The 232918-nt window shown below is 37.2% G+C and overlaps 6 protein-coding genes and 1 long non-coding RNA gene across 10 annotated transcripts; 5 read left to right on the top strand and 2 right to left on the bottom strand.

The window, feature by feature from the left end:
* The first annotated feature begins 1101 nt into the window (after nucleotides 1-1101).
* piezo2b (piezo-type mechanosensitive ion channel component 2b) lies at nucleotides 1102-118205 on the top strand. Of its 2 annotated transcripts, XM_087810878.1 has the most exons (53): nucleotides 1102-1589; nucleotides 15433-15528; nucleotides 25400-25525; nucleotides 33285-33327; nucleotides 37980-38142; nucleotides 41237-41513; nucleotides 41573-41786; nucleotides 48597-48771; nucleotides 53512-53631; nucleotides 55758-55793; nucleotides 57113-57227; nucleotides 58297-58481; nucleotides 58540-58770; nucleotides 60243-60360; nucleotides 60426-60619; nucleotides 64906-65036; nucleotides 68384-68557; nucleotides 72486-72751; nucleotides 79073-79233; nucleotides 79297-79473; nucleotides 81138-81260; nucleotides 82491-82691; nucleotides 82756-82960; nucleotides 83265-83366; nucleotides 84624-84789; nucleotides 89827-90070; nucleotides 90139-90256; nucleotides 91197-91353; nucleotides 92970-93059; nucleotides 94561-94688; nucleotides 94781-94849; nucleotides 97006-97109; nucleotides 97229-97327; nucleotides 99233-99353; nucleotides 99416-99490; nucleotides 99597-99763; nucleotides 99826-100022; nucleotides 101031-101204; nucleotides 102132-102707; nucleotides 102763-103021; nucleotides 106303-106482; nucleotides 106548-106851; nucleotides 106910-107042; nucleotides 108549-108696; nucleotides 108763-108974; nucleotides 110588-110746; nucleotides 111789-111936; nucleotides 112020-112208; nucleotides 113639-113731; nucleotides 113821-113993; nucleotides 115927-116043; nucleotides 116110-116403; nucleotides 117362-118205. In XM_087810878.1, exons 1-53 carry the CDS (start codon nucleotides 1526-1528, stop codon nucleotides 117612-117614), a joined length of 8844 nt encoding a protein of 2947 aa, XP_087667004.1. In that variant the 5' UTR covers nucleotides 1102-1525; the 3' UTR covers nucleotides 117615-118205. The 2 variants fall into 2 exon arrangements, with proteins under 2 accessions (XP_087667004.1, XP_087667003.1); XM_087810877.1 differs by lacking the exons at nucleotides 55758-55793; nucleotides 97229-97327.
* Nucleotides 118206-119517: 1312 nt separating this feature from the next.
* On the bottom strand, nucleotides 119518-125413 carry napgb (N-ethylmaleimide-sensitive factor attachment protein, gamma b). The gene is made up of 12 exons (XM_087810800.1): nucleotides 125277-125413; nucleotides 125000-125067; nucleotides 124836-124920; nucleotides 124750-124767; nucleotides 124647-124677; nucleotides 124465-124574; nucleotides 123258-123324; nucleotides 122291-122361; nucleotides 122150-122228; nucleotides 122000-122079; nucleotides 121176-121305; nucleotides 119518-120001 (listed from the first exon to the last, which is right to left on the bottom strand). The coding sequence occupies exons 1-12, from the start codon at nucleotides 125330-125332 to the stop codon at nucleotides 119870-119872; spliced, it is 927 nt and encodes a 308-aa protein (XP_087666926.1). The 5' UTR covers nucleotides 125333-125413; the 3' UTR covers nucleotides 119518-119869.
* Nucleotides 125414-127674: 2261 nt separating this feature from the next.
* rab12 (RAB12, member RAS oncogene family) lies at nucleotides 127675-136833 on the top strand. 2 transcript variants are annotated; one of them, XM_087811239.1, is made up of 6 exons: nucleotides 127675-128040; nucleotides 130268-130328; nucleotides 133495-133633; nucleotides 134521-134610; nucleotides 134688-134792; nucleotides 135733-136833. In XM_087811239.1, exons 1-6 carry the CDS (start codon nucleotides 127818-127820, stop codon nucleotides 135838-135840), a joined length of 726 nt encoding a protein of 241 aa, XP_087667365.1. In that variant the 5' UTR covers nucleotides 127675-127817; the 3' UTR covers nucleotides 135841-136833. The 2 variants fall into 2 exon arrangements, with proteins under 2 accessions (XP_087667365.1, XP_087667366.1); XM_087811240.1 differs by lacking the exons at nucleotides 127675-128040; nucleotides 130268-130328 and adding an exon at nucleotides 131202-131794.
* A 601-nt stretch (nucleotides 136834-137434) lies between these two features.
* mtcl1 (microtubule crosslinking factor 1) lies at nucleotides 137435-201399 on the top strand. 2 transcript variants are annotated; one of them, XM_087811706.1, is made up of 14 exons: nucleotides 137435-138874; nucleotides 144729-144953; nucleotides 146236-146394; nucleotides 170070-170129; nucleotides 170201-171547; nucleotides 174967-175113; nucleotides 179040-179255; nucleotides 181138-181293; nucleotides 185634-185801; nucleotides 187129-187392; nucleotides 190165-190491; nucleotides 190564-190634; nucleotides 190937-192425; nucleotides 199166-201399. In XM_087811706.1, the coding sequence occupies exons 1-14, from the start codon at nucleotides 138179-138181 to the stop codon at nucleotides 199373-199375; spliced, it is 5535 nt and encodes a 1844-aa protein (XP_087667832.1). In that variant the 5' UTR covers nucleotides 137435-138178; the 3' UTR covers nucleotides 199376-201399. The 2 variants fall into 2 exon arrangements, with proteins under 2 accessions (XP_087667832.1, XP_087667833.1); XM_087811707.1 differs by lacking the exon at nucleotides 174967-175113 and adding an exon at nucleotides 177606-177689.
* Nucleotides 201400-202045: 646 nt separating this feature from the next.
* LOC148064074 (uncharacterized) lies at nucleotides 202046-211078 on the top strand. The gene is made up of 3 exons (XR_015713572.1): nucleotides 202046-202087; nucleotides 204307-204361; nucleotides 211005-211078. It is a non-coding gene; the product is annotated as an uncharacterized LOC148064074 (long non-coding RNA).
* Nucleotides 206155-223479, bottom strand: acss2l (acyl-CoA synthetase short chain family member 2 like). Its single transcript, XM_087811708.1, has 18 exons — nucleotides 223178-223479; nucleotides 222917-223112; nucleotides 218520-218611; nucleotides 217457-217560; nucleotides 216183-216255; nucleotides 212690-212765; nucleotides 212405-212474; nucleotides 212193-212330; nucleotides 211222-211392; nucleotides 211012-211145; nucleotides 209642-209774; nucleotides 209348-209404; nucleotides 209102-209182; nucleotides 208041-208149; nucleotides 207907-207975; nucleotides 207668-207844; nucleotides 206663-206737; nucleotides 206155-206538 (listed from the first exon to the last, which is right to left on the bottom strand). The coding sequence occupies exons 1-18, from the start codon at nucleotides 223299-223301 to the stop codon at nucleotides 206417-206419; spliced, it is 2001 nt and encodes a 666-aa protein (XP_087667834.1). The 5' UTR covers nucleotides 223302-223479; the 3' UTR covers nucleotides 206155-206416.
* A 1202-nt stretch (nucleotides 223480-224681) lies between these two features.
* On the top strand, nucleotides 224682-231962 carry ndufv2 (NADH:ubiquinone oxidoreductase core subunit V2). Its single transcript, XM_087811710.1, has 8 exons — nucleotides 224682-224808; nucleotides 225441-225494; nucleotides 228212-228274; nucleotides 228578-228694; nucleotides 228774-228942; nucleotides 229152-229261; nucleotides 231643-231719; nucleotides 231795-231962. The coding sequence occupies exons 1-8, from the start codon at nucleotides 224767-224769 to the stop codon at nucleotides 231886-231888; spliced, it is 726 nt and encodes a 241-aa protein (XP_087667836.1). The 5' UTR covers nucleotides 224682-224766; the 3' UTR covers nucleotides 231889-231962.
* The last annotated feature ends 956 nt before the right edge of the window (nucleotides 231963-232918 follow it).

The raw sequence follows: 232918 nt of genomic DNA on the forward strand, positions 1-232918 counted from the left end.
ACACAGACATCATTTTGTAAAATCTATTGTAATGTATTTCGAAATGTATCGAACTATAATTGTGTTAAATTGTATTTGCTATAAACCAAGCCTTTGTAAAATGGGGCCCCATGCCAAAGGTTTAAAATTAATTAATTTGAATATGTCAATTAAGAAAGATCTTGAAACTTTTACGCCAGTGTTGTAAACACAGCACAGGGATCTTTTTCTGGTGGTTACAGGAAATAGAAATGAAATAATACGAATTCAATAAAAATATATTCATAAAATAAAAATGAAAAAAATACATTCAAATTAAATAAGAGACATCACCATCAAATGCAATTCAAATAATGCACAATTAATACCAAAAAATGCATAAATAAATCAAATCTGAATCAAAATCTTTTATTGCCAGCGTTGTAAACACGTAATGAAATATTTTTTGTAGTGAAAATAAGCAGTAGAAAAACAGAACCAAACACCAAAGCAGCAAATAGGTGCCATATATATATATTATATTATATATATTTTTTTTAAATCTAGTATCCTTCTAGTTTTGATTAATCAAGTTCCATATTAACTCTCTATTACTTTTCCTTTTTTAAAAAAATTCTAGAACAGCTGTTAAAAGTATGAATTATGAAAAATAAACTGTTCAATTATTGATGTATTTCCGTGTATGGCCACTAGATGTCCCTGTTTCCCTCCATTAAATCAGATTAAATGCGATAAATGAATCTGTAGCTTTGAGGTTGAAACTCGATTAGGAAGTTTTTGACTGAATACTTTTCATCTCTAGTACTTCATTCGTACACGCGTTTATAAAAAATAAAAAAAAATAAAAAGCTGAACTATATACTTTGGATCGATGCCACGTTCTCTCACAACAGGCTACTTGTGGCTCCTCGGGTCCATCTCCAGGTCCCACCTCCAGGTCCCACCTCCAGGTCCAGCCTCCTGCCTCCAATTATACCCCGGCGAGGGTCGGGCCCGGGAGGCTGGTCCAACTCCCCCGAACTCTCCCTCTCAGTTGGCTGCCACAGCTGTCAATCACACGCCGGTCCTGGAGCCCTCTTGTTTGGCTCTGCTGGTCCCGGACCAGAAGTCAGAAGTCACAGTTCACTGACTGGGGGGCTGGAGAAGGAAGGAAGGAACAAGTCCTAGCCTTTGGAGCTCGGGTTCTCCAAACAACTTCTGGACTCAGATCAGTGAAGAAGAAGAAGAAGAAAAGTGTTGAAGTTTTTATTTTTTAATTTTTTTGGGGGTTTTGGTTTCTTCTGGATCTTCTGGAGGTTTTGTTGTGCAGCGAGCATGACGCGGATCTGAAGAAGAAGATCCTGATGTTCTCCAGAGGTGACCTGCTGAGGAGTCCGCTCGTGCGCGCGCGCGTGCCCAGGTGACTCCGGGCAGAGCTGATGTGTTCTTCTGGAGCCGCGACCCCGTCTCGAGACAACCGGGATCTGACCGAGCGCAGGACTGTAAGGATGCCCCGGGGAGCCTAGGAGCAGGACGGTCCTGGACTTCTGCGAGCGGATCCGGAGTCATGGCCTCTGAGGTGGTGTGCGGGCTGATCTTCAGGTTACTGCTGCCAGCGTGTCTCGCTGCGGGTGAGTCTCTCTGCTGAGAAACATCCATTATTGTCCAAGAAAACTCCACAAAAAAATCTACTTTTACCTCAAATAAATATGGATCTATGCGACTATTTATGAATGAGAAATATTCAAAACATCAGGTTCATTTTATCACTTAAAACCCTTCAATAAATGCACATTTTATTGAGAATATCGCAACTTTATTTGTGTGAACAAGACCAGTATCTTTTCAATAAAACTTTATTTAATCACAATCATTTAAACAAGCTCGTCCATTATTTTTTAACACACTTTTTTGTTAAAGTTAAGCTTAAATGAAAGTAGAAAAAAACACTCAATGCTATTATTAAAATGGAGTTAAAATAGAATGAAGGACATCTATTGAGAATGTTTCCTGCAGGTGAACAGATGCACCTTTTTTACTGGACTTGTTAGTCACAATGAAAACAGAAGTGAGATCCATTAGTCATGTCTGGACGTTAAAAACACCTTTTCTAGATCTCAGTGATGAAATTGTATATAGTTTCACATTTAAGTTTGGGTAAAACCTTTGCAGATTTGTAAATATTTATATTTTAGATCATTTATTGTTTTAATTTTTGACACAAATTAGAATATACAGAATAAAGTTTCAACTGAAAATTCATAGAAGCATGACTGAGATTAAACCAAGTAAGTAGTGAACAATCTAGATGCATGTGTTATTCAGATAAAGCAATATATTAACAGTTCCTCAGCCAGAGATGATGGAGTAACGTGTCAAACATCGAGCGACCCTTATCGACATCTTAATGTGATTTAAAACAAATGTTTTATTTTCTCAATCTGACAATGTTAGTGACTGTATCTCGTAGTGTGTCAACCTTATTTACTCCATGAGTCCCACACATGCCTGTAATGGATGTAAAATTGAGTTAAATACTTGGTTAATTCTAGTTAAGATGATAGAATGAGCCAGAGAGGTTTAGTGTGTTTACAGTTTGCAGTTTTTTTTAAGGAAGCAGGAGTTTTATATTTCGATCAGCAACAGGATCGGTGCCAGTTTAACAAACGTGTCCATGTTTTGAAGCGAACTCATAGGGGAAGGAAAATATCCTCACAGATGCTTGATACTGAAATGTTGCATAACGTATCGTCTGTTATTCAACATGATTTTCTGGGGAAAAAATAAAGCAATAATTGAAAGAAACTATATTGAAATGAAAGAAATATTAGATACAAATAAAGATAAACTAATGTCACAAAAATATAATACTTATCGACTTAAGATTGATTCAACTATAAAGATAGACATGTTTGAATATTAGATATTCTGTCGACAAAACAAGTTCAGTTAAGTGGAGAAAATACGGTTCAATTATTGATCCATTAACTCGTGTTAGATTCTGTACAATAACCTGAACAATATCTTACTATAGTACAATTAAACGTGGCTATGCTGAATAAATGGAACCAATGGGTTTGAATTGTGTTTTTAATATTTTACTGTTGAAGTAGGAAAATCAAGGAATTATAAAATATCTAAATAACACATTTGTAAAATAATACTTGCATAAATTCGTTTGATTTTTATTTCTTAAATATCATCAAGTATTTATTTTCATTTTATTTTTATTTTCATTTTATTAATTACAGTTCAAGTAAAAAAAAAAGAATCAATAAAGTAATATTTTGAAAAGTCTGTTTTAAATAAAGCATGTATTATAATGTTAATTTATTATATGAACATTTACAAAAAAAAACGAAATCTTGCTACTTATACATGAATGCTCAGCTAATATTAAACCATTTGAATACTAATTAAGAAGAAAATATAATAAATAATATAAAAGAAACAAATAATTCATACAAATGAAACTATAACATTTTAATAGAAATGTTTTTCCAATAAAATATAACATTTTAATTTGATCCAGAAAGAGTAGAGAATTGGGTAAATATAGGGTTTACTCTGATTTCCTCCCACTGCCCAAAAACACGGGTTAAATCGCCCGAGCGTGTGATGTGTGTAAGTGATGACACAAAATCATTGTTTGTAAAGCGAGCTCGTAAAGTGAGTTCGTGAACACGATCACAGGAAGTGAAATATCCCAGAACCGCCCTCGACCCTCCGTGATGAGTCGGCATATTTTGGGATGTTCATGAATGGATCCGTGTCGATGATTACGTTTGTGTTTGTGTCTCGCAGACGCTTGTTTTTCTCTCCGACACCTTCTTTACTAGAGAGTCGTAAACATAACCACAGCTCCTGCTGTCCAGAAGGATATTCCACCCTTCCTACCTTTACCCTGAGTCCTCTGTGACTGCCACCCTGGCTAACTGGGACTATTCATGATAGGCAATATTTGTTACTTACTTAATTTTTCTCATTATTTTATAGAAAAGGAAAAAAAAACCACCATTTTTAGTTGGTAGTCCAAATATAAAGATCTTAATTCTTTTAATAAACACTTTGGTTTATTATTATATAAATGTTTGAACCTTAAAGAGATCAATTGTTCATTTTGTTCAACTTTTAAAGCATCAATGTGACAAAACGTTTTCTTTTTTTCTGGATTTGCGTTTATTTTTTCCATCTCCTAAAAATTTGATTTAACTGTATTTATTCTTTACATTTTTTTTAATTTTTTTAAAAAATAATTTTTAAAGATTATTAAGTTTCTTTTTGTCAGTCATGAATGAGAAGCTCAGTGTAGCTTCTTCTATTTTGTTCCTTGATTTCAATTTATCAAATTTTCTCCTGGATTGTACAAGAATATCAAAGGAAAAGTCCAAACAGATTTTAATATTGTTTAAATATTATTGCTAATATAAGCAATGACTCGTCTCTGTGGTTGTTTTAAAGATTCTTCCCTCAGATGTGAATCACGTCCAATGATAACTTTGATTTATCTAGACGCAAATGAATCACTCTTTCAGTGGAAGTTCCCGGATTATTTATTATTGTATCTCGGATTTCTAGAGAATCAAAGCTTTAACATCTGAGCAATGTAACCGAGTAAGTAAGTAAGTAAGTAATTTTTATCTTTAGAGCGCTTTTCCAGACCAGGGTCACAAAGCGCTTAAACAATCAAAACAATATTCAATAAAGTATATACTTTAAAGATCAAGATAATACTGAGAACACAACAGGAGTTCCAGAAAATCAGGGAAAAGCCTGAACAAATAAAAACGTCTTAAGATGTTTCTTGAAGGAGTCAGTAGATCCATCAAGTATTGATGAGTCTTAAGGCCATAAAAATACTTTTAATAAAAATGAATAAATACAAAGCCCATGTTGTCCAGGAAGGTTCTCATTCATCCAGGTCATGGTTGTGTTCAAAAGCGAGTCAACAGGACTGTGTAGAGTTTTTATGAAGACGTTATTTCGTCTTTAGAAGTCTTGCACGGACTTCAAAGGATGCTAGCGCGTTATTCGGCCGATCGCGACAGATTCCAAAAAACGATGCATCATCTGCCAAAGTTGATGTTACTGTTACTTGCTTCATATTTAGCTGTAGATCTTTAATGTAGTTAAAAAATTTCCTCGGGAGGGAAAACGAGCATTTACGCTAATAATAAGGGAACATTTCGCACTTTGCCGTTTCAAGCCTTTCTGGCTTTTTCGGACGAATACGGCCAAAACTGAAAAAATAATCCATAGTCCAGACACAGAGCAGTTTGTGGAGTCATGAACTAAGATAAAATGATAACACACTCTATCAAATATAGATGTTAAAAGTGATCGAGAGCTGTGATTGGTTGGCTGGGCGGCCAAGCATTACCAAACTGTTTAGCGTCGCTAAGAGGTGTTGTTGAGAAAGATGTTGTCTCGCATGCAATGTTGAGTTTGCAAGTTCAAGTAGATGTCAAAGAAGTGAAAAATGTAATCTTCACGATTTCACGTTTTTTCGTGAAGTGCACGGAACGTAACCCCCGAAATAAACGAGGGGCGACTCTACGGTATTGTTGAGACTGTTTTCTCTAACTCGTGCTACGTTTTCTTTTGTGTCCCGCTTAATTTAATCAGAATCTTCTCGGCCAAAACGTCATCAGCTCAGGTTGAAGTTAGCGGTAAATCGTGGTCTAGTTACTAGTTAGCGTGAAGGAGCGTCGCACCTCCGCACACCAGACTCTATAAAAGAAAGGAGTTTGTGTTACAGTAATTCTGTGGTCGGGCCACAAATGAAAACGATTAGCGTTTAACTGCCACTGAGGTTCGGGCTGCGGCGTCTTCTCCGCGACCAGGATGTACTTTTAACGCTAACAACATCCTGGGTCTATAGATAAGACCCACTCAGTGGCATCACCTGACCGTCCGACGCCCCCTTCGTTTTCCAGAAGCCGTCGCGGGGCCATGCATCGTCTCCATTAATTGGTGGAAAGTCGTTTTAACCGCATGAATTAATAATGCGGTTTGTGAGGGGAGAGCAGAGTTGCCTTCCATTTTATCGTAAACACGGCGTTTAATATTTGATGTTTGTTTCAAAGTGCAAATGAGCACTTGTCACTCAGACGCAGGCGGGAGCTCGACAGGAAGCAGGAAATGTAAAGTGGAAAAGCAGCAACATATACAGGAACAGACGCAGACGCAGGAGTCTGTCGGCGGCTTCCACACATCAGGCTTGTTTTCCTGTTGTAGCGCGACGACCAGATTAATGATCGGAGTATTAGTGTAACAACGATGATGATGTTGGACTGGACATCGTGAATATTGACAGATAAATATTACTTATGTTCAGTTACGACAGATAAATTGATCTTACTTTACTGAAGTTACATTTAAATAGATTAAATATTCTTTATATTTTCTTGCTCTTACTATTATATATTTTCATATTGTAGTTTCCACACTGTAAATAAATCAGTTCAATCAGTGTCTTTCAAAATAAAATTTGGTTAACTAGAGAAAATAAAATGAAACATCCCAATAGAGAATTTGTTATTTATATTATAAAAAAATAGACAATATTCTGTAATTATTTTGTTCACTTGTATGTGTTATTTGTTTTTAAAATAAAAGTAGCTTAATCAAAAGTCTAAAATAAAATATTACTTATTTTTATTTCTGTATAATTTTTATTATTGTAATTTAATACAGTGTTTTGTTTTTTAAGAAAAGCGGGAAATTATCGTTTATATTCTGTCAAGAATTTCAGTGTTTTTACACAGTTTTGTTCACTGTTTTATGTCATTATTTAACATATTAAAAAACTAAAACAAATGTATGTTCATTTATATTTTATTTATTTTCTTGCTTTAACTATTATATCCGTATGTTTTAATTGTTAAGCATCTGAACTCAAATCTAATACAACAAATATAATATAAATAAAATAATTCAGAAAAAAAGTTTCTTTATCTTAAATATTATTTATATTCTCTCAAAAAATAAAATATTGCTACACAATTTTATTCACTGTTACGTGTTATTATATAATAGATGAAAAACCCTCGTTTTCGATAACATTCAAATATATTTAATTTTTTATATATATCAAATTTCTACACAAATAAAAAGGTAGTAAAGTAGTTTGAAGTAAATTCAAGTCTAAACTAGATAAAAATAAACCATTTTTATTTTATTAATTTCTAAAATATCTTTCAGTATTATTTCTCTTTCTTCAGTTATTCTTAATGTTATTTATTATGCTGTTTTTAGAAATAAAAGATTGAAGTTATCACTCTTTAAAATTATTAAAATTATAATCTATATTCTCTCAAATCAAATTTAAAATATTTACACAACTTTGTTCACTGTTATGTCCTCATTTAATCGCACACATTCTTATGTTCAATTACATTTTTTAAAACATCATTTACATTTTTTTTGTGTTAACTATTATATATATATATTTTATTTAGTGTCAACACTACAAACAAATAAATGTAAACACTGTATTTCAAAATAAAACTTGGTCAACTGTTTTTAATTAACTTGTGAAATGTTTAAGGGTAATTTATTTGAGTTATATTTACACCAATGCACATTTATTTACCTCTTTCTTTCTCTTAATTGACTTCATATAACTCTAATAGTATTGTTTGAATCAGACGTTTGAATATTCAAGATTATTCTGTCTCAGATTTGTACGTTTCCACCGTGAAATCAAGTATTAATACACAGTAATTATCAGTTCATCTCACAAAAATACATTCCATTTTTACTTTTACAAAAAAGAGGAGGAGGCCCCGGGGCAGACCCACTCAGAAAGTTTTATTTACAGTACTTTTAAATACTCTAGATGTTAAAAGAGCCATGAATAATCTCAGGTACAACAAGACAAAAGTGGGTTAAAAACCAGCAGCCGCTCAAAAACATCTCCAGCTCGTGGACGAGCTACACAGTCGCCGTTTCCTGTTGGCCATCTGACAGCACCTCTATTGAAGCGCTGTGTACACAGTCTCCCGGCCACTGCACACACACACACACACACACACACACACACACACACACACACACACACACACACACACACACACACACACACACACACACACACACACACACACACACACACGTTCGCACACCGCTTCAGTTTCGAACCATCAAACGCGCAGCTTGTTTGTGTGTTTACTGGAAGAGTTGTGGGTCTGGACATGATTACGAACACACACGTGTTTCCAATATGTGATGCGTGAGTCGGTGTGAAGGTACAGTCGAGCCTGCAGGGAGACGAGCGAACATCAGTGAGGCTCGTTCAAGCTCTCCTGGAATCAAACTGTTACCTTCACGGCGAGAGACGCTGATGTGCAGAACCTGCTTTATTGAGTGAGGAGATGATGCTTCACACAGCAGGGCAGAGGTCCGTCGTAAATAGCAGTTTTTTAAAAAAAAAATAGATTTTGAAATTATTGAAATTTCACTAAAAAGTTATTGTTGGTAACAGTCTTTGTGCTGACGCTGATTTATCGTCATGTTACATTAAAAACAAGTTCAAATCTTTGAATTAATGAGTGATATTGTGAGATTTAAACCAATATAAATGCAAAACTAGTACATTTTCAACCGTGCTGTTTCTTAACAAACATATAAAAACAAAAAAAGTACATTAAAATGTACTTTTAGTATTAGTTTACTTCGAATGTGTCGCCAAAGCCATTAATCTATGGATTCATCGTCGTGATTTCATCACAATCTGACAATTATGCGATGTTTTTAAAAATACGGATTTACGTTATTAGTCTTTTTTTTAAGTTATACATCAAAATGGATTAATTACTATTTATATTCTTTAAAAATGACAATGTTTTTAAACAATTTAGTTCACTGCCTAAATTTTATATATATACAGTAAGTTGATATATATATATATATATATATATATATATATATATATATATATATATGTGTATGTGTGTGGGGGATCAATCTTTGCAAACTTAATTTTATAAATTACATTTAAATCTGAAATATTTACAGGTTTTTACTGAACGTTAAAATAAAAAAATAGTCTTTGATGTAGGGAATCAGATTTAAAAGCTATTTAGTGAAAATTAGGAGAAAGTGTATTAAATAAATGAGCTAATGTCTATTAAAAAAAATAGTTTAACTAATCAAGAATATAAGATGCAGTTTTCTTTAATTAAGAGCTGCTATGTTGTAGTAATCAGATAAAGTAATTAATGAAAAATTAGTTTCTAGTCATTGTCTATCTATTATAGTAAGATCATAAATCAAACATGTAAGATTATAAATGCAGAAATAGCTAAATATCAAAATGACATCCAAAAGTTAAAAGAATTAAAGACATTTTCTTCCTCAAAATAATGAGAATATTGACATATTGTGTGAAATATTGTCTTTAAAATGAATTAAAAATGATTTAAATCAAGACAAAAACTAAACCGAATCAGACATCATGTAAAAAGATGCATATATGTTGAAATAATGAGTTGTACAGTAGATTAAATGTTACAATAACGACTCAAAATATTCAGATTTACTCTACAAATACTTACACATGAGAAAAGTAAGTTAAAATAAACATAATATGCTCTCTACTGTTCATCATTTCACAGGTATTTTCTACTACTTTTGAACTCTCCGTTGACACACTTTGACTCAACATGTTCTTTATTAATCCAGATTCCTGCGTTATCTCGCGGTGCCAGCGCGGCTGTTGCTCCGACTTATCTTCCGTCATGACATTTATGTTTGGTGTCGACCGTGATCGATCTCCAGCGGCTCCCAGTCCGACCCGGGCCTCGTAGCGTTTTTTTCAAGCGAAAAACCTCAGCGGCAACAGAAGGTTTTTGACGGCGAGATAGTGACGCTTTGAGCCGCGTCGAGGGAGATAAGATGTGTTTGGATAGAAGTTCACAGAGTTGAAGTTTTTTGGCTTCTTCTCCTGGTCGGAGCAGTGAATGGAACCATTGAGTGAGTCGTGATGCGTCGAAAAAAAAGGTGCAACTCTCTGTGGTTTTTCTCCTTGTTGACTCTTCTAGAAAGAAAATCCTGAACACACACTTTTCAAAGTAGTTGTGTTGAAGAGCAGTTGTGTTCGCCGGCTCGTTCAGGGACGCGTTAATTGACGTCCGGCGCGCAGGTGATGGCGGTTTAAAAGCCCCTCGTCCGAGAGCAGATGGTCGGTTTGACTCTGGGAAAGAGGCGACCGCCGATCAATACGTCAATTATCGCTTTTTTGGAAAGAGGTGCTTGCACTTAAGGCCGGTCCCCAGTGCCAGGAAGAGTGTGTTAACAAGTTATATAAGGCATTAACACGAGTGTGTTGACTCAGCACTGATCCAAAAACAAACTGATACAATCAGAGGTACACACCTACACACACAAACACACATTTATCAAACTAGTCGTCCCTGCGACCAATTATTTTAACCACGAGTCATTAAAGTTATAAGAAAATATTGACCTCGGTACTGGGTCAACAGCACCGGTCCTTTGAAAATCTATTTCTTTTAGTCAAAGTTATTTAATGGTTATATATGTCAATAAAGTGTGTTTAAAATAAAATAATTCAATTTTTGAAATTACAACTTGCGTGCAAATATTTACCATGTTATACCGTCGCAATTAAACTCCCATTGTAACGTCGTCCGCAGCTGAAGCAACAACGAAATCCCGCGAGATCCCGACCACGACTGAGGACGAGAGGATACAGCGACTCCAGCTTTTAAAGCTGCTGTTTGCTTTCATTTGTTATCAAACCAAAATATGTCCAGTTATGACTTCGTCAAGAGTCGTGTGGTCTGTAAATTCTACAACACCAGAGTCAAGTACTCAACAATACTACACATATATACTTGTTACTACAGTATCAGAATTCATTGTATTGTTGCTTCTGAATCATGATATGTATCGTCTTCTTGACGATACACATTGTTAATTACAAGAATAAAGAATATTCACCAAAATTAAGAAAAAGCGTATTTATAGATTAGAAACAATGAAATCCAGCAAGATCCCGATGATGACTGAGGACGAGAGGATACAGTGACTCCAGCAGCTTTTAAAACTGACATTTGGACGTATTTTGGTTTGAAAACAAATGAAAGCAGTTACGACTTCGTCAAGAGTCATGTGGTCTGTACATTCTGCAACACCAGAGTCAAGTATTCAACAATACTACACTTATATACTTGTTACTACAGTATCACTATATATTGTATTGTTGTCCCTGTATCCCGCCAATCTGAAATTACATTTTATTTTTGTTAGAATTGATCTTTATAATATTTGTATCCGTTCAGTATCGTTCAGGAACCAGTACTCAACAATACCACAAATTAATCCTTATTACTACAGTACCACCATATACTGTATCTTGCCAAGGATCTTATCTGTATATTAGTGAAATAACAAAAAAAAGTGAATTTAAGTTGATCTTAAAGTATATAATAATGGAAAAAAAATGACTATATTGTGGAAGTGTTCTGAAATACCATCTGGCGCCAATAACCTTTTAAAGTATTTGTCACTCTCTGTGGTGGAGAGAGACGCAGCACAAGCTCATCTAACTGTAAATATAAATAAATAAATGCACGTCTAAAATATAAGACAACAACATGTGAGTAAAGTGATAGTTTTCTCACATTAAAAAGTTGATTAATATGTCAACATCATGAGAACAAACTGCTGTCAAAACTTTTTAAACTGTTATGAATTAAGTCATTAGCTCCGGTTCCTCGGGGAGGCGGTTGGAAGCCGTGGACGTCTGTGAACCGGCCCATAAAGGTGCAACATCTCAGCTGCGTGGCTTCGGATCAGGCCCATTAAAACCTCACAGTAAATACTGATCACCAGCACGAGGAGAAGCCAAAGCTGAAGCAACACCAGGCGCTCCAGAGACCCAGCATGTGGTCCAGCTGCTGGGTTTGAGAAGCAGTTACTGCACTTCTGCAGTTATGCAGTTACTGCACTCGTGGATTCTTGAGTGGGCGATGACGCCCGCTTTCTTTTCTTTAACTCCAGGAATAAATCCAGAACTTCTGTGGGTCTGTGTACCACTTTGACTTTTTATACTGAAACTGAGAAAAGAGACATTTAATAAAACACTTTACAAATACAAAAATACAAAAATTGTATTTAAACAATTATTTGGATTAACTTATTGTTCTTATTTATTTATAAAAAAAAAGAAATATATATATATATTTCACAAACGTACGGAAAAGATCCTTGGTACTTAGGGGTGTGTATAAGCAAGAATTTGCGATACTATACAGCTCACGATACATGGACAACGAAAACAGTGATACTGTAGTAACAAGTATATATGTGTAGTATTGTTGAGTACTTGACTCTGGTGTTGCAGAATTTACAGACCACATGACTCTTGATGAAGTCGTAACTGCTTTCATTTGTTTTCAAACCAAAATATGTCCAAACATCAGCTTTAAAAGCTACTGGAGTCACTGTATCCTCTCGTCCTCAGTCATCACGTGGATCTTGCAGAGATTTCATTTTTCCTTTAGCTGCGGAGGAAGTAATAACGGAAGTTCAATTGCGACATAAAAACAACGAAAATATTTGCACGTAAATTGTAGATACAAAAATCTAATTATATTTTATTTTAAACACACTTCATTGAAATATATATATGTATATGTGTATATGTTTATGTATATAAAGGGCATGTATTGCACAGTAATTTTTCCTAAATATAAGTATAAATGTAAGATTCCAATATCAGTTGTATGGACACAAATGGCTAAATATTCAAATTAAATCCAAAAGTTCTGAAAATATAGTCAAGACAATAACTTAATATGATCAGATATTCCATGTAAATAAATATTACATTTTTTTTTAAGTTAGATACATGTTAAATAATTATTTAAAACATACAATGATGTAATAATAAAGGTCTATCCATCTATCTATTACGGTGAACAGTAAATGACAACACAAAATATTCAGATTCACTCGAAGTATATAAAAAATAGTAGCTTAAAATAAATTTCACAAGTTAAAGATTTTCACTAAATTAAATATAAGGTAAACATTTATTTGTCCCTAAAATTACTTTGCTGTTAGAAACTCGTCCGGTACTGATCAAGCTAGGTTAGATTAATCAAGTCAATCTAATCTAATCTAATCTAATATAGGTTAATAAAATGATCCATGTATGGAATGCCAGGAGTGCCAAAATCAGAACGCAAAATAAATTGGATTCTCAAATTTTGCTTATTTATATGTATATTTCTTTGTGTATTTCTTTCCCCATAGCTATATAAATAAGTGCATTAATATTTATTTATGTATTTCAATGTACAGTTTGTACTTTTTTTCCCCACAGATGTCTCTTTCCAATCACTTTCTTTTTATTACCTGGTTATGGCGCTTTCTCACCAGCAGGAAAAGCAGTGACTTCCCAGGCTGTCGCTCTGAGCTAATTGTCTTGAACACACGGTGACGTTCAGGCGACTACTGTCCACTGCGAACGTCACCAGAGCCTGCTTATGGTAATAAAGGCCAGATGATCAGATAATGAGGCCTGTGTGTGTAAAGTGTGGTTCTAGGAATGTTCTTTTTTACAACTTCAGGCAACTTTTCTCTGCTGCAGGAGCCTTTTTAATGACCTTCACCACATGTTCTCAGGCTCACTTTAGAGGCGTCGCGTGTGTGAAGGTCTGAGGTGTGTGTGTGCGACGAGGATTATATTTTGGTCACACAATCTTTAGAAAAATATATGTGGATTTAAATGAGGATGAATTGTGTTTGTTTTTTTTGTCCATTTAAGTTGAATGTCAAATTGATTGAGGCCCCGCCCACTTTTTGAAAATTGCACAGAAAGTTTGATAAAAGATTGAAGACAATTTCCACAGCTTGGTCATCAGATACTCTGGGTAGAGCTTTTACCAGTCTAAGGGAATAACATGTTGAACGTCCCTGATCCCTGGCAACTGACCTCGTCGTCCGTCTACAAAAAATAATTGAATTTAATTACACTGTAAGAGATATGTATGTATGTATATACAGTATATATGTCACAGTACGGATAGGAATCCAGTAGCATCTGGAATCCTACTCTACTAGTAGGAGCTGGAAGTACTTTAGTACAGATTGGAATTCCATGATTCAGTCTATTTTCCAAAACATTTCCATGTAATCCGAATTTCTCTTATCAGAATTGGAGATTGTCCTGGTAGAATTCCTATTGGTCCTAGGACAGATTGGAATTCCAATATCCAGATCCCAATACAGTAGTAGGATTTCAATCTCTTCTAGTAGAGATTGGAATTCACTAGTAGAATCTGGAATCCTCCTAGGACTGATTGGAATTCCAATATTCAGATCCCATTTCAGTAGCAGGCTTCCAATCTCTACTAGTAGGATCTGGAATCCCACTAGGAGAGATTGGAATTAAAATATTCAGATCCCAGTTCAGTAGTAGGATTCCAATCTGTAGTAGTAGGATCTGGAATGTTACTAGTACAGATTGGAATTCCATGATTCAGTCTATTTTCCAAAACATTTTGATGTAATCCAAAATTCTCCTATTAGAATTGGAGATTGTTCTGGTAGAATTCCCATTTGTCCTAGGACAGATTTGAATTCCAATATTCAGATCCCAGTTCAGTAGTACGATTCAATCTGTACAAGTAGCGATTGGAATTCACTAGTAGAATCTGGAATCCTCCTAGGACAGATCCAATCTGTACTAATTACAATCTGTATTACTAGGATTGCAGATCATAGTATATCCCAATCTGTACTCTGACATATATATATATATATATATATATATATATATATATATATATATATATATATATATATATATATATATATATATATATATATATATATATAAAACAGATTCAAAAAGTATGTTGTCATCCAGACAAGGCTTGGAAGATTGTTTCCCAAAGCTTAGTCATCAGAGACTCTGGGTAGAGCTTTGGTCTGTGTGCCAAGAAAAAAAAGAGAAATATTTGAGAATGTCTTAAATTCGATGAAAGTGTCTATTTCTCTTTGTCTGTTCTTTGCAACTGACCTCGTCGTCCGTCTTCAAAAAAAAGAAGAACTTAAATTAGTTGAGTTACTTTGTATAGAGATATTAGAAAATCTTCAGTACTTCAGTACAGCGAGTGAAAAAAACCTTAATAATGGTTTTCACCGCAAGGCAAGAAGGTGTTCAAATAATGTGTCACTGGCAACTGACCTTATCAATATCAATTATTTGAGTTATTTTGTAAGATTTTTCTTTTTTGACAACATTAGAGAAAACGAAAAAAAAAAGTATCTCAAATATATTTTTTCCAGAACTTAGTCATTATAGACTCTGGGCAGAGCTTTTGAGAAGCTGTGAACGAGTCTTTCCTTCTGATCCCTGGCGACTGACCTTGTCGTCCGAAAAAAAAAAGACAGATTCCATGTGATAATCTAATCCTTGTTTGTCTTCTGTCTCCACAGCTTGCCTGTTCAGGTACAATGTCCTGTCCTTCGTCTACCTCATCTATCTCCTGCTCATCCCTCTCTTCCCGGAGCCATCATGCACAACCATGCAGGGTAAGAGCCGTTTAAAAAAACCTTCACTTTCTTCTCTCCGGGAAAAAAATCTTGATCTTATTTCTGCTGCATTGTTCTGTGTAATACAAACCAGTCTCTGCGCTGCCGACTTTATTTTCTCAGATCTGTCCCTGAATTAAGTCTGAGTCAGACGACATCTGCACTAATAAAGAAGATCAATGCGAAGCCAGATCTGATACGGAAACTGTGAGACACCGGGACCGCATTACAATGTGCACCTTCCATTTATCACTCCTATTACAGCGTTACACTCGCTTATAGATTCCATAAATCTCCGCCGCAGGAGAGACAGTGTTGTTTTTACACAAACCAGGTTTGAAATCTACGGCTGACGATCAACTTCCTTGAAGATCTTTTTTTTCTTCGATGCTATAAATAAACTGCAAATTAAATTCTCGTCCTCGCAGTTTTCACGCCGCTCCCCGAGCGAGTATCGTGTTCCCACTGATACGACCGACACCGTATTAAAAGGCTTCAGAAGTTCCTAAAACAATCTGAAAATGTCTCCTTTTTTAAGAACCTAAATCTAAACTTAGACGGAGTAAATGTATTACCTTGTTTCTCCTCCTTCCCTTGCGTAGATCAATCTTTTCTTTCTAACTTTGTTTTCGTGGCTGCGATCTCTTCTTCGCCTCCCTTCATCTCTTTGATCGGTTTATATTTTATTAAAAAATAATGTGATATACAGTACATTGTCTTGAACTACCTTCTGAAAAATACTTCATACGTACTACTAGTATCAAAACATCTTTTAAAATGCATCATCTCAACAATAAATACAACATTTTTTAATTTAACTCTTGCATAACTCAGAGATGAATTGATAAATCTTGAAAATACACTTTTATAAAAATGTTGCTTTAAATCCTCTTTAAACCTTAATTCCAGCCTAAAAGACATTTGAAATTGAAATGTTCATAACGTTTTGAAGTAAATATTCCCTTCAATTCATGTAAAAACTCTCCAAGATGCAGTAAATCCCTCATCATGACCATGTTTTGAACTTATTACTTGTTGCTCTGAAATCTGGGCGAACGAGAGGTTACAAGAGTCCATTATGACGTAATAATGGCTTCGCTCCTCCTCCAGCCAGCTGCAATCACGCCCCGCTTTGTTTATACAACGAGTCCCTTGAGGGTGGGGACTTCCTGGGATTGACGATGCAGGGAGACACACACGGATGGACATTCACACGCACACACAGAGGCACACACAAACGGACATGCACACACACAGGCACACACATATGAACATGCACGTTAACAGACACACACACGTGGGCAAACACATATGGACTCACACACACACAAACACACACTCACACTAAACACTAAATTCATGCATGAGGAAACCAACATCACTTGCACATGCATACACAAAACACACATGAACACACACACAAGCACAAACAAACACAAAAAACATGCTCACACACTCACCTACTTTTACAAATGCACAAACAGATACACACATGTACAGCTGCACACACATACACAAATACACACGTACATGGACAGACACACATTTATACACACATGCACACACACACAAATATGCACACACACATAAACAAACCCACACACCTACATACATGCACACACATGCACACAAACATACACAAACCCACACACCTACATACATGCACACACATGCACACAAACATACACAAACCCACACACCTACATACATGCACACACATGCACACAAACATACACAAACCCACACACCTACATACACGCACACACGGATTACTTTTTGAGCATTTGAAATATAATTGATATCAATGAACTCATTGGATCATCAGGTTGTGATGATGCACCAGACCTCGCTTGCACAACACAGTGCATGCAATAGAAAGAAATTGTACTTAACCAGCTATTTTTTTACTGTTTTATTTGTTCAAGTATTTTGATGCATCTATTATCTTAATCTGTATAGAATATAACGTAGAAAATTGTATTAGTAGATAAACGACAACTTCCCCTGCAGTAACACACTGTCGTGAGATCGATGTTTGAGCCTAAACTAACAAACGTGCATGTTGTGTTTGGTGAAACAAAATATTTGTTCTCTTTTTCCTCCGACTCTCTTTTGTGTTTTAATAACGCCCTCGACGCAGTTTATAAAAATCATCTCCGTGTTTTTCCTTCCCTGACACTCGGATAAACAACACAAACGAAAATGACTCTTTCTTTCTTGGCTTTTGTCTAAAAGACGCCACTAACTGCAGGCCTCGGAGTCCGATGAGGTCACCGGCGGTGTTTTCGGAGAGAAAAACAAATCCTCGTCGTCCTCGCGTGACTGAAGCCGTCGCTGACCTCCCGAGAAATCAGGAGTTTCTCTCCTCTAAAGCGTAGATGAACGAGGGATCGTGGTCGCCGTCCATCGGCCGCACCTTCACCTCCCGCCGTTGAGGGTTTTTCGAGCAGGAAACCACGAGCTGTGTTTAATTATACATATTTTCAGAGGAGCCAATCAGGAAGGAGAGCAGGGACCACTTTAAAGTCATCAATAGTTAAAGAGTCTCCTGGTTAACACGTTCGTTTCGGTGACGGTTACCAGAACGTCGTCAAAAAGGTGAAAACAAACTCTCTTTTTTGAACCCGATTCAGGTCGTGGCGTGAAGACGACCCCATAAAACCTTGAGTCATAAAAGGTTACGAGACGTACATTACGTTGGAATCCATAAACTTTGAAATGTAATGAGTGCTTACGCTGAACGCACAATGTTGTCGTACAGTTCAAGTTAATAATCTGGTGTGTAGAAGTATTTGGTGAGCAGAAGAGTTCCCTCCGCCGCCTCTTCAAATATTGACATGGCTCTCCATCAAGACGCGAACAGAACGCCGAGTGAAAATAGTCGACCGGCCGTATCGGATTTTTTTTCCCTCGGAGGGTCGAACCAAAACACAAACATCACACGTCTTGAATGGCTGGAAGCTCTCGGATCGCACGACACACTCTTGCCGAAGCGTCGCCAGTCAGAACACGCAGCTCATCATCCGTCTCTGTAATTTATGTGTCGTCGGCCGGAGCTACAGCTACAGGTATGAGGAGGTTTGAGCTCCGAGGCAGGAGTCTGATGAGGAAACCTTCTGTATTTATGAATGAACACCAGCGTCTGAGATCTTAACTGTGTAGTTTTGTAGAAATATCCAAAATATCTTTGGCCTCTTTTTGTTTTAGATGATGAAAGATATTAAATACGTTATTATATGACGACTAGCTTGAAAATATTTAATAAAACGCTCTTTTCATAGAAATATTGACATTAGAAAATGATCTTAAGCCCCGCCTACTGAAAAACTTGTTTACCATAACCACACCCCCTCGGCTGGGATTGGTCAAACGTCAATGTTTGTCACCGCACCTCATCAATCCCGGAAGTCTCCCCCTTACAAGGGACTTGTTGTATAAACAAAGCAGGGCGTGATTACAGCTGGCTGGAGGAGGAGTGAAGCCATTGTTGCGTCATAATGGGATCCCGCTCTTGTAACCTCTCATTCGCCCAGATTTCAGATAGAATGTAATTTAAAGTAATTTAACTTTAGTAAGTAAAGTTGAAAACATGGTCATGATGAGGGACTTAATGTATCTTGGAGAGGACGACTTCAACATTTGAAACATGCGAGTCAGGAGAGTTAGTGTTTGACATTAGTTGGCCTTTAATAAATAAATAAAAATATGTTTTTATTGACCAAAACAAGATGAGGCGAGAAAGGAAATGGACACATCTTCCAGTTATATACACAAAACATGTATGTCTACTTTCTAGGGTCACCAACTTTTTTTTAAACCTCTGTTACTCCAAGGTGGAAGTGTGACCCAAAGGTCTACCATCAGTTTGATACAAACTTCTGAAAAAACTTATATAATGTATATTATGATGGACAACACATTATTTTCCTCCAATGCACTCCAATCACTTCATTGTCAGCAATGCGCCAACAAAATGAACCAAAAAAATCTAACTTAATAAGATTGTTATTGTATGATTTTTTTTTTTTAACTCCTTTGTTGTCTGTGGTCACCACATTCGTAACCCCTGTTCTAAGCTATTTTAAAAAAGCTCCTGCCATTCAATGGGTGTTGATTCCTGTTAACTTCAATCATATATATTATTAGAATTTTGAAATCTCTGGGTGTGGGATCATGTTTTGCCTCAAGTTAATGAGATTAAGTATCTCGGGGTCTTGTTCACAAGTGAGGGAAGAATGGAGCAAGAGGTCAACGAGCAGTTTGGAGCAGCATCAGCAGTTATGCAGACGATGTAGCGATCTATAGTGTTAAAAAACAGAGTTAAGTCCAAAGTCAAAGCTCTCGATTAAGTAAGTAAGTAAGTAAGTAATATTTATTTATATAGCGCTTTTCGAGACCAGGGTCACAAAGCGCTTAAACAATCAAAACAATATTCAAAAAAGTACATCCTTTAAAGATCAAGATAACAACACAGGAGTTCGAGAAAATCAAGGAAAAGCCTGAACAAATAGAAACGTCTTAAGATGATTCTTAAAGGAGTCAGTAGATCATCAAACACAGAGAGAGAGGAAGATCGTTCCAAAGCTTAGGAGCAACAGCCTGAAAAGATTTCTCTCCTCTGGTCCTAAACCGTGTGCGTGGAACCATCAGTAGATTCTGATCCACAGACCTCAGGGCCCGAGCTGGGGTGTAAGGCTGGATCAGATCAGTGATGTAAGGAGGAGCCTGACCATGAATAGATCTGAAAGTAAGAACCAGAATTTTAAAGTTGATCCTGAAAGAAACTGGAAGCCAGTGAAGAGTTTTAAGGACCGGAGAAATGTGAGTTCTTCTACTAGAGCGGGTCAGGATTAACCAGGTGATCTAAGTTTCTACCCTCACCTGTGATCTCAAGCGGTCGGGCGCAATCGGAAAGAACAAGATCGCGGTACAAGCGACGGGAAGAAGACGAATAATTGTGAAAAGTTTGTTGAAAATCCCTGACGCAAAATAGTATTGATTGAGTTTAATAGAATTACACTAAATTGTGCCTGAAAATTAACATTTTGTCAAGTAAAACTAAACAAAAATAGTCACAAATGAATGACAGAAGTAAGTTAAAAAATGCTTGAACTTTGGCCGACTAAACAAAAGACTGTGGACGTGACTAAGAGTAATAATCTTGACAGCTTGAACAAAAAACGAGAAGAAAACTAAATATAAAACAGGAAAAACGTCAAAATGCCTTCAAACCACCTCGGCGTCGATCTACAGCTCTTCCTAGAAATCGACTTAAATCTCTCTACGTCCCGCTGAGTCTTTACTTCATAATTATAGCGACTAAATTAAAAGCTGGATTAGTTCTGAGTCATTGTTTGTCTTGATGGTCTGTTTCGTTTTTGTCTTGTATAAATCTCGAAGAAGAACTCGCAGCGATGAAAAAGGGTTTTTGATTCGAACCAAATGTTGGACATGAATTATTCATTGGAGATAATTGGCTTTAAGAAGAAACAGCCACGAAGTATCGCCCGAAGACGCGTTCGTCGAGCGACTTAAATCGTAACCGAACGCTTTTTGTGCAACATGTTGTTGTTTGTGATTTACTCGCGTTCCTTAATTACACTCGTCGGCCGCACGTCTGCTTGGACGGATTACCGGCTGCACGGAAGACGCTGTTAAATGAAGACGTTAAACGGCAAATTATGGAGATGCTATAACATCTGTTCTTACCTCGGCTTCCATTATAATAGAATCTCATGATCCTGATGTGGAAAACAAAATGGAATGTATTTAAAAAAGGGAATCTTTGTAGTTTTAGTTTTAGAGTCCATCCCAGTTTCACAGGGCGAGAGGCAGGGGACACCCTGGACAGGAAGACAGTCTGCCGCAGGGCACACAAAGACGCACAACCATTCACACACACACTCATACCTACTGACAATTTCACCAAGTTCTCAATCAACCTCTGTATGTTTTTGGACTGTGGGAGGAAACCGGAGTGCCCGGAGTAAACCCACACAACACTGGGAGAACAAACAAACTCCACACAGAAAGGTCAAAGGTTGGCTCATTCCCGACCTGAAAGTGAACCTGGCAACCTTCTTGGTGTGAGTCGATCGTGCTAACCATGTTTATTACTTGTACTTTTTTGAGTATTGTTTTGATTGTTTAAGCGCTTTGTGACCCTGGTCTCGAAAAGCGCTATATGAATAAATATTACTTACTTACTTACTTAAATATTCTCTGAAAGATGGTCCAGTACAGCGTGACGAAATAAGACAATCTGGCGACAGCACATGAATAAAAAACAAAACAAAAACACAACCCAATAATGTAACTTTTAGCAATACTTTTGTCAATGTACGTTATTGGATGACGAACTTCAATGTATCTTTCTGCTTTGATTCAAACTCAAATCTGGAATTCTTGGAGATCGCTTGAATATTCTCAGAACCAACAATATTTCCTTCAAAATACAGACAAATACTGATGTCCCAAAAAGTACACACAGGTTCATAATACACAAGATGTAAGATCACATCGGAGGAGAAAGTTGGTCCAGTACAGTTTCCTGACACTAGACAATCTGGCATCAGCACAGGAATTGGTGTCCATCCCAATAAAACACAACCAACAACTGGAACTAATAATACAAAATAAAAACAGAAAAGCACTTGGACAGCACATACCACCCCCAAGTAGCAGTTCAACAATAAAGTGACTGGATAATATCCTGACCCAAAAGGTGTAGTAAAGCAACCAAACAACAGGCAAAAAGGGGAAATACACATTGGTTTATTCATAATTTAAACATTCAAAAACAAATATAAGTTCAAAAGATCAAGAGTCTCCAAAACAGAGTCCAAAACATAAACTCAAAATGCACCACGACTGGGTAGAGAACAAAACCCAAGTAGGACAAACTGGAAGTGTGAAAATAAAACCACAAAACTAGACAAAAAACCCATATACTTTCTGTCCAGTAAGCCCTAACCTTCTTGCCAACAGTAACCATATGAGAATCACAGCACAAATCTAAAGTGACATCATCAACCAAACTAAAAACTACCGCTCAGATCCAGTTTAAGTTTTTAATCTCATAATGGCCTTAAATCCACTCACTTTTATCCTCATCGAAAATCTGCGGATTACTAGTAAATCTGTCTTTTCGTCGAAAAAATAGTTTTGGGAGACAAACACGGTTGTTGGTACCGAACAATGGCTTGCGTTGCACTGGAACGTCGACGACACTCCCGGGGTTAGCATTTTTTTTGGGGGGCTGAAGGGTAATTACATTCCTCGACGTGTCGGGCACTAACAGATGGCTCTCGGACAAACACGAACGCAAACAGGAAAAAGCGCTGCCGTGCCAGAGCAGTTAGTCCGCCGAGCCAATCAATCGGAGTGGAGAAGCCCTTGTGGCTCCCTGTTTACAAGTTTTCCAGTTTTTGTGAAAGTCGTGGGAATTGAAAATCAACTGGGTTGTGCTTTACTTAAACAATTAAAAGCCCTTGTGTAGCCATTAGTTCGCAGATGTGATGCATTTAGGCCTGACCAAAAAAAAAAAACCAGGTTCACCTTTTTGCCAGGATGTTACACCACACTCGGTCGTAAAGTGGTTTTGTTTCACCCGGAGGGACGAGGAAATCGAGTGAAGTCACGAGGACTCACAAAGGCGATATAGAGAAATCGCCGTGTGCTGATGATGAAATCGCCTCCAATCCCCTCGTTTTTTTTTTGGCGTTAAGCTGGGGTCACATTTCTCGCCATAACAACTCCTGACATCATCCCAAATACCTGCAAGTGCACAATAAAAGCTCCATGTGTGGAGCAGATGCAGGAGCGCTCGCATCCTCCCTCTATCTAGCAGATCTGCACGACAGCAGAAACATTTCTGGACTTGAACCCACAGTAAACACCGTGTTCCCAAACACGCAAGTGGCGGCGCTGCTCGTGGGGTTCGGGGCGAGGGGAGGACGGCAAATGTAACGGTTTGGAACTCTGGCTGCTTCATCGATGAGTCAAAATGTCCTCGAAGGTGACCTTAAAAAACTCTGATTGATCTTGACAAGCACTTCAGAGGTTGATCGTGGCCAAACCCAGTCCTTGGGCTTTTTTTTTTTTACTGGCTGCGTAGTTTCCAGTTGATACAAGTCATGTTGGAGTAGATCGGCGTCACAGAGAAGTCTCTAGAAACGACTTTGACAGGATATCCTGAGTCTATAGAGGAGAGTTAACCACTGAGTTATGTTGTTTTTTAGAAGTCAAGAATCTGTTGATACGTATCACGATACAGGGTCAACGTTACGATATATCGTGATACTGTAGTAACAAGTATATATGTGTAGTATTGTCGAGTACTTGACTCTGGTGTTGCAGAATTTACAGACCACATGACTCTTGACGAAGTCGTAACTGCTTTCATTTGTTTTCAAACTAAAATATGTCTTTTGTTTTGTATTTGTTTGTCTTTAAAAGCTGCTGGAGTCACTGTATCCTCTCGTCCTCAGTCATCGCAGAGTTCTTGCCATTCATTCTCACTTTAGCTACGGAGGACGTGATGACTGCTGCCATCTAGCGGCCAGAATTTCTATTATTTGCATTTGAATTGTTAATTTAAAGAATAGATACAATGATGTTGGATGTCGCTTCGCTTTTGATGACCTTTTGAGTTGCTGGTGCATTTCCCTGCTTCACTGCATTCCTTTACAACAAGAGTGTCAATCACTCAAGGGAGGGAATCGTGACATATATATATATATATCGCAAATCTGAGTATTTCAGTAGAGAGAGAGAGAGAGAGAGAGATTTTAATCTAGGAGGCTCTATCCATTTTAATTTCTAATGACTCTCCTCACAGTTTTACTATACTGTATATATTTTTCTAGATATCTATAATCTCTGTTAATTCTTTTGTCTCAAACACTTCCATCTTTACAGGTCGTGACATTACATGAATATTAATAAATACTTCGATTTTAAGCAAACAGTGGCTAAAATTAAAACCTTTTTAAAGCAAAGAGAAAAAGAAAAATAATTACCAAGGATAACTGCTGGATGTTCCTGACTTCGACAAAAACGAAAATACAAATAAAACTTTAATAATAATTCGTAATAATCATGTATTTATGTTAATAACAATATGGTATTCTTGCTTTTTAATAGATTTTTAAGCGGCACATTTATCAAGTCGTGTTAGTTCCTTGGCAGACGTATGCACTGTTTAAGTTCCGATGTGATTCATGGTTTCAATAAACTGTAAAATAATGAAAATTCCAAATTTAAATTTTGCATTTCCGTTATACACGATAATGATTTGCACCATTTTTCCTTTTTAAACAATCTCTAGTCTATTTTTTTTGGGCCCTTAAAAGTTGTGCAATTTATTTCATGATTTAAAAGAAGGTTCTGATGCAGAACAGCCACAGAACTCTGATCTAAGAAGGAGATCTATAAGCGGGACAAGCGTATTCAAATGCAGGGCCACGTTCCACTTATGTCACTTATGGTTTTTGTTCATGCGCTCAGTGTCTAACCAGAGCTCTGGCCTTCATTGTTGGTGCCAGCGTGCTGACCAAAAACACCCCACCCCCTGAACATTCTCCTGACGTGTGCGCCCAATTCCCAGGGGTCTCGGTTTCAGTCTCGACCTGCCTTCACTTTTTTTTTTACTTTTATAAAATATATTTTCAAAGAATTTGTGGAGATTGTGGATCACGATTAAAGATCTGAAAGGACTTCCAGAAGTTGAAATCCCACCTACGTTCCCCTCGACGAAAGTGTCGAGGAGACGTTATTCTGGGCTCCGAGGGCCCCGGCGGCAGCAACATGTGGAACTCCTTAAAGTTGTGGCGACTAACTCTGGCTGTTTCTCCTCCTCCTCCTCCTGCAGGCCACACAGGGCGCCTGCTGCAGTCCCTCTGCTTCACCAGTATGTCCTTCCTGCTGCTGCACATCATCTATCAGATCACCATCAACAGCCTCCTGGCCGGCAACGCCATCGACTCCGACTTCAACTGTAAGTATTCGCGAGACCATCAAAGTACGCGTCCGCAGACGTGTTGCGAGACTCGCTCTCGGATTACAATAATCTCACCAGAAAACACAACATTTATCTCCAGACCTGAGGAAGTCCACCTCCCTTCCTCCCCGTTCTTCCCCCGACGATTGAATGCGAAGGAATTTGATCGTTACCTGGAGCGCGTGTTGAGATCTCATCTGGTCTGAATATATTAATGTGATTTATCTCGTAGGGTTTTTTTTTTTGGACGGGAATGAGAACAAAATCCCGGTGACTTCCAGGAACTAGTGATTCTGGTGAAACACTCCGACTCGCTCTACAGCGCTCGATTTATACGCCTGAAGTATCTTAAAGCGGCTGAATTTACTGTGATTGGGTCGGAACCCAGAACTCCCACCGTCTTCCTGCTGTTTGCTATCATTCAGATCCGATAGTATCGATTTAAACTCAATGAAATGGTTATTCAGTATTTCTGCAAACAGACTTTATTTTTATTTTTTTAATGAACAATTATTCCTTGTTGTTGAAATATTTGACTGAAACTCAAAGTAATTACGTGAAAGTACATCAGTGCCATCAGGGATACCACAAACACATTTATTTTCGGGTCACCTTAGCCCTGACATAACACAAGGGATACCACAAACACATTTTTTTTCTGGCCTAAAGGTCACCTTGACCCTGAGATAACACAAGGGATACCACAAACACATTTCTTTTCAGGCCTTCGGGTCACCTTGACCCAGAGATGATACAAGGGATACTACAAACAAATGTATTTTCTGGCCTTCGGGTCACCTTGACACTGAGATAACACAAGGGATACCACAAACACATTTGTTATCAGGCCTTTGGGTTACCTTGACCCGGAGATAATACAAGTGATACCACAAACACATTTGTTTTCAGGCCTTCGGGTCACCATGACCCTGACATTACACAAGGGATACCACAAACACATTTTTTTTCAGGCCTTCAGGTCTCCTTGACCCAGAGATGATACAAGGGATACAATAAACACAATTGTTTTCAGGCCTTCGGGTCACCTTGACACTGAGATAACACAAGGGATACCACAAACACATTTGTTATCAGGCCTTTGGGTTACCTTGACCCGGAGATAATACAAGTGATACCACAAACACATTTGTTTTCAGGCCTTCGGGTCACCTTGACCCTGAGATAATGCAAGGGATACCACAAACACATTTATTATCAGGCCTTTGGGTCACCTTGACCCTGAGATAATGCAAGGGATACCACAACCATATCCAAAGTACTTTTGAAATGGTACAGGTACTTAAACGTGAATAGAGAATTTAAAACATGGCAACTTTGTCCAAAAACTTTTTTTGTTTCCATCTGTTTTATGCTCTTTTAATAATATTTCGGAGCTAAAATTGCTTTTGTGCTGCGACTGATCCCGATTTAAATCTGTTTTTAAATATATATTTCATTTTACATTAAGGAATATGAACCAGAATCTACTTTATTTTTTTAACCGGTAGCATTTTTTTTACTTTGTATTAGTAAACATTGCTAGAGACATTTTAAAATAATGCTCAGAAAGTACTAGTTAAGAGTTAATATAGCTGGATAGCATTGCTGCTCTAATGCCTACATTAAAAAAACGAACAGTTGACTAAGAAAAAAAGAGACAACATCAACATTACATTACATTACATTAACAAGTATAGAGTTGCTATGACTTCACCGCCCAACAAGAGCTGTGTCACAAAGATGGCTAAGGTGTCGAGGAGGATCCTTGGATGATGCTGTTTGCTGATGATGCAGTGATTTGTAGTTAAAAAGATAATAATAATAATAATAATAAATGAGGACATAGAGGAGAAGTTACAGCGAAGATCAGTGGAAGTCGGGAGAATTTGTAGTGATGGACAGAGTCTTAAGATGTTTTTTAAATTTTCCGCTGAACTATGTTACATTTTTATTTTTGTTTAAGATTATATTTTTAATGTTAAAGGTCAACTAATGTCAAACTCCAACTCCCTCTCCAAGATGCAGGAAGTTCCTCTTCATGACAATATTTTCTACTTTATGACTATATAAAGTTTGTCTGAAATCTGGGCGAACAAGAGGTTACAAGAGTCCATTATGACGTAATAATGGCTTCACTCCTCCTCCAGCCAGCTGTTATCACGCCCCGCTTTGTTTATCCAACGAGTCCCTTGGGGGGTGGCTACTTCCTGGATTGATGACGCGCGTTAACGAACATCAACGCTTGACCAATCACAGCAGAGTGGGCGTGGTTATGGCCAACAAGAAATACATGGAAAATACAAGAGCACAAATTAGATACATATCAGTGTGTAACTATGGTTTAAACTCTTTATTAAGGAACCAGATGTTTTTAAAGAGTAAAATCCAAAAGCAGATGAAAAGACAGTATTTAATTCTCTACTGTTACCATCTGGTACCGACTGCTGTTGAGGATGAACCTCCTTGTAAAATCTTCTGAAAGGTGTAAACATTTTGTGCTTCAAGCTGTTTTGAGTCTAAGAGTTTAAGAGCGTCTAGACCAGTCAAATGAGTGCAGCTCCCCTGGAACAACCCCCAGTGACCCCATCATGACCCCCCCCCCCTCCCAACCCCCCTCCTCCAGACTTCAACACTTTCACTTGAGAAAAACCACCGCTTTCTCAGGAGCTCCTGGATCTGTCCGTCAAGTTCTCAGGATTTAATGCAACGCCGTCAGACGCCAACGGTGTTGGCAGCGAAGAAACTCTTCTGGCTCTTGATGATGACGTGCAGGTGGTCTGGGTTTGAACGGCTGCAGAATGGTTCAAAAATAGCTTTTTTTGTCTTTTTCAAGAAAAGTCTCATCACTGGGATCGTGTTGAGTTTCTATTAACATTTTCAACGTAAAACTTCATAACATGATAATGACTCATGACAGACATGAATAATCAAACTGATGGAAGAACTCACTGTCGACTTTTATTATTCACTCGTTGACAAGTCAGTGTCTGGTGAATTTTTCACTCTTTTTCTACCTTTTTAAACATTTTTGTCTCACTCCCTCTCATTGAACTCATCGCATCAGCTGTTGAAAGAAAGAATGTTTTTTTTTATTATTATTGAATTAAAAAAATGAATATTTTAAATGAAAAACAAAATACACATAGAGTTTGATATTCTAATTTTAATCAAAAATAAATAAAAGTTCTAATTTTTTTAATTTGTAGTGTTTTAAAGTCAATATAAAAATGTTGTATATATAATAATATAATAATATAATAATACCAGCAGACAGTACCAATAGAGTACTGAGCTACTGTGGAGGTATTTTTTTTAATTGTTAGAATTAGAATAACAAATTCTATATGTAAAATTAATATTAATTCATTTAAAAAATTGGTATAAAATGTAAAAAGTGTAGATTAATATTCATGTAATTACGGTGACTTATAAAGAAGTGCTTAACGTGAGATAAGAAACATAGATTATGGACGTCAAAAATTAATCAATTCCAAAAACTAGTGTTGAAGGAAAGGAAAACACAAGATTGACAATAATGTGATAAAATAAAGACTCACACTTCCTGTCAAAGAAAGTTTTTCGTGCCTAAACTTTAACTGTTTAACGATTTTAGCCGCATGTGTGTCTGAGTTGGACACCACTAGTTGTTGTGGGTCATTGTTTTTGTTGTGTTAAGTTTTAAATCGAGCAAAAACCAGCGGATTAAAAAACAATCCCCTTAAAATAACCCTTTTTTTATGGTCTTCTTTAATCTACTGCGCTCCAGATGGGTGGGGCTCCCGGGTCGGTGCCAGCGGTCCAAGACAATGACAGGAAAATCTGTAGCATTGGCAGTGACACTATCAGGAGCTCCAGCATCTGGTGATCTCTGGCCGACCATCGAGAAGAACTGAACAAAAATAAGAAAGTTCCCACTGGTGACGACACGCCTGAGCATCTGGACCTTTTCAAAATAAGTTTCCCAATCAAACGGGTTCACGGCTCTAATGGTTCTTTTGGCGGCGAGAGGAAGCGGCGTCCGAACGTGAAGGAGGGTCCTTGTTTACCCCGAGCTGCCAAAAGGAAGAGGGTGTCAAGGGGCCGAATACCAGATTTAGAAACCCGAGACGAGGTCTTCTCTTGTGAGCGCGGGGGTCAGAGACTGGGTTTCCTGCCGGCGTCGAGGACTGGGATGCGGAGGAATAGAACGACATTAACTGGAGGAAGTTCTAACAATACGAGAACAAATCATTCACACGTGCGTACGAAGAGATCCTGGAACGACATGAGACGAACGGTTGTTGTCGCTTCCCTGGCGTCGTTCACGATGTTTTTCAAGAGCTTTCACATGAGATTCAAACTCAATTAAATTGTTATTCAGTATTTCCACAAACACACTTTCATTTTCTTTTTTAAATTAACTATTCCTTTTTGTTCAAATATTTGACAGAAACTGAAAATAATTACGTAAAAGTACGTCAATGCCACCAGGGATAACACAAACACATTTGTTTTCAGGCTTTCGGGTCACCTTTACCCAGAGATAACACAAGGGATACCACAAACACATTTGTTTTCAGGCCTTCAGGTCACCTTGACCCTGAGATAACACAAGGGATACCACAAACACATTTGTTTTCAGGCCTTCAGGTCACCTTGACCCTGAGATAACACAAGGGATACCACAAACACATTTGTTTTTTAGGCCTTCAGGTCACCCCTAAGATAGGTAAACTTCTATAATATTACTAAACTTTTATTCACTTTCTAGATCGATAAACACTTTGTCTCACTCCCTCTCATTGAACTCATCTCTTCAGCTTCTGCACGTGATAAGAAAATAAATAATAATAAACTATTTTAATAATGATGAACCAAACGTTATCAACAACTTTTTATTCAGTCGTTCAGGAGATAAAGTACAGATATGCTCTCATTGTCTCAATCCCTCTCAGTGAACTCATCCCTGACGTCCACTTTTAGCTGTTTTTTTAACTGTCAAAAAGTTCAATAAAAATGTATATATATATTTGTATTCTAATAATAATATCGTTACTCTTGTCGTCGTGTCTCGACTACTAGTAAATAAAAGCCCCTCAAGTTCACCCCCATATTGAGTTTCCTCCTCACACACACACACACACACACACACAAACACACACACACACCTACACACACACACACACACACACACACGCACACACACACACACACACCTACACACACACACACACACACACGCACACACACACACACACACCTACACACACCTACACACACACACGCACACACACACACACACACACACACACACACACACACACACACACACACACACACACACACATCTTGAAAAGCGCTCAGGCACCTCCAGCAGCTCATCATGGCTCAGCTCTGAGGCGACAGCTGCTCTTGAGCGAAGCTAGCTCGCGCCGCCGCGAGATGTTAGCAGCGCCGCGAGCACCAGAGAGTGTTTTACGATGTTGACACAGCGTCTGAGATTCGTAGGTTCCTGCCCTGAGACCCGCCTCGCTGCAGTCTTTTGGTGCCTCCGGGCCCAGGGGGCGGCGTTGAGTAATCCATGACCTCCGTTGACCTTGGGGTGCAATTATTAGGGATTAGGATTTCGATGACCATACGTAGCTCGTCCTGGGAGTGAGTCAGGAGACTAACCAGGTGGGAACCTGATCAGTCATCACACGGGGCGGGGAAGCATTTATCTGTGACACAGCTCTGGTCTGGCAGCTCCTTCAACAGGAAGTTTAAGACAAGATTCACCTTAATTCATCTTACATTGAAGAATTATATTAAACTTATCTTTAAAAACAAAAACAAACATTTAAATAATACTGATTGTAGAAGGAGGAAGTGTGTACTTGTGTGTGGACCGGGCTGAGTGGGTAGAGGTCAGAGGTCACGGCTTGCGAGCTCCTCCTAACCCAGATGTTTCACCCGCTTGACCTTTTCCTCGCTCCAGACTAGAGTTTTTACCCAGAATTCATTTGGAATTCAACCCGGAGCCACAGTTTTAATGTTTTATTAATACTTCTTAAGATTAATGTTTAAATAAAACACATCAAATGTATTTATATAAACTTTTTATCTTATATATTAAGTGTAAATACAATTTTAATTATCTTTGTTTCAGTGATTTCTTCCTTACATTTTCAAAATAAAGTAATGTATTGTAAAATGTAACTGTCCTGTCTGTCTTTCTTCCTGTCTGTCTGTTTTCATGTATATAGAGGTTGTCATCCTGTCTATCTCTCTTCCTGTCTGTCTGTTTTCATGTAAATAGAGGTTGTCATCCTGTCTATCTCTCTTCCTGTCTGTCTGTTTTCATGTATATATTGGTGTCATCCTGTCTGTCTCTCTACCTGTCTGTCTGTTTTCATGTATATATTGGTGTCATCCTGTCTGTCTCTCTACCTGTCTGTCTGTTTTCATGTATATAGAGGTGGCATCCTGTCTGTCTCTCTCTTCCTGTCTGTGTCGTCCTGTCTGTCTCTCAACCTGTCTGTCTGTTTTCATGTATATAGAGGTCGTCATCTTGTCTTTCTCTCTACCTGTCTATCTGATTTCATGTTATATAGGTCGTCATCCTGTCTTTCTCTCTTCCTGTCTGTCTGTTTTCATGTATATATAGGTCGTCATCCTGTCTTTCTCTCTTCCTGTCTGTCTGTTTTCATGTATATAGAGGTCGTCATCCTATATGTCTCTCTACCTGTCTGTCTGTTTTCATGTATATAGAGGTGGCCTCATGTCTGTCTGTCTTCCTGTCTGTGTCGTCCTGTCTGTCTCTCAACCTGTCTGTATGTTTTCATGTATATAGAGGTGGAATCCTGTCTGTCTCTCTCTTCCTGTCTGTGTCGTCCTGTCTGTCTCTCAACCTGTCTGTCTGTTTTCATGTATATAGAGGTGGCATCCTGTCTGTCTGTCTTCCTGTCTGTGTCATCCTGTCTTTCTCTCTACCTGTCTGTCTGTTTTCATGTTTATAGAGGTCGTCATCCTGTCTGTCTCTCAACCTGTCTGTCTGTTTTCATGTTTATAGAGGTCGTCATCCTGTCTTTCTCTCTACCTGTCTGTCTGTTTTCATGTTTATAGAGGTCGTCATCCTGTCTGTCTCTCAACCTGTCTGTCTGTTTTCATGTTTATAGAGGTCGTCATCCTGTCTTTCTCTCTACCTGTCTGTCTGTTTTCATGTTTATAGAGGTCGTCATCCTGTCTTTCTCTCTACCTGTCTGTCTGATTCTCAAAGTCTTTTCCATGCATATCTAAATCGTCCTTCTCTGAGCGAGAGCATCTGTCAGACACTTGTAGTAGAGCAACAGCAACAGCAACAGCAACAACAACAACAACAGCAACAGCAACAGCAACAGCAACAGCAACAACAACAACAACAACAATCATTCACACATTTGTCTCACTTTCTTCAACTGACGCTGCGACACAAACAATCTTCTTCCTCATTCATGTTCAGTCGCTCTGCGTTCTTCAGTTTTCCTGGCAGGAGAACAAACGTCAGGATCCAGTCGTCTCTAGTCGTCTCTCCTGAATACCTGGAAGTGTCTTGAGTGACGTCCAGGAACTTGAACCTGTCCCGACTGCTCTCGCTCACATTCTTCATCCTCGTCCTCCATTGAACACGTTACACATGAAACCACTCCAGCCTTGTTTTAATGAAGATGATCTGGACTTTATAACAAGTTTAAAAATGTTTTTTACTTGTGCAAATATATTCAAGATTTCTCATTATTATTTCTTTTATGATTTGCAGGTTCCAGGTGGGAGAAATCCATTCGTCAAATCGGTTTTGAAAGGTAAGAAAAACCAACAATAATACGTTACCGTGGCAACTTTCATCCATTTTGAGAAACTAATGATTGATAAAATGGTCAATAAATAACAATTTATTTCACATTCTCATGTTAAAAACCCAAATTAAATATAGATATAGCATCAAGACGTCTAAAAGTGAAAATACATTCTATATTAATATTTAATTCTTAAAATTAAGTGATAAAAATCAAACGTGTAATAATAAAACCAGATTTTTAAAGTTATTTACACCTTTTTTTTTGCCTCATTCATTTCTTAAAGAGGTTATTGTGTCACAAAAGTGTATATTTATCAGATAAAAATTCAATTTAATGTATATTTCCCCTGAGATCAGGAATAATGATCCACATATTCTGCTCATGAATAACCGTTTGAAGGCCGATGTGACTCGTGACGGTTATTTTACTGGTGCATCATGGGTCATAAAGCGTCAGCGGCGCAGGAAAACGTTAAGTTTCGAGGCTGATTCCAGGAAAAAGGTTCATTTTCTTGGTGCTGGCAGCAGCGACACCTTAAAGGTTTTCTTATAAAGAAACTGTCTCTCCTCATAAAAGTCCATTATTGCTCCGGAACCGGCCAAAATTGAAATCCACTCCCGACGTTACAGTGCGACCCGAAGGGAGATCTTTATCGGCGGCCAATCAGAATTGAGAGTCTCCTGGTTCTTCCTCTTCTTGACTCTTGACACCATTGTTTTCCTGAGAAGAAGCTGTTAAGATGTGATGATAAGAAGCTCTTTGTCTGTTTGTGTATGTGGAGGTCGTCAACCTGTCTGTCTCTCAGCCTGTCTGTCTGTTTTATTAGAGGTCATCATCCTGTCTGTCTCTCTACCTGTCTGTCTGTTTTATTAGAAGTCGTCATCCTGTCTGTCTCTCTACCTGTCTGTCTGTTTTATTAGAGGTCATCATCCTGTCTGTCTCTCTACCTGTCTGTCTGTTTTATTAGAGGTCGTCAACCTGTCTGTCTCTCTACCTGTCTGTCTGTTTTATTAGAGGTCGTCAACCTGTCTGTCTCTCTACCTGTCTGTCTGTTTTATTAGAAGTCGTCATCCTGTCTGTCTCTCTACCTGTCTGTCTGTTTTATTAGAGGTCATCATCCTGTCTGTCTCTCTACCTGTCTGTCTGTTTTATTAGAGGTCGTCAACCTGTCTGTCTCTCTACCTGTCTGTCTGTTTTATTAGAGGTCGTCAACCTGTCTGTCTCTCTACCTGTCTGTCTGTTTTATTAGAGGTCGTCAACCTGTCTGTCTCTCTACCTGTCTGTCTGTTTTATTAGAGGTCATCATCCTGTCTGTCTCTCTACCTGTCTGTCTGTTTTATTAGAGGTCGTCAACCTGTCTGTCTCTCTACCTGTCTGTCTGTTTTATTAGAGGTCATCATCCTGTCTGTCTCTCTACCTGTCTGTCTGTTTTATTAGAGGTCATCATCCTGTCTGTCTCTCAGCCTGTCTGTCTGTTTTATTAGAGGTCATCATACTGTCTGTCTCTCTACCTGTCTGTCTGTTTTATTAGAGGTCATCATCCTGTCTGTCGCTCTCCCTGTCTGTCTGTTTTATTAGAGGTCATCATCCTGTGTGTCTCTCTCCCTGTCTGTCTGTTTTCATGTATATAGAGGTTGTCAACCTGTCTGTCTGTTTTCATGTATATGGATGTTGTCATCCTGTCTGTCTCTCTACCCGTCTATCTGCTTATGTATATAGAGGTCATCAACCTGTCTGTCGCTCTACGTGTCTGTCTGTTTCAATTTATATCGATTTAGTCATCCTAGTCGGTCTCTCTACCTGTCTGTCTGTTTTCAAGTATATAGAGGTCATCATCCTGTCTGTCTACCCGTCTGTCTGTTTAAATGTATATAGATGTCATCATCCTGTCTGTCTCTCTACCTGTCGGTCTGTTTTTATGTATATAAAGGTAGTCATCCTGTCTGTCTGTTTTAATGTTTTTGACGTCTTCATCCTGTCTGTCTCTCTACCTGTCTGTCTGTTTTCATGTATATAGAGGTCGTCATCCTGTCTGTCTCGCTACTCGTCTGTCTTTTTCATTAGAGGTCGTCATCCTGTCTGTCTATTTAAATGTATATAAAGGTGTCATCCTGTCTGTCTCTCTACCTGTCTGTCTCTCTCTTTGTCGTTCTATGGTTCTGTCTGTCCTTCTAACACTCTAACTGTAAAAGTGTCTCTCTGTCTTACATTAATGTAGATTTAGTTTGTCTGTCAAAAGGTTTTTTCACACAATCACAGTTTAAAGCCTGGACATCTAGGTCGTCTTCTCTCCATCTCTTCTCCTCCTTCTTTCTCTTCATTCAATCCTTCTCTCGACGCCAGAACCACAAGCAGCAGGATTGACAAAGTGCGACAACTTTGAGGATCTGAGTCCAGAGCAGGAACGATCAGATCCTCCGCACGTCATCCGACCACAGTCACCCAGAATATTGCAAATAGGATTTTCTCTTTTATTAGCGTCATAGAATCAGGCGTTTGTTTTCCTTTCATCAAAAAATTATTTACTTTCTGGGAGTCCGGAGCGCCGAAAACCACCGTCCTGCGGCCCAGAGCAGGAAACGCCGCGATCGCTATAAAAGCCGAAATAGACATCGGTTCGAACGGGAGGAGGGATTTGAGAAGCTGTTAGTCATTTCAAGGACAGTTTTTATTTGCTTTAATCGCGCGAGCAATCATGACACCTCGTAAAACGTGTCCTCGGGCGGCACCGGCCCGGCACTGGAATCCAGACGTGGATGCCGGGCCATGGCAACCGCCGCGGTTTTCAAACCAACCTGATGGCGTTCCTGCTTCTGAACGGATAAATATTGTCGTGATTTTGACTCGGTTCGGCGGGTCGAGCCAGGTTTCATTAAAGTCGGTGGTTCTGCTTATAAAAGACAGTAGTCTGGTGGGAGCAGGTTCTGGTTCCTGGAATTTATAACAGAGGCAATAATAAGTTCTCTCACGGGTGCAGTTGTGCGTCTTTTACTGGTGCTAACAAAGACTTGTATCGCACAACTGTTGTTTTGTTTGTGACTATAATGACAACAACTGCATTGTTTACCACTCGTCTGGCTTAGGAACCTACAACATCCCTTTTATAAATATATATATATATATTAATTTAAAAAATAGGTTTTAAAGCAGCTCTATTCTAAGACCAGATTTTTTTTAAAACAATAAATAAATGTAATTCTTAAGAATTTTCTCAATTGTTTTATATTTAAAAAATAATTTCAATAATTTTAATAGAAAGAAAATAAAAATTAATGTTGATATTTTATAAATACTGAACATAACTCGGAGTCAATTGTTAATCAATAGTTCTTAAAATGTATATTTAAAATAAATGTATACACTTTTTAATAATATTATGTTAAAACAAATTCTTTTTCCATCGTCTTAGTTTTCAAGTTTCAAGCAGGAACTTGCAAAAGACAATTTTCAGCTCATTGATAACTTTATTGATATTTATTGATGACAGTAAAATACGGAAAACTGATTTTTTAAACATACTTGTTAGTCTATAATAAAACAAGCTAAACATAATTAATGTAATTAATGTTTAGATTTTTTTATTTTATTGAAAATGTTATTGAATTCCTGTTTTCAACTGATAAATGTTCTCGAAACTCATAAAACAAGTAATATATATATATATTTTTTTACCAGATTTTTAAAATATATATTCATTAATCTCTAAAACATTCGTTTTTAGTTTTCTTTAGGCTCTGTCTTTTGTCAGAGTGAGTTAATGAAAAAAAAAGAAAAATGAGTTTAAATAAGTTTATTTTTTATATTTGTAATGTAAATATATATAATATAATATAAATAATAATATATATATATATATATATATATATATATATATATATAAATAAATGTAATGTAATTAAACATCTTTTTCACATCATAATTTCATTTTCTTTCTTTAATTTTTTGTAATAAGCTCCTTTTTTGATCGCAAAAGTCTATTAATGACTAAAATAATAAAGAAAAATACTTGAATAAATATATATTTGAAATAAAATACCGTTTAAAGCAGGCATTTCTACTGAAGTAGAACTTTATTAATGGAAATTTATACAATATATATAATATACAATTTATGACAAATGGTTTTTCCTGTTATAGATGGTTCAACAAACTTTTAAACCTAAACTGAGATTAAAATACAATTTTTAGTCTAAGATTTTAAGATTTCATTTTGTGATCGAGTCACAAGTGGACGAAAGTATCATCAGGATTGTTGAGGGTGGATTTGCTTCATGAAATACTTTATTAAAAAAACACTTTTTTTTATAGACTAACCATATTATTAATTGATTTAAAGATGTTGACACGGAAAAAAACTATATTATATAAACAATATATTTTATAACATGTTCTTGTTTTTAGCTCCATTCTTTCAGGATCATCAGCTCGTAAAGCTCAGGACTGAAAAGTTCATGACGTGGATCTCTCCACACTTCATGTCCCAGAATCCGTCTCCTCGGATCACAACAAGTCGTGTCTGCTCAACATCGCTGAGTCACGTTAAACCCTTCAGTATAAATGAAATAAATAAAGTCTCGGCCGCGCAGATCAAACGTCAGATAAAGTTCTTGCTCCAGTTTCTTCCCGAGTCCTTCAACATGTTCTTCTCCCCTCAGTGTGATCGGGGCGGACGCTGGGAACGGCATCCGAGTCTTCGTCCCCGACATCGGCATGTTCGTGGCTGGCCTGGCCATCTGGCTGCTGTGCCGCAGTCTGGTCCAGAAGAGGCCGCCCGAGGACATGGCCCAGTACAACGCCGACTTTGACGCAGAGGAACAAGTGGGTCTCGTTCCTTTCTCTTGACTGGTTTTCCTTTTCTTTTCCGCCCGGAGTTGTTGTTTGTTTATTTGAGTCTGTCGTTCGCTTTCGTTCACATCTCTGGTTGAAGCAAATCAATTCGTTATTTTTTTTTAAAATTTCCCGTCTGAGATTTTTCTGTTGACACCAGCCAAACTGGTCCTGGCCGGTCTCGGCATTCCTGCCGTCGAAGGCGGTTCTGCTCGTAATTCTCACGGACGGAACTCCTGGTGATGCCAGGCTGGAGATCTCGGGCGGGTTTGTCAGTCGCGTCAAACTCACTTGGATGGTTGAGGTTGAATCTGAAGCCGCTGACATGAGAACCGGCTTCTCAGATGGAGGTTGGAGATCAGGTGTCTTGTGGAGAAAGAGCTGAGCCAAAAGACACAGCCAAAGAAATGTGGAACTCTTTTTAATAAAGATGTTGACAATAGAAAATTATCTTAAAACACTTTGTTTTTTCTGGAGATTAAATCTTGTTTACCGTAATCACCTCCACTCTGCTGTGATTGGTCAAACATGGAGGTTTGTCACCGTGTGTCATCAATCCCAGAAGTCTCCACCTCCAAGGGTCTCTTTGTATAAACAAAGCGGGCATAATTACAGCTGGCTGGAGGAGGAGTGAAGCCATTATTACGTCGTAATGGCTCTCGTAACCTCTCGTTCGCCCAGATTTCAGACAAACCTTATTAAGTAATAAGTTGAAACATGGTCATGATGAGGAACTTACTTTACTTGGAGTGAAAAACTTCAACATTTTAAACATACGAATCAGGAGAGTTGACCTTTAACCTTTCAGTGTTGGTTGTTGAGTTGGTCATACATTTCATTTATTTATTTTGTATTTTAAAGAGTCTTAAAAAGTCTTTAATTTAACTTAAATTAAGCTGTAGAAACAGTTTTTAGAATCCAGAGTCAAATCTTTTTTTCTTATACTTTCAAAATAAGACGACGGTACAATTCTGTCTCTGATCTGCTATTTTGACTTTCCACTAACTTTAGACCCCCCGGTAGACTGACCTACTTTTTTAGATACATTTGCAGGAGGTGGGATATTGCCGAAATCCTTTAGACGTTTACGTCGCAGGAAACACAAAAGATATATTTACCAAACTGTCCACAACAGGATATGGTTCTTGGAGGCTCAATATTTGGTAATAATCTTTAATAATGTTTTTTCTTGAGTCACGTGGCTTCAGGAACAGAAGCTCGGTCATCAATGAGAGATCTTGAGTAGAACCAGTGCTGGTTTCGACCCGTCACTCAAAAATAATCCAACCTTTTTTTCCATAACTGCAGCGCAGGGACACTTTTGTGGAAACGTTCCATCGGAATTTTCGGTCCATTCCAGCAGAACAGCGAGTGAACGTCTGCTGCCATTTAACGACCGCAGCTCGACATGAAATGTTTACAAAACATTTCCTAACTAATCGAGACGTTTGCCGTAAACTTATCGAGCGGCAAAACACTTTCTGTCCGTGTTGACTTTTTCCAGTTTTCACGGAATCACAAAAACACTCAATTTCTTACGTTAACAATGACCTTCATTGTCTTTTATTGTGATAAATCTCACGTATTTTCATCAATACATCACCAGATGTTCCTTGTGTTCTGTGTTTCTGGTGCATTTAATATTTAATGTAGCAGAACTTTTGTCTTTATTGCTTTATTGCTAATCATTGCTTTACTTTTTCTTCTTAGAAACAAGAGTCATTGACCTGTAATGTAGCGTAAACACGAGAATTCCTTTTCAGGATGTTTTTAAAACCATCTAAAATAAACATAAATTCACTTTTTTTTAATGAGGATTCTTATACTTATACTACTTATACTACTTATTCTTATAATTACTATCATGGTGAAGCAGTTTTCAGCACCAAGGAGAGCTCTGGGACTTTGTCGCTCACTACCTGCATATTGTATTGAACGCTTGAATTTACGTTTCAAATGTTAAAACAAATGTATTAACTTACATTTATTTTTAAAAACAATTTATTTCAATCATTTCTTCATTAAAACAATGAATTTTCCTTCTTTTTTAGAATTATTTTCTAAATAAAATCTAATAAATTCAAAACTAATCATTTATTTAACACATAGTTTCTTATTCTAGTTCCAATAATTCAAAAATAAAAGCTCTAAATTAAATGTTTTTCTGTTTGTAGCCTTTTAAATTCAATATAAATATGTATATGGTACCACCTTAACTACTGAATGTAAATTGCTAGGAATTAAAAAATGTTAAATTTAGAAAATGTATTTGAAATATTGAATTGAGTATATTAGATTAAGAAACTTCTGCCAGTGTTGTAAACACAACATAGGATTTTTTTGTTGTGGTGACTTCATGTTTCAAATCTTAAAACCCCACTAAGCATTACATTTTTATTTTTAAGTATTTAATTCAATCATTTCTTTATTGAAACATTGAATTTTGTTTGGAAAAAAATAAAAAAATAATCCAAAAAATGCATTTTTTTTAAAATTATTATTATATATTTTTTTATTTGGAGCCTTTTAAATTCAATATAAAGATTTTGGTTTAATAGTATCACTTTAAATACTAAATGTGAAAGGCTAGGAATTAAAGAAATATTTAATTTAGAGAATGTATTTTTTAATTATTGGAATTATCAGAATAAGTAACTTTTATTTTCTGTATTGTAAACACAACACTTTGTCGTGGCAGTATTTCTCTCGTGTTGAAACTTTAAATATGATTTATTAAGCATTTATTCATTATTATTTTTAATTATTTTATTAAAAAATGTCTTTATTAAAACCTTGAATAATCTTCTTTTCTGAAGATAAAAATTTAATTAAAAAATAGTGGAAAAAAATAAATCAAAAGTAAGGATACACACAGAGTTTAATATTCAAATTTCCATAATTATTATTTTTACACTAAACACTACATTACACACATTTTACGTGAAATGAACGTGAAAACATTATGAACATTTTGATAATTTCTATTAAATTATTCAATAAAAACTCTTTAAAAAAAAAATCAAAAACTTTTGACATTTGAAACGGTCAGTATTCTGATGACATCTTTCCATGTCACTCATCTCAGGACGAAGAGGAGAAGCTGAGTCTGGACGACAACATCCTGCTGGAGGAGGACTTCGAGGCCGGCTACGAGGCCGGAGAGGACGAGGAGGACGAAGAGTTCGAGGGGGACGAGGACGAGGAGGACGAGGAGGAGGATGAGGAGGAGGAGGCGAAGGAGAGCACGAAGAGGAAGGTGCTTCGGATCGTGGCGGAGGTCGTGTCCAAAGGGAAGGAGATCATCGGGAACTTGATCACCACGGCCGGGAAGGTGGTGGTCACCATCTTGTTGGGGGCGACAGGTGAGCGAGGACGCGATCAAACTCGTGGTGAACCTCAAAGTGACGCCTTCTTCCCGCAGGTATGATGCTGCCCTCGCTGACCTCGGCCGTCTACTTCTCCATCTTCCTCTTCCTGTGCACCTGGTGGTCCTTGTGCCGGACCTTCAGCACCCTCATCTTCAGCTGCATGTGCGTCCTCATGGCCATCTTCAGCGCCGGACACCTGATCGTCCTCTACCTCTACCAGTTCCAGTTCTTCCAGGAGTCCATCTCCCCTGACGACGACTTCATCAGGTCAGTCCAGAGCCGCTCTTGAAGTCTTGATTCCTGCAGACATGACTAGTCGAACTCAGAGGATTCACTTGAACTGTTGGACATAATCTCCACCAGTGGATCAAACTTTAAGGCACACTATACACTTGACACATTTACAAATAACTTCTGGACTTTTATGGTGGACCCGTTGAGTAAGTACTCATGTGTTTTTAACTTCTTAATCTCACCCCCTCTCAGTGAACTCATCCCTGCAGCTGCCTGGGTTAGAGTTGTTATTTATTACCGTCATAATTTATTGCTTTTATGAACTTGTCAATGTGACTCATGCAAAGGTGAACTATATCTCTGTTTAGATCAGCGTTAACGTTGGCGGATCTTTATTTAAAAGCCCCTACTTTGCAGACAACTCTCTGCTCTCTCAAGCCCCTCCACCTTTTCTCTGAAGCCCCTAATTTGCAGACTTCTATCTGCTCTTTCAGGTCCTTCCACACGCTCTCTCAAGACCCTCTAGCCGCTCTCTCAAGCCCCTACTTTGGGGACATATATGTGCTCTTTAAAGCCCCTCTAGCCGCTCTCTCAAGCCCCTACTTTGAAGACAGATATCTGCCCTATAAAGCCCCTCTATCTGCTCTCTCAAGCCCCTACTTTGAAGACAGATATCTGCCCTATAAAGCCCCTCTAGCTGCTCTCTCAAGCCCCTACTTTGCGGACAGATATCTACTCTATAAAGCCCCTCTAGCTGCTCTCTGAAGCCCCTACTTTGAAGACAGATATCTGCCCTATAAAGCCCCTCTAGCTGCTCTCTCAAGCCCCTACTTTGCGGACATATATCTGCTCTTTAAAGCCCCTCTAGCTGCTCTCTGAAGCCCCTACTTTGAAGACAGATATCTGCCCTATAAAGCCCCTCTAGCTGCTCTCTCAAGCCCCTACTTTGCGGACATATATCTGCTCTTTAAAGCCCCTCTAGCTGCTCTCTGAAGCCCCTACTTTGAAGACAGATATCTGCCCTATAAAGCCCCTCTATCTGCTCTCTCAAGCCCCTACTTTGCGGACAGATATCTGCTCTATAAAGCCCCCTAGCTGCTCTCTCAAGCCCCTACTTTGAAGACAGATATCTGCTCTATAAAGCCCCCTAGCTGCTCTCTCAAGCCCCTACTTTGAAGACAGATATCTGCCCTATAAAGCCCCTCTATCTGCTCTCTCAAGCCCCTACTTTGCGGACAGATATCTGCTCTATAAAGCCCCCTAGCTGCTCTCTCAAGCCCCTACTTTGAAGACAGATATCTGCCCTATAAAGCCCCTCTAGCTGCTCTCTCAAGCCCCTGCTTTGAGCAGCTGAGACATTTCTGAGTCACTTCTATAGAGATTTGCTCCCACGGACAGTTTAAAAGAAAACAAGAAATCCTGAGTGAACTCATCTGCTGAGCCATCAACTGTATTTATTCTGGCGGAGGCAAGTTTGTTTAAAAGATAATAAATATTTACTATTGTTGCAAACAAGAAGGTGCCGAAAAAGGCGAAGCTGTGGATCACCGCAGGTCAATACCATCATCAGCCGAGCTTTTAGTCGCCGCACTACAAACAGCTGTTTCATTATGCATGAAGAAGCCGACGAGCTGCTATCAAATCCGTAGCGATCGTCCGTCTGTGGTGGAGTAAAAAAAAAAACCTCATGCCAACCTTCATTATTCACATCACTCCGCTGCGGAATGTCAAGAATGTTCACCAGCAAGAAATCCACCGCTGGAGTGTTTGCACAAACAGGTTTTCTGTCACCGCTGGATGGATGTGTTTATCCAGATGTGATGCTCTCTAATTAGATCTCGCTTCGAACCCAACTCTCGTGGGCTCGTGTTTACACCGGCGGAGCCGCAAGTTTAGCATCTTGTCAGGGTTTTTAATCAGCCGTGACTTCCACCTCCGTCCTCCTGTAGGCATCTCAAGATGGATCTTAGTAGACCTGTTGCAGGAACCCTCTGAGATGGAGGTAAGACTCAGTCACAGGAGCTCCTTTTAAACTCTGGGTCTCTTTTGAATTTAACAGTCTTTTACAGTATCTAACATTAAATTCTAGGGGTGTTAGAAAATATAGACATTCTTTTCCATGATCCTGTATCGATATTCAAGACCACTGTACTGAAGTGTTCTTAGTAATGTTTGTGTAAAATATATATATACATATATATATTATTTTTTTGCAATTAACATACAAATGTTTACGCTGTTTGTTCATTTTTCTGCTGCAATAAAACTTCCGACAGCTAGACGGCGGCAGTCATTCCGTCCTAAAGAAACAATTAAATCCAGCGAGATATTGGCTATGACTGAGGATGAGAGGATACAGTGACTCCAGCAGCTTTTAAAGCTGATGTATTTTGGTTTGAAAACAAAAGAAAGCCGTTACGACTTTGTTAAGGGTCATGTGGTCTGTAAATACTACAAATATATCTTTTATCACTACAGTATCACAATATATCGCAATATATCAAATTGTCCTATAGAGGTCCTTTAATGCTTTGCAGTCAATCATTTTTGTCATAGCAACATGGATGTATGAATTCAAATACAGTATTGTTGAATTGTTTGTTTACAGTTCAAATAAATCAACTGTGAACCTATCTCAAAAATTAAACTTGTATAACAGTCATTACGGTAGTACGCAAAAACAGACTATATACAGTATATATACATTATATATATGTTTACACATATTTATATATATGTATGAAGGATTAACGGTTTATGAAAGTGAGAAATAAGGGATTTACTATAATATTTGGCAACATGACGACAATATGAAACACAAGCAGCAGCAGGGATGAGTTCACTGAGAGGGAGTGAGGGAAAAAAGGGTGTTGTAAATAAAGAGTGGAGTGAGTTATGAAGAGTTTACAGAGTTAGAAAGTGAGTTTGCAAGTGATTTTCACCGTCGTTTGTTTTACATCTTTGAGTCAATAACTATTATAACAAAATATTAGTTTTAGTTCATGAATGTTTCAAGTCCTGCCACAGCAGCTAAAAAAAACCTGAATACTGACTTAAAAAGTAAATGAACGAGCCAAAAGTAAAAATTTGTTTTTGGAAATGTGTCAAATAGTTCAAAATCCTTATCTTGGGCTGATTATTCATGTCTGTTTGCAGTTATTATCACGTTGTAAATTTGACAACTACATTTTTATTCTATTTTTCACTGCCTTAAAATCCTAAAAAAGTGCAATATTGAATGGAAGCCTTGGAGTTTCACCTCCTGCTCAATATCAAAGGACTAATAATGAATATATAGTTACAGTGAATCACCTCAGATCTAAATCTGCTCTTCAATGAAGTCGTCTTGTGTGTGTCCTCGGTTGTCAGTCCCGCATCGATCGCAGTGGTTCTCGTTTGTTCTCCGGACTTCTGTGTGTCAGGATAGAGACTATTTACAGTTGAGGCTGCCTTGGACCGATCCATGTCACCCCCCCATGTCCAGGGTGGCAGATGATAACGACCAGTATTGACCGTTGAAGAAGCTCATTATGGCTGAAGGAGTCGCTTCATTGTTTCACGCCGTGATCCCAGTTATTGTTGTCGACACTTCATCACGGGTCTGAAGGTCAGCGGCGCGTGAAACAAAACATCAGATTAACTACTTTAATTATGTCTTTGTCTTTCTTTACGCTCGTGAAATCCATCACAAGCTTTGTTGACCCTCGTGTGCCCCTCTTGCTCTTTTTTCAGTCAATATAACGCATATAAATATGTTGAGAGTCTAGTACAGGGTTTGTCAAACGCAATCACTCATGTGGAGAATATTACTATCAATCTTAGTCCTGGACAAAAAGTATTGTATCAAAGTGTTTTCTTCATTGTCAGACGCATTCATTAGTGGGTGTGGCTTCAGGGCCTCACAAACTAATACCACAAAGCCTCATGGAGTAATACTTTGGACCTTCGTGGAGTAATACCACCGAGTAATACTTTGGATCTTCCCAAAGTGATACTCCGTAGCCAGACAGAGTAATACCTTGGAGCCTCACAGAGTAATACCTCGGGGCCTCACAGAGTAATATCTCGGAGCCTCACAGAGTAATATCTCGGAGCATCACAGAGTAATACCTCTGAGCCTCACAGAGTAATATCTCGGAGCCTCACAGAGTAATATCTCGGAGCATCACAGAGTAATACCTCTGAGCCTCACAGAGTAATACCTCGGGGCCTCACAGAGTAATATCTTGGAGCCTCACAGAGTAATACCTCAGGGCCTCACAGAGTAATACCTCGAAGCCTCACAGAGTAATACCTCAGAGCCTCACAGAGTAATACCTTTAAGCCTCTCGGAGTAATACCTCGGAGCCTCACAGTGTAATACCTCGGAGCCTCACAGAGTAATACCTTGGAGCCTCACAGAGTAATACCTTGGAGCCTCACAGTGTAATTCCCCGGAGCCTCACAGAGTAATACCTCGGAGCCTCACAGAGTAATACCTCGGAGCCTCACAGAGTAATACCTCGGAGCCTCACAGAGTAATATCTCGGAGTCTCACAGAATAATACCTCGGAGCCTCACAGAGTAATACCTCGGAGCCTCACAGAGTTATACCTCAGAGCCTCACAAAGTAATACCACAGTGCCTACCGGAGTAATACTACAGAGCCTTGTGGAGTAATACTAAGGAACCTTTGCTTTGTAATATTAAGGAGCGTTGCGCAGTAATACTAAGGAGTCTTGCAGAGTAATACTTCCGAGCTTCGTGGACTTATACTTCGGAGCCTTGCATAGTAATACTTCCAAGTTTTAGGGATTAATACTACGAGGCATAAAAACACATTATGACAGAAGTTTGAGCGCTCTGTATCCCATAAAATTGCTTCAAGGTCAGTAAGTAAAACCAGAATTAGTACATAAGACACACTGTCCGTTTTGCGGAAATATAAGAATATATTTGGGAACAGTATGCGTTAAGGTGCCTAGAATTAGAATTGTGTTTCACACAGTCTAAGACGTCATCATACTTAATAAAAATATTTTGCAAAATGTGAAGATGTAGATAAGAACCTTAAACAACTGGGATCCTGAAAATAGCCTGAAGTTGAGAATCTTTCTTCATAAAAAAATTCAATTTATAAAAACCTGCAGAGACGGTTGAGCCGAGCTCACAGGTGAGGACATCAAGCCTCGATCACTCAGCACCGGAGACAATGTGCGACTCTTGGAAAGAAGCTTCCCTTGTGCTGTATCTCTGAGCGTCTGCCAGCGTCTGATAGTTCTTCTCCATGAACGACTCGTTTCATCGTCCGTGTTGACTTTCCACGGCTCTGAGGTATTTCTGTCCTGCCCGGCGTGGAGCACTGAGGCCCAGTGTGATGATGAAAGTCGCACCTCGGCCTCCATGTCCGCACATGTCCGACCCTGCCGCGCTCTCATTGGTCGACGCGCCGACGCACTACCTGCCCTAATTGTTCGTGTTGACAAGCGAGCCGACCTCGCTGTGTAACCGGCGCTGAGTGAGCGAGGACTTGCTTCCACTTCCTGCGACCGGGACTCACAATGGAAGTTCCCCCCTGATGTGACTCAGGGTTTTTCCCGCTTTACACGACGTGCGGCGCTTTTTAAAATCTGTCGCCATTGGTCGGTGAGCTTCCTGTTGTTTCTGCAGACACCAGATGCTACTGGACAAGACAACATGTTGGTGTGAGATAATACAGATACACTGATATATCACGAACATAGTGGTGTGAGATATTACAGATACACTGATATATCACGAACATAGTGGTGTGAGATAATACAGATACACTGATATATCACGATATATTTTTTCCAGATACTGCACGGTATTGATTTATTTTTTCAATACATTCTTTTAAAATAATTATTTTTTAATAGATTTTTGGGATTTATATTTTATTTTCATGATAGTTATCTATTGGTTTATATTTCAATAAAGTGTGTATTTAATAAAAATAATTATATATTTTTATTTGAAATAAACAAAGAAATATTCACGACTTTGTTCTTTTTTCTGTAGCAATTAACCTTTCGGCCACTAGATGGCAGCAGTTATTAGGTCCTTCTTGGCTAGAGGAACAAAGAAACCCCGCGTGATTGTGGCGATGACTGAGGACGAGAGGATACAGTGACTCCTGCAGCTTTTTTAAGCTGCTGGTGTTTGGAAATATTTTGGTTTGAAAACAAATGAAAGCAGTTACGACTTCGTCAAGAGTCATGTGGTCTGTAAATACTGCAACACCAGAGTCCAGTACTCGACAATACTACAAATACTCCAAATAATCTAGATACTTGACAATACTACAAATATGTCCTTGTTCCTACAGAATCAAAGTATATCATATGTTGTCAAGAGTCATGTGGTCTGTAAATATCTGCAACACTAGAGTCAAGTACTTGACAATACTACAAGTACTCAAAGGATTCGACAATACTTCAAATATATCCTTGTTCCTATAGTATCAAAGTATATCCTCTGTTGTCAAGAGTCATGTGGTCTGTAAATTCTGCAACACTAGCGTCAAGTACTTGACAATACTAAAAGTACTCCAAGTACACAAAGGACTCCAAAATACTACAAATATATCCTTGTTCCTACAGTATCATAATATATCGTATGTTGTCAAGAGTCATGTGGTCTGTAAATTCATCAACACCAGAGTCAATTACTCGACAATACTACAAATATACATGCTTGTTACTACAGTATCACTATATATCGTATTATTGCGCCTGTATCATGATACATATTGTATCATCAGATTCCTGTCAATACACACCTTTTCACCATTAAAGTCGATATAAAGTGTTTTCATTCTAACATTTGAATCTTCCTCTGCAGGTACTTCGGTATTACTCCCGTCATCCAGAGCAACTGCCACCACACCTGGAAGCTCATCGTTCACTCCAAGAGACAGTGGAACCACTTCGTGAACCCCATCATGCTGCTGATCCTCTACTACACGCTGGCGACGCTGATCCGCCTCTGGCTGCAGGAGCCCGTCGAGGAGCTGATGGTGAGGACGCCGGTGTAGAGTTGCAGAGAGAGAGACGTCTGTTGTTCGGCCATGATGGACGACGACCATATGTTTGGCTCATCGGCGTTTACACAACAGTGGAGAGATACAAGTGATGAGAACACCACATTACATTTTGTGTTAGGATATAGTATTGTGTAAAATACAAAAGAAAAATAGACACAACATGTACCACGAAAACTTAAAATTCATACATTTATTTCAAAACAAAAGTTAAGGTTCCTTAATGTCTATATTTGACATTTGAATTCATAGTTAAGATTCTGATTTTCGACATACACAAAAATACAAAGTGTTACGGGTGGTTTATTTTATCCAACCGATGCTAGCACTGTTAGCCTAAAGCTAAGCTAGCATGTACACAAATCAGTAGGTTTCAATTTAATTAATTTATATTTGATTTGAATGTTACTTGTTTCTATTAATTATATTTATAAGAGGATTTAAAGGTAAGATATAAGTACTGAAAAATAAAAACTTCTGCTCAAGAGCTTGGCTACTTCAAAAGTTTGAGTCTTAGTAGTTGTTGGATCAAGTTAGCTTCAAAAAGTTTTAGGTAAAACTACACGTCTAACTAACAATTTTTAGACTTTTATATTTTATTTTGAAAACATAATACCGGATCAACTTCAACATTTTAATAATAAAATGTATTAAAATGTGTTTAAATATATATATTTTTAATGAATACTTTATACAAATAGATACAATATGTACCACGAACATGAAATCCATACATTTATTTCAAAACAAAAGTTAAGGTTCCTTAATGTCTATATTTGACATTTGAATTCATAGTTTAGATTCTAATTTTCGACATACACAAAAATACAAAGTTTTACGGGTGGTTAATTTTATCTCACCGATGCTAGCACTGTTAGCCTATAGCTAAGCTAGCATGTAAACAATTCAGTAGGTTTCAATTCAATCAATTTGTATTGGATTTCAATGTTACTTGTTTCTGTTAATTATATTTATTAGAGGATTTTAAGGTTAGATCTAAGTACTGAAAAAAAAGACTTGGCTACTTCAACCGTTTGAGTCTCGGTAGTTGTTGGAACAAGTTAGCCTCAAAAAGTTGTAGGTAAAACTACACGTCTAACTAACAACAATTTTTAGACTTTTATATTTTATTTTGAAAACATATCATACCGGATCAACTTCATTTTAATGAAATGTATTAAAATATATTTAAAGATTTAGTTGTAATGAATACATTATACGTCAATTCTGTGTAGAGAAGTATTCTAGTTACTAAAGTTACTTAAAAGTGGAGATTTCTATTTTAAAATTAGACACAAGAGGCAACTATTCATTAAAAGAACCAATAGTGAACATCAAATTACCTCAACGTGACAGCAGGGGGCAGTAGCATTGCGAAACTTTTGCACAACCCAGTAGAAACCAGTGAAGTGTGCGGTGAAGTGTGTATCCAAACGACAACATTGTGGAGTCCGAATACATGTGTAAATGTTGGGTCCGAGCCGAAGCCTCCTCCCTTGGACTGAAATAGACGGAGATTAAATTAAACATGGCCTCGTGATTCGAGAAACTCCATCGATGCAAGATTCCTGGACGATCGATCTGAGGATGGATCCGTCTGCCGTAACTGATGTGAAACTGGAGACACTGCTGGAGTCATTACGACCCGGTTCTGAAGGAACAGTCTGACCAGGTCCAAGTGTCTCGGACATTTTTATGTAACAATCGTACTTGACGTACTTGTCACAATTAGTGAGTTTTATTTAGAGATAAAGGGTTTACTCTGCTATTAATATGAATTATTTACAACAGATATTAGTTTTAAAATAATTTATTATTAAATCTTCTGTATAGGCGAAGGAATTTCAATATGTTTTTTAATAATATATATTTTAATAATAAAATTAATAATAATAAATACATTATTTTAATATAAAATAGTCTGTATAGGTGACCAAGTTCAATGTTTTTTAATAATATATATTTTAATAATAATAAATAAATAATTTTAATATTAAATAGTCTGTATAGGTGACCAAGTTCAATATGTTTTTTAATAATATATATTTTAATAATAATAATAATAAATAATTTCATATTAAATAGTCTGTTTAGGTGAACAAGTTCAATATGTGTTTTAATAATATATATTTTAATAATAATAAATAAATAATTTTAATATTAAATAGTCTGTAAAGGTGACCAAGTTCAATATGTTTTTTAATAATATATATTTTAATAATAATAATAAATAAATAATTTAATATTAAATAGTCTGTATAGGTGAACAAGTTCAATATGTTTTTTAATAATATATATTTTAATAATAATAAATAAATAATTTTAATATAAAATAGTCTGTAAAGGTGACCAAGTTCAATATGTTTTTTAATACTATATATTTTAATAATAATAATAAATAAATAATTTAATATTAAATAGTCTGTATAGGTGACCAATTGCAATATGTTTTTTAATAATATATATTTTATTAATAATAATAATAATAATAATAATAAATAAATAATTTAATACTAAATAATCTGTAGAGGTGACCAAGTTCAATATGTTTTTTAATAATATATATTTTATTAATAATAATAATAATAATAATAAATAAATAATTTAATACTAAATAATCTGTAGAGGTGACCAAGTTCAATATGTTTTTTAATAATATATATTTTGGTCATTTAAGAATGGAGGCAAAATTGTAGCAAAGGATTGGTCAATAAGATAAAATAAAATAAAATTGAAATACATGCAGTACTGTGCAACACAGCAAATCCTTTTTTTTATTGAAATACTTGAGAAATAAATAAGGACATATTTTGGATAAAAAGGTAGCATTAAGTGTAAATATGATAATAAATTATAACATTTAAAAGATAATTATATATATATTAAATTATAATGTACAATAATAACATTGTAAGTTAAAAAAAAAAAAACTTTTATCCCTAACAGTCAACGAAAGAAGTCATAATAATAATGATGAATAATATACATAATGATAAGTATTGTTTAAAAAGAAGATGATAAAATGGATAAACATTGTATATTTTATGAGAGAATGAAAACGTAAGCAAAGTGTCCAATAATAATGTTAATACTCTTTAAATAAACTACATTTCTGGGGTTTGTTTTAGGTTATTCAACGAAAATGAACATGAATCTTTAGCAGAACGTCTTTGTTGCTTCACTGTCAATCCTGACCCGACCAGAGAGACACTGAAAAAATAATCTGGATCTACTTTGTCTTCCGTCCAAAGTCATTGTTTCTCAACAGATTATTTCACCTCAACTGAAACAATAGTTCAAACGCCTCCGGGGGACAAAATTCCGCCGACCTCGGCGTTATTGGTGTCTCGCTAACATCTCCACATTTGGCCAAAGAAACCGCAGAGAAATGGACTTAAAAGGGCAGAAAATCTTCTCTGGTGTTTTTGTTTTGAAACTCAAGATTCTGAAAAAATCTTGGTTTGAACTTCACGTGTGAAACTCTGGACAAAATCAAAACACCTTCATCAGCATCTGAGCTATAATGGACTCACGGATCTGTGTTTTTATAGTTCCCCGTAAATGTTACAGGGTCGTTGTACACACTATTGATTCCTCCGCCAGAGTGTGTTGCGCCTCCATCGAGACACTGACTGTGACACTTGATGTTGGAGGTGATGGAGGAAGTTTCTAAGTCGAGGTCTAGTCCAAGTCTCCACTGGAGAAATGATGTCGCTCAAGTCTGGGCCTCTGTATTTAAAATGCTGCCTCCACGACCTGAGCCTTGACCAATGGCTGTATGGAAGAAAATCCAGTGTCATAATAATATTCAATTTAATGTTGAGACTTGTTTTATTTTATTTTATTATAGAAACTAAATTCACTCACTTCTTTATTGAACTGTTTAATTTATTTTTTTATTGCTTTTTTTCTATATTGAAAGATTGATATTTTTATTTTTAAATAATAAAAAAATGTGTTTTTAATTATTTTATATTAAATCATCTGCAGTAGTGAAGGAGTTCAGTGTGTTATTGTAATTTAAAAGAAAATAAAAAGTGGCAGTTTATACAGCAAACAGTTGGAAACAATAAAATGAATTTTAAATCTGTGCAAATATTTTTAGTGGATCATTGATTTATTATTCAAAGACTAGTGACATAAATAAGAAAACACGTAGAGTTTTAAATTCTATTTCCAATAATTCAAACATACTTTTTCTAAATTATTATATTCATAATTCTTTAAATTCAACGTAAAAATGTCAGCGTAATGATGCCAACATTTTATATTGAATTTAAAAGGCGACAAACTAAAAAAGACAAAAATTTTGAACTTTTTTTTAGTTATTGGGATTCATATTTAAAGTTATATACAGTATGTAAAAAAACATTCAATTTAAGATATTCACTTTTTTTTCATTTGATCAACCTTTTAATATTCACATTATTTTATGAAATTATTCGATAAAAAAACGAATTAAACCATTATTAAATTAAGTTATTCTGCTCTATTTAAAAAATGTAAAAGAATCTCAGGTTCTAGTTATAAGAAGAACATTTTAAAGTCTATTTTTTAACAAAGAAAACTTTCACATAAATGCTTTAAACTTGCCGTTATTTAACCTTGGCTATAGTTCAAGACACTTGTGTGTTAAAGCCTCCAGAACGGTGTCTTCAACTCGTGTCCGACTTCAAAGTCGTTGAGGGAGGATCACGACTATCTCTGTTGTTTCAGGACCAGAAGGATGACGACATGTGCGAGGAGGAGGATCTGGACGGAAACAGAACAAACCACTCGGCCAACAGGAAGCGGCAGCTGTGGTGGGAATCTCGGCGAGGAACGGACGAGAAAAACGTACGTCTCACGGTATCGATCTCTGCCAACGCCGTGTTTACTGTCCAACGCTCGCTCCAGGATGATGTGTGGCCTCGTAGAGAATGAGATTAACTCGTCATTTACCGACGTCATGTTCTAGTCAAGCTTCAGTAGAGCTGAAATCACTTCTTTACCATCTGTACATGAAACTGTTACAATTTGAACTTGTTTTCAAGAATTTTCTGGCCTTGTCTTACGTGGAATCTTAATCCATTGTCATCGTACATATCATTTATTAGGTTGGGTTACCTACTGCGCCCCCTAGTTGTAACAAAAGATGGTGATCAGTGTATCCTATGGTAAACCACCAACAGCCGTTATATTTACTGCCCCAAAAAAACATTTTACAGCCACACTTAGGATCATATAATCGTAACTCCTCATGTTATATTAGGACTGACGAACCTCTCTAGATGCTAACAACCTCGATGGGTTTTACTACGACCCACATGTTGATCTCAACTCCCTAATAGTTGCCTTCTCCAACCTTAGATACACATATACTGTATTTATTTTAACCTAAATATGTCCAAACATCAGCTTTAAAAGCTGCTGGAGTCACTGTATCATCTTGTCCTCAGTCGTAACTGCCTTCATCTGTTTTGAAACCATAATATCTCCAATTATCAGGTTTAAAAGCTCAAGGAGTCACTGTATTCTCTTGTCCTCAGTTGTAACTGCTTTCATTTGTTTTCAAACCAAAATATGTCCAGACATCAGCTTTAAAAGCTGCTAGAGTCCACTGTATCCTCTCGTCCTTAGTTGTAACTGCTTTCATTTGTTTTGAAACCATATGTCCAAACATCAGCTTTAAAAGCTGCTGGAGTCACTGTATCCTCTCGTCCTCAGTCGTAACTGCTTTCATTTGTTTTCAAACCAAAATATGTCCAGACATCAGCTTTAAAAGCTGCTGGAGTCACTGTATCCTCTCGTCCTCAGTCGTAACTGCTTTCATTTGTTTTCAAACCAAAATATGTCCAAACATCAGCTTTAAAAGCTGCTAGAGTCCACTGTATCCTCTCGTCCTTAGTTGTAACTGCTTTCATTTGTTTTCAAACCAAAATATGTCCAAAATCAGCTTTAAAAGCTGCTGGAGTCACTGTATCCTCTCGTCCTCAGTCGTAACTGCTTTCATTTGTTTTCAAACCAAAATATGTCCAAACATCAGCTTTAAAAGCTGCTGGAGTCACTGTATCCTCTCGTCCTTAGTTGTAAGGAAACCATATGTCCAAACATCAGCTTTAAAAGCTGCTGGAGTCACTGTATCCTCTCGTCCTCAGTTGTTACTGCTTTCATTTGTTTTTAAACAAAAATATGTCCAAACATCAGCTTTAAAAGCTGCTGGAGTCCACTGTATCCTCTCGTCCCCAGTCGTAACTGCTTTCATTTGTTTTTAAACAAAAACATGTCCAAACATCAGCTTTAAAAGCTGCTGGAGTCCAAATGTATCCTCTCGTCCCCAGTTGTCGCCTGGATCTTGCGGGATTTCATTGTTCCTTTAGATGCGAAGGACGTAATGACTGCTGCCATCTAGTGGCCAGAAGTTAAATATAACAATGTTGAATATCAAAACACTATCGTGGAAAAGAAAATAGATATTTATGTGTACTGATATTTTCTATTCATGATGCGATGCAGGTCATGATACAGGGTCAACAATACGATATATAGTGATACTGTAGTAACAAGGATATATGTCTAGTATTGTCGAGTACTTGACTCTGATGTTGTAGTATTTACAGACCACATGCGAAGTCGTAACTGCTTTCATTAGTTTTTAAACAAAAATATGTCCAAACATCAGCTTTAAAAGTGGCTGGAGTCCACTGTATCCTCTCGTCCTCAGCCAAGAATAATATTATGGTAATGTGTAAAGTGACCCGAAAATGTCCCCTGAGAAGAAAAATGCGTTAGAAGCTGATTTCAAATTCAAGTATGTCCTTCATTTGAACATTTGAATGTTCTACTACTGTTGCTAAACCACATCTTAAAAACATCAAGCGTGACACTGCCTTGCTCAAAGGCCCCGAGGCACAGAATCCTCCAGGGCCACCGTAAGTGAGGGTTTCATGCCTTGTCTGCTCTTCTCTCCTCCTGCTGCACAGCTGCTCTCCACCCAGGACGGCATGAGTACGACGGAGGTGATCCAGAGTCTTTTCAACCTCTTGATTCACTGCAGAGTGCTTTTCACACGAGCGCCCGTAGATCACAGACTTTTACAAGATAAACCTTTGTTTCTGCTCGTCACCAATCTGAGCCTGAAAGTAAACGCTTTTGACGCTCCGGATAAAACCAGTGCATCTGAATAGAGCTTCTTTAGAACCAATGCAATTAAAATGTATTTGTTTTAGTATTTATTTTTATTAAAATACCACAAATCTTTTTACTGAAAAATTGAATGTATTTTATTTTTAAATATAATATAATAATAATAATATAATAATCACCTATTTTATTGAATTAAAAAAAAAATATATATTATAAAATAAGAATCGTAAATATTTTTTTCATCGATAATAATGCTATCATGTCTTCACGTTTAATAAAACCCTAGAAAAACAATATTTTCTTAAATATTGTGAATATTAAAACATAACTTAATAGTTCTGGTTTCTCGTTATGATCTCTTAATAAAATATTTTTCTTTTGACTTTAATCTCGTATTAAATATTTTCATTTAACTTTAATCTCGTATTAAATATTTTCCTTTATCTTAATCTCGTGATAAATTATTTAACTTTGACTTTAATCTCGTAATAAACTATTTTACTTTGAGTTAAATCTGGTAATAAATATTTGCCTTTGACTTTAATAACATAATTAATATTTTCTTTCGACTTTAACCTTGTAATGAATATTTTACTTCGACTTTAATCTTGTAATAAAATATTTTACTTTGACTTTAATCTTGTAATAAAATATTTAACTTCGACTTTAATCTCGTAATAAAATATTTTCCTTTGAATTTTATCTCGTAATAAATATTTTACTTCGACTTTAATCTCATAATAAAATATTTTCCTTTGAATTTTATCTCGTAATAAATATTTTACTTTGACTTTAATATCATAATAAAGTATTTTTCTTGATTTTATTCTCGATACTTAATCTCGTCATAAATACTTTGGCCCTCGTACTCAGTCTTAATATATTGATAAAGTTATTATAAAATAAATTGTAATTTATTGTAATATAAATATAAAATTTGATAATTGAACAAAGGATTTTAAAAGTAATTAAAATACGTCGGAACATTTAATACATGAACACAAGAATATTTTCTTGTAAGGAGCAGAAAGTGTGAAAAGTAAAGCAGTTTCTCTCTGAACTTCAAAGCCAAACTTCACTAAAACAATAGTTCGGCTTTGAACGACAGTTCTGTGCACACGTGTCACGTGACTCTCTAGACGTGTTTCCATTGGTCGAACGTTGTCTGTAAGTCTCTGCTGACGATCGACAGGCGGTGCCGACTTTAAACGGGACGTCGTTCGACTACGTCACGGATAACGGACCCGTGGTTCTGGACTTCTACTCCACGCCGCAGTACAAGATGGACACGCCCAGCGACTTCCCAGGTCAGTTTGATCAATACTTTAAATTGTTTTGAAATTAGGAAATATTGTAAAACACATAAATAATCCTAAATATTTTTGACGTTATTTGAAGTCGTAACAAATGTATTTCTTTCTTTCTATGTCAATCATTTTATATCATGAGTAAAAAGTTTTAAAATGTAAATACACGACAAAAACTCACACTGAGATATAAAGAAAAATGTAATTAATACAGAATAAGAAACACAGTTGGATCAGGAGGGAAAATATTATGGAAGTATTTGAGTGACATTAGAATAATGATGCTTGAATTCATGTTTCAAATGTTGAATCTTTGATTTTTTGATTTTTTTTCCTAATTGAAGTAGTTTTTTTAAGCATTGAAATACTTTTTTAAATAGTTAAATTACAAAATACTAGCATTGTTATACCAAACCTTGTTTAGATTGAATTTAATGAGGTAAAAAATATGTGGAATTCTAAAGTGTTTTTTTATATATATATTATTGCAATTAGAATATACATTTCTATGTACAAACAATCCATTAATAATACAAATGTAAAATAAATAAAATATAAAAATAAAATAAAATGTAAAAATAAAATATAAATTGTAAACTATAGAAAGAATATTAAATATAAAATAAAAATATCTAAAATATTTAAAAAAAATTAAAATAAAAAATAAAAAATAAATGTAAATGTAATAAATAAATAAAAAAATAAAAAAAATAAATGTAAAATATGAAATACATTTTTTTAAATATTAAAATAAAATATTAAAAAAGTATATACTGTATAAATGTTAAATATTAAATATTAAGCTTTAAACAATTAACATGGATCATTAAATATTATGACATTTAGGTAAAAACAAATGAAACCTTTCAATACATCAATTATTAAATTAAATAGTAAAAATAATCAATTTAAATGCTTAAAAAAAGCTATTAAATGCTTTAGGAAAAACAAATATTCTGATGACACTCATTTATTCCCTAATGTAGTTTATTAAGTCAAACATTGATCATCTCTTTACGCGTCATATCCAAACGTTGAAGGACCAAAAGTAAAACTCCATGTGTCTCAGGAGACAAGAAGGACGAGAGCGTCTACGAAGTGTCGTTGCCGGCCGAGGGGTCGGACCTGGAGGACGGAGAGAAGTCGGCGGAGGAGGACGAGGAAGACATCAAGAAGAGAGGCGTCGGCGCCATGGTCAAGGTCTTCCACTTCGTCATGAAGCAGAGCTACATCTGCGCCCTCATCGCCATGATGGTAGGTCAAAGGTCAGAAGGGTTCAAAGAGGGGGAGTCATGGTTGTGGTCCCCCTCAGGCCTGGAGCATCACCTACATCAGCTGGCTGACCTTCGTCTTCCTCATCTGGTCGTGCGCCCTGTGGATGGTGCGCGACCGCCGGCGCTACGCCATGATCACCTCGCCCTTCATGGTCGCCTACGGCAACCTGCTGATCGTGCTGCAGTACATCTGGAGCTTCGAGGAGATGACCCACGTGGCCGGACTCTCCGTGAAGAAGATGAACGTCTTCCACTCGCTCTCGTCCAAGGTCGGGAGGTCGTTTCCTTCCGTTGTTTTCGTCGTTCTTCGTTTCTGTCCACGACCTTCAGTGACCTTATGATTGACTTTACGACGTCTTTCAAATACTTCCTGATAGGTTCAAGTGTGGTCTTTGTTTTTTTAAAATTAAATATTAATTAATAATAATTCATTATTATATCAAAATCCATTTTTTGAAAAAACAAATAAATAAATAAATGTTTTTCTCAATACTTCAGATAATTATCATGTAGTTTTTCATAAATTCCGATTTTAATCTCGTAATAAAGTTTTTTCCTTTGACTTTAATCTCGTAATAAACATTATCCTTTGACTTTAATCTCGTTTTAGATATTTTCCTACGACTTTAATGTTGTAATAAACATTTTACTAAAACTTTAATCTCGTTTTTAAATATTTTCCTACGACTTTAATCTCGTAATAAACATTATTCTTTGACTTTAATGTCGTAATAAACATTATTCTTTGACTTTAATGTCGTAATAAACATTATTCTTTGACTTTAATCTCGTAAAAAACATTTCCTTCGACTTTAATCTCGTTTTTAAATATTTTCCTTTGACTTTAATCTCGTAATAAACATTTTCCTTCGACTTTAATGTCGTAATAAACATTTTACTAAAACTTTAATCTCGTTTTTAAATATTTTCCTACGACTTTAATGTCGTAATAAACATTATTCTTTGACTTTAATGTCGTAATAAACATTATTCTTTGACTTTAATGTCGTAATAAACATTATTCTTTGACTTTAATCTCGTAAAAAACATTTCCTTCGACTTTAATATCGTTTTTAAATATTTTCCTTTGACTTTAATGTCGTAATAAACATTTAACTAAAACTTTAATCTCGTTTTTAAATATTTTCCTACGACTTTAATGTCGTAATAAACATTTTACTAAAACTTTAATCTCGTTTTTAAATATTTTCCTACGACTTTAATCTCGTAATAAACATTTTCCTTCGACTTTAATGTCGTAATAAACATTTTACTAAAACTTTAATCTCGTTTATTAATATTTTCCTACGACTTTAATCTCGTAATTAACACTTTCCTTGACTTTAATCTCGTAATAAACATTTCCGTTCGATTATAATCTTGCTCTAAATATTTTCCTAAAACTTTAATCTCGTAATAAATTATTTTCCTTTGATTTTAATCTCGTAATAAATTATTTAACTTCAACTTTAATCTCATAAATACAAAAGAAAATTCTACGGTCTTACAAAAACGATTGAATACTAAATAAATATATAAAATATATCATATAAAATAAAATATAAAATTATATAAATATAATATTAAATAAAGATGAAATAGAAAATATAGAAATAGGATGTGAGAATAAAAAATTCAAATAATCTTGGAAAAATAGGATTGCTAAAAAAAAAGAAAAAAAAAACATTTTATTTTGTCAATTTTCCAAATGTTTTTTAAATAAAGTTACGGTGACGTTCAGGTTCTGTGTCTGCTGAGCTTCTGGCTGCTGCTCAGACAAACTCTGACGGAGAGAAGCGAGAAGCAACGAGAGGCTGAAGCTGGACTGTCGGAGGTCCAGGTGGAGGAGCAGAAGAAAGGTGAGCCCCACAGACAACCCTCTCAGGAGTCTTTATCCACTTCCTGTCCACACCTGTGTCGCCAGCCAAGAAGGAGTCCGAGGAGGGCGACGAGCAGGACCTGATGCAGGTTCTGGGGAGCATGGTCATGGCCATGCTGGTCAAATACTGGGTCTACATCTGCGGAGGAATGTTCTTCTTCGTCAGCTTCGAGGGGAACATCGTGATGTACAAGATCATCTACATGATGATGTTTCTGTCCTGCGTCGCACTTTACCAGGTACACGAGTAAATACTCTTTACCAGGTACACAAGTACATACGATTTACCAGGTACACAAGTACATGCACTTTACCAGGTACACAAGTACATGCACTTTACCAGGTACACGAGTAAATACTCTTTACCAGGTACACAAGTAAATACTCTTTACCAGGTACACAAGTACATGCACTTTACCAGGTACACAAGTAAATACACTTTACCAGGTACACAAGTAAATACACTTTACCAGGTACACGAGTAAATACTCTTTACCAGGTACACAAGTAAATACACTTTACCAGGTACACGAGTACATGCACTTTACCAGGTACACAAGTACATACACTTTACCAGGTACACGAGTACATGCACTTTACCAGGTACACAAGTACATACACTTTACCAGGTACACGAGTACATGCACTTTACCAGGTACACAAGTACATACACTTTACCAGGTACACGAGTACATGCACTTTACCAGGTACACAAGTACATGCACTTTACCAGGTACACAAGTACATACACTTTACCAGGTACATGAGTAAATACTCTTTACCAGGTACACAAGTAAATACACTTTACCAGGTACACAAGTACATACACTTTACCAGGTACACGAGTACATGCACTTTACCAGGTACACAAGTACATGCACTTTACCAGGTACACAAGTACATGCACTTTACCAGGTACACAAGTACATGCACTTTACCAGGTACACAAGTACATGCACTTTACCAGGTACACAAGTACATACACTTTACCAGGTACACGAGTACATGCACTTTACCAGGTACATGAGTAAATACACTTTACCAGGTACACAAGTACATGCACTTTACCAGGTACATGAGTAAATACACTTTACCAGGTACACAAGTACATGCACTTTACCAGGTACATGAGTAAATACACTTTACCAGGTACACGAGTAAATACTCTTTACCAGGTACACAAGTAAATACACTTTACCAGGTACACGTGTACATGCACTTAACCAGGTACACAAGTAAATACACTTTACCAGGTACACGAGTACATGCACTTTACCAGGTACACAAGTACATGCACTTTACCAGGTAAACAAGTACATGCACTTTACCAGGTACACAAGTACATGCACTTTACCAGGTACACAAGTACATGCACTCTACCAGGTACACAAGTACATGCACTTTACCAGGTACACGAGTACATGCACTCTACCAGGTACACAAGTACATGCACTTTACCAGGTACACAAGTACAAGCACTCTACCAGGTACACAAGTACATGCACTTTACCATGTACATGAGTAAATACACTTTACCAGGTACACAAGTACATGCACTTTACCAGGTACATGAGTAAATACACTTTACCAGGTACACAAGTACATGCACTTTACCAGGTACACAAGTACATACACTTTACCAGGTACACGAGTAAATACTCTTTACCAGGTACACAATTAAATACACTTTACCAGGTACACGTGTACATGCACTTTACCAGGTACACAAGTAAATACACTTTACCAGGTACACAAGTACATGCACTTTACCAGGTACACAAGTACATGCACTTTACCAGGTAAACAAGTACATGCACTTTACCAGGTACACAAGTACATGCACTTTACCAGGTACACAAGTACATGCACTTTACCAGGTACACAAGTACATGCACTCTACCAGGTACACAAGTACATGCACTTTACCAGGTACACGAGTACATGCACTCTACCAGGTACACAAGTACATGCACTTTACCAGGTACACAAGTACAAGCACTCTACCAGGTACACAAGTACATGCACTTTACCAGGTACACGAGTACATGCACTCTACCAGGTACACAAGTACATGCACTTTACCAGGTACACGAGTACATGCACTTTACCAGGTACACAAGTACATGCACTTTAGCAGGTACACGAGTACAAGCACTCTACCAGGTTCACAAGTACATGCACTCTACCAGGTACACGAGTACATACACTTTAGCAGGTACACGAGTACATACTCTTTACCAGGTACACAAGTACATGCACTCTACCAGGTACACAAGTACAAGCACTCTACCAGGTATACAAGTACATGCACTTTTCCAGGTACACGAGTACAAGCACTTTACCAGGTACACGAGTACATGTACTTTACCAGGTACACGAGTACATGCACTTTACCAGGTACACAAGTACATACACTTTACCAGGTACACGGGTACATTCACTTTACCAGGTACACGAGTACATGTACTTTACCAGGTACACGAGTACATGCACTTTATCAGGTACACAAGTACATACACTTTACCAGGTACACAATTACATACACTTTATCAGGTACACAAGTACATGCACTTTAGCAGGTACATGAGTAAATACACTTTACCAGGTACACAAGTACATGCACTTTACCAGGTACACAAGTACATACACTTTATCAGGTACACAAGTACATGCACTTTACCAGGTACATGAGTAAATACACTTTACCAGGTACACAAGTACATGCACTTTACCAGGTACATGAGTAAATACACTTTACCAGGTACACAAGTACATGCACTTTACCAGGTACATGAGTACATGCACTTTACCAGGTACACAAGTACATACACTTTACCAGGTACACAAGTACATGCACTTTACCAGGTACACGAGTACATGCACTTTACCAGGTACACAAGTACATGCACTTTAGCAGGTACACGAGTACAAGCACTCTACCAGGTACACAAGTACATGCACTCTACCAGGTACACGACTACATACACTTTAGCAGGTACACGAGTACATACTCTTTACCAGGTACACAAGTACATGCACTCTACCAGGTACACAAGTACAAGCACTCTACCAGGTATACAAGTACATGCACTTTACCAGGTACACGAGTACATGTACTTTACCAGGTACACGAGTACATGCACTTTATCAGGTACACAAGTACATACACTTTACCAGGTACACAAGTAAATACACTTTATAAGGTACACAAGTACATGCACTTTAGCAGGTACATGAGTAAATACACTTTACCAGGTACACAAGTACATGCACTTTACCAGGTACACAAGTACATACACTTTATCAGGTACACAAGTACATGCACTTTACCAGGTACATGAGTAAATACACTTTACCAGGTACACAAGTACATGCACTTTACCAGGTACATGAGTAAATACACTTTACCAGGTACACAAGTACATGCACTTTACCAGGTACATGAGTAAATACACTTTACCAGGTACACAAGTACATGCACTTTACCAGGTACATGAGTAAATACACTTTACCAGGTACACAAGTACATGCACTTTACCAGGTACATGAGTAAATACACTTTACCAGGTATACAAGTACATGCACTTTACCAGGTACATGAGTAAATACACTTTACCAGGTACACGACCTACATGACTCTAGATTTAAACATTTATACATTTAAATTCAATAATCATCAGTGTTTAGGATTATAAATCAGTATTTTATGTATTTTTTAAACTTATTTTTAAATCATGAATAGCATCAGTTCATTTGTATGTAATAATCATTATGTTGAAGTTTACAGGATTATAAATTATTAATACATTTATTTCTTTTATTATTCCTTGTTATTTTTTAAATTAAAACGTGTCTAAATAATACACAAAACTTAAAATACCAAACATTAATTAAAATGAAATGTGGAAACGTTTTATAATAATTATTTATGTATTTTTTAAATTCTTGAAATCAAAACAAAATAAATATTATTTACATAATTCAATCATTTAGGAATAAAAAAAACCATTTCAATAAATCAGAAATTATTGCAAGTATTGTAAACACACCAAATTTTAACAGTATTGAATAAAGTAAAACAAATACATATAAATTCAATTAAAACACATTTATACAATAAAATAAAATAAAAAAGAGGACAAATAAAAGTTGTATTAATTACATAGAATTAATTCAATAAAATTGAATAAAAAATTAAAAAGAAGAAAAAACATTAAATAATTAAATAAAATCTCATTAAAAGAATCAATTCAAAAGAAAATTAAATAATTAAATACAATTTATTTAAAATCAGACTTAAAAAAATACTTTTCATGTAGTTCTGAGCCTCTTAAAATGAGTTCTGACTCTGGGCTGTCAATCAAATTCAGTTTTACACTTCTGGGCAACACGTCGATCTAAATTTAGAGTTCGCCTCAGACTCTCTAAAGATCCTAAATCCCTTTTCCCAGACTTGTGGCTATAAAACTCGTGTCGGTCTGGATCCTGATCCCGACGAGACGTCATGACTCTGGTTGGTTCCCAGGTTGACTACGAGTGGTGGCGGAGGTTACTCAAGTACTTCTGGATGTCTGTGGTCGTGTACACCATGGTGGTCCTCATCAGCGTCTACACCTTCCAGTTCAGAGGAAATATGACCAAGACGGAGGAAAACAGGTGAGAAACTCTTTTTTCATCGTGTCCAGGAGGCCATTTTGATTTGTTTTATCAGCAGTGAGGTTGTTACGAACGTGCAATTGTTGATTTTTGATGGAAAAAGACCAAAAACAACTTCAGGGTTTTCAACTTAATAACATGTCGAGAAACAGACATTAATAATCAAACTAAGATGATGAATCTTGTAACAAACTTTCAATCCTGCACTTTTATTTCTGACTTTTTTTTCTGTTGCCAAGTCAAGTAAAACAATGCTAAATTAAAAACAAGAAAACAAAACATTAAGAATATTTTGAAAGATACATATTTGTGTTGTCATTTTCTACTGTAAAATATTCTTTATAATATTATTTTAAATAAATACTTAATTTTAATGGACATTTAAGTTGTCTAGTTTGTTTCTTTTTAGCATTTTGTGAGTATTTTATTTCCATATTATTGACTTTTTTTTTCTTTTTTTTTTTACAATATGTTTAATGAATCTTTAGTATTTTAAAAATAATTGTCTTTTGTCAAATATTTTCTACTGTAAAAGAATATTATTTACTAAAAAATACATTATTTTAATGGACAATTTCGTTGAATTTTTTTTTAAAAAAGAACAACCTTTTTCTTTTTCATTACATGTATATATTTTTTAAATGTTTAATAAAATGTTTATTCTTTGTTTACAGTCATTTTTATATTTTTATTATTTTTGTTAATAATCTCTATTGTAAAAGATAATCTGTAATATAATATTTAAAATATATACTTTATTTAAATTAAATTTATTTTTATTTAAAAAAAATCTTTCCAAAACATTTTCTTTTCCGTTAAAAACACTGTTTTTTCTTCTGTTAATAAAAGTTATTTCTGACTTTTTTTTCTGTTGAAAAGTGAAGTGAAACAATGCTAAATTAAAAACAAGAAAAACAAGAAAAAAAACATCAGATTTATGTATTTATTTATTAAGAATAAAACTGACATCTATTACATTTTTTATTGTGTTTACTTTTATTGTGTTACTGTTGACTCTAAGTGGAAAAAGATAAACAAATATTTACAGGATTGTCAACTTTATAACACGGAGAGAAGTCTGGACAGACATTAATAATCAAACCCTGATGATGAATCTAAACTATTTGACATATTTATAATAACAAACTTTCAATCCTGGACTTTTATTACTGACTTTTTTCTTCTGTTGACAAGTCGGTGTTCAGATGTTTTAGCTGCTGTCGTTCAAATAAAAAACTGGTTGAAAATAAATCTATTTAAAAAAAATACAGCAAACAATGTATTTATTTATATATACTTTAATTACTTTTTATTGTATTTTTTATTATGGTGTTCTTTTTCAATTGAATCAGGATTTTATCATATTTTTAAATGCGTAAATGGCCTCTAGAAAAAATAGAAAAACTTTCAAACTTTTAAATTCAATGACCTTCGACACAACCCTCCCCAGATGAGCTCTCTCTTCATCTCACTCCCCCTCAGTGAACTCATCACTGCAGCTGCACGCATCCTCAAAAAGCTCTTCATGTTTCTTTCTCCGTCCATCATTTAAGAATCGTTCTGCCGAGACGCTCGTTCAACTCTTGACTCGTCTGCCCTGTGTTTGGGTGGTCTACCGTAATGACAGGAATAGAAGTGCAGCGGTGCTTTTAAGAGGTTTTTAAAACATCTTGTAGATAGTATCGACCCTGGAGGAGCAAACGCTTGACCTCCAGGATTGTCAATAAAGTTCTACCAGGGATTAGATCAAGGTTCGTAACTGGAACCACGAGTCTTCGGGTCAAAGAGTCGACAGAGTCGTGCAGAACGACGAGAGGCCGCAGGTGATGCTGTCAGACGCGCAGGAATGTGCAGGAAAAAGTTCTTTAACTCTTTCCTCGCTCGCCTACGAGACTCGGAGACGTGGTCGTCGATGCGTGCGATCGCACTCGTAAAGACCCTCGAGTCGTAAAGACCCTCGAGTCTTAAAGACCCTCGAGTCGTAAAGACCCTCGAGTCGTAAAGACCCTCGAGTCGTAAAGACCCTCGAGTCGTCGCAGGAACTTTATCACGTTCGTATTGATCCGACGTGAACTTTCACTCGTGGAAGAAAGTATCTTGATTTTGTTCCTGTTAGTATTAGTTAAAATTCAATGTTATTTATCAAGTTTATTTCATCTTTAACCTTTAATATTTTGAAAGATACATATTTGTGTTGTTATTTTCTACTCTAAAATATTCTTTATAATATTATTTTAAATATATACTTAATTTTAATGGACATTTAAGTTGCCTAGTTTAGCATTTTGTGAGTATTTTATTTCCATATTATTTACATTTTTTTAAAAAATTTTTTACAATGCCTTATAATGAATTTAATATTTTAAAAATAATTATCTTTAGTCAAATATTTTCTACTGTAATGGAATATGATTTATTTAAAAATACAGTATTTTAATGGACAATTTCATTTAATTTTTCCTTTTTTTTTTCCTTTTTCTTTTTCATTACATGTATATATTTTTGATTTTAATAAAATTATGTTTTCAGATATTAGTGACATTTATTCTTTGTATTTTAAACAATTATTTTTGTTAATAATCTCTATTGTAAAAGATGATCTATAATATAATATTTAAAATATATACTTTATTTAAATGTTCATTTTACTTGCATAAGTTAAAAAGAAAAATCCAAAACATTTTCTTTTCCATTAAAAACACTGTTTTTTCTTCTGTTAACAAAGTATTTTATTATTTTTATGTTGTTTACATTTTATTCTTTCTTTACAGTAAGTTTATTGCATATTTAACCTTCGCTATTTTGAAAATAAACATTTATTTTTACCATGTTCTACCATAAAAGATAATTAATAATGATAAATTAATTAAACTAATCAAATGAATAAATCAGTCTTATTATTAAAAATATATTATTATTTGGTTGATTTCCCCGCAAATTTAACATATTTTTAACCAATTAATGACATTTTTTTATAGGTGATCAATATATTCAATTAACAAATGTTTAGTTTTTTCTATTCCACGTGTATATTCTTATTTTTACAAATAATACTTTATTTTACATCTTAGATTTCTGTTATTTTTTTGTTTTGATTGTTTTATTGACGCTCCATTGATTACAACAGTCTGATGGATCGCGATCGATCATCATCTCAGTTTGATTAGTCATGTCTGAGTGAAGATCTTAACATGACAGGAAGTTGAAAAACACAACGAAGACACTCTTGAGTCGTCAAAGTAACTTAATTATATTATTATTATAATATTTGTATGAATCCACTCGTGCTCCTGACCTTGTTCACGTCCATGCTGACGTTCCTCTGAAGCTTCTTCTACCGTCTTCAGCTTCAAAGACATCGGTCTGGAGAAGTTCTCGGTGTCGGAGCTCTTCACGCGGATCTTCATCCCCACGTCCTTCCTGCTGGTGTGTATCCTTCACCTGCACTACTTCCACGACCGCTTCCTGCAGCTCACCGACCTGCAGGCCGTGGTGGCCAAAGAGCAGAGCACCATCTACAGGTGAGAGGACTTCACTTCCTACTCTTGTCACCTCTAACTTTTCAAGGACGTCCATTGTTTTGTTTTTATCGCCTCAAAACCTGCTGATTCATCAGTTCATCAAAGTGTCGTCCGTCAGGAGGTGGATTGTGTTACTTGTCACGACAGATATTTTCAGTCGGAGGTCAGATGTTCTCCTGTGACTCCAGACCTGGAAGAACATCTGTTGAGGAAACACACTCTTTGTTTACTTTCCTCGCGTGACGTCAAACACAAACCTTGTGTCGTCCAAACACACAATAAAACACACGAGAGATGAAAATACGAGACGAACGTCTTCGTTCCGAGGCTTAAAATGTCATTTTAAACGTCTAATAAATAAATGTTCCTCTTTGAAGAACAAACTCCAGGATGACCTCGACCTTCTCCGTCAGCGTGAGCTTCAAGATGTGTGTTTGTGTGTGTGTGTGTGTGTGTGTGTGTGTGTGTGTGTGTGTGTGTGTGTGTGTGTGTGTGTGTGTGTGTGTGTTTGTGCGCTCTGTCGTGTTTTCCATCATTTCCGTTTGTTCATCAGCTTTTGCTTCTCTTTGTGACTCTGCTGCCGTCTCTCCTCCGCCGCTCTCTCTCTCTCTCTCTCTCTCTCTCTCGCTCTCTCTCTTTCTCTCTCTCTCTCTCTCTCTCTCTATCAATCTCTCTCTCTCTCCTCAGCCACGCTAAAGTCAATGGGCGAGTGTATCTGATCATGAGTAGGTGGGTATGTGCTCGCTTCCCTCACCTCCATCCCTCCTTCCCTCACCTCCATCTCTCCTTCCCTCCATCTCTCCTTCCTTCACCTCCATTTCTTCTTCCCTCCATCTCTCCTACCCTCACCTCCATCTCTCCTTCCCTCACCTCCATCTCTCCTTCCCTCCATCTCTCCTTCCTTCACCTCCATCTCTCCTTCCCTCCATCTCTCCTTCCCTCACCTCCATCTCTCCTTCCCTCCATCTCTCCTTCCCTCACCTCCATCTCTCCTTCCATCACCTCCATCTCTCCTTCCTTCACCTCCATCTCTCCTTCCCTCACCTCCATCTCTCCTTCCATCACCTCCATCTCTCCTTCCCTCACCTCCATCTCTCCTTCCCTCAATCTCTCCTTCCTTCACCTCCATCTCTCCTTCCCTCCATCTCTCCTTCCCTCACCTCCATCTCTCCTTCCCTTCCCTCCATCTCTCCTTCCCTCACCTCCATCTCTCCTTCCCTCACCTCCATCTCTCCTTCCCTCCATCTCTCCTTCCTTCACCTCCATCTCTCCTTCCCTCCATCTTTCCTTCCCTCACCTCCATCTCTCCTTCCCTTCCCTCCATCTCTCCTTCCCTCACCTCCATCTCTCCTTCCCTCCATCTCTCCTTCCCTCACCTCCATCTCTCCTTCCCTCCATCTCTCCTTCCCTCACCTCCATCTCTCCTCTCCTCCCTACTTTTTGGACCCTTCCCTCACCTCCTAGACATGTGAATCTTTTTTTTAATCATTAAATATATTCAATAATTTTTTATTTATAAATATTTTCAATTATTTTTATCGTTAAATATATTCAATCTTTTTTTTTATCGTTAAATATATTCAGTCTTTTTTTAATCATTAAATATATTGGGTTTTGTCCAGCAGATGCATATATTTTTTTACATATGATAAATATTCAATTTATTTAAAAAACGAAAAAGACTTTGAAACTCATTTTGTAATTAAAATCCCATATTATTGACATTTTATCCTTTTTTTAAGCAAGTTTCAAGCATCTTAGACCTTTTTTTTTTCTTTTTTTAAATTATTATATATATTTTTTAATTTATACTGTAAAATGTGATTCATAATACATTATTTTACAAATATTAATATGATTTTCTTAAATTGTATTAATTGTTTCTTTTTTATATAGGTTGAATTTTCTATATGCTATTCAATAAGAATAAAGTTAAAAAGGTTCATCAGGTCCATTAATGACACTTTAACTTCCAGACTTAATAATAATATTGGTACAAAATAATATTAAAATCAAACACTTTAAACAAGTATATATTTTTTTACTCTTACTACTACTTGTAGAATTCCCTCAAATAAATAATTTATTTTTAGTGTTTGTTTCTTATCCCTCAGCATCCATGTTGCCCTTCTTCTCCGACCCATCGTTCATTTCAAACCCATGTTCCATCTGCTATGACGTTCGAATGATGTGGAATGAAACGGTTTTCCTGGATGGACTCCAACACTCTTTCCCTCTCGAACCCCTTCCTCTCGCATGTTTGAAGGTCAATGATTTGTGCCATGAAGCCACCAGAACCTTGTCCTCCTCAAGAGCCTCGTTCCCCTCGCACCAGACCCTCTTGTGTGATGATTTCTCTGCTGACTTATCGGTCTTGTGTCCCACTAACTCTTCTCAGCATCAAGCAGCAAATCTCCCAGCAGAGCAAGTAAGTTGTGGCTCACATGCTCGTGTTGGTATGCGGCCCCTCCATGTTGACCCTAGAGCTGAAGCTAGAGGTTGATCGTAGCTGAGAATATAAATCCATAAAAAGGTTCATCAACGCTTTGACATGATGTTATTGTTCATCTGCTGAACCACCAGCCGATGATTCCCATGTTTGCTCCTCATCTCCTTCTTCACCGTGTTCATGTACTTGTGAGGACAAATGTTTTATTCATGCAACACTTTATCATCAAAAGCCCTTTTTTTAGCAGGTTTTTGTCTATTTTTGTGATTGTAAATTTAATATTATTGTCTAAAGAAAGTCAGATAATTTGATAAATATACTTGAAAAAAAGTTAGTCATTTATATTTGCCTTACGTAGACCAGGGTAACAAAGCAAAAGCACCAACAACAACACAATTTGTAGTTAGAAATACATACAAAATAAAAATAAACATGTGTTTAAATTAATATAATTAATTTTAATTTATTTATTTACTTGTCTATCTTTTAATGTGACGTAAACACAGCTCCTCAAACTAAATAATGGATGTATGGATGGATGGATAAATGGATGGAAGAATGGATGGATGGATGATAGATGAATCGATAAAGGCGGGGTTGATGGATGGATGGATGGATGGACAGAAGGGAGGTGGAGGGAGAGATGGATGGATGGATGACTGATGGAGGGGGGTGAATGAATGGTGGATGGATGGATAGATAGATAGATGGATGGATAGAGGGGGGTGGCTGGAGGGATGAATGATTGATGGGTGATGGATGGATAGAAGGGGTTGGAGGGTCGGATGGAGCGATGGATGGATGGATGGATTGATGGATGGATGGATGGACGGATGGATGGATGGATGGATGGATGGATGGATGGATGGATGGATGGATGGATGGATGGATGGATGGATGGATGGATGGATGGATGGATGGATGGATGGATGGATGGATGGATGGATGGATGGATGGATGGATGGATGGATGGATTGGTGGGTGAATGAAGGGAGGGAGTGATGGATGGATGGACGGATGGATGGATGGATGGATGGATGGATGGATGGATGGATGGATGGATGGATGGATGGATGGATGGATGGATGGATGGATTTAAACCTAGACTAGCTAGAGGTGAGTGAATTATTTTTGTACACTGAACAAGTGGAGTGAGTTGAAAACATTAGCAAGTTCTCTTGGTTCATGCTAGCGTCCTCATAAAGCACTTGTGACTCTGGTCTAGAAAGTTTACTAACTTTTACTTACTTACACACCTGACTGTCCTCGTAAACCACAGGAAAACTGTATTTCATAGTCAGGAGTGAAAGCTAAGCTAACAGGCTAACATCTGTTTTAATGAGGGAGTCGTTTTGTTCATTATCAGTTTTAATTGAAGATTTAAAATGTCCTCATAAATATATCAACACACCTGTGCCTGGTTTGTAGACGCACACAAGTGTGTGTGTGTTTGTGTTAACTTGTCGTTCACGTCTCCAGGCTGGTCCACCCGGAGGGGAGTCTGGCCGACCTGACCCTGCTGAGCAGCGGCTCGGTGGACGCCGTGATGCAGAAGACGGCGGTCGAGGAGGAGGCCAAGGAGGCGCCGGAGTGGGAGAAGGAGCAGGCGCTGGTCATCGTCATGGACGACGAGGAGGAGAGCGTCAAACCCTCGAGCCTGTCGGACCAGAGGCAGTCCAGCACCGACGAGAGCCAGCAGAGGAGCGCCAGGTCCGAGCCGGAGCCCAGCACGGAGCAGAGCTCAGGTACGAACGCCAGGAGCTCAGGTGCGAACATGAGGAGCTCAGGTACGAACATGAGGAGCTCAGGTACGAACATGAGGAGCTCAGGTACGAACATGAGGAGCTCAGGTACGAACATGAGGAGCTCAGGTACGAACATGAGGAGCTCAGGTACGAACATGAGGAGCTCAGGTGCGAATGTGAGGAGCTCAGGTACGAACATGAGGAGCTCAGGTACGAACATGAGGAGCTCAGGTACGAATATGAGGAGCTCAGGTACGAACATGAGGAGCTCAGGTGCGAACATGAGGAGCTCAGGTACGAATATGAGGAGCTCAGGTGCGAATGTGAGGAGCTCAGGTGCGAACATGAGGAGCTCAGGTACGAACATGAGGAGCTCAGGTACGAACATGAGGAGCTCAGGTACGAATGTGAGGAGCTCAGGTGCGAATGTGAGGAGCTCAGGTGCGAACATGAGGAGCTCAGGTACGAACATGAGGAGCTCAGGTGCGAACATGAGGAGCTCAGGTACGAACATGAGGAGCTCAGGTACGAACGTGAGGAGCTCAGGTGCAAATGTGAGGAGCTCAGGTACGAACATGAGGAGCTCAGGTGCGAACGTGAGGAGCTCAGGTACGAATGTGAGGAGCTCAGTTACGAACATGAGGAGCTCAGGTGCGAACATGAGGAGCTCAGGTACGAACATGAGGAGCTCAGGTACGAACATGAGGAGCTCAGGTGCGAATGTGAGGAGCTCAGGTGCGAACATGAGGAGCTCAGGTACGAACATGAGGAGCTCAGGTACGAACATGAGGAGCTCAGGTGCGAACATGAGGAGCTCAGGTGCGAACATGAGGAGCTCAGGTACGAACGTGAGGAGCTCAGGTGCGAACGTGAGGAGCTCAGGTGCGAATGTGAGGAGCTCAGGTGCGAACATGAGGAGCTCAGGTACGAACATGAGGAGCTCAGGTACGAATGTGAGGAGCTCAGGTGCGAACATGAGGAGCTCAGGTACGAACATGAGGAGCTCAGGTACGAACATGAGGAGCTCAGGTGCGAACATGAGGAGCTCAGGTACGAACATGAGGAGCTCAGGTGCGAATGTGAGGAGCTCAGGTGCGAACATGAGGAGCTCAGGTACGAACATGAGGAGCTCAGGTACGAACACGAGGAGCTCAGGTGCGAATGTGAGGAGCTCAGGTACGAACATGAGGAGCTCAGGTGCGAATGTGAGGAGCTCAGGTACGAACATGAGGAGCTCAGGTACGAACATGAGGAGCTCAGGTACGAACATGAGGAGCTCAGGTGCGAACATGAGGAGCTCAGGTGCGAACATGAGGAGCTCAGGTACGAACATGAGGAGCTCAGGTGCGAATGTGAGGAGCTCAGGTACGAATGTGAGGAGCTCAGGTGTGAATGTGAGGAGCTCAGGTGCGAACGCGAGGAGCTCAGGTGCGAACGCGAGGAGCTCAGGTACGAACATGAGGAGCTCAGGTGCGAATGTGAGGAGCTCAGGTGCGAATGTGAGGAGCTCAGGTGCGAACGCGAGGAGCTCAGGTACGAACATGAGGAGCTCAGGTGCGAATGTGAGGAGCTCAGGTGCGAATGTGAGGAGCTCAGGTACGAACGCATTTATTTTCAGGCCTACGGGTCATCTTGACCCAGAGACAACACAAGGGATACCACAAACTCATTTGTTTTCAGGCCTTCGGTCACCTTGAACCAGAGACAACACAAGGGATACCACAAACTCATTTGTTTTCAGTCCTTCGGGTCATCTTGACCCAGAGACAACACAAGGGATACCACAAACACATTTGTTTTCGGGCCTTGGGTCACCTTGACCCAGAGACAACACAAGGGATACCACAGACACATTTGTTTTCGGGCCTTCAGGTCACCTTGACCCAGAGACAACACAAGGGATACCACAGACACATTTGTTTTCGGGCCTTCAGGTCACCTTGACCCAGAGACAACACAAGGGATACCACAGACACATTTGTTTTCGGGCCTTCAGGTCACCTTGACCCAGAGACAACACAAGGAATACCACAGACACATTTGTTTTCGGGCCTTCAGGTCACCTTGACCCAGAGACAACACAAGGGATACCACAAACACATTCACATTGCATCAGAAACAATTCAACAAGAACTAATTGTATATGTTTACACAACAATCACACAATGTGGCCCCGAAACAACACAAACATCTCATCAAAGCTGTCGTGTTAACACATCTTTACAAAAACACAAAAGAACTAAGTGTGAGTATTTTCCCACATTACTCACTTCACAGTGATCGCAAATTAATGCTAGAGTTTTTAACTGGTGTAGCACCAAGACTGTTGTGTATTTGTGTGGTGTTGTGCTGTGTTGTGTAGTGTTGTGTTGTGTTGTGTTGTGTTGTGTTGTGTTGTGTTGTGTTGTGTTGTGTGTATTTGTGTCGTGTTGTGCTGTGTTGTGTTGTGGTTTGTTGTGTTGTGTTGTGTTGTGTTGTGTTGTGGTTTGTTGTGTTGTGTTGTGTTGTGTTGTGTTGTGTTGTGTTGTGTTGTGTTGTGTTGTGTTGTGCTGTGTTGTGTTGTGTTGTGTAGTGTTGTGTTGTGTTGTGTTGTGTTGTGTTGTGTTGTGTGTATTTGTGTTGTGCTGTGTTGTGTTGTGGTTTGTTGTGTTGTGTTGTGTTGTGTTGTGGTTTGTTGTGTTGTGTTGTGTTGTGTTGTGTTGTGTTGTGTTGTGTTGTGTTGTGTTGTGTGTATTTGTGTCGTGTTGTGCTGTGCTGTGTTGTGTTGTGGTTTGTTGTGTTGTGTTGTGTTGTGTTGTGGTTTGTTGTGTTGTGTTGTGTTGTGTTGTGGTTTGTTGTGTTGTGTTGTGTTGTGTTGTGTGGTGTGGTGTTGTGCTGTGTTGTGTTGTGTTGTGTTGTGTAGTGTTGTGTTGTGTGTATTTGTGTCGTGTTGTGCTGTGTTGTGTTGTGTTGTGTTGTGTTGTGTTGTGTAGTGTTGTGTAGTGTTGTGTGGCGAGCAGGAGGAAACACGGTCATGACGCCAATTAAGCGACAAAAGGACGGAATGTTCTGGCGTTTATGGATTTGTTTACACAATAAAAAGTCGGGATCTTTTCCAGGAGTCAAAGTGGAAATCCATTAAAATCAAATAAACGCCACGAAAATGCTTAAAAAGAAAGAAAGAATTTTTGTTTCTAATCAGCACGGAAGATTACAAGCGACACATCTTGGCGTCTCGTGGGAAAAAACTCCCTGCAAAGGTTTACGATGAGTCAGCAGTATTTAGAGCAGCGTGTTTATGTTGGTCGTGATGGACGTGTTCGTCGTGGACGTGTTTGTGAAGATCCTTCGCTCGCCTGAGATCTCACTCGTGACTCGTGACGACGACGCTCCAGATCTGCGCCCAGTATTTACACAGACGCCTCCGGCGCCTCAAATTAAAGACGCTTTATATCCGCGGGTAATAAAGCGGGCGATAAAACCAGCGACGGCTCATAACCAGACGACGTGGACCGACTTCCTGTCCAAACAAACGCGACCTTGATCGAGTCAATTACGCTTCGTATAAAAGTATGAAATAAAAGATTGAACTCGTGTTCACAGGACGTTAAAGTCGGCGTCTGTTCGTTTAAAGACTGTTTGGAGAAGACATAAGAGTCGTGACCTTCACGTGACCTCCTCGTTTAAAAATAACCACCACTCAAGGTTAAGACTTGATTCAATGGTTTGTCAGTCAAAGAAACAGTGTCTTTGTAATAGCCATTATATTTATAATTTGTTTATTGAATAAATAATAAATCAACAGAAACCACTTTACTGTTTATTATATTATATATTATATTATATATCATTATATTATGTTCAGTATATTAACAATATATGGAATATTCATCTCTGGCTGTTTAGGAATACAATTTTTTTGTGGAGGATAAATAGAAAAGTAATATGAATAATAAAATAATATACAAATGTAAAACTTGCAACACTTGTCATTATCATCAAAAGCCCTTTGATAACAGGTTTTTGTCCATTTTTGTGATTGTAAATGAAATATTTTTGTCAAAAGAAAGTAAAAATAATTTGATAAATAAATGTGAAAATAAATTAGTAATTCCTATTTGTAAAGTGTCTTTTGCAAAGCAAAAGCACCAACAACTGTGTATCGTGTACACAGTTAAAAATACATACAAATACATAAAAAATACATAAAAACTTCAACAGCAGTAAAGTAAAAATGAACATTTGTTTAAGTTAATATAATTATTTTTATTTATTTATTTACTTTTCTATTATTTAATCTGGCAAACACAGATCGTCATCTTTCTAAAGAAAAAAGATGGGTAGATGGATGGATGGATGGGTGTTGGAGGGAGGAATGGATGGATGGATGGATGGATATAGAGGGGGTGGAGGGTGGGGTGGATGGAGAGAGAGAAAAGGGGTGGATGGATGGATGGAGAGAAGGGTGGGTGGATGGAGATGGATAGATGGATGGAGAGAGAGAAAGGGGATGGATGGATATAGAGAGAGAAAATGGATGGATGGATGGATCGAGGGAGAGAGAGAGAAAGAGGATGGATGGATGAGAGAAGGGCGGGTGGATGGAGATGGATAGATGGATGGAGAGAGAGAAAGGGGATGGATGGATATAGAGTTAGAAAATGGATGGATGGATGGATGGATGGAGGGAGAGAGAGAGAAAGGGGATGGATGGATGAGAGAAGGGGGGGTGGATGGAGATGGCAAGATGGATGGAGAGAGAGAAAGGGGATGGATGGATATAGAGTTAGAAAATGGATGGATGGATGAGAGAAGGGGGGGTGGATGGAGATGGCAAGATGGTGGAGAGAGAGAAAGGGGATGGATGGATATAGAGTTAGAAAATGGATGGATGGATGGATGGAGGGAGAGAGAGAGAAAGGGGATGGATGGATGAGAGAAGGGGGGGTGGATGGAGATGGATAGATGGATGGTGTTGAAGAAGTCATTCTTCTGCTTCTTCTCTGTTGAGTTCAGTGCAGTCATTCGATCCAAGGAAGAGTGAATTGTAGATTTAAACAGTGAATTTATTCAAAGCAAACATGATTATAAAGTAAACCATGAAAGACCTCAAGAAAAATTACAAAAGTCAAGACACAAAGTTAACAGAAATGCAGATTATTCATAGAAACCAGAAGTTCGAGCGTTCGGTCCAGACTCCGTTAATCCTGGTGCCTTCACCAGATCTTTCCGGCTGTTATTTTCCTCGTTACATGTTTTGAGTCTGTTTTCTCTTCTTCTCCACATCACTGCCACCACTATAAATGATCGCATTCGTCTATAAAATACATAACTTCTGGGTCTTCAACATTTTAATGGAACAGAGATCATCTGAACCAACATAGATGTGACTCTGAGCAAATACCTTTCTGAGCAGATGCCTCTTTACTCACTACTTCTCAAATCTACAGACATGTTTTCATCATGTTTACTCAGTACTTCTCAAATCTTCAGACATGTTTTCATCATGTTTACTAAAATAATCTCAAATCTTCAGACATGTTTTCATCATGTTTACTAAAATAATCTCAAATCTTCAAACATTTTTTCATCCTCTATCTCTTACGACTCACCCTGAAGAGCTGAACCCACACAGATGGTCTTCTTGGCTCAATTGTTGAGAATGTTGGATCAGATAAACATTCGGGGTCACAGAGTTCACACACTTTCAAGACACACACTGATCACACATTTGAATGCAGGATGTTAAAAGTAATATAGTTCAACCTTAGGTTGTGAACATTAAAAGCAAATGTCTTGAAGGTAAATACAATAATATATTTTAATATTTGTTTGAATAGAAAAAGGTAATATTGTTAACATTAACATTTGATTAACATGAGAACATATATGTGCATCAATCTGAGGATATATCTTCAGTGGATGGATGGATGGATGGACCAATGGAGAGAAGGAGGGGTTGATGGATAGATGGATGGAGAGAAGGGAGTGGATTGATGGATTGAAGGATGGATGGATGGATGGATGGAGATAGAGAAGGAGGGGTTGATGGATACATAAATAGAGAGAAGGGGGTGGATTGGATCGAAAGATGGATGGATGGATAGAGATACAGAAGGGGGCTTAATGGATAGATGGATGGAGAGAAGGGGTGGATGAATGGATGGATGGATGGATGGATGCATGGATGGATGGATGGATGGATGGATGGATGGTCTTCTTCTAGTATCTTAAACCTGTAAACAAAAAAGCAGAAACCTTGGTAGAACCAGACTGCAACAACTGTTTTTAAGGGTTCTGTGAACTCGTTGTCTCTGACGCTACAGTCTCTGTGTCCTCCAGACCTGAAGAACAAGTGGCACCTGGTGGTGGACCGTCTGACGGTCCTGTTCCTCAAGCTGCTGGAGTATTTCCACAAGCTGCAGCTGTTCATCTGGTGGCTGCTGGAGATCCACATCATCAAGATCGTGTCGTGTTACATCATCATGGTGTCCCTCAGAGAGGTTGGACCTGCACCAGGAGTCCAGACCTCTTCTTCTTGTTGCTCAGCATCTGTATCTCTGCAGGTCTCGCTCTTCAACTACGTGTTCCTGGCCTGCTGGGCGTTCGCGCTGCCGTACCGACAGTATCGCCCTCTGGCCTCCAGCATCTGCACCGTCTGGACCTGCGTCATCATCGTGTGTAAGATGTTGTACCAGCTGGAGTCCATCAAGCCGCCCACCTACTCCAAGAACTGCTCCAAGGTTCGAACCACTTCCTGACACCTTTGCTTTTAATTAGAGCTAGAAAAGATTTAACGATACGGTTAAAAAGTAGTTTTTTTTATGTGGTAATGCTAGTAAAAAGAATGATAATGATGGAGGATTGTGATGTTATAGCGAGTATTGTGATTTCACACAGAAGTGGAGGAAGTACTGTTTATTACACTCATACAGTTATGTACTTACTAAAGTAGTAGAAACATTATAATTCTATATAATCCAAGGAAATTATATATTTAGCGTAGCTAGAAAATTATATGCTAAACTTAGCGTAGCTAGAAAATGATATGCTACACTAAGCATAGCTAAAAAATGATATGCTACATTAAGCATAGCTAGAAAATGATATGCTACACTTAGCAGAGCTCGAATATGAAATGCTACATTTAGCATAGCCAGAAAATGATATGCTACGTTTAGCAGAGCTAGAAAATGATATGCTATGTTTATCATAGCTAGAAAATGATATGCTACATTTAGCAGAGCTAGAAAATAATATGCTACATTCAGCATAGCTAAAAAATGATATGCTACTTTTAGCTTAACTAGAAAATGATATTCTACATTTAGCATAGCTAACAAATGATTTGCTACATTTAGCATAGCTATAAAATGATATGCTACATTTAGCATAGCTAGAAAATGATATGCTACATTTAGCAGAGCTATAAAATTATATACTACATTCGTCATAGCTAAAAAATGATATGCTACATTTAGTTTAGCTAGAAAATGATATTCTACATTTAGCATAGCTAAAAAAGTGATATACTACATTCAGCATAGCTAGAAAATGATATGCTACATTTAGCATAGCTAGAAAATGATATGCTAAATTTAGCAAAGCTAGAAAATGATATATTACATTTAGCAAAGCTAGAAAATGATATGCTAAATTTAGCAAACCTAGAAAATGATATATTACATTTAGCAAAGCTAGAAAATGATATATTACATTTAGCAAAGCTAGAAAATGATATGCTACATTTAGCATAGCTAGAAAATGATATGCTAAATTTAGCAAAGCTAGAAAATGATATATTACATTTAGCAAAGCTAGAAACTGATATGCTAAATTTAGCAAAGCTAGAAAATGATATATTACATTTAGCAAAGCTAGAAAATGATATATTACATTTAGCAAAGCTAGAAAATGATATGCTACATTTAGCATAGCTAGAAAATGATATGCTAAATTTAGCAAAGCTAGAAAATGATATATTACATTTAGCAAAGCTAGAAAATGATATGCTAAATTTAGCAAAGCTAGAAAATGATATATTACATTTAGCAAAGCTAGAAAATGATATATTACATTTAGCAAAGCTAGAAAATGATATGCTACATTTAGCATAGCTAGAAAATGATATGCTACATTTAGCAAAGCTAGAAAATGATATATTACATTTAGCAGAGCTAGAAAATGACGTGAAGTGCGATTTTTAAATGAATTAAACGTGACATTGTCTCAGTGAATGACATTCAAATCCATCTACTGACGCTTCTGTTGAGTCTAGAACATTGAATGTAGCAGATTAAAAATAACGTGGTGAAAAAAAAGCTCCTCAGAGTCGGTCAAGTACAGTGTCGAGGTGTTACTACTTCGTCCGTCAGCGTCGCTCAGATTGATCTTCTCGTCTCCACAGCCAGACGGTTACGAGAGCGAGCTGAGCCAAGAGATGGACGACTCTCTGCTGTACAAAGACGCCGTGGACCCGGCCAACTGGGTGGGCCTGAGGAAGTCCGAGGACCTGCTGGGCTACATCAGGGTGAGCAGATGTTTGCGCCTCACACGACAAGACAGGAACAAACGCTCCACGATCTTCGTGTCACTGGAACAAACAAGAGGCAGGAAGTAGAAATCAATCTGTCAACACGCGTCACAAACACAAGCGTCTGCAGCAAACAAAGGAACACATGTCGGTGGATTGATGCACAAATACTTTTTATACTCACAGGAAACTTTATTTAACTTATATTTTCAGTTGAGTCACTCTTTTTGTCGGTGGTACTAGTGAAGCAAAATATATATGGAATTTATTATTTATATTTCTTTAATTGTTGCACATAAATGTATGTATTTTTTCAAATGATTTAAAAAACCACAAATTCATTTTAGTTTTTAATTTGTGGGATTTTATTAAAAAAAACATCTTTTTCAGTTTACAAAATGTTTTTTTTAAATTATTATTGTAAAAACAATATCAAACGCTATGTGTAACAAAAATTATAAAAAATATATTTTTTAAATTTATTTATGAAACAAAACTAAAACGACTAATTTTGTATTTAATTTCTGTTTTTTATTTAAATATTTTAATTTTAAAAAAAAAATGTATTTATTATTTTACGTTATTAACATTTTTTTTAATTTACAGTATTTAATTTACATTTTTTTTTAAATTATTATTATTGGAATAACAATATCAAACTCTATGTGTAAAAAAAGAAAGAAAATTCTTCTTTTTTTTTTAACAAAATGAACAACAACTACTTTTGTTTTTCATTTCTGTTTTAAAAAAAATTAAAAGTTAAAAAAAAAAGATGTAAAAATAAATATTATATTTTTCATTTATTTATTAAACATTTTAACATTAAACAGATTATTAAAATTACTTTTGAATTTAATTTCTTTCTTTTTTTTAAAAATAATTGAATCTTAATAATCGAACATTTTTACAAATGGTGTCACTTTATATTGAATACATAAGTCTTCCAGTTTTTTGTTTTTATTTCATTTTTAACTAATATAACTTTTTTTTTAATGATTGGAATTTAAATATTTAAAAAAAGAATAATTGATGCTATAAATATAAAAAAAAAAAATGTTTTAAAAACTAAAAAATGGTTATGGACACTGTTATACTACATCCTTCTCGTTCTACTCCACTTTAACTTGAAAGCTCCGCCCACTTTCAGAAAACAGGAAGCAGAATCACAAAATAAAAGCAGACAGGAAGTGATTATCATCTATCTATGTTCTCGTCTGTTACCTCCAGAACAACCTGGTGATGTTGGCCCTGCTGGGGTTCGAGGTGACCATCTACCGGCACCAGCAATACTTCCGACTCCGGAACAAACTGGCGCCCCCTGCTGCCAGGATCATCTTCCACGACATCACGCGCGAGCACCTGGACCTCGGCATCGTCTGCTTCATCAAGTACTTCATCAACTACTTCTTCTACAAGTTTGGTCTGGAGGTAGGTTCTTGGATTGTTGGGGTTCCCATGGGTTCTTCTTCACCTCCTCCTCCGTGACCCCCAGACCTGCCTGCTCCTCGGGGTCAACGTCATCGGTCAGAGGATGGACTTCTACGCCATGTTGCACGGCCTGGCGCTGATCGCCGTCATGTACCGGCGGCGGAGGAAAGCCATCGCCGAGATCTGGCCCAAGTACTGCTGCTTCCTGGCCTGCATGCTGACCTTCCAGTACTTCGTCTGCATCGGGATCCCGCCCGCCGCCTGCAAAGGTACCGTTCTTCCCCGAGACCCACGGGTCGGACCGGACGCCGAGAATCTACCGAACGACCGGGTTTGTTGCTTCACGGTTTGATGGATGTCGCTGACATGCCGCTAATTCGATTGCGCCGTCCATCGATCAGCTAACTGTTTCCGCTGTTTGCCTTAGCGATGTGTTTGGTTGCCATGGAAACCTCACTTACTCCTGGCACAAAGCGTCTAAATCGCGTTACGGAACCGACGATCCTCGCGTTGGTTGATGACGGGCCTGATGTGATGTGAGGCGGCGAGACTTCAGCGTCTCTTCTCTTTCAGATTATCCCTGGAGGTTTCCCAACTCCTCCGTGGACTCCAACGTGGTCAAGTGGCTCTACGTGCCCGACTTCCTGTCCCGACCCAATCCCTACTTCCTCATCTGTACGTGCGACTTCCTGTTTTTAACAAATTAAAATGATATTTTCCTGTGCAACTGTATGTTTGAACATTTATCTTATGTTTCAGATATTTCAGCTTCATGGTTCTTTGTGGAGACACTTGAATATTATGATAATATTTTCACAATACAGTATCAATATAAAAAATAACTGTTTCTATATATATATTAGACTTTATAGGTCAAAATAATGATGAACAATAATCTAATTTTTGTATTGAATTAAAGAATGTTATATTTAGATTTATTTTTAATATATAAATATATATTTTTATTATTGGAATTTGATTATAATACTTTGAAAAAAAAACAATCTAAAATAATTCTTGTTGTAACTATTATAGCAACATTAAAACATTTGAATATATAATTAAGAAAATGTAGTTTTAAATGATTGAAATGAAATCATGAAATTCTATTTATGAATAAAAATGGCCGCAGGTTACAAAAAGTTTGGGTTGAAAGAAAATATCGATACCCTCAAATATTGTGGTATTTCTTTTCCAAGACACTATCGATATGCAATAGCACTAAATAAAAAACTATTTTTTTTACAATTTACATGCAAACATTCACAGCATTTGTTAATTTTTGTGTTGAAATTAAACTTCATTACGTCCTTCGCAGTTAAAGGAATAATTAAATCCCTGGTAAAGACTGAGGACGAGAGGATACAGTGACTCCAGCTGCTTTTAAAGTTGATTTTTTGACATATTTTGGTTTGAAAACAAATGAAAGCAGTTACGACTTCGTCAAGAGTCATGTGGTCTGTAAATACTACAACACCAGAGTCAAGTACTCGACAATACTACACATATATACTTGTTGCTACAGTATCAGAATATATCTCAATAAACCTTATTGTTGACCCTGTATCGTGATACGTATCGTAGCAGCAGATTCCTGCTAATACACACCGCTAATGCTAACCCTCAGTACTTATGCTAAGCAAAGACCAGATTCACCTGCACGTGGTACAAAATAAAATTGTGCTTTTCAGTACAATGAGAAAATGAACATAGTTTTCCGTCCACTTAACGTGCATATTTACAGAGATGAGTTTTCTGAGTGGGAGTGAGATAAGTAAGTGAGTGTTTATCGAGTTAGAAAGTGAGTCTGAAAGTGTTCAGTGTTGTTTGAGTCGCACTCATAAAGAAGTACTAGTTTAGTTTCAGTCCAGGGATGTTTCTAGTCCCAGCACAGCAGCTAAAACCCCTGAACACTAAAACTCTCTCCCTCAGACGACTTCATGCTGCTGCTCTGCGCCTCCATGCAGCGTCAGGTCTTCGACGACGAGAACAAGGCGGCCGTTCGCCTCATGGCCGGAGACAACGTGGAGATCTGCAGAGACCTGGACGCTGCCTCCTTCAGCGTCCACAACCCTGTCCCGGACTTCATCCACTGCAGGTGAGTCCAAGTAACTCGATTTTAAATGCATTATCCAGACACTAACTTGTATTTAAATGAAAAAGACTTACACTTCCCTCTCCTTTAAAACCTGACATAAAATATAATCATGTCAGCATGTGTCCAGGTCTGCCCCGGGGCCTCCCCCCAGTTAGACTGACACCATCCCGACTAGAAGATACTTTAAAATAGCTTCTCGTACACTTATCCTAAATACTGAACTGTACAACTTCCTGCCATGTCTTATGTCCTTCTACAAAAGTATGTTTTGGGGGTCTACAGTTAGTGGAGAGTCAAAATGGTCGATCAATGAATATTATACCTTTATCTATTGTAGATATATTTTTTATTTTTTAATAATCTGGCGATATTATACATATCACGATAAATATTTTTATATATAGTGATACTGTAGTAACAAGGATATATGTGTAGTATTGTCAAGCACTTGACTCTGGTGTTGTAGTATTTACAGACCACATGACTCTCGATTAAGTCGTAACTGATTTAATTTGTTTTCAAACCAAAATATGTCCAAACATCAGCTTTAAAAGCTGCTGGAGTCACTGTATCCTCTCATCCTCAGTCATCGCCGGGATCTGGCGGGATTTCATGGTTGCTTTAGCTGCCATCTAGTGGCCGGAAATGTAATTGCAACATAAAAATGAACAAACACCATGAATATTTGCATTTTAATTGGTATTAACTTACACAATTACTACTACTACATGTTGGAATATTAAAATAAAATGAAGCTTATTTTTAGTCGACCCTTTACCTGTTCGACTCTCAGCTAAAATGACGTGTAGAGCGATTTTTAAAAATTATTTCAACCTGAAATTGTCTCAGTAATTTACAGATCACATGACTCTTGACAAAGTTGTAACTGCTTTCATTTGTTTTCAAACCAAAATATGTCAAAACATCAGCTTTAAACGCTGCTGGAGTCACTGTATCCTCTCGTCCTCAGTCATCCCCGGGATTTCAATGTTCCTTTAGCAGCGTAGGACGTAATGTCTGCTGCCATCTAGTGGCCGGGAGTTTAATTGCAACTCCAAAAAGGAACAAACTCAATAAAATTTGTTGAATTCATTGATTAATTGTAAATAAAAAATGGATACAGTGCTGTTGACAGTATCCTGAAAAATATTTTTTCCTAAACCCCTAATATATTCATAGAGTGAAGGTCAAAGCTTCAAAGAACGGTTCTGTGGTTGAAATTCCACTTTGGTGTGAGAACGACAGAAAGTCTGAGAACCTCCGTTGGTGACAAATGATGTGACGAGTCATCGCTTATGTTGGTAAAAACCTCTAAAGACGTATATTCTCGCGTTTCTTCAACGTCTCTGAGACGACTGTTGTACTTGGCGGACGAGCGTGTAACCGTAGAGATCCACGGTCGGGCGGCGCTGAGAAACTAACGCTCTCGCTCAGCAAACACCTCGTTCCAGATCCATGAACGTAACACTGGTCCAGAATATATAGACCTGAGAACGGACCGACTGATGGTGCGTTCAGGTGCTTCACGGCGGGTTTTTTTAAAGCCATTTTCCTTTTTACAAAGATACGAAAATTGTACTTCAATTGACAGATTTTCATGAATTGTTTGTCCTCATCTTTCAGGGGTTAGAACTTTAGGTTGAGGGAAAACTTTGTGTTTTCTTTGTGTAGTTACATTTGTGTAGGGTCCATGTTGTGTGTGCTTTCTGTTGTATTTGAGGTGGATGATTTGTATTGTGTTACATTTGTGTTGTCTTCCTGTTGTGTTACGTTTTCTCTGTTTTGTGTAACATTTTTGTTGCGTTTGTGGTGTGCTTGCTTTGTATTGTGTTACATCTGTTGCATTTTCTCTGTGCTGTGTTGCTTTTTAGTTGTTAATAAGCCTTGTGTTGTATTTTCTTGTTGTTACATTTTAGTTGTGTCTGTTGTGTTTATGCTGTTTATTGTGTTAAATGTCTGTTGTCTTTGCATTGTGTTTTCTTTGTCTTGTGTTATATTTGTGTTGCGTTTATTTTGCGTTTGCTTTTTTCTGTGTTGCATTCATGGGTTGGCTGCTTTGGGTTGTGTTTGTGTTGTGTGGTATTTTCCTTGTATTGTGTTACATTTGGGTTCTGTTGCGTTTTCTTTGTGTTGTGTTGCATTTTTTTTGTATTTGCCTCGTGTTGTATTTTCTTGGTATTACATTTTTGCTTTGTCTGTTGCGTTTATGCTTTGTATTGTGTGATATTTCTGTTGTCTTTGCATTTTGTTCTCGTTTTTTATTTTGTGTTATTTTTCCGTTGCATTTGTTCTGTGTTGCATTCATGGGTTGGCTGCTTGGGGTTGTGTTTGCATTGTGTGGTCTTTTCCTTGTATTGTGTTACATTTCTGGAGCAGCCGGGTTGTGTTGTGTTGCGTTATTGTTGTGTTGCGTTATTGTTGTATTCGCCTCGTGTTTTGCTGTGTATTGTGTTACATTTCTGTTGTCTATGCATTGTGTTTTTAATATTTGTAAGTAAGTAATTTTTATTTATATAACGCTTTTCTAGACCAGGGTCACAAAGCGCTTAAACAATCAAAACAATATTCAATAAAGTATATACTTTAAAGATCAAGATAAAACTGATAACACTACAGGAGTTCCAGAAAATCAAGGAAAAGCCTGAACAAATAAAAACGTCTTAAGATGTTTCTTAAAGGAGTCAGTAGATCATCAAACACAAAGAGAGGAAGATCGTTCCAAAGCTTAGGAGCAACAGTATATTTTAATATATATATTAATATATAAATATAATAATATATTTGTATATTTGTGTTGCGTTTATTTCGCGTTTTCTTTGTTCAGTGTTGCATTCAGCCCACTCGGTAACGGTGACCCCCTGTACAGCTTCCGTAATGCTTTGCCGCCCAGCCAACCAATCACAGCCGTCGATCCCTTTTAACATAGGAAGATAGACGTTAATTCCAGTATCGTGGCGACCAATCAGACGTCCCTTAAGTAGAGCAGTTGTAGAAAGGCATCATGGGAATTTCAATGTTTTGTTGATGCCTCCCTATAAATTCCGTGGTTGTGTTGCAGATTCAATTAAAAATAAATCAGTTTGTAACAGGTTTTAAGTGAGTTTTTCCTAATGGCAGCTGCAACAATATATTTAAATGTATAGTATTGAGTGTAAAAAATGTGTAAATATGCGTAACTCGGGGAGACCACAGAAGTGAGCGACCTCTTGACACACTCGTAACTTCTGGTGATCATAGAATCATTTTCTAGATCATCATCAGGAAGGACACAGGTTTACTCTCGGCGGGATTCGAACCTTTTCGTCTTCAAGGCAGCGGCGAACATGCGTGAGTCACGCGAGGACAAACGTCCGAGGCCGAAGCCGAAGAAGACGGTGATAGCATCCCGACCTGTCCGCAGCCATCGATCCCCTCGCTCTTCACATTCCACTGTTTTGATGCACAAAGTGGACAAGTCTTTTATTAACGCACTCTGTGTCCATCAACACGGCCTCGTCCAGCATCTCCACGGCCCGTCTGTCCGCGGGCGGCGCTGCACTTATTCCATCGTTTCCCCCCAGGATCGAATTACGGATGCAGGGAGGAGGAGGGAAATCCATAATCCGCAAAAACACTCTGTCCGTCAGTGCGACTCAGACGCTCTCGCCCTCGACTCTAACTCGATAAATAGCTTTCAAGTACGGAAAAGGTATTTTCTGCGCTGATGAAGACGGACGCTCGCGCACATGTTCCGGACCGCCGAGCGATCCCGAGCCACTCCGGGGCCCACTTCATCAGCTCTCAGCCCGTCGCATGTTGTTGACATGTTCGGACTCACAACAGGCTTTTAGAGAACGCACACAAACATCGGCGCACGTGAGCGACAGGGGCTCGGGTTTCAGCTCCGGTTCCCTCAGCATTGATCAGAACCTGCTGTCCCGACGCTAAGTGTGATGAATGTCCGGATCAGAGGAGCAAGAGTCCACCGTGAGCGCTGCCGGGACCAGATCCTGTGAGTCCGACGTGAACCGGGACACTTTTTTGGGTTCATCCAATCCTTCTCTCGGGTCCACTATTAGACGCGTCTCTGGCTCGGACCCGAGGCCTCCACCTTGACGGACATCTTGCCAGACACCTTCCATAGCTCGTGTCTATTCAATAAATACTGTGATAAATTGCGACACTTTTTTTGTGTTAACTGTATCCTCTCGTCCTCAGTCATCACCAGGATTTTTAATAAATGGGAGACAAGTGTTTTTTTTTTGGTTATTTCTTTTTACAACTCAACATGTATAAAGTTGTAGTGGAAATAGAAAAATTTTAGGTAAAACGTTAAAAAAAAATTGAGTTCAATAATTTTTAAATGTTGAATTCATTTTTATGAAATAAATAACAGATTCAATAATATTTATCATAAAAGTTTTCAGCCAATCATTTGACGCAAAGCCAAAAAATGTGGTCGAATAAATCTGCCCTTTTTTTGGTATTGTCTTGTGACTCAAAGATTTTTATATTGAATCTAGAAAAAAAAATGAACTCTGTGTACAAATATATAATTTTCAATATATTTTTTAATTTAATTATTTAATAATAACAACTAATTCAACCTTTATATTAATCTTCTAATTTTAAAATTTACAATTAACATGCAAATATTCACAGCGTTCATTTTTGTGTTGCAATTGAACTTCGGGCCACTAGATGGCAACAGTTTTTTATGTCCTCTGCAACTAAAGGAACAATGGAATTCCGCGAGATCCCATCGATGACTGAGGACGAGAGGATACAGTGACTCCAGCAGCTTTTAAAGCTGATGTTTGGACATATTTTTGTTTGAAAACAAATGAAAGCAGTTACAACTTCATCAAGAGTCATGTGGTCTGTAAATACTACAACACCAGAGTCAAGTACTCGACAATACTACTCATATATACTTGTTACTACAGTATCATAATATATCTATATCTATAATATATTGTGTCGTTTATGTCGCCACCTCTGGTTCGCAACATGATTTCAACAATAGCTTGATGTAAAAAAATAGTTTGTCCTTCTCAGGTCGTACCTGGACATGCTGAAGGTCATCATGTTCAGCTACCTCTTCTGGTTCGTCCTCACCATCATCTTCATCACGGGGACGACGCGCATCAGCGTCTTCTGCATGGGTTACCTGGTGGCCTGCTTCTACTTCCTGCTGTTCGGCGGCGAGCTGCTGCTCAAGCCCATCAAGAAGATCCTGCACTACTGGGACTTCCTGATCGCCTACAACATCTTCGTCATCACCATGAAGAACATCCTGTCTGTGAGTGGAGACGACGACCACGATGGTCGGAGACGTCGGACTGAGGTTGTTGTTCTTCTCTTTTCTAGATCCTGGCCTGCGGTTACATCAACTCGCTGATCCCCAACCAGTGCTGGATGATCCAGCTCTTCAGTCTGGCCTGCACCATCAAGGACTACAAGATCAACACCAACCAGGCGGATCAGTGTGAGTAGAGTTTGGAGATAAACTTTCATTCGTTGTATTTTCAGCAAATATCGACTCAAAATAAAAAAAGTTTTCTAGAGACACTGATAGACAGACGAGAAACTATTGAAGTATATCAGTGGCGGCAGAATATTGAATGGTTGAATTTAACATTTAAAATGTTGTTTTTTTTGTTAATTCTCTTTTTATTTTAATGCATATATTTAAAGCAATAAATTATTATTTTATTAAATAATCTTTAATTTCTATGTTGAAAGGCTGAACTAGTTGCTGTCGATAATTTAATTAAAAAAAATCTAATATTTTCAAATTTAATTAACTTTACACATGGAATTGGATGTTCTCATTCCCATCATTAAAAAATATATTTTCTAATTTTAATATTTGTTGAATTGTAGCATTTTTAATTCAGTATAAAAATGTTATTATAATAGAGTCACTTTATTGAAGTTTCAGCCAATCATGGGACACGCAGGCGATCATGTGATCTTTTGGTAGAATCTGGTGGTTTTATTATAGCAACATGTTTATATTTGCTACCCTTTTTTTAAAAAAATATTATTTATTTAATTCATGGAAGTGAATTAAAAGTGGAAAATACTCATTTTACTCAAATTTCTCATTTAATAATTCAAATAGAAGCAAATTCAACCTTTCAAAAAGCTATAAATAATTAAATGCTTATTAAAAAACAGCTTTTCAACAAGTTATTTCAACATTTTAAATATTAAATTCAACCTCTCATGCTCTCATATTAAACTGTAAATTACATTTGTTGAGTTTTTGATATCCATCTGGATCCAGGAAGATTTTGAAGGATTTGTCAGGACTAGAGCTCGGCACCGTTCACGCTACTGCCCCCTGCTGCTCCAACAAGCTCATTGCGATCGACATTATATTTTTAAAGTACTCATTTACATATGTCCTGTTGTTCCTCCAGCCGGAGAGAAGGTGTGCGAGCTCCCCAGCAACGAGGCCGGCATCATCTGGGACAGCATCTGCTTCGCCTTCCTGCTGCTGCAGCGCCGCGTCTTCATGAGCTACTACTTCCTGCACGTGGTCGCCGACATCAGGGCCTCGCAGATCCTGGCCTCCAGGTAACACTGAAGGTCCAGGTGTTGAGTTATGAATGACGACTAGAGGGTGTTTACTGTAAGACCAGGAACAGTTGGATCAACAATAATGATAAAATTAGTTTTTTCTTCTTAACTGGCAGAAGCTAAAGTTTATTGTTCATCATCTCAGTTTGATTATTAATGTCTGCTTAGAGTTCTTAACTTGATCAAATGTTTTGGGGGGAAAAAAAGACAACAATTCAAATTATTACACGATAAAAAAAATTGTAACTGAAACACCTTCTGTCACAAACTGATCTTGCGTTTTTTTTAATTTATTTTGTATGTCGTGTAAATGAATAATGGGAAATTATTGTGGTTTTAATAGTTTTATACATCTTAAGTAAAGTTTTTTAAGCAGTTGGATTCGCAGTTTATATCATGTTTCACAATAACTTTTTTTTTATTGTATTACAGAATTAATTGTGTTATTTTTATTTCCTTTTTTTGAAGTTTGAAGGAATTCATCAAACTAATTGATTATAAAAGATTATTATAAATATTTTTTTAAATGTCTAACTGGAACCATAAAATAAAGGAGTGTCAATATAACAACTAACAAACCAAAACAAATGCATTCATCCTCTATTTAATTTTAATTCTCCTATTTAACTATTAAAAATGACTTGCAAATGTTAACTCAACGTTTTGCAGAATTAAAAGAGTACAAGTTTATTATTCATTATCTGGGTTCGATTATTAATGTCTGTTTTCAGGCCTAAACGTGGTAAAATTAAAAAAAAAGAGAAATTAATTCAAATTATTATGACTCAATCATAAAAAACTAACTAAAACTACATAATTGTCAGAAGTCCAGCACAAACTTTTTTACTTCCCATCTGGCTTCGATTAATAATGTCTTAACATGATCAAATATTTTAGGATTATCTAGTTTGAGTTAACTATTAATTTTTGGTTACAATAATAGTTTTCTACTCAATTATTTCTCCTCAATTATCAGAGATCAAGAAGTAAGAGTGTATTATTCACCATCTTGGTTTGATTACTAATGTCTGTTTGGATTTTTTTATCATGGTATAATGTTGTTAAACATTAGTGTGTTTTCTTCTATTTAAATCAAGATTACACAGTTATAAAACTAAACTAAAACTATTAAGTTTTCTTCTCAATCAGCAGAAATCGAGGAGTAAACGTATATTACAAGTACAAGTACAAGTTTGTTGCTGTTTTCCAAGAGAAAATACCTCACTTATGTTTCATTTTCTCCTTCCTGGCGCGTACATATGATGTCACAGATGGAACCAGCACTTTTATAGTTTCCCATGATTCAATCTGGTCACGTTTGTTATCCATATTTTTCTCTTGTCAAGTTCAGCCAAACTACAGATTTTCTTCAACATAAAATTGACTCCGAAGGTCTCGCTTTTCTGTCTACGTTACATTTTCTGTCAGAGTTTTAATAAAATAACTTTATTGAATTGTGGAAAGTGCTACGACATGAGCGGCGTTCTCTTACATGCGTGGCGTGAGAACGGCGAGAAAGGTAGCGTGGGCGTCGCTCCGCCAGATTCATGTTACGGCGCCGGGAGAATTTATTTTGGCGAAAGAACGAACCTGAACGTTTGTCGTGTTCGCAGAGGGGCGGAGCTTTTCCAGGCCACCATCGTGAAGGCGGTTCGTGCTCGACTGGAGGAAGAAAGCAAGTCTGTGGAGCAGCTGAAGAGACAGTGAGTCTTTTATTTTGAAATCACAAAACATATATTAACACTTTGTTCATTTTTTAATCCACTTGTTTTTGTGTTTAAGACGCTAGAAATGTGACGCGTGTCTCAATATTGAGTCGTTATTGTTGTGCTTCGTCAATATTGCTAAACAGGAAGTGAATCTTTTGGGTTTCAATACGTGTTGAAGCAGAAATGTTTCTGCAAAATACAGCGAAAACATCAACACACGTTTTTTTTAGGACGTTCAAATGATCCGTCTGAGGTCATCGTTACTATAATAAATCCCGATGTTCACGATAAATGAACCGGCTCTTTTAATTTTTTTGATTTTATGTTTTAAGTCAAGAAGAATTATTATTACTATCAAACAAAAAATTGACAATTGAATAAAAACTCCATACAAACACTTAACAGCTATTAATGTTTTAATTTTTATATATTTTCTGATTGTCAATCAATTGTTTTCTTTCTAGTTTAAACCACCCAAAAAATAGCTAGATTTCTGCTTAATTGATCGATTTCTGCTTCCTGTTTTCAAAATAAAAGTTGAAACAGAAAAATTAAAATACCATTCGAATATTGAATTACACTATTATACCAACATTTATATATTTAATTAAAATGGCTATGTATTAAAAAATATTTTTATTAGGTAATGTATTTTATTTTATTTATTAGAACTATAATGTCAAAATCCATATGTTTAAAAAATAATCGTCCATTTTTAACGATTGTTTATTTAAAAATATTAAATTATTTATACACAAACCTAAACCTTTCAATATATATATTATTCAGTCAAATTAAAACAATATTAATGTAATAATATAATTAAATGCTAAAAAAAACAAGACTTTTGATTTAAAAAAAAAGGTTTAAACATTAAATTCAAACAATTTAATTTAAACTTCTGATAAATTTCTATAAAAAAAACTTTTAAGGTTTTTTTAATTGTATAAATTCATTAATTTGTCGTCGTCTTTAATGAACTTTTTGATTGACAAGTTTTAAAAAAAACACTGAAAAAAGGGCTGAATGGATCGATTTCTGTTTCCTGTTTTCAAAATAAAAGTTTAAACAGACCAGCAAAACAAAAATAATAAACGTCCACGTTATATTATTTCCATGTTAGTTGAAGGTACTTTTGACCCAGAATGTTGACTCTCCACTAACATAAGACCCCTCATCAGATTCACAGATAAAAAAAAAAAGATGGCAGGAAGTCGTTTGATAATTTCTAAAGACATCTCGCGTGAGTTTTCCTACGACGAGGGGAATCCATTAAAAACAAAGTCCAGGATCAAACTCTTGGCTCCATCGTCTCCTGACGGGAAGTCTGCTCTCACTATATGGTCCTTTAGTATTTCCACCACTTATCCCCCGGAGTTCCTCATAAACCCCCCATAAGATCCACTCCACGGCTCTAATGACGGCCCGTAATGTCGGCTCGTTGCGCACGTGATGTTTACGCTCGTGCGTTACTTCGTCTCTCTGATCTAATCAGGATGGAGCGCATTAAGGTGAGGCAGCAGAAGTTCAAGAGGGGCAAGGAGAAGATGCTGAGCATGGTGCAGGAGTCCACCGACCAACCCCAGCCCCCCCAGCCCCCCGCCGCCGCCGAGGAGGACGACGGTACGACGAGGAGCCGCTCGCCCCGGAGCCCAACGAAAAAACCTTAGCCGCTTGAACATGAAAAAGATTTTGATGTATTTGTGGAATTTTAGGAGCACATCCAACGAAAGCCAAGGCCAAAAAAAAGCAGTGGTGGAGGCCGTGGGTTGACCATGCTTCCAGTAGGTTGACCCCTCCACAATCCTTTTCTCTTCCTCTCTTGGCCCTTGTGTCCTTGACCAGACCGACCCCGAGGATTCCGATGCTGGCCCAGAGCTCCGAGGGTTCGCCCCCCCCCACCCCCCAACGGAGCCTCCGGACCCCCGAGTCCCTTTTTCTGTCTCTATTTAAGGGTCACGTTGACCCCGAAGACGCCCGAGGTCAAAAGGCGGCGTCTTCGCCTTAAATAGAACATGTGAGTTCGGCGCCGCCAGAAAAAGGACTCGGGTCCGGAGCTCCCGCTCGCCATCGGAACCGCCCCCCCGACGAGCTCGCAGTACAGAATCGCTCCCGTGACGCGCTCACGCAAAGACATGAACTCGCCCTAGTTTGTTCATTCTTTGCCTGCAGACATGATCAGCCAACAGTGTTCGCCAGAGAGAGCAGCACCTGACCTGAGAAACACAACAATTAACAATTATATCATGATTTAATAACGACTTAATTAACAAAATTATGTACAATTTTTTTATAGATATTGATTCCTGCCTTCGTTGTGCAGACAAATATACATTGAAACATTCAAATTAAATTTTAATTTGATATACAATTGTATATATCTCGTAGTTTTCTTGTTATATTAGTTACATTAAAATAAAGTGACAAATTTATATTCCTAATAATGTTGTTTTTTAACCATAGCAGTTCAAAGTTAAATTTAAACTGTATTTTAAATAATATTTTACCTTTGTTAACAAAACTAAATGTTTTATACTCTAATTTGTTGTTGTTGTTTTGTTGAGGAATAAAAAATATATATATATTTAAATGTGAATTCAATTCCACCTAATTTAACATTTAAACTTCTATTTTATCTTTATGTACAAAATTCAAATTTTGTTTTCTCAAAAAAAATATTTATAAACAATTATTTGTTGCTCTTTTATGCAGACAAGATAAATAAATTAAAACATCTGAATTAAATTAAAATTCTATATAAAATTATATTTCAACTTGTATAAACTTGTATAACTTGTTTAAATTGTATATAATGGACAATAATATATTTCTAATATGTTTGTGGTTGTTTTGTGCAGCTAATAAAAGTAAATAAACCATTCAAATCAATTTATATTCTATTTAAAATTATATTATAACTTTATATACAAAGATGAAATAACTCTTATATTCTTGACATGTTTAAATTATATATAATGGACAAATAAATATTTGTGTTGTTGTTTTTTGCAGGTAAACAAATCATTAAAACATTTGACATTTAAATTTAAGTGACTCAAGTTACAAAAATGTAATTTAAAAATATTATATTACTTAAAAAACATATATTTTTAATAATAATAATATTTTTTTTGCATTCATTCAAACAATAAAAAATTAAACTTATGTTCTATATAAATGTATATTTCAATGTTATATACAAAAATGTAAAGGTATTGTTCAATATTCTTGACAAAGATATATTTCTACCATAGTGTTAGATATTTGAATTCGTATTTAAACTTTATTTACAAAAAACGGAAGGTTTAAATTACATATTCTTGACAAAATAAAGTTTTTATTTCTTGTTTTAATGTCAGGAATAACTATATGAAGCCAGTCGACAAAAAAATAATCATCAGAATAACGTGTTTCTCGTCACTCAAAGGTCGGACTCGTGCAGCTCTGTCCAAAACAAAAACCCACGATTCAAACCAGAAACCTGTTTGGCTTCATGTCTCAAATTCCTCCATTTCATCCTCATTTGGTGTTTGACCTTCATCTCCCAGCATCCTCCCCCAAACCTCCCCCTCGCGTCTGTTCAAGGACATAAGTTCAGCCTCGTCCCAGTATTGCTTCTAACACTTCACTGCTGCTCCACGAGGCTTCTTAGTCAATCATGTGCTCTGCTCTCGCTTTCCTGCCACAAAACAATAGTTAGATCTGAGATGTTGGATGAAGAACGAGGTCCATGAAGAGAAGATTTAGAGGTTTAGAAGTGTTGCTAGTCATGCTAACCGTTAGCAAGCGTCTCATAGAGTGACAGGTGATGTGATGGATGGTAGTTAGATGATCTCACGGGTAAGACTTGCTGCTGCTTCTGCTCCTCAACTCTTCCTGGTTGACCTTCAGAAGGTGGTGTTTGATTGACTGAACCTGTGTTCTCCACCTCCGCCCGCAGTGGTCAGGAGTGGAGAGTATTACTTGTTTGAAACTGACAGTGAGGAAGAAGACGAGGAGGACGATAAGAAAGAGGAGGATCTGCCCAAGAAGTCTGCCTTCCAGGTGCTCTGGAGCGAAACTACGGCTGATTTGTTTTTTATTTTTTGTTTTCCAGCAGTTTGTCGCCGACTAACCCTTGTGTGATCCTGACACGTTCGCTCTAACTCTATCTTTCTCTGTAGCGAGCGATCGGGAAGTTTGTCTCTGCTGTTCTGGCTTTACCCAAGTCTGTCATAAAGCTGCCCAGAACTATCCTGCAGTATATAGTGAAGGCAGGGAAGGTACTAACATCACTAACATCGCTAACACTGCTAACATCTATTAGCTCACCATCATTAATAACACCGCTAACACTGCTAACATCTATTAGCTCACCATCATTAATAACACCGCTAACACTGCTAACATCTATTAGCTCACCATCATTAATAATACCGCTAACACTGCTAACATCTATTAGCTCACCATCATTAATAACACCGCTAACACTGCTAACATCAATTAGCTCACCATCATTAATAACACCGCTAACACTGCTAACATCTATTAGCTCACCATCATTAATAACATCGCTAACACTGCTAACACTGCTAACATCTATTAGCTCACCATCATCACTAACACCGCTAACACTGCTAACATCTATTAGCTCACCATCATTAATAACACCGCTAACACTGCTAACATCTATTAGCTCACCATCATTAATAATACCGCTAACACTGCTAACATCTATTAGCTCACCATCATTAATAACACTGCTAACACTGCTAACATCAATTAGCTCACCATCATTAATAACGCCGCTAACACTGCTAACATCTATTAGCTCACCATCATTAATAACACCGCTAACACTGCTAACATCTATTAGCTCACCATCATTAATAACATCACGAACGTTGCTAACATCTTTTAGCTCACCATCATTAATGACATTAACGTTGCTAACATCTTTTAGCTCACCATCATTAATGACATTAACGTTGCTAACATCTATTAGCTCACCTTCATTAATAAAATCACAAACGTTGCTAACATCTATAAGCTCAACATCATTAATAACATCACAAACGTTGCTAACATCTATTAGCTCACCATCATTAATAACATCACAAACGTTGCTAACATCTATTAGCTCACCATCATTAATAACATCACAAACGTTGCTAACATCTATTAGCTCACCATCATTAATAAGATCACAAACGTTGCTAACATCGCTAATATCTCAAATTGCAAAACATCATCATCACACGTTACTAACGTTGATAACATTGTTTCCATCACCAACATTACTAACGCCACTTAAATGATAAACATTACTATCATTTCAAAATCACCAACATTGCTTATATTGCCAACATCATTAGCGCCACTAAAATCAATAACATCACTAACATTGCTAAACCCGCTAACATTGCTAACATCACAAACATTACTGAAGCCTTGGACATCGCTAACACGGCTAACATTACTGACATTACCAACATTTCTAACATCGCTAACACAGCTAAAATTGCTAATCTCCACTAACATTGCTTTCATCACAAAAACCGCTTACATCGCTAAAATTAGTAAAATTGCTAACATCACCAACATCTCTTAAATAACTTTAATTACTAACAATGCGAAAACCGCTATCATCGCTAACACTAACATCCAACCGCAAACATCACTAACTTGCTGAATATTGCTAACACAGCTAAACCTGCTAGCGCCACTAACATCAGTGACCTCACTAGCGCTGCAAATACTGCTCACATTGCTAGCGCCACTAACAGCGTGAATATTGCTAGCATTGTAAGTAAGATAGTAAGTCATTTTGATTTATATACCGCTTTTCCAGACCAGGGTCACAAAGCGCTTAAACAATTAAAACAATATTCAATAAAGTATATACTTTAAAGGTCAAGATAAAACTGAGAACACATTGCTAACATATACTTCTAACATCGCAAATACTTATTTCACCACTAACATCGCCAAAATCATTAAAAAAAGCAAGTACTGCTAACGTCACTTACACCAATAACCAGTCATAACCACAGATATAAACCAAAACATTAAATAAAATGTTAAAACAGATGCAAATGACAAAATAAATTAAAGACAAATATTGTGATGGTTATGTATCTTTATGTGACGTATTTAATGACAGCATCTCTAACACCTGTGTCGTCCAGTTCCTGTACCACGCCTGGATCACGGACCCTAAGGCGGCCCTGAAGGCGCGAGGGAAGGACAAACGAAAGTTCTGGAAGCGATACACGAAGGGAGTGAGACATCGCAAACACAAGAAAGAAGGTGAGACGAGGAGTGAACTTGTACCTGGAGTTATCTTACATCGATGTCGTTGACACGTGCAGCCGGTCACATCACCATCGATCTGGGCGAACTGTCGGACCCACAAGTCAAAGAGGAGGAGAGTTCTGCGGGTCCAGGTTGGTCAGCTGAGGATAAGGAGTTCCACAGGGGTCGATCCTTGGACCTCTCACTCCATACTCTTCTGTTGATGTTTGGGGTTGAAACTGTGACTCTGGTCCTCAGACAACATCATCAAGCGGGTGTTCAACATCATCAAGTTCACGTGGGTCCTCTTCCAGACCACCGTGGACAGCTTCACCAAGTGGATGAACGACATGTGTCGCGAGTACATCGACATCTCCACCGTGCTGCGCATCGAGCGCTGCATGCTCACCCGGGAAGTCAAGAAGGTGTTTGCGTTCGTCCGGTCGCCAGGGTTATTCCAGATGCTGACGCGTCTTCTCTCCGACAGGGCAACGTCCCGTCCAGGGAGAGCATCCACGTCTACTACCAGAAGGCCATGAGGCTCAACATGTCCCGGCAGGCCAGCATGGATCAGCTGAGCGAGGATGAAACCGCCTCGGGATCTTCAACGAGGCCCAGGAGGCGGAGAAGAGGCTCACAGATGCAGAGCCAGGACTCCACCGCGTCCAGAGACAGCATGTCCAGGTACGACCTCGACCTCCACGTTTTTGATAGAAGCGTCAAGATGGTTGAAGCGCTGTGAAAATACAAGATTGATGTAATAGTTAAAATAAATATTTGATACTGTATGTCACGTACGTTTGACAATGAAGCTTTTGAAGAATTTATGTGTTTTTTTTAAATGTCTTTAATATTTAACAGATATTATAGTTTGAATGTTTTTTTATGTCCTTGTCGTCGAATTTTCAACAATATTGTTGTGTATTCATTTTTTTTATTCAATTTATTTTTCTATTTTTTCCATTTTTCGTCCTATTAAATCAGATAGTTACATGTAACAACCTTTTTTTTTATGAATATGTTTAAGAAGTTTCATATTTATTTTTTACATTTTACTTTGTTATCACAATTTAAATAATATCACTAAACTTTTCCTTTATTATTAAAATTATCTTTTAATGTATTTATTTGTTTACTACGTATTACATTTACTATTATATGAGATATTTAAATGTATTTTCTTTTATTAGTAAATTCACCTTTTGTATAATTTAACTTGAAACACTGTTAAATATTTTGGTTTTATTATTATTATTATTTTATTATTTTATTATTAAATATATATGAATAATTAAACTATTTTTTTTATTTTACAACATTTTTCAAAAATGTTTTCTTACTTTATAGAATATTCAAATTAAATTGTTGTATTTGTGTTAATAAATCAACACATTAAAAAGCTGTTCTATTGATTATTAATGTCTGAAAGGTGTATTTCTTTTTAAAAAAGATGGTATTTTCCCTGCAGTAACATTAGCGTGTGATTCTTGACACGTTAAGACACTCGTTTCAGTCGATTTTACTCCAAAAATAAACCTGAAATGTAGTTAAATAACTGAAACAAAAACTCTATATTTTTATTAAACCATCACTGCCTTAAACGATAATTCATCAAACAACATGTGCAGGAGTTCCACCTGGACCCTCCTGATAGACGCACCTGTCAATCATCTGTCACTTCCTCCTCTTCAGCGCCTTCACCGAGGCCACGACGCTCTTCTCACGCCAGTCCACGCTGGAGGACCTGGACGGGATGCCGGAGTGCATCCCCAAGACCAGCGAGCGAGCGAGACCGAAGCTGCGCAAGATCTACGGCCTGGACGTGTCCAACTCCTCGGTGGAGAGCGGCAGCAGCGTCATGTCCAGGTGTCAATCACTCACTGTCTGTGGACGGATATCAGTGTCAGTGTCATCACAATAATAAACAATTTTCATTTTTGATCAGTAAAGTTCAATAAAGTTCTACCTAATATCATAATAAGGGTTTCATATTTTACATTTATTTTCTTTCATTGAAAATCCATCTGTTTTTAAGCGCTTTTTAAATTAAACATTACTTAACAATTTATATATTAAACGTTTAAATAATTATTTTTAAACAATTAAATTAAAAAATGTGTTGTTTTTTTCACATAGAGTTTAATGTTATTTAAATAATTCAAAATGTAATTTTCTTAAATTAAATATTTTTCTATTTGCAGACTTTTAAAGTCAATTATAAAAATGTTGGTATAATAATAATAATAACACCAGTCGTTACCAACATAATACGTGGAAATCGATAAAACGGTCACATGATCGTCTTCCAGTCTCATGATTGGCTGAAAGTTTGATGAAGTACCAACATTTTTATATTGAATTTTATTAGCCTTTCCGAAGAATTTTGAATTGTAATATGAAACTCTATCTGTAACAAATATCATAATTATTTTTTTTAATATTTAATTTCTTAAATGCAATAATTTTAAAAATAAATTAAAAAAAGGTTAAGATTTATTTTTATTAAATTGCATTTATAAAATAGAATTATTTCAATATTCATTATTTTATATATATATTTATTCATATTAAAGGGTCATTTCTGTTTCAATTAATGCATTTAAAAAAAGAATATTCTTAAAATAACTTATTTTATATTTTTATAATTATTAAATTCAATTAAAAACATTTGAAACAAATGTTATTTTAAAAAAACATTAAAAAAAAACAGAATTAAATTCAATCTTCTGATGACACTGATATACATTTTGTCCCGTCGTTCAGATCAATAAAGTTTTTTTTATCGTCCTCCAGTGAAGCCACACAGTGCGTGACTCTCTACTCCAGACAAGGAACCACAGACACCATCGACGAAGTGGAGGATGAGCAGGACCAGCTGGAGGAAAGGCAACGGGCCGCCATGGAGATCCAGCAGCAGAGGCCGGAGGGAGATCCTTGGAGTGAGGCGGAGCTTCAAGAGGACGGCGTGAGGCCGGAGGAGGCGGCGGCGGAGGAGCAGGACGGGGACGTCCACTGGAGCCCGGACGAAGGCCCCTCGCTCCGACCCGAGGACTCCGCCACCTCCGCCCCGGACTTCGTCAGCGAGAGCGACGACGGGGTCGGAGGTCGGCCGGGGTTCCCGCGGGCGGAGGAGGGCGGAGGATTCTACAACCAGGACACGGACGCGTCCAAGATGTCGGACGTGGACGTGCCGCCGAGCTACAGCAAGGCGGTCAGCTTCGACCGGCTGGAGGTGAGCGACGACGAGAGCGACCGGGACCGGAGGCGGCGCATGATCATGACGTCGGACAGTCGCTCCGACAGCCGCTCCGACATCATGTTCCCGTCCATGACCACCGAGCTGACGGCCAGCGAGCTGCTGCTCAACAAGTGAGTCGTGAGGAACCTCTCGCTAGACCTCCATCGACGCTGTCTTGGTCCTCAGGATGTTCTACGACGAGGAGCTGGATCACTCGGAGAAGTTCTACCAGACTCAGCCTCTGGTCCTGCAGCTCGGCTACGCCCTCTACAACATGCTGGTGGCGCACTCCGAGATGGTCTGCTACCTGGTCATCATCATCAACCACATGGTGTCGGCCAACTTCGCCACGCTGGTCCTTCCCGTCACCATCTTCCTCTGGGCCATGTTGTCGGTGCCACGACCCAGCAAACGCTACTGGATGACGGCCATCGTCTACACTGAGGTTTGAACACAACCCGCCTTTCACATGACACCCATAAATAATCACATGACACCCAAAAATAATCACATGACACCCATAAATAATCACATGACACCTATACATTATCACATGACACCCATACATTATCACATGACACCCATACATAATCACATGACACCCATACATTATCACATGACACCCATACATTATCACATGACACCCATATATTATCACTTGACACCCATACATTATCACATTACACCCATACATTATCATATGACACCCATACATTATCACATGACACCCATACATTATCACATGACACCCATACATTATCACATGACACCCATACATTATCACATGACACCCATATATTATCACTTGACACCCATACATTATCACATGACACCCATACATTATCACATGACACCCATACATTATCACATGACATCCATACATTATCACATGACAGCCATACATTGTCACATGACACCCATAAATAATCACACCACACCAATACATCTTTACATGACACCCATAAATCTATACATGACACCCATAAATCTTTACATGACACCCATACATCTTTACAAGACACCCATAAATCTTTACATGACACCCATACATCTTTACAAGACACCCATAAATCTTTACAAGACACCCATAAATCTTTGCAAGACACCCATAAATATATACATGACACCCATAAATCTTTACAAGACACCCATAAATCTTTACAAGACACCCATAAATCTTTACATGACACCCATAAATCTTTACATGACACCCATAAATCTTTACATGACACCCATAAATCTTTACATGACACCCATAAATCTTTACAAGACACCCATAAATCTTTACAAGACACCCATAAATCTTTATAAGACACCCATAAATCTTTACATGACACCCATAAATCTTTACAAGACACCCATAAATCTTTACAAGACACCCATAAATCTTTACAAGACACCCATAAATCTTTATAAGACACCCATAAATCTTTACATGACACCCATAAATCTTTACAAGACACCCATAAATCTTTACAAGACACCCATAAATCTTTATAAGACACCCATAAATCTTTACATGACACCCATAAATCTTTACAAGACACCCATAAATCTTTACAAGACACCCATAAATCTTTATAAGACACCCATAAATCTTTACATGACACCCATAAATCTTTACAAGACACCCATAAATCTTTGCAAGACACCCATAAATATATACATGACACCCATAAATCTTTACAAGACACCCATAAATCTTAACAAGACACCCATAAATCTTTACATGACACCCATAAATCTTTACAAGACACCCATAAATCTTTACAAGACACCCATAAATCTTTACATGACACCCATAAATCTTTACATGACACCCATAAATCTTTACATGACACCCATAAATCTTTACATGACACCCATAAATCTTTACATGACACCCATAAATCTTTACAAGACACCCATAAATCTTTATAAGACACCCATAAATCTATACATGACACCCATAAATCTTTACATGACACCCATAAATCTTTACATGACACCCATAAATCTTTACATGACACCCATAAATCTTTACAAGACACGCATAAATCTTTGCAAGACACCCATAAATCTTTACAAGACACCCATAAATCTTTATAAGACACCCATAAATCTTTACATGACACCCATAAATCTTTACAAGACACGCATAAATCTTTACATGACACCCATAAATCTTTACATGACACCCATAAATCTTTATAAGACACCCATAAATCTTTACATGACACCCATAAATCTTTACAAGACACCCATAAATCTTTACATGACACCCATAAATCTTTACATGACACCCATAAATCTTTATAAGACACCCATAAATCTTTACATGACACCCATAAATCTTTATAAGACACCCATAAATCTTTACAAGACACCCATAAATCTTTACATGACACCCATAAATCTTTATAAGACACCCATAAATCTTTACATGACACCCATAAATCTTTATAAGACACCCATAAATCTTTACATGACACCCATAAATCTTTACAATACACCCATAAATCTTTACATGACACCCATAAATCTTTACAAGACACCCATAAATCTTTACATGACACCCATAAATCTTTACAAGACACCCATAAATCGTTATAAGACACCCATAAATCTTTACAAGACACCCATACATCTTTATAAGACAGCCATAAATCTTTATAAGACACCCATAAATCTTTACAAGACACCCATAAATCTTTACATGACACCCATAAATCTTTATAAGACACCCATAAATCTTTACAAGACACCCATACATCTTTACATGACACCCATAAATCTTTATAAGACACCCATAAATCTTTACATGACACCCATAAATCTTTACATGACACCCATAAATCTTTACATGACACCCATAAATCTTTACATGACACCCATAAATCTTTACAATACACCCATAAATCTTTACATGACACCCATAAATCTTTACAAGACACCCATAAATCTTTACATGACACCCATAAATCTTTACATGACACCCATAAATCTTTACAAGACACCCATAAATCTTTATAAGACACCCATAAATCTTTACATGACACCCATAAATCTTTACAAGACACCCATAAATCTTTACAAGACACCCATAAATCTTTACAAGACACCCATAAATCTTTACAAGACACCCATAAATCTATACATGACACCCATACATCTTTACAAGACACCCATAAATCTTTACAAGACACCCATAAATCTTTATAAGACACCCATAAATCTATACATGACACCCATAAATCTTTACAAGACAGCCATAAATATTTACAAGACACCCATAAATCTTTACACGACACCCATAAATCTTTACAAGACACCCATAAATCTTTACATGACACCCATAAATCTTTACAAGACACCCATAAATCTTTACAAGACACCCATAAATCTTTACATGACACCCATAAATCTTTACAAGACACCCATAAATCTTTACAAGACACCCATAAATCTTTACATGACACCCATAAATCTTTACAAGACACCCATAAATCTTTACAAGACACCCATAAATCTTTACATGACACCCATAAATCTTTACAAGACACCCATAAATCTTTACAAGACACCCATAAATCTTTACATGACACCCATAAATCTTTACAAGACACCTATACATTATGTTCAGTGGAATAGTAAAGTATGAAAAAGGCAGAGAAATAATAATACAATTGAAGATTGTAAGTTGATAGTAGAACGTGTCGGTCCTTAACCTGGTCTCTCGTTCCTCAGGTCACCATCGTGATCAAGTACTTCTTCCAGTTCGGCTTCTTCCCCTTCAACCAGAACAAGATCTACAAGGACAAACCCTATCATCCTCCCAACATCATCGGCGTGGAGAAGAAGGACGGATACGTCCACTACGACCTGGTGCAGCTGCTGGCTCTGTTCTTCCACAGATCCATCCTGAAGGTCTGACCCTGACGCTCCATGGTACCGACCCGGTCCCACTGACTCACCCTCTCTCCCCCCTGCAGTGTCACGGTCTGTGGGACGAGGACGACCCCAGAGTGAAGCAAGAGGCTACGAGGGCGAGCGAGTCCGAGGACGAGGCGAGGCAGACGCACGACAGCGACCGAGAGTCCGAGCCGGCGTCCTCCGTGGCCGACGGGAGCCGAGGCTCGTCTCGCACGGCCAGGTCCGTGTTCGGCACCTCCGTGGACTCGGACCACATCCAGCTGCAGAGTCAGCAGCAGCAGACGTACCAGCGCCGCAAGAGCTCCAGCGGAGGCTCCAACATCTCGCACAGATCCCTGCACTCGTCCGCCCGAGCCAAGAGAGGTAACGTCCCTGGATCCTGCTTCAGTAACAGGGTCAGTAACATCCTGGTCCTCTTCAGGGAGCGTGACCTCGCGGGGCAGCAGCCACAAGGACGGCAGTGAGGTCAGCGTCCAGCAGAAGACCAAGAAGCAGATGATCATGGAGAAGCTGAAGGAGCAGCTGTTCAAGGGCAAAGCTTTCCTCATCAAGAAGTAAATTAAACCTCTTTCTTTGTCCTTCCAGTTGTCATCCAATCTTTGACTGCAGAAGAAAATCGTTACATTATAGTTGAAAATTGTTATATTATAGTTGAAAATAGTTTGATTTTAGTTTAAATTGTTTGATTATAGTTGAAAAATGATAGATTATAGTTGAATATTGTTTGATTATAGTAGAAAATTGTTTGATTTTAGTTTAAATTGTTTGATTATAGTTGAAAATTGTTTGATTAAAGTTGAAAATTGTTTGATTTTAGTTTAAATTGTTTGATTATAGTTGAAAATTGTTTGATTATAGTAGAAAATTGTTTGATTTTAGTTTAAATTGTTTGTTTATAGTTGAAAATTGTTTGATTATAGTTGAAAATTGTTTGATTATAGTTGTTTTTAGTTTAAATTGTTTGATTATAGTAGAAAATTGTTTGATTTTAGTTTAAATTGTTTGTTTATAGTTGAAAATTGTTTGATTATAGTTGAACATTGTTTGATTATAGTTGATTTTAGTTTAAATTGTTTGATTATAGTTGAAAAATGATAGATTATAGTTGAAAATTGTTTTATTATACTTGAAAATTGTTTGATTATAATGGAAATTGTTTGATTATAATGGAAATTGTTTGATTATAGTTGAAAATTGTTTTATTATAGTTGAAAATTGTTTGATTATAATGGAAATTGTTTGATTATAATGGAAATTGTTTGATTATAGTTGAAAATTGTTTGATTTTAGTTTAAATTGTTTGATTATAGTTGAAAAATGATAGATTATAGTTGAATATTGTTTGATTATAGTAGAAAATTGTTTGATTTTAGTTTAAATTGTTTGTTTATAGTTGGAAATTGTTTGATTATAGTTGACAATTGTTTGATTATAATGGAAATTGTTTGATTATAATGGAAAATGTTTGATTATAGTTGAAAATTGTTTGATTTTAGTTTAAATTGTTTGATTATAGTTGAAAAATGATAGATTATAGTTGAATATTGTTTGATTATAGTAGAAAATTGTTTGATTATAATGGAAATTGTTTGATTATAATGGAAATTGTTTGATTATAGTTGAAAATTGTTTGATTTTAGTTTAAATTGTTTGATTATAATGGAAATTGTTTGATTATAGTGGACATTGTTTGATTATAGTTGAAAATTGTTTGATTTTAGTTTAAAATGTTTGATTATAGTTGAAAAATGATAGATTATAGTTGAAAATTGTTTGATTTTAGTTTAAATTGTTTGATTATAGTTGAAAAATTATAGATTATAGTTGAATATTGTTTGATTATAGTAGAAAATTGTTTGATTTTAGTTTAAATTGTTTGTTTATAGTTGAAAATTGTTTGATTATAGTTGAAAATTGTTTGATTATAATGGAAATTGTTTGATTATAATGGAAATTGTTTGATTATAGTTGAAAATTGTTTGATTTTAGTTTAAATTGTTTGATTACAGTTGAAAATTGTTAGATTTCTGTTCCCACTGACGAGTTCATGTTCATCTCAGGTTCATGGAGATCTACATTCCGATCCGTCAGTTCTTCTACAACCTGATCCACCCGGAGTACAGCGCCGTCACTGACGTCTACGTCCTGATGTTCCTCGCCGACACCGTCGACTTCATCATCATCGTGTTTGGATTCTGGGCGTTCGGCGTAAGTGTCAGAAGATCTTGAACTCGTGTCCGTCAACAATACGAGCATCTCATCCTTGACCTTCAGAAACACTCGGCAGCCGACATCACTTCCTCGCTGTCCGAGGATCAGGTCCCGGGACCTTTCTTGGTCATGGTCCTGATCCAGTTCGGCACCATGGTGGTGGACCGGGCCCTCTACCTCAGGAAGTCCGTCATGGGCAAGGTCATCTTTCAGGTCTTCTTGGTCTTCGGGATCCACTTCTGGATGTTCTTCATCCTGCCAGGGATCACGGATAAGTAAGAGCTCTCTGGAGACACCTAGTGGTGCTTCGTGAGATGACAATAACAGCGACGTGAAAATTAACATTATTATTATCTATATTATTATTATTTTTATCTTATTAATACTCGACTATATTTATAAAAGTATCTTGTGAGCAACATAACTATTATACTATTATTAGTGTGAGAAGATATTGATGCATATTATTTATTTATATTAATTTATTTTATTAATATATATAAAACCATATATTCTTGCATGATACATTTTTTATTATCTTTTATTTAAAATGAAAATGCAAGTATTCACTGCTTTTGTTCATGTTTGTGTTGCAATTAAATTTCGAACCACTAGTAGTTTTTACATCCTCTGCAGCTAAAGAAACAATAAGATCCTGGCGATGACTGAGGACGAGAGGATACAGTGACTCCAGCAGCTTTTAAAGTTGATGTTTGGACATATTTTGGTTTGAAAACAAATGAAAGCAGTTACAACTGAGGACGAGAGGATACAGTTGACTACAGCATCTTGTTAAGCTGATGTTTGGACATATTTTGGTTTGAAAACAAATTAAAGCAGTTACAACTGAGGACGAGAGGATACAGTCGACTACAGCATCTTGTTAAGCTGATGTTTGGACATATTTTGGTTTGAAAACAAATGAAAGCAGTTACAACTGAGGATGAGAGGATACAGTCGACTACAGCATCTTGTTAAGCTGATGTTTGGACATATTTTGGTTTGAAAACAAATGAAAGCAGTTACAACTGAGGACGAGAGGATACAGTCGACTACAGCATCTTGTTAAGCTGATGTTTGGACATATTTTGGTTTGAAAACAAATGAAAGCAGTTACAACTGAGGACGAGAGGATACAGTCGACTACAGCATCTTGTTAAGCTGATGTTTGGACATATTTTGGTTTGAAAACAAATGAAAGCAGTTACAACTGAGGATGAGAGGATACAGTCGACTACAGCATCTTGTTAAGCTGATGTTTGGACATATTTTGGTTTGAAAACAAATGAAAGCAGTTACAACTGAGGACGAGAGGATACAGTCGACTACAGCATCTTGTTAAGCTGATGTTTGGACATATTTTGGTTTGAAAACAAATGAAATCAGTTACGACTTTGTCAAGAGTCATGTGGTCTGTAAATACTGCAACACCAGAGTCAAGTACTCGACAATACTACACATGTATCCTTGTTACTACAGTATCATTATATATCGTATCGCCAGGTTCTAGTTAAAAATTATTTGAATGGAGTTGAAAATTGTTCGATTCTAGTTGAAAATTGTTTTATTATAGTTAAAAATTATTTGATTACAACTGAAAATTGATTAATTATAGAGTGAAGTACTCGACAATACTACAAATATATCCTTGTTCCTGCTGTATCAAAATATATCGTATCGCAAAATTCTTGACTTCAGTCATAGCGTAGTGTCTCAGGGAACTTAAACGATAAAACAGGAAGTAGTTGAAGCAGGTACGAGTCACTCAAACTGTTGACCAGGTTTAACTACTTCACTGTCCTTAAGTCATTACACGTTTCTAAGCGTAGCCAATAGCGACATCGGAACCCCAAACATTGACATTGTATTCATTGTCTTCCCCTCGCAGGCGCTTCAGCAAGAACACAGTGGCTCAGATGTGGTACTTCGTCAAGTGCATCTACTTCGGGCTGTCGGCCTATCAGATCCGCTGTGGTTACCCCACCCGCGTCCTCGGGAACTTCCTCACCAAGAGCTACAACTACGTCAACCTCTTCCTGTTCCAGGGGTGAGGAATGTGGGGAATGTTTCGTCTGCTCGAGAGCCAGGGGTTCACGGCCAGATGGTGACACATGACACCTTCCTCGGTGATGCCTTCAAGTGTCAGAGCGACTCCGTTACGGAAGAGACAGTGAAGGCAACACGGATACACAACAGTACACAACGACAGAGAAACAACTTAGTTAAAAAGCTGTTCTAGTTACATTTAGTACCAGACGCTGGTAGATGAATCTAAATATGGTACATTTCCAAGTAACAAATATTTTTTCAACATAGTATTTTGAATTATAAAGTTACGCAAAAGACAGTGAAGGCAACACGGATATACAGAAAAATATTCAGATAACATATCTTAAAAATATGTAGGACGTTTGAGATTTTTCAAACAAAAACAAATTGTAAATTATTTGTACATACATAAGAAAATACCAATTTAACAAAACTCTGTGGTCCGAAAAAGGACTAGAAGAAGTACTTTTTATAAATTCTTACCCCTTTTTAATTATTATTTTGCTTGTGCCATATATTTTTACACAGATACCCATACAATAAATACATGTATATTAATATACAAACATTGTTACAAATCCTTCTTAAGTCATATTTTGCGGCAGAGTACCAGACAGTGATGGGAAAATAAACTTATGGTCGTTGCCGAGAAAGAAATACATTGTTTGGGTTCAATACTCAAAATGAGACAAAAGAAAAAGAAGAACAAGTTGAACAAAGTGTCCATAAAAGAGTCAAAAATGAAAAACTAAAAACGCCTCAAAAAATGGTTAAAGAGAAAACTCTGGATGATAAAAAAAACAAAGAGCGTTTGGTCATAAAAAACACAACAAAACAAAATAATTAAAAAGAGAATAATTCAGAAATGACCGAACAACAAAGATTTACAATCTGGCGCCTGTTGCTGGGCTTTTAGTTCATCAGTTGAGGAGCCAAGGCACAGCAACAGGCGCAGTGTATCACGCGATGTGACACAAAACCCATCGTCGCACTAGTTTTGACTGCTTTTTAACCAAAAAAAAATGACGTCTTGAATTCAGCTTCCGGTTGGTTCCCTTCCTGACGGAGCTGCGGGCGGTGATGGACTGGGTCTGGACCGACACCTCGCTGTCGCTGTCCAGCTGGATCTGCGTGGAGGACATCTACGCCCACATCTTCATCCTCAAGTGCTGGCGGGAGTCGGAGAAGGTTTTTGGAATTTGATAATCGGAAGAGTTTTTAACGGTTAAGAAGGAAACTCACGCTCGTCCTTTTGGTCTCCTGCTCCTCAGAGGTATCCACAGCCTCGCGGGCAGAAGAAGAAGAAGGTGGTGAAGTACGGCATGGGCGGCATGATCGTGATGCTGCTGATCTGCATCGTCTGGTTCCCGCTGCTCTTCATGTCGCTCGTCAAGTCCGTCGCCGGCGTCGTGAACTCGCCGCTCGACGTCTCACTCGAAATCACTCTGGCTGGTTTCCAGGTGCGACGATGGATGGATGGAGGGAGGGATGGAGGGAGGGATGGATGGATGGATGGATGGATGGATGGATGGATGGATGGATGGATGGATGGATGGATGGATGGATGGATGGATGGATGGATGGATGGATGGATGGATGGATGGATGGATGGATGGATGGATGGATGGATGGATGGATGGATGGATGGATGGATGGATGGATGGATGGATGGATGGATGGATGGATGGATGGATGGATGGATGGATGGATGGATGGATGGATGGATGGATGGATGGATGGATGGATGGATGGATGGATGGATGGATGGATGGATGGATGGATGGATGGATGGATGGATGGATGGATGGATGGATGGATGGATGGATGGATGGATGGATGGATGGATGGAGAGATGGATGGATGGATGGATGGAAGGATGGATGGATGGAAGGATGGATGGATGGATGGATGGATGGATGGATGGATGGATGGATGGATGGATGGATGGATGGATGGATGGATGGATGGATGGATGGATGGATGGAGAGATGGATGGATGGATGGATGGATGGATGATGGATGGATGGATGGATGGATGGATGGATGGATGGATGGATGGATGGAGAGATGGATGGATGGATGGATGGAAGGATGGATGGATGGATGGATGGATGGAGAGATGGATGGATGGATGGATGGATGATGGATGGATGGATGGATGGATGGATGGATGGATGGATGGATGGATGGATGGATGGATGGATGGATGGATGGATGGATGGATGGATGGAGAGATGGAGAGATGGATGGATGGAAGGATGGGTTTCATAACTAAGATATAAAAGGCACATTAATAGTAAATCAAGTTTAGATTTAATTTCCTCAATCGATAAAATAGATATTTGACGTTTAGATTTAATTTTAAAAAGTATTGTTTTCTCCCTTTTTGACAAACTAAAGAAATTGAAACCTGAAAAATGAATTTTTTTTTTTTTTACTTAGACTGACAATAGTTTATCAAAAGAATCATTTAAAGAAGTATTAAAAGGCCACAAATGAACAATTTTCAACTCGAAAAAAAATAAAAATTTTTTTAACTAGAATCAAACATTTTTCAACTGTAATCAATTTTTATTTACTAGAATCAACCTTTTTACTAGAAACTAACAATTTTTTAACTACAATCAAAATATTTTCAACTGGAATCAAACAATTTTCAACTATAATCATAGGATCTTAAGAAGAAAAAGGCGTTAAATAGTGAAAAAATGTAACTTTTTCCAACTTAAGAGCGAAGAGTTCGGCTTGTGCGCCAGATAAGTTGCAATACCGCGCCACACCACGCGGGGGCGAACTTCCAAAACATTAACATGTCACTTATTTCTTTGTTTCGTGTCTAAAATATTTTCTCTGACGAGAGAGTTTTGACAAAAGTGTTGTCGCCTCTCAGCCGATCTTCACCATGAGCGCTCAGCAGAAGCAGCTGCACGTCGCCACGTCTGAAGAGCTCGACGCCTTCAAGAAGAAGTACGGCCAGGACGACGTGAGTTCTCGCCCACGTTCTTACGCCCACGTTCTCACGCCCACGTTCTTACGCCCACGTTCTCCTGACGCTCCTGACGCTCCTTCCAGAACGCCCTGCAGTGGCTGGAGGGCTACCTCCCGGGGGACCTGGTGATCGCGGACCTGAAGGGGAGCTCCAACTCCCTCTGGACCATCAGTCCGCCCAGTCGCACCAACCTGATCGATATGTTGAACACCGGGACGGAGGAGTTCTCCATCACCGTGTCCTGGTCTGTGCAGAGGTGAGTGTCAGAGGGGGGCGGGGGGGGTCGCGGGGTCACGACCTGGTTAAACCCGGTCAAAAGTCTGAGCGACTCGTATATAAAAACCACTTCCTGTTGAAAAAAAGGTTCGTTCTGAGCAGATCCTGGAGTCTAGAACCTCCACGGACGCTGAGAACTGCTTTGCACTCGTAGTACTGTCATTACGGTAGTACTGTCATTACGGTAGTACTGTCATTACGGTAGTACTGTCATTACGGTAACACCGTCCAATCGTACGCAAGATTCATCTGCAGTCAAGGGTTGTTAGAAAACGTCCATAAACACGTAAATATTACGGTATTTTTTTCACGATACTTTAGACTTCCTTTTGTTGTCGTTGCACAGAAAACACAGTGAAACTGGCAACGAAAATTTCGTCGCTTGGCAACCGTTAAAAAAAAAGAGAGAAAGTATATATAAAATCTTTAAAGTATATACTTTATTGAATATTGTTATGATAGTTTAAACGCTTTGTGACCCTGGTCTGGAAAAGCGCTATACAAATAAAAATTACTTACTTACTTACTTACTATAAAAAGTATAAGTATAAATATTAATAAGTTAAAAATAGTGCAGTATAGTATAAACAGAATACATAAACAACGTTATAAATATTGCATATAATAATGAATGTATATAAAGTATAAATACAAATAAGTTAACAATAGTGCTAATATGTTATAAATAGAATAAATATATTATATTTTAAAAAGTGTACATAATAATGACTATATATAAAGTATAAATACAAATAAGTTCACAATAGTGCTAATATGTTATAAATAGAATAAATACATAATATTTTACATAGTACATAGCTCAAGTCATATTTTCGTTCAGCAGTCTGAAGGTCATACTCAACAGAACAGGATCTATTTCTACCTTTTTCTTTATATTTGTAATCAAAGTTTCAATTTTAATAAAGTCTTTATAATGAAATTATTACTTAAAAAAAAATCTTACAATTAACGTTTAGCTTTTGTTCATTTTTGTCTTGCAATTAAACTTTCGGCCGCTAGACGGCAGCAGTCGTCACGTCCTCCGAAAGCTTAAGACACAATAAAATCTAGCGCGATCCAGCCGGTGACTGAGGACGAGAGGATACAGTGACTCCAGCAGCTTTTAAAGCTGATGTTTGGACATATTTTTGGTGAAAACAAATCAACAGCAGTTACGACCTCGTCAATAAATAAAAAAAACCCGCAAGACCTTGGTGATGACTGAGGACGAGAGGATACGGCCGACCTTTTTGTGCGACTTAAAAGCACATATGAGCTAATTCTGAATTCCTTGAGCAAAATAACTTCCCCCAACTTTTACTTAATTATTTATTTATACTTATTTAATAATGTTCATATATTTAAATATCAAGTATATATATATATATATATATATATATATATATATATATATATATATATATATATATATAATTGTTTTAAATCTTCAATTAACACACAAATATTGACAGTGTTTGTTAATTTTTGTGTTGGAGTTAACCTCCCATGAGATCCCAGCGATGACTGAGGACGAGAGGATACAGTGACTCCAGCAGCTTTTAAAGCTGATGTTTGGACATATTTTGGTTTGAAAACAAATGAAAGCAGTTACGACTTCGTCAAGAGTCATGTGGTCTGTAAATACTACACCAGAGAGTACTCGACAATACTACACATATATACTTGTTACTACAGTATCACTATATGTCGTATCAACAGATTGTAGCAGATACACACCATTACTCAAGAGTGACACAAACATCTCAGTTAAATAAAACTTTAACGATCACAACAAAGACGACGCAGCAGCAGGGATGAGTTCACTGAGAGGGAGTGAGCGTTCCATTGTAAAGCGCCGCTCAGATACGTTGCTAAGCTACGACGTCGAAGCGAACTCACGGTCGTCGTGACAGGAACCTGAATCTGGGCGCCAAGGCTGAGACGGCGTCCGGTAAACGGATGACGACCCTGGACACCAAGACCAAGCAGGACCTCATCAAGCTGCTGAACGGCAACCACAGCGACCAAGTGTGAGTGTGGCGTCGACCCGTTGACCCACCGGGCCGGTCCTGAGCTCCCGTCTCTTCCTCCTACAGAACCCTGACGGACTTCTTCCCTCGCTACATCCGAGCGCCGAGCGACTCCGCCTCCAAACCCGTGGATCTTCTGTACAAGGACGAGAAGATGTTCCCCATCAACCTGACGCTGAAGAGGACGCAGAGGGACGCGGATCAGAACCAGGATCCGACCCAGGAGTGGTGGATCGTCAACCAGACGGAGGGCGGACCCATCGAGCGGACCAGGACCGTCAAATACGAAGCCGGGCTGGAGGTCTACGTCTTCAGCGACCAAGTCAGCCCGCCTAGTCTGGGCTTCCTGGCCGGATACGGGTACGATCGAACATTCCTGTGGAAATGAATCAGTAACATCGGAATATTGAATATTTAAATGAAGTATTTTGAAATTAATTTACTGTCATTTTTAAATAATTGAATTTAGTATTTTTCTAGAGAGATTTGTTTTACGGATTATTATAATAAATTACACTTGTAATAGTTAAATAATCTGTATATTTTATATTATTATTATATTATTATTATTATATTATTATATATTATAAACATTTAACATTTTTCATAATTGTATATTGTTTCATTATATAATCCAAATATTTTACACTTGATATTATTATTCTAATAACTCCAAAATAAATAATTTAAATTCAATGTAAAAAATATATATATAAATTAGAATATTGAATTTAACATTTTAAAGGTTGTAACAGTGATTTTTTTAATTGAATTCAGTCGTTCAAATATTGAATTTGTTTTTATTGAATTAAATTAAATTATTCAGATATAAATCGTTTTTTATTTTAATAAAAAAAAAAGAATATTTTCTAAACGATTAACATCATTTTTCACACGTTCAGTTTGATATTTTAATTGAAATAAATAAAAATACATTTTCTAGATTCAATATTTCTTTTTTAATTCAATATAAATGCAGGTGTTAAGGTGAAAAAAAAACTTTATTGATCCCTCAGGAGTTAACAATAGAGTTAACAATGCAACGAGACTTTCAGCCAATCACGGTCCCATTATTATACCATTTTTATATTGAATTTAAAAGGCCATTAATAAAACAAATATTGAATTTAAAACGTTTAATTTGGATTTATTGATCAATTTATATGTGTAGAAAAATAAATTCACTCTGAATATTCAATTTATTCATTTATTTCTATTATTAAAAAATGAAAAACTACCTTTGAAAATACACATTATTGAATTAAATGATTATAAACTATATCAAAAGTATAATGACACACATGCTCTCTGGCTCCAGGATCATGGGCTTGTACGCGTCGGTGGTTCTGGTCATCGGGAAGTTCGTGCGCGAGTTCTTCAGCGGCATCTCTCGCACCATCATGTTCGAGGAGCTCCCCAACGTGGACCGGATCCTCAAGCTCTGCACCGACATCTTCCTGGTGCGCGAGACCGGCGAGCTGGACCTGGAGGAGGACATGTACGCCAAACTCATCTTCCTGTACCGATCGCCCGAGACCATGATCAAGTGGACCCGGGAGAAGACGCAGTGACCCCGGGACCCCGAAACCTCCCACTGTGAAGGACTTTTTATTTTTAAGTTTTAAGACTTTTTTTGGTTGCGAGCACAAATCTGCCGGTCGCGGCTCTGGTGGATTTGAAAGAGATGAAGCCACTTACTTGATTTTTTTAAGACGACGTCGACAAACAAGGGCTTCCCTCCGATGGACGGTCCCGTCGGGGGTCTGTGCAATACTCCTCCGGCCCAGAAGGGGGCGACCATCGGCTCCGAGATGAAGATTTTTTTTTTTATTTGAAACGTACATATCGTTCTCAGGAAGAGTGTTTTCACTGACGAGCCGACATGTGACGAGAGGGGGGGGGGGGGGGGTGACCCAAGTGACCCGGTCCGGAACCAGCAGGGCCGGCGTCCGAACTCTGGTTCTGTTCCCACTGAAGGGCTGAAGGTGGCGCTCTCTTGTCCATCTATGCATTATAGGACACGTAGCATGAAAGTCATTTTAACAGTTTTCTCGTGTACATAGAGGAGTTCGAGGATTGAAATGTGAAACTGCACTTGTATGTTAATGTGATAAAAGGTCCAGAAATAATGGAAATAAAAACTGAAGATGATGAACCCGGAGGTCCGGCTGCTCGCGTTCATTCCGGCTTCTTCCTGCAGGGGGCGCCAGAGCGGATCGATCCAGTCTCGTCGCGTGAACGTCGAGGTCAAAAGTTCAGCTTAAAAAATAACACTATTATTAAAGTATATCAGTCACATCAGAATAGTGAGGAAATTACAAATGTTTTTTTACTTTAATTATTTTTTATTTAAATGCTTTTTTTAATTAAATTATTTTTTTTTATTATTTAATTCATTAAATTGTAAATTGAAAGTTTGTTTGTTTTTGCTTTCATTGAAAACATGAATTTGGAAAATCAAATATTTTCCCCAAAATAAATGTCATATATTCTTTGTCAATTCTTTTAAAAACACATAAATTCAATATATTTTTTATTTTATTTTATTGAATTTAAAAGGCTACGAATTAAAAAGAAAATATTGAGTTTGGATGTATTTTTATTAAGGAATTATGTAAGAATATTAAACTTGTCTGTGTTAATTAACACTGCATTCATTTTGAAAATATAAGTTTATTTAATTATAACAAAAATAGAAATGATTTCAATTTGCAAATTGTTCAATTTATTTAAAGTTATTGACAAACATAATAATAAATTATTTAAAAAAATTAATTTGAATTTCATTACTTTTTAAGTTTAAACAGTCAAATATTATTTTCTTCTTCTTTTAAATATCAGCATTTTTTTCTGCCAAAATTATTTTTGAGATTTTTCTTATTCCATCAGTAATATTAATATAGTTTTTTTTATTTCTTGTGCTAAATATTTGTTTATCATCTTATGCAAGTACAAGTTTCTTCTGTCAGTATTATTTATGGGGCAAAATGTTTGTTTCTTCTTCCATCAGAATCATTTACATTCGTACATACGTATTTACATACATACTAACATTTTATTTTTATTGATCATCTGATAGAAACAATCTTTAGTTTCTTATTTATTATATTAAATGAGGGAAATATATTCAAAAATCAACATTTTTTTAAAAACAATATTTCGTTAATATCAAAATTAAAGCCTGTCATCTTCAACCGGGTCAGGGTCGCGGGGGCAGCAGCTTCAGCAGGAAAAGCCCAGACTTTTCTCTTCCCGAGGGTCCCGAGGTGTTCCCGAGCCAGAGTCATAGTCTCTTAAAGATGTCCTTGATTATGGTTTCAAGGATAAAATATTTCTTATATAAAATAATGATTTATTTCTTAATGTTTTTATGTTCCACGTACAAGTTCTCGCTATTACGAAGACACTGTTTATTTTATTTGACACCACTGGTGCAGGAGCAACAGAAGAGAAAACACCTTCAGAAAGACGGGACACATGACTGAACATTTATTGATATGATTGACAGGTTACGACAGCACAAATAAAAACATGTAAACGAGTCCCTTTATCAGCGTCAGAGTGACTTGGAATGAAAGCTGTGGTTGATTGAAGGAAGATCATGTGACACGAGCATAAATATCCACAACATGCTTCCACCGTCAATACTGAATAATTTATCTCTGTACAAATCAACACTAGAGTCGGGGTCTCGGTTGACCTCGTCACTAACGGGGACACTAGAGTTTACGTCAAACATGGAGCTTTCGCCGACTTGTTTTCGCTCTTTTTTTTTTGGGGTTGGAACTCACGGAGGGAAGAGCGGTCGACGCCGGACGTGGAAGATTTAACACAAGCCGCCCTCGTAGTCGTCCTCCTCCTCCGCGGGGGCGGAGCCGGCGCCCCCTGCTGGAGCCGCAGCCTTCTTCTTCTTGGTGCCTCCTCCGGGTACTCTCAGGGAGATGGCCAGTTTGGCGTACTGGGAGGAGAGCGCAGGTCAGGGAAGGTAGACACTTCTATAGATACTACTTTATTAGTATGTTTTGTTTACTACTCATACCATACTAGTACTTATAGTTAGTGATGTGTTGATGAAGCTTCATGAAGCAGTGTCATTATCTTCCACTAGATGGCGTCTCTGCACTATTTTCATTTGTTTTGAACAACTGTTCTAAAAAAACATCATTTTTAAACTGATGGCGCCACCTACTGACCTCTGAACAACATGACACTGTTTCATGATGCTTCATCAACACATCACTACTTATCGTGTATTTTTTAATGTTTTCAAAATTGTTGTAAAATCCACTTTATGTTGTGTATTATCAGTGAGGTGTGTAGAATTGTTAGATAGAGTATGTTTCACGATACAGCGGCAACAATGTATACATCTTATTTTGTGATACTGCAGTAAGTATTGTCGAGTACTTGACTCTGGTGTTGTGATTGTGTAGTAACAAGAATATATGTGTAGTATTGTCCAGTACTTGACTCAGGTATTGCAGAATTTACAGACCACATGACTCTTGACGAAGTCGCAACTGCTTTCATTTGTTTTCAAACTTCAGCTTAAAAAACTGCTGGAATCGACTGTATCCTCTCGTCCTCAGTTGTAACTCCTTTAATTTGTTTTCAAACCAAAATATGTCCAAACATCAGCTTTAAAAGCTGCTGGAGTCACTGTATCCTCTCGTCCTCAGTCGTAACCGCTTTCATTTGTTTTCAAACCAAAATATGTCCAAATATCAGCTTTAAAAGCTGCTGAAGTCAATGTATCCTCTCGTCCTCAGTCATTGCTGGGATCTCATGTTTACTCCAACACAAAAATAAACAAACACTGTAAATATCTGCATGTTAATTGAAGATTAAAAAAAAGTATATATTTAATTCACAATTTATTCAAATATAAGCTGTTAAAATGATAACCTTAGATAAAAATTGAATATGATTTGGGTAATAAGTATCAAATGTATTAATAAATTCATTTAATACTTATTACTCCTTCATTATCAGCATTATTTTCCGTCCATCTTTTTTCATTCTCAACCAGACTTCTGTCAGTAGTTTTTTGGGGCTAAATTTCGTCCACTGTAACCACTTTATTGTTTACGTATAAATATATGTCGACAAACTCAACCACGATGAAGACTCACGTCGTTGTCCATGTACTTGAGCAGAGGGGAGTTGCAGACCCTGTAGACCTGGTCCTCGTCCTGCTCGTCGTAGCCCTGCAGTAGCGTCTCCATGGCGACGCAGTCCTCGCTCCCGCTGTACCCGGGTAGACTGGACAAGATAATAATGTTTTGTTCGTCACGGATGTCGACTTTATTACAGTCACTCAAAATTTGGAATTGTTTTTTAATTCTGTTTGGATTTATTTATTTAAAGGTTGAATTTGTTTTTTATTTAAATGATTTAGTTAAAAAAGAAATTAAATTGCCACCAAACAGCTACGAAATAGAAAATATTGAATTTAGAAAATATATTTTTAAAATTATTATTAAGAACATTATCAAACGTTCATTCATTTTGAAAATGTTTTAATTAAATTATTTAACAATAAAAAAAACATACGATTGAATCCAATGACTCTGTAAAAACAAATCCAACCTTTTAATATAGAAATTATTAAATTAAATATATTTTTAAAATTATTACTAAGAACTTTATCAAACGTTCATTCATTTTGAAAGTGTTCAAATGTTTTAATTAAATTATTTAACAATAACAAAAAACATACGATTGAATCCAAAGACTCGGTAAAAACAAATCCAACCTTTTAATATAGAAATTATTCAATGTAATATATTTTTAAAATAATTTAAAGCTTTAAAAAAAATGTTTAAATGTTCAAAATACAACTTCCAGAGGAAATGTTTTCTGTGAGGCTGCGGGGAATCTGGGGACCCCTGGCGGCCGTTTCGAGCATTACAAACGAAAGCGAGTGACTCAACAAATCGTGGAAATAAAAACGCACCTGTAACTCTCTCGCACACATTTATCCGCAGCAACAAAGTCCGCTCTGTGCAGGTGGATCAGAACCTGAGCCGTGGTTTTCTGCAAAAAAAGATTCAGCTGAAGTTGAAGCTTCTTAAAAAATGGTTTAAAGCGAGATTAGAGGAGGAACCTTGAAGCACATGGGGAAGTTCTCGATCTCCTTGTACATGTTCTTCTCCTTCTGCAGAGCCACGGCGGCTTCATCCAACCTGGGGAGGAGTTTTTTCAGGAGGTGATGAAGGTCCAAACATGGAGCAAATGGAGTCGGTACCTTCTCAATCGGACCAGCAGACGGGAGGCTTTTCCCAGAAGCTCCACGGCCTGACGCAGACGGTCCTCGTTCTGGACCATGATTTAGAAAAGAAGGTGAAGAGAAATAGACTTTTAGTGGTGAATATGATGGAAAACTTCTATTTATAGTCAAATAAAATGTAACACTAAAATAAACTTTAGTCCTAATTTCATTGGATATAATTTCTTTTTTTTCCCATTGTATTGACATATATATTTATATACAAGATATATTTATTTCAAATATTTAACAATTTGAAATACGACAAAAAAGGTGTGTTATTAATTGTGTAATATTTATTTTAATAAACGTTTAATTCTAAAAGTATGATATAAATGCACAACTATATAATCAATATCCATAAAAAGGACAAATAAAAAGTAAAGGAGGAGAAACAAAAAGTTTTTAACCCTTATGTTAGCTGAGGGTCAAGATGACCCAACCACAAATGTGTTTGTGGTATCCTTTGTGTTGTCTCTGGGTCAAGTTGAACTTGTTCATGTTTTCAAGCCTTCGCGGTCACATTGACCCAGACACCACACAAGGGTTAAAAAAAGATATTTAACAAATTAAATATAGAGTTAAACTAATTATAAAACACTTCTAAATGGTCATGTTTTTTGGAGAAAGCGGGTCACATGATCAGTCACACGATGAGTCATAGGAGTCCGGCTAAAAATAAAACAGGAGAGCGCAGACCTCCTCCAAGCAGCTCACTTTCAAAGAGTAATTTTTATATGTCCTACATTTATTTTATCAACCTCGATTCATTTGTTCACATCTTCACTAATAATTCGACAGCAGGAGGAAGAACCCGCTCGCACAACATACAGCAAACAAGAAAGTGTGTCTCGCTCACAAAATACCACTAGAAAGTGATGGATCCAGATGGTAATCCAGACCACGAAACTTTCTCTAATAATGTTATGACGAGTCGAGTCTTTACCTCGAAGACTCCAGCAGCCTTTTGGTATAAATCCACAGCTTTCTCCAGGTTCAGAGGCTCGATCAGTCTGGAGGAGAAAACACAACATTAAATATGAAGATTATTTGTGTTTGTTTTGAAATAATAAAACAGTCAGGATTAATAGGCGCTATATAAATAGAGATTATTATTATTATTATTATTATTAATATGGAATAACAACAGAAGAAATAAGCAGCAGCTAATTCATTAAATCTGCTCGTCGAAATCTTCATTTTATTAATTTAATCGCATTGAAATATTATTATTTAACCTTATTTCATTTTTAAATTCAATCAGGGCAAATTAAAATCAATTATTTTGTAATACTTTTTAAATGTCATTAGTAATAAACTCAAGAAAAACTCGACAATAACACAAAGTTGAAAACAATCAATAACATATAGAGTTAAACACTATTTTACCCGAATGTTTATTATAATAAAAAAAATTAAAAATGTATTTTGAAAAAAAATGGACATGAAAAACAATTGATCTCTATTCTTTAAATAAATGTCATTCAATATTTTGAAACGTAAAACTAAATGTTATTCATCAATAGTTTTAATTGTTACGAATTTTGATGATTTGATCTTAAGCGATTCTATGCGATTTCTAGTGGAGCGACGCCAGTGGACTAAAGTGGTACTGTTTAGCCCGACTGGAGACCACATTTCCCATGAGCACTCACTAAACGTCTAGTTTTAAGTTGACATGTCATCACAAGTTTAATGAAAATATTTTAGTACAAAAACTACCCAGAGATGCTTTAAGACATTTAAAAAAAACATTTAATCAACAACCAATTAATCCTGTGTTGTTCTCAGTATTATCTTGATCTTTAAAGTATGTACTTTTTTGAGTATTGTTTTGATTGTTTAAGCGCTTTGTGACCCTGGTCTCGAAAAGCGCTATATAAATAAATATTACTTACTTACTTACTTACTTACTTAATGCCTTATTTTTCATGAATTTTAAGCATTTTTAAGGATCTGTAAATATATGATTTGATTTTATTTATACATTTTTATTTTATTCATATTTATTTCGTTCATTCATTGGATTCGATATTGTCAAAAGCACTCAAAGAAAATCTGCTGTTGTGTTCATAAAATTGACAATAAATGTGTATAATCCTGATTATTTAAAAAAAAAAGGAAAAGTGCTTTTTCCCTCCATCCCTCCTTACTTCCCGGCCCGGTCCAGAGCCATAGCAGCCGTGTCGGGGGTCCCGTTCTCCATGTACATCATGCAGGCTTTCTCGATGAGCTGGATCGCCTCCGGCATCTTCTTTTGCTCCTGAACACAAAAATAAATATTTTAAAAAATCCACCACAGGAAGTGACGGAAGAGAAGAAGATCCACTCTCACCTTCATCATCATCCCTGCTTGCTCGATGGCCCTGCGGGGGAAATAAAAGGAGGCGTTAAACGACACATTTAAGGGACGATAAAGATGGTTTTGACGGACTCACTTGGCGGCGTGGAAGAGTCTGGAGGAAGAGTTGAGGAGATAAACAGAGACAATATTGAAGCAAGAACTGTTAGAAATGAAGGATACGTTTTATTTTCTGTGTGATATTCAGCTTCCTTCAGGTAAGCATCCTTGGCTTGATCGTATTGTTTGGCGTTCTTGAAGCAGACAGCTGTAAAATAATAGAATAAAAACAGGTAAATAAATGTGATCAATCTTCATCATCTTCATCTTCATCACTTATGCTTCACCTGCTTTGGCGTATTCTGAAGCTGCGCTGTCGAAATCTGGCTTCCACTTGGTGAAGCTGGTTTTTAAGCTGTAAATAATCGCGACAACGATGTTTAAAAGACATTAGAAATCGATCACGTATATTTGTAACATAAATAACGTGTATTCACGAGCTGTCAGATCTGTCGCACTGGCTAAACATCAACAGTGGCCTTTTTTTTCTATTAGCATCGATGCTAACGTGAAGCTACGAGACTTGACTGCTCTCGCACTCGTGTTTCCGCGACGAAGACTCACCATTTCTCGGCTTTGGCCATGTGTTCGTGAGCCTCGTTTATCTTCTGAGCAGCCATCCTGACAGGAAGATCTGGCTGCGGGCACGAAGACGGGTCGCTGGAGGATCCACTGCTGCTCTCGACACTGTTTGGATTACACGGAGCCCCGCCCACGATGACGTCGACACTGGCGCAGACTACGGAAGCCGAGGGAGGAACGTTGTTGACGTAAAAACTCGAACGGTGTTTACTAAGATAATTATTTTTGTATTACAAGATATTTATCGCCATTAGTGTTGTATTTGTCATAGTAAAAAATGGAATCTGGTAGGACCTGAAATCTTACTTGTACAGATACAGATTGGAATTCCAATCTCTACTAGTTGGATCTGGATCCTGAACTAGGATCTTAATATTGATATGTAAATCAGAGAAAAAACGTGTTTACCAAGATAATTATTTTTGTATTATAAGATATTAATCACTATTAATGTTGTATATGTCACAGTACAGATTGGAATCTGGTAGGATCTGAAATCCTACTTGTCCTGAACTAGGATCTTAATATTGATATGTAAATCAGAGATAAAACGTAATCTAGAGACTCTGTATAAAAGAGTTTATACCCCCTCCCAAGCCAGTTCCAAAGTTGATGTCATTTGATTGTCCTGGTAGAATTCCATAGGACAGATTGGAATTCCAATATTCAGATCCCAATACAGTAGTAGGATTCCAATCTCTACTAGTAGAGATCGAAATTCACTAGTAGAATCTGGAATCCTCCTAGGACAGATTGGAATTCCAATCTCTACTAGTAGGATTCCAGAACTGTACTGGATTCCAATCTGTACTTTGACATATACATTGACAGTATTTTTAAATAACACTCATTTTATCAGAGATGCAAGTCCTTGCAAGTTATTTTCATCTCCTTATATATGATAATGAATTTCTATGTTATTCTATTCCTTCTTTTTTCAGCATCTCTAACATTCTCAGTCAAAATTTTCTCGCCTCTCTGCATTAAAACTCCTTCATCCTCCATTAATTTGTCTTTTAAACTTGAAAATTGCTTCTAATGAACCCATTTTTGGACTTCGACAACCTTAGTATCTTAGTACAGATATATTTATCACATGGGATCCAGAGCCTTCAGCTGCTCTGCCTTCACCTCTACTTTAGGCTTCTTCACTGAGATTCATATTTGGAAGTTTTCCCTTTTAAAATATATTATATATATATATTCACTTATTGTATATTCAGTATATCTTGATAACAAATGTATTACTGTTGCTGTTGGTTTATATTATGACGTGTACAAGGTCCTTGAGAGCTGTGAATTGTGCTTTTATTATTATTATAGTTATTATTGTAATTATTTATTATAATTATTACTTCATGGCCTCCCCTTTATCTTTGTTCTTTACTAAGTGAAATCCAGGGCCAAATCCACTTCACAACAACACGATTATGTGGCCAACAATGGCTTTTAATACATGAAGTTGATGCATAATTATATTTAAAGCTGATTTAAACTGCACCACAGATATTGTTATTGCGTTATTATTTGAGCCTTCATTGGGCTGTTTTCTTGTTAGTGAAGGTTTGAAATTGGAATTTTCAGAAAAAGGGGACATTTCCTGTCAAAGGAGAGCATGTTGTAGACGATAAATAAATATACATTATTTGGGGCCTGTAACTTTGACTTTGTCCCCATATATCCTTCTTTTTCCTTCCTCTTTTTTTGTATGGGATGAAGGCGAATTCTAGCATAAATACATACCATGTTAACTATTCACTTAAATTGATGAAATTGTATCTGTTGAATCGTGTTTGCATTACATGTGTAGTTATGATAAATTATTGATGTTCAAGAAATCATTATTCTATCAGCATCATTAACATTTTTTAATTCGTTTTTACATATTTTATAAACTACTTGTTCTGTTTTACATACCATTTTAATGTTGTGTCTCTTATTTGACTGTATTTGTTCATCTCATTTATATTTATTTCATTTTTTTTATACGCCACAAAACAATTCCTGTCTCATGTTTACAATACTGGCAATAAACTTGATTCTGATCTAACATTTAATGGTACCTATTTCCGTGTTGAATGTATGCTTAAGATAGTATTTTTAGGTTGAATAGAGTAATAGTTAACCCACAATAAAATTGTTTCAGTGCACAACGAGATATTAAACAATTTCCACAAACAATACGTTTTAACTTAATTATATATTTTGTATTTAATTGTATTTAAAATATATATATATTTTTGTTTTTAATCTATTGTCGGTAAATTAATTTTTATAAAAGATGATTTAAAAAATAAAGTTTTATTTCAGTCTCATAAGTTCGCTGTTTCCCACGGAAGCCGCAGAAGTGTCGCGCCAGATGACGTCACAGGAGCTCTGCTGCTCTCCGATGGCTGAACAACAACAAACTGCTGAAGACAAACTTTCCTGAAACTTCCTCCGAGACGAAGACACTCGATCCCGGCTTCACATCCCAACACTTCACGCTAGTTTGTGTCAGTATTCCCCGATGTTTCTCGACTGATGGATCCCAGATATGACATCCCACGGAGGGCCGGCGGCAGCGGGAGCTCCGCGAACTCGTCCCCCGCCACGGGAGCTCAGTCCCGCCGCAGGAAGATGCCGCCCAGACCCGCAGACTTTAAGCTCCAGATCATCATCATCGGCTCTCGAGGCGTCGGTAAGACCAGCCTGATGGAGAGATACACCGACGACACCTTCTGCGAGGCGTGCAAGTCGACTGTAGGTGAGGAGGTTCTTCACGACAAACTTCTGACAGCAGCTAGCTTTAGCTCGAGGCTAATAGCATCTTTTTTTAGCTGTTTTTTTTGTTATAACTGTCTAAATTAACAACTTAAACCAAAGCTATACTAAAAAATATTAACTACTTCAATACTTTAACAGAAACTCTTCAAAATGTTGGCTCATATCTAGAAGGGAATTCAATATTTTATTGAATAATCCTAAAGCTAATTCATTGTAGCTCATTTAATACCTAAAATTCCCTTTAAAAATGTTTTTACTTTTATGAAAACATTATCACCTAAAGAGGGTTTTAAAGAAGCTTCCATTAATATAAATATCATTTTCCTGTGATCGATACTAAGAAAGTTATAGACTTTTTAAACCTGTGAAAATACACTCATTTCCGGTCAACCTCCTCCATAAAAGGTCAACGGGGGTCAATATCTTAGCTGTGACCTTTTTGTTGAACCCGACTTTCAAAATGTCGTAACTTCTTTAATATTTGCTCAATTTTAAAACGGTTGGTATCCTTGGAAGGCTTGCTAAACAAAGAAACAGACGGTAAAAGTTATTTAATTTAATTACATAGTTTAATGATGTAATACTGATGTTTAATTAAACTTTAAAGTAGGAAAAAATTGTCTCTACAAGTATGGATAGAAAAAGAAAATGAATAGCCCAGATTGAACAAACGCACCATAAGTTGTTTAAATATTTATACCATATATTTAAACCACTTGAGTGTATGTGTATGTATATATATATATATATATATATTACACACATATTTACATGTATACAGAAAACAAACGCGTATGTTTTCTTCAGAAAAAGGACATTTTTCTTCTGGTATATATATATATATATATATATATATATATATATATATATATAAACTCAAGTATATGTTGTTTAAATATAAAATAAAGGAACCGTAAAGCACTCTTACGGTGTGTTTAATTGATAAACTTCATGAAATTAGTGTAGTGATAGCGAATCTCAATAAACATGGCTTTTCGAACTAGACCATGAAAAAAACGACGTGCGAATTGATCAATTTAAAAGATATTTGTCAGTCTCACAGATAAATATATAATTTATAATATAACGGGGGTTCTATAGAATATTCTACTCATCTGAGATGCTTTCGAGGGTGTTTTTGTCAAGTGGAAAATTGGGAAATGTTGTCGGAGATTTGCGGCGCGTGTACTTGATCAACCGTAAGTTTCAATACTCCACATAAACTATGACGTGTGTTCTACGTCATCAGTGTTAATGAACATTAGTAAGTAAGTAAGTAATATTTATTTATATAGCGCTTTTCCAGACCAGGGTCACAAAGCACTTTAACAATCAAAACAATACTCAATAAAGTATATACTTTAAAGGTCAAGATAAGACTGAGAACAACACAGGAGTTCCAGAAAATCAAGGAAAAGCCTGAACAAATAGAAACGTCTTAAGATGTTTCTTAAAGGAGTCAGTAGATCCATTAAGTATTATTAGTCATTAGTGACGTAAACCAGGCGAACGCAGTTGAACAGTGAATACTGTGGTCCAGGAGCTATTCAGCTCAAACGTCAAACTCGCTGATTAAACACTGTCGATATCCAGGAAAAGAAAAATACACACATACATACTACAAGAAGGATCTGTCTCGCCTGCAGTTCATACAAAACTCTGCAGCGAGAATGATGAGCCGCTCTAGTAGAAGAACTCACATTTCTCCGATCCTTAAATGTCTTTATTATTTTGATTGTTTAAGCGCTTTCTGACCCTGGTCTAGAAAAGCGCTCTACAAATATAAATTACTTACTTACTTACTTACTATTTACTTAAATATAATTTACGTTGTTTTACTTTGACCTTTTATATCATATTATTTAGTAACTTTTGTGTCATTAAAAAAATCTTCACCTGCACGTTTGACGTGTTCTTATTTCGTAACAAAACGGCACGTGCTGTTCCTGAAGCAACGTCTAGTAAACATCTTTGACCGTGACAACCGTCGGCTGTAGTTTCAAACCCAAAATAGCAACAGACGGCAGCTGCCGTTGCAAAACCTCCACCAGGGAGTAGTCGTTTGTGTGACTAACTGAAGTAACGTTTATGTGTCATGAATCATTTCAAAATAACAGTTTCATCTTCGGTTCCAGCTCCATACGTGTTAATATACTGGTTAATAGAGATTTGACAGGATGTGTTTGTGACTTTGCTTCCTCTCGCAGGCGTGGACTTCAAAATAAAAACGGTGGAGCTGAGAGGGAAGAAGATCCGGCTTCAGATATGGTGAGAAAGATCCACTGGATTCTCCCTCCTGGTGTCATTTCCTGTCTGTCTTGGTGTCATTTCCTGTCCGTCCCGACGGAGCACGAGACGCTATCGCACTGTAAACATGGATGAAGTTATTCTCCGTCTGCCTTTAATTATCAGAAGAGTCTCGTGGCTCAGTTACAGACAAATATGAATCAGATTATTGGATTTAGAAAGTCTGTAAGTAAGTCTTACAGACGCTAAGATTCAAGTTTATTTCAGTTCTTCGTTATTTAATCAGCAGATCAAGAACACGTTATAATTTGCAGCTGTTTCTTGGAAAAGTGTGTTTTTATTTTAACAAACACAAAACTAGACAAACTTAAATAAGAAATCTAAGGATTTATATCGGTTATATTAGAATAAAAGTTGAATTAAACATTTTCAAGCATTTTATTTTTAAGTAATTGAATTCAATAATTAATTTATTATTGTAATTTAAAATTTAAGTTTGGTTTAAAAGTGCCACCATTTTTATTGACTTCAAAAGGCTACACTTTTTTTTTTTTATTGTGCTTATAACATTTTTTGGAGGGGATTTAGACTCTGTGTAAAGAAAACAACAACTAAATAATGGATTTTAAATACATTTCATTTTTATTTTTAATTCTATTATGAAAACTACAAATATTATCTCAACTTTATCGTATATTCACAACCGGTGTTTAAATTATTGTCTCTTTTTTCCATTCATTTATTTATTATTATTATTTAATTGAATTCTTTTTTTGAACTCATGGAGTTTGATATTCTAATTCCAATAATTCAAAAATAAATTTCCATATATTTATTCAAAATTAGATCACCATTATTTATAAGTATATATAAGTATAATAGGAATTAGCAAACTATGTGTCAAAGAAAAATAATTCACTTGGAAAATATTTGTATTTTTAAATAATTTTAAAAAACAATTCAATATTCAAATGATTTAATAAAACTATTTAATAAAAATTATGCAATGCTTTAAAAAAAAACACTTCAACAGATGGACATAAAAGCAAAATATGTTTTTGCCTTCAAGAAAATAATTCTTATTATTTCTATTTTTCTATTCTGTATTAATTAAAAAATGCCTATGTTTATTAATTAATGCAGATTATGTGACACAAAAAAAACGCTTCCAGAGACAAACGGGTTCTAGAAAATCCAAAAAATAAATAAAAACCTAATTAAATTAAATCAATTTGTGTTTATTCCTGAACAAAAAAGATGTTTATCTCTTTGTGTCTCTTCTCGTCACATGTTCTAATCCTTCATCTTGGTGTGTGTTTGTCGACGTCACATGTGACTCTCGCTGCATCTTCACTAACAACGTCACGGCTGAGCTTCTCTCACAGTCTGGTGTGTCTTTCACGTCACCTCCTCCATCACTGCTGCTCTAACCTTGTGTGTCCAGCGTCACGAGGGAAACTGTGTCTGGCTGACGGTGACGCTGCACTGTGAGTTCGTCATTCTGCTGCTGCTCACCTCACACTTGATGTTTGTGTTGTTGTTGTGTTACTGTGTTACGGCTGCTCGTCACACTCTTTCACTCACTTGTTGGTTTATTCCAACATCTTTCTAATATGTCTCTTAGTTATTTTTATTACACCTATATTGACTCATTATTAGTGGTGTAAGAAAGTTTACATTTAATTAAATATCTCGATTTATTATCTTTAAAAATATACAGTATATATTTTTAATGAAACTCTATCGATATTAAACAGCAGTGTATCAATGTATTATTTTTCCGATCAAACAAATGTAGATTTTTTTTTTATTATTGTTATTCAATGGTTCATCTTTCAATAAACTGTGTGTAAAATACAATAATTTAATTTTAAAGAATTTACAATTAATATTAATTAATTAATTTTAATGTTGCAATTAGACTTCAGGCCACTAGATGGCAGCAGTCATGACGTCCTCCGCAGCTTAAGAAGCAATGAAATCTTGGGAGATCACCATGATGACTGAGGACAAGAGGATGCAGTCGTTTAAAAGCTGATGTTTAGATATATTTTGGTTTGAAAACAAATGAAAGCACTTACGACTTTGTCAAGAGTCATGTGGTCTGTAAATACTGCAACACCAGAGTCAAGTACTCGACAATACTACACGTATATCCTTGTTACTACAGTATCGCAATATATCAGAATATATGGTTTGTCTGTCCCTGTATCATGAAACACATCTTTAATTACAAGAATAAAAAATATTCACCAAAAGTAATACAAAAAATATTCTTGTTACTACAGTATCACAATATATCGTACGGTTGCCCCTGTATCGTGATACGTATCACCAGTTTCTTGACAATACACTCACCAACTTGCATGTTTTTATCTAACAGAAAACAAAATTATGAAATCTTTTTTTTTAATGTATTAGCTCAGGTGGTACAGAATCATAGAAAACAAAAAGATTGTAGGGTTGTTGTTTTTTTAAATAAAAATAAAAGTGTGAAAGGAACCAGTTTTCTTTCGGGGGCACCATATCTTTTATACCGGGGGTCTACGCTCCATTTATTGTTCATTAATTTATCAGATTTTTCACAAGATCATCACATTGAATTTTACATTTTATGAAGCTTTGATTATTTCGTTAAGACTTAATAAAAATATTTCTGTGTTAAAATACACATTACTTTTTTTTTAAATGGCCTAAAGTCAGTCGAGAGGATACAGTGACTCCAGCACCTTTTAAAGCTGATGTTTGGACATATTTTGGTTTGAAAACAAATGAAAGCAGTTACGACTGAGGACGAGAGGATACAGTGACTCCAGCAGCTTTTAAAGCTGATGTTTGTACATATTTTGGTTTGAAAACAAATGAAAACAGTTACGACTTCGTCAAGAGTCATGTGGTCTGTAAATACTGCAACACCAGACTCAAGTACTGGACAATACTACACATATATCCTTGTTACTACAATATCACAATAAATATCAGAAGATATTGTTTGATTGTCCCTGCATCATGAAACACATCTTTAATTACAAGAATAAAAAATATTCATCAAAATTCACCAAATTCAAACCAGTACTTTTCCACCTGAATACAGCGGCCCTGACACAGTGTCACGTATGTTGGTCGTAGCTTTTTTATCCTTCTCTTGTTATTTTCCGATGCTCTGAGCGTCTGATCCTCCCTGCAGGGACACAGCCGGGCAGGAAAGGTTCAACAGCATCACGTCGGCGTATTATCGCGGCGCCAAGGGAATCGTGCTCGTGTACGACATCACCAAGCAGGAGACGTTCGAAGACTTGCCCAAGTGGATGAAGATGATCGACAAGGTAGAGATGACACGAGTAGAGTGACGAGGGTGTATTTACCATCTGGATCCATGAACATGTTGAGGGATTTTCCCCCCCAGTGTTGTCCAGAGAACCTTCTTATTGTGTGTGTTGTGCAGGCGAGCTGCCACCTGTTATTGAAAGATACAATTGTCATCAGAAAATTTGATGATTGAATTTAACGTTTTTAATGCCGAAAGATCAATTTCTTTTATTTACATTCTTTATTATAATCATTGAATTTTTTTTATTTTTTATTAAATTAAATAATTTCTATGTTTAATTTGTTGTTGTTTTTTTCAAATAATTTAATTTTTTTAAATTTAAAAACTTATTTTTTGAATATTATATTTTATTATAGTATTATATTTATTTTATATATTTTTTTATTTTTGAATACATTCTTTTTACACATTGTTCGATCAAGTTTTTATTTATTATTTCTTTATTCCAATAACTTATTTGTTTCTAAATAAATTGTATTAATTCGTAGCCTTTAAATCCAATATTTCATTAGCATTGTTTATGACAAAAACATTTCTATATTGGCTAAGAATTAAGAAAATGTTTATTTTTAATTATTGGAAATAGAATCTCAAAATGTGTAAGAAAAACAAAAAAACGAATTAATTTTGAAATTATTCAGATTTTTAAAATTCATTATAAAATAAAATATATATTTTTAATATTTAATAAAATTATCCACAAAATAATTAAATGCTTAAAACAAAATTCAATGAAAAATAATTAAAGTTTCACATTTTTCAATTAATTATTCTGATGACATACTTGAGCTTATTGATCTCATCGATCTTTCAAATCCTAAAAAAGTTCCACAGATAAAACGACCAAATGTATTTAGTTTGAATAAGATCCTCTGCTCTCAGTACGCGTCGGAGGAGGCCGAGCTGCTCCTGGTCGGCAACAAGCTGGACTGTGAGAGCGACCGTATCATCTCCAGACAGCAGGGGGAGCGAGTGAGTCGAGAGCAGGAGTCGAAACCAAGTCTGGTTTTCTTTCGTTTCTCATTCGTCTTCTTCGCATGTTCCTCCAGTTCGCCTCTCGGATCAGCGGCATGCGTTTCTGTGAAGCGAGCGCCAAGGACAACTTTAACGTGGACGAGATTTTCCTCAAACTGGTCGATGACGTCATCGCCAAGGTCGGTCTCTTCCTATGGAATTATATCAGTGTCATGGGAATATTGCATTTTTTTTAAAAAAATATATATATATATTATATTCAATCATTTCTATGTAAAATGGTTGAATTTAACATTTAATATGTTTAAACTTTTATTTTTTCTTTTATTTATTTTTGAAAATTATATTCAATCATTTCTATATTGAAAGGTTGAATTTGTTCTTTTTAAATAATTGAATCAAAACATTTAAATATTTTTAAAATATCATTAAATTGTGTGAGAAATAAAATAATATTAAATATCATATTAATATGCATAATAATTGTATATATTTTATTTGCCATTATAATTTATGTTTCAATAAAACAATTGTATTAATTCAATCATTTATATATTAAAGGTTGTTTTTCTTTTTTTTAACAATTGAATAAAATGTCAATATTTAAAAAAATAATTAATTTTTCAGTAAATTACTGCATTATATATTTAATTTATAAAAGATAAAAAGATTTATAAAAAATAATATATTTAAAATGATGTTAAAGTTTTGTTTTGCTTTCTACTTATTTTCAATTTTTAACATTTTGGTTATGGTGTATATATTTTTTAATATCTATTTTGACGTGTATATATCTTCTTTCTTTCTTTTTTAATTTACGATTTAAAATGTATGTTTCAATTACACTTCGAGCTGCTAGATGGCAGCAGTCATTAAAAAAATAAATAATTAAATTAAAAATAATAATCATTTGATTCAATAATATCTATATTGAAAGGGTATCATTTGTTCTATTTAAATAATTGAATAAAAGATAACATTTTCCAAAAAATATTTTCGAAATGAAATAATGTTTTTTTAGACATAGAGTTCATATTCTAATCCCAATAATTAAAAAATAATTTCCTATGGTAAATATCTCTCAATTTGTCTCCTTTTAAATTCAATATAATTGTCCAGATGCCGATGGAAGTTCCCAACAATGAACTCGCGGGAAGCGTCCTCTCTTTACAACCGGAGCCGGAAGTCCCTCCAGAGTTGCCCCCTCCTCGCCTGCGCTGCTGCTGAAAGACCCTCGGATCCCCGCGTGCAGCGCACCGACCTGACCAGCAGGTGGCGGCAGACGACAGCGGTTCGACCACGCTGCTGTTCATCTCCCTTTACTTCACTTTAAAACTGACCCACACTAACACCTCCCCCTCCACCCCCCCACCCTGGCTACCTCACCCCTCGGCGACAGGTGCCTTCGAGGTAGAGCGCCCCCTGGAGCGTCTGTTAAAACCCTGCCCTGGAAGTGATGCATCCTGGGATCATGATCCAGGTGTTTTATGATTAGGTCAAAGCACAGAGACACTGAGAAAAAAAAAAAGCACAAGATTAACTTTCAAAAGAAAATAGTGTACAGGTTGTGGGTTCGAGTCTCGTGACCGCACCGGTCTTCATCAGTCCCCTTTAGCGACGCACTTGTTTTGCACTATCACTCCGCCGTAACATTACGACCACCTCCTTCTCTATGGTGGGTGGTCGTGATGTCATCGAGTCACACCGTAACCAGGAAGTGGTTTGAATAAGTGCCGGTAGATGAAGCTTCTGTGGGATCGGAAAAGTATTGGAATATCGTCTTTGAGTATTCACGGGAAAATATTTCTTATTTGTAAAAAAAAAAAGAAAAGAAAAAACTCAGGATATTAGAATCTTCTCAAATTGCTGTTTTCCTTTTCTTAATTGACTGTCTGTTGCTGTTTTAAAGAAGGGTGGAGTTTAAGTTTTTAAATAACAATGCATGTCGTCTGACTCTTGAAAACTTTTGTTTGGTTCCCCTGGACTTTTAACATCTCCCGCACTAACTAACTCTTGTTTTTACCACTCAAACTTCTTCAGTGTTACCTTTTTATTGCAGTTGTTTTTGTTCCTTTTTAAGATGGAAGACTGTACTCGGCGTCGAAACTTGTCGCAGGTCCCAGAGTCCCGGCATGTTTTTAATTGGAGTCGTGGTATTTATAACTTGTGGCATTCTTGAACTAAATGCAATTAAAGATATCTATATTTATTACAGGACAATGAGGCGTCGCTCCGTTTTGTGTCCTTGCTTCCTTAACTACTACCTTGTTAGCTTAGCTACTAGCTCAGCTACTACCTTGTTAGCTTAGCTACCAGCTTGCTATCTTAGCTCCTAGCTTGACAACTTAGCTTGTAGTTTGTTAGCTCAGCTACTACCTTGTTAGCTTAGCTACTAGCTTGCTGGCTTGCTAGCTCAGCTACTGCCTTGTTAGCTTAGCTACCAGCTTGCTATCTTAGCTAATAACTTGCTAGCTCAGCTACTACCTTGTTAGCTCAGCTACCAGCTTGCTATCTTAGCTACTTGCTTGCCAACTTAGCTTGTAGCTTGCTAGCTCAGCTACTACCTTGTTAGCTTAGCTACTAGCTTGCTAGCTTAGCTATTACCTTGTTAGCTTAGCTGCAAGCTTGCTATCTTAGCTACTAGCTTGCTAGCTTAGTTTATAGCTTGCTAGTTCAGCTGCTACCTTGCTGCTACCTAGCAGCTTAGCCGCTAGCTTAGCTACTGGATAAGTAGATTTTTTTCCTCCTAGTAAGCTTGTTGGCTAACTAGTAACTAATGTAAGCTAAGCTAGGAGGTATAGCAGTTTAAAATGCCCTCTTAGTACATAGTAAAATGTAGTTATATTAACCCATCGATCAAATCAAATACTTGGAAAACTTTTAAAAAAAAAGTATATCGTACCTAACTTTTCCGTACTAAAGTAGGAAAACCAGCTGGCAAAAGAAAACATAAATTAAATAAGAAAAGTGTAAAGAAATAGATTTATTTTAAATGTTTTTTTTTCTAAAACCTAATGATACATATAAGAAAACATATTGCCTGCAAAAAATAAATTAAAATTAAAATAAAATAAAAAAACTAAAATATTGGAATATAAAATAAAACATTTAGCCGAGTTTATATTTTTCTTAAAAAAAAAAAATAGTAATATTTAAGATGAACTCGTTCTCCTTTGGCACATGCGCAGTGGAGCTGGTCCCAGAGAAAATAAGGGGTGTGCTCGGGAGCGTGCGACGCTGTTGCGCATGCGCGTGTAGCAAATCACGGGCGCCGTCGAGCCTCACACACACACGCACACACACACACGCACGCACGCACGTCAGCCGCAGCAGCAGCAGGAAAGACTTGGAGTGGACGTGGGTTCGAGAACTCTCAGGTGAGACCAGGACCGGAGACGATAATGCGGCTCGTGGCGAGTCTCTCGCGGGCAAGTTGAGGCTCGTGCCGACGGTACCTGTCCGGCCCGGTGGTCCCGGTGGTCCCGGTCCACTGCAGCGCGCGCGGACGGACGATGACCGCCTGAAGGATGCAGCAGCCCGGCTGTGACACCGCCGGTGCCGGACGATGATGGAGAGCTCCAATGGTTCCGACACCAAAGCGGAGAAGAAGAGACCGAACCGGGCTCCGTCCCCGGCCAGACCCTTCCTCAAGGATGTCCACTCCCGCTCCTCCAAGTCCTCTGCCATCGTCCCCAAATCCCCCAAACTCAACAAGCAGCAGTGCTCCCCGGCACCGCTGCCCCATCCGAACCGGTCCAGGCGCAACACCCCCGGGCTCAAACCCGCCTTGCCCAAAAGTGCTCCCAAGTCCATAGTCCCTAAGAAGCCCTCCAGGATCCCGCAGCACACGGAGCCCAAAACGGTCGGGAGTCCGGTTCTGACGAAAGGAAAGAAAGGGAAGCCCGGTTCCGGTTCTCCCGGGCCTCTGACTCATGGATCCCCGATCCGGGTTCCGACCGGGGCTCATCTCCGGGTGGCTCAGACCGACAGCAGCTCGGATCTGTCCGACTGTCCGTCCGAACCTCTGTCGGACGAGCAGAAGGCGGTACCACCTGCCAGCAGCGACGCGGAGTCCGGTACCGGCTCCAGTGACCGGGACCAGCCGGGAGCGGAGAACCCGCCGCCTGATGCCCCGGCTAGCCGGGCAGAGTCGCCTCACGTTGTGGAGGAGAAACACCAACAGACCCAGGAGAAGGGAGTACCCGAAGAAGAGCTGCTGCGGGAGATGGAAGATCTCAGATCCGAGAACGACTACCTCAAGGTAAGACTGGACCCAGATGGTTTTTAACCCACAATGCTTCACTCCACTCCACTCTTGTCCAAACTAATGTTTTTTGATATTATTGATCAGTCCCAGGTCCCAGGTCCCCCTTAAAAAAAAATCATGTTAAACGCGAGACACTAGGGGGCGCTCACTTGGACGTACATCTGTCCACTCAGACGTCAGTCTAGTGACGTCACAACTAGATTGATTCTACAGCCTTTAAACCACTGCAGTGTTCGACGTCCCCCGAAGTTAGGCTTATGGGTCAAAGTTTAAATTATTAAAACTTGTAATATATCAATTTAAAATAAAAAGTATATAAATATACACTTACTATACTTTCTTAAACAAATATAGAACATTTCTTCTTGTAATTTCATGATCAAAGTTATGAATAAATGTATAATTTCTGATATAAAAAGCAGGATTTATGTATGTTCGGCAGGTTTAAACACACTGATTGGTGTATTTGCTAGCTTAGCTAGTAGCTAACAGTGCTATCTCAGGCATTGTGAGGATATATTTACTCCCTGTTAAACTTTGTATTCTTTAAAATCTGAATTATTTAGTTACACAACAAACTTATATTCTCTAATATTAAATTAAGGACATTTTATGACGTTTTAAACTGAATGCTGGACTCGCTAGCTTAGCTAGTTGCTAAAGCATTATGAGGTTATATTTACAATATTTGTTGAATGTTAAAAATGCTTTAAAATGTGAATTCAGTATATCTTTAGGTAAACTACAAAATACTAAATGTATTTAATATCACATTAAAGATACTTTGAAACTTAATGATGCAGTTGCTAGTTTAGCTTGTTGCTAAGTACGCTAGCTGAGGAATTGTTACACACGTTAAAACCTGTTGCTGATCTTCAGTTAAAACCCAAATTTAAATGTATTTAATATCACATTAAAGATACTTTGAAATGTTTAAACTTAATGCTGCAGTTGCTAGCTTAGCTAGTTGCTAAGTATGCTAACTGACAAATTTTTACACACGTTAAAACCTGTTTCTGATCTTAGGTTAAAACACAAATGTATATGTTTTTAATACAAAATGGAGAACGTTTTTTTATGAGACTTTAAACTGAACTTGACTTGCTAGCTTAGCTAGTTGCTAATACGTCTAGCTAAAGTGGTTATGGTTTGAAAGCTAACTAAAGTTCTTTACACATCTCTAAGGGTTTACTCCGGGTACTCCACTGGAGACTCAGAACTTTACGAGCACTCGGTTTTTAAGACGGCACTCAAGTCTTCTCTTCCTCCACCACTTCCTCTGTGATCTATTGATCTGGTCTTGACGACCGCCTCGATCCCCGCGCGTCCCTTTACACTCACGGGTCTATTTTTACGGGAAGGTCGCTCATGACCGGTCGTGACTGGACGCTTTCGACAGCAGTCGCTGCTCTCGCAGGTCACATGGTCGAGGAAGGTCGAGCGATACGATCTCAGGAGTGAAGGTCGTCCTGGATCTGATCGTCCTCGTAGTTTATCGTTCGTCGTCTGTCACAGAGTGAAGTTGATGATGTCGGCAACATTTGAACGACAGTAGAAGCATACAGTGTGTTTGTTAGTGTGTGTTTGTCTCATTGTGTATTTGTGTCATTAGTGTGTGGATGTGTGTGTCTGTTTGTTTGTCTCTTTATGTTGTATCTGTGTGTTTTTTTTAGTGTTTCAATGGGTTTTTTCATTGTGTCTTTGTGTTATTTTTTGTGGATGTGTGTGTGTTGGTGTGTTTTTTTTTTTTAGCATGTCTATGTTTGTCTCATTGTCTGTGTCGTTAATGTTTGTCTCTTTGTGTTGTTAGTATGTGTGTTTTAGTGTTTCAATGGGTTTTTTCATTGTGTCTTTGTGTTATTTTTTGTGGATGTGTGTGTGTTGGTGTGTTTTTTTTTTTAGCATGTCTATGTTTGTCTGATTGTCTGTGTCGTTAGTGTGTGTCTGTCTCTTTGTGTTGTTAGTATGTGTTTTTTAGTGTTTCTATGGGTTTCTTTTCATTGTGTCTTTGTGTTGTTATTTTTGTAGATGTGTGTGTGTTTGTCAGCATGTCTGTGTTTGTCTCATCGTGTTGTTAGTGTGTGGATGTGTGTGTCTGTGTGTTTGTCTCTTTATGTTGTATCTATGTGTTTTTTTTTAGTGTTTCCATGGGTTTTTTCATTGTGTCTTTGTGTTATTTTTTGTGGATGTGTGTGTGTTGGTGTGGGTTTTTTTTTAGCATGTCTATGTTTGTCTCATTGTCTGTGTCGTTAGTGTTTGTCTCTTTGTGTTGTTAGTATATGTGTTTTAGTGTTTGTATGGGTTTTTTTTTCATTGTGTCTTTGTGTTGTTATTTTTGTAGATGTGTGTGTGTTTTTCAGCATGTCTGTGTTTGTCTCATCGTGTCGTTAGTGTTTGGATGTGTGTGTGTTTGTCTCTTTGTGTTTACACAGGTTTTTTTACATGATGTCTTTATGTGATTTTTGTGACTGTGTGTGTGTTTTTTTCACCGTGTCTTTGTGTTGTTGTTTTTGTGGATGTGTGTTGGTGTGTTTTTCATCATGTCTGTGTTTTTCTCATTGTGTCTTATGTTGTTAGTGTGTGAGAGGATGCGTGTTTGGTAGTGTGTCAGTTTGTGTGTATTCATTTTGTGTGCATGTATTTTTGTCTATTTGATTTGTGAATGTGTCTATTTGTGTGTCTGTGTCAATGTATGTGCATTTCACTGTGTCCATGTGTTTGTTAGAGTGTTAAAGTGTTTGTATGTCAATGTGTATTTTTTTTAGCATATGTGTTTGTTAGTGTGTTGATCTATGATTGTGTATGTGTTTTTTGGTGTGTGTATATGTATCTGCGTGTGTGTTATTGTGTCGATGTATGTGTGTTTCTATTTGTGTTTGTTTTTCATTATTTCTATTTGTGTGTGTATCCTGTAGTATCTTTGTGTTATTGAGTTTGTGTGTGTGTGTGTGTGTGTGTGTGTGTGTGTGTGTGTGTGTGTGTGTGTGTGTGTGTGTGTGTGTGTGTGTGTGTGTGTGTGTGTGTGTGTGTGTGTGTGTGTGTGTGTGTGTGTGTGTGTGTGTGTGTGTGTGTGTGTGTGTGTGTGTGTGTGTGTGTGTGTGTGTGTGTGGTGCCGTGGCAACACCACCGTTAATCAGCTTCACTCGCTGGATTGTCTTCATCCCTCAGGACCTGCTCGTTGTCGAATGTCCCACCAGGATCAAACACCAGCGTCAGTCGACCAGCTGGGTCTCTGGGGTCTCCCCTTAAACCCCCCCCCCCCCCCCCACACACACACACTAACACACACACACCTCCCTCCATCCTCCTCCACTGCGTCAGGGATTCCCACCTCGGCTACATTAGCTGCTCAGTCATGCCCGACAAACGTGTCTAAACATCCAGACTGGAGACAGAAGACACTTTTTTTGTAAACTTCCACCGTTCTTCCTCGTTTGGATCATAATAAATGTTAAAATAACCAAAAATGACCAAAAATATTTCACCGTAAACTACTACAAAATCATTATGACCACCATTTATGACCTTTGAAATCTAAAACAACAATAATAGACAGTATTTATAACAATTTCAGAGGGTCATTGTTACACATTAATAACCACAATAAATACATCGATTAAACCTTAAAATAAATACAGTATTTATGTTTAATGTGTAATAGTATTTCTAGGAAAACTGGAAAAAAAAGTAAAGAAAAAACATTTATTTCTGGAAAAAAAATAAAAAAAAACGTTTTGTAATTGTGCTAAATTAATTTATTGAAGGAAGAAAACTCGCAATAATAAAGAAGTATTAGTAATTATACCAGATTATTTTGGGATATTTAGAATATACTGAGTGCATTAAATAATCTGTGTTTCTTGAAAATCTTTAAATAAAAATAAATAAAATAATTTTTCTCTATTTTCTCATATATTAGACACATTTTATTTTCTTTCTCAATAATATAAACTATTGGGTCTTGACGACCTTCCACTTACATTAAACCCAGATGTTAGCTTGTTGTATTTTCAGTCCTGATCATGAGATGAAAGGAGGCGAAGAAGAGAGTGCAGACAGGGTCGGGGGTGAAGGTCCAAACATGTGTTAGACGACTGATAGCTTGAGTCAGTGATGTTCATTCGTCCTGATACAGAAGTGCTGATGTGGCGTGGGTGGTCATAATGTTACGGCTGATTGGCGTACCTGAGATAAATATTTGCTCTCTTTGATTAGTTATTGATCGTCTCCGCGAGAGCCGCCGTGACGGAGCGACTTCTAAGAACCGAGGAGAGCTAGTCGAGGGTCGTCGATCGCAGATCAATGACCAGATTACGAACCCGATTGATGACTCGGCAATATTTACTGTTTACCGGATCGTCGTCCCGGCGTCCCGGGGCACCGCGGAGCCTCCGGCTCGCCTCTCGACGTGCGCATCGATCAGACGGATCGTTGGCGTCGTCCTCGGATCTCTGCCGCATGTTTTAATCTGCGCTAATCGACGCGTGTTCGTCAGGCGAGCGCCGACCTCATCACCGTCCGGTCCCGGGGGGAATGTGCTGAGCCAACACTTTTCGTGAGAAAAGTCAGACCAGTTTTCTTTTTATCAGAGCCTCAAAGAGAGGTTTAAATAGTCCTCGGAGGGGATCCTCCTTTGATCCAGAAACTTTTAAGAAGTTCTCGTGAAAATGGAAATCCTTATCATTATGACCAGTCGGCGGGGTCGTTCAAGGTTAAGATGGTCTGTCAATCAAGTGTTTTTAAAATTAGAATGTTGATTTGATTTCTAGGTGTGTACTGGCAAGGATTTGATGATGTAACAATATGATATATGTCTATTCTGTAGGGACAAGGATATATTTGTAGTATTGCTACTGTATCCTCTTGTCCTCAGTTGTAACTGCCTTCATTTGTTTTTCAAACCAAAATATGTACAAACATCAGCTATAAAAGCTGCTGGAGTCACTGTATCCTCTTGTCCTCAGTTTTAACTGCTTTCATTTATTTTTGAAACCAAAATATGTCCAAACATCAGCTTTAAAAGCTACTGGAGGCACTGTATCCTCTTGTCCTCAGTTTTAACTGCTTTCATTTATTTTTGAAACCAAAATATGTCCAAACATCAGCTTTAAAAGCTGCTGGAGTCACTGTATCCTCTTGTCCTCAGTCGTAACTGCTTTCAGTTGTTTTGAAACCAAAATATGTCCAAACATCAGCTTTAAAAGCTGCTGGAGTCACTGTATCCTCTCGTCCTCTGTTGATACTGCTTTCATTTGTTTTCAAAACCAAAATATGCCCAAACATTAACTTTAAAAGCTGCTGGAGTCACTGATCCTCTCGTCCTCAGTCTGGACTGGATCTTATTGTTCCTCTAGCTGCGGAGGACATGTTGACTGCTGCCATCTAGTGGTCGGAAGTTTAATTGCAACACAAAAATGAACAACCTCTGTGAACATTTGCATGTAAATTGTTAATAAAAATTGGAATAATCCCCTTTTATACACGCTTTATATTGAAGTATAAACCGTAAAAGAACTATGATAGATATACAATATTATTTGAAATAATGAATATCGCTACTGTATCGTGATTTATCGTTGTGTTGATAAATATCTTACAGCTCTATTGATTTCCTTCACTTTGGATGAGGATCAGCTCCTCTAAATTATGTTGGGAGTTCAGATATCTTCTGGTTTTGTTCACGAGTGAGGGAAGGATGAGGGAGACAGAAGCTTAGTCATCCTGTAGAGACTCAGAGTAGAACCAAGACCTCCTAGACTAGCGAGGTGTTCGGCCCGGGAGGAAGTCTCGGGTCGGACGCAGGACCCTCTCTGAGTGGAACATGACTCTGATCTTCAAACCCCTGCAGGATGAAGTGGACGAGCTCCGGGCGGAGATGGAGGAGATCCGGGACAACTACCTGGAGGAGGAGGTGTACCAGCTGCAGGAGCTGCGCCGCGAGCTGGACCGATCCAACAAGAACTGCAGGATCCTGCAGTACCGGCTCAGGAAGGCGGAGCAGAAGAGTCTGAGAGTCGCTCAGACCGGACACGTGGACGGAGAGATGCTGAGGAACCTGGAGCAGGACCTGAAGGTGGGTCTGATGGTTCCTCTGGTTCTTCTTTTGGGTCATATTTGTTTGTTTTTGTGTCTCTCTCGTCGAATGTGTTATGTTTTTTTGGGGTATTTATTGTTTTCGAAGATGTTTACTATTAAATAATTAAATAATTTATTATAAATTATAAATTAAATCATTTATTATTTTTAATTGTTTTTAATCATCATAATCTTCTTAGTTTTGTTGGTTCAATAATTCAATAATAATAATTCAATTGTTCTTGTTTTTTATCTTTAACAACATCTTAAATAATTCCTTTTCGACATTTATTTATATTTTCAAATTTTTTAATTTTTTTCACTTGTTTTGAAACCAAAATATGTCTAAACATCAGCTTTAAAAGCTGCTGGAGTCACTGTATCCTCTCGTCCTCAGTCATAACTGATTCACTTTGATGTTTTAATAGTTTAAGTTTATTCATTTATTTGTTGTTGTTTTTTAATTTGGTTCGTAGTTGTTTTTCAATTGATATTTTTAACACATTTTTTTTATTCATAGTTTTGTTTATATAATTAATTTGTCACCAACTTGTTTTTAGTGTTGTTGTTCCACGTTATTAGTGTTAAATTACAAATTATAAATCATATTTATAACTATCTTTGTAAAGGAAACATGTTTTTCTTTCTCTAATCTAAAATGTATTTTTTCTTTGACTTTGTTGATTTACGTTTTATGTACCTTGTTGTCCAATTTTATTTATTTTTTCTGCTCAAATGTAGTATTTTTTTTTAAACATTCTTTGAATACAGAAAAATATTCACATTTTTAATAATTCGAATCGAACAAATATTAGTTTTTTTGTGTGTTTATTGTCGTTGTCCTTATTTGATCCCCATTAAATTTTTTTTAATAATAATACTAATAATTGTGGATTCGAGCGTCTTGTGGACTTAAATATTTAAAAAATATATCAGGAAGTCTGACATGATTTCTCTCATCAAACTTGTATTTGTTTTACATAGTTGGTTGTTTAGTTTTCATTTTATTTTGTCGTATAATTTGGAAAATAACTTCTTTTTTTTCTCTCAAATTAAAATCAAGAATTTTCATAAACATTCTAAACGGCTTTAAATAGAAATTGTTATAATTCATTCAATATAAAATATTATATTTATTAACATTTAATATGTGTTTTTTTTCAAGTTATTAATGGTTTATTCAACAATTGGACTCGAACTGAGTCAAGCTCTCTCCTTCGTTTCCTCTCCTGGCGAGTCCTTGACCTCTGTGACCTCTGCGACCTCTGCGACCTCCGCAGGTGGCCAAGGACGTGTCGGTGCGTCTGCACAACGAGCTGGAGAGCGTGGAGGACAAACGCAGTCGAGCCGAGGACGAGAACGAGCTTCTGCGGCAGAAGATCATCGAGGTGGAGACGAGCAAACAGGCGCTGAACAACGAGCTGGACCGAACCAAAGAGGTGAGGAAGAGGAGGAGGAGGAGGAGGAGGAGGAGGAGGAGGAAGAGGAGGAGGAGGAGGAGGATGAGGAGGATGAGGAGGATGAGGAGGATGAGGAGGATGAGGAGGATGAGGAGGATGAGGAGGATGAGGAGGATGAGGAGGAGGAGGAGGAGGAGGAGGAGGAAGTGAGGAGGAGGAGGAGGAGGCGAAGGATGAGGAGGAGGATGAGGAGTTGGATGAGGATGAGGAGGAGTTGGATGAGGATGAGGATGAGGAGGAGTTGGATGAGGAGGTGAGGAGGAGGAGGAGAGGAGGAGGAAGTGGGGAGGAGGAGGAGGCGAAGGATGAGGAGGAGGATGAGGATGCTGAGGAGGTGGAGGTGAGGAGGAGGAGGTGAGGATGAGGATGAGGAGGAGGAGGAGGTGAGGAGGAGGATGAGGAAGATGAGGAGGAGGAGGAGCTGAGGAGGAGGATGAGGAGGTGGAGTGGAGGAGGAGGAGGTGAGGAGGAGGATGAGGATGAGGATGAGGAGGTGGAGTGGAGGAGGAGGAGGAGGAGGTGAGGAGGAGGAGGAGGTGGAGTGGAGGAGGAGGAGGTGAGGAGGAGGAGGTGAGGAGGAGGAGGATGAGGAGGATGAGGAGGTGGAGGATGAGGAGGAGGATGAGGAGGAGGATGAGGATGAGGAGGAGGATGAGGAGGATGAGGAGGAGGATGAGGAGGTGGAGGATGAGGAGGAGGATGAGGAGGATGAGGAGGTGGAGGAGGTGGAGGATGAGGAGGAGGATGAGGAGGATGAGGAGGTGGAGGATGAGGAGGATGAGGAGGATGAGGAGGATGAGGAGGATGAGGAGGATGAGGAGGAGGATGAGGAGGAGGATGAGGAGGATGAGGAGGATAAGGAGGATGAGGAGGATGAGGAGGAGGAGGATGAGGAGGATGAGGAGGATGAGGAGGATGAGGAGGATGAGGAGGATGAGGAGGAGGAGGAGTAGGATGAGGAGGATGAGGAGGATGAGGAGGTGGAGGAGGATGAGGAGGTGGAGGAGGATGAGGAAGAGGAGGGAGTTAATGGACGCGAGACCCTCCTTTGATGATGGTCCGGTTCAGAGCCATAAAGCCGAGCGATGGGTCCCGACGGGTCGTTTCACGGCCAGTTAGAGCGAGTTAACGGGTCGGTAACGACCGGTGAGTCACCGGCGTTGACGCGATGAAGATGATTTTAACTTTGAGGCTCGTATGTCAACACGTCAACAAGCTTAAGCGACTCGTACCCAGCGGTTCACGGGTCGTCCCGGAGGGTTCAGTTGGGTTAAGCCCGCTTGGCTGATCCGACACCAGACGCACCATCTGGTCCCGAGGCTCCCGAGAGGAAGTTTCCACGTTCCAAACATAACCAGATTAATCACATTGTTTTCATAACCATTGTCAGCAGGTGCAGAGAACCTGAGTGTTTACTGTATTATAACTTGATTTAAAATGTATTTTTCAATGTTTTCTGCACTGACATCATAGTCTTAGACGATTAATTAATATTAAATATTATTAATATTATTAATGTTTTCTGCACTGACATCATATTATTAGAAAATTAACTAATATTATTTATTAATAATATTATTAATGTTTTCTGCACTGAAATAAAAGTCTAAGAAAATTAACTAATATATCAATGATTCACGTTGTCATTGTGGGCTGATTTTCTTATTTATACTTAGTTAACAAGTCGATTTTTAAAACACCCGATATTTACCTTTTTTTTAATAGGATTAACTTTTTTTTTGTTAAAGGAAAAATAAGCTTAAAAAGATGCTCATAGTTCCACTTATTTTATGTCGGTTAATTTAAAAACAACTTGGATTTAATTTGAAAATTAATTAAAAAAACATTTATATCTTTAACTGAACATTTTCACAATCTAACATTATAAGTTATAGTATGTTATAGAATAATGACTCAATTAAAATGACTTATTATGGTGTTTTTTTCAGTTTTAATCAAAACAAATATGATTTTTGGGGGAAATAACATAGAAGTTACATTAAAAAAAAACTATGATTTAAACGATGCGTATAACACTTTACACGATTTAGTCAATTTAAAAAAAACAATTTGATTTAATTTTAAAATGAATTAAAAAAAAAAAGTAATTAAAAAAATCCTCTTTTCCTTTTGGAACAAAATAATAAAATATAGCTAAAATAAAAAAATCTTATGGTGTATTTTTCCACTTTATCTTTTCAATGTTAAATAAAATCCATATATCATGTTTTTTTGGGGGGAAAAATACTTTTCTAAAGGAAATATTTGGTGTTAAGATGATGAAGTATTTTACACCTTCACAACTGTCATTAAAAACGTTCCATTCACAGTCAAATCACCAACTTCTCAACTAGGAAGTGGATGATAATCGTATTTCCTGATTACAAGTGGAACGCTCCCTGTCACATTGAAGCTGAAGGAAAATATGTCAGAAAAATGACTTTTTGCATGTTTAAAATCCATGTTTTTTAACCCGCTTTAACGCCGTCCTACTTCCACGTCCTGAACCCCCGTCTCTAAATCACCGCCGGTTCTGACCCGGTGCCGAGAGGTACTTATCAGCCGCAGACGCCGCTCTGGGAGCGCGACAGAAAATCCATGTCTGGTCTGAAGCTCTCTGGCTGGATATCTGACACCCGTCACTTTACCGACATGTTCTGGAGACGCTGGAGTCGACGCCGGCGTCGACGCAGTCGCAGGAATCTGCTTCAAACAGACCCGGGTGCTCCCCCAAGATGTGGCCCAGAAAAACAGCCCCAAATTCTCTTTCTTTGTCTCCCATGTTTACGGAGATGCGGCGGCTAAGATTAGCATCCGAGGGCGGAGAGACGTCTGCAGGCTTCTGTGTGTCGCTGACGTCAAGCCATGCTGGTTTTTTGGGTTGAAAAACGGTTGAAAAATGCTAACTTTGGCAGGAACATGTTGGAACGGTAACCAATCAGAGCCCGGATTGTATTTTGTGAAAATACGTCAAGTAGAAGGATAAAACTAGCCTCCAAATATACAATATATATCTATATGTTCTCATTAGATAAAGGTACAATTCTGACTTTTTTGATCCACCATTTTGACTCTCCCCCAACCTTAGACCCTCCCGAGCAGTTCGACCTACTTTCTTAAAGACACATTCGTCGATTTAAAATTACATTTTTTTAGGAGGTCTCCCGTACTATTGTTTTGTTCAACTGGGAAGGGGTCCTGGGTCGGACCTGGCAGTCTCAGTTGACCAGGGAACACCTCGTGGGTTTTTTCTTGGAGAAGGAAGTCTTTATTTCGGCTACTTTCAGAAAGTAAAAACAAATAAATATATACAGTATATATATAAGTATATATGTACGTACATTTATATGCAACATGATAATAATTGAATGAAAAAAGCAGATCAACAATTAAAATAATTATACAATAAATTATAAAAAAGAAACTTATTAATTAAATTAATCATATTTAAATTTAATAAGAAATGAGATATAAAACAAATGGTTATAAACCTTTTTTTTTAATGTAATGTTGTGCAATTTTCAATTAAAATATAGAATATTATTATTATTATTATTATTTCAATGTAAATACATCTACAAAGGAAAAAAAACTTTTACATACATTATTTTTTTACTTAAAATAAAAACATAATCATATTTGATTTAATGTTTAAATTGATAAAACATATATAATAATAATATTGTTTTATAATCTTACAATTGGGAAAGTTTCAGTTAAAAATATAATATTATTTTTGAGAAAAAATTAAAAAATTAATAAATTTTTTGAAATTAGATTTTGCTGATTTTTCCACTTTTACTTAAGTTAGTAAAAATAAAACATTTTTTTATAATGAATTAAAAAATAACTATAAACATTTTTATAGCGCAATATTGTAAAATTAAATTGTAAAAAAAAGTGGAAAATAAAATTAAAAACGACACGGAAAACAGGATATTTTAAGAAAACCTAGCCACACTCATCCTTCCTTATAGAAAGCAAGCTCCTTATACATATTTTTTAACTTTCTAAAGTAAACCTTTTTTTATTTACAATACAAAATACAGATAGATGTCCTAAGGAAAAGCAGAGATAATAAAAAGTGAACAAATATTAAGAATCATAGAGAGAAACTCAGTTCTAGATCATTATTGATGTCTTGAAAATGAACAAAATGAACATTGTGTCAAATCCAGATTTCAACAGTTTTCAGCTCATTTATAAATATTTGCTCTGATTTGGTCCCGGAGCGAGAGCACATGAGATACCATGGATTACTGGTGACAGGTCCGCGGGTTGGTTATCAGAACACAACCAGGTCAGGGCTCGGCGGGGGGTCCAGAAGCTGGTCCTGCTCACGCTTCATTCAGAAAACACCCCTCGGGGGGAACTCCGGTTTCCTCCCACTCGAGCCAAAACTTCTGCATCGTGAGGATATTCCAGCCGAGCTGGATTTAAACTCCGTGAATTGAAGTGTAATTTCATTTATCTCCGTAGAGACGGGATTATTTTCGTGGATTATGTTAACTTCGAGTCTGGAGGTTGAGTCCTGGTCGTCAAAGGTCGATTGAACCCAAAAGCAGAACCGATAAAACAGATTATTGATCCGCTGACCCTGACCCAGTTCGCTTGGTGTCGGAATGTTGGGAAAAAAAAGTCAAAGTTGTTGAAAAAGATGGGATCAGAACCGAAAAGGGAAAAACCTTCTCCTGCTTCTTTGAAGCTTCGTCGTCGTCGTCGTCTCCGCCTCCGTGGTTTCCTCGCGTTACAGGGAAAAGTGCGGGAATCTCATTGACCTAGTTAAGCATCTCCAGCGAGGAGAAGAAGAAGAAGAAGAAGAAGAAGAAGCGAAAGAATCTGCGACATCCATGTGCAGCGGAACAACACACTGCAGCAGAGAACAACGTAGATCATTTGAAATATTGAAGCGTTTTATTTATTAACATTTTGTTTTTAAGTATAAATGAATACATACAATTTTTAAAATATATATATTTTTTTTTTTAAATATAGTTTGATATTCTAATAAACGTGTAAAAATGTTTATTTATTTGTCTTCTAAATTTAATATAAAGAAACATAAATGCATTTTTTTTATATACATAGTTCAATAGTTAACTAATTCATTTTTGCTATTTTTAGTATTTTAAATTCAATATAAATAATGTTGGGTGTAAAAGGGCCATCATTTAATTTAAAGAAAAACATTTTGGAATAAAAACAATTATACATTTTCAAAATTATAATTATTATTTTATTCCACTTATTAAAAAGAACATTTAAAATGTATTTTCTAAATTCAATTATTTTTTTATTTTATTTGTAGGCTTTAAATATATAGATGTAGGTATAATAGAGCCATATATATATATATATTTTTTTATAAGTATAATATTTTAAACTTTTGTTTTTTTAAACGTTTCCAAAAAAAAAAAATCTTAGATGTTATGATTCTAAAAATTCAAATGGATTTTCTTAAATCAATGTTTTCTTTTAGATAATTTGTAGGCTTTTAAAGTCAATTTAAACAATGTCTGTATAATATTTATTGAATTTAACAGGCTATACATTAAAAATATTTGATAAAGAAAATTATTTTTTTGGTATCATTATATAAAGAAAAACAAAAAGCAAACAAATTCATTCTTTTAATATAGAAAGAATTTAAATTAATTATTAAAATAATAATAATAATAATACTGGTCATTAAACACCTTCATAGTTTGACCTCCTGCAGCTTAAAGATACATTTTGTTGTCTCAAAATACAAGTTTAGACACATTTAAAAAGGAACAAAATAACCTTTTTGTCCCAATATTGATATACACAATAATTTGTCGACTCTTTTTTTTTTTTTTACTGTATTGCCCAAAATCCCCTTGAATTGCTACCAATATCCGAAAAACATCCGTCTTAAAAATGATCACATTTTGAGCGTACAGTACTAAAAATGCTCACACCGTTTTGGGGAACATCTACCCCACCTTTAAAAATGTGTTTACTAATTTATTTTTTCGCGAAATCGATCTTCCTGTGGGGTTTAAAACGTCATTTTGTTGTTGTTTTCCAAATGATTTTGGGTAACGGCACTGGAGGCTCATGGGTAATAAATGAAAACACACCGACATCGTAACGAATCCATCGTCGCACTTTCATCGCTGGACAGCAGCTCGAGATTCTGTGAATTGATTTAGTTTCTTCCTAAACAAGGCTGAGAAATAAAGTAGTTTGCCGATGACACTCGCATCTACTCATTAGAGCGACGTTTCGTCTCTTTTACTCGCGGATCATTTATTCGGCGCGACAGCCGGCGGCGGCGCTGACGCCTCGTTCCTTTGAAGTGGCGTGAAGAATGAGATTCCTCCTCCACGTGTCTTTTAGATGCATCTCAACACACTTTTTGAAAAGTGAGTATCAAAGCAGAGGAGACGCCACAAAGCGTCTGTCGGTGAGTCTCGGGGGTGATTTCCTCGTCGGGTTTTGATCACGGGCTCGTTTTATTGAGCGGAGATCAGGGTCGTCGCTTTCATATTCAGAAGCTGTGATTCTCAAAACAATGTGTTTTGAGTCTCTTGACGTCCAGCTGGAGAATCAAAGTACGACTGTTAGCTCTTGAATGTCTGTTTACTTCATTCATATCATCCATATTTATGGTCAAAACATATTACACTAGTGAAGATAACTTTCACCGCAAAATGACTGCAGTTATTAGCGGCTAACCACGTTAGCGGCTAGCACCGTTAGCAGCTAGCACCGTTAGTGGCTAGCACTGTTTGCCGCTAGCACTGGTTATCGCTTGCAATGTCAGTTGCTCGCACTGTTTGGGGTAACACTGTTAATCGCTAGCACTGTTAATTGCTAGCGATGTCAGTCTCTAGCACTGTTTTCGGCTAGCACTGTTTTCCGCTAACACTGTTTTCCGCTAGCACTGTTAATCGCTAGCACTGTTAGTCGCTAGCACTGTTTGCGGCTAGCAATGTTTATCGTCTAGCACCGTTATTCGCTAGCCATGTCAGTCGCTAGAACTTTTAGTCGCTGGCACTGTTAGTCGCTAGCAATGTCAGTCGCTAGCACTGTTTGTGGCTAGCACTGTTAATCGCTAGCAATGTCAGTCGCTAGCACTGTTTGTGGCTAGCACTGTTAATCGCTAGCAATGTCAGTCGCTAGCACTGTTTGTGGCTAGCACTGTTAATCGCTAGCAATGTCAGTAGCTAGCACTGTTTGTGGCTAGCACTGTTAATCGCTAGCAATGTCAGTCGCTAGCACTGTTTGTGGCTAGCACTGTTAATCGCTAGCAATGTCAGTCTCTAGCACTGTTAATCGCTAGCAATGTCAGTCGCTAGCACTGTTTGTGGCTAGCACTGTTAATCGCTAGCAATGTCAGTAGCTAGCAATGTTTGTGCTTAGCACTGTTAATCGCTAGCAATGTCAGTAGCTAGCACTGTTAATCGCTAGCAATGTCAGTCTCTAGCACTGTTAATCACTAGCAATGTCAGTCGCTAGCACTGTTTGTGGCTAGCACTGTTAATTGCTAGCAATGTCAGTAGCTAGCAATGTTTGTGGCTAGCATTGTTAATCGCTAGCAATGTCAGTCGCTGGCACTGTTTGTGGCTAGCACTGTTAATCGCTAGCAATGTCAGTAGCTAGCACTGTTTGTGGCTAGCACTGTTAATCGCTAGCAATGTCAGTCTCTAGCCCTGTTTGTGGCTAGCACTGTTAATCGCTAGCAACTTTTATCGCTAGCACTGTCAATCGCTAGCACTGTTAGCGGCTAGCACTGTTAGTCGCTAGAACTTCTACATATCCTCATCTTGACCCGAGAATCACCTCCGAGCTCTGAATAAGGAACAAGAATCCCTGTCAATAGGAAGATTATCCTGCCGCGTCACTCTGAGGTAAAACATTTAATCTGCAGAGGATTATTTCGTTTTTAAAGGAAATACAATCATTGTGTCATATTTAGTCGTCGAACCTGCAAACGCCGACGAGCCGGAGGAAGTCGTGAGAACAGATCAACACGTTTTCTAACACCTTTTTGATGAGGAATTTGAAATCCATTGTTATTTTTCTGCTGAGTCGGATAAAAAGGTTTCAAATGTGTTGAAACCAGGATTCTCTGAAGCGATGAACTCGTAACTGGAGTCAAGTTGTCGTCACCACTGAGTGTTTCCTCTTGAAAGAACAACATGTTTCAGACCCGCTGCAGAGAAATCATCTCCACCAGAGATCCACTCGCACGCCGTGGTTATGGCTGCGGTTATCATTTAGTCATGACTTCCTCCGTGCAACATACAAAGTCACGTGTTCTTAGTATGTCCAGGTCTCCCACACACACCACAGTTGAAGAAAAAACACGCTGCTGCTTCCACTGTGGAAATATTCTGAGGGTTTTGCTTCCAGAACTAACAAGTATCGAACCGAAATAGAATTCTTTGTGTGTGAAAGGAAAGCTTGGATGAGTCGCTGCTATATTCTCACCGTGAAGAAGCGTGTTTGTGTATTTATGTAGCTTCCATCAGACGCCGCTGACTCAAGGTACTTCTTCTTTTACACTGACAGAAATAAGAAGTTTTCTCTCCAGTGAGTCACCATCAGTAGAAACGGGAGTGAAGGAAAACTTTCGGCAAAGTTAGCAGCTAGCACTGTTGGTCGCCTCAACTGTTGAAAGGTAGCACTGTTGTTCGCTAGCACTGTCAGCCGCTAGCACTGTTAGTAGCTACCACTGTTAGCAGCTAGCATTGTTATCTGCAAGAACTATTAGCAGCTAGCACTTTAGCGGCAAACACTGTTAGTAGCTAGCACTGTTAGCAGCTAGCACTATTAGTCGCTAGCACTGTTAAAAGGTATCACTGTTGTTCGCTTGCACTGTTAGCCGCCAGCACTGTTAGTAGCTAACACTGTTAGCAGCTAGCATTATTTGTCGCTAGCACTGTTAGCTGCTAGCACTGTTAACTGCAAGCATTATTAGTCGTTAGCACTGTGAGCAGCTAGCACTGTTAGCTGCTAGAACTCTTAGTCACTAGAACTGTTAGCAGCGAGAACTGTTAGTTGCTAGCACTGTTAGTAACTAGCACTGTTAGCAGCTAGCATTATTTGTCGCTAGCACTGTTAGCAGCTAGAACTGTTAGCGGCAAACACTGTTAGCAGCGAGCATTATTAGTCGCTAGCACTGTGAGCAGCTAGCACTGTTAGCTGCTAGAACTGTAAGTCATTACAACTGTTAGCAGCGAGAACTGTTAGTAGCTAGCACTGTTAGTAACTAGCACTGTTAGCAGCTAGCATTATTTGTCGCTAGCACTGTTAGCTGCTAGCACTGTTAACTGCAAGCATTGTTAGCAGCTAGCTTGCAATTACGCTAAATAATACACTTATTTTATTAAAGTTAAGTGATTATATTTAATTCATTTTTATTATATTTATTTCATTATTTGATGCTGAGAAGCTGAAAAGATAAATGTAAGCTCAATATTTTTAGTTAAATATATAATATGTACGTGTCAGACCCTCTTCATGATAAATCCCTGTTGATCCGTGTTATACGCCCTGAATGGAGGAAAGTGGGGCGACCTCGTTCACGCCCGTCCTGTGACAGACGTCCTTCTGTTGTCTGCTGTGACCGGCGTCACTTTGAATCATATTTCCTTGTTATGATGATGATGGTGATGATGATGATGATGATGATGGTGATGAAGGACACGAGTGGCTCTGGTCCAGATCTGGACGAGTCCTAATTAACGTCGACTGGAAATGACTCTGTTTCTCCCTGAGCCAGTGATGAGAAGATTGATTTTTATGAAGATGTTTTTAGCAAATGAATCTGGAAGATTCTTTTGTGCCTGGATTGAACCGGATTATGATCAGAGTTAACATTAACAGTTAAACTGCATCAATAATGCTTTAAACAACATATTTTTCTCCTCCTTAAACACTTTAAATAGATCTGATTATCTTGTAGGTGGACAATTATTATTTTACTTAATATATGTTTAAATAAATATTAAAATGTCTAAATAAATTAATGGATAAACAACCTTGATTTTTATTTTTATCAAAAGGTGCCACATATATATATATAGATTCACACATTTGAATTATTTATGTATTTCGTAAATTCAACATGTTTTATTTTAGTATTTATACATTTTGCTTTTTATTAAAATCCTTTTCTTCTATTTTTCAACTTTTATTTTGAAATGTCTCTGACATTAATCAAATAGAAAAATATAAATGAATAAGGGTGTAAAAGTGTAATGTATGAATTCATAATTTAATAATGGAGGAATAACAAAATACATAAGTAATTAAATGACATCTAAATGAAAGTTTAAATGTGTTGACGTACATCAGAATATAAAAAGTGATTTTATTTTGTATTATATTAAATATATTTAAAATTAACTTAACATTGACATATTTTTCAATAGTTAAATCATTTTTGTATTAAAGGTTGAGTTTCTTTTCATTAAAAAAATATTCAATCATTTGTATATTGACAGTTTTTTTGTTGTTTATTTAAATTGATTTAATTTTAATCAGATTATTTTTTCTTCTATTGTCGATCATTTTAAATTCGTTGTTGTCCGTCGCCCTATTTTACCAACTTTTTTCTAATATTGAATTTAATTAACTACAAATTAATTATTTTTTTCTCCCAATAATTCAAAAATATTTATCAGAAAATTAAACTCCATCTTTAATTTTGAAAATATAAGATTTTTAATTATTAAATAATTAAAAAAGAAAATACTTAAAACTTAATTAATTTTTAAAAAAAAGAAGGAAATTTTGTGTAGAAATATATGAATAAATATATATAAACACAGAAACTGCAGCGTTATACAACATAAATATTTATTCACGTCTTTATTTTTTAACGTAAACATTGAGTAATGTATTTATACATTCATTATAATTAAGTTGATAACAATGAATTGACGTGTCAATCAAACCCTTCGTCGACCTTGATTAAAACAGTTTATCAACGATCATTTAAAAATGCTGGCGTCCTCCTGCAACATAACCAACATGGCGTCCACACGGAGCAGGAAGTCTATTTAAAGTGTTATTACCTGCTCCAGGCTCCTGCAGAGGAACAGGATCAGAACTCGTTTCATGTCCGGAACCAACGCGCCGATATCGCCCCCCGCTGTGATTACTCAGCACTTTTACCCTCTCAGCGGCTTTAGTGGAGTCTGTGATCTCTGCACAAGTGTTGCCTCCCGGACCCCTGTACCCCTGTACCCCCTCCTCCTGGACAGTCATCATTTATAGCCGTTAGCATGTCGAGCTTTGAGACTCGACCTCCAGACGGAGACGCTTCGAGGACTTTATCACCTGAGACTCCTTTTTTTTTATAATCTGCTGAGTCGGCGCTTCTGGTTTTAGTCCAGGCGAGCCACGAATACTTCCACCTGAGAAAGACCAGCTGGTCGCTCACTTTGTCGACTCATGTTTGTAAAATAGAAGATGATCTCAGCTCCAGATCCAGATCCAAATGGAGTCACAGTTCTAGAGGAAAATGACGGTGGAGCTCAGGACGTGAAGGAACAATCGACCTTTCAAAATAAGAGTTGTGACTTTGAAGTAGTTCAGTTGAATCAGAATATTTAAATGTCATTTCAAATGTACACATTTTCATTGTTTCTATATTCTAAGGTTTGAATTTTGTTTTCATTGACTAATTGAAATTAATTATTTGTATATTTAAAGGTTTAATTCAGGTTTTTTTCATTTTTTTTTTCCAAGTAATTTAATTAAAAAAATCTAAAAAAGATTCAAGATTGTTATCTTTTTTTTTTTAACAATGGAGTTTGATGTTATAGTTTCAATAACTAAAAACATAATAATATAAATTATATATTTGTAGCCTTTTAACATCAATACAAAAATGTTTGGACTAAAGTTCAAAGATTTTTAATTCAAATGACTATGATATGAAAAATATAGATTTTTGAAATTTGATTTTTAAAACTTTATTTGTAAAATCAAATAAATACTTTAAATCAGTTGTTTTGGCACTATTGTACTTTGAGTTTTATATTGAATGAAAAAATATATTTTTAAATTTTGAATTATAACTGGGATATTAAACTCTATGTGTAAAAAACAATAAAGAATAAATATTCAAATGTTATTATTATTTAAAAATAATAATAAGAATAATAATATTTAAATATTTATTGAATATTTATATCCAATTAAAATGATGGAAAATTTTAAATGGAAAATATTAAATGTATTTATTTTAAAAAATCTATGCTTAAAAAATTAAAATAGAAAAGAACAAAATACAAAGTTTCCAACAAACACTTGTACTTCCATAGGATTGACACTGACTTCCAGACACTGAAACCATCCTGGTCGTCTCTGCTCTCAGTTAATATTCATCGTCAATTAAACCTTCGTAACGAGAACAAGAACGACTTTCCTCTCCTCGTGTCAATGTCACAACAACAACAACAACAACAACAACAACCACTGAAGATCTTCAAGATATTCCTGCTCGTCCTGAAATCCCTGCAGATCCATCAGCTGCTGAAACCCCTCAGGATCGCAGATTGAATCCTCAGAACGATGATCGGAAGCAGATGTCGAGGGTTCTGAGATTACGCCCGAGGCTCTAAATACCTTTTCGGAAGAAAAAAAAAACACCGGAATCTCTGCTTCACAGACTCATTTCCTTGTTGGTGAACCTGTTCTGTGAGGAAACATATTTACACGAGTGACGCAGAAGGTTCGTCTTTAGAGAGCGTTTGCTCTCCGTGGTGCGTTCAGGTGCTGCCAGGACTGTGGGAAATCCTTGAGGTTCCAACTCGTTATTGAAACGCTGACTATGTTTTCTGTGGTTTTGCTTTAGCTGCCAGTTTATATTTATCTCAACTCGTGCTAGGATTTATAAAAACTAATAGTTTTTGTTGCGTAACCCGAGTACATACGTCTGCTTCACCTCAAACTATCAATACACTTAAATATTGTGTATTATTTTTACAATACCACATCAACATTCAACAGCCTTTTAGTCACATTTAGTTTTTTTATGGTTCATGTGTGTCAGAACTGACGCCTTCTTCGACCTCCTGTCAAACCTGTCGTAAACCTGTCGTCATGGCGACGACGAAAACATAAAAAAACATTCATGAGAACAAAACTCTCACTTGTGAACAGACACCTTGAGTCTGATGTGGAGGATTTGATCTGCAGGAATTAATGAGAATCGAGTGTGTTCTCTCTCTCTCCCTCTCTCTCTCTCTGTCTCTGTCTCTCTCTCTCTCTCTCTCTCTCTCCGTCTCTCTCTCTGTCTCTCTCTCTCTCTCCGTCTCTCTCCATCTCTCTCTCTCTCTCTCTCTCTCTCTCTCTCCGTCTCTCTCTCTCCCTCTCCCTCTCTCGCTCTCTCTCTCTCTCTCTCTCTCTCTCTCTCTCCGTCTCTCTCTCTCTCCGTCTCTCTTCATCTCTCTCTCTCTCTCTGTCTCTCTCTCTCTCTCCGTCTCTCTCTCTCTCTCTCTCTCTCCGTCTCTCTCTCTCTCGCTCACCGTGGGAACTGCTGACTCCACACTCGCTCTGAAACATGATGACTAATCGAAAAATAATTGCTTGGACTCAAGACTCCACTTGTGAATGAGCCTTATTAAGGTCACCGTGGCGACGCCTGTCCGCCCTGATGAATTAGCTTCTCGCGTCCTACGCCGTCTCCTCGTCGTTGTCGTCGTCGATGGGCGACGAGCTAGGAAAGCGTCACCGTCGACGACGGTCCAACGGACACCTCTATGTACACTTGACCTTCTTAGAGGTGTTTGAAAAGTATGGATATGGCGATATATCGCGTTTTTCTGCAGCTAAATTAACATTGAAATCCAGTGATATCCCAGGCATGACTGAGGACGAGAGGATACAGTCGACTCAAGCAGTTTTTAAAGCTGATGTTTGGACGTATTTTGGTTTGAAAACAAATGAAAGCAGTTACGACTGAGGACAAGAGGATACAGTCGACTCCAGCAGTTTTTAAAGCTGATGTTTGGACATATTTTGGTTTGAAAACGAATGAAAGCAGTTATGACTGAGGACGAGAGGATACAGTAACTCCAGCAGTTTTTAAAGCTGATGTTTTGACATATTTTGGTTTGAAAACGAATGAAAGCAGTTATGACTGAGGACGAGAGGATACAGTCGACTCAAGCAGTTTGTAAAGCTGATGTTTGGACGTATTTTGGTTTGAAAACAAATGAAAACAGTTACAACTGAGGACGAGAGGATACAGTGACTCCGGCAGTTTTTAAAGCTGATGTTTGGACATATTTTGGTTTGAAAACGAATGAAAGCAGTTATGACTTAGGACGAGAGGATACAGTAACTCCAGCAGTTTTTAAAACTGATGTTTGGACATATTTTGGTTTGAAAACGAATGAAAGCAGTTATGACTGAGGACGAGAGGATACAGTCGACTCAAGCAGTTTTTAAAGTTGATGTTTGGACGTATTTTGGTTTGAAAACAAATGAAAACAGTTACGACTGAGGACGAGAGGATACAGTGACTCCGGCAGTTTTTAAAGCTGATGTTTGGACATATTTTGGTTTCAAAACAAATGAAAGCAGTTACAACTGAGGACGAGAGGATACAGTGAGTCCAGCATTTTTTAAAGCTGATGTTTGGACATATTTTGGTTTGAAAACAAATGAAAGCAGTTACAACTGAGGACGAGAGGATACAGTGACTCCAGCAGCTTTTAAAGCTGATGTTTGGACATATTTTGGTTTGAAATCAAATGAAAGCAGTTACAACTGAGGACGAGAGGATACATTGACTCCAGCAGCTTTTAAAAGCTGATGTTTGGACATATTTTGGTTTGAAAACAAATGAAAGCAGTTACAACTTCGTAAAGTCATGTGGTCTGTAAATTCTGAAACACCAGAGTCAAGTACTCGACAATACTACACATATATACTTGTTACTACAGTATCAGAATATATCGGTTCGTTGACCGTGTATCGGCTGAAACGAGTCAGCTGGTCATCTTCATTTTTGGGGGGGAGGACGTGACATTAACACAAAACAAAAATGAACTGATAAAGTCAGAAATTTGTCAATATTTAATTCCTGTTAAAATATTTTTTAACACTTTGAGGAAAAAAACACACACAGCTGAAACAATTAGTAATTAAAATATATAACACTAATATTATAAACAATACTTCTTAACAATACAAAAATATTATGAATGAAAGTTAAATGTTTTTAAGACATTCCCCTTGTGTTAGACCCGTGACCAGTGATCAAAGATCTCATGTGTTAGAGGCGGGTAAGGTTAACGCTCGTTAACTACCAAGATTAGCTAATAAACTTTATTAAATGGGCCTGCTTGAGACCTTGGCTCCCACAAGGGTTTGATTGACGGCAAACATCTTCAAAGATAACAAAGGTGTCTCTTGTGTTTCGTCATCTTTTAGATTTTTTTACATTTATTTAGACGACAACTCTTGTCGTAACGTTGTCGTCGACACGCGCTCGTCACCGTCGCACACCATCGTGACGTCGTCTGATGTTCAAACACAACATTTCTGGCGTCACAAAAACCTCAGTAAACAGGCTCGACGTACGACAGACGAGGAACCGCATGACATTGAAATGACCTCCGAGAGTTGCTGCATCCTGTCGGCTGCCAAACACACACACATTAACACAGACGACACACAAAGACGGAGACACACACACACTCACTCACAATTGATTTATGAAGCATTCTCCATCACACACACAACACTGAACCAATAACCCTCCCAGACAGACTGTCACCTGCAGCGCCCTCTAGAGGATCAACGTTTATGACCTACAGTTAAATCCGATGCTACAATTTTTATGGTCAAAATTATAACTGTTATCATCTGAAATTAAATTTAAATTTTAACGTTGTGTTCAAGTGCTTTCATCTTATGTTAATGACTTTAATAATAATATATTAATCAATATTTATTGCCAGTGTTGTAAACACAACAGAAGGAAATAAAGGTTTGACAAAATACAATAAGTTAGAACGACACAACGATAAAATGGCCTATAAATCTAAAATAAATAATAAAATAAATGTTATAAAAACTCAATATAAATAAAATGTTAAATCGAAAGATATTTTCTTATTTATTTATTTTATTCATTATTATTATTTATTATGTATTCATTATATAATTTATATATTTTATTTTATTTTATTTTATTTTTTATTATTTATTTATCGTTTTTCTAAATAATCATTATGTATTTCATTTAAATGCTGATCGTTTGGTTTTGTCTGAATTGATATTTATTTTATATAATCGGCCATTTTGTTACCAATTTTTTCTTTGAGTCTTTAAAACGTATTTTCACAAATATAAATCCTTTTGACTTTCTTTGATATAAATATGAAACAGGTTTGTTATATTCAAACAATTTGTTTTAAAAATCTTTAAAAATGTTAAAATTTTCCTCTTGTTTAAATGAAAACTTAAATTTTATGAATTATTGAGATTTAAAAAAATGTTCTGTACTGAACATCACAACTGTTATAGTTGTGTGTTTAGCTTTGTTATAGATATACAAGTGTATGTGCGTGTAGTATAGTACTTTATAAAATACATTTATTTCTAGTCAAATCAACAAGTTTTTTGTCAACAAGTTGATTTTTAGACGCAATAATAGAATAAAAAAAACGGTATTAATGAAATAAGATAATTTGTATTTAGTTAGTAAAGCAAAGTGTGTGTTAGTAGCATCGTGTGTGTGTGTGTGTGTGTGTGTGTGTGTGTGTGTGTGTGTGTGTGTGTGTGTGTGTGTGTGTGTGTGTGTGTGTGTGTGTGTGTGTGTGTGTGTGTGTGTGTGTGTGTGTGTGTGCTGCATTAATTAATTCATCTGGATTACAGTCCAGATTTAGCAGCCATTCATCCACATCTCACTAATATAATCTCCCGCCCAACAGCGACTTATCTGGCTGAGCCTGTGTGGAGAGTCTGTTGTGTTGTCGTCTTAGTCGCCTCTTCGTTGATCTGCAGCCGGCGGCTCATCCATTGTCCCTCACACCCCCGTCCTCCCTCGTCCTCCCCCGTCCTCCCCCGTCCTCCCTCGTCCTCCCCCGTCCTCCCTCGTCCTCCCCTGTCATCCCCCCTTCTCCGGTCACACCACTTCCTGCTAAATCCCATTAGCAGCCGGGCGACTCGGAGAAATCATAAACGGGTTGAGTTGATGGATGCGGATGTTTCTCCTTCGCTGTCGAGCCGTGATCCGACCGTCCAAGAGTTCGACTCGTCATGTCTTTGGATCAGAATTAAATAATTTTATTTTTTTTATTTTTTTCGATGACTGAGGACAAGAGGATACTTTAAAAAATATATATATTTTAATAAAATATAAAATGTGATAAAGAGGTTTTTTTCGCTGTCGAGCCGTGATCCAACCATCCAAGGGTTCGACTCGTCATGTCTGGAATCAAAATGATATAATTCGATTTTTTCTTATTTTAAATGTACAATTAACAAGCAAATATCCACAGTGTTCGCTTATTTTTGTGTTTCAATTAAACTTCCGCACAACAAACAATGAAATCCCGTGAGATCCCTTCGATGACTGAGGACGAGAGGATACTTTTTTTAATATATATATATTTTAATAAAATATAAAATGTGATAAAGAGGTTTTTTTGGCTGTCGAGCCGTGATCCAACCATCCAAGGGTTTGACTCGTCATGTCTGGGATCAAAGTTAAATAATTTTTTTTTTTTTTAAATGTACAATTAACAAGCAAATATCCACAGTGTTTGCTTATTTTTGTGTTTCAATTAAACTTCCGCACAACGGACAATGAAATCCCGTGTGATCCCGTCGATGACTGAGGACGAGAGGATACTTTTTTTTTAATATATATATTTTAATAAAATATAAAATGTGATAGAGATGTTTTTTTTCGCTGTCGAGCCGTGATACAACCATCCAAGGGTTCGACTCGTCATGTCTGGGATCAAAGTTAAATAATTATTTTATTTTTCTTTTTTTTAATTTACAATTAACAAGCAAATATCCACAGTGTTCGCTTATTTTTGTGTTTCAATTAAACTTCCGCACAACGGACAATGAAATCCCGTGTGATCCCTTCGATAACTGAGGACGAGAGGATACTTTTTTTTAATATATAGATATATATATCTATATATATCTATATATACTGTATATATAGATATATATATTTTAATAGAATATAAAATGTGATAAAGACTTTTTTTCGCTGTCGAGCCGTGATCCAACCATCCAAGGGTTCGACTCGTCGTGTCTGGAATCAAAATGATGTAATTCGATTTTTTCTTATTTTAAATGTACAATTAACAAGCAAATAGCCACAGTGTTCGCTTATTTTTGTGTTTCAATTAAACTTCCGCACAACAAACAATGAAATCCCGTGAGATCCCTTCGATGACTGAGGACGAGAGGATACTTTTTTTAATATATATATATTTTAATAAAATATAAAATGTGATAAAGAGGTTTTTTTCGCCTGTCGAGCCGTGATACAACCATCCAAGGGTTCGACTCGTCATGTCTGGGATCAAAGTTAAATAATTCTTTTTTTTTTTTCTTTTAAAATTTACAATTAACAAGCAAATATCCACAGTGTTTGCTTATTTTTGTGTTTCAATTAAACTTCCGCACAACGGACAATGAAATCCTGTGTGATCCCTTCGATAACTGAGGACGAGAGGATACTTTTTTTTAATATATATATATATATATATATATATATATATATATATATATATATATACTGTATATATACTGTATATATATATATATATTTTAATAGAATATAAAATGTGATAAAGACTTTTCTTCGCTGTCGAGCCGTGATCCGACCCTCCAAGGGTTCGACTCGTCATGTCTGATCGACTGAGGATCCTGTTCTATTGATTATTACTGTCTGACATTTTATTTTGAAAGAAAAAAGATGGCATTTTCTAAATTGACGTTAGCCTGTGATTGTCTCAGTCAAGATTACTCAAAAAACAAACCTGTGAACTAGTGTGACTGTAAACTTTCCCACGGTCCCTGAATGCATCACCTGTATAGGTAAAAGCATGGGTTTGACTTCAGTTCTAGAACAGAACGAAAACCAGGTTTATTCAGACGTGGACTTTCATTGAACTCCTCACTACTGGGAAGACGGCGAGTATAATCCCGAGAAATCGTTGTTATCGACCGTTGTCTGCCGGCTCGTCCAGTTCCCTCGCTGAAAAAAGATGCTCGTTTTGGCCTCAAACTGACCTGTTTACAGAAAACACGGATCCTCTCTGTGACGCCGAGCTTCGCTCAAGATGCTTTTTTCTTAATCCGGCGTCTCCCCTGAGAGATTAGCTCCGTCGCCGAGGCTGGAATTAAACCACGAATGGTGTCAGTGAAGCAGTTCAACTGTTGGGCAGCAGATGGGGCTTTTTTTCGAGCCCCTTATTTAACAGTGTTTTGAAAATTTAGTTGGAAATTAACTTTAAAATAGACCATTTTTTGGAGGATGAATGAGAGAATCTGCCAGTGTGATGTCATCAGTGATGGCCGTGGTTTAAGTGTCGTTATGACACTCGTGTGTTGAAGTTTATTGAAATATTGCTATTGTATTTTCACTATAATCTCTTTCAAATATATATATATATTTTTTAAATGTTCATTTATAGGATTTTTTGTTATTATTATTTATTATTTTTTCATTTTTAATTTACAATTAACAAGCAAATATCCACAGTGTTAGTTTATTTTTGTGTTGCAACTAAACTTCCGCACAACGGACAATGAAATCCCGTCAGATTCCGTCGATAACTGAGGACGAGAGGATACATATTTAAAAATATATATATTTTAATAACATGTAAAAAGTGATAAAGAGCAAAACATATCTTCAAAAATAAACACTATAAGTACAACTAAAAGGAGGAAAAGGAATAAAACAAACCAAAAAATATGTAATATGTTGAAATTTATATTAAATAAACAAGCAAATCATATACATATATCTTTAATGTTCCTTTATAGTTTATATTTTAACAAAGTGTGTGTAAAATGAAATAATTACATTTTGTTGTTCATTTTTTGTTAGTTTTTGTACATTTAAATGTAAATATCCACAGTGTTAGTTTATTTTTGTGTTGCAACTAAACTTCCGCACAACGAACAATGAAATCCCGTCGATGACTGAGGACGAGAGGATACATATTTTTTTTTAATATATTTTAATAACATTTCAAAAGTGATAAAGAGCAAAACATATCTTCAAAAATAAAGACTATAAGTAAAAGAAAAAATGGGAAAAAAGGCATAAAACAAACAAAAAAATGTGTAATAAATTGAAATTTATATTAAATAAACAAGCAAATTTGCCATTTCTACTCGATCAAACTCATTTATTGGTTCAAAGTTATAATGAATATAGTTTTGTGTTTATTTATGGGAATATATTTAAGAGGGCGGGGCTTAGAACGAGCAAAAATCATATTTAAAAAAATAATTGAAGAAGATTTTAGGTGATTACAATTCAATAGAATACACCAACCTGGAAATATTCAACAGATTGTTTCGATTCAAAGTTCATTCAAAGACGTTCGTCTCCCCTCGTCGGTTCTAAGTGGGCGTCGCCCTCCTCCTGTCGCGCCGCCAGAGTCTGAGTCAGGGTGTGTTCCCGATCCAGAGTGTGACGCCTCATCTTTTCCCTCCGCCGCTCCATGAATGATTCAACAATGTCCTTCTTGTTTCCACGAAAATATCGTTGTTTCCGCCCATGTGGGCCTGAGTTCTGGTGGCTGCAGCAGCCGGCGGTTCAGACGCAGGTCAGGACTTCAGAACCGCGGAGCCCACGTTAGCCTTGAAACCTTCTAATGACTGTTTAATAGTCATTAGCAAGTGTTAACTGGTCATGAAAAGATTCGGAGAAGAGGATGAAGTGTCTTCTAGTGGTGGATCGTGACTCTTTTACTGCCTCTGAGGGCGGATCTGAACATAATGTCAAGAAGGAACAACTGTCGGGCTGCACTTGAACGCATCATCTGACCCTCAAAATAACTCGACCACGCCGGGAACAGTCAGTGGAACAACCGAAAAAACACTTTTTATTCTGAATGACCTCCTCTCTCCGAGTGCTTCTCGGAAACCGTGGTAACCAAACCACCATCTTTTCCTGAGAGAAAACATTATTTATTTCTGTTGGCTTGATTACTACTGTCTGAAAGGTGTTTTATTTTGAAAAGAAAATGGTATTTTCTCTGAAGTAACATTGGCTTGTGACTCTAGACACGTTAAGACACTTTTTTGATTTAAATTTACTTCAAAAATAAACCTGTAAACTAGTGAAGATAAGAGAAATACAATCATTCTGTTATTTATTTTTAATGTTTATGTCTGGATGGTCAATGAATACAATGATACTGGGGACTCCTGTTCCAACGGAGGGGATTTTCAAGGCGTTCCCGGGCCTGATCCGAGGGCTGGGCGGGAATCCCGGTGATAGTCGAAGCAACATGTGTCGTTGAGTGTGCGACTGAAGCTCTGAATGAGACGTAATCCTCAGTAAAGCTGCACCAGCACAAGTGTAACATCAGGCTCGTCTGCTCACGTGTTCCGAGCTGAAGAAGAATCTTCATTCATTCTCTTTGACGCTTAATCGCTTACGGGGGTCGCGGGGGGGGCGGAGTCTATCCCAGTTTCTTCGGGCGTGAGGCAGGGGACACCCTGGACAGGACGCCAGTCCATCTCAGGGCACACAAAGAAACACAACCATTCACACACACACACTCACACCTACAGACAATTCCCCCATGTTCTCAATCAACCTCTGTATGTTTTTGGACTGTGGGAGGAAACCGGAGTGCCCGGAGTAAACCGACGCCACACGTGGAGAACATACAAATTCACACAGAACATTTTTTTTCACTTTTTAACTTCTGTTGTCCTGAGAACTGGTGATGCCGGTTTAAAAATATGATTTATAGATTTCCTTTTCGTTTAAACCCGGTCAATGTCTCTAATGCTGGTTTCATATGTGCAAAGAAAATACGGTCGACGCCCTCTAGTGGTCGACATGTGAATCTATTCCGGTTGACGAAAACACAAGTGTTGGCTCTAAATATATTTCATAGTGGTGTAATTAAATGTTGATACACTTGAATATTGCAAAATATATATATAGTTACAGCTAGTGATCCTCCATAGCCAAGGAAAAACAATGGAATCCCGTAAGGTCCTGGGGATGGCTGAGGATTAGAGGATACAGTCGACTCCAGCAGCTTTTAAAGCTCATGTTTAGACATATTTTGTTTTTTAAAACATATGAAAGCAGTTACGACTTCGTCAAGAGGCATGCAATGAACCCCTCAGTTATCTTCATAATCTCAGGTTCTACATCAGGTTCATTTGGTGCTCCGCCCTCTAACCGCTTCGCTATTGGTTTATCCTCGAGGCCCTGCCTGTTTCTGAGAAAGCTTAATGAACTCGCCACCCAGCTGGGTGCAGTCAACTTCCTATAATGGCGGGAAACACCCGCCGCACTTCCCCCAACTGAAAACTCAGCAAGAAAGGCGGCTGCTGGGCGACGAGGTTAGAGGGCTTCGCACCAATTCGTAGAACCTGAGATTATGAAGATAACTCAGGGGTTCTACTTTATATTGGTGCTCCGCCCTCTAACCGCTTCGCTATTGGTTTAAACCCAAGGGGAATCCCGACGGGATCAATGTACCCCCAGCTAGACGCCGCTCCTGACAGCAGCATCACTAGGGCCCAGCTGACCTGAGCTTGTCGAGTGCACCGCACAGCACTGCCATGTTGTTTGTTTTTCTTAAACAACATGGCATTAACCTGTCTTGATCATAATCATGTTTCACTGTCAAAAGCCCTTGGGAAGCGCTCGGCAGGCCACATAATCTGTCATCGTGTGATCTGGGCCTAGGCAAACGAAGCAGACATGTGTCTCCCCTCTTCAGGGACACACATTGTTCATTTCAAAATTCATACGCCATCGTTACATTCCACTGTCAGGAGCTTTCAGCTGAGTTGTAAAGGAGGAGGAAGTGCGGCGGGTGTTTCCCGTCTTTATCGGAAGTGGACCGCACCCAGCTGGGTGGAGAGTTCATTAAGCTTTCTCAGAGACGAGGCGGGGCCTCAAGGATAAACCAATAGCAAAGCGGTTACAGGGCGGAGCACCAATATGAAGTAGAACCTGCGATATCCCGATATTTTTAAAGCTCATGTTTGGACATATTTTGGTTTTTAAAACAAATGAAAGCAGTAACGACTTCGTCAAGAGTCATGCAATGAAATCCTGCGATATCACGGCGATGACCGTGGACGAGAGGATACAGGGACACCAGCACGTTCTAAAAAGTTGATGTTTGGACATATTTTGGTTTGATAACAAATGAAAGCAGTTACGACTTCGTCAAGAGTCATGTGGTTTGTAAATTCTGCAACACCATAGTCAAGTACTCGACAATACTACACATATATATTTCAGTATTGCTATATATCGTACTGTTCCCCCTGTATTACGATACGTATCGTATCAACGGGTTCTTGCCGATACACATCCCTAATATTTTGTCTGCTAATTCAGAATTTGTACTATTGCCCAAGAGCCCTCTAGTGGTCAACAATGTAACCACATACGTCATGTCTTCCTGTCACAGATGGTGCTGAGGCGTCGAGGCAGCAGAGAAATACACAAGGACAAGAAATCCACCAATCAGGTACAAGATTCTCATCATTTTCGGTTCAGTTTCATGAGGTTTTTGCTGGGATTAAAAAACTGTCACGACAGGAGGACAGCGCCGACCTCAGGTGTCAGCTCCAGTTCTCCAAGGAGGAGTCCAGCCTGATGAGGAAGAAGATGGCCAAGCTGGGCCGAGAGAAGGATGAACTGGAACAGGAGCTGCAAAAGTACAAGTCCGTCTACGGGGACGTGGATAGTCCGACCCCTCTGGCCGAGTGCTCCGGTGGAGGTCCGCACTCCACCAGGGAGGCGGAGCTCCGTCTGCGCCTGAAGATGGTGGAGGAGGAGGCCAACATCCTGGGGAGGAAGATAGTGGAGCTGGAGGTGGAGAACCGAAGCCTGCGGGCGGAGAACGAGGACATCCGGTGCCAGTACGAGCGGGACTGCTTCGGGCGGGAGCCGTTCTCCAGCATGCCCTCGTCGCCCTTCAGCGGCGACCCGCTGGAGTCGGCCAACGAGATGCGCCGACATCTGCAGTTCGTGGAGGAGGAGGCCGAGCTGCTCCGTCGCTCCATCGCCGAGATCGAGGACCACAACCGGCAGCTGACCTCGGAGCTGAACCGCTTCAAGTTCGGACCGGGAACCGAGGAGGGCGGCGAGCCCTACAAGACCGGCGCCGGCGGGAACGGCGGCGTGATGATGATGGAGGAGCTGAAGTCGGCGCGGATGCAGATCAACGAGCTGAGCGGGAAGGTGATGAAGCTGCAGTACGAGAACCGGGTCCTCATGTCCAACGTCCAGCGCTGCGATCTGGCCGCGCACCTCGGGTTCAGAACCGGCAGCCCGCGGGACAGCGACGCCGACAGCGACGCCGGGAGAAGAGAAGCCGCAGAGGAGGAGGAGGCCGGTCGACTTCTTCTCCTCCAACCCAAGAGGGAGGGTCCCATCGGGGGCGAGAGCGAGGAGGAAGACTTGTTCGAGAAAACCGGGACCACCTCGGGGTTCGGGAGCGTCAAACCGTCCGACGCAAGCGAGCCCAGCGCCCTGGAGCTCGCCGGCCGCAGGCGCGAGGAGCGCGAGTCGCTCACCAACGTCAAGCGAGAGGCGGACCGGCTCGGGAGGACCGTGGACCGCCTCATCACCGACACCGACAGCCTGGTGTTCGAGGGACACCTGCTGGTGACGACCGGGGACGGTCAGGAGGGGACTCCCGGGTCCAAACCGGACACTCAGGTCCTGGACACCATCAACACGCGCATGAAGGCGTTCCGCACCGAGCTGCACATCTTCATGGAGAAGCTGGACCACGCCGGCGAGGGGATGCGGGAGAGGACCGACGACCTGTCGCCCATGCCCAACCTGACCGAGTCCAGCAGCTTCCTTTCCAGCGTCACCTCCATGTCCAGGGATTCTCCCATCGCCACCTTCGGCAGAGACCTGGTGACGGACTTTCAGGTAAATCCTTTATAACAAATTACACTAAAAGGAACTAAGACTATTACTGAGTTAATGACATGGAAGTGAATCAGTGTCATCAGGTTGAGTTTAAGCATTTGATTCTTCTATGAAACAATTCAATTCAATATTCTCTATATCGACAGATTGATTTTGTTTTTACTGAATAATTGAATTCAACGATTTGTATATTGAGAGGTTGTTTAAATTTATTTATTACATTTTTAAAAAATTCAAAACAAATACATTTATTTGCAGCTACTGTGTTACAGTTCTTTTCTAATTCCAATCATTCAAAAATACATTCAGTAATTCAATATTTTTAATTCAATTAACTAATATTTACTGTTATACAAAAACATTTATATAGATATTTTCTAATGTTACGAATTAAAAAATAAATGTATTAAAAAATGTATTTTAGAATTTTTGGTATTTAGAATTAGAACTAATTTTGAAAATACTATTTTTTTTTTCAATTTAATGATTTAAAACGTAAACAAATTCGACTTTTCAATTTACAAATTTTTAGGGTTTTTTTTTATTTGTAACAATCCATTGCTGAAAAAAAACATTTAAATTTCAGTTTAGAGATTTAAAAATGTTGAATTCAATATTCTAATGGCACTGATATTCTTCCTGACGCTAGAGAAAAACCTGATACACAGCAGGTAGGAGTCACTCAGGCAGTTGACCGGGTTTGACTGTGGTGCAAAAGTAGGTTAAGCACACATACGGTGAGGGAAGTGAACGACAGGCGTCACAGTGTCGTCATACGAGGTCAATATCGAGGTCAATATCGAGGCGTCGCGGCGTCGTCGCGCTAACAAGAAGCTACACTTCAAACCTGGAGCCACAGCTCCACCAACACTGGCCCCCTCCTCACCTGCCCCCCCACACATCTGCTCTACATTCACATCTGCATCGCCATCCTCAGCACTCCTCACTCCCAGCCAGCCGGGGTCACAGACAGCAGATTTCCTGAATCGTTATCTGCTCACAATCGTCCACTGATGCTTCTCCGCTCGAGCTCGACTCAAAGTCCACATTTTAGAGTCGCATTACTCAGAACTAACATTATGACCACCGACCGATGGTTCGACCACAATCTGGACACATTATCATGTTTTCCTAAATTACATTTACAGAAATAATTATAATTATACATACTTAACTAATTTATACAGTCTTTTATGATTATTCTACTTTTTTTTTCTCATTAACATTCATGGATTTTGGATTGTTTGAGATTATTTATGAAAATATATATATATATATATATAAGTAAAGTTATATCTGAATTAATTTGTTATTAATTTAATTTATGATTGCCATTGTATCATTATAATATATATATTTTATTTTGTTATTTCCTCAATAAATGTCCATCAATATCATTATATCATAAATTTGTATAAAAAAGTTAATAACTTTCTTTGCAGATGGTGTGAATGACATTGTTACAGATCATTACAGAGATTTACTTTACATGCAATTATAAATAAATAGTGTATAAATAGACGAAGCAAAAAGATAAACTTAATAAAATAAAGTAAATAATAAAGTAAAATAAAATAACAAATAACAATGAGGCCTGTGTGAATGACATTCGTACACATTTCTGTATTTTTTTCTATTTTTTCTCCCACAAAATGTTTTTATTTCATCACATTTACTTATTAAAACTAGTTTTTTAAACTTGTTTTGTTTTATTATGATTTATATTTTCTAATTAATAACTAATTTTAACTCTTTCTGTCACATTTAAACATTCTTATTAATGCTATTTACACAGTTTCACAACTTTTATATCATTTTTTTTTAAATATTGAAGTCTTTTGTATTTGTATGATTTTGTGTATATCATAAATAAATATATATATTTATATTTATATATATATATATATATATATGGCATTTAAAATAGCTTTTAGTAGAAAGTTTGTCTTCCACATATTATTTATTCTATATTATTCATCATCTCTGCTTATAATAATTCAATTTTATAATATCCTTTTCACATTTGTTTTACCCCTTTCCTATTATTATTTATCGTAAAATAGTGACATTGTTAAATTGTATATTTATTCACAAATATACATACATGGCTTTAAAAAAAATCCTTTTAATATTTTGACAATTTTTTATCCCAAAATATGTTAATTCTTCATCATATTTGCCTATAATAATATATAGTATTTTTCCCTGTTCATATAACTGGTAATATAAGATGGTGGAACATGTAGAAAATGTTATTAGATTTTTACATTTGATTTATAATTATATTATATTATATTACTTATAAGTATAACCTAAATTCAGGACTTTTTTCTTTTTTTATCCTTTTTGTGAGTTTTTCTTAAAATAATTTCACTGAATACTGAGATCATATTTATAAATATTATGCTGGTTTATTTCTTTGTTGATATTTTTATTCACTTTTTTTCCACTTCCTGTTCCTTCGCTTCTCTCTTTTTTCTTGACGGCCCCTGGCGACACTGGGAGTAACGTGGCCCCTGAGATAAAATATTATCGCCGGTCCCCGGGAAGTACGATCAACCAAAAATCTTGGCCTTTATATCGGAATTATAAAAAGCTGTGATTTTAAGATTTTTAAAGGATTTAAAAAATGTCCATCCAGTAGCTACACTTGTCCTTCCCTCTAAAAATTTCCCAGAGTTTGATGGATCAAACCTTTCCTTCCTACACGTGGAGACGAGTAGTGGATCTGGGTGGTCATAATGTTACGGCTGACTCTTTCAAGTGTTGTATTTCTAGTGCTAGCTTCTTGTGCTAAGCTAGTTAGCATCCTGTGCTAAGCTAGTTAGCATCTTGTGCTAAGCTAGTTAGCATCCTGTGCTAAGCTAGTAAGCATCCTGTGCTAAGCTAGTTAGCATCCTGTGCTAAGCTCATTAGCATCCTGTGCTAAGCTAGTTAGCATCCTGTGCTAAGCTAGCGAGCGTCGGTGGTTTCTCTGTTTGGACTCATGTTTCCCTCATTGCATGCACTTCATAACAAAGTGTTTTGCATTCTTTTCCCTCCGACTCCCTCTGTTCCTCTTTGTGTTCCCGCCAGATGTTTCAGCCCATGATTCTGTTCATCCTCATCCTCCTCCTCTTCTCCTCCCTCTCGTACGCCGTCATCTTTAAGTTGTTCTTCCTCTTCGCGCTTTTCTTTATTCTCTAAAAAAAAATCATTTGTTTTTTTTGTTTTTTCTTGTCGTTTTTTGTTGGTTGTGTCACTTTAACTCCCGCCGGTCCTCCCTCGTTCTTCTCTTCTTCCGTTGGTTCTCTCGTGTCTCACCTCCCCTCACTTTGTTTGTCTGTTTTTCGTCCACGAACCCACCTCACGTCTCGACGCCATCACCCCTCACCCGTCTCCCCCTCCCTCCCTCCCTGCCTCCCCCGCCTCACTCACAGTCCGGTCAGAGGGATGAGCTGGAGTGGCGTCTAGGACAGGAGCGAAGCGTGGAGGCCCAGAGCCAGAACCAGGGCCAGAACCAGGGCCCGGCCCAGAGCAGGACTGGACCCTCTAGGTACCACAGACCCCTGGCTTTAAGAGCAGAGGTCAGTGCCTCCCCCACACCTGAGTCCCCCACACCTGCCCCCCCCACATCGTTCCCTTAAGAGTCAGAAATCATTTCCATTTAAATCATTATATTAATGCGACCCTAATGCAATTTTACTTTATATTAATTCATGTATTTACTCTAAAAACGTTTTTTTTAAATGTTAATATTGAAAACGAAATGTTTATAAATATTTAATTTTTCATTTCATGTTGATCTTTTCTTTTCTTTTCTCACTTGCTCTGTTTTATTTCTTGTGTTTTTTCCTCCATCGTATTTTAATCTATTTATCTTCATTCCTCTCTTTTGCCTTGACGGCCCCTGAGAGCAGTCGCACAATATAATGTGGCCCCTGAAGAAATGGTACAACGATGATGATTGTTATGAAGCAATCATTTTTACAATATGATATATATATATATATATATATATATATATATATATATATATTTAAAATATAGTTAAGCTATTATTAGACGGTTTTCCATGATGCTATCAATTCTATTAATGTTAAAATTTATTATCATACACCGTAATATATCTTTTAAATATATATATTTAAGCTAATGTAAAAACACAGTTATCAATTATGTTAATAATGCTAATTGCAACAAAACAATAATTATGTTGTAAACATTTTTATATATATTGTAAAAACAATGAATAAAGCTAATAATTATAATTATAATAAAACAATAATTTTACTATATAAAATGTATATTTAACTCTATAGTAACAACATGCTAATAAAAATAATATAATATAATATAACCTTATTTAAACAATTTAATACATATATTTAAGCTATTGTTAAAACAAGATTATCAATAAAGCTAATAATATTTATTATAATAAAACAGCTAATAAAGAAACCATAATAACAAGACGTATTAGTAGTTAGCGTTACCTTTGATATATTGGTAGTTAGCATTACTGTTTATATATTAGTAGTTAGCGTTACCTTTGATATATTGGTAGTTAGCATTACCGTACATATATTAGTAGTTAGCGTTACCTTTGATATATTGGTAGTTAGCATTACCGTACATATATTAGTAGTTAGCATTACCTTAGATATATTAGTAGTTAGCATTGCTGTAGATATATTATTTGTTAACATGACAGTAGGACTATGAGAAGTTAGCATTACCGTGATATATTAGTAGTGAGCATTACCGTAGATATATTAGAAGTTAGCTTTACTGTAGATATATTTGTAGTTATCATTACCGTAGAACTATGAAAAGTTAGCATTACCGTAGAATTATTAGCAGTTAGCATTACTGTAGATATATTAGTAGTTATCATTACCGTCTACTAAGTAGTAGTTAGCTTTACCGGAAATTTAGTAGTAGATAGCATTTGCGTAGATGTATTAGTAGTTAGCATTACCGTAGATTTATTAGTAGTTAGTATTACCGTAGATTTATTAGTAGTTAGCATTACCGTTGTAGTAGTTAACATTACTGTAGAAGTGTTATTAGGTAGCAACAAAAACTAAACCCTTTTGATTAATTTTTAAAAGGTTAATTGTATGGTTTTTTCACAACTCAATTACTGTAGTTATTAATGAACAACTTTCATCTGGTCAAATAAAAAAAAAATACATTCCTGAAGCTAGCGGTTAGCATCGCAGTACATTAGCTTAACACTGAGTCTGAGTTAGTTTAAAAAAATCTGCTGATGTTGCGTCTAAAGATTCTCTTGTTGCGTCATCAGTTACAGGCTGACTCGGCAGAAATCATCCTGTGTATGAGTGCAGCTTGTTCAGAACACACACACACACACACACACATGCACACACACACACACATGCACACACACACTCACACACACGCGCACACACACACACACACACACGCGCACACACACACACACACACACTCACACACATGTGCACACACACACGTGTGTGTGCATGTGCACACACACACATGCACACACACACACACACACACACACACACACACACACACACACACACACACACATGCACACACACACACACACACACATGCACACACACACTCACACACACGCGCACACACACACACACACACACTCACACACATGTGCACACACGCACACACACACACACACACACTCACACACACACTCACACACACACACTCACACACACAACTGTTTGATAATCGCTGCCTCATGTTTGATTTTCATAGAGAACTCTGGTTACATAAGGTCGTGACAAACAGTCCAGAGCGTCTGTCCTGGTCTTGGACTCGTGGCTGGATTAGAGCCGCGGCTGCGTGACAGATTTGACTTTAGGGCGGCAGGAGGGTCTGGACCAGAACACACTGAACCCGTCACAGAGAGGACATGATCGTAATGCTGTGTGTTCACATGAATGAAGGATGAGTGACGGCTCGCTCTGACCACTAAAGTACTGACGAGTATCACAGTATTGTGTGACAGAGAAAGTACCATGTTGACTTGTGACGTGAACATCTGCTGCTTCATGTCGTGGTTCAGCTCCGGGACACTCAGGACGTCGGGCTGCGTCTGGACCACGACAGGAGGCTGAGGCTGGACGAGTCCGTCGCGTCGCTGCCGCAGGTACGAACACGACAGCTGTCAATCATCTCAGAGTCCAGTTGAGATGTTGGCGAAGAAGCGTTGAAATCAAGAGTGTGAAGAAGAAGAAGAAAAGTGACTCTTGTGACTCGTACTAGAAACTTTCTATAAGCACTTATTTTACTAGTACTATTATCATCATTAATATTACTAATAAAACTATCATTAATATTACTAATAATACTATTACTATTATTGTCATTATTATTAATAGTAAAATTATTACTCTAATCATCATTATTATTATCAATAATATATATACTATTTAAATCATTACCATACTAATTCTACCAATACCATCAATACAATTACTGATGCCTCTGTACTATGTACTATTATCTTCATTACTATTCATAATACTACCATAATCACTGTTAATACTTTTTATAATAGTACAATTATCATAATTTCTACTACTACTACTACCATAATTACAATAACTACAATTTATGCAAGTACTATTATCACCATTATTACAACTACTACTATAATTGCTATTATTAATACTTCTACTTGTAATATCATAATCAATACTATTGCTTTTACTTCTCCTACCATAATTACTATTACTGATACTGCTAGTAGGACCATTATCATCATTACTATTACTTATACTGCAATTCCTACTTTTTTAATTGTTACCTTTACTGCTACTTCTACTATTATTATTACCGTCATTCCCATTACTAATACGTCTAATGGTACTATTACCATCAATAATATTACCCGTACTAATAACACTCTATAGCCATGATTCCAAATATCCTACTATTATAAATACTACTTCCACTTCTCAAACTACTACTTTAAAAACCATTACAGTTTCTACTTCTACTGTTAATACTATGAGTATAAGTCACATGTGACTACATGTGGTTATACTACTAACAACTCTGCTAGTACTTCTACTAATAATACTATACTTTACTTTGTACTATATACATGGTAGCATTACTACTAACACTTTTGCAAATACTACTATTACTGCTATTATGATATTACTTCTAAAATTATAACTATAACTTCAATGTCTACCACCAGAGCAACTACCCTGAACTACTACCAACACATTAACAATAATAACTGAAAGTACTTTACTAAATGTCTTGGACATCTACTTTAATATCTACTTCTATCGTATCTACTTCCGCTGCACCGACTGCTCACACAAACAACTTCTAGTACATCCACACTGAGTACTAGTATTTGTACTTCAAAACGATGTTATGATACTCTATGTTGTCGCCCGCGAACAAGCACCTTCAGGTTTTATTTTGGGCGACCTCTCATCAGACCTGCTTGAACTGACCTCTCTGACCTCTGTGACTCCAGGAAGGGGATCGTCTACACCTGGAGGTCCAGCGAGGGGGTCTGGAGCTGCAGGGTCTCCACGGTCTGGAGGGGTCGTGGGGTCACGAGCGAGCGACGCTGCTGCAGGAGCTGCGACTGTTCAGACGCAGCAGCTTCGTCTTCTACACCAAGCTCCGCTCGATCCTCACTCACTGGAGACTGAGACACAAGGAGGGCAGAGACGAGACGGATCCGGAGGTGAGTCTCACCTGTGAGGATCCAGAGGTGAGTCACACCTGTGAGGATCCAGAGGTGAGTCACACCTGTGAGGATCCAGAGGTGAGTCACACCTGTGAGGATCCAGAGGTGAGACTCACCTGTGAGGATCCAGAAGTGAGTCACACCTGTGAGGATCCAGAAGTGAGTCTCACCTGAGGACCCGCAGGAGACCACAGTGGCCTCGTTATCAAGATTTAGAATGCTACAAAAAAACTACTGTAACACTAGATAAAACTACTACAATAACAAGTTATGCATATGTCTACAGTAATATGAACTACTTATACTTATAGTGCTAATTACTAATACATCTACAGTGATGCAGTTACACATTTTTCTACAGTAAAGTTAACTACTAATAAATCTACCTTAATGATAACTAGTACATTTTCTACGGTAATGCTAACTACTAATATATCTAAAGTAATGATAACTAGTCATTTTTCTGCCGTAATGATAACTACTAATTTATTTACAGTTAAGCTAACAACTAATATGTCTACGGTTATGTTAACTAGTAATTTTTCTACTGTAATGCTAACTACTAGTATATCTATGGTAATGCTAACTACTAATATATCTACCGTAATGATAACTAGTAATTTTCTACGGTAATCCTAACAACTAATATAGCTAAGGTAATGCTAACTACTAATATATCTACGGTAATGCTAACTACTAATATATCTACAGTAATGATAACTAGTAATTTTCTACGGTAATCCTAACAACTAATATAGCTACGGTAATGCTAACTACCGATATATATACAGTAATGATAACTAGTAATTTTCTACGGTAATCCTAACAACTAATATAGCTACGGTAATGCTAACTACCAATATATCTACGGTAATGCTAACTACCAATGTATCTATGGTAATGCTAACTACTAATATAGCTACGGTAATGCTAACTACTAATATATCTACGGTAATGCTAACTACCAATCTATCTACAGCAATGCCAACTAGTAAAACGTCTACAGTAATTTTAACTACTAATATATCTACAGTAATGCCAACTAGTAATACGTCTACGGTAATGCTTACTACTAATACATCTACAGTAAAACTAGCTTCTAATATATATACGTTACTGCTAACAACTAATATAGCTAGGTTAATGCTTACTACTAATATAGCTACATTAATGCTAACTACCAATATATCTACAGTAATGCTAACTACTAATATATCTACAGTAATGATAACTAGTAATTTTCTACGGTAATCTTAACAACTAATATAGCTACGGTAATGCTAACTACCAATATATATACAGTAATGATAACTAGTAATTTTCTACGGTAATCCTAACAACTAATATAGCTACGGTAATGCTAACTACCAATATATCGACGGTAATGCTAACTACCAATGTATATATGGTAATGCTAACTACTAATATAGCTACGGTAATGCTAACTACTTATATATCTACGGTAATGCTAACTACCAATCTAGCTACAGCAATGCCAACTAGTAATACGTCTACAGTAATTTTAACTACTACTATATCTACAGTAATGCCAACTAGTAATACGTCTACGGTAATGCTTACTACTAATACATCTACAGTAAAACTAGCTTCTAATATATCTACGTTACTGCTAACAACTAATATAGCTAGGTTAATGCTTACTACTAATATATCTACATTAATGCTAACTACCAATATATCTACGGTAATGCCAACTAGTAATATGTCTACAGTAATGCTAACCGTTTGACTATAATAATTTAAAGTACTCATACATCTACACATCTTCTAGTAGCGGTGTCTTCTGAAGCCTCAGTGGATAATGGGTGTGATTGTGTAGAAGGGTCAGAATGAAACATTGTGTTGTCGTCTGCTCCAGTTAGAGAAGCTGGACGTCGTCCCAGATCTGGGAACGTTGTCGGAGGCCGAGGGCGAGTCGGACAGAGACGACAGACTGTGTTTACCTCACACTCCGGGGGATTCTACGGACGTCCTGCTGCTGTCACCTGACGTCCACACACACCCGCAGAGACAGGTACGACAACAACACAACACTTTGTTTACATCCAAAGTGACTTGGTTCTTATACATGTCATTATTTAAATTAAATATATGTTAGTATATCAGTAACATCAGAACATTTAACATTTAAAATGTTGAAAATGTTGTTTTTTCAGCGTTTATTTTCTATATCTAAATTTAAAGATACATTTTAAATACATAAATACATTTAATTAATAAAAAATTGAAGGTTTTCTAAATAAATTGTTTTTTTTTACACACAGTTTGATATTCCTATTCTAATATTTTACATATAAATATTCTAAATATATATTTATTTATTTGTACTGATATAATAGAGCAATCATGAATTAAAAAAATTACAAATTGTAAATCCATTAATATAAAAACTAGTTTTCTAATATTCAATGTTTTTTTATTTATAATATAAAATGTTGGTATAATAGTGCAAACATTTTTATACTGAATTAAAAAACATTTCATTTAGAAAATGTATTTTAACATTCTTTAATGACAATTTCAAACTATATGTGTTATAGAATAACTATATAAATAACTATAACTATAAAATATAAATCAATAAAGTTCAACCTTTCCTTACCTTAAATAAATAAATAAAAATGTAACCTTTAAATACACAAGTTATTGAATTCAATAAAAAAAAAATTAAACCTTTACATGTAGAAATTATAGAATTCAAATATTTAAATGTATATATATATATATATATATATATATATATATATATATATATATTTAATGATTTAAAATGGTAATGCTAACTACTAAAACTTCTACGGTAATTCAAACTACTAATACTTCTACGGTAATGCTAACTATTAATAGTTCTACGGTAATGTTAACTACTAATACTTCTACAGTAATACTACCTACTGATATATCTACGTTAATGCTAACTAATATTACTTCTACGGTAATGCTAACTACTATAACTTCTACGGTAATTCGAACTACTAATACTTCTATGGTAATGCTAACTATTAATAGTTCTACAGTAATGTTAACTACTAATACGTCAACGGTAATGCTAACTATTAATAGTTCTACGGTAATGTTAACTATTAATACTTCTACGGTAATGCTGACTATTAATAGTTCTACGGTAATGTTAACTACTAATACTTCTACGGTAATACTAACTATTATAGTTCTACGGTAATGTTAACTACTAATACTTCTACGGTAATGCTAACTATTATAGTTCTACGGTAATGTTAACTACTAATACGTCTACGGTAATGCTAACTATTAATAGTTCTACGGTAATGTTAACTACTAATACGTCTACGGTGATGCTAACTATTAATAGTTCTATGGTAATGTTAACTACTAATACCTCTACGGTAATGCTAACTATTATAGTTCTACGGTAATGTTAACTACTAATACGTCTACGGTAATGCTAACTATTATAGTTCTACGGTAATGTTAACTACTAATACGTCTACGGTGATGCTAACTATTAATAGTTCTATGGTAATGTTAACTACTAATACCTCTACGGTAATGTGAACTCAAAATATATCTACAGTAATGCTAACTATTAATACATCTACAGTAATGATAGCTACTAATATATCTACGCTAATGCTACCTATTCCAATCAAAAAAAAAGAAATCTTAGCTTCAAGATCTTAAATGTTAAATTCAACCAATATTCTGATGCTACTGCGTCTTGCAGATATTTATTCAATATTAATGTAATGAAAAACACAAAATAAGAAAATGAAGTAATGATTAATAAAAACTTTAAAAATCTAAATGGAGGCTCTAGTTCGAGTCTTCCATAGTTAAGCTTTGTGTTTATTCTTTATTGATATTAAATATTAATTTAATAAGAATATAAAATCCAGAAATAAACATGCACTTCTGAACCATTTTCAACATTTAATTCCGGCTGTTTTCCCCGCAGTTGGTTCTTTTCACGACACGCCCCTAATTGGCAGAAACTAATGATCGTGTCAGTTTGGCATGCAAATGAAAACTGTGACCCAGATAAATGTTTGACGTTATTTTGCAGAGCATTCATGTTTTATTCCTAGAACCTCATTAGCAGGAGAACGTCTGCTTCCCCCTCGACGCCCCCTGTCTGTTAGTTAGAAAGTCCACACATGTCCACAAATTTCAACAAATGTCTACAAATGTCCCCAAATCTCCACACATGTCTTCAAATGTCTACACATGTCTTCAAATGTCTACACATGTCTTCAAATGTCTACACATGTCTTCAAATGTCTACAAATGTCAACAAATGTCCACACATGTCTTCAAATGTCTACACATGTCTACAAAAGTCCACAAATGTCCACACATGTCTACAAATGTCCAAAAATGTCCACAAATGTCTACAAATGTCCACAAATGTCTATAAATGTCTACACGTGTTTACAAATGTCTACAAATGTCCACAAATGTCCACAAACGTCCACAAATGTCTACAAATGTCCACAAATGTCCACAAACTTCCACAAATGTCTACAGATGTCCACAAATGTCTACAAATGTCCACAAATGTCTATAAATGTCTACACGTGTTTACAAATGTCCACAAACGTCCACAAATGTCCACAATTGTCCACAAATTTCCACAAATGTCTACAAATGTCCACAAATGTCTATAAATGTCTGCACGTGTTTACAAATGTCCACAAACGTCCACAAATGTCCACAATTGTCCACAAATGTCTACAAATGTCCACAAATGTCCACAATTGTCCACAAATGTCAGAAGATGTCCACAAATGTACAGCACAAATTGAAGAAATGTGCATAAATACCTAGAAATGTCCAGGAATATTCATAAATATATTTACAAACTGTCTGATATATCCAGAACTAGACCCATTGCCCACAAGTGTCCAAAAATGTGTAGAAGTTTCCGAAAATGTCTAGAAATGTCCAGAGCAAATATAAAAATACCCAGAAATACGTCTGTGAAGATTCTACAAGTGGTTCAAAAGCGAATAAACTGGACTGAACTCTACACTCGCTTTTGAACCACTTAGATACCCAGAAATACCGAGAAATACCCGAAAATGTCCAGGAATATTCAGAAATGTCCAAATGTATCTAAAAATGTCCAGAAAAAAACCCGATAAAATATCCAGAAAAATATTAACAAATTTCCAAAATGTACAGAAATATCACAAATATCACAAAATGTTCAGAAATATCCACAAAGGTCAACAAATGTCCAAAATAATATCTGTAAAGCAAATATGAAAAAATATCCAAGTATACCCGAGAATGTCCAGATATATCCAGAAATGCCCAGGAATTATTATAAAAGTCCAAGAATATTTAGAAATGTCCAGGAATACTTAAAAAAGTCCAGGAATATTTAGAAATATCCAGGAATATTCATAAATGTCCAGGAATACTTAAAAAAGTCCAGGAATATTTAGAAATATCCAGGAATATTCATAAATGTCCAGGAATATTTAGAAATGTGCAGGAATATTCATAAATGTCCAGGAATATTTAGAAATGTCAAGGAATATTCACAAATGTCCAGGAATATTCACAAATGTCCAGGAATATTAAAAATGTCCAGGAATATTTAGAAATGTCCAGGAATATTAAAAATGTCCAGGAATATTAAAAAATGTCCAGAAATATTTAGAAATGTCCAGGAATATTTAGAAATGTCCAGGAATATTAAAAAATGTCCAGAAATATTAAAAATGTCCAGGAATATTAACAATGTCGAGGAATATTTAGAAATGTCAAGGAATATTCACAAATGTCCAGGAATATTAAAAATGTCCAGGAATATTTATAAATGTCCAGGAATACTTAAAAAAGTCCAGGAATATTTAGAAATATCCAGGAATATTCATAAATGTCCAGGAATATTTAGAAATGTGCAGGAATATTCACAAATGTCCAGGAATATTAAAAATGTCCAGGAATATTTAGAAATGTACAGGAATATTTAGAAATGTCCAGGAATATTTAGAAATGTCCAGAAATATTAAAAATGTCCAGGAATATTAAAACATGTCCAGGAATATTTAAAAATGTCCAGAAATATTAAAAATGTCCAGGAATATTAACAATGTCCAGGAATATTCATAAATGTCCAGGAATATTTATAAATATTCACAAATATCCAGGAATATTCACAAATATCCAGACATATCTAGAAGGATAAAACATATAAAACATCCAAAAATACACATAAATGTCCAGTCAAGAGGCTCCAGCTGCACGACACAGTGTTGATGAAGTACTTTTGTCTCCTGACAGAAGTTCTGCAGAGACACGTTCAAGTTCAAACATCTTGTAGCTCCGACAGGAACCCTTGATGGAACCTAATCTTTTCCTCTGCAGCTCGGGGAGAACCGGCGAGTTCTTCAGGCCCTTCGGACGCTGCTGGAGGAGTTTCGGGAAGAACTGCGTGAAGAAGAGACGCGACGCCGGCAAGTGCAGCAAACGTACGCCGACGACAGGGCGGCCTGGGAGGTGAAGTGGGCGGAGCTAAAGTGTCACATCACGCAGGTACGAAGTCCAAATTAAATCAGTTGAAATACATACAAATGTTTCACTTTTTAAACTCTACCGATGGTTCTAAAGTGAATCTTTCCGGCCTTTAAAAAAACTTTTTTAAACCTTTAACACTTTTGAAAATGATCTTTGAGTTTTTTTAAAAGTTCTTGAAACGTTATGGGATGTTTTTAAAAGCTTTTTGAAAGATTTTTTTTAAGTTTTTTTTTTTTTTCTTTACATTTTTTCTTTTTTAATCTATTCTTAAGTTGTTGTTTTTTTTGTTTATAATGTTCTTAAAAAAATTCTTTATCGTTTTTTATAAAGTTATTTTTTAAATCTTCCTTGAAATTTTATGGAACGTTCTTAACAGGTTTTTGAACATTTTTGAACATTTTTTCTTTTTTAATCTTATTCTTAAGTTGTTGTTTTTTTGTTTTTAAGGTTCTTTAAAAAAAAAATTAATCGTTTTTTAAAGTTATTTTTTAAATCTTCCTTGAAATTTTATGGAACGTTCTTAACAGGTTTTTGAACATTTTTGAACATTTTTTCTTACAGTCAAATCATAAAAGTGCTTCTGACAAAAATCTGCACCGGACACAAACATTTAGTTTAAAAAGTTGATTCAAAAGTTTTGAGTCAAAAACACACAAATGTTTCGAACCTATGGTTCTAAAATGAATATTTCCGGCCTTTAAAAAAAACTTTTTTAAACCTTTAAAACTTTTGAAAATGATCTTTGATTTTTTTTTAAAGTTCTTGAAACGTTATGGGATGTTTTTAAAAGTTTTTTTAAAGATTTTTTAAAAGTTTTTTTTTTTTTGTGTGTTTGAAAATATTTGACATGTTCTTTACATTTTTTCTTTTTTAATCGTATTATTAAGTTTTTTTGTTTTTTTTTATAATGTTCTTAAAAAAAAATGTAATCGTTTTTTAAAGTTATTTTTTAAATCTTCCTTGAAATTTGATGGAATGTTCTTAACAGGTTTTTGAAAAATTTTGAAAACTTTCTTACAGTCAGATCATAAAAGTGCTTCTGACAAAAATCTGCACCGGACACAAACATTTAGTTTAAGTAAGTAAGTGCTTTAGTTTAAGTAAGTAAGTAAGTAAGTAAGTAAGTAATATTTATTTATATAGCGCTTTTCGAGACCAGGGTCACAAAGCGCTTAAACAATCAAAACAATACTCAAAAAAGTACATACTTTAAAGATCAAGATAATACTGAGAACAACACAGGAGTGAAAACAAACTGTTAAAAAGTTTTCTTCAATAATTTTGAGTCAAAAACACATGTTTCAAACCGATGGTTCTGAGTGAATCTTTGTGTTTTTCCGAGCAGCTGGAAGAGACTCAGACGGGCGTCGAGCGCGACGCTCAGGCGGGCGACAGGGATCCGACCTCTGACCCCGGGCGGACGCAGGAGCGCGAGGAGAACCGGCGCTTGCTCTCCGAGAGCCACAACTCCACGCTGGACCTGCGCTGGAAGCTGCAGCACGGAGAGAAGAGGTGGAGCCGAGAACGCTCGGAGCTGCTGGAGCTCTTTGAGCGAGAACGTCAGGAGTGGGACGGGACCACCAGGGAGCTGCACCGCAAGATGGAGAGGGTGAGAGGCCGGTGTTTAGGGGTGTTTGGAAAGGTTTTTGAAATATGTATAGATATTTTTAGAAGGCTTTTTTTTTAGGGTTTTTTAAAAGCTTTTAAAAGCTTATTTTTTGGGGGTTTTTTTATCTTGTTTTTTAGAATTTTTATTTTAAATTTCTTTTTAAAAAAAATATTTTTTTAAAAGGTTATTTATTTATTTATTTTTTACGTTCTCAAAACGTTTTAAAATCATTTTTGAAATTTTTTTTAAAAGGTTTTTTTTATCTTGTTTTTTATTTGATGTTCTTTTTTTTTTTTTAAATGCGTCACTTTAAGGTTTTTATTTAGTGTTTAGTTTTTTTAAACCTTTAAAACTTTTAAAAATGATCTTTGAGTTTTTTTGAAACGTAATGGAATGTTTTTAAAAGGTTTTTGAAAGATTTTTAAAAGTTTTTTAAATATTTATTTTTAAGTTCTTTACATTTTTTCTTTTTTAATCTTATTTTTTAGTTTTAAAGGTTCTTAAAATAAATTAAAAATGTTTTTGAAAGTTCCTTGAAATTTTATTGAATGTTCTTAAAAGGTTTTTGAAAGTTTTTGAAAACTTTCTTACAGTTAAATCATAAAAGAGCTTCTGACAAAAATCTGGATCAGACACAAACCATTACTTCAAAAAGTTTTCTTCAATAATTTTGAGTCAAAATTGTTGTTTTTTATCTATTCTTATGTAAAAAAAAAATTCTTCATATATTATACTTTTTAAGAATTTAACAAAGCCTTAACATGACATGTTGAAATGGTAAAATAAAAAAATAAAAGGTTTTTGTATAAATAAATAATTTTATGTATCAGATACTTTCAGCTGAAAATATTTTTTACACAATAATTTTATGACAAGAACAATTACACCTTTTTTGGCATTTGAAATATCAGTGATAGCGACAAAATAAATGAGACAGAAGTTGGCAATTAAGTTTACAGACCGTTTTGCATAACACTCACAGATTTATCAAAAATTGACAATTCCTTCAAAAGTTTCCTGGATCCAGATGGTAATTCCAAACACCACCACAACACAATCATTTTGTTCCTTATTGTGTTATTTACTTTCCTGGCAAACTAATCAAATCAGTTTAACATGTTTTTAGTTATTTTCATTACAAACCAACAAAGGCAGACAAAAGTAAACAAATGACATAAATGTGTGTTTGAGAAAAACATGTCTCACTAAAATGAAATTTTGACGTCAAGTAGTGGAAGAACTCGGTGGTCATAATGTTTTTGTCAAGATTATCATGAAACATGGATGAAACACGTGACAAATAATGTCAAATAAATAATAAAAAATATAACGTAAAACCTGCTGCAAGCCGCTGATGCGCCACAGATGAGGGGGGAGAGAGGGGTGAGCGAGGGTGAGCGAGGGGGAGAAAAAGGGGGAGTAAAAGGGTGAGAAACATCCATTATTCAGTCGTGTTGCAGCAGTCGGTTCACCTGCTGAAGAGCTTTCACCTCCAGTCGAGAGCGAAGCTCAGACGCTGCAGAGATCTAAGAGTCCAAAGCACTGTGAGGAGACGTTTGGTCTTCAGCGGGTCACGACTCCTCTGGAGGGTCCTGGACCTGGTCTTCTGGACCTGCTGATGTCTTCTGTGGAATCTTGACTTTATTCAGATCATATTCAGACGAAAAGTGTTTAAAAGAATAAACACTCGAGTGTCAGTCACACCTGATCACGTGATACGATTCCAAACCTGCTTGTCTCTTTTTTGTTGTTTATTTCTGTTTTCTACTGTTGACCTTGAAAATCATATTTTTTTGTTTGTTTGCTTTTTTACAATGTGTAGATTATTTCACTATTCCTACCTTCTTTGTATTTTTCTTGATTGAAGATTTTCTTTTTTTCTCATTTTTTTGTATTTACTTTCTATTGTTAGATCAATTTCCTACTAATGACATTTTTCCTTCTTTTTATTTTATCTCCATTTTAGATTAAAAAAAAAAAACATGTATGCTATTTTTTTATCTGTTAATTATTTGTATATTTTCTCTAGTAGTCTCTAATTTTTTTTAAAACTATTTTGTTGTTTGTTATTTTCTTTTTTTTCCCTGGTCGAATTTTTTTGTCAGATTTTTGTTCTTACTGTGGATTTTCTTTGTATTTTTTGCTCAATATCTGTTTCTCATGTTTGTTGTTTTGTTCGTTTGTAGATCATTTATTTGTTTTGAGACTTTTTTCAACATTTTTTTGTCTCTGTTTTTTTCAAATGTTTAACTTTTATTATTTACATTCATAATTTTGTGTCTGTTCAGTTTTCCTTCATTTTTTTTACTGTCAATGTTGATTATTTGTGATTCATTTCTTTTTTTTTCACTTTTTCTAACATTTTTTCTTATTTAATATATATATATATATATATATATATATATATATATACAGTATTTATATATATATATACAGTATATATATATATATTTATGTTGATATATTTTTATATATATATATATAATATATATATATATCATATATATATATATATCATATATAATATAAAATTGGGTTATATTAAAAAAATAGTTCATATTTAGTTTAATTTTCCTTTTATATGTTTTTTTTTATTTTTTAATCGTGATTATTTTTGGCGTTTAAATCCAACCATCTTCTAAATACCACAATTATCCCTGTAAAATAATCTGTCAGAGAAAATAATTTAAGAAAACTTTTGTAAGCAAAATTATTAAATTTTTTCATGGGATTAAATCAAACAACTTAAATCCCTGTGTTGTCCTCGTGCAGCTTCAGCGGGAGCTGAGCAGCCGTCGAGCCGAAGGCATCGAGTCCAAAGATCTCAGAGGAACCTTCTCGCCTCAGGAGACCCCCTGCGGCCTCCCTCGCTCCCCTCGCTCCCCTCGCTCGCCCTGTACGTCCACCCCGGTCCTGGTCCCGCCCGCTCGCTCCCACTCCGACTCTGAGGCCACGATGGACCAGCAGGGGGCGACCCTGAGACTCAAAGTTCCGCCGGAGAACCTGTTCCTGGACGCCCTGACGCTGGACCCCCTCGGCGGGCTGGAGGTGCCGCCTTCGAGGCTGGAGGGCGAGAAACGTTTCCCCTGCATGAACGAGGTGAGCAACGTCCGAGACCATCGGCGACGTCTTCGACTTCTCTTGAATCTTGTTGCTTGTCTCGCCCTCAAGGCTCTGGACCAGCTGTCGGAGCAGGATCCGGATCCGGAGGAGGACGATATGGCCGGAGGCAGTTTGCTCAGGTGAGGATCTAATCCGGATTAGAAACCGCCACGAGTCATCAGGATTACTGGGGGTGTCATGGCTAAGATGGTAGAGTGGTTGCCTGCAGTCCAAAAGGTTGCAGGTTCAATCCCAGCTCCAGACAAGCTTGTGTCGTTGTGTCCCTGAGCAAGACACTTGACCCTGATTGCTCCTGATGCCATGCGGTGCAGCCTACTCCCATCAGTATGTGTGAATGGCTGTCAAAGCGCTTTGTGACCCTGGTCTAGAAAGGCGCTATCTAAATAGACATTATTACTGAACGGGGTCTTCCTCCTTCCAGGGCCAAGTCCGTCTGCTCCATGAGCGACTTCCAGCGCTTGATGGACAGCTCGCCTTTTTTGCCGGACAAGACCCACCACGGCGAGCGAGGCGGCGACGACGTCACGCCGCCTCTGTCGCCGGACGACCTCAAGTACATCGAGGAGTTCAACAACAAGGGCTGGGATTTCCCGGCGTCCGCCGCCGCCACCGCCGGCAGCGAACCCTGGGCCGACAAGAGATTGGAGGCTCCGGGTGGTGACAGAGGTCCGGAGCCGTTCCAGCCCCCGGCCTGGTACCTCACCACCAGCGCCACCCTGACCACCAGCACGCTCAGTAGCCCAGACCACTGCCACAGGTCCCCGCTGAGGGGCAATGGAGGGGTCCACCTCCTCCACAGTCCCACCAGGCACGATCGGCCCACTGCCCAAGAATCGGACTACCTACCGAAAGGGACCAAACCAAGGGGTGGAGATTCCGGTCTGGGTGGACCGGATGAAGTGTTCGGTAGCGCCAGGTGGACATGTGGTCTTTTAGAGGCGACAGGTGGATTAAGGACTTCTCCCATTCAGTCCCCCATCTGCCCCACGGTGGGTTACGCGTCCTCGCTGGAACTTCAGCTCTCCAGGAACCTGAGCGACGACATGAAGGAAGTGGCCATGACGGTCAGGAACGCCATCCGCTCGCCCCCCGGACCCGTGGTCCGGGAAACCGCCTGCCAAACCAACGGGTTCACAACACGAGGCACCCAGACCACGCAGACCATCAGCGTCGGCCTTCAAACGGACCTCCTGAGGAACCTGACCAGCAGCCCGCACCGGTGCCTCACGCCCAAAGGGGGCGGCACCCCCATCTCCTCCCCGTCCCGGAACCTGAGGAAGATCCAGTACTCGCCCGTAGTCCAGAGTAAGTTCGAGCGACCCTGCTGCTCGCCCAAGTACGGCTCGCCCAAGCTCCAGCGCAAGCTCTCCGCCACCAACAAGGCCGACCTGCCCAACGCCGCCCGCGCCCCGACCCCGACCACCCCGCAGAAGGGGAACAGCGAGTCCGCCTGGGCTCGGTCCACCACCACCCGGGACAGCCCGGTCCACACCACCATCAACGACGGGCTCTCCAGCCTCTTCAACATCATCGACCACACGGTCTACGACGCACAAAAGTTCAACAAGTCCCCCAGTCGCTCCCGGGCCACCCCTCCCCCCACCGCGGACCCCAGCCCCGCCCACGGCCCCCTGGCCTCGGACCACAGGACAGCACAGGAGCCCTGCAGGACCGCGAGGGGCCGCTCGCCCAGCCCGGTGCAGCTGGTCCTAGAAACCCAGGGCGACAGAACCGCGGAGGCGGCGAGCGGCGTCCGCCAGGATCTGTCGGCGCCGCCCGGGTACACCCTCGCCGAGAACGCGGCGCGGATCCTCAACAAGAAGCTGCAGGAGCAGAACCTGAGAGACGAGAGACGGACGGGTCCGGGCAGGACGGCGGACCAGGACCGGGGACAGTCCGGATGCATCGAGGTAACGACTCTCTCTGCGAACACGACACATGGAAATAAAACCTGAAATAATCAAGTTCTCTTCTCAGATCGAAAGCACAGACTCATAAAAACGGTAAAGTTTAACATAAATTACTCAAAAATTCTTCTCGTCTGAGACTTTAACTTCCTTCACTGAGACTTTTTATCAAACGTTTAGAGATAATACACTTTTGAACGTTATTTTTCTTTTTAACTAAAAGATTAGTTTCAATAAAAAACTCCTCTCGACCATTACATTATGACCACCTACCTTGTTGAACAGGTTGCTGCTCTTTAGTCTAGTGATGTGTTGATGAAGCTTCATGAAACAGTGTCATGATCGTCAGAGTCCACTAGATGGCGTCTCAGCACTATTTTACCTTTGTTTTGAACAACTGTTCTAATGAAACTCATTTTTTAAACTGATGGCGCCACCTACTGACCTCTGAACAACATGACACTGTTTCATGAAGCTTCATCAACACATCACTACCATATAGTGGACTCTGAAGATAACGACACTGTTTCATGAAGCTTCATCAACACATCACTACCATATAGTGGACTCTGAAGATAATGACACTGTTTCATGAAGCTTCATCAACACATCACTACCATCTAGTGGACTCTGAAGATAACGACACTGTTTCATGAAGCTTCATCAACACATCACTACCATCTAGTGGACTCTGAAGATAATGACACTGTTTCATGAAGCTTCATCAACACATCACTACCATCTAGTGGACTCTGAAGATAATGACACTGTTTCATGAAGCTTCATCAACACATCACTACCATATAGTGGACTCTGAAGATAATGACACTGTTTCATGAAGCTTCATCAACACATCACTACCATCTAGTGGACTCTGAAGATAATGACAATGTTTCATGAAGCTTCATCAACACATCACTACCATATAGTGGACTCTGAAGATAATGACACTGTTTCATGAAGCTTCATCAACACATCACTACCATCTAGTGGACTCTGAAGATAACGACACTGTTTCATGAAGCTTCATCAACACATCACTACCATATAGTGGACTCTGAAGATAACGACACTGTTTCATGAAGCTTCATCAACACATCACTACCATATAGTGGACTCTGAAGATAATGACACTGTTTCATGAAGCTTCATCAACACTTCACTACCATCTAGTGGACTCTGAAGATAACGACACTGTTTCATGAAGCTTCATCAATACATCACTACCATCTAGTGGACTCTGAAGGTAATGACACTGTTTCATGAAGCTTCATCAACACTTCACTACCATCTAGTGGAATCTGATGATAATGACACTGTTTCATGAAGCTTCATCGACACATCACTACCATCTAGTGGACTCTGAAGATAATGACACTGTTTCATGAAGCTTCATCAACACATCACTACCATCTAGTGGACTCTGAAGATAAGGACACTGTTTCATGAAGCTTCATCAACACATCACTACCATCTAGTGGACTCTGAAGATAAGGACACTGTTTCATGAAGCTTCATCGACACATCACTACCATCTAGTGGACTCTGAAGATAATGACAGTGTTTCATGAAGCTTCATCAACACATCACTACCATCTAGTGGACTCTGAAGATAAGGACACTGCTACATACAAAGCTTCATGTAGCAGTGTCATGTTGTTCAGAGGTCAGTAGGTGGCGCCATCAGTTTAAAAAAAATGATGTTTCATTAGAACAGTTGTTCAAAACAAAGGTAACAAAAATAGTGCAGAGACGCCATCTAGTTTACTTTTGTTCTCTCCTATGAAATCAAGTCTTTTAAAGGAGGGGTGGGTGATCTTCAAAACGCTCTTAACAAGCTACACCGTCACGATGAGAAGCATCTTTTTGATTGAGCGTGGTGTTGTGAACATCGATCGTTAATCTCTGATTTAACTCCAGGTCTCCTGTCTTCTATCAGGTCCTCCCTTCTGCCTTATTCCAGATCCTGGTCTCCTGGTTAACCTTCTCTCCCCCTCTCTCCCCCCCACCCTCCCCCCTCCTCCTCCAGAACCACACTGTCATACTAACAACTCCTTGGGGACTCTAACTCTGCTTGTCTCTGCCATGTAAGTCCTTTTTCTTCTTCTGTGCCGGAGGACTCACCAGCCACCAGTGGACCCCCCCTCCATTCCTCCCTCCATTCCTCCCTCCCTTCCTCCCCTCCTTCCTCACCCGACTCTCTCCTCTTCATCAGCGCATGCTTCACAGGACAGCCGTGGAGGCGACTGGTGTCCGACTGTTGTGTCCACAAGTGCATGCTGGGAATCATCTGGGGGGGGGGTTTAGAGGATCACACTGGACCGACCGGGCCTTGACGGAGCTGCGGTTCTGATACTTTAATTTGGCCTCGTAGAGAAACTTTATACACTTCTTTCTTCACAATTCTTTTTTTTTTTTTAATGGTTCCGGTCCCATAACAGTAGCTTTTTAACATTTTTCCTTAAAATATTTATTACCATTTTTATTTATAAAATAATCGTTAGTTTTGTCTGAATTATATTATTTTAACAACATTTTTGTATATATTATATCGACAAATACATATTTATTGTCATTTATTGGACCTTTTTTCTCTCATAATAATAAAAAAAACGTAAAGAAAAATATTTGAGTCTTTTTTAATATTTGTATTCTTTTTGTCACTTTACATTCTATTATTTTTTTAACAAGAATTTATAATAATATAGACGAATACGTGTTTTTTTTCCGAATTATTTTCATTTTAAAGGCCTTGTAAAAAAAAAACACAAATATTTGTATCTTTCAATAATTTAAATATTGCACTTTTTGTCCCTTATAATGATTCTTTAACAAAGTTTTTATGTAAATAATTTCCACCAATACATATTTGTTGTCCTTTATTATTTTTATTTATTGGACCTTTTGTCTCCTATAATAAGAAAAACACTTTGAATATTTGTCTAGTCTTTTGTTAATCTTTTAAAATAATTTAAATGTTGCACTTTTTTTCCCTTTACGTTCTATTATTTTTAACAAAAAAAATCTTATTTTTAAAGAAAATATAGACAAATACATTTGTATTTTCCTAAATTATTTAAATGTATTAGACATTTTGTCTCTTAAAATAAGAAGAAAACGAATTTATAAATATTTGTATCTTTGTAATTAAAAAAAATGATAATATAAATATCGCACTTTTTGTCCCTTTAAATTCTAGAGATTCTAAAGATTTTATATACTGTAGGTTATATCGACAAAAACATATTTATTTTTTCTTCATTATTTACAATAATTATACTTGTTGTTTTTAACCAAAAATCGACTTGACCCTTAAACAACATTAAAACGAAATTGATTAAATTAATTAAAGTCCCTGTGAGTTCTAATAATAAAAAAAAGAGTGTGGAGTTTCACACAATAATCTGTAAATAAAATAAATAATTCAACATTTTATACAAAGATAATAAAGACAAAAACATATGTATTTTCCTAAATAACATAAGTTGAATAAATGTATATTGTATTTTTATATGTTTTCCCATTTTTTAATGATTTAAGAAAACTTTTGTCCATCTAAATTCTATTTTAAAAAGAAATATATGTTTATTTTTTAACAATAATAACAATTTTTACAAATTTTTAACATATGTTTCTCTTAAAATGAAAAAAATAAATATTTTTTTAATACCTTTTTTTCTATTTCTTTCGTTTTTCACTTAAAAAAATAAAATAAATACATGTATTTAAACCAATTTAAATACTTTTTTTCCCTCTAAATTATATATATTTTTCTAGTTTGTCCTCATTATTATTTTTTTAACATAAACGTATTTATTGATCACAATAAAAAGATAATATATTTCAAAATTTGATCAAAGCAGCTCCGTCAGTTTCCAGTCTGGTCCTTTAAAGCTGTTGAGCGTCTTCTCTGGTCTGACCTTGGTCTGGTGACCTTCAAAACACAAGGTCGTGAACACGAAACCAGGTTTTCTCCAGCGTCGTCTCTGATGTGTTTCCTCCGCCTGCGTCTCCGCCGGACGTCGTGTCGTGAAATATTGATCGTCTTCCTCCGAAGAAGGTTCTCGTTCTGTCGCACTAACAAGGTTTTCTGTCGGCGCCGCCGACGGAGTCTGAGATTCTTGTGAATATTTCAAACACTGGAAGGAAGAATCCTCGTCTCACTGCTGTCGACACGACTTCTCAATCAGGATCAAATTACTGTCGAAGAAAAGGTTCTTTTTGTTTAGTTTTATTTATGTTTTCGCCTCAAACCTTCCAAGATTTTTTTTTAACCTACATTTAAACATTTGTTGTTGTTCTTTTTTTTCAAATCATCCTAAAAATAGGATAAATAATTTGATGGATAAATTCTCAATTTTGTTTAAAGAAAAATGAAACAACAAAACAACAAATTGTCGATTAAGACTTTTTGAGGATTTTTAAAAAATAAAGATTAGGTTAAAATCTTGAAATTTGATGAACAAATTCTCAATTTTCTTATAAGAAAATTGTTCAAATTAATAATACGTTTGACAAATGTGTTGATTAAGACTTGAGGGTTTTTTTTTAAAATAAAGCTTTGGTTAAAATCCTGAAATTTGATCAACAAATTCTTGATTTTCTTGAAAGTAAAATGTTCAAAATAATAATATGATTGACAAATCTGTTGATTAAGACTTTTTGAGGATTTTTAATAAGAATTTGGAGAAAAAAAAATTAAATTATATGGAGAAATTCTGTCCGTTTCCTTTGGGCAGACACTTTTTTTATTTGTGTTTTTGCAAAGAAAATTGCTTTTTTTAACTTACGTTTTAAAAACGTGTTTTTCTTTTACAAATCATCCAAAAAATAAGATAAATAAGAACTGATTGATATATTCTCAAGTTTCTTAAAAGTAAAATGGCAACAAAGATTGACATTAAAATTTGTTGATGAAGACTTTTAGAGAATTTTAAAAATATAGATTTGGTTAAAATCTTTTGAAAAAAATAAGATTAATAAGATCTGATCAACAAATTCTTTATTTTCTTGAAAGAAAATTGTTCACATTAATAATATGTTTGACAAATGTGTTGATTAAGACTTTTTGAGGATTTTTTTTAGAAGATTTGGAGAAAAAAAAAATTGAATTATATGGAGAAATTCTGTTGTTTCCTTTGTGCAGACATTTTGTTTTATTTGTGTTTTTGCCAAGAAAATTGCTTTTTTTAACTAACATTTTAAAAATGTGTTGTTTTTTTTACAAATCATCCAAAAACTAAGATGAATAAGATCTGATTGATATATTATCAATTTTCTTAAAAGAAAAATGGCAACAAAGATTGAAATTAAAATTTGAGAAACAAACAGAATGAAAGAAAAGTTCAAATTTAATTGGATCTATTTTGAAAAATCCTCTTTTTTCTTTGTATCCTTTTTGATTTAATGTGTAGAATCTTGACCATAAATGTGGTCGATCTGCTCGTGTCGACGTAGATTATAACAGATTATCGTGGATTTTTCCTTGGATGTGATCAGAAGTTCATCGTCTGCATGATGTTTCAGTGTCGCACAGGAAATCTTGTATTGACCCACAAACCTGTCACTCATCACTCACTGCATCTGATCTGTCGTGACCATGTGGAGCAGAACCAGAACCAGAACCGACAGACACAAATGTATTATGATGTCACTTCCTGTGTCTGACATGTCCTGGTTTTCATTTACGTTTGGTTAAAATGAGAATTTTCTTGATAGAAAAAGTTCCGATTAATCACAGGATTGACATGGAAATGTGTTAATTAAGATTTTGGTGATTTTTGTGACATTTTTTTTTTAATTGTAAAGAAATTCTCAGTTTTCTTGAAAGTAAAATTACCACAGAATTCAGATAAATAATAGATCGACATTGAAACGTAATTTATTTTATTTTATATTTATAGATATTTGTTTATATATTTATATATATATATATATATATATATATATATATATATATATATATATAGTGTAGGACTTTTGATGATTTATTATGAAAATTTGGTTAAAAAAATCTTGATGAATATATTCTAAAAAAAAAATGAAAATGACCATAAAAAATCAGATTAATCATCAATTGACATTAAAATGTGTTGATTAAGATTTTTTATGATTTTTTATTAAACTTTTTGTTTTTTTTACATAAAAATGACCATAAAATTTATATTAATAGAAGATTGTCATTGAAATGTGTCAATGAGACTCAACATTATGTGAAAAATCCTTAAAAAATATATATATATTAACAAAATATATATATTATATTTAGTTAAAAATGACCAAATAATTCACATTAATAATATGATTGAGAAAGAAGAATTTTGATGATTTAAAAAATAAACTACAAAAACCTTTGGTTTGAATCTTAAAATTTGAGGGAGAAATTCTAAATTTTCTTGCAAGAAAAAATTCTGATCAATAATGATTAACATTTAAATAAGACGTTTGATTATTTTTAATTTTAAAAAATTGTTAAAAATCTTACAATTTGATGGAGAAACACTAAATTTTCTGGATAGAAAAATGACCAAGAAAATGTAGATTGATACTTAAAAAATACTTTTATTTTTTAATAGATTTTTGAAACATTTCTTTAATTTGATTTCTAGGAAGATCTGTACATTTTTTTCGGGGGGGGGGGGTTGTTTTGCATCAGAACGCCCTCTGGTGGACGACAAAGTCACTGCCCGTGTATAAAACTTCATCACACCGACGACTCAATCGACTCGACCTGTCGTCCTCAGGACCTGCCTCGCTCTCCGGTGGCTCCGCCCCTGGACTCCTGCTTCCTGAGACCGAGCCGCCCGGCCAACCGCCGCCCCCCGTCCCGCTGGGCCGCCCACTCGCCCTCCACCTCCCCCAAGTGTCCGTCCTCCCGGAGGAGGAGGAGGTTCACGTTCCCGCCGCCGGGGCATCATGGGAAGAGCGTCGTGGAGGGCGAGGAGCCGGCGTGAGCGACTCTACCTCCCGCCCGACCCAGTACCTCAGTCACACACACCCCCACCCAACCCTCACCCCTGGAGGAGACTCAAGGTCGCGGTGGAGGGCGAGGGGTCGGGGGTCGGGGGGTTCACCCTGTAGCACCAGCTGACTGTCGAGAACAACTTCTGGAATGTACTGAACCACGTGTCCATCGATCGGTGCCTGAGTTTCTCATTGTGCGATTGTGTCGCCGCGTGTGAGTCTGTGTGCGTTTGTGTGCGTTTGTTTTCATGCACAAATGTTCTCCGTCTCACCCTTTAACAAGTGTTTACACATCATCTCGGTTTACATTCAGGGGCGTCAACGTGGTTTGAGTCCAGCGAGCGACGGATTATCAAAGGGAAGGAAGGTACGGTGGCCTGTAGAGACCAAAAAAAAAGCCTCTTTAGCCGTCAATACTGGATCATACCCTGAATAGAAGAAGGGTCTGCATTGGTCAGTGGACTTGGTCTGTATTCACAGAGTGACTCACCGGTGGATGTATTACTCGGCGTTAAAGATCCGAGAAAGTTCCCGTAGCGGTTCGGACTTTAAGTCGCGTCTTAATCTCCGATAAGATTGTTGACTTTAAAATGGAATGTTCAGCATGTTTGTTGTCGAATTAGAGATAAACTAAGATATTGCTGTTTAAAAATAAGACAGTTGTGAAACAATCAAAGTATATTTGCTAACATTCGCACAAACCCACACGATTGTGTTCCTTTATTTTTTGGGGTTTTCCATCGTCTCAACTTCTTCACGTTTTGTTCCGGGATTGAAAATCCAAAACTCCTGATATCGAAAACGATAAAACTCAACAACAACAAAAAGTACTGCTCCGTTTAAAAACTGATACCAAGTATTTTGGCCCAGAAATCTTGATTATAAGGAGCAGCAAACGTTCCAAACAGAAATTGAATTAATTGAAATGTATCGCCACCTACAGGCCTGACATTAGAACTACATCGTTTCTGTTCCGGAACCAAAAGGGACTCGAACTCATGTAAGACCTGATGTTCGGGATTAAGGGAAAATATATGTTTTAAAACCTTTTTAATCTTAAATAAACTGTTTAATAGAACGACCCAGTTAGCATCTAAGCTAATTTGGCGTCTAACTTTTGAAGGATTTTGATGATTTTTAAAAAATTTGGTTTCAATCTCAAAATTTGAGGGAGAAATTCAAAATTTTCTTGCAAGACAAAATTCAGATCAATTATGCGATTGACACTTTAATTAAGACATTTAATTGTTTTCAATAAAAAAAATGTTAAAAATGTTAAAATTTCATGGAGTAACACAAAATGTCCTTGATGCAAAAATGACCAAAAATTTTAGATTAATAATAAGATTTTTAATAAGAAGTTTTTTGTTTGATTTCTAAGAAAGATCTGTAAGTTTTCAGGGGGTTGTTTTGCATCAGGTCGCCCTCTGGTGGACGACAAAGTCACCGCTCGTGTATAAAACTCAATCACAACCAACCGAACGACTCAGTCGACTCATGGGTCGAGTCACACATCCTCGACTATCGTTTTTTGTTCCATCGTTTCAGACGCACAATCGTTCTCAAAAGCCATTTCTTTTCTTCCGGGGCGAGCAGCAAAAACACGATGTCATTTCTGATCGAAAACCCTTTTCGGGAATCGAAACCCGGGGCTCGACGGCGAAAAAAACCTTATGCATCTCTGGAGGGAAGTTGTACAGATACGGATGTTTTTGCATGCCTTGGAAACACTAGCACTTTAGTGCACGTACGTATTAGCGCTCGTGGTCCGTGAGCACTTCGGCTGTTTGTTCCAAACATGTTTCTAAGTAACTTATTGACTGTCTTTGCAACAGTCGCTCTCAGATATGAATGAACTTTCTTTTCCAGAGGAAAACGATGGAATGTCGAGGGAAACGAATCAGAATGTTTTCAATATATAGAGAAAAAAAGTCTACGTCAGGAGGTCTATTATCTATTGTAGTGTGTGTGTGTGTATAATACATGTAATAAACATGAATGTGTATTTACAACATTTCTGTGTGTGTGTGTTCAGTAAAATATGATCTCTTCGTGATAGATTATATTCTCTTTCATTCGACCTGAGTTTACACACTCATCCTCGTGTGTGTGAGAGTGAGAGTGTGTGTGTGTGTGTGTGTGTGTGTGTGTGTGTGTGTGTGTGTGTGTGTGTGTGTGTGTGTGTGAGAGAGTGTGTGTCTGTGTGTGAGAGTGTGTGTGTGTGTGTGTGTGTGAGTGTGTGTGTGTGTTGGCAGGATTATGCCGGGTCATCGGGGGCAGACGCACAGAATGTGAATAAGAAGATTGTATCGTCCCAGAGAAGTCAAATCCTCTTGCATCATGTCATACATGTGCCACCTCCTAACATGTTCCCCCGGCTTGTCACGCAAGATTCACAATCAGTCAGTCACCGCTGAAGTGAAGAAGTCTGACATCTGTCAATCATTTCTTTAATAATAATAATTTTTTAAATAAACAACCTAAAAATATATATATATATATATATTTTTAAATCGTGTTTCTGACAAGTACACATCTCAAAACATAACTATTTATAATATTAATTAAGCTTTTATTTTAATTTTAATATATTTTACGTTGTAACGTAAATGAGTTTGCGACGATTAAACTGTGACGTCACCACCAGGTGTGATTGACATGTGGATCTAAACTCAAGACTATCATCGACGTCGTTGTCACTGGTGAGTATCAAGTGTTTCTTATCTTTTGCTAACTACTTTGTTTATTAAAAACGGTTTTGAAACCGAAATTACGAAACTAGTTTCGCTGGTCAACTCGTTGCTAAGCTAACTCGGCTAACTATGGTAACGCGTCTTAACTTAGCCCTCGTAAAGTTAATCAATTCCCTAATGTTGTGCTAAACTTGTGGTAAGATTAGTTTTGCTTTTGTATGTACGTTTCACTCGCCAGTTATTAAATAAATACGCTTTTTCGTTTTAAAAGCAAGTCGAAAAAACCATGTTGCTAACACCTGTTGTTGTTAGCTTTTCTAATATAAAATAGTGTTAGCATGAATTTGTTATGTAAAAACTACAAAATTGAAGTTTAAATGGATGTCAACACCCCTAATTGAACAGTATATGATTTGTTTTAATAGTTTATTACAAGTACCAGTATTACAAATGTATTACTAAATGAAGTGACTGGACTACATGTGGATTTTATATACAATTTAAGCATAAATATGTATGAATGTTACTTTAAAATATGCTTTAACAAAAGTATGTCCGAGCACTATTTAATTGTTTTTATTCACAAGAAAATGAGTGTAATACGTGAAATAGATGTATTTCTACTTCTTTTTTTCCCCATTAAAACATTAACATTTCTTCCAGATTAAACTTTATATACAGTGACGCTCACACAAAGTACAAGTGATGCTCGTACATCTACAAGAAAACCATAGAAACTTGTCCAGTGAAGGTTAAACACGGTTATGTATATTCTGGCGACGTTTTTACTCGACACAAGAGAAAAGTCAAAAGTATCTTTGAACGTTTCACCAGCGGTTCTGCTTTGACGTCCGTAGATCGGCTGCTTTCTCTGCTGAATTGTTTGTAGAAAAGTAGTAAAGCTCACAGAGGTATGAACATGAATTATGAATGAGATCCAGAGGCATGCTGGGAGTTCGTGGAGAGTGGGTCAACGGAGAAGAAGCTTTTACTTAGATCGGCCCCGGGAGGAAACTACAGCTGATGAATTATTAAATTGTGCTCGGACAGCCGAAGGCATCTTCAAATACTGGACCGTGTCATGAAAAGTTGTGTAATTCTTCAAAAGTACTGTTTTAGTTTTTTCACTTGGTTGCTTCACAAACTCCAGTTAATGTTTCAACACCAAACTATAGCCCTTTGTGAATAATATTAGTACAACTTGATCAATCTTTTCATTTATTTCTGCACTTGAAACATTGTTGATAGAATTCAGCTGTAAGATTTAGTTTGGGGACACTTTTTTGCGGCTGCTGCCCCTGCGACTTTCTTTTTTTTAACCTTTGATATAACATTTCATCTTAATTCAAGGTCATTTTATGCTGTACATCGTAATAGTTTGTGTGTTAAAAGACAATCATTCTATGTTTTATTTTACCATTACCACTCAAATATTCACAGTGTTTATTCAGTTGTTTGGTGCTTTTCAAGCTGATGTTTGGACTCATTTTGGCTTTAAAGCAAAGTTTTAAGCTGAAAAAATGAAACACTGACAGATATTGGATACTTCATTGTGTATTGTTAATATATGACATATTTTCTTAATATTTTGAGAAGCACTCTCACATTTGATTGGAGAAAGTGTATTTTCTTTGTATTATTTCTTTGTTGTAAATGCCAGAAAAAGTCTTTCTTTAAAGGAAACATTAAATTGTTGTTCCTACATTATAACAATATTCATATATCATATGTATTGTGTTATCTTCGTATTCTTGACAATACACAGCCCTAGTATTTACCTGTGTATGTTTATTTATTTATATATATAAGTATATATATATATATATATATATATATATATATATACATAGATGACTGAGGACGAGAGGATACAGTGACTCAAGCAGCTTTTAAAGCTGATGTTTGAACATATTTTGGTTTGAAAACAAATGAAAGCAGTTACAACTTCGTCAAGAGTCATGTTATCTGTAAATTCTGCAACACCAGAGTCAAGTACTCGACAATACTACACATATATCCTTGCAGTATTTCAATGTATATCGTATCGTTGACCCTATATCTTGATACGTATGGCCAGATTCTTGGCAAAACACACCCCTAGACTTTCAATCTGATCCAAATCTAAGTGGAACAGCAGCAGAATAAAAATGGCATCAATTCAACATGGCCTTTTTCTGTCAGTACTTCCTGCAAACTACACAACGTCACACTTTCTTTTTTTTCTACAGACGATCTGTTAAAAACTGGAGTCCAAACGGCTGCAGCTGCACTCGAAGGCTAAAGGTAGACGATGAACCACACAATAGAGCCGACTGTGTCATCAGCTTGATGGTTTAATGTCGACCAAACCAAAAGAAAAAAAACGCACAACACTGTGTGCACACTGAACATTTGACTATAATTCATACTGAGAGTTACTCTTGAGGTCCTCCTTGTGACATCATCTTTCATGTGTGGGAGACGATGTCGTCCTGCAGACGTCGAAACACACATGTACAAGCTAACAAACCAGCGCTTTGTGTGGTAACTGTTTGAGCAGCAGGTCACAGTGAGAACCGACGCACTACACTCGACGTGTAAAACACACAAAGTTAAATTGTTGTCACTCTTAAACTAGTTTACGGTCGAAATTGTTGATTCAAAAACACAAACACACTTTTTTTTTTTAAAGAAATGATTGGAAATATAATCTAAATAAGCTGAATTTTCCCTGAATTTAATGTTTTTATATGGATTTTTTCATCTTTAATTTATTTTTACATTGGGTTTTACATTTGTATATTGACTAAAGAAAAGGAGGCTGAAAAAAAGATCAGTGCTGGAAATGTTGATGTTTTTAAAATTTCGAAAAGTCTGATTTTGATGCTATAAAAATTCAGTGTAACAAGTACATATTCTAAGACTGATTGCAAACATTTACTTCCACACTAAATTTTACATTTGCACCTTTATGCACGAGTAGTTCCACAGTTTTTCTTAAATCTAAACGAGAAGATACATTGTCTGGGGGGTCTAAAGTTAGTGGGAAGTCAAAATGACGGATCAGAAAGCAGATCTAATGTGGAATCTTGATGGTGTATAAATTATTATAGTGAACACTTAACGCTTCTTTGTGTGTTCAGTTGTGTGAACGTGTCAAGTGTTTGTTCCTTCATGGCTGACCTTGGAAAAGCTTCTCCAACGTGATCTGGACTCACCTCCGGTCCAACCATCTGTCGCCTCCAGAGAAACAAACAAAAGCTTTTTTGATTCGTTGGAAAACGAACGCCGTTCCATCTGCATATCGTCACGAAAACACACACACACACACGTCGATGACTACACACTCTCAAGTTGTTTGTAATTGTGTGTGTGTGTGTGTGTGTGTGTGTAGTAGATCCACAGCTGGTTGTCGGTCGGGGACACCTGTTGTCTTGTTGTCCCAGAGTTGCGTTGACATTCAAAGGTTGAAAATATTAATTTCGACACACGAGAGCGAGGGAAGGCTGCGGGAGGAAGTGGACGATGAAGTGGTCGTCATGGGAACCAAACGTGTAGCGCTGGTGATGACGCAACGTCCCACCTTTGTGTTGTTCTTTTCTTTGTATTCCACCATAAACGCACACAAGGACGTGCAGACACACACTGTTCTATGAGCAGAACATGAAGACATAATAGTAACACATAGTATCACACACACAAATTACTACCCTGTGTATTACTACTAGTACTTTTTTTTTTTTTTATGTACCATTATTGAAGAGCTGAATTTCCTTTATTTTACCTACCTTTTTCCACCATTTTGTTTATTATTAAATCACAAATATTTACTTTAAATAAATTATACAGCATTTACTATGAAATACAATACAGTTAATGTTTATTCCACCTTGTGTATATGGATGTATTTTAAAAACAACGTTTTATTTTTTATTTTTATCAAATTGTTTTTAATTAATTAATTATTATTATTCGTTGGGTTTTAAATATGTTTTTCATAAACATAATCTAAATTAACTTAGAAAATCCAAATTTTAGTTGTAGAGTTAGTTGTCCACAAGAGGGCGCTATTGGGCTGCTGTGCTTTGAGAACAAGACAAGATCCAACTGTTTATTTTGTGGGTCGTATTGGTCTGTGACTGGAAATGTACATCAGAGAAGAATCTACAAAGAAAAAAATGTCACCAAATCAAGAGACGTAAAGCCTCGACTTATTCTCACCAGAGTCTAAGTTGATACATTTAAAAAAGCAGCGAAATAATCCAAACGTATTCTTAAAAAAATCCTGATCCCGGTGTCGTGGTCTAAAGTCCCAGAACAGAAGCAGCAACATGGACAAAAGTGTGACAACAACAGTGTTCAGGCCTCGCTCCTCAGCCTGAAGAGCTCCTCCACCACCTTGGGGTCCGCCAGGGTGGACAGGTCTCCCAGGTCCGTCTCGTTCCGGGCGATCTGTCGCAGGATTCGCCTCATGATCTTCCCTGGTGAGCAGAAGCCATGAGTGGGAGAGAGAGATGGAGAGAGAGATGGAGAGAGAGACAGAGGACGAGACAGAGGACGAGACAGAGGACGAGACAGAGGACGAGACAGAGGACGAGGGTTTACCTGAGCGGGTCTTAGGGAGGGAAGGTGCGTTCTGGATGAAGTCCGGGGTCGCGATTGGTCCGATTTTCTCCCTCACTGGACGGAAAAAACTACTTTGAGGCTTTTATTTGTGAAACTATATAAGATCAGTACATCAGTATAGATAGTTCTGAGTGGAAGTTCATCCAGGACATCAGAAAGTTTTAATGGTAGAATTTCACATTTCAACATTTAATTTTTATTGAAACTTTGTTGAGGTTCTTTATGCCTTTTTTTTCTCTGAATGATAACTTGTATGTTAAAAGGTATATATATATATATTGTTTTATTGTCTAGATGAATTAATTTCTTTTACACATAGTTTGATATTCAAATTCCATTAATTTTTGGTGATAATAATTGATACAATTTAAGTTCAATATATATTTTTAATTTGTTACCTTTTAAATTGAATATAAAAAATGTAAATTCAGGACATTGATTTTTTTAATAACTTGAGTGAAAATGACAAAAATAATCAATATGTTTAATAATAAAATGCATTAATTTTGAAAATATTTGATTTGCTATTGTTTAAATTATATGTATATATACAGTATATTCATTTAAATAAAGTTGAATTAAAAAAAACTACCAATATAGAAATTGAAAATAATCATAATTCAATGCTTAAAAAACTACATTACTATTATATATAACATGGTGGTGTAAGTATAATGTATTTTCTTAAATTATGTTTAGCTAAAAACCTTCTGTGTTACACAGCAGGTAGGAGTCACTCAGGCGGTTGACCAGGTTTAACTTTGGTTCAAAAGCAGGTTATCCAGATGAAATGATCTCAATGAGAATCATCTTCTAGTAGGAGATAAATTAAATTGTTCTAATTTTCAACATTTTAAAAGTTTAATTAAATCATTCAGTATTCTGATGACACTGATATACTTCGATATTTCTGCATCATAAGAGTCGTTAAAAGGAAGTAATAAAAGGTAATTAAACCAGTTTTTGAAGACGAGAAAGACTCACCCAGTTTCTTGAGCTCCCCCTGCAGGACGAGGCTGAACTCTCTGGAGTCCTTGAGGCTCACGAAGCAGTAGATACACTCACCCTTCACCTTGTGCGGTCGACTGACCACGGCGGCCTCGGCCACCTCCGGGTGCTCCGTGAGAGCCGCCTCCACCTCGGCCGTGCTCAGCAGGTGACCTGAGGTGGAACATCCGTGAGTTTCAAACGCCAAACCAGCACCGGAGCCGAGGCGTCGGCACCTGACACGTTGAGCATGTCGTCGATCCTCCCGGTGATCCAGTAGTAGCCGTCCTTGTCTCGCCTGCAGCCTGAGGGACCATGACTCCATGACTCCATGACTCAGGTCTTCATATGTTAACCCTTCGCGTCTTACCGTCGCCCGTCACGTAAAATCCCGGGAACTTCTTGAAGTAGGTGTTTTCAAAGCGCTCGTGGTTTTTGTACACGGTCCGCATGATCCCGGGCCATGGCCTCCTGAAGACCTTCAGATGGAAAACCCTCATGGTAATTACAAATATGATGCTAGTATTGGCATGTATGCTAGCAGTAGCATTTATGCTAACATTAGCATTTATTAGGACTGAAATAACTTTTCTACTCAAACTTTTTAATATTAATATAATTGTATTACCGCTGGTGTTGTCATCACTGCATGTGTGAAAAGGAAATGTTAGGATTACAGTTGTCTTCATGCCAAGAAGGAAGATATAAAAGCGAACTAACAGCTCTGTGCTTCAGAAAGAATTTCAGACAAACATGTAAACTCTGTGTTGTTGTCACTTATACAAGTAAAATGTGTGGATAAGATTTATTTTCTTTCTTTGCATAGTTAATTGGTGTAGCAAGTTTCATTTTGTATTCTTTTTTACTTTAATTTGTGGGACTTCTTTTTCATTTTGTCTGTTAAGAAACTTCTCAAAGTGGAAATTTACCAAAGCTGAACATTTCTACAATTTCTAGTGTCATTTTATTTTTCTTAGAATTGATCTTATGAAATTGGTATCAAATAAAAAATATAGTTCAGGAATCTGTATTGAAGTTAAGGTATCTGTATCAGAAGCAGGATTGAAATAATTAGTTTAAAATTTTTTAGTCAAATTTATGTATCAATCAGTCTAATGTTGTCCTAAAAAGGATTGTTAAATGTTGCGCTGGTCGTACTACACAATGACTTGTATAACGTTACCTAATAAAAATTACATAATGAATCACAATTGCAATACTGGTCAAAATAAACTGATACTAATACATTTTTTCCTGTTATCATGTATGCTAACATTAGCATAAAGGCTAGCATTAGCATTCAATCAGTGTATCATTAAAGGCGGGACAATTATAAGCTGAATCCAAATTAAGTTTGACACACAACACAGTTAAAACAAAACCTGTGTAATCCTCCTATGATGAGGCTGTAATGTTGTGTTCTTAACTCACCAAGTATCCCTCGGCCTCGCCCTCCAGCTCCTCGCCGTGCTCGTTGAGGATGGTGGGCTCCACCCCGAAGAAAGGAAAAGTCTGAAACGTGGCAAAATAATGACTTCATACCAGGATCTATGTGTTTGTTCAGTCATCAGCTGGACTTGAAGGAGGTTGTCGTGGCGCTTTGCTGACATCACAACTCTATGTGTGTGTGTGTGTGTGTGTGTGTGTGTGTGTGTATGTGTGTACACAGTGACTCACGGCGGATCCGGGCTTCAGTGGAGTGGCAGCAGGTAGAGGCGTCAGAACGTGTCCTCCCTGGAGTCAGTGTTGAGAAATGTTTTTGAAAGAAAAACTCTCCATTTTTACTTGAAATGAAAAGTTCTACTTTAGATGGTTTATGTTTGGTGTAATTACACAGTTGGTACAAAACTTAATGTGCAATTATAGTCTTACGTTTACTGTTGTTGGACAACAAGCTGCCAGAGTTTACAGTCAACATGCAAATACTGCGAAAAATACTCACTTTAAAGTCAACACAAACTTTGTACTTACGGTCTCCGTCTGCCAAAACGTGTCCACCACCGGACACCTGCCCTGACCCACCGCCTCGTGGTACCAGTGCCACGCCTCCGGGTTGATGGGCTCGCCCACCGTTCCCAGAATCCTCAGACTGGAGAGATCGTACCTTGGAGAGGAGCGCGAGGAAAGAGTATTTTTAGTTCAACAAGTGGGAGGAAGTTGAATTCATTTCTCATTGCTGTGCTAATGGCTATATTAAAATAGAGTTTCGGTGTTTGGGGTGTTAGAAAATATCGATATGGTGATATATCGCGATATTTATATCCAATAAGAAAAAAATAAATTGACTTTCATCACATTTTCTGTATTACCAGTTTTTTAGTGGGCTGTACTTCAGGCCTCTTCTTATTATTTATCCTCCTTCCGTTTTTGGCACTTTTCACGCCCGGCATCGTTAAGCGTATACTAACAAAAAATACTTCACAACATGCGGCTCGATCGGCTATTATTTGCTATTATTTTTCTCACCGGAATATAAATATTTCGCGACGTAATTCGCGAAAAAAACTGCAATTAGGAATGAATTGGACAAATTAAAAAAGTCACATCAGTTACTATTTTCCAACATCTCCTGCTCTGGCATACGTTCTCGTAGAAGCACCATTCCAGCTTTAAAATGTAAATAAAAGACTAAATTATCAACGTGGGATTTGACACTTGAACTTTTTATAGTTTTTTTCTGACACGGGTCAAAGTGCACAGCCCACTCTCGCGATTTCTCGGCGGGAATTGTCTAGTTTTGAATGAACATGCAACTGTTAATGAGGTTTGTTCATTTTTTTGTTGAAATTAAACTTCCGGCCTCTAGATGGCCTAAAGTCATTACATCCTCCGAAGCCTAAGTAAGTAAGTAATATTTATTTATATAGCGCTTTTCGAGACCAGGGTCACAAAGCGCTTAAACAATCAAAACAATACTCAAAAAAGTACATACTTTAAAGATCAAGATAATACTGAGAACAACACAGGAGTTCGAGAAATAGGAACCTTAAAATCCCTTCGAGATCCCACTGAGGACGAGAGGATACAGTGAACTTTGAAAGCTGATGTTTGGACAATTCAGCTCTAAAGTTCTACAATTTTTGTTTGTTTGATGTTATTTTGGAAAATAATTGCTCCTCTAAGTTTTAACAAGTACATGGACCATATTACCTCTGATGTTAGATCAAAAGAACATTGCCTATGTTTTCAGTCAAGGGGCCAAAATCTTTCAGCAGCCAGTGTCGTGGGACAAACAAAATGTATATTTACCAAACTTTCTACATCAGGAAACATGGTTCTCATCGTGATACAGTCGTCACCCAAGTTTGATATGTATTTTTTTTTGTTCCTCCAGCACCTACTTCTGCAGCGGCTCTCGTCCGTACTTCATCAGGAGCCGAATAGCCGTGGGCGCCGTGTAGAACTTGCTGACCCTGTACTTCTCGATGACCTCCCAGAAGCGTCCGACGTGAGGGTGGACAGGTACGCCCTCGAACTACACACACACACACACACACACAAACTCTTAGAAGTGTCACTTCTTTAATGGACGTCCACGTTGGGCGTCTCACCAAAACGCTGGTGGCCCCGTTAGCCAGGGGCCCGTACGTGATGTAGGAGTGGCCGGTGATCCAGCCGATGTCCGCCGTGCACCAGTACACGTCGTCGTGGTGATGATCGAAGACGTACTTGAAGGTCAGAGACGTGTAGAGGAGATACCCGGCGACGGTGTGGAGAACACCCTGCAGTGGAAAAAATACAACTTTACATGACTTTTATTTAAGTTAAGTCAGTTATTTTTGCCGTCATAGGTACATAGAGCGGTGTGTACGGAGGAAATATGTGGTCGGATGAAATGTTTTGATCTGGTAACGGGTTGAGCCGTTCACCCCCAAAAAGAAGGACATTTTGTGTCTTGAAATATGTGCAAAATTAGTAAAAACGTCACCGGAAAAACAGATTTGCTCTTTGTACAACTTTAAAAGCAGACGATGAGCAAAAGCGACAAGAATTCTGTGTCAAAATGCTACAGAAACTGGAAGAAGCCGAGCTCGACGAACGTCTAATTCTTCATGGATGGTTTATTATTCGTATTCCAAGACACAAAAATGACTAAACAGCGAGATTCGACCTGAAAACAGGTCAATCTTGATCCGTTTCCGTACCTTCTGTGGAAAAATGAGGTGATGAGCTGAAGAGACCGGCATTTTTTTAAGAAACAAGTGCAAATAAATGTTTAAATTAAAATTAAAAGTCCTTGTTATTAAGTTTTAAATAGTTTACCGTCCCTTTAACATGCTTGCATGGATCATATAAATATTATTTCTGAACTGATTGTGACTTAAAAATGATGCAGAAGCTGCTAAAAAAAGTCCTTAAATGTTGATTAATATCTGAGCTACTGAGCTTTAATTTAGCTTAAAATCATCCTTGAAATGAGATAAAAGAATCATCTAAATATCCCGTAAAACATCCGCCATGTCAGCAGTTTCCGGGTTGAAGTCAGTGACAGATTCGATCCGACCCGAACAATGAGTCTGACCTTGGGTTTCCCGGTGGAGCCGCTGGTGTAGAGGATGAAGAGCGGGTCCTCGGCGTCCATCCACTCCGGCTCGCAGTCCTCGGACGAGTCCTTCATCACCTCGTCCCACCACACGTCGCACTCCGAGTCCCAGGGCGTCTGAAGACCATTTTCAAAACTTCTTAACGTGTTTTCGAGACTCGACGGCGACTTCGATCGGAGTCTTGGTTCACCTGGAGCTGGTTGGTGGTCTTCAGAGCGTGATGCTTGACCACCAGACACCGGGTCACGCTGGAGGAACCTCTGCGAGGACGAAACACATGTTTCCTGAAACATCCTCCAACATTTTTCTCCAGAGCCGTCGCCACGGCAGCGGATATATGCCTGGGATTGGATCTGAAGTGCGGCCGGTTGCCTTGGCAACGTGAGCGTAGATAACCAGGACGGCGTCTCCTGAACTAGTCCTGATAACAGGATTCGCTGTATGTGTGGCTGAGGGTTAGGAAAGAAACACGTACTTCTCACGACATTTCTCCAGAGCCTCGTCCGTGATGGCCTTCAGGTTGATCAGCTTCTCGCCGCGGAAAACTCCGTCTGTGAAGAACATACGTGTAGATGTTCTCATACGTGTAGATGTTCTCATACGTGTAGTAGATGTTCTCATACGTGTAGATGATCTCATACGTGTAGATGTTCTCATACGTGTAGATGATCTCATACGTGTAGATGATCTCATACGTGTAGATGTTCTCATACGTGTAGATGTTCTCATACGTGTAGATGTTCTCATACGTGTAGATGTTCTCATACGTGTAGATGATCTCATACGTGTAGATGTTCTCATACGTGTAGATGATCTCATACGTGTAGATGATCTCATACGTGTAGATGTTCTCATACGTGTAGATGTTGTCATACGTGTAGATGATCTCATACGTGTAGATGTTCTCATACGTGTAGCTGTTCTCATACGTGTAGATGTTCTCATACGTGTAGATGTTCTCATACGTGTAGATGATCTCATACGTGTAGATGATCTCATACGTGTAGATGATCTCATACGTGTAGATGATCTCATACGTGTAGATGTTCTCGACGTGTAGATGATCTCATACGTGTAGATGTTCTCATACGTGTAGATGATCTCATACGTGTAGATGATCTCATACGTGTAGATGTTCTCATACGTGTAGATGTTCTCATACGTGTAGATGATCTCATACGTGTAGATGATCTCATACGTGTAGATGTTCTCATACGTGTAGATGATCTCATACGTGTAGATGTTCTCATACGTGTAGATGTTTTTCATACGTGTAGATGATCTCATACGTGTAGATGTTCTCATACGTGTAGATGTTCTCATACGTGTAGATGATCTCATACGTGTAGATGATCTCATACGTGTAGATGTTCTCATACGTGTAGATGTTCTCATACGTGTAGATGTTCTCATACGTGTAGATGTTCTCATACGTGTAGATGATCTCATACGTGTAGATGATTTCATACGTGTAGATGTTGTCATACGTGTAGATGATCTCATACGTGTAGATGATCTCATACGTGTAGATGTTCTCATACGTGTAGATGATCTCATACGTGTAGATGTTCTCATACGTGTAGATGATCTCATACGTGTAGATGTTCTCATACGTGTAGATGATCTCATACGTGTAGATGTTCTCATACGTGTAGATGATCTCATACGTGTAGATGTTCTCATACGTGTAGATGTTCTCATACGTGTAGATGATCTCATACGTGTAGATGTTCTCATACGTGTAGATGATCTCATACGTGTAGATGTTCTCATACGTGTAGATGATCTCATACGTGTAGATGTTCTCATACGTGTAGATGATCTCATACGTGTAGATGTTCTCATACGTGTAGATGTTCTCATACGTGTAGATGTTCTCATACGTGTAGTAGATGTTCTCATACGTGTAGATGATCTCATACGTGTAGATGATCTCATACGTGTAGATGATCTCATACGTGTAGATGTTCTCATACGTGTAGATGTTCTCATACGTGTAGATGTTCTCATACGTGTAGATGTTCTCATACGTGTAGATGATCTCATACGTGTAGATGTTCTCATACGTGTAGATGATCTCATACGTGTAGATGTTCTCATACGTGTAGATGTTGTCATACGTGTAGATGATCTCATACGTGTAGATGTTCTCATACGTGTAGCTGTTCTCATACGTGTAGATGTTCTCATACGTGTAGATGTTGTCATACGTGTAGATGATCTCATACGTGTAGATGATCTCATACGTGTAGATGATCTCATACGTGTAGATGTTCTCATACGTGTAGATGTTCTCATACGTGTAGATGATCTCATACGTGTAGATGATCTCATACGTGTAGATGATCTCATACGTGTAGATGTTCTCGACGTGTAGATGATCTCATACGTGTAGATGTTCTCATACGTGTAGATGATCTCATACGTGTAGATGATCTCATACGTGTAGATGTTCTCATACGTGTAGATGTTCTCATACGTGTAGATGATCTCATACGTGTAGATGATCTCATACGTGTAGATTTTCTCATACGTGTAGATGATCTCATACGTGTAGATGTTCTCATACGTGTAGATGATCTCATACGTGTAGATGATCTCATACGTGTAGATGATCTCATACGTGTAGATGTTCTCATACGTGTAGATGATCTCATACGTGTAGATGTTCTCATACGTGTAGATGTTCTCATACGTGTAGATGTTCTCATACGTGTAGATGATCTCATACGTGTAGATGTTCTCATACGTGTAGATGATCTCATACGTGTAGATGTTCTCATACGTGTAGATGTTCTCATACGTGTAGATGTTCTCATACGTGTAGATGATCTCATACGTGTAGATGTTCTCATACGTGTAGATGTTCTCATACGTGTAGATGATCTCATACGTGTAGATGTTCTCATACGTGTAGATGTTCTCATACGTGTAGATGTTCTCATACGTGTAGATGTTCTCATACGTGTAGATGTTGTCATACGTGTAGATGATCTCATACGTGTAGATGATCTCATACGTGTAGATGTTCTCATACGTGTAGATGTTCTCATACGTGTAGATGATCTCATACGTGTAGATGTTCTCATACGTGTAGATGTTCTCATACGTGTAGATGTTCTCATACGTGTAGATGTTCTCATACGTGTAGATGTTGTCATACGTGTAGATGATCTCATACGTGTAGATGATCTCATACGTGTAGATGTTCTCATACGTGTAGATGGTCTCAACAAATCTGCTCCTCAGCAGAGGATTCAAGACTATGTTGAATTTGTTTTATTGAATAATTTAATGAAATATGTTTTTATTATTAGATATTATTTATTTATTTTTAATTGATTTAATCATTATTTCTAAGATTAATGATTATTATTAATGTTTTAAATTAATTAGTTTTTATACTAAAATAGATTGAGTTTGTTGTGGGATTTTGTTAATTATTTATAATATCATATATATATATATATATATATATATATTTTTTTTTTTACATATGCAGTACAATTCAAAAATACATTTTCGAAAATTCTATATTTTTTAACCCTTGTGTTACCTTAGGGTCAAGGTGAATCTGGGTCAATTTGTGGCCTTTTAAATTCAACATTAAACTGTAGGTATTAAAGTTAAGTAAACGTATAAAAGTATAAAAAATGAGAGCGAATAATATTATCATGGGAAACAGTTTTTGTTTTGTTTTTCAAGCGAATGAAATGCGTTGTTAGACAAAAATGAAAGGCTACCAATTTAAAAAAAATTATTCATTAAATTATTGGGGAAAAAACCGAATGCTTTAAAAAAGTCTCAACATTTAAAATGTAAAATCATTCAATACTTTAAATTGCACTGATGTACTTCCATACTCAAGGTAACGATCAGTCACTTCACCGACATTTCCATGGAAACCGACTGAATATGAAGTCATTTGTTTGCAGTTTGTCCCGAGATGTCGTAGAATGATGTCGTACCTGCCGTCACCAGGACGCTGCTCTCGGCGTCGATGATCCTCTCGCACAGAGACTCGGCAGAGAAACCAGCGAACTGCACACAAGAAGGTCATCAGGTCAGATGAACTACAGGTTTGATTGACAGGAAGTCAACAAAAGTGATACTAGATTATAGTGAAAATATCTGGCACTGGTTCTCGTACAAACCATAGAACAAGATTTTTATTCTGTATTTAGTTTGGGCTTCATTTTCACTGATGACAAGTATTTTAAAATGGAATCATTTTGCACTCGTTTTCTTTCTTTGTTTCTTCCTCTCTTTCTTTCTATAAAAAGGGGGTAAAGGGGGCAGTGATGCACAACGCCAGACCATAATATATAATATTTGTTCAATGGCTTGAATGAAAGAAGCACTTATCACCGGATTTTTTTCATTTTCTTTGTTTATTTCTCTTTTTTTTTATTTCTCTCTCTTTTTCTATCTCCATTATTTTATCTCGGGGTCAAGGTGACCCGAAGGCCTGAAAAATAATGTGTTTGTCATATCCCTGGTGTTATCTCTGGGTCAAGGTGGCCCGAAGGCCTGAACACAAATGTGTTTGTCATATCCCTGGTGTTATCTCTGGGTCAAAGTGACCCGAAGGCCTGAAAACAAATGCGTTTGTCATATCCCTGGTGTTATCTCTGGGTCAAAGTGACCCGAAGGCCTTAAAAACAAATGTGTTTGTGGTATCCCTGGTGTTATCACTGGGTCAAGCTGACCCGAAGGCCTTAAAAACAAATGTATTTGTGGTATCCCCTGTGTCGTCTCTGGGTCAAGGTGACCCAAAGGCCTTAAAAACAAATGTGTTTGTGGTATGCCTGGTTTTATCACTGGGTCAAGCTGACCCGAAGGCCTTAAAAACAAATGTATTTGTTGTATCCCCTGTGTCGTCTCTGAGTCAAGGTGACCCGAAGGCCAGAAGACAAATGGATCTGTGATTGGTTTCTCCACCTACACGTGACTTCTACTTTACATTGTTTCTAAGATTTTGAGATTTGAACTCTATTTTTAGTAAAGGTTTAATATTCTATTTGTATCCGCTGTCGTACTGAAGGTCAGTTCGGATCAGGATATTTATTCCCCCGAGTGTGAAAAGTGTTGTCGACCCGGTCCAGGGCCGGTCACGGCCAGGAAATGTCTGACCCATATTCCTGCAGCAGGTGTTGATTCTTCACACAGCAGCCCAGGCGAGCAGGTCTGGGATCAGTCATGGGGGTAAACGGGGTCAAACCGCCCGACACAACAAACTCACCACGATGGAGTGAACGGCTCCGATCCTGGCGCAGGCCAGCATGGTGTAGACCAGCTCCGGGATCATGGGCAGGTAGATGGACACCCTGTCGCCCTTCTTCACACCTGCGAGGTGAAAGTAGACCAGAGTCTTCACGTCTATATTTAAAGTCCCGGTCCGAGGTCAGGAGTGTTGGATCAGAGCCCAGGACTGTACTGTATGTCTGGTATAAATAAGAACATAAACAGTCCAGTCGTGTTTTTAGAACCGACTCGTCAAACACGCTTGTGCAGTTGTGTTGATGTGGAGGTCATGAAGACAAGTCTTGATAGTGTCCAACAAATGTTGTCCCAATAAGTAGAGGCACGAGATGTGAAGATACACTTACTTTTACAATACTTTATCTATTTTATTATTTTATTTTATTTTTTGCAATTTGATTTGTATCATAGTTCAAACTTACAATTAACAATTAACATGTTTACTTCTCATTTTCATATTTATTAAATACAAGTGTGTTTCCCCTCTGGGGATGAATAAAGAGTTTCTATTCTATTCTATTCTATGTTGAAATTTAATTTCTCGTCACTAGATGGCAGCAGTCATTATGTCCTCCGCAGCTAAAGGAACAATGAAATCTGTTGACTGAGGCCGAGAGGATACAGTGACTCCAGCAGCTTTTAAAGCTGATGTTTGGACAAATTGTGGTTTGAAAACAAATGAAAGAAGTTACGACTGAGGACGAGAGGATACAGTGACTCCAGCAGCTTTTAAAGCTGATGTTTGGACATATTTTGGTTTGAAAACAAATGAAAGCAGTTACAGCTGAGGATGAGAGGATACAGTGACTCCAGCAGCTTTTAAAGCTGATGTTTGGACATATTTTGGTTTCAAAACAAATGAAATCAGTTACGACTTCGTCAAGAGTCATGTGGTCTGTAAATACTACAACACCAGAGTCAAGTACTCGACAATACTACACATATATACTTGTTACTACAGAATCACCATATATCGTATCGTATCGCCAGACTCTCTACTGCCAAGTCATGTTTTGTGTGTATGTTACACAAGACTTTCTCACCCATTTGCTTCAAGACGTTGGCGCAGCGACACACCTGACCCAGCAGCTGTCGGTACGTGATGGTCATGTGATGGTCCGCTGTGTTGCCTTCCCTGAAAACACACATCAACGTTACTTATGGATGGATGGATAGATGTGTGGGTTGGTGGATGGATGGATGGATAATTGGATAGCTAGATGGATGGATGGATGGATAATTGGATAGCTAGATGGATGGATGGATGGATAATTGGATAGCTAGATGGATGGATGGATGGATAGATGGATAGCTAGATGGAAGGATAGATGGATGTATGGATGGGTAGCTAGATGGATGGGTGGATGGATAGATGGATGGATGGATGGATGGGTGGCTGGGTAGCTAGATGGATGGATGGATAGATGGATAGCTAGATGGATGGATAGGTAGCTAGATGGATGGATGGGTAGGTGGGTGGATGGATACCTAAGGGTGTCGATACGTTATATCCAGGGACTGGTATAAGGGGCCAAAAAAGAGGAAGGAATGAATTAAGAATGGAATATGATGGCAATACTTCATAAAAAGCTTTAGTGTTCATTTGATTTTATAATACTTCTTTTTTTTAATGAATTTTAATTTTATATATTTTAACGGGAAAGAAAATAATTTAGTATTTTATAAAAACGTACAATTCAAAGTAAATAACAATGCAAAAAACAGTGCTATTATGCTATAAAAGTGTGTAATATTTATGATTTAATGACATAACAGCACAAAAAACAATAACCTTAAAAAAGAAAATAGATATTTATGAAGTTATATGCAGTAATAAAGTAGTTAAATAGTCAGAAGGATCTTCTGCATCATTGGAGGATCATTCACGTGGACGTTCAGGGTGAACCAGGACGTTCCTGTTCCAACAGGATCCGGGTCTGTTTGTCGAGGCGGACTTTGGCGACACAATCTGTCAGAGTCCGGCTCACAAGTGACTCACAACTGACTGACACCCGACTTCAACTCTGAAGGTACACAAGTGCACATGTGTCGCCTGGACACCTGTCAATCTAAATATTGACTGACAGGGTTCTGCACCTGATCACGGCTCAGTCTTTGGACCTTTAGAGGTTTGTTTTGTTTCATGTTTTTTTTAACTTAATATTCATCATTTTAGGTTTGATACGTTTTATATTTTCACAAAATTATCTCAATAAAGGGAAATGAATCCATTTAAAACTAACAAATAAAGAAATCATGATTTTATGGATACATAAAAATACATTTTTAAATTATTATTTTTCTTTTAACTAATATTTAAAGTAGTATTTTGTAAACCAATGTTTCAACACAAAAAAAGCTGCCACTATTTATTGTCAAATGTATTTAAAAGTCTTTTATTTTGATAAGTTGTAGATGGTTGACACAAGTTCGTTGAATTAATTAATCATCAATATGTTTTAATCACTTTAACTTGATACCGTGGCGACATTTCTCATCCAAAAACCAAAATATTATTTATATTTAAAGTCTATATAGTGACTTTTCAAGTTTGTTATTTTTGTTTTAAATCGTTAAAATGTAAATATATATGAGATAATCAAATGTAAATTGAATAACCATGAAGTTGTGTAACTGAGATTTTCTCCAAACGGTTGCGATTTGATCGTCTATTTCTTTTTCGTGCCGTTTCCATGGAAACCGTACCTACGTGTCCTTAAAGTTTCTCTTTCATTCGTGACCTCTGACCTCGAGTTTCTCTTTGTGTTGCGACTGTACTTCCCTTCGTGAAGTCGACTCGTCCTGATGTTCTTTATACTTTTTAAAACGTTCTTAACTCGTCTTCACTCCGATTGTTTAATTATTTTCGTGTAATCGTCCTGATCGGCCCGGAGACGTCTTTGAACTTGAAACCCGAGGGTCGTCGGCGCTAAAAACAGGCTTCGAGCTCGTCTGTGATGAAAAGTATTTGTTTGGAAATAGACTCGTCAGCTGCAGGAACGACAGCGACGTCGGCTTGATTTAATACTTGGTAACTAATAATATTGTTGTATTTTTGTAACAATTATGGAAGAATAGACCTAGTTTCTGCTGAAATCCTGCAGAAATGTCAGCTTTTTAAAGGTTTTTTTGACTCCAGTGGTCGAAACAAAGTTTTTCTGGAAAAACCTTATTTCCTTATACCATCATGTGATCTTCTACGCGGCGCATGATTGGCTGAAAGTTCAAGCAGCTCTGGACTCTTTCATGGAACAACATTTTTTCTATTGAATTTAAAGGCTTTGAATTGAGAAATATTGACATTATTATATGAATTGTTAATTATTTATTTTGTACACATTGTCTTTTCTATTTCCTATAATTCAAAAAATTAATTTAAATTTTTCATTAGTTTAAAAAGTTTTGTCTTACAGAAGCGTATTATGTTCACTTGAAAAACATGTTTTTTTACGCATTACTTTTCACCTTTTTGTGCAATTCTTTTTAACTCTTTATTAATATTTGTGTATTATTTCTATTCCACTCTCTGGTTGAACTATAATAACAAAATGTTTATAAGGTAAGGTAAGGTAAGGTAAAACTTTATTGATCCCTCAGGAAGTCTCCTTCGGGAAATTGTTTATATTGTATTTTAAAGGCTTTTTTTCAATCTAGAAAATATTTGATTGTTGGAATAATTATCGTTATTATAGAATTATTTAAAAAATAAAATGAATTAATAAATAAATAAAATCAAAATCCATTTTAATATAAAAAGTATTGAATTCAATTATTCTATTTTATAAATGTACTTTTTAATATAACAATGATCAAACATAATCATTAAAAGTAAATAATGCAATGCTTAAAAAAATGTGTAAATGTTAAATCCAACATTAAATATTGTGATGGCCCTGAAATACTTCAATAATATAATAGTTTTAATTCAAGTTAATAAATATCTAATAGAAAATTAACGTTATGATGTAAAATAAACATGAAATTGATGGAAATTCAAGTAGATAAAATAGACTTAAAACAGTGTTAAATATGGTCAAAATGATAAACATCCAGAAAGATTATTATTCATGTCAATAAATAACTGTAACAAGTCGTGTTTTCTACGAGCGAAACTCTCTCTGGTGTCAAACATGATGCTTACATAAGAGCAAATGTTCCACTTTATTGATCCCACGTCAGTGCTGAGCAACACAAGCCTGTCACTGTGTGTATATATGAGGTTAGAGAGTTCAAAATATATCATAGTAAAATATACTGTATAAACACTTGTTCATTTGAATGGTCTATATATATATATATATATATATATATATATATAAAAACGTTAATGTACGATTCACTTGTTTTATTATATTTTTGATTAAATGACATTTCTTACCTTCATTCTATTATATCATGTATCAAGGCCTCAACAAAGTATGTGTTGTTGTTGTAAAACTGCCTAAACAAGTTTTCTGATTCTGATAAATGTGTTAATATGTTGGAATTTAACTTGAAAACTATATTTAAAATGTGATATTTATTTATTGGCCAAAAATTATTTTCATTTCCAACAGAATATTATCACAGGATTAAGATCAGAACATTCAAATTAAAAACATTAAAATAGCTTTTTCATGAGTAAATAGTTACTTTTCCACTTGTATAATAATAATCTGTTGACTTAATGAGATGAGAAAGTATTAAAAGTAAACATTATTATTATTATTATTTCATAAATATTAAATTAAAAATTCTAAAAATGAAACACACTTTGTCAAGAGGAAATAAATATATTTTATCGACCACTTCGCTATAAAATCATTATAAATATGAGAAGAATCTTAAACTTAAAAGGCATCATATACAAATTCGATAACAAGTTTATTTTATATATTAAGAATCAGTTTTTAATCGTGAACAAAAAAACCCTCACAAATTCGACTTGTTTTGAAAATGTTCTGGTTGTTAAATGTGTTGAATTTATGAGAGAAGAAAGTTTTAAAATTAAATACAAGGATTTGAAAATGTGTTAATTGAATTAAAAAAAATGTAAAGTTTAAAAAAAAAAAAAAATAGATCTAAAATACTATTTCAAGACGAAATAAACATGTATTATCGACAACTTCTATAGAAAATGTGAAGAATCTTAAACTTGCATTTAAAAGTTGTCGTAAAAATGAAAAACAGTTACAAAAAAAAAAAGTTTAGTTTCATTGAGAACTAAAGAAAACATGAGTTTGACTTGTTTTGAAAACGTTCTGGTGGTTAAATCTGTCGACTTAACGAGACGAGACAGCGTCAGGCTGCAGTATTAACGCGGCCCTGCAGTTTGTTTTGGTGCCCGGGGGTCAGCAGAGGGGCGTAGGGGTGTAGGCGGGGGTCTCTCTATTGACCGGAATTCCCGACATAACGCCAGGCAGCGTTTATTTTGTTTCCAAGCGCTCGGTTGGTCCCTCACCAGTAGTACGCCACTTTGTCGCCCAGGTCTCCGTCCGTGACGTGTCGGTCCAGGACGTTGTAGCAGATGTTGGTCTTCGCTCCTTCCATGCACTTGACGAAGACGCTCCCTTTGGTCACGTCGAAGTTGTGCTGCAGGGTCGGACCCGTGGCCGGCTTCTTCCAGAAGAACTCGTCGGCGACTTCTCGCCAGAAAGCTGCGACCAAAAATGGATGTTTGAAAAAAAAAACTAAAAAACAAGAAGAAGTGATTTGATTCTACCTTCTGGGCTCTCCAGGGACTTCCTGTAGAGCGCCAGGTAGGAGTTGAAGTCCGGGACGTGAGCATCCTTCTGCAGGTCCGCGGGAGGATGGATGATTTTCTCCTGAGCTTCCGGAACCACCATGTTGACGAAAGGTCTTACAGACGAAGCTTATATCATGAATGTAGAGTCCTGGTTCCTCCTGAAGCCGCTGAGAAACAAGTCCTCCAGTTCTAACGACACCATCCAGCATGAAAGCGAGTCCCACCTCCAGACTCTGATCCTACTCTGGTCCCGGCCAATCCACAGGCCGGAGGCGACACTCCCACCTTTTCATTGGCCGCTCCGGCTCTGGGCTGTTGGTGACATTATTGTGGGGAGCAGCAGAGGCGTGGGAGGTGTGCCCTGGACTCACTTGTGTCCGAGGATGAGAGCTGGTTGGAGCTGATCTCAAACCTCCTGATTCTCTTCACGCTCGTCTGACCTTTGAGTATTTCTGACGCTCGAATACGTTCGTTTGTAGATGATTTATTGTCTGTTAAATCACCTCCATCTGGATTTAACTTCACTGACGTAACTCGTCGTTTATATAAAAGTGCATTTAAATTCAAATCAGAACTAAGTTAAAATGACACCATGAAACCAAAACGGTTAAATCTTTACTATTGTTTTAAGATATCAGTGTAATAAAGAATTTAACATTTTAAATGTTTTTTTTTTTTCAAGCATTTAATTATTTTTTCATAATTTAATTCCATAATTTGTACATGGAAAGATTGTTTTTTTGTTTTTTTATTGATAAATATTGTATTTTTTTTTTAAAATAAATGACTTACACGTAAACATGTATTTATTCCAGTGATTACAAATTCTAAATCCTATATATTTTTTATTCTTAGCCTTTATAATTCAATATGAAAACGTTATAATTGTGCAAAAGTTTCTATATTATGTTTATTTTTTCATTGAACTTGAAATATATTGAATTTAGAAACAATATCCAACCTTTTTTGATGATATATGTATAAAAAACTTTAATTATTAAAACAAAAAAATAAAAAAACTACAAACTATTGAATTTAATTGTTCGATAAAAACAAATTTAAGCTTTAAATATACAAATTACTGAATTAATTTATATATATATATAAAAAAGAACAATTCGATGCTAAAAAAAAGTTTCAGCCAAATAAGAAATAAAGATACTGCTTCGCTAAAAAAAAAAAGTTTATCAAAAAAACTTCAATTAGAATAAAAACATCCGAATTCTAAATAGTATTTTTTGCGTGGATTTTAGTTATTCTGGTTCATAGTTTGGTAATTAAAATATAATAATAATTATCATTTAACGATGTAAATGATGCACATTAGATAACCATTTATTCGTTTCTTCACTAAACCGATTTTTTTTTTATTGTAGTGTTTAATTTCCTTATCTTTAATTATAAAACCAAATAAATCGTTTCGACTCTCCGCTCTGGGCTCGATTCACTCACTCCTGGCCTGAGCAGCGTCACCAGCCAGACCAGAGCAATCGAGCTCAGCTCCGGTGTTTGTTGTGTCCCGTCCGCCTGCTAACACTCACCGGGACCAAAGTATCAGCCTCAACATGTTCCTGTGCAACGCGGTTCGCTCGGCGGTCACTCAGACGGTACTTTTGTGCTTTTAATCCTCCATTAATGTCCGTCTGTCGCGTCTGTTCGTCGAGCAGAAGCTGTGACTGCAGTGACTCTTCACAAGGACAAGCGAGAAGCTAACTGCTAACGGTGGCTAACGTTGGAAGCTATGGAAGCTAGCTTATGTCACTGTGTCTAAATCACAATATCAAATAATTACAGTTGCTATAGGAAAATTCATGCATTCATTGTTGTTCCTTCTACATCTATTTAAAATTAAATCATCATATTTGTTGGTGATTCAGAAGAAACAGAAGTCGATGTGACATTATGGGAACAAACGAACTTGAGCTCAGTTTAACTGAAGTAAACAATAAAATAAATGCATTAAATAATGATTAAAATATGCAGATGTTCTTCATTTGAATAGATTCAGCTAAACATTCACTTGATTTGTATTCACTGTATGTCAAATGTTCAGTTTAATTCTTTAATTGATAGTTTTTATTAAAAAATAATGTATTTATTGTCGACTTACACTTGCTTTGAGTTGACCTAGGAGTTCACGTTGATTCTGACCTTACCCAGCATGAATCCTAGCACTGAGAACCAGAAATCGTTTTGGTATTGAAGTGTTCTTTAATTCCATTTTGTCATCATCTTCCAGGTGAGAGGAATACACCGGTCTGCTGCTCGTGCTGGAGCTGGAGGCATCTTTGTGGTGAGTTTCACACACACTAAAACTGTCATTTTAATACAGAATATGAAATCATCAAGTGCAGCCTTTGTGTTGATGTTAATGTTGCAAACCTTAAAAAACAAACGACATGGGAACCCCTACCTTGATTTATATTGGAGGAATATCATTGTATATATTATATTTATTTGCATTGTTCTTCTTTTTTAATCCTTAGTTGTGTCTCAAATCGCATTCTTGCGTACTTAAACTAAGTATGTTTAGTGCATAAGTGTCTAAATTCTTAGTATGCAAAATCTAGTGCTCCATACACACTAAATTGTCACTAAAACGCCCGCAAAACTGAGTATGGATCGATGGACACTTTCTACTCTAAACGGCTCCATCTTAGTGACGTTGAAGTTGTAAGCGGAAGTTACGTCTCATATATATATATATATATATATATATTCATATACTTACAGTTGCATTTTCAGCAGCAGTAGGAGGATGACACTCCTTCAGTGCTGATACCGGCGTAAATATCTCGCCAATATTTAGATTCTCATATTTCTTGAACCAAACGTGCTGCCAGCAGGTGGCGATAGTGTTCCTACAGCTGGTTGAAATCATCCTTAAATAGTAGTAGAAGAAGCTGTCGCGTCATTTCCTGTTAGTGCGTAGCAGCAGTGTTTGATTTGAGACTTATGCTGTGTCTTAAATCGCATACTTGCATACTCAAAGTTAGTATTTTTAGTGCGTCTCAATTCTTAGTATGCGAAATTTAGTGCGCCATGCACACTAAATTGGCGTACTAACACGCCCACAGAACTGAGCATGGTTCGATGGACACTAACCACCCTAAACAGCTGCCATCTTAATGACGTTGTAAACGGAAGTTACGTCATATATAAATGCATATATATGCATATACTTGGGTGCATTTTCAGCCAACAGTAGGAGGATAAACACGTCTTCACTGCTGATACCAGCTTAAATATCTCGCGAATATTTTCGATTCTCATATTTTTCCTTTATTTATTTTTCCAAACTTGCAAAACGTGCTGCCAGCAGGTGGCGATATTGTTCCTACAGCTGGTTGAAACATCGTTAAATAGAAGTAGAAGAAGAAGCTGTCATGTGATTTCCTGTTAGTGTGTAGCAGCAGAGTTTGATTTGAGACAAACTATCTGTGGAGAATTTACGTACTAGTTAGTATGTACACTATCCTGATGCATACTAACTTCTAGCATACTAAGAGTAGTATGCGATTTGAGACACAGCAATACTATCTGTGGAGAATTAGTTACTAGTTAGTACGTACACTATCATGATGCATACTAACTTCTAGCATACTAAGAGTAGTATGCGATTTGAGACACAGCAATACTATCTGTGGAGAATTAGTTACTAGTTAGTACGTACACTGTCCTGATGCATACTAACTTCTAGCATACTAAGAGTAGTATGCGATTTGAGACACAGCAATACTATCTGTGGAGAATTAGTTACTAGTTAGTACGTACACTATCCTGATGCATACTAACTTCTAGCATACTAAGAGTAGTATGCGATTTGAGACACGGCAATACTATCTGTGGAGAATTAGTTACTAGTTAGTACGTACACTATCCTGATGCATACTAACTTCTAGGATACTAAGAGTAGTATGCGATTTGAGACACAGCAATACTATCTTTGGAGAATTTGTTACTAGTTAGTACGTACACTGTCCTGATGCATACTAACTTCTAGTGCACTAAGAGAAGTGTGTGATTTGAGACACAGCATGTGTGCATTGTTTTTCAGTTCTCTGATGATGATATAACAGCTTGTAACGAGTGTTTGATTAAACAAGAAAATTCATTTCAATGTTTTTTTTTATTTTTAAATAAGTGGGGAGGAAATAAAATGTTAACAGAGCACATGGAAGTAGGTTCACATACTCCTACATATCGTTTTAAGCTCATCTTGGTAGTTGTATAGTTTATAAATGAACTTGTTTATTTTAAACATTTTCAAACAACAAATGAGTACATTATTTGTACATACAAAATACCAATTAAACAAAAAAGGATGATGAAACCCTGTAGTTCGAAAAAGGATTATGAAGAAGTAGTCGTTTTTTTTATTAATTTCCTACCCTTTTTAATATTTCTTTGTTCGTGGCACATCTTTTTACACAGATGTCCATACAAGAAATGCACGTATATAAACATATAAACACTAACATAATATAGTGTAATATATAGACATGGATAAATATACATAATATACATTATACTTTATTACTTTCATTGTTCTCCTCTTCCATATACTTGTTTATAATATTTGTTTGTACCTCTTTTTTTAACAGACTTATATTTGTGCTTTGTTTTATTTCTGTCTCCAGACTCCACAGCTAGATATGCACATCATTTTCATATTCAAACGAACCTGAGGCTCTTTAAAGTCTTTTATTGCTTATTGGTTATTCCCGAGATATCGTCATGACTTAATCCCCGACGGTGACGAAGGCTCCGGCGAGAGTCGCCTATAATTAGATGGAAAAAGGTTGTTGTTTTGGCTGCAGAGTTCTGTGATGGAAACGCTGTGTTGTTTATGATTCTCCCACTAATTGTGTTACATGTCACCGACACGTTCATAAACGTGCTCTCATGACTCTTACAGCATCTGCTCACCAGGGGGCAGTAAAAGCGACTCGATTTTCTCCTTGATGGCGCTTTTCAAGAGCAGCTTTTAACGGTTCGTTTCTCCTGCAGCACAGGGATACTGCCGAGAACAACCCGGAGACTCCGTTCGAGTTCACAGAGGAGAACAAAAAGGTGGGACGAGAAGGATTGATTGTTTTTGGGTTCGTTTATAGACGTTGCATGATGAGTACAGGTTGAAGTATTTTATGGATGTCCTAGTTGATCATCTTTCTCAAAGTATTCTTGTACGAACAGATGCTATTTAGTTTTTAGTTCATTTAAGGAATCAAATCCGACGATGATTTTGTATTTAAAAAATAAGATTTAATAAATAAATGAATGCGATAAATATATAGTTTTTGTTCTCGTGTGCAACCGCTGGATTTATTGATTTAATATGTTGTTGATTTTGAATCCAATGTTTTTGTTTTGCAGAGAATTGAGGCGATTATTTCAATGTACCCCGTGGGGCACAAGCAGGCGGCCACCATCCCCGTCTTAGATCTGGCCCAGAGGCAGAACGGATGGCTCCCCATCTCCGCCATGAACAAGGCAGGACGACTACTGTCGACCGTTGAATTATCCTTTTATTAAAATCCTGCTCTGAACAGTTTCCGTATCTTTCTCTCAGGTGGCCGAGGTGCTGGAGGTCGCTCCGATGAGGGTGTACGAGGTGGCCACGTTCTACACCATGTTCCTGCGTCAGCCGGTCGGGAAGTACTTCATCCAGATCTGCACCACGACGCCCTGCATGCTCTGCAACTCCGACAGCATCCTGGAGGCCATCCAGAAGAAACTAGGTGGGTCGGTCACGAGACGAGGGGATCGTCAGACGTCGCTCTCATTCAGGCAGAAGTTTGAGAGGCTCGTGATGTCGACGCATTCCTGTCTCTGAGTTCATTCGTTTGTGGGTCGGTCAGCGCGTCGTGCAGCTGATGCTTCAGTTACTCGATCTAAAGCTGGTCCGGCGTGAAAGAAACTCCACATATTAAATGTTGTTCTATCGTAGGTATCAAAGTTGGCGAGACGACCCCAGACAAGATGTTCACTCTCATCGAGGTGGAGTGTTTGGGCGCCTGCGTCAACGCACCGATGGTCCAGATCAACGACAACTACTACGTGAGTTCTTCTGGCTTCAAGTTCGTAAACAACTTGACGAGACGGTAACATCGAGTGAAGACTCAACCGATAATCATTTTCCAGTTAAAAATCTAAACTCGATGTGATCGTGACTTAACGTCACAACAGAAATTCTGTTTTTAAGAGGTGTTAAATCTATTTTTGGAACCATGATTATGAAACGCACTCGAAAGATTTGGTTCTTGGATTTAAACCTTAAAGGCTAGAAAAGAGTTGAATTTGAAAATATTATACAACTAAAGTGAAAATTGCTTTTAAAACTCAAAAGACAGGACTATTGACATTCAAATTGGTAGAAAATCAATTCTCTAATGATGTTGACCGATTGAAAGCCAATGTGATCCATCAATAACTGATCAATAAATTGACGATATGTGTGAATTGATCATTTTATTAAAGGAACAATACAAAGTTATTCAACATTAATATACACTTATTAAAACAGCCCAGTGAACAATACTTTACTCGACTAACAAAGGTTATAAACATAAATACAGTAGATTCTTCTCGTGTTGTGTCTTTTAAATATGATTATTTTGCTTCAAGATTTTATTTTATTGCGTTCTTGCTGCTGTAATCCTTCACTGTTGTGAGACTCAACTTTTTTAATTGCTATCGTGATCACTTGTTGTTAAACATTGTTCGACAACTTCCAATGTATCTATATATATATATATATATACACAAGACTTGAGGAAAATACCAGTCATGAAAGATGAAAGCTGCTATAGAACATCTCTTATCAGCTGCTTCATTTTCTACCAGCACTTCTGTTGCGACGTAACCTTGACCTAAGATTCTATCAAACCCTGAACACACTGTTTAAGAACCAACTGACGCTCTGGATGAAGTTCAACACTGTTCTCTATTAGGGCTGCACGATATATCGGAAAAATATCCATATCTCAATATTTGCATGTGCGATATTTCCACATGCGATGTTCATATTGAAAACATGTGATAATGTATAATTTTTACTGTATAAATCAAGCATTTTTTAAATGTGCACTTCGACTAATCAGTGTCACGTTCTGTAAAGTTGTCAATTTGTACTTCTATGTCTCGTTGTTGTTTACGTCTCCGTCTGTCTATGAACTGTACGGCACTGCTTGCTAGGCTCGGTTACTATGGCGACACATCTTGGCTCAATATATACAAGGAAGTAATACTAACTTATGATCTAGTCAAACACTAGTGATCCAGTCACTCGTCTCTTTCAACCTCCTTTGTTAAAGCAACATATTGTAAGAACTTTTCATTTTGTCTCAGTTGTTTTCTTATAAGATCGTGAACTTCCAAACAAGTGTAAACGTGTCCATCTTCACCGTATGCTAACGAGCTAAGTTGTTAGCGTAATTTCTAAAGGGTTTTGTGTGCGTGTACAAGGTGGATTTATTATTGATTTGGTGATATCGCGACGCGCCGGCAGCTCCTCTCTGATGTCGCTCAGTTTTGCGGAAAACCAAAGCAAATCCCGCGAGACTGAGCGTTATAAGTGATATTATATCTATATCGCAATTCAAGACACCAATATCGCACTTATTTCCAATATCGTGCAGCCCTATTTCTATATATTATATATATATATATATATATATATATACATATTTTCCCGGGTATTACTATTATGGATGTTTCATCTTATAGCAGGCGTGTTCAACTTGATCCCATGAGGGGCAAAAATCTGACCAAAACTACATTTGTAGTTCGTCTCTAACCGTGATGTTGTTTTTTTCATTCATGGAGGCTCAATCTATCTTAATTATCTCTGTGTAACTGTTAACATCCATAATATTCTATCATAATAAGTCACCATATCAACAAGAACAGTAAAATACTTTTGATTTATAAATGACCATGTGTCTGGTCACATTAAATGATTTTCAGTTTCATGTATTTCTAAAACTGTTAATAGTTTAAGATTTATCCTTGATTCTGTCACACTTTAAGTGCAACTATTTTTGTTCCTTAATATCCTGAATTATTCCTGTAAACTTTTGTTAAATGTTGGTTTGTTTCTAACTTTACTAATAATAAACTAAATGTGCAAATATATGCAATTAATCCTGTCTTTGCTGATGAATGGAAAAAAGCATTTTAAGTTTAATGGTATTACAAACAACATGGTCGAGTTCAGGACTGATTTAAAACTAATGTAATCCTACAGGAACTCTGAATTTATTAATTTAAAGAAATAGAAGAACAGCTGTTCAGCTGCTTCATTCATGCCTGAACGTAATGACGTTAACGTGCACGAGAGCAGCTTAACCAACACATGGATGAAACCGTAAAGACCTTTGCACTAATCCAGCTCATGAACCCACGACGAGCGTCATCTAACCCTCCTCCCTGTCGTCCAGGAGGACCTCAGCCCCAAGGATATCGACGACATCATCGACGAGCTCAAGGCCGGCAGAGTCCCCGCCCCGGGACCCAGGTGCTGAAACCCCCCACACCTTGTTGTATCCACCTCTGACTCATCCTCTGTTTTAACGCCTTCGTTCTCCCGTAGAAACGGACGCTTCTCCTGCGAGCCCGCTGGCGGCCTGACGTCCCTGACCGAGCCCCCCACCGGACCTGGGTTCGGCGTGAGACCTGACCTGTGACCTTGTCTCCCCCGAAGCAGCTATTACGTTTGACTCACACATGTGGTGTAAATAAATTGCTCATGTATATATTTCCAAGGTCTCGTTGGTGTTTAAACTAAAGTGCCTCAGATTTAACTTGAATTTCCTTTTATTTTGATCTTGAAACTAGACGCGTTGGTTTCTTTTCTTCATGACATGGCAAAAAAAACACCGTTTATCAATATTCAAGCAACGTTTTCACTCACACGCATAACTGGACACTGGCGGGAGTAGGCTGTAACGCAGCTCGCCGTCGAGAGCAATCGTGGTGAAGGGACACGATGATGACACAATCTTACCCAGAGCTGGGATTTGAACCTGAAACTTCTTAGGCCACCCTACCGTCGCTACTGCTTTTAATATGTTTTTGCTGTTTCAATGTTAATTTCTTTAACATTTTTATTTGTTCAGGTTTTTCTTGATTTTTCTGGAACTCATGTTTGTTCTCAGTATAATCTTGACCTTTAAAGTTTATATTTTATTGAGTATTGGATCGTTTAAGCGCTTTGTGACCCTGGTCTGGAAAAGCGCTCTACAAATAAAAATTACTTACTTAATCCTAAAAATTTTGTTTAATAGATTTGTAAAACGTCCAAAAAAACGCAACAATATACACGCAAAAAAAAATCCTCTTTGTGACATTTTAAAGTTACTAAAGATTGTATTTCTTAGATTTAATTAACTATATTTAATAACCTTTTTTTTCATTCATTATTAAGCTTCTTTTTTATGAATGAAGCTCCAGCTATTTAGCAGAATCATCCATCAATGTTATTATTATTGTTATTTATCTGTCAATCAATCTTCACACCACGTGCTCTAATGCTCTGACAAACAAATGACACATTTCCCAGAGACTCAAACTCCTAAACAAACCCATAATATCCATGTTTTCGTGCTAAATAACACGCACTTCTCTCCATCATCCCCCCGGTGTCGTGGTCGTGTCTCCTCCTCGCCGCCGCCCCTCCCCCCCTAGCTGCGCAACGCGCACCTCCCTCCAGCGCGC

The sequence above is a fragment of the Callionymus lyra genome, chromosome 16 (genome assembly GCF_982586985.1).
Source record: "Callionymus lyra chromosome 16, fCalLyr1.hap1.1, whole genome shotgun sequence".
Taxonomy (NCBI): Eukaryota; Metazoa; Chordata; class Actinopteri; order Syngnathiformes; family Callionymidae; genus Callionymus; species Callionymus lyra.

What these genes read in the sequence shown, in the direction of transcription:
- piezo2b (XM_087810878.1), top strand. Translation starts at nt 1,526, where the DNA reads ATGGCCTCTGAGGTGGTGTGCGGGCTGATCTTCAGGTTACTGCTGCCA. An exon ending in ACGGCATGAGTACGACGGAG is followed by an intron (nt 55,794 to 57,112) that starts GTGATCCAGAGT and finishes GACGATCGACAG; the next exon opens with GCGGTGCCGACTTTAAACGG. An exon ending in CCAAGAAGTCTGCCTTCCAG is followed by an intron (nt 97,110 to 97,228) that starts GTGCTCTGGAGC and finishes CTTTCTCTGTAG; the next exon opens with CGAGCGATCGGGAAGTTTGT.
- napgb (XM_087810800.1), bottom strand. Translation starts at nt 125,332, where the DNA reads ATGGCTGCTCAGAAGATAAACGAGGCTCACGAACACATGGCCAAAGCC. An exon ending in CTGCTGGTCCGATTGAGAAG is followed by an intron (nt 122,229 to 122,290) that starts GTACCGACTCCA and finishes ACTCCTCCCCAG; the next exon opens with GTTGGATGAAGCCGCCGTGG. An exon ending in ACTTCCCCATGTGCTTCAAG is followed by an intron (nt 122,080 to 122,149) that starts GTTCCTCCTCTA and finishes CTTTTTTTGCAG; the next exon opens with AAAACCACGGCTCAGGTTCT.
- rab12 (XM_087811239.1), top strand. Translation starts at nt 127,818, where the DNA reads ATGGATCCCAGATATGACATCCCACGGAGGGCCGGCGGCAGCGGGAGC. An exon ending in AAGATCCGGCTTCAGATATG is followed by an intron (nt 130,329 to 133,494) that starts GTGAGAAAGATC and finishes TCCTCCCTGCAG; the next exon opens with GGACACAGCCGGGCAGGAAA. An exon ending in TCGATGACGTCATCGCCAAG is followed by an intron (nt 134,793 to 135,732) that starts GTCGGTCTCTTC and finishes ATAATTGTCCAG; the next exon opens with ATGCCGATGGAAGTTCCCAA.
- mtcl1 (XM_087811706.1), top strand. Translation starts at nt 138,179, where the DNA reads ATGATGGAGAGCTCCAATGGTTCCGACACCAAAGCGGAGAAGAAGAGA. An exon ending in ACAAGAAATCCACCAATCAG is followed by an intron (nt 170,130 to 170,200) that starts GTACAAGATTCT and finishes CTGTCACGACAG; the next exon opens with GAGGACAGCGCCGACCTCAG. An exon ending in CCCTGGCTTTAAGAGCAGAG is followed by an intron (nt 175,114 to 179,039) that starts GTCAGTGCCTCC and finishes CTGTGACTCCAG; the next exon opens with GAAGGGGATCGTCTACACCT.
- acss2l (XM_087811708.1), bottom strand. Translation starts at nt 223,301, where the DNA reads ATGGTGGTTCCGGAAGCTCAGGAGAAAATCATCCATCCTCCCGCGGAC. An exon ending in CAGCGTCCTGGTGACGGCAG is followed by an intron (nt 212,766 to 216,182) that starts GTACGACATCAT and finishes TGTTCTTCACAG; the next exon opens with ACGGAGTTTTCCGCGGCGAG. An exon ending in CCTCCCTAAGACCCGCTCAG is followed by an intron (nt 206,539 to 206,662) that starts GTAAACCCTCGT and finishes TCTGCTCACCAG; the next exon opens with GGAAGATCATGAGGCGAATC.
- ndufv2 (XM_087811710.1), top strand. Translation starts at nt 224,767, where the DNA reads ATGTTCCTGTGCAACGCGGTTCGCTCGGCGGTCACTCAGACG. An exon ending in TCACAGAGGAGAACAAAAAG is followed by an intron (nt 228,275 to 228,577) that starts GTGGGACGAGAA and finishes TTTGTTTTGCAG; the next exon opens with AGAATTGAGGCGATTATTTC. An exon ending in GTCCCCGCCCCGGGACCCAG is followed by an intron (nt 231,720 to 231,794) that starts GTGCTGAAACCC and finishes GTTCTCCCGTAG; the next exon opens with AAACGGACGCTTCTCCTGCG.